Below are 255,743 nucleotides of genomic sequence, written 5' to 3'. Positions count from 1 at the left end.
TTGGTACTGTTCTATTATCAAGGGACTGGATTCAGAAATGTATGAACAGGTGTTTGTATGTATGTGCTTATATGTGTATTTATATGCACACATATATTTGTACTTATGCATACAATGAACACATACATGCATACATAAACGCATACATACATTTCTGAACTCGATTCCGATAACAGAACAGTACCGCCATTTCTTTATTCATGTCAGAAAGCATTATTGTTGAAATAAGAAACCCTTGGCAATTTACTTAAAATATTTCTTTTTTATTGAAAAGCTTTGCTAATTTTGAACATGATAAACACCTAATTGTGTTTCTTGAATATTTCTGAATTAAAACATGCAGTTCTTACTGACATGATGTCTGATGACTTTGAAACAGAATTAGCTAATACAGAAATATAACTGCCTATGCAAATATTCTTAAATCTTTGTGAAACTTGTCCAGTCTTTATGAAACAACATGTGCAAAAGATCATTAAACACCAACAGGTGGTTTCTGGAGTTGGTTGCATAGTATTATTTTTACTGTTTTCAACTCTTCTTAATTTTTAGTATCTACTCAACATTTTGTGAACTTAAGTTCTGTGCAATAAAACATTTGTGAATTTATTTTTCTTTTTAGTCAAACTAAAGTTGTAACCTGGAAAATGATAATACAGTGCACAGGTTTTGAGAACATAAATGTTACAGTAGCATGACTAATCTGAGAATACAAAGAAAGTACAGTACTTTATGGCCTTCCCTTTCACAAAAAACACAAAAATACTTCCTACATACACATTTTAGATGAATATTTATGATGGTAATGTGTTTTTAAATGAAGATTAAAAGGATATTACTTTGATTCATCAATTATAAAAGTATCTGAAAGGCATGGCTTCAATTATAATAAATACTATAACATAGATGTATTAAAAATAATAAAACAACCTATTCTGCCCAATGCATCTCTTTCGCCATTACTAGAAAATCCTTCCCCCCCTCTCCAACTCTTGAAAAATGCATATACATTTATTTAGATTCAGACTATGTTTCATCTTGTTTTATAAATTAAACAACAAAAGTGTAGAAAATGTTGATAAGCACCAAAACTTGAACAAAAGTAGATTTTGATATTCATGAACTAAAACTATATACTTAACATATAAATAAAAAGCTGACTATGTTCTTCCCCCTGATGCCCCCTTGGTTGAAAATCCCTGTTGTAGAAGGTACAAGATAGGAGAGGAAAGAAATTTTTTTAAAAAGTAACATATTTTTCCAATCAAGTTGAATATTTACCTCACAAAAGCATTCAAGGGATGGCTGCTATGAAATATATACCTGGCTAAAGGGTTTTTTCTAAGGATTATTAATATGTATGTATGTTAATTTTTTCACCACTGGGAAGTGAATGTTTTATCAAGTGAAGTATATTTTGAAAAATATTTTAGCTAATGGAGATCGATTTGATAAAATATTTAGAAAGTTTCAGTTAGGTATTAGCAGTTGTTACCTGTTATATACAGTGACGAAATTATGTTACTGGATATTCAATAATGATTATTAACTTGTTTAATTATGAGTACACATTCAGTGTATGTGACACCATACCATAAATACTGGATCAAAGTATCACTAATAACAGTCATGGTAATACAGTAAATTTTAACTTCTCTTGAAATCAGTAATCTATACTTGTGACATGTAATACATTGTAGCATTTAATATTGTTAAAATTAACCAGCTCTATTTTTTAAGTACTATAATGATGTTGGTACCGTTATAAAGGACTTGATTTAAAATATTGGAGGCCATCTGATGTTTTGAATGTGACAGATGTCACTAATGCATGTTAATGATATTATTCATGTAAATAATGTACAGTACATTTGCATATAAAGTATTTTGTGAAATAGCCTTATATTATTTAACAATTTTAATTTGTTGTTATTTAAAGGAAAAAATATGTCACCTTTTTGAATGTTTTGTTGTTATGGTTTCAGTGTATTATCTGCTGTATTAAATATACACTTACTAAACTTTTATCAAGTTACAGATATGTGACAGTTTAATGCAATTAAATTGTTTATCGAATCAACAATGAAGTCTATGAATAAAATATAAAATTAAAAAACTTTTTTTTTCAACTGTGAAAGAAATAATTTTGTCTAATGAATCTTCCTTTGGTATTTATATATTAAAACCATCTTAAAAATTAATTTTGAATTGTTTAAGAAATCATTTTATTTTGCTTTTCATAATTTATTATATAAAAGTTTAAATGAATAAGATGGCAGTTCTTTTTATATTTTATATCTCTATAAGTAAATAGTCATCAATTAAAATTTAAAAAAAATGCTTAAGTAAGTAGAATATTAAACAAAAATGGTCAGTTGAAAAAGGGACATTCATACAGTTTTGTCTTTATTCATACAGTCTTTATTCAAAAATATCACTGCCCTGTAAGAGTATGAGATAAAAATACAAATTCTGATAAAAAGCTGAAATACAAATTTTGACATTTCTTGCCTACTTCTTGTAGTTTTTCTAAGTAGCCCACCAGGGACCAAGTGAATAAGAAAGCTGAATATTGTTAGTTTGACTCGTGTTCAAATCCCAATGAGCAGGCTGACTGCATGAGTGTTTGGATGGCTTTCCATATGAAACATAAATACAAACCAGTTTCCTCTAGAAAGTCCTCCACGAAGATATATGTCTCCTTGAGCAGATATTTTCACGTGTTTTGCTTTAATAAATTAATCTGACCTAACCCTGATTATCAGTATACCCCTATAGAGACTGAAATCTCAAGCATACCTGAATTCTGTAGATGTTTGTGTCTTCCATACTATAAACAAACATCCACCAGTGGCGAAATCCCTAAATATGGATGCTTCAAATCCTTGTAATGGGCTGGCTGCATAAGAGTTTTTGTGGTTTTAGACATGTTTAACATAATACAAGCCAACTCACCTTAAGAAAGTTCTCCACAAAAGTACCCCCCTTCTGCAGATAACCCTCATGTGCTGTGCAATATAAATAATCTAACCTAATTTAGTAAAACAATATCTATTAACAACAGTTTTGCCATATAACTGTGGCTCAAGTCTATGGTATTAATAAGGAATTATCACCTTTTTTTTTTTTTTTTTTTTTTTTTTTTTAGAATTAAAACTATTCTGCCTCTTTTAACTATTGCCTGTATGTGTGTGTGTGATGCCTTCAGACATAACATGAACATTTTGATTTTGTATCCTATCACACGCAGAACAACAAAGTTCTTTAATATTATCAAAATACATTGAAAATCTTGTGTCATTACCAAGCTAAATTTAGTGACAGTTTTCACACAAATTGAAAAATTTTTGTTATTAACAGGTAGATTCTTTAAACAATCTCTGAAAACAATACATTGTCACTTGTGAAATGTGGTGTTACGTAGTTTACTGCCATATGAATTTTTTTTCAGAATTTTGTATAATCTTTATTTTCTCATATAACAGCATTAGTGCTATGTGTTAAACAATTTTTATTGCTTGCATATTGAAATCTTGCTTTCATGTTTGAAATCATACACACTGGAAAGGAATGGAACATAGGGAACACACTGAGATGGCATAAAATCCATAAATGTGATTAACAACTGTATCTGTAATATATACAGTCTACCATGGAATTTGGTGGGTAAGACTGCTGAACATTGATAGTTAGACAAACTCCAAATTATGGTGAACAAATTCGCTCCGTGGATGCTTCCATAGTTTTCCCTATATATAACATGAACAGAGGCAGTTCTTCATAGAAAGTTATCCATGAAGGCATCTTTTTTCCTTCACAGCCCAGCAGGTAAGACAGCTGAGCACTGATAGTTCAGTCCAAGTTCAATTCCCAGGGAACAGATTAGCTGCATGCTTGTTTTCATAGATTCTGCCTTGCATAACATGGGCACATGACAGATTCCATCAGAAAGCCCTCCTTAACAGCATTATTCCATCAAGGAATATACACTAGCATACTTTTCCATAACTTAATAAATCCAAATCTCTGTAGGCAGACAGTTTGTGTCTGAAATCTGAACTATAGATATTTCTAAGTCTTTTTCCGCATATATATTTAAAAAATAGCTCAGAAAATAGAATATTAATTTTTTAATGTTCTTGTATATTGTTAAGTGTATATCTAAAGATTGATAGATAAAAAGTATGTAAATCAAGATTCTAATTTAAATTTGTTTTGCCCTTAACTGATAATTTTAATTTAGGTATTTTCAGTTTCTGTACTAAAAATAGTAACTGCTTATAATAAACCTCTCTGGACTGCATCATTCCTCTATTAATCCATGTCAAGTGATTTCCTACATACACATTTCTAGTAATGTCTGTCTGTATAATGCTGGTGATGTTTTGTAATTCGAAACTTAACCAGCCAATATGATTTTAGAGCGCTATTTATCAATCAGTCAAACAACGTCGAAACTAATTCACTCTGAATTAAACTATATAAATCATTTTGGATTCTCGCCCCCACTGTACATTTATTTATGTTGCTCTTAATTTTTAGCTTTGAAAACTTCCTGTACTAACAGCACTTATAAGAATTTTCGGGAATACAGGAGAAGTTGTAAATAAATTTAGCTATATCTCACTATGCTTCCGTTAATAATCATTTTTAATATTATTTGAGGACTATTAAGTTTAAAAACACTCTTTAATTTTTACGGAAAAAATCTTTTCACATATTCTATCATATAGAAGTTTCATTCATAACATTCCAACTGGAAAAGGCAGTTGTAGGCTAAGTTAATTGATAAGCACTCGTGCATTCCTGTAAGTACATTGTGTATTGCTGAGTCTTGTTAACTAGTAAGCTGCATCTCGGTTTTTAATGGAAGATGGCCCTGCGGGTGTTCCGAAAGTCTCCCAACTTTTATTCCTCTACTATCAGCTTCTCGAGAGAATTTCGGCTGGCCTTATATTTTGAGTGCTCGCTTGCTTCACGCGAAAGCATGGATGATTGTAAATTTATAATAGCTTCACATTATAAGCTGACAAACATCCATGCACATGGTGGCTTATAATGTGAAGATATTATGAGTTTGCCAATAGCTACGCCTTCTTCGGGATTCGAACCCAGACCCTTCACTACTGCATTCAGCGTCATTAACCATTATACCGCCTGGGCAGCCCTATACATACCAACAGCATAGAAACACCAAATTCATACATAACCAAGTGTTTGGATTTTATTCCTTAAAATGCACTATAGGTCGAACTAGAGATCTGGTGGCTTTTTTGCGTGCACACACTGCGCACTTAACAGAACTGGACCTGAATATGAGATAGATTCTGATATAAAGATGCAAATATCAACGGTTCAAAAAATTAGATTGTAGTACAGATTCATAAGAAGATAACAAATACGGTGCTGTTCATTAAAATTTCTATACCAGGAAGCAAAGCAAATAACAGAATCATATTTATCGTATGTATTGTATTTATTAATATAATGAGAGGAAGATAAGATTAATTAACAAGTGGTTTGGCGTTCATAACATGCGGAATTCAGTACACAAAGCTGACACATCTGGCAGCCAGTAACATCTGTAATCCAGTTGAACATGTAATTGAACTAAGCTGATACAGGTACTTCATTCCATGCAGCTTTAGTTCTATTTTCTGGCGAGTGATGGCATGGCAATCTTCCGGCAACCCATGATAAGATGCTCTCAATGAGTGAGAGGCTTGGAGAATGTGCTGATCAGGGCAACACTTGGAAACATTCTGTCTCAAAGAACTTCAGGGCAGCATAAGATCGTGCATCATCTTGTTGAAAGATGGCGTCAAGCAGGCCTTGAAGACAGGGCACGGGCATTAAGACATCACAAATGTAACGACATTGGCCCACATTACCGGTTATGGGAACATGAGGTGACCAGGATGAAGGTGGAATGGCACCTCATGCCAAAACACCAGGTGCTGAGCCCGTATGAATTTCACGAATGCAGGCTGGCAACGTTCATTCTCCTCTATCCCTCCACACACGGATGCGTTCGTTCTCAAGCTGTACGCAGAATAGGTTTCGTTTGAATCACGATAGGGTGCACTCTTGTGCCCAGTGTCGTCGATGACGTCCATTGTAGGTGCACTTGTCTCTGTTGTAGCGTCATGGGAATCAGCAACAGTGGTCACTGTCCGTGGTGCTGCAGACATCGTATTTATTAATGTAAGTAAGAGAGGAAGTCGTATTTATTAATGTAACTAGTAAGAGAGGAAGATGTGATTAAATTAACAAGGGGTATGGTTTTAATACATAAATTCAGCAATTCAGTACATAAAGCTAACACCTCTGGCAGCAGCAACATTTATAATCCAGCTGAGCATCTAATCGAACTGCCGCCCAACTGGTATCGTGGTTAGCGTTGCTGACTGCTGTGCCGAAGGGTCCGGGTTCGAATCCCGGAGAAGGCATGGATGTTTGTAAATGTTTAATAAAAAGTTATAAAAACGTTTGTTGTTAATTTCAATATTAACCCTCACGGATTGGAGGAAACGGCGTTCGCCAAAGTCCTCATATTCTTTCTTCTTGCTTAAAAAGCAAGATTGATACACATACAGATCTAATCGAACTAAGCTCGAATGGCAAACACAGGTACTTCATTCCATGCAGCTTCAATTCTATTTTCTGGCCAGTGATGGCATGGCAATCTCCCGGCAACCCATGATAAGATGAGTGAGAGATTTAGAGAATGTGCTGATCAGGACAACACTCGAACACATTCTGTCTCAAGGAACTTCAGGACAACACAGACAACATAAGGCCGTGTATCATCTTGTTGAAAGATGGCGTCACGCAAGCCTTGAAGACAGGGCACAGTAACGGGCATTAACACATCAAATGTAAAGACGTTTGCCCACATTACCGGTTATGGTAACAAGACGTAACTAGGATGAAGGCGGAATGGCACCTCATACCAGCACGACAGGTGCTGGGCTCATGTGATTTTCACGAGTGCAAGTTGGCAACGTCATACTTCTCTGTGCCTCCACACACGAATGCGTTCGTATCATGCTGTACGCAGAATGGGTTTCGTCTGAATCACGACATGGTGCTCTCCTGTGCCCAGTGTCGTCGATGACGTCCACTGTAGGTACACCTGTTTCTGTTGTAGCGTCATGGGAAGCAGCAACAGTGGCCACCGTGCTGACTGTCCGTGGTGCTGCAGACGTCATCTCACTGCCCGCAACGTTCTCTCGGGTTTGAATGCCCCAAGGCCGCTGAGATTTTGCACGGCGTTCAATATGGACCCATTGATCTCATATTCGCCTTACAGTCGTGGGATTCCGACCAACATGGGCAGCAATGTCGCGGAAGAAGGAATCGTAGTCCAAAGAGTCCACGGTCTTGCCGTGGTCGAATTCCAACGCATACTAGTAAGAGTTTCTTCTTTTTATAGGGGCGTAATATAATCTTAATCCGAGCAACTAACGCTTAAATACGATTTCTGAATGAAAAACCCATTGTTCAATTTCCCCCCCCATTTATATGCAATGCAGATGGTATTACTCATACATGCTTTGCATGCATGCGCTGGAATGCTAATTGTTCTTATATCCAGGATGCAGTACTTGGGGTTCATGCAAATTTGACATTTATTGCATGTCGCCTTCTTGATGTTGCAATTTTAATAGGCAGTAGCGTAATGTTATCAGCTGACAAATAAGTACTGTTGCAAATAAATTAAAATCTATCGTATGTACATACGTGTATACATACAGCCTATAACATAGAAAACCCGGTCGCGGACACTTAACCGACACCAGTTAGCCGACAGGGACACTTAGCTGACAGGACATTTAGCCGACAGGGACACTTAGCCGATAGGACATTTAGCCGACAGGACATTTAACCGACACGGACACTTAGCCGACCGGCCATTTAGCCGACACGGACACTTAACCGACAGGTCATTTAGCCGACACGGACAGTTAGCCGACAAGGACACTTAGCCGACAGGACATTTAGCCGACACGGACAGTTAGCCGACAGGACATTTTGCTGAAACAGAGAGTTAGCCGTCAAGACATTTAGCTATGGGACACTTAACTGTCAACACATTTAATCCACAGGACACAAAGCCGACAGTAACGTTTAGCTGACACGTACCCAATAATTATTCATACTTACTATCAATTACAAAATTTCTCGACTCCTCCATAAGTTCAATATTTAAGTTATTTTTTCACTATCAGTAAAGCCCACCAGCGGCCGAGCGGTAAAGTCGCTGAACACTGGTAGTTCGGTCCGAGGTTCGAATCCCGCAAACGGGCTGGCTGCATGGTTGTTTTCGTGGTTTTCCCCATGTGTAACGTGTATACGAGCCAGTTTCCCTTAGAAAGTCCTCCACGAAGGCATCCCTCCCCTTAGGCAGATGGTCCTAGTGTGCTTTGCCATAATTAAATACACTACACCACCACTATCAGTAAAATTCATTTTTCGATTCTTAAAGATCTCATATATACTTTTAATTTTTGTGTTAATTTAGCATTGTTTGATATGTATCCATGGACCTTATAAGAAATAGACCAACCCAAATGGGTTTTCTCCCTTGCCTTGGCGTATTGCCGGCTGTTACCTTGCCCATATCTGGATGAGTATGCAGTGCGTATAATTTTCAAGAAAAAGCTGGTGATAGCACCTCATTTCACAAATTAGAATTTTTAGATATTTTTATTTTTGAAACTGAGATTGATTTTTAAAAATTTAGCATGTTTATCAAGCATAATTGATGTTCTAAATAATAATAAAGCTGTTGCATGCTTTCAGGTCTGGATATTTTTGTAGTTTTTCCTATGCTGTAAGGAAATTTGTATCTCCTTCTTTTAAAAGTAATATTTTAAATCTGAACTAATAGAAAAATTCAAGCAAAAAATTTTCTCTTACAATTTTTATGCATTTATTGGTATAAATAAGTAAAAAATACTAAAATTGAAAAAAGGGATTTTTGAAAGTTTTTGCTTAAAATTCTTATTTGTACTGCATTTTTAAAATTATATCTGAATATTAAAGCATAATATTCTACAAAGAAGTTTTATTTCAATAATATTTCATAATACATTATAGTGATTAACACTTTTAACACTTTAATAATTTTTATGCATTTATTATAAAGTTAAAAATTGTATTTGACTGTAATAATTAATTGTGCTAGTATTTTATAGTGATTATTTTTTTTTTAAATTTATGTCTAGTTCTGCATAAGTTTTCTTATTTATTGTTAATTTATTTTATCAGCCCAAAGAGGTGGCAGCTCAGAAAAGCTATTAGTTTCGAAACGGCATTTTGCTTTGTTTCACTATAAATGTCCGTTTCACTTTGCAAACTGTTGCCACCAAATATTAGCGCCCTGTATTATATTTAAAGAAATTAAATAATGAAGAATCTGCATAAATGCACATATGTTTCTCTCGCACTGTGAAAAAAACAACAGAATTTAGAACCATAAAATTTTGAATAACGTAATCCTCCACCCGCACATGGGCACTTGCAAGGCCTAATTTCGAATTTGTTTTAATCCATTTCATATTTTGTAACTTTAACGAAGTTTTGATTAACAAACTCAAAGAGTTCAAAGCAAGCAATGGCAACCCTGTACAGAAAATAACATTTTTATCTCCAACGCGGAAATTCTAAAGATATGTCATTTTCAGATATTTTGTGATATTGTTCTTGAATTGAATTTTATGTGGTTTGTTTGCGAAGAACATGATGTTTAATAAATAAAGGTAACACGCAAAACGTTACAAAAACGCTCCTTTGGGCGTAATATAAAATTATATTGCTGAGTACTTCCAGAGTTTATCATTTTTCTTTTCCTCATTACACTCAAAATCGCTTATGCTCCGAATTTTATAAATTGCTAAAATAAATAATCATCTTGTAATGTTAATAATTAATGATCATATAATCAAATAAATGATCGTCTTGTTATGTTATAATAATTTTAAAAACTACTGCCTGAAAATGCTCATAAAATCAAAGAAAATTATCAGATCTTGTTTCATTTTACCTTATTTGTTTCAAAGCATCATATGCTATCAGTATTATTTAATTTTACTTTATTTGTACACAAAAATAAGTTCATAAGTTTTGCGTTTAGAATTTTTACCGTTTTACTAAAGTAAAGAAATTTATACAAGAATTACGCTTGAAAAATTATTGTTATCCTTGAATTATACTTTGTATGGAAACATATAGTGGTGAGGGTTAGTTTAGCAAATATATTTCATTTTGTTATTAAAAACAATTTTAAAAAAAGTGAATTTTTAAGACAAGCAAAGGTATAATTTATTTGTGACCTCTATAATTTGCAGTTCATGCCACCATTCTTGAGATAAAAATTCTGTAACATTTTATTAACCACGCCTCTTGCTTAAAATACTTACTTAGGTGAATGTTTATAGCCCTAAACTAGTGCATAATGTTTAATTTAGAAATAAAATATTCTATAAGGTTTTGTTTTATTCATTTTCGAGAAATTTCAGCGCTTTTTTAATTTGGCCAATGTACACCAAACAGCACGATGCATATCAAACAATGCTAAATTAACACAACAATTAATAGCACATATGAGATCTTTAAGAATCGAAAAATAAATTTTACTGATAAGTGAAAAAATGACTTGTATATTGAACTTGTGAAGTAGTCAATTTTGTAATTCATAGTTTAAATAATTTTTGGGTACGTGTCAGTTAAACGTCATTGTCGGCTTAGTAACTTGTTGACTAAATGTCTTGACACGTAAGTGTCCCGTAGCTCTAAATGTCCTGACAGCTAACTCTCTGTTTCGGTCAAATGTCCTGTCGGCTAACTGTCCGTGTCTGCTAAATGTCCTGTCGGCTAAGTGTCCTTGTCGGCTAAATGTCCTGTCGGCTAACTGTCCGTGTCGGCTAACTGTCCGTGTCGGCTAAATGTCCTGTCGGCTAAGTGTCCTTGTCGGCTAACTGTCCGTGTCGGCTAAATGACCTGTCGGCTAAGTGTCCGTGTCGGCTAAATGTCCTGTCGGCTAACTGGTGTCGGTTAAGTGTCCCGTCGGCTAAGTGGTTTTCGGCTAAGTGTCACGGACCCTAGAAAACCGACTCATTAAGTTATCCAAATAGGTAGAAATTGCGTATGGCTATCCCTTACGACGAAATATGGAAGTGACTAACATTTAGTGTTGAATGATTGACAAGCTATGGAGCTCCAGCGGAGCATTCAGATGAAATGGATAGCTGTGTCAACACCTCTACACTCCACTCCTCTGCCAACTGCTATGGATGGATGGATGGTGCATAAAACGGAAGATATTCCATTGATAATGCATAACTTCCATGCGAGTATGGGTCCGTCGATCTAGGTGGACTGTACCAACGTCTCGTAGACTGGTTCGTCAAAAGTATGAGCAGATGTCACTACTATTTAAGAATAAAGGAATGAGGGTGGCCGCAGGATAGCTAGATATTTGGATCCGAGCGATGCGACCATTCTATGATGTTAACATGAATGGGTGAACTATGGTTGTAGAGAGCGTCAAGAATGTAACGGTCGAGCAAAAGCGACGGTAGAACGCAAGGACAAAGTGATTTTCCGAACACCCTCACAACTTTAGCCTCATGCTTTAATCCGACGTGTAGCCGGAACATCAGTGCAATGACAAGTGATAATGAGACTCTGGGAACGGGGGCTGAAGTTGCAGAAGGCATTGCGCCGGCTACCCATCGTCATTGCACATCGTTAAGCATGTTTGTAGCGGTGCCGGAAGTATTCGACTTGGGATCTTACAGACTGGAATATAATTGCTTTCAGCGATGAGTCCTGCTTCGAAGTGAGTTCCGAACACTAGCGAAGACATGTCTGGAGACATTCAGAACAGCAATGCATACTCATCTGGATACTGTCAACGAGACAACGAGGAGCTATGGTATGGGATGCCATTTCATTTGACAGCCGGCCTCGTTTGGTGTGGCACCCTTATAGCACGGCAGCACTTCGATGAAATTCTAGCCCTTTATTTTTGCCCTTCCTTTCACGGATCTCTGGGCTTACATTTCAGCAGGGTAATGCTAGGGCGCATACGGTATGCCTTTCTACTAATTGTTTTCATGCGTCTCCAACACTTCCCGGCGCGATCGCCAGATCTGTCCCCAACTGAGCACGTTTGGGCTCTGAGGAACCATGTCCGACCCTCCCTGGATGGCGCCGATCTAACTTGCCGGTTTGAAAGTACATAGTGTTCGGGATAAATTTGACATATTTATAATTGATTATATTCTTCCGTAGGTTGGAGGTATTGACACACACTACTCGTCATTTAAAAGTTTGGACCCTTCTTCATTCATATACAAGATGTCAGAAGGGATGGATGACTGGAACCCACCTGAATCATGGAAAAGAATAACTTGCATCATGATGATTCGTGCCGGCCATCAAAATAAGGATATTATGACTGCTGCCCAATGCTCCCTGAACACAGTAAAAACAATCAGGCATGAACTAGAGGCTTGCAATGGTGACTAAGAGGATGTAACAATAAGAAAGATCCCTAGCAGACGATCTGATTGCGTTAGTACACCAGAATTCCTCGCAAATCTGCAGGAACAGGTGTTGAAGAACCCTGGCATTGGAATTCGGCCTTTGTCACGTGAAATGAATGTTGCAGCCTCTACTATGAAGTTTTTTTTTTTTTTTTTGTCAATTCATTAAATTTAATAGATACAAAGCGGATTTTCTTTTTCTTTATGAAACTGTCAAATTTATCCCGAACACCCTGTATATGCCAAGGAATTCTCCAGGAGCACATCCGCCAACTCTACGAGTCCATGCCTAACCGGATTAGAGCTTGCATTAGGGCTAAAGGTGGGCCACTGCATTATTTATTTTGCTTTTGTAGCTGTATTTCCTAAATAAAAAATTAAATTCCTATCATACTAGTTTCGTTTTCAATCCATCTACAGATTTTCGTCTCATTCAGATAACTCCTTTTTGGTGTGTCGTTTTATATGTTACAGAAATGCAACTGAAATTGTAGGTTAAATTAATTGAATATGGCGATGTTTACAAGGGGTATTTGCTTAAGAGGAACGATGCTTTCATTGAGGATTTATTAAGATAAACTGGCTCATATTTACGTTACGCATGGGGAAACCACGAAAACCAATAATGGCCTTTTTTTTGTGTGTCTTTCTAATAAAATCTTACATAGACTGCTATATATCTTATAGCTAGAATCAGTGGCGTAAATAAGGGTATGCAAGGAATGCCGTCGCATAGGGGCCCGAAGGCATAAGAAGCCCTTGAATGTCCTGCTGAAATACATTTTATATGTAAATATATATATATATATGTATGATGCAGATAGGGGTCCTTGCAAACAGATATAACAGCTGAATTCAGTGTTGCACTGAATACCCCCCAACTTCTCCCCTCCCCAAAAAGAGGTTGTATGGTTTAGTTTTGATTCCCCTCTGGAGGATAGTTTCAAGTTGTAGAGACATTAGGTATTTTTTGGAAGCAGGAGACTTGCCCCCGCCCGAAATCGAACCACGGACCTTTCGAATTCGATACAGGAAGTCAAGCCCGTGAACTCCACTAGAATTCGCGGAAATTCTGGTTTCAGGAAGTGATTTTATACTACAGCCACATGTCAAATTTTGTCGTATAAGAAAAGAGTCAGTTGGCCAAGGAAAAAATGACTACTTCTTTTGTGCATTGTAGATTTTACGCATCAGTTCGTGTATTAACACTTGGTTATACAATTAATTTATTTACTATATCTCATGATAATGATTCATTCCAGAAAAAAAAAAAAAAAAAAAAAGATAAAAATATCTTGTTGTGTATATAAATTGAGGAAAAAATATCAAAGACATCTTATTGCTTAATTATTTTTTAAACTCATAAGAAAATCTTATTCGATATGATTCATAAGCTATTGATATGTAAATATATTTGAACTTTTCACATCGCACAGAAGAAAAAATATGTTATAACGAATGATAGTTATTGCGAAATTTGCCTAAATTAGACTGTCATCAATTGTAACTTTTCATACAATAATATAGGCCAAATAAGAATTCTTATAAAGCTTTTCTCTGAAATTTTTCATAAATGTTTTATCTTAAGAAGACTTTTTTTTACCCATTTGTATTAGTTATATTTTAAATATGCGTACTTCTAACTAGAGATTAGCCGAGGTTTAGCTGAATAACTTGCCTTCAGAAACGAGAAGAGCGATGTGAAATTACAACAAATTAACGGTATTCGGACGGTGGCTTAAATGAATACTGATCAAATGTGGTCAAGTCATAAATTACAAACGACCCTAAACACGGGGAATGTTGAAAAAGGGAAGACTGAGCTCTTCGATGTCGTGGGAAAATATGAGGGTCGTTTAATCTAACTTCTGTACATTCCGTTTTATAAAGACGAAAATAAGAAAACAAATTGAATTCTTTGAATGAATGCAATTTATTTACTATGAAAATGGATTATTGAACGATAAACTTTAAGGCAAGTAACATCTTTTCTTAAAAACATAGGAGTAGAAAGACACAAATTTATTACTTCAATGGATTTGTAGTGCAAATATTTTATTTATTTATTCCAATGGCAGATTGTGAACAATTACAAATGTAACCCAGTCCATTAATCTATACAAGGCCAGATGTGGTGGTCTCTTTATTATGGAGGCACCTAATAGGTGGGCCACCATCGCCTATCCTATGAAGGGACGGACAGTTACAGCCATGCCTTCTCCGGGATTTGAACCCAGGCCGATCGGCATCGCAGTCATCTGCAATGACGACTATCCCGACTGAGCAGCTTGTAGTGCAAATACTGAGTTTTGCATTTCGAGTGCTATGTTACATATATACGAAATATCTGAGTATCTGAGAAAATAGTCGTAACTCAACTGTCTTTCAATCTTTTCACGTTTAAGGACTGTTTACCAAATTACAAATACATTGAGGGTGGCTAGTGTTTGGTTAATTTTCTAACGCCCTGTTTAATTGTTTTTTATTCGGGACTTATAAAATAACGCAAACTAGATTGCAGAAAATTCTCAAGAATGAAGTTAATCATACTGAGAAATACATTATTGATGCAATTTTTGGTTATATACATATTAGTTAATATGGAATAATGAAATTATATATATATATATATATATATATATATATATGTATGTATATAGGCATATATGAATGGAACAAAATATGTGACAAGGTATAAAATTACAAGAATTAAATTACCAGATGCCCGAAATCAGGTACGATAATTTTTATTAAACTGGTATTATTTTATATTTATGTAATTATTTTGCGTATTATTTTGTTTCTATATATTTCGTTATTATAATCGAATAATCAATAGATATACTATATATATATATATATATATATATATATATATATAATGTTAATCAATTAATCAATATTGTTTAGGAAATAAATTATATATATATATTTCATTTCATGATTTCAGTGTTCAGTTTTCTTGTTAAGATGGCTTAAAACCTTTTTTGACTTTTTATTATTAACATTTCGTGTATTTACTTTATTTATTAAATATTACGTCTTTGACGCTTACGCTACATAAAATTTAATTCAACATCGAAAGCAAACAATATTTAAATTCAGCATATCATTAGAATTTCCGATAGACAGTCTCGCGCGTTTCAGATAAAAATGTTTTATTCTGTACAGTGTTGCCACTGCGTATTTTCAAATCGCTGTGTTTGTTAATTAAAAATCAATTAAAGTTTTACAAAATAAAAAATAAATAATAAAAAATATACAATGTCATTCTATGAAAATATTGAATATTTTTAATTAGATAGGTTAAGAATTAAATGCATTTTTATTATATTAATCAATTCGATTCAAAAGCAAGAAACGAATATTCTTAAGATTTACATTTATCGTTTTCAAATAGCTTAGTTTGTGAATCCACATAAACAGATATTAAGTTTGAAAGATAAATGTCTTACATGTTGCTGAATGGCAACAGACTCGAATGAAAAGTGAAGTGATGCAGTCACTCGATTCAAAATCCCTTTGTGAGACTAATAACCCCTTTTAAAAAAATGTTTAAAATTAAGCAAAAAAGCAATTTTTTTTTTTTTTTTTTTTTTTTGGCGCTGGTTTTGAATAAATTTATAACCATGTTGAGGATGAAGGTCAGCTTCAAATGCAAGAAAAAGGTTTACAAAGAATGAACTTTGAACTAGTTCTTTAGGCTGGCTTTCAGTTACAAAAGTAACTCTCACTAGAAACCTTAAATTGTCCGATTTTGAGCATCGAGGTAAAAAACATAAAGTACACTCATGGAGAGGAATCTAAAGTAATAAGAACATCAGGTACTTTTACATTTGTGCGGAAATTCAGTGAGGAGGAATGTGTACAGCAGCAAACACTGTCTGGTAGCTGGCTGCGTAGTGACGCCATCTGATCCTTGAACGAAACGTTCGTTGAAACGGGCGCCTGGACTGGAGTCCTATCCCAATCGATGTTATGTCACTTTTCGATTTCCATATGGTGCGTGAAGGCATATCGTAATGAAAAGCAATAATTAAAGGCAATAGTCTTTGATAAGCAATAGACTGTACAGATGACACACGCAATTGTAAGTCCGCAACCGGAGGGTCGAAACGTAGCATCAGGAATACTACGTCCTCATCGTAGCATCAGGAAACTGCTTTAAAATGAATTCTGAAAAGAATATTTCGTGGCGTCTGTACGAACGTATGTACGTACGTGCGTGTGTACTTACGTATCTCGCATAACTCAAATCGAGTAGCCTCAGAACGTTGAAATTTTGTATATAAGACTACTATAACATGTAGATGTGCACCTCGTATTTTGGTTTCAATCGGCCGCGCAAAACGTATATAAATATATTTATAAATATATCCACTCTGTTACCCGGCTCAGTGATCTGTTTCTTTACTCTTTTATGTTTGTAAATAGTACATTTTTTGCTTTAAAAATGATTGAATTATGTTGTTTTTATCTTCCGGTTAAGGGTTTTATGCCTTTAGTAAATCTACATATATATTTTTAGAATTATCAACAATTTTAAAATTTTTTAAGTGCCGCTAAGCCTAATTTGATGGCGGCCATTGATGTTTACATTTGAAACAGGAGACTAGTGGATTTGTTGCCAATCTAGAGAAACTTAGCTTCCCACCAACAAAGATAACGCATTCTTTTATTATTGCCAATTAAATCATGCTTAATCCTTTCTTGAATTTTTTTCGAGGAAATAAGCGTTTTATTTCCTCGAAATTTAAATTTACTTCGTAATTTTTAATACAAATATTTTGAGTTTTTATGTATTTTTGCCGCCTTGTCGCAAAGTGAGAACTGAATTAATTGAATGAGAAATACTCAATCGTCTGTGAAAAACTGTTTCTTTTTTGTTTTGTTTGCTTAATTTCTTTTATACATCGTTCTAGCTTTATTATAGTATTTGAATAGAACATGTGACAACGATTAGATAATTCTTTAAATGATATAAATTTTGTGCATTCAGAGTTATAATATGAACGAAATATAATACTGTTAAGTAAACCTAGTGCCAGAGTGTTGCTATGGTAAACAAAGTGAATTTTAAAGAATGCATTTATTCTATTGTGGTTTATGCGCTGTCGGCGAAGTAGGTTTAATTCAATCTAATAAGTTTAAATAAAATGCAAGAAAAAAGCGTATAATTTAATATTCTGTACAAGGAAGTCATGTGGTGTACACATCAGAATTTTTATGATAACTATATTATGCGGCTGGCCGGTACGAGCGGCTAGTTTAAAAAATAATAATATAGCGAATATAAATATGCTGTTTTTAAATATATTGTGATTTTGCTGTTGAACTGAGTTTTATATGGCGCAAGTTAGTGCGTAAGTTAGATGAACGTGATACTTAATAAATAAATTTAGTATATAAAAACTTAATTATAAAAAAAAAAAAATTGTGAGCCATCTTACTAAGAAAATTGGATACTGATATAAAGAACTGGGAAAAAACTGAAAAGACTATAAAAATGTATGCCAACACTTAACACTGCATCTAGAGTTCTAAACATATGCTGTTATTCAGCTTTTTAAAGAATTTTGTGATTTTGGTGTTGAACTGTATGTGGCGTAATTGCGAAGAAAACGATGCTTGATAATAAAACTAAAAAAAAACAAACAAACATACAATGGGAAAAAAAGGGGGCAAAAGCTACGGTTAGCAGGAATGAGTACAACAGCAGACTGGTAGACTGCGTGCTCAGAGTAAAAAACTTTAACAAACCCTTTTGGTTGACCGTTAAAATCTAAAACCTTTCAGATTTTTTCTTGTTTTCTGTTTTCTTTCTTTTTTTTTAATACTGTATTTTTTTTGGGGGGGGGGCAAGAAAATTTTTTGCATAGGGGCTCAAGAGTTCTAGTTACGCCACTGGCTAGAATAGAGCATTTTCACAGGCTGATTTCATAAATGTTATCAAAATAATGTTAGAATTATGTTTAATGAATTGGTTTTTCCTACATTAAATAATTCCTTCACTACATAAATGCTTTTCCTCTTATTATTCATTAAATATCAGGGACACAATTGCTCCCATATTAAGACAGATCTTTTTTTCAGTGTCCTTCAGCTGTTTATGAAAAATACTTTAGCTATATAAATTCTATCTTCTTTTTGTAATAAAGATTATTTACAATATTTTTCTTATTTGCTATAACACTTCAGTTTTGCATTGATAGGACAATCAAATTAACCTCTTTTGAAGTTCTTGATAAAGATACCTATAAATCTGAAAGTAAGGCATTGTTTTAAATTTTACATACTGTGCATGTAAGTAATTTTAGAAAAAATTATATAATTTCATCTTTAAATCTATGGAAGATTTAAGGATGCTTTCAATTGAACTGCTGCCATGGTTTTGGTGCTAAGAAGCATCTTGTTCTAGGCAGATAGCACTTGAAATGCATATGCTTATGATTAATAAAACATTAAACCACATGGTCAAAATTCAGTATAAAACTTCTCATCCTTTTGTAGAATGTTTTTCAATAATGACATGTAAAGTTGAAAGCCTTGTGAACTTTCTTCTTCTTGTTGCTTTATTTATACCAGATAATCTATACTGTACAATGGTTCTATCTATAACACATTTTATTTTAGAATTTCATTCCCTTCTCTATATAACATTGTAATTTACTACTCTTGGTATTCTGAATAACTATTTACAAGAAATTACTCTTGGCATTATAAAAATTTCTAAAACTATTAATCTCGATGTTTTTGAAAGAGATAATTTTTTCCCCTCCTTGACTTTTCCATTTACGGTTTTTCCCTAACTTGTACCATGTATATGAGCTAGTTTCCCCGAGAAAGTCCTCCACGAAGGCATTCTTCCCTTAGAAATGAACCCTAGTTTGCTTTGCAATAATCAACTAAACCAAACCAATTCTGAGTCACAGTTCAAAATACCTCTAATTTATTAAAAATATACCAAGTTTATGAAATGAATTTAGTTACATAATGTGAATGTGCCTAATTTCTTATTAACAGTTTCAGATATATACATACCTTAAAACTTATGATATACTGAGATTTATAATAGCCTGAGATATCTCAATAATTACTTTTATAAAAATTAAGTAAGTTTAATTAATAAACTGATCACTAAAATTTTGAAATTCTGTAATAAATACAATTTTTTAAAATAATAAATACTTATTTTATTGTGATTTTATACCCGATAAATTAATTAAGTAAGTAATAAATGAAGGTCCCATTTTGGCAAACGTGCTCTGAAATGAAAATATATTTGAAAGCATAAGATTGTGTATGCAAAATAAAGTGAACTCACTAGCCAATGGTCTTGTATTTATCTTTTTCTATCATCGGCTGCTCTAAGAAACTTTTGCTTCAGCAGAATTCAAATGCCTACATACCAGAAAGAATATGACATTCACACCTTTTCTGAGATTTGATACATGAAACTGAACTAGGTTGAGGTGACAAATTCTGTTTGACTATTAGGATTATCTGGGTTACTTGTAAAAGGCTGACTGCTATCTTGGGGTTTAGATGAATCAAGATGACAACCTTTTTTTACTAGTTACATATTTAGTAGCATTTTTCGGAAGTTTTCTTCTGGCAATTTTAGAAAACCTTTAGGAATACCTTCAGATTTTCTTTATTACTACCAGAAAAAGTATCTGGTTTCCTTTTAAGATTCTATTACTTTGTATACTTAATTTAGCTATTGTCAGGAAGTGTAGCCTGCTATAGAAATAAAAACCCATTCCTTTCATTGCATAACATTAAGAGTTCCCCCCTTTTTTTGTTAAATATTTTTGGTAGTTTTCAAAGGTGAATTTATGCAAAGATTTACATACTATGGAGTAGATTTGTCGAGCCATACATAGTATCCCTTGATTAATGATTCCATACTCTGATCCAATTCTTGTACTACCACTTTGATAATTTCAATATCTATATAATTCAGTAGTATTCTTCAGTAAATGAAGTATCTATCTTGTTATGAAGTATTCATACACAGGCTCATTCCAATCAATCTTTCCAAATGGAACAACATCACTCGCTGGCCTTCTAAGGCTGAAACCTGAATGTACGATATATACAAGGTATGTCTTATGAATGTGTACAATTATGATAATTATGATTTTTATGAAGGGTACACTTTTAAACTGAATACTCTGCTTAATAAGCATTGAGCAAGTTTTTAATTACACAAGTATTATTGGGGGCACATGTATGAATACAAGTCATTTGCAAAATGACACCACAATAGTCTCAATATCACAGCTTAAAAACAGAAAATAAGTCCATAACTGTTTCAAAGAAAAATGTAAAAATACAATGCAAAAATTTATTCCACCATAACAAAAATGTGCCCACCAGTGCTTGAGCACTAAAATTGCTCAAAGCTGGTAGTTTGACCTGACTGCACTTCTAGGTAAACAGATTGGCTGCAGGTGTAATGACGATACGAGTGAGTGTCTTTTAGAAAGTCCTCTATGAAAGCATGCTTCTGCTTATGCAAATAGCTCTCACATACTTTGACATAAACAAATCATGCAGACCAAGCCAAATCAAATTAAAATAAAAATGAAAATCACAATAAAATAAGTCAAACTATTACTAAATAAGTAAATTAAAAAGTATGTAATTTGAGTTTAGCTGTAATTCTGTAAAATGTTCTATGCATTATATGTTTTTTTGAAGAAGGGGGGGATTAGCTAATCTAGAATCAATATTATTGGTAAACATATTAGTTGAATAACTGTATTGCTCTTACATGAGTAACAGATTTTACATGTTTCATTATTTACATGCCTTACAGATTTTCTATGCCTCATTATTTACATAGCTTACAGGTGTTAAATGCCTCATTTTGTTTTCATTTGGTAAAAAGGGAGATAATAAATTTTATTGCAAAACATTTTGATAGGTAGTTATGTACAATGACTTATGATATGAACTCTATATTCAACTATCATATAAATACTATTCCTAACATACATAAAATTTAATTTTTATTTGCCTTTTTAGTCAACCCTCTAAGGTATAATATAGCATGGCTTGAGTAATAATTTTCACAATACAATGTATTGTGGAATGTGAAACATGAATACAGAAACATATTAAGTGCAAAGAACGTAGAGAAAAAAATACCCTTTTAATCATAGATATTTACAAGAAATAATGCTTGATATTTATCAAAATTGTTCAGATGAACTGCTACTAACTGCAATACATGCATCACAATGAGAAAGAAGTGATTGGCATATGCTTTAAAAGCTATTCAGCAAGTCTCTGCTGCAGTGATGGTAATTGGCTGACAAGGTCTGCAGTAGAATCAATCTCTGTTCCGTAAACAGGATCCACTGTCATTGTAATGCATGAAGTTTGCATTATCTATTTGTACAATTCATTTATATTAATTTTCAAATATCTTGCTGTAATCATAAACAATTAACAAGGACTTCAGTTTACTTAATTAAATTAAATAAATCATGAAGGAAATACTGCAAAATTCTCACTATCACATTCTGTAAGTTGGAGAGGATTTATATTTATGACAATTAAAATCAAAAATGAAACAAACTATTTTTTGTTTATTCTTATAGCATTTAAATCCACTTTTATTAACTGCATAGAGCATTATTTTATGACATCAGGAAATATTAATTTATTAAAATTTTTTGAGACTTCTCAGTTCATAATGCATTATATATATATAAAATACTATAAGGATGAGGAAATGTTTAATGCAAATTACTCTTTCCATTACATAATGCATGTAACTAAATATGTGTTTAAATACTACTAAATATGTATCCTTCTAGCAGGTTTAATGAAATTTTTATACTTATACTGCAGTTAAAAAATGAAATACCATTGCATTTTGTCGAATTTTGAACAATGACTTGAGAGCATTACCATGTCTAACAGCACACAAATTTATTGCATACATATATCGAATTCGTACAATAAATACTAAAAATACTAAATGTGCTATAAACTAAATATCAGACTGAGGCTACAAATGTCCCAGAACAAATATACTGCAAATATGTTTAGTCTGAGAACTTAGGTCTGTTTAAGCCAGATATTTCTAGCAGCTGTGAAGTAAAACTGCTACTCTACAGGGAAATTTAAAGTTCCTCTGAATTCAGATTACTGTACATAACTATGAATATGATATGAAAGCACACATTGACTTATTTTATTTCACTACGATATGAAAGCACACATTGCAAGAAAGAAAGTACAAGAAAATGTTTATAGATTACTTGCAATCAATGCACATAAAATAAATACTAAAATCTATAGAATTAATCATGTTTGAACATCGATGAGTACAGGGAAGCATAACAAAGCAAATGAAAACAGAAAATAAAGCATTAAATAAATATTTACAGGTGCAAGGCACTTATTTCTACATATATTATCAATATTTTATATTTTATTCAATTATGTGCTATTTCTAATTTACTACTCTTTGCTTGATAAGCAAACAGCAAACATAATACAGTCAAAAGTCTTTAATCCGGACTCGTCGGGACTTCGGTGATTCCGGATTATCGATTTTTCCGGATTATAGATCATCAGTTTAAATCTGGTAAGATGGCATGCAGAAATTATAAAATTAAAAATATGAAACCGTAATTTATAAAATAATGAGCAATTATGATCTAAAGGGTATCAAAATTTACAAAAAAAAAAGCTTAATATTTATTTGTTTACTTTATTAAACATTTCTTTCAACGCGCGCATGCGTAAAGCATACATTATGCATAGCCGAAATTAGAAAATTGCAACCAGAAAACTATTTGATTTGTATTCGTGATATTTATAATGACGAGGAATTTGATTTAAATCATATCAAAGACGAAGTACATCGAGATGAAATACTACACTTAATAAGGAATTATAAGCCGAATAAAATACAAACATCTGCTCAGAAGATAACGATAGTGTTGACAGATCAACTTCCAGTTCTCTGCGCGCCGCCACGCCCCCCCCCGCGCAGAGCAGCGTGAAATTGATAAACAGATTTCGGAACGGTTAGATAAACAAAGGATATGCTTTTATCCATTTTTTGGAGCAATTCCACTTTTTGTTTGATGGACATCGAAACATACTTTCGTTTTCGTAGATCCTTTGGGAGCTCCAGCATCGGAAATTCTATTTGACATAATCGAAAGTTCAAGCTTACTTTTATAAAATTGCTCTTACAGTCTGCAAAAAATAATAAGCCTGATCCAATTCGAAGATTAAGGAACAACGCAATCATCAACATTAACTGAAATAGACAATTAGATAATTTTAGCTTATACCGTCCGTTATACATTAAACGCGCAGCGAAAGCGTATTCTGCGCTTGTGCACACGCAAATGCGCAGTCGTAAAGGTCTTACGCACACGCTTAAACGCCTTTGCGCATGCGTCAACGCGGCGCATGCACAGAAAGTTTTTAGCTTTGAGGTCCGGATTATAGATCATTTCGGATTATGGGTGTCCGAATTAACGACTTTTTACTGTAATATTTTTCGAATACGTATCCCGATTTGCTGCTACGGATAATCCCTTAACAGGGAAAAAGTATCACGCTGTCCTCCTAGAAGAAGTACCTTAATAAACTGTTTCTGCCCGTTTTGGCGTTAAGGCTGTTCTCCGAACCCTATCAAAACACGAATAGAATAAGTGCAGGATATGCAGACATAAGGTTAAAAAAAAGGAAGTAAAAGATATTCCTCAGATCTAGGAAATTGTATAGAATATGTAAACATTCTTCCAATTCGAAGCTTATTTCTGGAATGACATTAGCATATAAAATGTAAATTTACTAAATAGAGATATAGTGAAGATCAAGTACTCTTCAAAATCTGGACGCTCATGTCAATTATATATATACGTATGTCAATTCTTCATAAAAAGTGATCCCAGCGAAGGAAACATGCCGGCAATCTTCTGAAGTGGGCATTTGATCTTCCTTCTTACGTAGAATTTACAATTCTACTAAAACTTTTGTAACCTCTTTTCTCTCAAACTTCCCCATAATGGTTAACCAAATGTGTAACTAGTTTGTTTACGAAAGGATCCTTTAGTCGAATTAAAAATAAATTTTATTCGCTCAGCATCTGCCTGTAGTAATCTAACCCTTAATGGCTGGTAGGTGAAACATTCTTCTGGGAAATATTCAGAGCAAATTCTAGTAGTCAGGGTTGAATTAAAATTTCCCTTGTTATTCTTACAATACATTATTTTCGCAAATTTTCATCCTTAGGAAACAAAAGCTTATTTTTTTCTCATTCGTCTTTGTTATTGTTATTTGCACAACCGTAGGCTCAAGAAGCAATAGGCATTTTCAGCATTCAATTGGAAATGTAAACAGCAATTTGCAGACCAAAATAAAAATAATAAAACTATTATAGAAAAATGATAAAAGAATTTACTATCAGATCAAGGGAAAACAATCATATGAAAGTACCAACTATCAAAACCTGGTAGAGAAGAGAATAAAATGTAACAGTTATCAAAATTATACTAACCAAATGAACGAACGGGGAATTAAAAGATGAAATAATGATTAAAAATAAAATACAAATTTCATTAATTAGAAACAAATGGAATTTTTAAATTTTGAATGTCCTGCTCAATGCCACATGGGCGCGTAACAGTAAAAACCGGACTAAGTAACTCCGTGAGCTTTACATACATCCAAGGAGGTTGCATTTATCACATGACATCCAAGGAGGTTGCATACCTCCTTGCATTCATCACATGACGTCCGAAGTCAACAGAACGTATCCTTTTCAAATGCATTATTTATTTATATAAATATGGCAACATGATGTTAGGGTTGCGTTGCTCCATTGGTTGAACGGTTGTTGTCAGTGGTGGGAATGTTAAGAATGGGTGTGTGTTTTAATTAGTCGTGTGAAAAGTTTTGCTTCAAAAGTTCGTGTGCTAAATAGCTTTTTAATTTGAATTGAATTATCATTGTATGTTATGTATATCACTGTATATGAAGTTGGATCCTGATTAATATAGCTTTCTGTCTCAACATTCTACTAAGCAGGTTGGTTAAATTTCGAGGTTATTTATTTATGATTATCATCTATTTAAGTAGATGTAAAGAAACACAGCGGTATAACATTTTGACATCCTTCAGTACCATTAAAGGAAATGTTATTTAGTGCCAATTTTTTAAGCGATTTATTTTTACGTTTTTCGACTCGTTTGAATAATATGAAACCTAGGAAGGATTGAAATTTGTTCAAGTACTTAAAACTGGCGAAAATGTAATTAAACATAAAGGAAGACCATCTGAAGTTTTCTGAAATATTTATTCTGTATAGCCAGTTGAATCTTAGCGAGTAAATGATGCTTTGACCCAAACCTCAAATTAATAAATGCAATCTCTCTACTTGTAATTTATACCTGTTAAGGAAATTGAACTAATTCTGTGGTTATGTAGAAAAATGCTTTTTCATGTATGTAAACATTACTTTCTTATGTACTTTTGTATTTAATCTTCACTGTCAAATTATTCTGTACTTTTGTATTTACTCATTACTGTCAAATTATATGTTTTCTTTTAGAATGTGTTGAAAACATTTTGATGTATTGGTGAACATGGTTATTCATATAAGTTACCATTATCAAAAGAAAACTAAGTAGAAAATTATTTTTAAAGTTGTGTAGTTTCAAAATAGATCTGTTTTGTGTTTTGTCTATGCTATTTAGCCTTTGTGATTGGTATGGTAGTTAGCTAAAGCTTGTTGTATTCTCATTGGCTTGGGTTTGGAAAGCACTTCTGCAAAGAACCCAGTAAATGTAAACATCACCAACTTTGGCGATAATAGTTCAAACCTGTTCAAAAATAATAGTTCATCGTATTCGCCTGTTCGAAGGTTGCAACCATTCCTCTTGCGTTCATTTTGTTAAATTATCACTGTCGTTGTTCGCATTTGGAAATTTATATTCTTCTTCTCTTATTTATTATTATTTTTTCTGAATTTTTTAACAACGAATAGATAGAAATATTTTCGTGTAATTAAAGAAGTTTTCATCGATAGATGCCGGTTCTCGGCTCGTCAGTTCGGGATCAAAGGAAGAAAATATGGCGGGAGCGTTGAATGCTAATTTGTAACATGGCTGTTCACTTTGTGTTCTTAATTATTAACAGCTGTAAGCACGCAGAACCATGAGGTTTCCAGCCCTAAGATAATTTGTTTTCGCAGGTTGCAAAAATGTGCATGTGCATTCTAAATAATTAAGTATTGCTTTTATTTTTATTATTGGTTATTGTCATCTAAAATTATGAGAATAAATCAATTTTTATGGCATACAATTTTAACAAGATAACTATATTGTTAATGCTTTTCTAACAATAACCTTTCAGAGGATGGCAGGTGTGACATAAATAGCTGATTAAATTGAAATATAAAATATTGATTATCTAAGATGACAGAATAGTTTGATGTATCCCCATAGTCATCAAAATTAGCAAACCACTGCTGGTGTAAGGAATACAGTTCAAATGACTCTTGAAAAATAATAAAATGTATAAAGTTCCAGTTTTATTAACAATGCTACTGAAGAAAATTTGATTACTGTTGAAGGTTATTTGTATTGTGAAATATATTATGAAAAAGACAGGTATTTATTTCAACGTAAAATGCTTTAAGCTGTATACATGTAACTTGGGGAAAAAAAAAAAAAATACTGAAAACTGTTTATGTAAAATGGGTGTACTAAAGGTTCTGCATTTCATTAATTTATTACATGGGCATGGCTCTGAACAAAATGCATTAATCAACAAGCAAAGTCCTTAAAAATGAAAAAAGACACTTGTAATAGAAATAAGTATAATGTAAACATAAGTATAAGAATACTAATTTTTTATTTTTTAAATGAATTTTTGCTTCCCGTTTGTGTTTAATATGCTTCTGTGCTAACTTGAATTTAATACAAATTTATTTTCGTATTAAGCAATTACCAGTTTAGCCGGTTAGTTTTACATCTACATGCTTAGGCTAATCTTTGGAACATGGTAACAGGTAGTTTGGCGACATTTTGGTAAGGCGATAAAGGTTACTAGCTAGGACTTTAGCAGTGTACATGGATAAAGTCAAGAGTGTGCGCAATGCCATTTTTGTGCAATTCTGGGATGTTTTTTTAAGTGAAAATAGGTCGACGTGTACATGGATGATACTGTGTATGTGCAATTCTTAAAAACGCGGGAAGCAGTGGGTGATTCTGCACTTTCTCCCAATTTCGCACCTAATCTCCGTCATAATTAAGCATTTTTGTTCCATAAAAGTTCTAGTATAAGCGTAATTCGGCTAGCAGATTGTTGGAAAAAATGTTGAGTAAAAAAAAAAAATGTCTTTACTTCGTGAAAATTGTTAATTTTTGGATTATGGTAACTTGGCGAAAATTTGGCGACCAATTCTGGTACAGCAACCTGCTAGTTTTTGTTTGGACGCCATTTTGTTTTCACGAAGTAAAGGCATGTTTTTTTTTTTTTTTTTTTCTTTTTTTACTCAACATTTCCAACATTTTTTTCCCAACAATCTGCTAGCCAAATTACGCTTATTCTAGAACTTTTATGGAACAAAAGTGCTTAATCATGACGAAGATTAGGTGCGAAATTGGGAGAAACTGCACTGCTTGCCGCATTTTTAAGAATTGCACATACACGGTATCATCCATGTACACGTCGGCCTATTTTCACTTAAAAAAAAATCCCAGAATTGCACAAAAATGGCATTGCGCACACTCTTGACTTTATGCATGTACACATCGACCTATTTTAACTTAAACATCCCAGAATTGCACACTCTCTTTATCCATGTACACATCGACCTATTTTTACTTAAAAATTCAAAGAAAATTGGCAAAAATCCCATTCTTCTTACTCTTATAAAAAGCGCGAAACAAATAATCGGGCTATTCCGCACTTTACTGAAAACATTTTTAAAACTAGAAATCCTTGGAAAAAAAAAAACAAAAAACCTAATAACTTTAAAAATTAAAATCATTTCAAAAACACAGTTTAATAAACATAAAATCCTTAGAAAACCCTGAAAAATTAATACTTCCAAAAATTTTAAAATATGAAAATTCAGTCCTTGCAAAAACATAATTTTAAAAACTATAAATCATTTCAAACACTTGAAATCGTTACAAAACAGTGAAAAATTAACATACTTCATTTACCTGAATGTAGAAAAAGGCTGTATAACCAAATCTGCCTCCACTTAGTCTTTAAATTATGATTGGTGTGGCCCGGGAATATCGATGTCTGAAACATCGTCCTCAAAAGGTGTTTCATAAAATTCTTCGGGCGTCGGATCTCGTAAAGTGGGGAGATAAATTCTTGCGATATCAGCAAGAAATGATTTAAAAACTTCATTTTTAGCGGAGTGCTCGGAACATTTTCTCCACATAAATTCATACAGATAAGAATCAAACATTTCTTCAGTTCGATTTGTAGAACTTCCAAGAAATCATTTGATTCCTCCCCACACTCCTTCAATGGTATTAGTATCCGCACCTGTTACTGGGCGCATGGTATGTCAAACTGTGGTTTACCTCTAAATGCCAAAATCCTTCGTCTTCCAGACATTTATAGGCAGCCTAACAGTCGGAAATAATTGTGGCACCAGGCAACACCCATTCACTAATTACATCAAGCGAGCAGGCACTCATTCGATTCGGAACCACTCTAAAAAAACATCTGTGGGTATCTCTTTCAATTCCTCCAAACACCCATCTTCCTTTCACAGGCCTACCTCTTCCATACTTCATTTTCCCAAACTTACTTTCATCAATCTTTCCCACTTCTCCAATCTTGCAACTATCTCTCACCATAACATGAATACATATTTCCCTACAGAAATTATACCAATCGACAACTGTGTGTTTAGAAATATTCAGGTCTTCAATTGCATATTTCTGAGGGCACCTTCCAAACCACTTTCGCATCACTAATAAAACTGTGCACATATCCAAATTACTCAAACCAAACCAAGACTCTTTCCTTACACTCCTACACACATCATGCTTTTTTCTTTCACACTAGACTGATTCCTGCAAAACCATCATTTATTACCTTTTGACCCTTTCTTTCTCTCAATTTCATGCTTTTCCCACATTTCGGACATGCATATGATGATCCAATCAACCCCTCTTTCATACACCATTCTAAAACAGCTTTCTTCCCTAAAGTAGGCAACATGGCAAAAAAATCTTTCAGAATATTCAGCATACTTCAACATGCATTCATTCACATTTTCAACAATACTAATATCACTGGAGGCCATTGTAAGTACCTGTAAAAATTTATGCAAAGAAAAATTAATTTACCTGAAAAGGGGTAATCCACTCCGCTTAGCCGAAGAATGAAAAGTAACAAATTCTCAAAATCTTGAATCGTCTGTTTCTGTAATAGTGCCAACTTCATAAGAGTTTTAACTAATATTTCAAAGTAGGCCATTGGCCGCTCTTAAAATTAAAACAAATAATAATAATTAAAATAACTGCACCTCTACCATCTATTATTGTCTACACCAATCAGAAATTCTAAATTTTAAAATACATACTGAGCACACACGAAAATGCTCCGAATTTCGCACTCAAAAGAAATTCTCAATTTAAAATACATACTGAGCATGCGCTGAAATCCGCGCTCTTCCACAACGGCAAAATCGACTTGGATACCACATTTGGCGCACTTATCAATCTTGTAAAAAGCACCAAATAAGTGGGAATTCTGCACTTTAGCCTGAAATAATCCAAGTTGTTCTGCTTGGTATTAGACAGCACCTCTTGTACAGAACTAACTGGTACAACTCTCAAGCTGCCTGATGATATAATAACAACATTTAAGATCTAGCCATGTGACAATAAGTTGAACTAGTTTTGTTATTGTATATAACTTAATATAATTGCAACATCTGTGCATAGTCATAGTAATGATTTAAAATTGTGTACACATATATACTTACATATCGACCATGTAAAGAATCTACACTGCTGGCCATGTTAAGATTTGCACAAAGTCCTTACTGGAGCATTTGAAGTAAAGAGCTTTAAATCTATTGACCATGTAAAACCAGCATATTTACTTTCAGACTTTCTAAGAATTTGCCTGAAATCAAACCAAACAAAGACTTGAAGACAATTCAGCCGAATAGATCTGCTACCAAACTCTCAAGATCGGGCAGACAAGTTCACTTCTGACAAAAACTTCCTTCTTACAATAAAATTAAAAAAATTTTTTGAAGTTTGCTTCATAATACATTTATTGTGCTTTCATTTTAATATTTGTGTATTGTAGCTTTCTCTTCTGATTTTGCTATTAGAAAAAGAAGTAAACCTCAATTGTATGTATCCTCTGATGTATATCTTGCATAGATTCTTTGCTTCATCCATCTTTATATTTGATGTTCTTTTGCGTTGCTATCAGAGGAACTAGAGGAAACTCTGATTATCAGTCATGTAAGTGATGAAAGAGTGCACCGTGCCTCTTGCCTATGAATACAGCAATTCTAAATTAAAAAAAAAGTATGTCACTGAAACACAGTGTCCTGTCTATCCAGACATATGCATTTTAAGTCTTAACCCTTTGTCGCACAGTGTGTCCGGTCTGGACACACCAAAAAGTTTCCTTCTGTAAGCACAGAAAAATTGAATGAAAAAGGATTTATAGATTACTCTGAACCTTCTTTGTTTATAGTAGATGGCAGCTCAACACAAACCAGTCCATATATTTTAGCCATGTTTAGTTTTTTTAAGACTCTCATTTTCCAAAGAAATCTTCCAGATTTTTTTTTTTTTTAGGATATAAAAGGAATTGTTTGAAAAGAAATTTCTGTGTTATTTTTTTGGCTGTATGCTAATTTCCTTATTCTATATTAGTTTTAAATTTTACCTTGAAATCTTGCCTAAAATCAAACGGCGAACCAGACCGCCAGAATCAGTGTGCCCAGACCGGGCTCACTGATAATCTAAGACAACTGAGAGTCTATATTTTTTGTTTCTCCGCATCTGATCAGTCAGTTCGTTGACAACAATGCTTGTTTCAGCACTCTTTTCGAAGCTCTATTCAATCAGTGTGCCACTTTGGCCACACTCACAGAATTAAAAATTTAAGTGCTATCTTCACAAAATTTTACTTGTGTACTCCTTTAGGCCTAATTAAACTGCCTACCTTTTTTTTTTTTTTTTTTTTTAATCAAAACTCCGACTTTAAAAGGTAGCGTGCAGAAAAGGGTTAAATAAAAATCGGTTTTCAATGTGTGCTAGTCAAATTGAAGTCCTTCATGAGTGCTGTGAGAATATAGATTATGCAGGATCATGGATCAAAATCTGTTTGAAATTTTTTTAAATCTAGAACCAGAGGTCTCTGTGAACCACTCAAAAACTGTTTTTCCCCCCTCCCCAATCTTTTTAAATATCTCTCCTAGATAATATAAATTAAAAAGCAGATGTTTTGCCTGGATGAAAAAAAAAAAAAAAAAAAAAGTCGAATGGGATTATTGCTGGGTTGCCAATTAATTTGTGATAAATTGTAATCTGAAGAGACTTGCCATTTCTTGCCAAAAATTTGAATACTAGTATTAGCCTCTTCATTGTGTCATTTATGGGTTAGAGTAGACTGAAGGATACCCCTTGTATTATCACGAAGTTGTTGTTTCATTTATGGTAACCGAGTAGTTGAATGTTCCGTAAATGTACTTTTTACGTAGAATTGGGTGCTCCTTTGACTTTCTAAGTGAAAATATATCGATGTGTACATGGACAAAGTCAAGGGACTGCACAATGGTAAGTTTGTGCAATTCTTTGATTTTTTTTTTAAGTGAAAACAGGTCATTGTGTACATGGCGATTGAATTTGTGCAATTCTTTGACTTGTTATTTTGTCTTTGTGTAGCGGGGATTTTTGGCGCTAAAATCACCGCTACACAAAGCCAAAATAAAAAGTAAAGAATTGCACAATCTCTGTATCCATGCACCTCCAATTCTCGCTAAGTAGTACCTGTAAATATACTTTTACCGTTTTCTGAAATGAATGGTAACAAAGCTTTATGTTCTTCTGAATGTTTCCATAGTGTGAAATTATCATCTACGTACAGTACAAAGTCCGTAATCCGGACTCGTCGGGACTTCGGCGATTCCAGATTAGGGTTTTTTTTCCGATTATAGGTCATCAATTTAAATCTGGTAAGATGGCATGCAGAAATTATACAGTTAAAAGTATGAAACTGTAATTTATGAAATAAAGAGCAATTATGATCTAAAGGGTATCAAATTTTACAAAAAAAAAAAAAAAAAAAAAAAAAAAAAGCTTAATATTTATTTGTTTACTTTATGAAACATTTCTTTCAATGAGTGCAAACTTTCACCAAACATCTAGTATAGTTTTTTTGGTATTGCCAGTTATATAGTTCTTTGGTAAAACTTGTTTCCGAACTAAGTGAATTTTAGATCATTCAACATTTGATATACTAAATAGCAGCTGTTAGTGCTATTTATCTTTTTTAATGCATTACCCCCATAATCTCGGCCTTTTATTTTTAAGTTTAAAAGTTTTTCTACAAAACTTTTACTATATATATATATATATAGTAAAGGTTTTGCCATTTTTTGGTATACAATACGTAAATAAGAATTATCTGTGCAATAGGATTTATAAAAGTCTTACCTCCAAATTTTCTAAATCTTGATCCATTTCATGTAGAATTTCATTTACTTCTGGTTGGTGCTTTTCTGGAAATATTTCATAATATTCATCCCGGACATCCTCCAGTTGATTTTTTGTTGACTGTAATGTAATGACATTTATGACTATCATGCTTTCAGCATTAATATCTTTGTTCTACTGAAAACTATCATGTTTTCCATCATAAATCTTCAGCAGTAACTAAACATAAGAAGGTTCTATTCAGCCACAATAAACTATTCTTTTGTTACAAAACTTGATTCCAATAAATCCACAAGTCACTAAGTCTTCACCTACTGGTTGTATGCTACCTTCTTCAAGAATTATGACCTTGAAAAAATCAAATCTGCTGATAAGAATAAAACATTTTATTTTCATTTAAAATATCAATTTTAATTGAAAATAAAATGTTCCTTAAAGAATCCTCCTTCCAGAATGACGACTTAGAAAAAATCAAATCTGCTGATGAGAATAAAACATTTTATTTTCAATTAAAATATGTATAATTTAAAACATCTCAATTATTTTAGATGTGATTTTAGATTTGCATGTAAAGATAGGATCATAGCTATCAATTTCTTGACAACAAATGCGTCATAGCTGCAATAAAGTCATCAGAATGAGCTACAGTAGACTTTATCATACCAACATGGAAAAAAAAAAGTGAGAGTAACTGGACCATGAATTAACATGGCACTTGTTAAAATTATTATTTTAGCAGACAAGAATGAAAGACACCATAACAAATTTCACATTAAGTCTAATTAAGATCTGACTGTTAATTTCAGGAAATAACATAGATGTATTATAAGTTTTACCGCCATCTTAAATAAATGAAACTGCAAGCAGAAGTATTAATGATAATCATGACTTATTTTAACACAGCTCATCATTGATAGTATTTGTTTATTAAGTTTTAATATTTTGGCATCATTGATACTTAAAATTGTAAAAGAAGAGTTAAAAGCTATATCTGACATCTAGAGAGTTTTGTTATGGTTTTGTAGAATGCGGTAAGGTTCCTTATGACTAATTTTATTTAATAAAGTTTTCCTTTTATATATTATTATAATGTGTTTTTATTAGAAGTAGACAATTCTTTAGAGAATATCATTTATATGTCAATCACAAACCAACATTTGGTAGCAGAGTGTGATTGTCCCCTCTGTTGATGAACTTTCATATAGAATATTGATGCTGTTTAGGCTTAACAAAATCGCCAATTTCTCTAAGAGATAAATTAGACTTGTATTAAAATTAGTGAATATAAATTAGAAAATCTGACATATAATATGATAAATTTGAGTCACATAGAAGAATTAACTGATGATAATTACTTTATATGGGCAAACAGAATCAAAAGTGAATTAAGAAGTTTGAAAATATGGAGAAGTGTGATATAAGCTGATAAACTGCCAAAGCCATATAAAAAAGATGATGTTAACTTCAAAAGTGAAATAAAAACTTGAGAAGTATGGGATGATAATAATGCAATAGCAAGAAATGTAATGAATCAAACTATGACAGTTCCACAAGTGTTAATATATGCGAATGAAAAGAACGCAAAGAAGTTATAGGAGAAAATAAAAAATGAAATGGCAGCAAGAACAGAAGATATTCAAATCAAATGTATAGAATTAGCTCAACTGAAAATGAGTCAAAATGAATCTGTAGATGATTATATGAATAGAGCTGCAATTCTAAAATGCAAAAGTATCCAAGTTGGAGATGAAATAAGAGATAAAGAATTAATTTACTTCATACTAGAAGGACTTAGGAATTTGATGTTAAAATTATTAAAAGCAATAAAGAGAAGGATATAAATTCAATTAGACAAGCTTTAAAAGAAACAGAAGGAAAAAATAAGCAAAGAGGAAAATAAACAGAAGTAAGTTCTAAGGCAAAAGAAAACTGCATGAAATCAAAATATGAAAGAAGATGCTTTAATTGTGGAAAATTAGGACATTTGATAAAAGAATGTCGGAATAATAATAATATAAAGTGCTTTAGCTGTGGAAAATTCGGCCACAAATCAACTGAACATAAAATGAAAACCAAACAAGAACATTGAAAGCAAAGAAATTTAACAAATAAGACTTATAGAATTTCAACAAGGAAAAAGAATATGAATCAGCTACATGCTTATCTGAAGTATCTAAGAAAATAGAAAACTCATGTCTTAATCAAGATAGAAAAGATGGAAAGAATAAAATAAATTAACAAGAGAATAGAAAAATTAAATGGATTTTTGATTCAGGAGCCACATCTCACATGACAATTACTAGCAAAGAAATATTTACTAATTTTAAAGATGAAGAACGACAAATAATGAAAGCTCAAAAAGGCACCATGATCAAATCAGTTGGTATTGGTAACATTAAAATGCAAACTGATAGAAATAAGAACATCATGAAAGTAGAAAATGTTCTGCAAGTACCGAATTTAAGTGAAAATCCGTTGTCAGTAGCAAAAAGTATAGATCATGATTTAAAAGTAATTTTTACAAAAAGTAAAGCCGAAGTGATCAATAAACAGGGAAACATTCTATATATAGCTAACAGAAGTGGAAATAAATTTGAAGTTGAAGGAAATATAGTTGAAGAAGCTAAAATTAGTTATGTTAATGATGTACTATGGCATCAAAGACTAAGTCATATAAATTATCAAACGCTGATAGAAATGGGGAAAAAAAAAAAAAAAAACTCACCAGTCATTGGATTAGAAAATGTAAAAATTTCTCAAAACAATTGTGAACCTTGTACATTAGGAAAAATAGCACGAACATCTTATAAAAGTGTGAAATTTAAACAATCTGAAGATATTTTAGAATTATGGCACATAGATTTAATTGGACCAATTGAGAAATCAATAGATGGAAGCTGTTATTTTTTAACAGTGGTAGATGATTAAAGTAATTTCACATTTGTGATAACAATTGAGAAGGAGAAACTTCAAAAGCTCTAATGAAGCTTATCATTCAAGAAGAAAGACAAACGGGAAAGAAGCTAAAAAGAATTTGTAGTGATAATGATAGTGAATTTTTAGCTAAAAGTATAAAAGAATTTTTTGAAAAAATGGGAATTAATCATGAACTTGCAACTCCTTGCACTTCGGAAAGTAATGGAAAAGCTGAACGTTTTAATCGTTCTATAATTGAATCTGCTAAATTAATTAAAGAATTACCGATAAAATTTTGGTCTGAAAGTGTTAAAGTAGCTGTACATGTGAATAACAGTAGTCACAAAAATGATAAAAGGTTTACACCATATGAACTATATAAAGGACGTAAGCCTAACATTACTTATCTTAAAAGATTTGGATGTGAAGCATATGTTCACAGAAGACAAGAAAAACGTAGAAAGATGGATCTAAAAGCTCAAAAAGGAATTATGATAAGCTATAGCATGAAGAGAAAAGCATACAAAATTTATATCCGGGAACTAAATAAAATTTAAGTGAGAGATGTAAAATTTAATGAAGAGAAACTTGGATCACCTTTACTGAAATAAAATTATTTAAAATTCGATAAAAATCAACTATTAGAAGAACTTATTATTTTTTATAAGGAACAAACTAATGGCAATGTAAACAATTCAGAAATAACTGACAGATACCATAGAGAAGATAATACAACAGATGAAAAAGCTGAGAAAATTTTACCATCAAACACTGTTGATGGACAAGACAATAACAATTCTTTGGAAAAGCCAACCGAGTATCAACAAATAAATGATGAACCTGGAAATGATAGTCATGGAAATTCTATACAGAAAAGACCTGCACGAAGGATGAAACCCCCAGAAAAATTAATAGATTATGTAGTATACAATACAAATGAAGAATTACCTAAGACGTATGGAAGAAGCTGTGAATTCTGGCTACATGCAATGATAGAAGAACTGAGTTCAGTGGAGGCTAATGAAGTCTGGAAATTAGTTGAAAGACCCATCAATAAGAAAGTTATTAAAAACCGCTGGATATTCTCAAAAAGGGAGGAAAAAGGTAATTAGACACATTTTACAAAGCAAGACTAGTAGCAACCGGATTTAATCAAAGAAAAGAAATTGATTATGGAGATGGATTTAGCCCAGTAATTAGTAACCTTTAGAACATTGTTATCGATTGCAGTTTACAAAAACTACAAAATAAGATTTTTTGATGTAAAAACTGCATATTTAAATGGATACTTGGATAAACCAATTTACATGGAACAACCACCTGAATTTATATCAGATCTGAACAAAATATGTCTTGTAAACAAAAGTATATATGGATTACCACAATCAGGAAAATGCTGGCATGATGAATTATGTAAAGTTTTTAAGGAAAGGAATTTAACTACACTAAAGTCTGATCCGTGTGTTTATATTTATAAAGATAAGATAAAGTATGTTATCATAGCAGTATATGTGGATGACTTAATGGTGATTGGAAATTCAAATTCTGAGATAAATGACACTATCTCTCAACTATCTAAATTGTTCACATTACGAGAAGTCACTAAAACACGCAAATTTTTAGGAATAGACATCTGGCAAGAATCTGGAAAACTTATACTCGGTCAAGAAAACTATATAACTAAAATCTTAAAAAACTTTTAAATGGATGAATGTAAACCTGTTAAGACTCCAGGAATATTGGGTGAAAATCTTGATGACATAGCATCTTCGCCACCTGTGTCGAAAACAAAGTATCAAGAAGCATTAAATTCATTGATGTACTTAGCAACAGGCACAAGGCCAGACTTAGCTTTTGCAAGTAATTTGTCAAAATATAATCAAGATCCCAGAGAGAAACACTGGAAAGCTGTGAAGAGGATATTTAGATATATTAAAGGAACACAAAATGTATATACTTCAGACAGTGGGAAACTAAATGCTACATCAGATGCAAGTTGGTGTACCACTGAAGATGGAAAATCATTTGGAAGTTATTTCATTAAATTAGGTAAAAATCTCATAAATTGGAAGTGCAACAAACAAAGAATAGTTGCTCTATCTACAATGGAAGCTGAAATTTAGCATTCTGTGAATGTGCATGTTAAGTTAAATGGTACATCTTTTTACTTGAAGAATTGGGGCAAGATGATCTAATTGACAAACCAATAGAAATTAGAACAGTAGTTATCTTACAGTAGTTCAAGGCACACAAGATGAATATGAAATGAATCAAATCATTTCTCAGTTTGTGTGTTCACAAAATCAAGAAGCGGATATTTTAACAAAATATCCGCTTCTTGATTTTGCTTAGTAGTTGCTTAGTTTGTTGTTGTTTAGAAAACTGCTCTTGGTGATTGTAGCGAATTTGCGGATTAGCTTTCTTTAGCTGTTTTGAATTACGTTCTATTGGACATTTGAGTAGTTAAAAGATAACTACTGTGAGATATTGTAATACTGCATGATAATTTGAGAAAATTTAAGCATTTTTGTTGTGATAATAATAAATTTTTGTTCATTTTTCATTGGACTTGCTACCTAGGGTGAAATTGAAAGATGAACTATTAAAGTATGGACATGACTGACTGATTAAAATTATATCTTTAAACACAAATAAGGGGGGGAATTGATAGTATTTGTTTATAAAGTATAATTTTAAATTTTAATATTTTGGCAACATTGATACTTTCTTAAAATTGTAAAAGAATGTATCAATGTTGCCAAAATATTAAAATCTGTATCTGGCATCTAGAGTTTTGTTATTATTTTGTAGAATGCGGTAAGGTTTCGTATGACTAATTTTTATTTAATAAAGTTTTCTTTTTACATATTATTATATAATGTGTTTTTATTAGAAGTAGATAATTCTTTAGAGAATATCATTTATATGCCAATCACAAACCAACAATCATTCCGAAACCATGATTAACAGATTCTTTTTCCTGGGGGGGGGGAGGAACTTCCATGAAAACAAAGTTTGTTTATCTACCTTTATCTGGATATCTGATTATACGAGTCATTTCAAATACTGCCCCTCAGGGGCTCACTTTTGTGAGTACTGGTATGGCAATCCCAAGGTACCCTAGCTCTTCAGGGGATCATCTTGGTGAGATGCGAATCACGATCCTGGAGCCCTAGTGATTTTTCTTCCTTTCTTTTTCATCTCTCCTTATCTGTGCTTATTTCTTTTCTTCTGCCCTTGTGGTTTTCCTTTTGAGGTTTGGGCTCAAAGTAAGATTCTAATACATCTCATTGTTTCTGGTTTCTTACAGAGAGAAAACCGCCTATGTGTTTGCCGTAAGTTGTGACCAATAAGGCTGCAAAGGAGGGTCCTGGTGGTTGAGGGGCAAGGTACTGTCCCCAACACACTGCTTTGGCTTCTGCTTCAGAATGAAACGGGAGGCACTTAGTTGTCCCCTCTAGTGTCAATCGGCTGGTCACTTGTCCTTAACCGCTTGCCTGATTATCCCGAGTTATCTCGGGTTCGTATATATTGCAGTTAATTATTATCCCGAGAAAACTCGGGCGAAACAGAATTTGTTAGTACGATTTCTTTTATCATGGTTTTACTCAGTCTGGAGGAAATGAAAGGAAATATTCAGCTTTGATTGGCAATTTGCCAAATTTTGTTGGTTGTGCGATTCTTTTGGAGGAACTGGTCATGTGTTTCCCTATTGTATTGTATACGTTGGCTTGTGGATTAGTAATGTATAAAGAAGGATGCATGCGTTGAAAAAAATTAAATGATGGCGATGATGCAAGATAACGAAAGCGATGATTTTTCAGATAATAATTATGAAGAGGTGGAAAAAAAAAAATCAAATCCAACGAGACAGTGTACTCTGTGCTCCCGTGAAAGAGATTCCAGCGGTAAGCCAGTAAGGAAAGAGACCAGATACCAGTGTAGAATGTCGGGCATCACTCTGTGTTGTCCCTTGTTTCAAAAACTATCATACAAAGATTAATATTTAACTTTTTTCCGTTTGCCCGAGATAACTCAGGATAGTAAACTAATATTAAAAATAAATGCTTTTACACCTTCAAAAAATTAAAAATTCAACTTAAAAACCTACATATTTTGATTTGTTTTGTTTTGTTGTATTTAATAATAAAATAAAAAAATTTGATGATTTTTTGCAATTTTTTTCAAAAAAAATTTTGAAGGGAAGCTGTTTAGGACAGTGGCTTGGCGATAAGCTTTCAGAAGTTTTTGCTTTCGGGAGAGCTGACTGTGGGGGCTAATATAATATCTATATAATATATAAGGGGCTAATAAGATAATCTTGCATGTGAACGTGCCAGTGGAGGTCTAGGTCTCCTCACCTCACTTGGCTATCCACCAGATACATTTTCTTTGACAACATTCCTCCAAGTTGTTGCTATATATATATTGTGGTTTCGGTCGTTTCTCTTTATTTGCCTCCAAATGAGCATGTTGATCAACAGCATTTAAATAACCTCATACAGCAGTTGCCTAAGCCCTTTATTATAACAGGGGATTTTAATGGCCATAGTCTGCTGTGGGGAAGTAAAGACACCAATTCTTGAGGAAGACAAATTGAGCACATGATCCAATATCATTGCTTTTGTCTCCTGAATAACGGGCAGGACACATACTTCCACGAACCTACAAGGGCATTTCATGCTGTCGATCTTGCTATCTGTTCACCATCTTTGTTGCCATTTTGCACTTTCAATGTTAGGAATGATCTTTACAACAGCGTCTTCGTTATTCCATTTTTGTATCTCACGTATGTGCAGGAGCAAACCCCATGTCGAGATCTCTTCGGTTTATACTTGATAGGGCAGACTGGGAACTCTTCTCTTCCTTTGCAGAGCTCACAGAGAACATGGTAGAAGATGTGCATATCGATGATGCAGTGGAAGCAATTACTCAGGCAGCTATACTCTCCATCCCTAGCACATCAGAAAAAATACTAAAATATTTAAAACCATGGTGGAATCCTGGCTATCATGAAGCACTGAACAGAAAAAAGCATGGGGAATTTTTTGCAGATACCCTACTTTGTGAAACCTCATAGCACTTAAAAGAGCCAAAGCACGTGCACGAAAAGTAAGAAGGCAGAGCCAAAGGAATTCTTGGATTACATATGTGTCTTCAATAGCATCCTGTACGCCTTGGAAGCAGGTTTGGGAAAGAATTAGAAAACCATGCAGAATATATAAAGATCACTCACTTTCCTTTTTGGAAAAAGATGGCTGAGTGATTAGCTTCATAGACAGAAATTGCAAATACTATTGGTGAGACATTTGCTGCCGTTTCTTCCAGCAGAAACTATTCACCTGCATTTCTCTCTATCAAGCAGCGCTCTGAAAGAAATCTCATCGCATTCAACTCTTCCATATCTGAGCCGTACAATAGAGACTTTACTATGCTTGAATTAAGGAGAGCTTTGTTGCGGACCCATAGGTCTTCTCCAGATCTTGATGGCATGAGTTAAGAAATGCTGAAGCATCTGTCCTGTAAGTCACTGACTGCCCACTTCGCTCTTTACAATAGGATGTGGAAGGAGTATATTTTCCCCAGTGCATGGAGGAGAGCTGTTGTAATTCCTATTGCTAAGCCAGAAAAAATCCAAGTAATCCCTCCAACTATCGGCCAATTGCCCTTGCGAGTTGCGTATGCAAGCCGTTTGAGAAAAATGGTAAACAGCTGCCTGGTATACTTCTTGGAAAAGAATAATATTGCCTTGACAAAGCGGTTTTTGAAAGGGGAGAACAACCGTAGATAACATGCTCCTTTTAGAGACATTGATTCGAAAAGTTTGGTAAGAAGTCACCTTGTCTCAGTATTCTTTGACTTTGAGAAAGCTTATGATAAGGCATGGAGATACGGTATACTTCAGGATCTACACGACAGTGGCTTGCGTGGCAACCTACCAATTTTCATTCAGAATTTCTTGAATCCTAGAACTTTTCAAGTTAGGATTGGCTCTGTTTTGTCTAATGTTTTTGAACAGGAAGAGGGTGTGCCTCAAGGGTGTGCGGTCAGACGAACAGGGATTTACATTTTCCAAACAGGAAACTTTGTGCATGCAATTTTGTAGGAAGCGAGGTCTCCATCCGCCTGAGTTATATCTGAATATTACAATTATTCCAGTTGCACCTGAAGTAAAATTTTTAGGACTGACATTCGACCGAAAATTGACTTTCCTTTCTCATATTTTAAACGAGAAAAAGTCTCCTGTTAACCGTCAAGCTCTGTGGATTTGTTTTGGAGCTTTCAGGACATCTCCTGTCCAAAGCCTGTATGTTGACTCTAATGAACCATCACTTTATCCGAGGCGTGAGCAGTTGTCCCTTTTGCAGTATTTTAATATTTTATCGCAACCTGAACATTCTAATAAGCTGTGCTTACTTGATAATGTTTGTAGTTTTTTATTTGAAACACGTCCATCATGTGTGCCTACCTTTCCTTTAACCCTTTGACGCGCGGTGGTTGCGCCCTGAAACCACCATTTTTCGAATTTTTTCCCTCCTTTTTTTCCGAAATTTTTGAGTGAAAATGAATTGATTACTGATCTTTTATCTCTAAATAACACAAAATGATTGCAGAATCATACATGTTTTAGGTATTAATACTTCAAATCGGATGCCTTTTAAAATTCTTTTTCGATGAGACAAAATAACTTCCTTTTATTAACATAAACAACTTTAAATTTCAAAAGTTAGTCATCGCACATCATGATTTCTATCATAAGCAATAAAAAATTGCTATAATAAAATTGCATATACAAATAAAACCCTCTATACGTATGGCATTTGCTATGTGGTTTCAGGGCATGACCACTGCGCCACTACAGCATTGTGTCAAAATGCTCACAATCCTCTAGAGGCTCGGTGTCGCGCCTTGAAACCACTGGCATTTGCTTCTCAATGGTGTTTGCTTGCTTTTCAAATAGGAATGTTTATTTTTACCCGGATATAGATAAGGGGCTTTGAAACCACAGAGTTATTTTATTACTAAACAATACATGCACCTGCCCAGTAAAAAAGGTCTTATGTTTCCAGAGACTTTTCTCTAACCTCAACACACTTGCTCCCCAAGCTAGTATTGTGATTTTATAAATTATTTCCTGTGATTTAAATTTAATGTAAATACACTTTGCTATAATTAAAAATAGAAATCGCATGAAGATTTATTTAAATAAAAAATATTTTCTGAATATTTTGGGACGAAATATAAATAAAATAAGTATGAATGGGAAACGAACGATCCGTACAAAGCCAAAAAGACCAAGCCCCCCCCCCCATTAACATAAAAAACCACAAATTTCATGTGCCAGATGAAAAGAAACTAAATAACGCTGGACATATACCAGTGAAATTTAGATCCAGGCAGTGTACATTTTGTAGTACAAGGAAGAAACCTCATCTGCGAAATGTGCAATGTAGGTATATGCATGTACCAAAAAGGCAAAACATGCTTTGAACTATCACAGAAAGAATTTCTTCAAAATTAAAAAACACTGAGTATTTTTTTTATCCTTATTTTACTGAGTTTTTTTAATCCATTTATCCAAATGTCCATTATGTAGGTACTTATATTTTCACTGCTATAGAAAAATTACATAAATGTTTATTTTCTAATTTTTTATGACGATTTACTTTGTAAAATAATGTAAAATAATTATATATAATGCAGTTCATACATACATTTTTTTAAAAATCCATAAATTTTGTCATTTATTGGAAACGCGCGAGGAAAATGGTAAGTTGTAAGTTTTTTTTCCCCTACTACTTAAGTGAGGTTCAAAGTCCTAGATGCGCGGTGGTTTCTGTTGTAAAACATTTTATAGCCTCGAAATTTCACAACAAATTAATAAAAATAGAGAGCAAAATAATTCTTCTTACCTTGTATCCAGTGCAGCATCAAGCGAGATCATACCTAATTAACTTGTAATGCAAAATAGGTGTAGACGGAAATTGTAAAATCACAAAACACATTCTTTATTAATACATGAAAAATAGATAAAAATTTGTTAGTATTCCAAATATATTGAAAAAAGGAGTTATATAGAGAGTGTCATATCACTGTCCTTTCCTGAAGGAGTGAGAAAAGTAAGTGTGTTACACAATTAACTCTTTTTCAGGGTTTCCAGTTCATACAGTTTATCGTGCTATTGGCGACAGTCCATCACTATACGCATACCAACTCCCCTACTTGATGGGCAGGATCGCCATTTGCAGCGATTCTCGAAGTTTCTCGAACACAGGTTTGCCTAGTGGTTTTGGTGAGTAGATCCGCAGTCATGTCGGAGCTTCTGCAGTAGTCTAGGCTCATGATCCCGTTTTGTTGAAGTTCACGCAAGTAGTGGTATTTCACGGCTATATGTTTTGTTCTGGAGCTATTTTTCTCCGTTTGTGATAGTTTGATGCATGATTTGTTATCTTCATAGAGAGTAATCGGCAGATTTTGTTTTAGTCCTAGATCTTTAAGCAAATTTAACAGCCCTTGTGCTGTATTAGCTGCTGCAATATATTCTGCTTCAGTTGAAGATAGTGCAATGCAGTTTTGACGTTTGCTGCTCCATGAAATGCAGTTATTTCCTAGTTTGAATATGTATCCGCTAATGGATTTTCTTGTTGTTCTGTCATTTGCCCAATCTGCATCCGAATATGCAGTTAGTATAGGTTCTTGGATTCTGTTAAAGACCAATTTAAAGTCTTTAGTTGTGTGCAAGTATCGAATGACTTTCTTGACAGCATTCCAATCTGTGTTCCGAGATTTTTCGTTTCTTCTACTCTGTAGATTGACTGCACATGCTATATCTGGTCTGCTGATTGTTGCAATATATAATAATGCCCCTACTGCTTGTCTATATTCTGTATTATCCTCTAGAAGATCATCTTCATCTTCTAGTTTGCAGTAATTTGTTTCCATTGGTGTATATGTTGGTTTTTCGTTCTGAAGTCCAAACTTTTGAACTATTTCTTTGATTTTATTCTTTTGGTTTATGGCAAAAGTTCTATCTTTAAATCTTTCAATGTTTATGCCGAGATAGTAGGTGACTTCTTCTAGGTTTTTGATTTCGAATTTAGCATTCAATTGTTGGATTGTTTCCATTACATCTTCTTCTCTTTCACTTTTTACAAGCATATCATCTACATATAATATTATATACGTAAATTTTCCATTGATGTTTTTGAAAAACAAGCATGGGTCTGCTTTACTTTGTTTAAATGACATGTTTAGAAGTATTTTTCCAATTTTCAGATTCCAAGCTCTAGCTGCTTGTTTTAAACCGTATATAGATTTCTTCAGCTTGCAAACTTTATTTTCATTTCCAGCTTTTGAGTATCCTTCGAGTTGAGTCATGTAAATTTCTTCTTCTAGTTCTCCATGAAGGAAAGCTGTTTTGACATCAATATGTCTGACAGACATGTTCTTATACGAAGCTGCACATAGGAAGGCTTGTAGCGTTGTGTATTTTACTACAGGAGCAAAGGTTTCATCATAGTCAGATCCAAACTTCTGGCTAAATCCTTTTGCGACTAATCTAGCTTTGTATCTTTCAGTTTTTCCTTCTGCATTGAGCTTTGTCTTGAAAGGCCATTTGCATCCTATTGGTTTTCTTCCCTTTGGTAAATCAACTAATTCCCAAGTGTTGTTTTCTTCTAGTGAATTAATTTCTTCTCGAACAGCTGTTAGCCATTTTCTTTTTTCATTTTCTTCCAAACTTTGAATTTCCTTCCAGGTTTTGGGTTCGGAGGAGATTGGATATTTGGCATGGAATCCGTAGCGATCAGGAGGTTTACCTTTTGTGAGTCTGTTCGATCTTCTGACTTCCAAAGGTTCTTCTTCGTGTTCTGATATTTCTTCCTCTTCGGGTTCTTCTATTTTTATTTCTTCCCGTTCTGAGCTTTCTTCGTTAGAATTTTCTTCATCCTGGCTTAAAGAGATGCTTACAATCTCGTTAGTTTCAGTGTCTTCAATAAATCGCACAGATCGACTTATTATAATTTTGTCTCCAGGAATTAAAATTCTGTAGCCTTTACTTCTGCTGTCGTAGCCGACAAGTATTCCTTCTATAGCAGTATCATCCAATTTACCTCTTTTAGTTTATGGATGTAAGCAAAAGCCTTGCGCCCGAAAGTCCTCAGATGAGAGAGGTTGGGTTTTTTGTTATTCCATAATTCGTATGGAGTTTTTGCATTTGGTTTTGTAGGCATACGATTCTGTAAATAATTTGCAGTTAGCACTGCTTCGGCCCAGTATCTGTGAGGTTGACCTGAGTCAGCTAAAAGACATCTTGTGATCTCCATTAAAGACCTATTTTTGCATTCTCTGACCCCATTTTGTGCTGGACAATATGGTACAGTAAGCTGGTGATTTATACCATGTTTTATAAGATATTCTTCAAGTTCCTTACTTGTGTACTCACCACCGTTATCACTTCTTAGCGTTTTTACCTTTCTCCCGAATTTATTGTTTGTAAGAGCAATAAATTGTTTTAGTTTAGAAATTACTTCATTTTTCTTTTTCATTAGGTAAATCATTGTGAACCTGCTGTAATCATCAATAAAAGTTACAAAGTATAGGTATCCACTGACAGACAGTGTTTGTACTGGTCCTAAAACGTCGGTGTGAACGAGTTCTAGCAGTTTAGATGCTCTGAATTTCAATTCTTTGGGATACGGAAAATCAGTTAATTTACATCTTATGCACTGAATGCATTTCGTATCATGTTTACAATTATCTAGTTTAATTCCTTCAGCAAGGTCTTTGTTTACAAGTTGCTTGATTGCATCATCGCTTCTGTGACCGAGGCGTCTATGGCAAAGTTGAACACAGTTCTCATTTTTGCACTGAACATGAACTGATGGTACATTATTCCTGTCTATTGGTTTAATTTGGTAAAGATTATTAGTTGCATGACATTCTAGAATAATCTGATCTCCTTTCGCGATCATACATTTATTTCCTTCAAACAGAACCGAAAGTCCTTTTCCGTTATTTTCTTAATTGAGATTAAATTCGTTTCTAATTCAGGAGCATATAAAACTTCCGATAAGAGAACTTCAGTTATTTTTTGTTTAGCATTTAATGTTTTAAAACAGACAGCTCCTATCGCGTTGATTTAATACATTGCCCATTCGCAGTTATAATATCTGACGGATTTATGGGTTTACATTCCGTGAAATATTTCTTATTATTTACCAGGTGATTACTTGCTCCGCTGTCGAAAATAAAACTCTCGGATAATTGATGTACGGTGTAGTTAATAGACAGAGCGACGCGGTCACATCTGGATTCGATTTCCGGTGTTTTAATTTTTGTTTGTTGTTGATTCATCGCGAGGTTACCGACATTCTTTGCTTGGCATGTTTTAGAATCCGTGTATGTTTTCTTTGAGTTTTGGCGCGGTTCATTTCTTTGTTTTGATTTTAGATGATAACACTGATCTAAAATGGTTATTTTTATGGCAAAATGAGCAAAATTTTTCTCTGTCTGTCTTGTTTTGAAATGAGGCTTTAAATGCCTTTGAATCTGATGAATTATTTTCAACTCTCTTGTTAAATTCGTCAATTAATTTTCCTTTTAAGAATTCTGGATTCAGTTCCGATTCTGCTCTGGCTTCAAGAGCCGTAATGAGCATATCGTAAGAACTAGGCATTGAACAAAGCAAAAGTGCCGAAACGTGTTCGTCTTTTATGTTCTCACCTTTTGATTTGAGTTTATCGACTAACTCCAGTAATGTATGTATATGTGTTTGCATATTTCCGTCTTCTTCAAGCTTCAAACTGTAAAGCTTTCGCAAAAGAAATCGTTTACTTGAAAGATTAGACCTTTCATGTACCTGCCTGAGTTTTTCCCAGGGGGCTTTAGCAGTAGTTTCATCTTTAATGTGAATTATTTGGCTGTCTTCGATAAATAAATTTATCATCGCGCGACATTGCCGATCCCATTTACTCCATTGTTCTGTAATGGGGCTTGGAGGTACATTTTCGATTACATTGTAAAGATCCTCCTTTATTAGTAGCATTTGCATTTTGAATTTCATGTTGAGTAATTGCTGGAATTCAGTTTTGCAATTTGCATTTGACTTGTAGCATTTGCATTTTGAATTTCATGTTGAGTAATTGCTGGAATTCAGTTTTGCAATTTGCATTTGACTTGAATTCAACATTTTTGTATGGTCGAAAAATTTATTTTCGGTTTTAATATGAAACTACAGTTTAGCTTTTTCAATTTTTATTTCTTTATTATTATTTAATTAGCTATGATCTTTTCATCAGTCTCATAATCTTTTGTTGTAAAACATTTTATAGCCTCGAAATTTCACAACAAATTAATAAAAATAGAGAGCAAAATGATTCTTCTTACCTTGTATCCAGCGCAGCATCAAGCGAGATCATACCTAATTAACTTGTAATCCAAAATAGGTGTAGACGGAAATTGTAAAATCACAAAACACATTCTTTATTAATACATGAAAAATAGATAAAAATTCGTTAGTATTCCAAATATATGTATTGAAAAAAGGAGTTATATAGAGAGTGTCATATCACCGTCCTTTCCTGAAGGAGTGAGAAAAGTAAGTGTAAAGAATAAGTGTGTTACACAATTAACTCTTTTTCAGGGTTTCCAGTTCATACAGTTTATCGTGCTATTGGCGACAGTCCATCACTATATGCATACCAACAGTTTCACAGTGCGACCACCACCTGCAGAACAATGGGCAAGAGTAGATTTTTTTTAAATTCAGATATTATTTGTCTCTAGGATCATAATATTCAATTTCTAGAGTTTTTAATTAAAAAAATTATAAAAATAATATTGCGCGCATCAAAGGCTTAAGAGTTCGCCCTATCATTGAGGAACTCTCCCTCTCTGATATGTGTCCCTAAGCAGTGCAGAATTTAGAAATCCCACCTTGGAAAAATGCACGGATCCAGCTTCTTAATGTTTTCAACCATCATGTGAAGGCAAGCTCTAACGACATCGTTTACAGACAACTCTTTGCTGAGCACAGGTGTAAATATAGCAGTTATCTTCCAGTGTATACAGATGGATCCAAGTCAAATGATCATGTTGGGATGATATTTATAATTGAAGATCGCATGGAGGGCAGATGCTTGCACCATGCTTTCTCTGTCTTAACATCTGAACTAACTGCAATATATTATAGTCTTTTTTTACATCTCAAAGCTCTGTCACAAAAAGTTCATAGTTTATACAGGCTCCTATAGTGCACTTAAATCATTAGAAGCTTTTCCTGACACTCAAAATCCAGTATTAGTGGATGTTCTCAAGATTCACATAAACTTAACTAGTCGTGGATATGAAATTCTGTACTGCTGGGTTCTTGGGCATGTGGGAGTAAAGGGGAATGAGCTGGCAGATATCACAGCAAAATGTGCTGTTGAATTGCCCAGTCGCCTCATCCCTTTTAGAGACATCTGTTGTGTTGTCAAAAAGAAAATTTAAAAAAAAAAAAAAAAAAAATATGGCAGCAACTTTGGGATGTTCAGCTTCAAAAGAAGTTGAGAAATGTAAAGCCAAGAATTGAGCATTGGGATTTTACTAGAAATCGTAAGGAGGAAGTTCTTTTGACTCACCTCAGAATTGGTCACACTAGAGTGGCACATAACTACCTTTTGAAAGCTGAGAATGAGCCTGCTTGTTCAAATTGTAATGTTTATCTATCAGTCCATCATGTTTTAATTGAGTGTCCATGTTTTAATAGTCTTTGTCAAAAATATTTTAATAGCTGTAATTTACCTCTCAACCTTTTAATCGAAAGAGAGGTCAATTGTAATTTATTTTAGGTACTTTTCCGTTTTGCTGGCACAGGCGTTAAAGTCACCAATAATGATACAACTGATGCCAAACATAATATCCTCGCTGGTAACTTTTTAGGCCTCATTTTCAAAACAATTTGCAGCTATTTTTTTATCAGATTGATTGTTTCTTTCAATACTGGCATAGTGTTACATAGAATTTTTACCAGATAGTTTAATTTTATGCCCTATGGCCATTCGCTATAATTAAGTCAATTAGGATGCAATCACACTGTTCACCAGAAGGCGAAAATATAGAAAAGTCAAAGGTTAAATTCATTCATTCTAATGAGAATTCACTATGGAGTAAAGAACTACTGTTTTACATAATTTCTGAGTAAGCTATTCGTACGAACTGAAATAATTCTTGCATTTAAACTTGTATTCCAAATTAAGATTTAACTTGAAATTAACATAGAGAATTAGATTTACTGAGAGAATTAGATTTTTGTAGTGTAGTTTACATGAGATGAGATCACTTGGGGTCACGTGATATGAAAAGACGAATTAGGATGTTGAGCCATGAAAGCATAATAAATTCTTAAATTAATATCTTTTTACAAATTTATTGTCTTTATTTATTGGATTTTTTACAAAATTTTAAACGATAGTAAAATATTTATGCCTTCAAAATAAAACATTCTTAGAACTAACATTTGTTAGCATTTTTTATGTGTATTCTGCATGTTAGCCAATAAAGTCTGACAGAAAAGTACCTTATTTTATTATTTAAAAGAGACTGGCTTTTATTACTTAATCTTATCTGTTTTGAAAGATTGTGTATGGTATTTTAATGTGTGCTTTAAAAGAGACTGGCTTTTATTACTTAATCTAATCTGTTTTGAAAGATTGTGTATGGTATTTTAATGTGTGCTTTAAAAGAGACTGGCTTTTATTACTTAATCTAATCTGTTTTGAAAGATTGTGTATGGTATTTTAATGTGTGCTTTTATGACTTCATCTTCAGGATTTGGTACATTTGTCTACCTTTTTTATTAAGAAATTGTTTTTATTTCATCAAATTAGATCATCCTACCTCATGTTTGGCGCATTATAATCATCTTTGTTTTTGCACCAAAAATCTCACTCACTCACTCATTTCGAATACTGATTGTACACAATCAGTCAGGAATTCTTTTCTGTTTTGAAATTTTTTGGTGACATCCAAACTGATTTTTTTTACACTTTCATGTAGTTATTACAGCCACTTTTTAGAAAGCCATTATTTTCTGATGCATGTTTTTCCTTCTATTAATTACCTTTCATAGTTATCATACTTATAAGCTGATGAAAATTTTATGTTGCAGTCATTTTGAAATATGCAACTATACAAAGTTCAGAATATTATTAATAAAATGTTATTTGGTCACTTTCATTTCCGAAATAATACTTTCAGTAAAAGGGAGGTCATTTGCTTAAAGTAAAAAATATATTAATATGATTTGAAATACTTTTAATAGTTCATTTTATTCATACATAAAAAGAATTTTGACCTTGCAATGTTATTTCTGAATCACTGATGTATCAAACCAACAATATTTCATAATAGTACTTTTTAGAAGTGAAATCAGCGCAATAAAATTAATGTTCTCGTTGAGGAAAGCATAAGAAATCCTCAAATTTAAATACATGCAGTTCAAAATTTTAAATTGATTTTTGAGACAACGTATATGTTTAGCTGCTATGTTCATTCAAAATATAATTAAAAAATTTGAACTCTTTCAAAAATCTATCTTGCATTTCAAAATAATTTATTAAAAATGCATATTGAAGCAACCATATTTGTGAAATATTATAGTAGTTTATCAAGTACAATATTTTAAATTATTTGTCCCAGTTACAAAATAAAAATTACATAAAATTTCTTTGATTCTATAGCTGTTTTATGATAGCACTTGTACAGTCCCTGAAAGTCTTTAAGCTTCTTTCCAGCTTCACTTTTGTATAGTTTCAGGTAGGGAGCATCAGGAAATGTGTAAAAATGAAGTTGCAAAATGTCAGGCGAAAGAAATTCCACACAAAACAAAGTGAGCTGCGTATTCTGATAAGCTGCATATGTTATTCTGATTTCCTGTGATGCAAGCACTTTCAAGTTGTTAATAATGAAAACCATTGGTGATTCTTCTGTAGTCACTTCTGTAGACACTGACAATCAGGGTTATTGTGAAAGCAATTTCCGGATTTCTGAAGGCAAGTCTGTGATGAAGGCTGTAAAAGCAAAGGGATGGGGCATCAGAACCCCCTGTAACACATTAGATCTCCCAGGGTGTGTGTGTGTGGGAGAGCCATGGGTTTTCCATTATTGCCACATAACAAATCTTTTTCCATACATGAAAAGGAGAAATTTATTTTAGGTTAAAGATTAATAATTTTCGTTGATATGTTGTTGATTACATATCCATTACTGCTTTGTTTAGATAATTAAATTATTTACATTACTCTCACATAGTACAATATTAAATAAAACTAAAAAAATTAATAAATACAGTAGAAGCTGGACTATCCGGAATGTTCAAGAAATGTTAAATTCCGGATAGTTGAGTGTATACAAATTGGAATTTAAAGTAGAAAAGCCAAATGAATGGAAGAAATTGGTGCTCTAAAATTATAAAATCTATCAGTTAGAGTTGACTGTAAAGCACCCCTTGTATTATCGCGAAATTGTGGTTTCATTTATTACCAAGTTGTTGTTTCATTTATAGCTAAGTTGGTGTCTCATTTATGACAATCTGAGTAGTTGAGTGCTATGGAAACCCTATTATGACGTAATTGGTTGCGGTGAATTAGAATCATGGGAAGTGTGTGTCGGATTTTGGGTAAGGACTTGTGTGTGTTGGATAAGTACGTTGTTATTTTGTGGTTAACATGGTAAATTGGCTGAGTGTGGTAAGATTAATTTGAAGTTTCTGTAGGATTTGGAACGAAAGGGAAAAAGCATTAATTGACTGGTGTGTAAATGAAGGTTTACTTAGTAGCTATTATTAAGTGTCCTGTTTGGAGAAAGGAAATGCGTATGGCCGAAAATTGGATATTTTCAAACGGAGGATATTTCTTACTCTTATTTTTGTGAATTTATGTGGCGACACCAGTATACAGAATCTAGTTCAGATAATTTTAGGAAGTGTTTGGATGCTGGTAAGGAATTTTGTTTGACTGAAGACTCAGAAATAAGGTAAGTGGATACTTCCTTCGTGTAGTGCAAGATGAATTTTGTTTTGTATGTTTATTTCATTGTTTGATTTAAAATAAAGTTTATTCAGATAATATATTTTTTGTTGGCTGCTCCTTTGACTTTTTAAGTGAATATAGTTCGATGTGTACATGGATAAGGTAAAGGAAGTACATAAAGCCTAGTTTGTACAATTATCTGACGTTTTTTTAAGTGAAAATAAGTAGATGTGTATATGGATAATGTTACGGGAGTGCGCAATGCCATTTTTTTACAGTTGTGGGATTTTCTTTTAAGTGAAAATAGGTCGTTGTGTACATAGATACCGAGTTTGTGCAATTCTTTGTCTTGTTATTTTGGCTTTGCGTAGCGGCGATTTTTGGATCGAAAATCGCTGCTACACAAGCTAAAATAACAAGTCAAAGAATTGCACAAACTCGGTATCCGTGTACCGCCAAAAATCGCCAAGTTTCGCCAAGGGGTAGCCTAAAATATACTTTTACCAAACTGTCATCTTATGTGTTACCAACATGAATATCAAAAGCTTGCATTTAAAATTATGTAAGATTTTTGGGGAGGAGGAAAAGCATTGCAGACATAAAAGCCCATGTATTTGATAGGCCTTAAACATGAAAGTAAAGCATCTTATCCAGGTATGAAATCTCGCTGAACATGAAAGCTGGCAGAGATGTCGAAACAGATTATTCTTTGCATAAACAGATACAAATTATAGACGTAGTTATATGCAAACTTAAATTGTTTATTGCAGTTTTTTTCTTTGCATTGCAATTGTTTATTCATTTTCAAATGAAGTTGCACATCATGCCTTTCTTGATGGGGATCCTTTTTATCTTTCTTGATGCAAGGATTCTCTAACTTAGAAACTACCCTTCTGCATATTATCCTGTAGAAAGTATATCTCAGATATCAGTAATTTTTCAGAATGTTATCCTTCTTTACTAAAATTAAACTAGCTTATCAAGAATTAATTGGCTTTGCATAAAACCAAAGCAAAACATTTGATTGTGTTGTGACATGTTTTTCCATTTTTGGAGCTAAATCACACTATTTGGTGATGATATATATGTGCTACCAATATAACAAGCTGTGGTTAGAGTAGACTTAAGGGTACTCCTTGTATTATCATGAAGTTGTTTCATTTATCGCCAAGGGAGTGCGCAGTGCCAAGTTTGTACAATTCTCTGATGCTTGTGAAATAAGTGAAAATAAGTTAATGTGTACATGGATAAGTCAAGGGAGTGTGCAATGCCTAGTTTGTGCAATTCTGTGACTTGTTATTTTGTCTTTGTGGCTACACAAAGCCAAAAAATAAGTCGAATTGCACAAACTCTGTATCCATATGCCACCAAAAATCACCAATTTTCGCCAAGGGGTACCCGTAAATATACTTTTACCTAAGCTTTATAATGGTATTGTAAATTGCTCATTTTTATGATTTTGGGGGGAAATTTTTTTTTCTAAAATTCTCAAATATTTGGTTACGTGAGCTTTCCAGTTAGTTGAATGCCTGATAGTTTTTGATAGTTAGTTGGGCTTTTGCTGTGAAACATTTTAAATACCTTTTTTTTTCTGTTAAAATTTCTAATATTTCCTTTTCACAGTTTTTTCAAACTTTTTTCCTCCCTCCTCTCAGTTACCAGAATATTAGTTTTGTTGCAAGTAGCTCTACTGGATGCAGCAATAGATATATGTAGATGCTTGGCTAGATTTTTACGTAGTAAACTAAACACATGAAGCAATAGATTTGTTTTAAACAATAAAACCTTATTAAATGATAACATAACTTATTATGCATTCAATTAACATAGATGATTATGTCGTCGGAAGGAAAGAACCAGCTAACTACAGTGATGATGAAATGTGAAGTGAGTTTGTGCATTCACTTACGGTTACAATTGGAAAAATGGACATGTGGTTGGCAAGTAAACACAAGTTCAGTTAGAGTCCTCTCAGTACTTCCCCTTCAGTGTCATTAAAATTAGAAGTAACGAAGGTTAAATCAAACCCAGTGTCCAGAACATGTATGCTGGGGAAACGCTTCGTTTCTGGGATCCAGACACAGGTGATAATACAGTAGTAGCCGGAGGTGTAGACACAAGGGGTGAATATATAGGTGCCTTCAAGGGGGATGTGACTGAAGTATAAGCTTTCACAGCTTCCTGTGCAAAGGTTGGTTTAAGATTATCAAAGCATATTTATTCTTTGTTTCTGATAAGTATCTGATAGTTCTTGGATGTACGACATAGAACTAGATGTGAGCTTGTATAAGTAGGCTTCAGTGACTTTTTTTGATACATCATACCTTAAAAACACACGAGGGTGTAGCATGCTCTTTGGAAATAAGCACAAGTCTTTGAAGAATGTACCCTTGTAGTGTAGGAGATAATGTAACCATGGTTTCATGCAGTTGTTTGAGAAACACATGAGGCTCAACATTGTTTGAGTTTTTTGTGGGGTTCATAAAATCTCCAGGTTAATGTAAATTAACATTGAAGATCTTTTCATCACTGGAAGAACTCAGGTCCTCTTTAAAAGTCATTCTTAATCATAAAATCAACCCAATGAACAGAAGTCTGGCATCTAATGGCCTGTTTAAGAGAGTGATGGAACCTCTTGATAAGTCTATTGGAACTCTGGTGATACGGTGATATGCGGATGTTTTTAGTTCCCAAGAATTTCATTAATGCAGGATATGATTGGGACTCCAACTGCCATCTCTCGTCCATGGTAATGCACTCAGGTTCCCTAAACCGTGAAATAATGCAGAAAATTTTTTTACCAACATGTATACCTGTCAACAGATATTAAGAAGGTGTATATAATGTTGCGGTAAGGATAAGGATCCAACCAAATCGATATAGACGGGGCTAAAGCAAGCACATGGTAACTCAAAGTGTTGAGAGTTTGAGCGTGTCTGTGAATTTTTTACTTTTGACAGTCTGCACATGCTCTAGCCCATACAGCGATGTCCTCCTGATGTCCATACCAAGTCATATAAAATGCTGTTGAATTAATATGCAGAAAGCACGGATCCGAGGATAGGATAAATTATGAGCACCACTAAAAATACTGTGCTGGAATTTCAGTGAAATATATGGCTGCACCACATTGTCCTGCACATTGCAATACAGTGAAAGGTCTGGTTCCAACTGAACAGGTGAGAAATTATGTCCATGTAAAGATATGTCAGAAAAAGATTTTACAGTTCCGAGTTCTGTTTCTGACACTATGCAGTGGTGGAGAAATTTGTTGTTAAAGGCAACTGAACCTCTTCACTTCTGTACATAGCATCAGCAATGGTATTTTGAGGGCTTTTGACATGCCTCATATCAGTTGCAAACTGTGGTATGTAATTGTGTTGACACATTTGCCCGGGAGAGGCTCTGTCAGGCTTTTGTTGAAAGGCATAAATCAAAGGCTTATGTTCAGGATAGATAGAAAATACTCGACCTTCCACCATATGATGAAAATGTTTAACTGCCTTATTATGCACTAAGTTTGTGATTGTCCGTACTGAATTTTGACTGTGCTGCAAAAAAATGTTTTTGAGAATGCGTGGTTTCCATGCTGATTTCATGGAAGTATGCTTTATCATCAAATCGATGCTGCAAAACTGCACCCTTGGGCCTATTAGATATGTCAACCTTTAATGCTAAAGAATGCTTAGAAAGGTAGATAAGAGCTGTTGCCAATGCTACGTCATTCTTGCATTTTATAAAGGCTTTATGAGATTTGGCAAACCAAATAATTACCTGCATATCTTTCTTAAATATGCATGTAAAGATACATGCTTTGCAGCAGCATGAGGAAGGAAACACTGATAAAAGTTAAACATGGCCAGAAAATGGCATGACTCTTAGACAGTTTTTGGCTCTGGGAAATTTTGAATTGCAGTGACTTTGTCACTAAGTGGGTGAACACCCTCTTAAGAAACTTTATGACCAAGGAATGACACTTAAGATTCCCTGAAAACATATTTTGATGGATTGACCACTACTTCATAAGACTGAAATCGGTCAAGGACTGAATGAAGGTGTTCAAGGTGTTCATTTCTGTTTGTTGAAGCTCAAGAATTTCATCAAAATATGGCACACAAAAATGTAAATCAGGAAGGGTTTCGTTTATGAAGTGCTGAAGCGTTTATGTGGTGTTACTCAACTCAAAAGTCGTAGTAAGAAATTCAAACAATCCAAAAGGCACGCAGCACTTTTGGGTATGTCAGGTGGATTTACTAGAATCTGATGATAAGCACGAGTCAAATCTAACATAGAAAATCATTTTTGCCTTCCAAGACTTGTATGCAGTAATAAATTTGAGGAACCGGATATCTATCAGGCAAAGTAACTGTATTAAGATGTCAATAATTGTCACATGCCTCCAGTCACCGTTTTTCTCAGGTACCAGGTGGCGTGTTGTGGCCTGTGAACGTTTTGAGGTTTGATGAATCCCCTGTTTAAGCATGTATTTAAATTCTTTTGTGGCTCTTAACATCTTTGGAGGCAACTGCCTTGCTTTGGCAAAGATTGGTGATCCAATGGTCTTTATGTGATGCGTAGTACTGTGGTCAGCAGTTGGTTTGCAGGTTACTGAGTTGACTTTAGGATACTGCTGAAGTAGTACATGGAAAGGTGAATTATCAGGGGTTAATTTAATTCCTTAGTCAAGTAAGCATCCATTTTTAATGCTTAGCAATCCATTTTTAATGCTTAGCAAAAGAGAAATATTTTGCAGAAAGTCTGCACCAATTATTGGTTGCAAAACTGCAGCTGTGACAAATGGCCACCGAAATTTATTACCCAAACCTAAGTCTGAAGACATTAATATTTCTCCAAATATTGTGATTTTTGAAATTAGCTGCAAATAAATTTAATTTTTGAGGTGGCTGCTTCAGTTGGCAAGAGAGAGAAGTATGCTTGATATATTAGCACCCGTATCAAGAAGAAAATCTGTGCCTGGGTATTTATCAGTTACAAGTAATTGACTAATGGACTGGCTGCTGATACTCATGGCTTCAAGTGATGGCCCACTGAGTTTTAAAGAGGTCTGCTGTAATTTTCATGGAAGTATGCTTTATCATCAAATCAAGGGTGATAGAAACAAATTTCTTTTTCCTTACTGCATGATTTGCCTTTCGGGTGATATGACCATCTTGTCTGTAAAGCTGCAACCTGCAATGATAATCCCTGTCTTTGTTCCTGGAGTGATGATATATCAACAGTGGGATGCTGAACTTGAATGATTGCTTTTGTTAAAACATTATGAATTTTGTGTGCCATTTGGGCCAACTGGGATAGTTCTTGCTTCTAGTGGTAAGACTAGTTTGGATATTGCTTATGGGTGCATATTGTATTGTCAATTTGCAGAGCCTGTAAATATTTTATTTTGTGTATAACTAGTTAAGCCCTACATCATTGTAATATTTCAACTAAATCTGGGATTTGCATATCTCTGTTTGTGGAATGGTGAATGGAAATATTTAAAACCAGCACATTTGAAAAGCTGTTGTGTGCATTTTACCCAATTAATTTTTTTAAAGTATTTGTTGGAGATTTCATAAATAATTCCATATAATCATTTCATGTTAATTAACTGTTTTGTTTGTAAATTTTTTAACTTGACATTAATATGCTTATAATAATTATATTTTATTTTCAGATACTTTGAAATGGTGCTGCAAACTTCTTTTAGTTCCATTGTCATCTTTGTTCTTTACATGCAAGTTAATTTAATACATAATGCGGAAGTTCCCACAGTTCCGTTTCCGCCAACAATGGTAAAAGAACCATTGCCCGAACAAGTATATCAAGTTGCTCAAACACAGGATGAGAAAGACAATCCATTTATGTTAGAATGTGAAGCTCAAGGAAATCCTGAGCCAGAGTAAGTTTTTTCTGTATGAAAAGAAATTGCTTATAGTTTGTTATTGCATAAAGATGCACGGAGCTAGGACAATTAAACATAAAAAGGTTTTTGTGCTTTGAAGCATATGTAATTTTGATATGCATGAACTTTTTTGCAATAATAAACTTTTTTGCATGTGATTTGAGGAGGAGGAATTAGAGAATTAGTTTGTATCTTATTTGAATTGTCTGTGACAAAAGGTATTCATTTCTATAAACTGAATTTGTGTTTTTGTTAAACTTTTTCTAAAATGTTAATATTAGGGGTTTCAGGTAAATTGGTAATCACAAAATTACCATATCAAGCAGTATAATGTTGAATTAATGCAAATCAGGAAGCTTTGTACTGTTGCATTTTTTGATTTGCAAATATGACAATAAAACGAACAACAGAAACTTGGTTTTATTCAGCTAACAATTTAGTTATGTCTTTGAACGTTGGTACCAACAGCACTACGTCAAAAGCTGTGGATAATTTGGTTATTTTTGAAGCTATCACAAATAAACTTTGGAAGCAAAGAGAGAACCAATGTCAGTAAATGTTACATTAATAGCTAGGCTGGCTCTTTATACATTATCCTGAAACTTAAACTAACACTAAAACTTGAGCATTAACTGAAACATCCATGCCTGTTAAATATAGTTGTGTATCTGTATCTGTAGTTTACAGTGTCCAGTGTCAGAGGGGGACATTTAAGTTTTAAAGTACAGTTGTTAAGAAAAGGATCTAACATAGAGGAACTTAAAACTTATGCAATGTACTCTTCTTAGAGCATATGTAACCACTGACTCATATTTCTTTGTTTCTGCACACCCCATGTGTTATGAAAAAAATGACTTATTTCTATGATCCCTTGAAACAGTATATTATGCAGTACAGATGTTTTATTTCTCCATTACACTGTCATATAAGGATTTGGTTAAAATTTTAGAATACTCTACCTGTATGAGAAAGAGAGTATACCATAGTGGTAAGTATATGTTACATTATTTTATTTAGTAGTGCCTAAAAAATGCTTTACTATTTTTATTATTTAATGTTTTATTTTGGATCATTCATCTGTTTTAATCAGTATTTGTGTACTGTAAGAGTTGAATAATCCATCATGCTTGTAAATGCCAGTTTCTGTTATCCATCAGCTGTTGAGACAGTCCAGTGGACAGAACAAATCTGTCTAGAAACAAGGAATGCAAATAAGTATTTAAAATTGTAATTTAAAATAGGCCATGCAGTACAATAAAATTATTGCTGTGCAACCATATTTAGAATAAAAGGCTAAACTGCTGTTTTAAGAATACTGTACTAAAGTGTCGTAAAATTGTGCTGAAAAAATTGTTTGGTAAAAATTACTGTGAAAATTTGGTGATCATGGGATATCATGCTATTAATGATTAATTTACTGTTAAGTTTGCGAAACTTTATATACCAGCATGTGAAACTTAAAACAAAAAATTCTTGCATGGGCCAATGATAAATAAAATTGAGCTGAAGTGGTGTGGGTGAGTCACGTTAAAGAATTTTGGATTTATTTTAAATGTTATGTTTTTGCTGTATATTATAGTAAGCAAGCTAAGAAACTGTTATTGATTTCTAATACAAGTCTTCATTTTTCATCTGATCTATGCAGTGTAATTACTCTAAAAGTTTGTCTTTGTTGTTGACTGTCCATCCAACAACAGAAAGGAACATTTTTATAATCTTACTATTTTTTCTCTATCATGATTGAAAGACCCGGGATCTAACAGATATGTGAATTTGCATTTTACATGCTCTTTCATGGTCAGAAGTTGCCAGACACCTACTATTGTGGAGTCTGAGACTTGCTGCACACATTGATAAGATGCCAGTCTTGTTGTTTGCATCATTTATAACTTGTCTTTTTTGTGCAAGTCTTTCCACCAGCTTTAAGTATATGTTCATATTTATTACCCTTCATTCTTCCATGAAAGGTTAGAGTCGAGATACTGAAATTGAGTAGTATAGCTGGACATGTAGTCTGTGTTTCAGGTCTTTGTAGACGTGGACTTTCACATATTTTTCAATTTCTCTTTCATCACATGGAAGCACAACATTAAGTGTTTGGATATAACAGTTATCTTCTTGATAAGAAAAGGTCCTTTCCTGAACCTTAGCCAGAATGTTGGATAGGCAGAATTCTCAAGGTACGTCTCAGTATTCATCCTTCTGCCCACCACAACTAAAGAAACCAAGCTAAACCTGGAGAAACAGCTGCAATCTGTAATGCTTCCACCACAAAACTTAGTATACTTAAATATGAAGCATTTTCATGATAGTCACAACACCCATGCTCACCCAGAGGATTGTTAGATCATATAGTGAGACTTCTTGTCTTCAAATAACTTGTTTCATCTACTTTGCATTCTAAGGTTTGAACTTTGCACCATTGCAACTGATGTTTGGCATTGGTCATGCTTATGCTGAACTTCCGATTTTCGGCCTAGCATTGTGATATGTTTTTTAGCTCCTGATGAATAGTTTTGCTATTAGTGATGATGTCTGAGACACTTTGAAACTCGCAAGTAATACTTGCTACTGAGGATATTTTTTTCTATTCAGGTTTTAGTGGCTGTGATCATTAAGTTTATGTGATCTACTACTTAGTGTTATTATCATTTCACATCTCAGACATTTGCATTTTATAATGGCATCACTTGCAACTGATTTATATACAAGTAGCAAGGATGATATTTTTGGAACCAAGTTGTTGGAGAAGTAGCACCCAATGATCATGTTGTATTCAGCCAGCTTCGCAGATTTATTCATTGTCTAAAATAGCAATTCCCAAAAATTTTATCTTGTGGAACCATTATTAGAATCAATACCTTTAGCAGAGCCATCCCTCTTCCCATCTTAGGCCTTGTCTATGTATTGTAATTTAATAATATTTACAAACAGTTCTAGGAGAATAAAGATTGGTGCATTGTAAAGGACTCTAAAGAGATCCCTAAACAACTGCACAATATCTGTACAATGAGATTATTTTAAATATATTTAAATTTACCAGAATTCTGTTTATTCAAAACTTTGCCATACAGGAAAGTTATTCCAGAATTTCAATAATTCAAACTATTTGCACTGTAAGAAATTATTAGTGAGAAATTAAGTGGATCCATATAATAAACACATCTTTAGTTTAATCATATCAAAATCGATTAAAACCAATATTTATTCATTATTTGAAATTTTAATTATTTGTTGCAAACAACAATTTAAATTTAAGTATACTAACTAGATTTTAATGTAATGCAAGAGTAGGTCTAAATTAAGACATTAAAGTAACATATTAACATTTAATGAGACGTGGTTGCATTTTTATTTTAGGCTCAGTTGATGTCTGGTTCTGTATTGAAGAAACTTCAGTATTTTGTTTTGGTACTTGTGATAGAAGGAGAATCCCACTACACAGAGATGTGTAGTTGAGAAGGACAACAATAGTAATATTTCTTTCTCAGAGATTTTGAATTCATCATGTAAATGCAGCTAAAACTCCTGTAGATTTTATGAAATGTGATTTTTAGTTTTCTGTATGATGTCAAGTCAGTGTATTCTGCTGAGTTTAGACTGGAATTTTTTTTATTCATGTAGGGGATGATATTTTTCCCCCTAGCTGCATTTAAAATCATTAAGCATTTTTCAAATCTTTGAAAGCTTCGGAATGCGCTGAAATATTTGTTCTGCATTTTTCTTCAATCTTTGTTTTTTTTTGTTGAAGAAGCTTTTTGTGGGAGAAAAGCTTCAGATATCTTCCTTTTCCATGCACGCTTACCAGTACACGAGTTTTCGCTTTACAGAACACAGCTTGGTGTTTGCATTAAAATCTGGCATTTTTTTCTTTACTGTGATAAATTTACTAGGGATTTGTTTGAAATAAGGGCCGTTTGAAAATAAAAACCAAACAAAAGAAAATTTTCAAACACCAAATTTATTTTCAGATTCTACACATGTTTCTCTATTTTTTAACATAATTGCAAAGTGTGTTTAAACACTTATTATACCGTGGAACTAGATTTTGTATACCCTCGTCATAGAAACTTGCTGCTGCTTCGATAACCAAGAGGTCACCGCCATCTTTACATCTTCGTCATCGTTGTAGTGGTTGCGGCCAAGATGATGTTTGAGATAGCGGAAAAGATGAAAATCACTTTGCGCAAGATCTCAGATGTAGGGAGTTAGTCCAAAACTTCCCAGCCAAGAGTTCCAATAAAGCTTGGGTCTGAGCTGCGGTGTGAAGCCTTGCATTGTCAATGGTGTAGAAAAATTCCTTCTGTCAGCATGCTGTGCCTTTTGTTTTCAATCGCTCTGCGTAGCTTTCACAGTGTTTGGCAGTAGGCTACTGCATTTATGGTGGGTCTGCATTGCATGAAGTTGACCAACAAAACACAGTGTCTATCCCAAAACATGAATGCCATGATCTTTCGCTGGGACAGACTCTGTTTGGCCTTGATCCTAACAGGAAACCATGTGTGTCTCCACTCCATGCTCTGTCGTTTCCATTCAGGGGTCACATTTGAAATCCACATTTCGTTTCCCATTATGATCCGACTCAACATGCTGCCACCTTTTTCATTCTAATAAGTCAAAAAATTCACCAAACACTCATCTTGTTTTTGTGGTCCTGCGTTACGAGTTTAGGGAACCAATGGGAGCTTTTTCTTAAATCTTAATTTTACAGAAGCAATCTTGTACAGCACTAACTTAGACAGTTCAGGAAATTTGTTTGAAAAAGTGCTTATGGTGAAGCGTCTGTTCTTAAGAATTTTCATTTCAACTGAAGCCACCATATCGTCTGTGATCACAGATGGGTGACCGGAGCGGGACTCATCATGGACGTTGCCACAGCCGGCTTTGAAGTCTCCAACCCACTTATGCACTTTGCCTTTGCTCATGGCTATCAGTGACTGTACCTCGCATGTGACAGGCAGTTCGATAATCTTGAACATTTTAGATACAGAACAGACTGTACAGGTTACCTATGCAGCTGCAACTGAGCACAGGTGTTTTCAAGGAATGCAGGGACACAACGCAAGTACTTGTTGTGGGACATGTGCCACCTATTAGTGTATACCAGGGTTTCTTAAACTGTGGGTCGCGACTCCCTTAGGGGTCGCGGGATCTGCAGCAGGAGCCGCCAAAAATATTAGCAGTTTTGATTTTTCTTTAACTTATTATAATAACTTTACAATTACTAAATATTTTTACACAATGTATCTGAAAATAGTAGATAAGGATAAGACAATACAGATGAAGAAAAAATGAAAAGTTTCGATGCATTCTTTTTATAATATAAACGTTCATTTTCCTTGCTTTGCACTTGACTGTGTCTTTTCGTCTGTTACATATTTAAAACTTTCACATTGTTCTATGTTTTAAAGTTAGAAATTAAAGTTAATGATCTAAAACTGCAACGTTATATGACAAGTGAAAGAATTGACAGTTTCACTCGTGTGTGTTGGATTTGCGCAATACTGCGCAATACTAATATTGTTAGGTGCCACAAATTTTTCGTAAATATTATGCCGTCCTGGGGGGTTGCGAAAAAATCTCAGTGATAAAAAGGGCTTGCGACTGAAAAAAAGTTTAAGAAACCTTAGTGTATATGACAAAACGGCTTACTTAAAAAACACACTACATATTTTGTTCTTTTTCCCAAACTTATTCAGCAGATAATTCAGTTTGCTTACCTGCAACTTCATCATTTAAATCCATCACCAGTGGAAAGTTATGGTCCATCAAAAATGCTGCTACCTGTACACATAGATCCATCAAACTCATTACGTATTTTCTCGAGACAACTACCTTACTTCAGTGAGTAGCAAGACACCCTCATGGTGGCTTTCCATATCTTTGTACGTTAGTTTTAAGAGGTTCCTTTCAAGAGATTATGATCATACCATGCAAGGAGGTTTGAAGGGAGTGAAACAAGTGTAAATCTAACATTGCAAGGTCAGGCAAGTAAGGTGGCTCTGGCAGTGCTTCCCATCCAAGCTCGAATAATTTTTTACATGTGATCAAACATGTGACGGAACATCTCTCTTTTACAGTTACCTCTCTTTTACACCTCTGGATATTTCTGAATGACAGATTCTTTCAAATTGTCCATTTTCTGACACTGCACGTGTGAACTGATTGTTTGGTTATTTGGTATGGACTAGACTGCTTTAAAATCCATCATGCTGATAATATTACCTTCTTGTCATGAACGTTTGCTTTTGATGCTTATGAATGTGCTTCTCGTCACTGCTAACTGCTTTCGAAAAGGATTGTTTTTCTTCAAGTTAAATGATATTTGTTTGTGTCGTTGAATAAAGTCTTTGAGTTCATGAGGAACTCGAATATTGTGCTTGTTTCTCTGTCTCAGCTTCTTCAAGTGCTTTCAAACACATAAATGATGGATTTTCTATGTTTCTGCTAATCCTTGCATTATGTATTATGGTTTTTACTGTGCCAATAATCAAGGAACATTGTTCAGATCAAAATCTTCAGCATAGAATTTTGTGAACCATTGTTGGCATTGATATTCCTGTATAGCATTGCCACCATAAATGTCATGCAGGTTTTCATAATCTTCGTACGCATTCTTCCTTTCATGGAAATGAAACAGTAAACTATTGTAAAAATACACTTTTGGGGACTTGCATTTTGTGACGTCAACCAAGTTACTTCATTTTTTAAGAATGGAGCTATAGCAACCAACTCTCAAATCACATAGCAATAATGTAGACATGAACAAATTTAGTGTGTTTCATAAAGGTGCGAGTGCCTTTTGTTGGAAAAATGTTTCATGGCTTTTACTAATAAAACTAAGGTAGTTGTATTATCCTAATCATGTGACGTTCTGTATCCATATGAAGAAAGGTTATTAAAATGACATGTTTAAATCTCTGCTTTGTATCGGGCTAATGGATCCAACGTGTAACTTTGAAATTTTGATGCCACAATATTTACTCCTTTCAACATAGAGGTAATCTGTTGCCTTGAAAATGATATCCAATCATAAGCAGTGATGCAAGGTTTTACAAGACGGTCTTGTGAAATTTTCTGTTAATAGTGCTTTAATTTCAACTCATTTTATTTTTACTTCTAGTTAGATCAAATTATTGAATTGCTAATTATAAATAATTATGGAATACATAAAATAAATGTGTTTTAAAAAGTGTAGTTCTAATTGTTAACCTGTTGCTTTTTTTATGAGATAATGTAAGGTCATAAGAATAAAGTGGCTCTTTACTGGGGATGCACTCCGAGAAAGAGTCTGCAACTTTGCTATAGGGTTGTGAGAATGGAAAATGTTTAAATATGAGAAAAATGTATTGCTATGTAAATAACATTAGAACTTTTACTATTATGGCAGCTTGTAGTCTGTATGGTGTAGTAGAAGATTATTATTAACATTTTTATGTAATAGTTTGCTCAAGCAGTAGAAATTTTGATGTATATATGCCACCCAATGTTATAGTGGTTAGGGAAGCCTTGCTGCAATACTGAAGGCCTTGGGTTCGAATTCTGGAGAAAGCATGGATGTAAAATTGTCTGTCTCTTCGTAGGAGGTAGCGGTGGCCACCTATTAGGTGCCTCCACAATAAAATGGCCATCACTTCTAGCCCTAGTAGTGGCTAATGCCACTATAGGCAAGTGCCCGCAGCTGGAAAAAATATATTTATATACATACACGTGGTGTCCAGGAAAGGAGTCTGATTTCAAAATTAAAAATCTGGAAAACAAAGATCAATATAAGAATACAAGAAACGATATGTTTATTATGAAAGCTGTAAGACTGTTATACAGAAGTATCGAAATAATTGTTACAAAAACTGCCAACAGATAAAATAGCAATTGGTAGTGCATTTAAATAGCACACCAAATAGCTATTACTTCTTCTGTTGAAACATGTAGGGAGATTAGCAGATAGCTCTCGAGTGCTTTACCATAATTAAATAAACCAAACCAAACTACTGCATTCTCCCAGATGTTTGAGCTATGGTAAGCAGTAGAGGCATTATTGGTCTTTTTCCCCTAATGTGAGAAACAATCACTAGTGAATGTTCATTTCAGTTTTGGAACAGCTGGCGTTGGTGGATCGACCAGGAACCGACTTTTTTATGCAAGATGAAGTCCAACCGCAGCGTAACAAACAGATGTTTTGCTTTCTTGATGAATACTTTGAAAACAGTAATTGCATTGGATTATTCCAAATTTACTGGTGTAGGCATCAATTGGCCTCCATATTTACCAGTTCGGTTTTCTTGTGACTATTTTTTGTGGAGCATATTGAAAGACACTGTTTACTGGGATCATTCCACCAATCTGGAGCTTGAATCCTTGATCTGTTTATCCATATCCCTTAAGACAGTGTGGGATGTGATAGAACATTTTATTGCTCATTTGCGTCACCTCTGTACTGCAAGTGGTGGACATTTTTGAAAGATTGTGATATGATTTTCAAAGATTGCTTGCAGAGGATGAGTTTATTTATGCATGTTGACACAAGCTGTATAGAATACAGTGCATTCTATTGGCAGCTTTTTGTAACTATTATTTCAAAACTTTTATGTAAGTCTTGCAGTTTTCACATAAATATACCGCTTGGTGTATTCTTCTATTGATTTTTTTAAAAAAATATTTTTAATTTTGATATCGGGGATTCCTTTATTGGACTAGGTATGTGCATGCACACCTATGTATATGGTCATTTATTTATGTAGTCTTTAAAAATAATTACCCAGGATTTTTTAGAAACGTGGCATAAAATTACAGTTGTTGGGAAACTTACTAACAAATGCAGGTAAAGTATATTAAATGATCCACTTTCTTATAGAGATGTGTAGTGCACTTTTATAATACCGAAGAAAAGTGAAAGCTCTTAATATATTGGTTGATTGGCAATATATTTTTGTATACGTGGCCTTTGCTTTTTATGGACAGGATTTTGTAGCTAACCAACAGTAATACTTCTTCAAAGTGTTAATAAGTGCGTCAATTAAAAGTAAGTCTCGCAATGTATCTATTAAAATTAGGGTAAGATTTCTGTATTAGTCACAAACATATGGGGAAATATGTTGTAACTCAAAGGTAAAGCCCCCCTTGAATATAAGACTATTCCTAAATTTTTGGAAATAAGAATATATGTGAGTGTTAATTTTTGTCAGGCAGTAATTGTAAAAATCTAAATCTTTTTCCTTTTATTCTGAGTTTCCTTAAAATAGAGTGCAGTTAGTTATGAGCCAAGGCTATTGTTGGGGATAAGTAGTTGCTGTTTTTTTTTCCCCAGGAATATTAGTGACCAGTGTATTAAATCCAAGCCTAAATTAACTTCACTCAGTTAAACATAGCTATTAGTATTTGTGGTAGTTATGCAACTCGTATATGTAGGAATTAACCTCTGTGGTTTATTTAAATTTTAAACTGTGTAATTATTTTTTACAGTGTGATAATTACTCTTTCCTTTCATTCTGAAATATCATTTATCAAAATACACATTCATAAAACTGTATCAAGTACTTAAACAAAAACATAGCAAATAGCTTTCATTCTTAATGAATCATTTGTGTACATTTTTCACCAGCAGTCAAGACATTTCGTTGTGTATTTAGATTCTGGAAGTGTCCTAAAGATCTAAAATTCATCATTTTGTAGCTTCCCTTATTCAAGATTCATTGTTCATTCATTATCCAGTTGTAGTATCCCAGTAGTTTTTTTGTTGAATCCTTAGCCCTGCTAATACAGCAAGAAATGAACTGCACATGTTGCAGCAAGAACTATTCTGGCCTTTCTTACCTGTAGTGTTCCTGGTCATGGATCATCACTAGAATCTTCAGGTCTAGGTTAAACTTTATTGTATCAAACCTCTCATCACTACAGTTTTGGAAACCATTCGTCTGACTGGCTGATGTCCTATTATGTTAGCTTTATAATGGGCATTCACATATTGTCATCTACTTTTTTGTGAGAATGCTTTACTGGGAGTAAAATGTAGACTTTGGCTGATAGTTAAAGACATCCCTTCTGACTGTACTAATTTTAAGGATTTATAGTTGAAATTTTTTAATATATGAGTTTCATATCACTGACTTGCTGGGAGAGAATCCTCACTCAGCTTTTTTTTCATTTTTTTAATTTTGCTAGTTTCCATTTACTTTTCTAATCATCCTTTGTGGATTTCTAATGGGTCAGATGCTTTTATGTTTTTAACTATAGGCTCTGTAAACCTAGTGTAACATTTTGACTTGTGTTATAAAAATCAAATTATCTTCATTTTGTATTCTCTTTGTAAGTTCGTTAAAGTGTATGCATAACTTTGTGAGTGTGTGTATAATGCATGTATCCATGTGTGGTGTCTGTAATGTTATCACCTTGTGTTTGGTGTATCATATCCTAAAAAAGGTCTTGTGCCGTTAAACTAAAATTAACAAGCCAAACAACCAACTTCTATTTTCCATGATTATATCTTATGTTTCTTTATACTAACTGCTGAAGTTTTTAATACTATAAATTTTGACCTTTTAATAATCATCAGATTATAGAAACCTTTTCCCTATTTTAGGTACAGGTGGAAGAAAAATGGTTTGGATTTTGAATATGTTGCATATGATAAAAGAATAAGCCAACAGCCTAGGAGAGGAACTTTAGTTTTTACAAAGCCAGAAGATATAGATGAAGGTTTATATCAATGTTTTGCCACTAATAGATATGGGACATCTGTCTCGAATGCGGTTTTCTTACGAAAGTCAGGTAGGTGTGTTTAAAATATTTTACCTTCTGCCTTAATGCACATGTATGCTTTAATATGAACTTCTGTGTGCTCTTTGTGTCCTTGAATCTCCCTCCCCCTGTATTTATGTTAAACTGAAAATTTTCCTTAAACAAATGATTTTGCTATGCATTAACAGTTACAGCATAATTAATTTTATTTATGAATAGCTTTAATTTTATTGAAAATGAGAAAGGAGTAAATGTTAAATCTGTCAATACTTTCTAAAGTAATATATATATATATATATATATGTAAGATAAAAATATATGAATCAAAATTATAGATTAAACTATAAACATTAATTCTTCCTCTCTATTCTAAAATCGTAATAACTTCTTTGCATTGCGTCATTTCTAGATCACTCTATGATCGGCGCAACTCTGATGACGTAATAATTAAGAACTGAAACTGTCCTTGTAAACCAAAACTTTTCTCTTCGCGTGCCTCCATCTTGCATAACTACGCACTTCAGCTTTTGCTCTCTACTGTGCTAAGATGTAATTTCGCTGGCTTGCTTTCTATCTTAACAATATCAAAAATGTAAATCTTCTGTGGAAAGGCACGACTAGAGTGCCAAGTGATTGTGGCCACAAATATCACTTGGAAATAAAAATGGAATTAAAACTGCCTCGACTGCCAAGTTCTTTAAATACTATGCAATCAAAATTCTTCAATATGGATCTAAGCACGCATCGACACTGCTCCGGCTTTTCCATGTGCTTTTATTATTATTATTATATGTATATACAGTTGATGGACAAAAATATGGAAACACCTTGTGAAATGCATGTTTGAAAAGAAAGATTGATTTTAATGAAATATGTAGGTGGCGCTGGCGTTTTTACTACTGACGCCACCTACACAACTTCGTAAATGTGCTAAACAGTTCAGTTGTCGGAGTACTGTTATGTGCGGTTATCATTGCATTATGTCAGAGTTAACAGACTTCGAACGTGGGCAAATTGTTGGAGCACGTATGGTAGGTGCTTCCGTAAGCAAGGTAGCCGAGGTGTTTAGTGTTTCAAGAGGTACTGTATCAAAGATTTATTCCGCATATTTGAAAAGCGGAAAAACATCATCTGCTAAATCACACCGCGGACGAAAGTGTGTCCTGAGTGATCGTGACAGACGATCATTAAGGGCAATTGTGACGAAAAATAAGAAGACCACAGCTGCAAAAGTTACTGCTGAAATGAATGTTGTGTTACCGAACCCTGTGAGTACCAAAACAATTAGAAGGGAGCTTCATAAACAGGGAATTGCTGGCCGTGCTGCAATTGATAAGCCACTCATCAGTGATGCTAATGCCCGTAACAGGAAAAGGTGGTGTTTAAGTCATAAAGCCTGGACTATAGAGCAGTGGAAGCGAGTAATATGGTCCGCCGAGTCTTCTTTCACATTGTTTCCCACTTCTGGCCGAGTTTACGTCTGGAGAACGCCATCTCAAGCCTGTAAAACAGACTGCTTGTTGCCAAGAGTGAAACAGGGCGGTGGTTCTGTTATGGCTTGGGCAGCTATATCGTGGTTCTCTGCTAGCCCCATGATAACTGTGTCAGGGCACATGACTGCCAAGACTTATGTGAACATTTTGGCCAATCAAGTTCATGCCATGGTACAAACTTTGTTTCCCGATGGTGATGGTGTCTTCCAAGACGACAAATCCCCTGTTCACACAGCTCACATTGTCCAGGACTGGACGAGGATGAGTTGTCCCATCTCCCCTGGCCACCACAGTCACCAGACCTGAATATTATCGAACCTTTGTCTACATTGGAACGAAAAGTGCGTTCTCGTTATCCACCGCCAACATCGTTATCTGAACTTGCCACCATTTTGCAGGAAGAATGGTATAATATTCCCTTGGCAAACATACAGGAACTGTATTTATCCATTCCGAGAAGACTGCAAGCTGTTTTGGATGCCAATGGGTTTCCTACACCATATTAAGCAAAGAAACATGTTTTTTTAAAGGTGTTTCCATATTTTTGTCCAACCCCTGTATATACGAGGGCTATCCAGAAAGTAGATTACGTTTTGGAATAAAAAAATAAACAAAGTATAGGAAACAAATTTTATTATATACAGATGAAAGCCACACTCAAATACTACTTTTCTACATAGTCACCATACAAATTAAGGCATTTATCGTAGCGATGTACGAGCTTGGAAATTCCTTCGTCGAAAAATTCGGCCGCCTGCGCCTTCAACCACTTGGTTACCTCTTCTTGCCTTCCATCTTGCACAAAACTTGTGGTAACCAAGCTTTTCGCTGATGATTTCGTGCAACAAACTTCGCGAAATTTGTGGAAAACTCAAAGAAAGTTCCGTTATTGTGAAATTTCGATTTTCACGGACTTTAGCATCGACTTTTTCGAGAAGTTCGGCGGTCACTATGCTGGGTCTCCCACTTCGATCTTCGTCGTGAACATTGGTTCGGCCATTTTGAAATCTTATGACCCACTGACGCACTCCACCTTCAGTGATAATGTTGTCCCCATACACTTCACGAAGCTGCCGATAGATTTCTATCGGTTTACAGTTTTTTTGCAGTCAGAAACCTTATTACTGAGCGCACCTCGCAGCTCGCGGGATTTTCAATTAACGCAGACATTTCAAACCGTCACAGTATCTGAACGGAGCACAGCACGAACCTCTCACTAGCACGGCTAGATGCAGACTGAGCTGCGCAACGCTCTGACCCCAAGATGGCCGCGCTAGCCCCGCCCCTAGCGGACACAGACGGAAACGTAATCCACTTCCTGGATGGCCCTCGTATATATATATATATATATAATTTATATATATTTACCTTTTTGAAATATAGAATTAAGCTCGTTTTTGGATGTTGATGCAAAAGAAAAAGTGGTTAGTGAAGGTGATCCATTATCTCTAAACTGTAATCCTCCTACTGGTTATCCAAGGCCAACAATTTTTTGGATGATTCAGTCTTACACAGGATCTTTGAGGACTATTAACAGGTAAAGGTTTTTTTATGGACTCTTTTGCTTTGGTTAATCAATTATGTCCATTTCTCTTAGGAAGCTTTTAAGTATTTTTATATTATGGTAGATGTTATTCTTCTGAATACTCATGATTATGTTTTTAACTGTACATTGGCTTTTGAAAGTTGAGCATGTAACGGTAAAATCAACAAAAATTGAAAAGTGAAGGTTTGATTAATACTAAGTTGTACATGAAAATAGGAAATGTATTTATACATGAAAGAAAACAAGCATTATATATAAAGAAGAAAACAATTTAATAAATTTTTTGTAAATTATATGATGACGTAACATTTGAAACATTAAAAAAATTGATATCTAAAGCTGGAAACTAAAACTTTACATTAATAAGGTACTAAGTTGTACATGAAAATAGGAAATGTATTTGTACATGAAAGAAAACAAGCATTATATATGAAGAAGAAAACAATTTAATAAATTGTTTGTAAATTATATGATGTCATAACATTTGAAACATTAAAAAATTGATATTTAAAGCAGGAAACAAAAACTTACATTAATAAGGTATATGACCACCCTGGGTCTTCTCACTTTACAACAATTGTCCATACTTTCAGTGGAGTGGGCAGCCTTAAAGATGCTAGCAATGGCCATTCCTCCATTAGGGCTATTTCCGATTGTAGAAAGGCTGGATAAGGTAAACATGCAGAGGTAATGCACCTGAGGGTGTCGTAAAATATTCAATGGAATTGAAGTCAAGGAAATAAGTCGGAATCTGGAGTCATCAGGACTTCTGCAGTTTTGGAATTTTCCGAATTATAGAGCATCAATTTAAATCTAATAAGATAACATGTTGAAGTTATAGAATTCTATAAGTCATCTCTGACTTGTATTGAAGGACTTAAATTTTTATTATTCTGACTGCAGTTTATTGAACTTAGTCGTCTGTTGCTAGGAATTTCGAAACTGTTCATTTGTAGAATGACGGTGTGTTACATTGCCAGGTAAATATCATTAATGGTGGCATGGGACTGATGTATATATGAGCATGGATATCGCATTAGTATTTTCAAATTGGTTTTGTTAAAGGCAGTAGTTACTTCTTAATGCTGTAGGAAGCTGCCTTATAAAATATAGGGCTCTTAGTATGTATGAAGAGGTCCTTCAGTGAGCATGATAATGCAATGTTTACTCTGATATCTGATCTGTCATATCATACATGCAGTGTGAAAGGGAAAACATATTTTAGCATGATAGTGTGCTGCCCAATTCAAACATGGGATGAGAAATTGTCATCATAGTTAAGCTTTCCATTGGTCCATATTGTATCTAAATTAAAGCTTTGTTAAATCTGTCAAATAATCTTGAGCAGAGCATTAATTCCATTAAAATAAATTCTTCATCTAAGTTATGTTATAGATAGTGTTGCTATTCCTGCCATAAATCTGTAAGAATCTGAAGAAGTTGTTGCTTCAGCATGTATAGTTGATTGTTCACACAAGACATAGCCGATACAGTATAGGTCATTTGGTGTGTCACATACATTGCGATAACATTCACATATTATTTAAGAATTCGACTGTAAATAAAGAGCAATTTGTTTTCTAACATAGTAGGATTTATTAAAAATGAGGAAAAACGTTTGTGATTGATACCGTCTTTAAAGTGCATTGCTGGATGTGAAGGATTAAATGTCTCTGTTTCCGTACGGAACCGATTTATCAGAAATTATATTAAAGGCAAAAGATTAACCTTCCAGCACGCGCGTCATGTACAAAATTTATGACAAATTCGGTTTTTAATGCACATTTTTCGCATATCATAGCTGAGATGTCAAAGTCATTTCTGTTCCTCCTTTCAACTCTTCCCCACATCATAGTATTTTCCAACAGGATGTCATATGCCTTTTTTTTTCGTACCGGGCTTTTGTGCTATGTGGCAGCTTATTTGTAAAAGTTACGACATGCGGGTGGTCGGGGGTGAAAATTCGGAAAGTATTTTTTTTCTCAAATAGTTTTCAATTTTGTGTTATTAATTGACATGCATTATTTTAATTTGTATAAATTCAACTCTATAGTTTTTATATTAGCTTTCATGGCCAAAAAAAAGTATGTAGAACCAGCTGATTTTGCTCGCATTCTTCAAGAATTATCTGATGAAGAAAAAGAAGACAAGGAAATCTTTGGATGTGAGAACAATAACGATATGAGTGAGAAAAACATAGAGAAATAATATCAGCAGTGAATCTGAACAATAAATTTCGGAGGATGATGATAATGATATAGATAAAATAATGATGATGATATGATCTATGTTAGTAAGGATAAATGTTCCAAGTGATGAAAACAGAAGTATACAAACTGCTCAAAGTCGAATAAGTTGAATATTGTGAAAGTATTACCTGGCCTAAAATACCATACCAAGAATATAGAGGGTGAAATAGGATCGTGTTTGAAAATAATTGATATAAATATGATTGATGAAATTTTGGAATGTACAAATAATATATAAGTTTGCTAAAAGGACTAGCTAGTAAAAGGACTATAAGTTTGCTCTTATTCAAGAGACAGAGACTGAATTTTTACTTCAAGAGTGGAAATGATGGCATACTTTGGATTGTTGTATATAATAGTCAACAACACAGGACGATGATAAATCAACAATACAGGACAGATGAATAATAAAACTAGTTTGGATTTTAAAATATAGTTATTTAAATTTTCTAAAATGAAATAAATCATTGCCCTTCTACCTGACTAATATCGGAATTTAAAAATACAGGATGTGATTCAAAAGTTTAAGACTTACCTCAGAACTAGAAATTTATTGGTACAGCAGACTAAAAATTTTCAAAATATGATACTTCAGCATCATCACAGTGTTGCCAACGTGTCTGCCACTGTTTGTAGCCCTTCTGGGAGGCCTCGGGCGTCATGCTGTCGAGGGCTGTCGGTGAAGCCTGCTGGATGGCATTGATGGAGTCGAATCGCTTCCTTTTCAGGCCTGTCTTGATTCGGGGGAAGAGGAAAAAGTCACTTGGAGCCAAGTAGGGGCTGAAGGGTGGCTGCAGCAGTGTTGTCACTTTGAACTTGACCAAAACTTCGGCACGTTGTCATGGTGAATCCAATCGCCCTTGATCTCTGGGCGGACTCGATCCCTCAAGCAGCAGAGCACTCCAGCATAAAAGTCACTTGTGACACTCTGTCCACGAGCAACAAACTTCTTGTGAATCACTCCTTTACCATAAAAAAAAATCAGCATGTTCTTCACATGCGAGTTGCTCATGCGAGCTTTCTTGGTATTCGGCGAGGAAGCAGTGTGCCATTCTGAGCTTTGACACTTCGACTCGGGATCATACTCGTAGACCCAGGTCTCATCACCAGTAACCACTCTCTCCAGAAGGTTTGGATCAACATTAACCGTTGGTGCATTTCCTGGCAAACAGTCATGCATACCTGCCAACTTTTACGAAAATGCGTTTGTCTTTACAATTTTATGATCGTAATCCATTTTTTACGATTTTTTCCCTTTTTCAAGTGTTTTTAGTGATTTTTGTCGAAATTTTAGAATATTTCGTCAATTGCATCGTGTTTTACCGCCAACTACCGACTACTTCGAATCCAGTAACCTCCCAACTCGCCGCTTAACCAGCCAATCCAATACGCTGAACTTGTTTCTCCCACTGTTTTCTTTGTGGGCGCTAGATTATTTTTTTCGCGTTCACTTCAGCAGCAAGGGAATTACTCAGCGAGCGTGGATTGTCGCATTCTTTTTTTTTTTGTTTGCACGTGCTACGAATTTTCTTAATACGTCGTTGCTAAAATGAGTTAAAAAAAACCGTATTCTCAATATTTTCGGCCTGCCTACAAAGCCGAATTTCCAACAATTAAAGAATCCTTCAAAGGAAATAAATATGTATTTTGCAATGTGTGCGTGTGGGACTTCATAATAAGTCACGGTGGAAGAAGCGACATTGGGAAGCATGTTTAAGTCTAAAAAGCATGAAGTTAATGCTTCGGCTTCGACAACGTCAAAAAAGGTGGATGATTTTTTTTCAAATTCGGCTACAAATTGGAAATCTAACCAGGGAACTCGTAAATTCTTTGAAAGATCATGAGAAAAAAGAATTTTTTCAATGTGTTAGAAAGTACTCAACCTGTGATTACATTGTAAGGAAGTTTCCTTTGCAAAATGAAGTTCTTTTAAATGCTGAAGTGGCAAATTTGAAACAAATTGAAAATTCATCTTTTGAAAAGATTCGTTTTTTTTTTATTGATAAATTTCCATTTTTGTTAACAATTAAAGAAAATGAATGCCATAATGATGCTTTAGATGAACTACAGAGCCAATTTTCTGCTGCACAGTTTGAAGACTTTGCCAGTTCTGGAGAAGATAGACTTGATGTCCTTGTTGGTACCTTAAAAAGAATAAAAAGATCTGATGGAACACCAAAATATGATAGACTAGCAAGAGTTTTATGTGCTGTTCTCGTAATTCCACATAGTAATGCTGAGTACGAGAGAGTCTTCAGTGTTGTGAAGAAAAACAAAACTATGTTTCTTTCTTCAATTTCACCAAAAACTCTAGAAAACATTTTAATTGCTAAATGTTGTGAGGAAACTAACTGTTATGACAGGAAATTTTCCAAAGAATTTTTGGCTAAAGCCAAAAAATGCACTCTAAATTCATTGCAATAATTTTTTTGTGTAACATTAAGTTCTTGTATTATGTTTCCTAATAAATTTTTTAGTTACTACTTAATTGAGATTTACTAATGTAAGTACAATTTTCTTTTTTCTATTTGTATAAATTGTTATTTTTTTAATATCAAAGCATGATATTAATTCTTTGTGTTCTTCTGAATTTGGGGGAGAAATCTTCTGAATTTTTATCTTTAGAATTTGGCAGGTATGAGTCATGAGCCGTTTCTTCTGATCCACCGACAAAACTTTTGGCACACACATTTCGCATCATCAAATTCTCTGTCACAATCCTCCACACCGTACTCTGAGTCGCAGTTCATTGGCAATTAATCTAGTACTAAGACGATGGTCATTGTTTAAAAGTTCCCGCACGCTATCCACATTTTGATCCGTTCGGCTTAATGATGGCATCCCAAAGCGGTCGTCATTTTCAACATTCCCGCAGCCATTTTTTAAACGTTTGTGCCACATGAAAACCATTGCACAGGACATGGCTTTTTTTAAAGGCCTCTTGAATCATACCAAGAGTCTCCATGGTGGTTTTGTTCAGTCACACACAAAACTTAATCGCATAACGTTGCTCCAAGTGCTGCTCCATTTTCGCCTCTCCCACTTTTCGACCGATGTCAGTAACACGCACTCATGCTGCAAGCGGTGCGCACTCTCCAGGATTCCGGAGGCAACTGCCGCAGCGTCAGTTCATTCCCTGAGACGCCCCCACTACTTCCTCCACCTGGCGGAACTGATCCGCGCACGCTTCCCTACTCAGAAATGAACCGGTCTTGAAACTTCTGACTCGCACCCTGTAATTTACTTTCATTTGAATGTGACATCATTTGTATTTTGCAATAAAGTTAATATTTAATTTATTAACAAATTTATTAATATTCACTCATTTCAGTAGTTTTTTTGTGCCAAAAACGGTAAAATAACAGATGTCGTATTTTTATTGCGAAGCATGTGTGCTGGAAGGTTAAGGTATGTATGTGGTACGCAAATGTAAAATATTCCAGCAAGTAAGGATACTGTAAAGTAGCATTAAGTTTACATAATGAAGAAGATAGGTAAATTACATTATCTGACGTATTTATTAAGTGTTTCCAAGTTATAACAATACATAAAGCATGTGCCCACTTATTTATTTTTTAATGAAAATAGAATTTTCAAAATAAAAATAGCTCTTGGAATTTAATCCTTCTTCCCCTTTCTGCTTTGTTCGTAATCCTGGTTTAGTTCATTTAATTATGGCAAAGCACTCAAGAGCTATCTGCCTAAGGGGATGGATGCCTTTATGAAGAACTTTCTGAGGGAAACAGGCTCGTATCTGCTTTACACATGGGGAAAACCACGATAATGCTCATCCAGCCAACCCATTTGCCAGGATTCAAACTCTGGACTGAACTATTAGTGTTTAGCAACTTACAGCTTAGCCGCTGGATTCATAATCCTGTATATGTAGACTTCAGTTAATGATTTTTTATGTAGTAATTATGTATATCTGAATATTTAAAGTAGATTCAATTATTTGGATATCATATGGCCATCTGTGTTGTTTTGCAAAAAGTGTGGAAAGTATTGAGATATATTTTCAGTATCAAAGATTTTTTCTTGGCTGTTTGTCCAAATTCCTTTCATAAATAAGCATGCACTTTGCAAATCTAAAGTGGAATGAACAGTAGTGAGTAGGATTAAAGAATGATTATGGTTAAAGATTAAGATATAATTAAAGAATTTTTCAGTGTTTTTTGTTTTAGGAAAAGTAGAGGTTTATTTGTTCAGGGGGAAAAATATGTTTACTGTATTTACGATATTAATAATTTATTAGGTAATTTTGTATTATTATTTATTATTATTATTTTTAAGAATTGTAGTTCTAATTCTGCTTAGCTTTCCATTTTGTAAGAAAAATACGAGTCCATACTTCATGAACATAGGACATCTTATTAGCTTTTTGGTTGTGTGTAGTAATATAAGCTGTTTTAATATCATGACTTATTACTTGATCCATCAATTAATGTATTTTCTGTGCATGCGTTGTGTTTTTAATTTTAAATTGTTTTTCTGTAATTTATTTATGTAAATGTGATGTGAATTTGTTTTAGCTCACGTATAACTGTTGACCCTGAAGGCGATCTTCATTTCTCTAATGTTACAGTTGAAGATGATCTTGATGAAGCTCTATATGCATGCAGTGCAACTTCAAAATCTAGAAATGAATATAAATTTGGCAACAAAATTATATTAAAAGTAGATCCTTCTGGAGGTAATTGTAAAATGGTATTTTATTCTTTTAGTATTCCTTTTTATGGGTTTTTTTCATTAACCTGCTATTTTTAAAATTAGGATCTGGTCAAGCAAGTCATCGTCCTGTGAAGCAGTATACATCACCTCCAAATATTGTTGCTTTAAGAGGGAAACAGCTCGAATTGAGTTGTATATTTGGTGGAACGTAAGTATCAAATCAGTTATAAAAGGAGAAATAATTACTTTCATATACACTGTGCACATGAAAGTTCACAACTGTTAATCATATATATATATATACATGAGGCACATCCAAAAAGTAAGTTTCTCCCTTTAAAGTAAATGTAATTAGCCATGATTGCGCATGCATAACAGATCTATGATGTATCAATCATATGCCAGCTGGACAGGTCCCGCCTCGTGCCAGTAACGTAGCAGCAGTGGTCCGAAATGGAAGCTCTTATTCCTTCTCCCGCCGCCTGCGAGGTTTGGTCGGTGATAAAGTTCTTGAATGCACAAAGCATTGCACCAATTTAAATTCATCATCAGGTCTATGGGCCAAACATCATGAGTGCAGATGGTGCGTCGCTGGTGTAGGCAGTATTCAGAAGGTAGTCAAAAGTGTCCATGATGAAGAGTGCAGCGGGCGACCGTCCCTCATCAATGATGATCTTGTTGGGCTTGTGTAGCAGCACATGATGGAGAACCGTCACTTCACGATTACAGAGCTGAGCAGCCATTTTCCGCAGCTGTTGCGATCCTTGTTGCATGAGATTGTCACTAAGCATCTGCTGTTCAAAAAATTCTGTGCCAGGTGGGTGCCAAAAAATCTGACACCCAAACACAAAATTGGAACACTTAGGAGCAGCACTGACATTTCTGCAATGGTATCACAATGATGGCGACGAGCTCCTCGACAGGATCATCATGGGCAATGAGATTTGGATTTCTCACTTCAGCGTGGAAACCAAGCAGCAGTCAATGCGTTGGCGGCACAGTGGGTCTCCGGTCGGGACAAAATTGAAACAGAAGCTGTCGGTACAGAAAGGGATATGCATGGTGTTCTGGGACAGGAAGGGCATTCTGTTCATTGAGTTCCTTCCACGTGGTGAAACTGTAAACACTAACCGTTACTGTGAATCACTGTGGAAATTGCGACATGCCATTCAAAACAAAAGGTGTGGAATGCTTATTGCGGGTGTTGTGCTCCTCCATGGCAATGCTTGTCCACATACGGCTTGACACACAGCACCTGTTTTGTTGGAATTTGGCTGGGAGTTGTTTGATCATCCACCCTACAGTCCTAATCTTGCTCCCAGCGATTTTCATATTTTCTTGTACCTTAAGGAATTCCTGTCCTCTGGTGAGCATTTTGGCAACAACGAAGAGTTGGTTTCATTCACAGAGTTCTACGACAGAGGGATACAAAAGTTGATCCCACTATATGACATGTGTCTCAATTCTGGTGGTGTCTATGTTGAAAAATAGCTAAAACATTGCTGTACTTGTTGCGAATAAATATGTGCCTGAAAGTGTGAGTTCTTTTTTTTTAAAAAATAGGGATACAGTAGACTCCCGATTATCCGCACCTGCCGCACAAAGTTTTTTTTTTTTTTTTTACAAGCGTAAAGGAAAGAAAATAAAAATGTTCACAAAACTGAGCAAAACGTTAAATTTGCTAACATCGTGCTTATTTATGGCAAAAATATCCCAGGCCTTCTCGGAGCCTTCCCCTCGGCCCCTATGATGAGTGATTTCTCACTCATCCTTGCAGTGTCCGCTCCACCGCCCTTTCTCGTCTTAATCTTACTTACGCGTCCACTTTCTCCCACTAGCCATTGTTAGTTTAAGCCTGATTTAGTTTGCAAACTGGTTGGAGTTAATTTCTTATCTTTTATTGTGTTCAGTGCTTGTGCTTTTAGGTTTTGTGTTTTTCGTTACCGATTTAAAATGTTAGGGAAACAAAAGGTTGTGTTGACGATTGCGCAAAAACTAGAATTAATTTCCAAAGTAGCAAACAGAGCTACAAGGCAGCAGAGGGAACTGGATTACGGAATCGCGGAAGCAACAGTGCATGACATTCTAAAGCAAAAAGACAAACTGGTAAACTTTGCATCAATGTAGGACAGTGCTTCCGCAATGAGAACACGAAGAACTATGAAGGGCTCTACCTTTGATGAGCTAGACACGACATTGACAGAGTGGTTAGCTCAAGTTTGAAAAGAGGGTACTCCTGTAAATGGTCCTATCATTGCAGTGAAGGCAAAAACCTTTTTTGAGTTGTTAGGCCTGAAAGGAAATTTTGATGTGTCTTCTAGCTGATTGACTCGTTTTAAGCAGCGACATGGAATTTGAGAAATTGGACTTAATGGGGAGAAACTTAGTGGTGACCAACAATTTGCCGACGATTTCCGCCATGAATTTGAAGAATTTGTTTTAAAAGAAGAGCTATCTTTTGAACAAATTTACAATGCCGACAAATTGGGACTTTTGTGGAAATGTCTTCCCACTCGCGCTTTAGCATTTGAAAATGAAAGTAAAGTGGTGGGTCATAAAAGCAGCAAGAAAAGGATCGCTATCATCTCTTGCAGTAACGCTACCGGTGGACATAAACTTAGACTTGTTGTCATTGGAAAGTAAAAAAAACAGAGTCTTTCAAAGGCACAAGGATAGAAAATTTGCCATTTGATTACTTTAACCAAAAAAAAAGGTGGATGAACCAAAACATTTTTCAAGAACGGTTCGAATACATCTTTGTTCTTTAAATGCGTAAACATCTAAAAACCTGCCTGAAAAAGCTGTGCTATTGATCGACAACACACATTCTCACTCAGCAGCAAGCATGCTAAAGTCTTTTGATGGACAAATTTTTGCAAAGTTTCTCGCCCCAAACGTTACTGCACTAATCTAACCCATGGACCAAGGAGTCATTGCAACAATGAAGAGAACATACGGAAACAAGCTGCTAATGACTAACAAAGGTTATGATCTGAAAGAGTTTTGGAAACACTGCACAATCTTGGACAGCATCTACAATATTGCATCTGCATGGGACTCGATGAAACCGTCAACCCTCATAAAATCATTGAGAAAACTCATGCCTAATGTTGAAGCAAACAACAACCTAACCCCTTTGAGCTGTGAAGAAGAGAATGAAGATGTAGACATGCCCACGGCAACTCTTGCCGATATGGTGAAAAGAGTTCCGGGTGGTGAGAACGTCGATGCTGAAAACATTAACGAGTGGTTGGAGTGTGATGTCAACGAACCTGGCTTCGAATGCTTGCATTCAGCTTTTCAATTTTAATCTATCAGTATTTCTTCTAGTTGTAATTTTGTTAGTTTCTCGGCCAAGAATGAAGGACAGCGAAGTGAAGAAGAGCCCACTGTGCAGATGTAGAAGATTCACGAAGCGGCTTTGCAACAAGTCGCTGGATTGCTGAGCTATTTGGAAGAACAAGATGGCGTGGAGTTGGCCGAGAAACTTATGCTACAAAAAATGCAATCTCGGATCAAGAGAAAATGCTTCCAAAGCAAGAAGCAAACACAAATGACTGATTTCTTCAAAAAGGTGTAGTTTTACTGTTATGCTTTTGTAATTACATAATACTTTACAGTATTAGAACAGTAAATATGTATTAATACATTATGAGCGGGGCAGGTATTTGTACCCGTTGCGAAGATTGCCACTTATAAGCGAGGCAGGTATTTGTACCCGTTGCGAGGATTGCCACTTAAAAGTGGGACAGGTATTAGTACCCGTTGCGAGGATTGCCACTTATAAGCGGGACAGGTATTAGTACCCGTTGCGAGAATTGCCACTTATAAGCGGAACAGGTGTTAGTACCCGTTTAAAATAAGTAATTTTAAGTGACACAAGGGGAAAATAATGTTTTATCAAATATATGACTGGGCTCACCAGCGGCCGAGCGGTAAAGTCGCTGAACACTGGTAGTTCGGTCTGAGGTTCGAATCCTGCGAACGGGCTGGCTGCATGGGCGTTTTCGTGGTTTTTCCCATGTGTAACGTGTATACGAGCTAGTTTCCCGTAGAAAGTCCTCCACGAAGGCATCCCTCCCCTTAGGCAGATAGATAGCCCTAGTGTGCTTTGCCATAATTAAATACACACACAAATATATGACTACGTCTCAAAGAACGTAAAGTGAGATTGAAAAAATTCCGTCTATCTATATTTTAACCAATAATATTCTTCGCAGCCGTGTGTTTCCACAAATTCGTTTTTGCGATGTATGTTTATAGTCTATTAGTGGAGCAGCTTGTAAAAAGAGATACATGTAACATCGATATTGTGTAGGCAGTTGATACCACTTTCAATTCAAAGACAATGGATTCTAATAGTGATAGTGATGTATATGCAGATGACTTGTCGCAGATTTCAAGTGACGCGGAATTTCCTGATTTAGACAGTGAAAGTGACGAGGAATTATTTCGACCTAGAAGAAATCGAGTTTTGCCAATACCATCATCTAGCGACTCCAAAGACAGTGATGACGAAATCAACAACATATGTCAAAGTCAGCAACAACAATGGTCAACAACTGATAATGTACCAATTATTGAACAATTCCTCAGACAAAGTGGAGTTTTTGTAATGCCAGATAATTCAGAAAGTGTAATAGATGTGGTTAAGCTATTTATTGGAGATGACTTATTTGAATATATGGCAATGGAAACCAATCGGTATCGCGAACAAAACCCAGATGCATTTCGAGACAGAGCAAAATCTGTGAAGTGGAAGGATGTGAATATGGTAGATTTAAAAAAAATGCTCGGACTACTTCTCCTAATGGGACGAGTTCGTAAATATACAAGAGACGAATATTGGTCTACAGATAAAACTATCCAAACTCCAATTTTCGCGGAAGTAATGAGCAGGGATAGATTTAGACAGATATAGTATGCGTGGCATTTCTCTAATAATGATGATGACAGATTGCCTGAAAAAAATCCGACCGATTATATCTTACTTCTTACCTAAATTTCAAGATGTTTATAAACCAGAGAGAGAGTTATCACTGGATGAGAGCATCATGCTATGGAGGGGCCGTTTGTCATTTAAAGTTTATAATGCATCAAAAATTATAAAGTATGGTTTAGTTATAAGAATGGTGTGAAGCTAAAACGGGATACATTTGTAATTTTCGCATGTACTGTGGTGAAGGAAGTCGTTTGCAAGAAACGATTTTAAATCTGCTTGAACCCTATTCCAACTTATGGCATCACATATACATGGACAATTATTACAATAGTGTTGCCGCTTGTGAATTGCTTTTACAGAATAGTTTTTGGACTTGCGGCACTATTCGGGTAAACAGAGGCCTTCCCAGTTGTTTGAAAAATCCTAAACTAGCAAGGGGGTGATCTATATTTTGTCGCCGCCAGAATATTTTATTACAATGTTGGCAATCAAAAAGAACAGTCCGAATAATTTCAACTATACATTCAGCTGACATTGCGGAAAGCCATAATATTGACTGGGCAACAAAACAAAGAATTTGGAAGCCAATATGCGTAACTGATTATGATAAGTACATGAAAGGTGTTGATCGCGCTGACCAATACTTATCGTATTACTCGTTTGTGCATCCTACAAAAAATGGACGAAACAAGCTGTAATGTTTTTTATCAATTGTGTGTTATTTAATGCGTTTAGTTTTTAAAGCATTCAATCCACATTAGAAAAAAAGTATAAGATGTTTTTATGTGATGTTGCAAAGGAATGGATTAGCGAAGCTCTTCCTAGCAATACAGATGATCCTGTACAAGGTACATCCGCTACGTCCAGCAGAAGTGATCCTCCAGGGATCCCAAACGGCATAAATTGGTTAAAATTACCACTGGTGGAACAAAATTGAAACGTCAAACACAGTGTCGCGTATGTGCCGCACATAAAAAAAAAAAGTTTAACTTGTTATATGTGTGAATTTTGTAAAGTTTCGCTGCATCGGGGAGATTGTTTCTTCAAATTTCACACTCAAGAAAAATATTAGGAACTAGCCTTGACTACACCAAACTTTATAAACTAGTATATTGTCCTGTATATATCCTATAAAATAAACCGCTAACGGCGATATAGTATATATATATATATTGTATATATATTTGTAACTATTTAAGGATTTAAATAAACTGTATATTTGCTTGCATACTTTTTTTACATATGGGAGAAAGTGCAGAATCGCCCACTGCTTGGCGCGTTTTTAAGAATTGCACGTACTCGGTATCCATGTACACATCGACCTATTTTCACTTAAAACAGTCAGAGAATTGCACAAACTAGGCATTGCACACTTTCTTGACTTTATCCATGTACACATCGACCAATTTTCACTTAAAAAGACATAGAAAATTGACAAAAATCCAGTTCTTCTTACTCTTGTAAAAAGCGTCAAACAAATGCCAAACAAATAAGTGGGCGATTCTGCACTTTAGCCTATGTATATATTATCAGGCTATTTTATTTTGCTCCCCTTGAATTAGGAACAACGGCCTATAATTCTAATGGCTATAATATAATTTTGTTCATAAGAAATTCGACAGTAATATTGTATTTTTATAAAACAAGCGAGTCCTGCATAATCTCAGGAATTCTGAAATATACTTATCAAATATAAAAATATAAATTAATGTATATAAAATATAGTTCCAGATAAGACCCATTACCAAATTTTGCAAAAATCTAACCATTACTTTTACGTCTATCAAGTTTATTTTCACACGCATATATTTTGCTTAGCTGAGAAATTAGCCCCCTACGCAGCACTGTCCGATATCATGAGCTTCGGACCGCTCATAATGTGTTAATTTTTCTGTGTATCCTTGACGCCTCTCGTAAGTATACAAAGCACTTTTCTGTTTTCATTAACAAAATGCATTTTAGGTTAGTTTTGAGTGATATACTAAAATATTAAGCATTAGTTAAAAATTTTCTGCTTTTTTTTTTTTTTTTTTTTTTTTTTTTTTTATTGTATATAAAACGATTTTTCAAAGTGGAAATGACTGTTTTTTCTTTTGCTTTACCCGTTTTTAGCTTTTTTTCGGATTAACCGCGATTTTTGTTATCTGCGGCGGCCGCGCCACCCAATTCCGCGGATAATCAGGACTGTACTGTACTTACTTTCTGGATGCCCTACATATATACACACAGTACAAAATCTATGTTCCAGACTCATCAGGACTTTGGTGATTCCATATAGTAAATCATCAGTTACATCTAGTCTGACAGCATGTAGAAATTGTAAAATTAGTAATATGAATTAGTGGTTTATGAAATAACAAAGCATTTATGACCTCAAAGGAATTAAAATTTTCAAAAAAAGAAGCTCAATATTTGTTTTTTATATTAAGCATTTCTTTCAGTGTGAATTTTTTAAATTTACATCACTGTTGTGTGAATACTTTCTCTTTAATTCTATAGATGACATAATTTCTTGTTCTAAGTTCCATTGTTCAAGGTCCTGTAATTGCCACATTGAGAATTTCCACAAAATTGTCAGTCGAAATTTTTCATTCTTGAACAACATCTCTCTGACTTTCTCCTCTTTTTCACTATTGGTAGCGATATTTTCTGTATTTAAAACATACTACAGATTTTGCCATTTATTAGTTGTTTGACATTTGAAGCATTGTCATCGCAATGAAAATCTCCGTGAATGCAACGAAACAAATTATAATAAAAATATTGATTACTGTATTTTTTTAGGAAAGGAGATCTTGCTGCAGAATCATAGAATTCATGTTCTACGAGCACTAGCAGACTTCAGTGATTGGCACTTAGTCAGTTCATAATATTATTTTCATAACTAAAATATAAAAAATATTTCTAGTTAAATAAATTTTTTGTACGATTCTAAAGGAATGAAATTTCACAAGAATAGCAATTATATATTTTTAGAATTTGGAAACTGGTAAATAACTAGCACAAAATTTTTGTTGCCATATCAATTATAATAAAATTATAAATTAAAGAATATTAATCACACAACAATATCATTGAATGGCATTTAAGGGGAAGAGAATCAATTTCGAATTATTTTAATTTATTTGTTAATCAATGCTCTAGGCAAGTTAAAAGTGGTGTCAGATACCCTAGATTTTGAAATTAAATATCTTGATGAATTTTTGGCTTATAAGAGTCGAACTTTTTTTATTTTTATTTTCATAATGAGTGTAAAAAACTTCCCTAAATGTATAGGGATAACGCAAAAAGCTAGATTTTTGTAATTTTTATAAAATTCACAATTTTAATTTTAAAATGCCCAAATATTAATATTTGCATCATTTAAACGTTTTAGTAAATTGGAAGTATATGTATGTGACCAGCTTTTTTAAAACTAAAAGCCTGTGAGGGATTTTTTTATATATGTATCAGAAGCCTTTTTTTTTCATTTTTAATATTTGAAAAAATAATTGTAAAATTTGAATTGCAGGCCTTTGCCAGAAATCAAGTGGAGCAAAAGAGGAAGTGAAATGTATTCAAGTAGATACACATATACCAACTATGGCAAAACTTTGCGGATAAGAAGTGTTGAGTTTGATGATGCTGGGACTTATGAATGTACAGCAAGTAATGGTGTTGGTACCCCAATTACACATGCTATGACTGTGACAGTTCATGGTATGGGGTATATTTTAATAATTTATTACTATTTTTTATCTCATGTTCCATATCATTTACTTTTCTCCCTCTCTCTTATAGCCATACCCTATTGGATTACATCTCCTAATAATACAAATGCTGCTGAAGGGGAATCTGTTCGATTTGTATGTGAGGCTCATGCTTACCCAGAACCTAAACTTCAGTGGCTTGTGAATGGGGAACCTTTGGAGAGTATGTTTTTTTATTAGAAATATTGTCATTCATGTAAAGAATTAAAAACAGTTTTAAGAAATAATAGGAATTTATAAATCTTAAGATGGTTTATTAAAATACACTTCAGTTTTTATTTTCTCTCATTGGAGTTGCTGTTACTATTGCATTGGTATGGTTTTTTCTAACTAATTTTTTCCTTTTTATTTAAAATAAAAGCTTTTTCATGATTTGATTGTATCTCATACATATCACTTTCTTGTTTAGTCCTCATTTTGTTGAAGAATTTATTTTGGAATTTAAATTTCTTATTTCATTCAGCATATTCTTCATATCTGATTCCATGGCCTTTTCTTTTGTTTTGATATCTTTTAGTTCTTGAACATTAAGGAGTATTTCTTTCATCTTATTGAAGATATCCTTTTGGATATTGAGATTTCTATCATTTTCTTTGTGCGGCAAATATCCAGTTCCTTAACAGAGTGATGAGTGAATTTGTCTAAACAACAAATGTTTGTTTAGACAAATTTTAGTTGTCATTTTCTGGTTACACTGCTTTATTTCTTCCAGTCCACATTGCTTATCAAGTTGTTTCTCAAATTGTTTCAGTTTATTTTCTTTGATTTGCTTCTGCCAAAGCAAATAACTTGGAAGTATTTCTGATAGTTAATAAGTCAGCTTTTAAATCTTCTTCATTAGCTAGCATTTCTGTATTTACATTACATAATTTAGTGAACTAAACATCTTTTTCTCATAGTTGGCTGAATCTTCCTCCTCTAAAGCCAATGGTCTCAACTCTTTTATGATATTGTCTAAGCTGATTTCTCATCTTAATGATATATTTGGATAACTTTTGAAATTCTTTCCTGTAATGAATTTGATTTATGCCTTTTTCCCAGTTGCTGATCAAGCTATTTCTTGCATTATAAGAATTTCAGAACTATTGTATGCTATCAAGTTCTTGTTGAACAATAAACACATCTGTATTTATTTCATGAAGATAATTTTTATTTCAAGAGTTTCTTTAGTCAGTCTTTCAATCAGTAAACTAAGTTCACTTATTGTGCTGTGATCTTCGCGTATATATTTTAAAAGTACCATGTTATCCTTTTTCATTTGTGCAGAATTTTGAAGGTATTGCAACAAAGCCTTTTTATCTGTCTGTACAGCTAATTTGAATTTTAAAATTTTCTCTGTTTGTTCAGCAGTAACTGCCTTCCTGTTTTTCCCCTTTCGTGCAAAGAACTGATTCCCCTTTCATTGCTCACATTTTTTGTTTGAGATGGCTCCATTCTCTTCCTAGTAATTTCTGAATATGTATTTCCATTTACTGCTCATGATCTTTTAATTTATATAATTTCTGTTTACAACTGTGTGTTTGACATACGTCACTTAAATGCTCTTATGTGTTTTTGTTTTTACAGTAAGACCCCGCTTAACGCTGTTTCGTTTAGCGCTGTTTCGGTTTAGCTCTCTTTTATTTCAACCCGGGGATTCTCCGTAATTGTGCGCAGCGCTAGGTTTCCAAATAACATATCCGAAACAGTGTAGTTGTGTTTCTTGCTTGGTGGACGCATTTTTATCATTTGAAACATTTGTTGACATTATCGTAAGTTTAAATTTGTATAATACTATAACGATTAATACAGTGACAAATATTATGATCTTTAGTTTTTATCATGGGTGATAATAAAAAACAAGAAAAGAAAGCAACCAGAAAAAGCATTTCACTGGAAACTCAAATGCAAGTGATTAGAAGATTAGATTCTGGTGAACGTCAATCTCAAATTAGTACTGCATTGGTTTTGGCAACTTCAACAATAAGGACAATTCTTAAGAATAAAGAAAAAATACTGTCATCGGCAACTGCAACTACGTCAAGCTCTGCAACTAGAATTACCCGTTCTAGAAATAACATTATAGAGGAAATGGAAAAACGACTGTCTATATGGATTGACGACGAAATTGAACGCAATATGCCATTAAGCCAATCTATCATAATGCCTTCTTAACAAAAAGGCAGAAAATTGGAAACCCAGAATAGACTGAATGATCTGACTGAGAATTTTATTTGTTTTTAAAAGTATATGCGTTTATATTGTTTTTATTTTTGTAAGAAATAAATGTTTGATTTTATTTTTATTAAAAAAAATTATTAAATTTAATGCCTAACCATTTTTTATCCGTCTTCCCCTAACCCCATTATTTACATGTTAAGATAGCCTCGCTTAGCACTGTTTCGCATTACGCTCTACTTCGATGGAACGTATCCCCCGCGTTAAGCGGGTCTTACTGTACTTATGTTATTCTCAAGTATTGCATTCAGCCTTTCAGTTTTAATCTTTCAGTGTTTCTTCTAGTTGTAATTTTGTTAGTTTCTCGGTAAGATGAGTAATTTGTAAAGTATCTTATTTCCCATAGGATAGACATACGAATTTCTTCAGCATGGAGTTTGTGACTATTCAGATATATGTTTTGTATACCTTCTGTTCGACCTATGACAACTGAACCTTGTTTGTATTCATTTGCTACTAATGCTGAAAGTAGTGTTTGAAATTCACCAGTCATTAATTTTCCTGCCATAGTAATTAAAATTAAGATCAGTAGCTATTTCTTGGACCAAGGCCTAAGGCATTTTATTATGGAGTACCTTTGCAGATAAATGCAATTACCTCCACATCATTTTAATAGAAAATGAATTGAATAAGAGTGAGCATTTGCTACAGAAAATGAAAGAAAAGCCGATGGGCTTAAGAGATCCTATTGATGGATGAAGCTGATAACCATAATAGGAAGGGCGATAACCCCCCTGCCACTGTGACATGCATAGTAGTCCAAAGGAGAAAGAATTAACAACCGGGTACGCGACTGGTGTGAATGGTTGCTATCCATTCCTTGGTGATTGATTAGGTGTTGAAATTCATGCTCCTGTAAACAAATTTCATGATTAACTCGTACAAAATAAGGAATTGATTTTACTAGGGCATTGAAATTGAAATTACTCAATACTAGTGAGATAATCTTTATAAAGGTCTATGTACGATCTGCTGAATAATGTTTCAGAGTTTCCATTTCAATTGATTTATAACATATTTTCTTGAAGTTATCTGTTGAGATGTAGGATCTTTGAGAAGCAGAATCTATTATTATGCATATTTTTCAGCTTCTTATTCCTCCCAAAAAACATAACAAAAATCTGCATTGAGACTTTAAGTGACAATTACATGTTGGCTAGAGTTTCAATGTATTGTGAAGTATCTTCATTAAATTTCATCTTGGACAGATCTGGAGATTGTTTTTCAGAAGCCGTGCATTACATTGTATGATGTGGCTTACCGCAAATCAAACTGTTGCTTTTATTGTGTACATATGCTAAAATTATGGCTTTATTTTAGACAATGGAAATATACGCCTTTTTCATTAAATTGTTTTCTTTCATTGTAAGGTAAGTACATGGCATTTTTACACTCAGCACTAAAATGAAGTGGCTTATCATAAAAAAACATAATGGTAAACCTTGCAGTTTGATTTTGTTTTTAAACAGAACTAAATAATTCCATTACCTGTGGGAGTATATTTTGGCATATCATAGGGGAATTTTCTCCTGAAGGCCTGTTTATTCTGTGTTTAAAAACCAAATCTACTAGTCAAATTGGTTTTCTTTTCCTTTAATTTTCTTATGTATTTCATTAATGCTTCTGATTTATCAAGTATCTTGATGTGAGTCAAGTATCAAGGTGTGAGAATTATGAAATTTAAATGCCTTTCCCATAGCATAATAGAGTGATAGGCAAACTTAATTCAACGAGGGGTATAGTATAGAAGTATACTTATGGCATGGTATTCCTAACATTTGCAATGGTCTAAGTTGGGTTATTGCATGATCATATAATTTCACAAGTGGAATCTTTCGACCCTGTTGTAAAGCACTTTTTAAAACCAGATTCAATTGTTCTATCATGTACCTTTACCACAATATCCTTTTGACCAAAATTGTAAATGTAAACATTCGATGATTTGTTCATAATTTTCATCGGTCAGGGGACAAGACTCAAATGCATCTCTTGCTTGTGAATCTTCATGCAGTGGCTGTAAGAGAGACTAAAATTGATCTTCTCTTGAAAGATCTGGGTCCTCATGTATTTTTAAAAAATAAATCCCAAAATGAGTGCCAGTACTTCAGGTTCCCATAAAATAGTAACAGCATGATAACAGCTATAAATAGTAACAGCTATGTAAAAATTTTAATTGGTGTTTTGTTTTCTTTTTTTACTACTTGTTTCATTTTTAATCCACACATTCTAGTTGTGTTTTAAATAAGCGAATACACAATTATAGTGATCTTGATGCTTTATTTTATCATTTAGATATTTTTGAGTATCCTTTCCAAGCTTGGAAAGTATTTCCCTATCTAATGGAATTTTATTTCTTCATTAAGTGAGCTAAAAAAAACCACTAAAAGAATCTCCAGTTGTCAATTTTTGATTCTGAGAAATCTTTGTCTTTACGGCTAATTTTGTAAATGAGCTTCCGTAGGCTCCCATTAATTTAATAGTTGTTTTCTTTTTCATCAATAAATAAGTTACTTACACTGTTTATTTATGAATAGGAAATTTTGCTGAAGTATGATTCAAAGTTGAAACCATTCAAGTGAAATATTTTATGCAACAATGTTACAAATACATATTTACAATATTAGCCTTTGAATGTATTTATTACTTTAAAAAATTCAAAACAAAGTTAATAAATTCAAAACAAAATTAATAAAATGATTGAATTTCTCAATAATTATATGTTCTTCAGTAATAATTTCTAATATGTGTGTGCATATTGTTCAGTTAAGCATTGAAGCATCAGCAATTTTCCTACTCTTGCAACTCAAAATTAAACAAATTTAAATTTATGTACTGTATCTAAGTACTGTATGTACTGTATGTACTTAGATCTATGTACTGTATGTACTATCTCTGATCAGGCATGATAAAAATGTTAGATCTATCAATATGGTAGCTCAGTAAATTTTAAGACTTACTCTTTTGATGATTTTCTTAATGCTGGATTACATTCTGAACTTCTGCTAAAGGAAACTAATATCTTTAATTATTCATAACTGAAATAATCGAATCTGACTTTGCCTTTCTTAGTTTTTAGTCCGAAGGGGCATTAGACCAAAAGGGCTGTTAGGCTGCGTTCAAATGAGGGCATAAAGGGCATAAGTGGTTAAAGCCGAGCTCCGTTGCCAAGCCTACATCACAAAATCTTGTTTAGAGCTTGCAGCATAAGTTTCTGAGTTTTCAACTTTATGCGAGTTTGGGATAAGCGTTGACCAATCAGAGCAAAGCTAAAACGAAGCGGCTTTCTGCAGACGATTTCGCTGTTACATCGAAGGCGTTTTTTTAAAATATGAAGCACATCGTATCTGAATGAGTAGTAATCATATATGAATGAAATAATGAGTTGATCTTGCAAGAAACCTATGATGATGACATGCATTGAGTTTGCGCAATAAATTGAAAAATATAGATGAAATTCGTAAAGCGAAAATTAAGCTCAGGATCATGCACGCTGTGTATGATTCTGTAGATGATTGATCCCATCCATTATTTTTCATTTCATTATGAAAATTCCTTAAAAAACGCATTCTTGCAAAAATGTTATTTTTTCTGTGTAAATTATTATTATCACTTTCTTTCTGTTTATTATTTTTGTATAAATTATTACTATCATTTTCTTCCTGTTAATTATTTTTGTATTTAAGAATAAATTTATTGAAAAGCTGGAAATATTGTATTGCTATTTGCTTCAAATGCTGATTTTCTTTCCAAACAAACTTCATGAATTAATTTTACTAAATCTTCAAATCAATATCAAGAACCTGCTGTCTTTTTTTTTTTCTTTTTTTTTTTTTCCAGTAGAGATATTACTTAAAAAAAAAGAAAAAAATATTTTCACTTATTTAAGAATAGTCACAATAATCACTTGAATGGTGTAAGCTTTGTATAAGTAATAAAAAAAATAATCTTTTGAGAAAATGCTCTTATGAAGTCCAAGAAGGAAAAAATGTAGTGAAATATCCTGAAAAGAACAGTCGACAGTCTAGACAGTTTTGTTTCCTGTTGATATCTTGTTTTTTAATCACGTTCTTCATGAAAGGAATTTACATTTTAATGAAACTGAATAGCACACATAGTTCATAACATGGATTATAATTTAATGAATAGTATTTGCTATTATCCACTCTTTATTAACTCGGGAAAAGTCGTGCGGGGCACAGAGTCACCCCATGTGTCAAAAATCAACAATATTAACCAGAAATATTTCATTTTAATGAATCATCCTTCTAGTATCCTCCTGTTTGACACTCCCCTTGGAATGTGTATTGTTATTTTTACTTGTTTTTCTTTTCTGCGAGAGAAGCAATAGTTTCTTGGAATCCATGAGGAAATGGGGTGACTCAGTCACTCCCTGCGACCATTACTTCTTCGAAATTTTTCATTAGTAGTAGTTTAGCTTCGTGCTCTCGAGTGTTGCTGTTGTTGTTCTGTTGGATTATTTGATAGATAATGGTTTACAAACATAGATTTACCGAATATGAAAAAGAGATGGGACATTTGAGAACTCTATTAGATGAAGTTGAGTCTTCTGAAGAAGAAATTGATCAAGATAGTGAAAATGAATCTGATGAAGAAATATGCAGTTCTCACGACAGCAAAAGTGAATTTGAGCAGAATGATGAAGACGACGGAAATCCTGATTTAGCAAAAATAAGAGTTTGGCAGAAAGGAAAACCAAATCAAAAAGTGAAAAAGGTCTTCTCAAATTATAATAACTCATTTACCAGTATTAAAAGGAACTGCACGCAATATAACAAAGCCTCTAGAAAGTTAGGAATTGTTTTTCAATGCTAAAATGATTCAATCCATTGTAGAGTGTACAAATATTTATATTGAAAAAATATCGGCAAATTGCACCAGAGATCGGGATGCCAAAACCACTAGTGATGTGGAAATTAGAGCACTTTTTGGACTTTTACATCTGTACGGCTTGCATATATCGTCACGTTAAAAATAAGCAAGATTTGTGGGCTACTGATGGATCAGGCATTGAAATTTTACGGAACACAATGTCATATAAAAGATTTAATTTTCTTCTCAGGTGTCTGCAGTTAGACAATGTGACCAATCGTGAAGCTCAGAAAAAATTGGACAATTTGGAGGCTGCGAGAGAATTCTTTACCGATTTTAGTGAAAATTGCCAAAAGATATACCTTATTGGTAAAATATGTTACTATCAAAGAAAAATTAGAGAAATTTCGAGGGCAGTGTTCCTTTCATCAATATATACCCAGCAACCCATCGAAGTATGGAATCAAAATATTTGCCTTAGAAGATTCAAGAACTTTCTGTAGCTATAACATCGAGATGTATGCTGGACAACAGTCGGAAGGTCCCTTTAGATTTGAAAATTCACCATTTGAAATTACAAAACGCCTTTGCACACCTTTGTTTGGGCAGAAATGTAACAATGGATAATTGGTATACGAGTTATCCTCTAGCAAAAGAACTTTTATCAAAGAAGTTAACTATTGTAGGAACCCTGAACAGAAACAAGGCTGAAATTCCCTCCAAGTTCGTCCAAACAAAAACTAGGAATGGTTATTTATCTATATTTGGGTTCTAAAAAGAACGCAACAATAGTATCGTATGTGCCTAAAAAATCAAAATGTGTAGTTTTGTTATCTGAAATGCATTGCGATGATGCCATTGATGAAAGTGATGATACGAAGAAACCAGAAATAATTTACTTTCATAATGTAACAAAAGGTGGTGTATATAAAGTTGATGAAATGTTATCATTATATTCGACAGCTCGAAAAACCAACAGATGGCTGATGGTCGTCTTTTACTGTGCTGAACGTCACTGCAATAAATACCCGAGTTGCTTTATTCTCAACAAAGCCCTTACAGTATGGAAATAGTAGAAAATTCCTAAAAAATTTGGCTATATCTCTTATACAGCGCCTCACGTAGAGATAACAAAAAATATGTCAATGCTTCGTAAAGTGCTTCGTGAAAGCATTGAAAATGTGACTCCTAGTGTATCAGAAGAACACCCATCAAAGAAACCAAAACTCGACAATGGCCGATGCACTATGTGTCCAAGATCCAAAGACAATAAAACTACAATTTCTTGCAAAATATGTGATAATTTTTCATGTAAAATTCATTCTTCTGTAAAATTCATCTTCAAAATATGTGATAATTGCCAGAAGTGTATGTTAGCTTCTGACTCCTGACTAGGTATATACTTATTTTGAATGGATTTTTTTTCTTAAATATTGAAATAAGTTTTTTAAGTAAAGAAGTATAGTTTCTAGATGAAATATTGCAATTATTGTTTATAATCAAATGGTTTCTATAAAATATATAACACATTTTCTTAATGAAACTGATTAGGGTGACGCAATCACCCCGCGCGATCTCCAACGTTAGTGTTGGATGCGCGCTTCTGCAGGGTTTGAATGCCTTCAGCATTTGAATGGAAATTTGATCATGCTATTTCTCTCGTAGAAATTCCTGGATAAGGTATGAATGTTTATAATTTTGTTGTATTTGAAGACTTGGGTACTTAAAATTTGTCAATGTGAAATGACTTTTGAGATATTGGTCGTAAATAGAAATGACAGCGTATGTTGAAATTAAACTCATTTTGGTGCTTTAATATGCATGTCTGACAGTGAGTGAAGAATTGTCATAATCTGTCAGCGAATGAAAAATCATTAAATGTAATTACTTCTGACAACAGACGTGGATGAAACTTACATCTGTGAGACCTCAAAGCAGAGCAGAGTTTAATTTGAACTACTTATGTGATATAAACGTAGCAGTTTGCAGAATTATCCTCAAAAATTCATGAAAGTTGGTGTTTACTTTGTACTCTATTCTCTCGAGTGTAACCCCACTTTTTTTCAGAAAAAGCATATGAAATTCAGGGGTGCGGCTTATACATGCAAGTGATTAGAATTAAATGCATACAAACAGCTGGCAACACAGCAAAATGTATTTAATGATTGAGCATAAAATACATTGTTGGGTGAACGTTTCATAGTATTGTACAAGTTTAGTTGTGCTTGCTGGTAATGGTGACCAGTTGTGGGATACTAGTACTAGTAATAATGATACTGGTAGTGCAGACAACTACTTTAGTGATCGACAGTGACAGTGAATAAGGAGTACTAAGCACAGAAACATGTTCCTTTTGACTGAAAAAAAAAAATGTATGGTAAGTACTGTTTTTTGCTTAACTGCTTTCACACCTGCAAAATGGAAAAATATTATATACAGGCTATCTGTCGCTTATCCTCAAGACTTTTTTTAATTAGGCACATTTAGAATATTGTATTTCTCCTAAAAGAAATTACATATAAAAATTAAAGAAAGTTTGATATATATAAATATGCATGTTTATAATATAGAGTATTACAGTGCAGCGCAGAAATATTCCATACTGCTCTGCACAGAAATATGTGCTAACCAAGTATTGGTCCTTCCAAAAAAATATCTTTAGACCATTTCTCTTTTTTTACCTTCTTCTGTTGCCTCTTGGCTAATAGAAGGGCAGATAAAGGAGCATTCTGTTGAGCCAGTAAAGCTTTGTGGTGAGATGAAAAAGCCATGACACAAAATAATGAAAACAATCAGAGCGAACGTGGGAGATCAATTGAACGGGAAAACAGCGCACTAAAGGTGTAGACACATCCACGTATGCGCCAATTCAGCTTCTCTCATTGGTCAAAGCTTAAACCCCCATCTCGCAGGTGTGAACGTAACTCCTGTATTTTATGACTATGCCTCTGTGCCCTTTACGCCGTTGTCTGAACGCAGCCTTAGTCTCAAAACAGCATGTTGCATCATTTTACTTGCTGCATTGTTTCACTTTTCAAACTGTTGCCACCAAATATTATCGCGATGTAATAAAGAAACTAAATAGTGAATCTGCATGAATGTTTTTAGCATTGTGAAAAAACAACAGTACCTAAGAGCCATCAAATTTTGAATAACGTAATCCTCCAACCATACATGGGCACTTTCGAATTGGTTTTATTATCTATTTCAAATTTTGTAAAACTTTAACGAATTTTTGATTAACAAACTCAATGATTTCAAAGCCAGCAATGGCAGCAGTGTATGGGGGCACATTTTTACCTCCAGTGCACGAGACTGTGTATCAGGTTTCTAAAGATATGCTGTTTATAAATATTGTTATGAAATGTACAGGCACGGTAAGATAGCTTTCCCACAAAGCAGTTTTAGGGTTGCCATAAAATGACAAGGGAAGGCAGGATTGCCACATTTGGCGTAAAATTGCACATTTGGCAACACATGGCGATATGCCAAGGACAGATGGAGAACCCTCTGGAATGAATTCTTACCGGTTTAGCTCAGAATGTTCTCAAACACGAACCGAAAGCTATATAAACCCTGCTGGTCCTGTTTTCAGTTAGTGTGTCTCATCTAGTTAGTCCATGCAGTGACGATCGAGTTGACAGCCGGCCAGCGAGTGCCGAGTGGGTCGTCAAGTGCATTGAAGAGTATTTTAGTGTATAGCAGTTACTGCATCGTCAAGTGAGTGTGTTAAGCTCCGGGAAAGACTGAACTGAAGAGTCAGGAGCTGTGCTTTGTGTAACGTTGAGTGTATCGCGAGTTGTAGCGTGGAGAGTCTCGAGGGTACGTAGAGTTCGAGAACGACCAAGCAGAGTCGGGAGCTGTATTCTGGTGCTTTGCAGTGAAGCTGCCTCCACCGTGATAGCTTGATAACCTGAAAGCTGTGTCGCTGATCGTGTCAGCAACATTTCGACGACTGTAAACGAGATTTTGGAGTTGTCCTGATTAATACTGGCCGATAAAGTGTGTTTTTATACTTCCTCAAGTGTCGTCGTTCTTCACTCCAAATCCACACGCACCCCATACAGATGTGAAGGAAGAAAATAATAAAGCAACTGGTGTCAGAAAAGAAAAACGTAACAATATTTTGGGATATTGTTGTAGATTGAACGTGGTTTAAGTGCGGAGGACATGTTATTTAATAAATACAGGTAACACATAAAACGTTAAGAAAAGCGTTTTTCTTTTGTTTTTATATTGACATTCGATTATTTATATTTTTAATGCAAAACAACAGTAACTAAAAAGAAAAATCTGAAAGGCCTCAGATTTTAAATTACGTCCAAAGTTGCATTTTTTTAACATTTTGTCTGTTACCTTTATTTATTAACTATCATGTTCTTTGCACTTAAACCATAAAATTCAGTTCAACAGCAATGTCACAAAATAATTTTAAAATGAGCATATCGTTAAAATTTCTGATACACAGTTCCGTGTGCTGGAGATAAAAAGGTTCCCTCCCATAGAGTGTTGCCATTGCTCGTTTTTAAATCATTGAGTTTGTTAAGCAAAAATTCGTTAAAGTTTTACAAAATATGAAATCGATAATAAATTCCAAATTTGGGCATTCAGATTCCCATATTCGCAGCAGGATTACATTGTAGAGACATTATGTTATTTTGAGGCCGGAGAGATGAAAAATTAGCAACCGCCTTCGCCCGAAATTGAACTACAGACCTCTGGAACTAGCGTGTAGAACCACTACACCATGAAGGCAGGAGAAATTCCTTATATACTCCTTCTTTTAAAGGGCGACTGGAGTATTTAGGGGATCCAATCGCCAAATCTGGATGCGGAGAATGATCATCCAACAACACTTTTAGTTTGGGCACCAGCGTAGAGACATTAGGTTATTTTGAGGCCAGAGAGATGAAAGATTAGCAACCGCCTTTGCCGGGAATCGAATCACGGAGCTCTGGAATACTGGCCCAGCATGCAAAAGCACTACACCACGAAGGCACGCTAGGAAGGCGGGAGAAATACCTTATAATGTCATTCAAAATTGGATGTCTCTAGGTACCATTGTTTTATCGCTATGCAAGAAACAAACATACATGCAGATGCTTCATTATTTAATTTCTTCAAATGTAATACAGGGTGTTAGTATATGGTGGCAACGATTTGAAAAGTGATACAGCCTTTTAAAGTTTCCACGCAAAATCGCAAAACGAAAATAATCCTTCATTGACAAAGCCCTTTAGACTAACAATGTATACCCAACTACTATGTTTTTAAAACTTCCAGGAATCAAGGTGAAGTTCTAAATAAAAATGGGAAAGTTGCCTTCATTTCCTTCTTTTTCTGTTTGTGTGTTGCCAAAATGCTCAAATCAAAAGCTACTTTCTTGCTTTGTTCTTTCTCCAGCGTCATATCCATGGATTTAGATGCAACACTTCTTTATCTTGTATGGATCATCCTGAATACTATCTGATTCACAAACACACTAAACCTTTTCCCAGACTCCTGTCACCTCCCCAACTTCTGATAGGACTAATACTGACCCCCAGTCAACTTAACAATTTGTCAGGCAAAAGAACTTCCTTAGCCTAGCAATGAATTTGTTTCACCAAGAAAATTGCTAAATGCATTAAAATACATGGTCATCCAATTGTATTTACACTGTTACCTCTAGAAAATCCCGTGACTACTGAAAATATAGAAGTTGCTATCTACTGATCAACTACAAAGTACTTATAATAAATATATTCCTGTACCTAATGGGGCAAATGGCTTCCCATACCTAATGATTCTGACTGATCAAAATTGTCTTTTCTTTTTGGAAAATAATAAAAAAAAAAAAAAGGAATTTAATGTTGACCTTTATCTTTAAGAATCGAGCTAAATTTCTGTAAATCCAAGATTGAATCGAAGATTCAGATCCAATCCAATTCAATCCAAGATTTTAATTAACTAAACAACTAACACACAATGATGCTGAAGCTTTCGTAGATAAGTAAAAATTGGAAAAACCAATCAAGTTATTTGGTAGATATGTTCCCAATACTTGTCCCTATGAAAGTCTTAATGCCCATATTTCAAGTCCAACTTCTCTCACCTTGACAAAGTTATTAAAATTAAGTGCTTTCTACATTTTGTAGTGTAAATTGAAAAGCTCAAGGCCACTCATCTGATAACTGCAGGTCTTAAATTTTGTTACTCCGGCATATGGCTTCAGCCCAGGACCCTTTTTTCTTTGGCCTGTGGGTACATAAGTATTCATGGCTAATGTCAGTATGTCAATCAGTGCATTGTCGTTAGCCATGGTGTTTTTCCGTATCCAGCAGGTGTTTAGAAGTGACATATAGGGATCTCAGTTAGTCTAGAAGAAAAATTGCTGCTACTGCATTTACTTTATCTTGAGTATTATATTCTTCATTCCTGGATTTTGCTAGGAAAAAAAAAAAAAAAAAAAAAAAAAAAAAAACTTGCTGATGGTTCGGATATTAGATTATTGCGAATATCAAATGTCTATATTTTGGACTATCTATTGTATTTATGTCATTTTAAGAAATAATGATAATATTTTTAAATGCAAAAGTTTTTTTAGAAATTGCATTTTATTTGTTTGGAAAATGAAATTCTATTCATGATTGTATTTCAGGATTGTTTTCTATTTCAATATTGAAGTTTTTTGAAAAGATTTTTTATATTACATGCAAGAAGTGAAATTTGCTTAATTTTATGTGTATAATAATTTTTCATTCTTGAAGCTGATAAAATGAGTCAGTTACACCATTGAGTAAATATATGCTTTAATGTCTGTAATTTTAAAAGCATTTATGTTTTTCTTTTTGTTATGCCGTATATGAGTTCACTGAACTTGTACAGAAAAACTAAATTTTAAAATTTTGTAACGTTTAAAACTGTTTCATTCCCTTATATTCAAAGAAAACTGAAGTTCAGTGAAGTTATTTATCTGTATTTTAGTTTTGAAGTTGAGCATCCAAAATTCAATGTTATGTGGTCTTTATTTAAACAAAAATTGTTGGTCTTATTTTAAATGTTACTTTTATTCTGTTTTTGACAGTGGTTCATATTAAAACTTAAATTTTAACATAAAGTTTAATATATGGCTTAGTTATTCTTGAGTTGAAAGGAATTTAAAACTTTCTGTAGCCACTTTGTATCAAAGGCTGAAAGACTATAAGACAAATACTTCTACTACAGAATTGCAGAAAATAAAAAATTTACAATAAATATCTAAATGTTATAAATGTATACTAAAATATTGAATATTTATTTATTTACCTTTTTTGAATATTTTTTTCTTTAATTCATTAGAGGTGCAGGTTAATCCAAGACGCAAAGTTGAAGGAAGTGTAATGATGATTGAAAGACTTGAGAAGTCAGATACTGCAGTTTACCAATGCAATGCCTCTAATGTTCATGGCTATGCTTTCAGAGATTTTTATCTGAATGTACTAGGTTTGTTATTTATTAAATCATTATCAATTTGCAACTCAATTTTTTTTAATGATTTATTGCCTTTGTTGTGGAAAATACGCTTTCTTTTGTTTCATGCAGAATTACCCTTTTGTAGTAATGAATGCTAAATAATTAAAAAAGAATATTATGTATATTGTTTAAAGGTAATGCATATACCCAAAATATTTAGGTAGTTTGGAATTTTTTCAAGCATACTGCATGTGGTTTTTAATTTGCTTATTTATAAATTTTAAGAGCTTGACCCTGTACGAAATATTGCATGTGGTTTGTAATTTTCTTATTTATAAATTTTAAGAGCATTTGCCCTGTAAGAAATAGTGTTTTTTCTAGAAAAATATATATTTTCTTGTCACTCTCTAAATTTTCTAGAGAGAAATTACTTTCTTCAGTATTCTTTCATTTAGATAAAAATTAAATTGTAGAATTTTTTAAAAGTTTAGATTTTTTTTTTTTTCAGATTCCCTCTTATTTTTTAAGTTTATATGAAATTATTTTTCAGGCATTAGATAAACCTTTTTTTCTTTAAATAAATGTCAGCTGTAAACACTAAGACAGTTATAAACTCTATTTAAATATAGATATTTTTGTCTTTACATTAGAACCATGTATGATAGATTAGAATTGAAAGTGATATAAAAAAAATTCCGTTTTTATAACTGACTGTGTTTTGCATATTTAATTGAAGGTGAAAATACTTGAATTTACAAATTTGTGAATTTCTTTGTCAAAAATAGAATGTTTTGTGTACTTAAAAGTGGCTTTGTTTAACAAATATTCTTAGTAATAGTACACTTTTATACTTTGGGATAAGAAATGAGTTGAGTAACCTAAATAATATGATTTGTTTGAGAAGTTGCTTCACTTTTGTAAATAATATTTGTTTTTGTGTTATTAGCATCTGTAGCTATGTCTTTACATTTTTTATGTTCTGTTACTAAAGCTTTAGCTATATGTGCAGACTAGGAACTTTTATTACTTTATCAATTGTGAGGTCTTTATCATCCATGAAGCCGAACAATTTGCCTATTTTCCAAATTGTTCCCACTAGTGAGCTTTAGGGGTCTTGCATGAGCCCTTTGTTGAGTCTGTTAATTTATGAGTATTTTTTTTTGGCTTGTTTATTTTAAGAGAAACATAGCTTGCATAACATTATCATACTTAGCATATCTTTTACATTCTCAGAATTAGAGAGTTTTAGTTTTTATGAAATGATTGTGCTCAAGTTAAAGATTTCTAGAATATGTCAAGAACCACATCTTTTGGCAAAAAATTATGTAAACATAATGAATAATTTGTTCTTAACAAAATCATTAAAATGAAGGGAAAAAAAAGATGTGTCAGAGTTGAGTCCACTCCGGAATGAAATATCCTCTCATGTGTGTTGAAAATTAACAGATTGACATATCGACACTTTGACGGAAGTATCCATGGATGCTTGGCAGATTCCTGACAGTCTGCAAATTGTATTATGCCTTTCAACCATAGAAATCCGTGTTCATCGAGCTCAACCTTTGTCAACTGACTTTCCTTGAGATAAATTGAGGATTTCGTTTTCGAAATATTGAATTTGGGTGGTTTTAATCCAATATTTTTCGGCATTCATTATTTCAGAAGCGGTTAATGGTCCACAAAGTCTTTCGGATCTAGGCTTAGAATTGTTGATGAACCTATATATCCATGCTGCTGTTCGGTATACCTTGCTTAATTTACTAAACTGATTTAAATCGAGCAATGAATTAGAACTTTGCTTTGGGGAGGGCCTTGTTGTTGATGGCAGCTTGTAGGACATTATGAGTCTTTCTCTTTTCTACGGATATCTTGTCCTCATTTGCTTCCAGGCTCGGTCTTTTAGGCCCCAAATTTTCAGGCTCGAGAAGCCAACTTAATCAGTTCGGCCACAACGGACTGGAGATGATGCTCTTTGCTCGTCCCCCCTGAGATAATAGATCTGCAGGGTTTTTAATGGCACTGCAATGGTACCACTGGTTAGCATTGCAAATTGCCTGGATTTCTGCTACACGGTTGCCAATGAATCAAATTTGGTGATTTCCGTATCCAATGTAGTGTTATTTGGGAGTCACTCCAAAAGATGATATTGTTGTTTAACATGTGCAAGACGTGTTTTAAATATTTAGCTAAGCGAGCAGCTACAACAGCTGCCATTAGCTCGCATCTGGGGAGGGTTAAAGATTTGAGGGGAGCTATTCTACTTTTTGCCATTATGATACTGGTTTTAATTTCCTTATTTTCATCAGTGTATCTAAAATATGCTTCTGCTTCAAAAGCTCTAGGTGTCGCATCACAAAATATATGAATGCTCAGCTGCACGTAATTAATGTTAAGAAATAATTTTCTAGGGAATTCAGGAGTTTTTAAACATTTCATTTCTGCACACCAGTTTATCCACCTTTTCTTGATATCGGTGGGAAGTGCAGCATCTCACTCTAAACCCAGAAGACAAATTTCTTGTAATATGATCTTAACCCAGAAGACAAATTTCTTGTAATATGATCTTAACCCAAACTCTAAATGGTTGCAAATATCCGATAGGGTCAAATATTTTGGCAGCAGTTTTCAATATCAGTCCTTTTGTGTCATCTTCACCATTTCCAATTGACTCCTGAGCTGGTTTCATGTTTCTCTTTATTATATCGCTACTAGGATCCCAAATCGTGCCCAAAAATTTTGTTTCTTTATTGAAATCATCTTTCCCTTTAATATTCGAATTCATTCATAATGTATTTAATTCATCTGAATTTGATTTCTGTTTTCTCAAATTCATACCCGCATTGCGAAAAATATTTACAGCATCTACAGACAATCGGTATGCATCTTCTACAGTTTTACCTCCATAAAATAAGTCATTAACATAAATAGAAGAATTAAGCATTTTAAAACTCTCCGGATAGCCCCCTTTATACTCTTTAATGTGCTATTTTATTGTGGCAGCCAACAGAAAAGGACTAACTGCTGTTCCGAACAGAACGCGATACATGCACATAATTTCTCATCATTCCCGAACCAAAGAAATCTTAAGTAATCCCTATCTTTTTCTGCAATGCTAATCATTAAATATGCCTTTTCTATGTCCCCACAAAATGCTATTTCAGGTTCACGAAACCTCAGGATCACATCAAGAACATTCGGATTCAAATTAAGACCCATTTCTAGGAATCCGCTTAAGGATTTGGAGTTTCCAGTCTTCGAAGAAGCAACGAAAACTACACGGACACTAGTAGTCTCAGAATTGTCAATTACAGCACGGTGTGTCATATAATACTGTGAAAGTGTGATTTCATTAGGGCATTCTTCGACTATACTTACCCTTAACTGATCTTCAATATTTACCCTATATTTCTGCAATATATCTGGGGAGTTTTTTGTAATTTTTGCTTTAAAAATTCAAACCGCTTTTTGTGATATCAAAATTATTTCCTAATTCTTCCGTAGTAGATTTCCACAATAGTTTACATTCGTATTGCCGTTTTTAAGCTGTATATCTCTTTCAAAACGGCTGATTAGATCATTATCAGTTTGATTAAATTCATTTTGCCCTTCATTTATTATTCCCATCGAATCGAGTTGCCAAAACACGCTTAAATCATCTGACACCGGGGCATTCCCTACCATTACTGCTAAGTGCTTCGATTTGTTTCCTTCCTTTCGTTTATTTTTTTCATTTCCAACTAACAGCCATCCCAAAATGGAATTTACAGCTTGGATATATTTATTTATGCATTTCCGGCTTGTAAGTACTACATCCCAGAATCTGTCGACACCAATTAATATTCCCACATGTTGTTATTCGTCATTGTTGTTTACACTTAAATCTGGTGAATGCAAACCTAAGTGCTTCATTTTTTCGAGCGTGTTATGTCTGGGACTCTTTATTAGACAAGTTGATATCGTGTTAGTCACTAGGCATTCCAATTGTACTTTATTCTTTTGATTTCTATCTCTTAATTCAATCACGACCACAGAATAATTCTGAACTATTGGTTTCTTAGTTAAAAAAAAAACCCGACAATTTGTCATTTCAAACTGGTTCTAATTTTAAAGATCTCGCTAAGATATCTTTAATAAAAGATTTTTCGTTACCTTGATCAAGAAGGATACGAACAACTTTAGTTGCGTTTTCGTTGCAAACTAAACTAGTACATGTTGTAATAAAGTATTTTTTGAAATGGAAATATTACACTGAGAAACCAAAGTGTTAGTATTAACATTTGACACTAAAGTCTCCTTTTTCGAACTCAGGACAATTGATTCATTTTCAGATAAATTACATAAATTTAATGTTTCCTCATTACCTTTCAGATAGATTCATGATGATTTTTGCCATTACATTTACTACATACATTTTTATTTCTGCAAAAATGACTCAAATGAAATTTCTTAAAACATTTGAAACATCATTTGTGCGCTTTGAGAATATTTATTTTCTCAATTACCTCTTTACAGCATTTAAAGGAATCGTGATGTTTCTCGCAGAAGATGCATTCTTGCTGTACTATAGTGTTAAATGCACTAGCCGTGGGTGTATTTCTGTTGTGTCTTTTATTTACAGCTTTCTGATTATAATGATTAGTAAACGTTTTATTTTACCGCTAGCCAGTAAAGTATATTCACGACATTCAACCTCCTTCTTTAAGAATAAAATGAATTTAGAAATGTCAACGGCGCCTTCATCTCTCTGCCTGTTAAATTATAAAATTAGATTGTGGGGCAAGATTTTTTGCAAAATAGGCATTAACAAATGCCCGAAAGAGCCTGATGTAACATTTATTGCTTCTAAATTTGGAATTGAGATCTCAAGCTCATCATAAATTTTACGTACTGCTGAAATATTAGAATTTTTTACTTCTTCCAGATTTACTATTTTATTCATAAAGGAATTAATAATGATATCTCTTTTTTCCGAACCTATCTTTATCGGAATTTTTACGCAGTTGTCATAATTATCATTAGATAATTCGAATCCTGAAACAACATTGGCAACTTGACCATATAAAAAGGTTTTAAGATATGCGAATTTTTCAACTTTAGAAGTGCTTTCGTTTTTATCAATCGTACTTTCGAAGCTATTCCAAAAATTTTGCCAATGTTTCGGATCTTCGTAAAATTTTTCAATTACTAACTTTGGCAATTGAACTGATCATTGATTTCTTAATTTGTACTTTGATTATGCCAATCACTTGAAGCTGATTGAATCTCAGCTTTGCATTCAAGGTAACGTAATATTCTACTTGAGTATTTCAAACATTTCGCTTTATATTCCTGACTCGCCGTAACCTCTTTTTCCATTTGATCAACTGCAATGCAAGTTTCAATTTCACTGTCGAGAGCTTTCAGTTCGTTACTTCTTTTTATTAAGAGCTCATAATCGTCTCTTAAATCTTGCTCATCAAGCTCCTCTCCTGACTTTAATTTAGCATCAATTTGATTAATTAACTGGGTTGTTAACTTTCGAACTGTTGTTCTTTTAGCTTTATTGAAATAATGTGTAAATTGTGCCGTTAATTATTAGGGCCGGCGACTCCCTTACAAACATTCTTTTTATTTATAGTTAAACACATCTCATTACTACAAATTTCAAACTTACACTGAAGAAACAGACGGGTTACAGCGCCCTCTATAGGCATTTCTTAACAAGGATAATTCAAGTGGTATATGAGAATAGTAATAATTTCCATAAACACAGAGATTCTATTAGATCTGTTTATTATAAGTGCCACATATTTTGGCATAAAAATATGTGGCTGATATGGGTTCCTGGCTCTGATAGGATAGTCTGTTTAATTTGTTCATGTTTTGTAGATTCCTGCTTAATAGCTCTATATGCCAGTAAAGGTATTTAGATTTGTAAAGCTTTAATCAGTTTTTAATAAGCATGACATTTCTTGACTTGGCTTTTAATGGAAATTTTGGAAAACTGATCTGTCATTCTAATAAGTAACATTAAACTATCCTCATTGTCAAGACGTTATATGTGTTCATGGGCCAAAAATAATTTACAAATATACTACCCTTAAATGTTGGTCAATATTTATTACAGTTAAACTTATAAATTATTTCACCCACCTTCTTAGCACGCATTCGTGGTATAACGGTAAGCACATTTGGCGTGTATTCAAGAGGTCCATGGTTCGAGTCCCAGCAAGGGCATTGCTGTTTTTTCATATCCTCTGCTTTGAAATATCCTAATACCTCTACAAACTATTTAAATTATTGTTTACTGTAATTGTTTAAGGTATATTTTAATTTTATAATGGTTATTTTATTTTCAGTATACTTTCCTATTGATTCTTGTTTTAACTTAGAACTCCTTACCAGAATGAGTTTTTAGAATCGCATTGAATACAAATGAGTTGGAAGTAGTATTAACCCTTTTAGGACGGGCGTCCTGTATACGCATTCCCTAAGAACGTCTCTTACAGCCAGGCATCCATGCATCACTAGAAATTGTGTTCAAAGGACGGGTGATGCGTATACGCATTTTAAGCTGGAACGCTTTTCTGAAGGCCACTAGATGGTATCCTATGTCCATTACTTTTGAAATGAACACAATTTTAGGTTCCTGACCCTGAGTTTGATATACAGTCAAAAGTCGTTAATCCGGACTCGTCGGGACTTCGGCGATTCTGGATTATCGATTTTTCCGGATTATAGATCATCAGTTTAAATCTGGTAAGATGGCATGCAGAAATTACAAAATTAAAAATATGAAACCGTAATTTATGAAATAAAGAACAATTATGATCTAAAGGGTATCAAAATTTACAAAAAGAAAAAGCTTAATATTTATTTGTTTACTTTATTAAACATTTCCTTCAATGTAAGTTGCTTCGTTTCATGTGATAATACTTTCTCTTTAATTCTATTAAACAGACATAATTTCTTGTTTAGTTACAAAGTTCCGCTGTTCAAGTCCTATAATTGCTGTGTTGAGAATACCGACTAATTTGTCAATTGAAATGTTTTCGTTTTCAATAACCTCTGGGTCACTTTCTTCACTATCGGAAGCGAATTATAATGACGAGGAACTTGATTTAAATCATATCAAAGACGGAGTATATCGAGATGAAATACTACACTTAGAATGGAATTATAAACCAAATAAAATAAAAACATCTGCTCTGAAGATAAGGATAGTGCTGATAGATCAACTTCCAATCCGCAGCGTGAAATTGATAAACAGATTTCGGATTTCAAAACATACTTTCGCTTTGTAGATACAAATTACATATTAGTAAATATATATCGGAAATTCTATTTGACATAATCTTTCTAATCTATCATAATCTAATAATGACGTTTCTGCCCCCCCCCTCTGCCGCAGAGCAGCGTGAAATTGATAAACAGATTTCGGATTTCAAAACATACTTTCGCTTTGTAGTAAATATATATCGGAAATTCTATTTGACATAATCGAAAGTTCAAGCTTACTTTTATAAAATTGCTCTAACAGTCTGCAAAAAATAATAAGCCGGATCCAATTCGAAGATTAAGGAACAACGCAATCTGCAATATTAACTGAATTAGATAACTTTAGCTTAGCGTATAACTCCGTTACACATAAAACGCGCATGCGCACAAACATATTCGCAGCTGTAAGGGTCTTATGCGCTCTCGTAAATGCCTGTGGGCATGCGTGAACGCGACGCATGCGCAGAAAGTTTGTAGCTTTGAGGTCCGGATTATGGGTGTCCGAATTAACGACTTTTGACTGTATTCTGCTTGACTTGAGGATGCGGTGGGGAAGTGTAAATAGAGGTGGGCTCTTTAAATCACGGCGTGCTAATGAAAACATTCGCGTGTCTGATTTATATTCAATTCCATTTTTTTATATTTCCCCCCCCCTCTACTGTGTACGGCCTTTTAGGGTTACTGTGTGGATTTCTTTTACGTTTTGTATTGCCTTCAGATATATTTCCGTTTCTTCTCTTTTTATTTAGGAAAGCCTTACCTCCAGTCTATTATTGTGGGAAGGTGCTTGTCAGAGGAAAAAAACCCTCGTATGGTTAGTGAACCATTTACTAATGCAAATGAAAGTGATGATTCATTTTCTAAAGAGTTAGAAAGTGATACTTTTTCTAAGAGTTAAAAAGTGATACTCCTCTGTGCTTCGAGATTTACCACACTCAGTCTTAATTTAAAATTTTGTTACTTCTTACCGGAAATAGCCTTTATTGTGTTGTTTTATTAATTTTAAAGTTTATTCATGGTTTTTATCAATTAAAATTTTAGAATAATTTGAATAGCGCTTCCGAAAATTATTTTACAAGATGACCAATTTTTTAAGTATATTCTCATGTAAAATAAAGAAAAAAAGTTATGAAGCGCTAATTTTAACATATATAAGAGTTCAAGTAATAATCTAAAATGATACCAAAAATTATGACGCTAGCAGTGACTTTTTTTCTGATTTTTTTAAATAAAATTAGGCTTAGTGATGCAAAACCTCCGTCCTGTGCAGTGACTGCCTTCGATTTCCTTCCGTCCCGCACGAGTGTTTTAAACAAAGGTGCTCCGTTGCAAAAGTGTTAAAGGAAGGTTCACTTCCTGAGAGAGAACTAGGAATCCTGAATAGCATGTGTTTGCCTTCGGGCAGTCTCTAGAAGCTATTATGCTTTGCCATATATTATGTGCTTTTGATACTGGCTGGCTACGTTATATCTGTGTTAGCTTCAGCTAAGTCTCTTTTACAGGGTTGCTATGCTACCTGGAAAATAGGGAAAACCGGAAAAAGTCAGGGAATTCGAAAATTGATCGTCAGGGAATTTAAATATTTTAGTTAAAATCTGGAAAAGTCAGGGAATGTCATATGGCGATCCCCCAAAAAAGCGAGTTTTGCGCCAATGTTGGAAGTGATCACTTTGTTGGTGAATTATGTATTAGATGAACGTGATTTGGACAGCTGGCATAGAGCCAATTTTCACAGCTTCAATCAGATTGTCTTTTAGAAAGGCAAAGCAAGTTTCTGGCAAGTTTGGTTTCCAGTAACCTCGAGAATCCTAAGACTCGCATGTGCAGTGCATGTTGAACTAAAGAAAATACCTTCCCATTCTCGTATGCAACAAAATCGGTTTAATCCGAATATGGAGGCTAGAATAGCCCCCCATGTACTTTGTTCTAATGTAAGAACGTCTATGTAAAGAAAGAAAGGTTTCATAGACGTAATGTAAATCAGTTAACCATAGTGCCACTAGAAAGCGGAGGGAAAACTCACCAAAGGATTTGGTGACGGAACCTGACGCCGAGAATTTTCCCCTTCGCGATGTGTAGAGAAAATTGTGGAGCATGTGTTAAGAAGAAACATTGACTCGTGATAATTTATACTTGGATTTTTTGTATAACTTGGATTTGGATACTTTTTTTTTTTTTGTAGTTTGCTGGTCTGATTTTGATTTTGTACTTCATTGCTGCTAGTTAAGTAAACAGCAAATGTTATTTATATAATCTTATAAATATGCAATAGCTATTTAAATGCAACATAATGGTTATTTTATAAATATTTAGGTATAATGTTTTGTTGTAAGGACTTTTTACAAAATTTATGACTGAAAAATTAGAAATCTATACTACTTTCTAAAAATAGAGCAGTAAATGCAGAATTAAGAATGGATTAGAAATTGCTGAGGTTTTTAAAATATATTTTGATATGAAGTTCATTGTAATGTCATAATGTACGATAAATGTGAGTTTTAGTTAAAATAATTAAAAACTTAGTCATTCATCATCGATTCATTGTTCAGTGTTTGAATGGATTCAGTGTTCAGGTTTTTTGTTATCTGTGTCGATGATTAATGTAAATGTGAGCCAGTTCAGAAAAATATCCATAAAGGAATTATTATTAAGGCAAAGACCATCCAATGTAATTTTTAGTGTAAAGTTCCTTTCAAGAAAAATATTTATCACAGGGCTCGTATGCTACATATGGTACATTTGTTTCGCAAAAATCTGTTAACAGTTATGAACAGTGATTCATGCTGAAAATTAGAGAAATAGGTGAGCTGTTCTGGGATTCATCTCAGTATTTTTAAGGCACAAGTTGTTTATTTTGTGTAATTTTTTAAAATAGTTCAGTGTTTTTTACTAATCTTAGTCAATTTAATTATATTATTAAATTATACATTTATTATATTTAATTATATCAATCAATCAATCAGTCAATTAATATTACTCTAAAAAGAATACCTATAAAAATTATATAACAGAATTTGCCATTTAAAAATTAAAATTTATTTAATACCTAATGTAAATCAAAAACATTTGTTATGTAATGTTAAACTGGCTTATGAAAATTTAAATAGTTTATGTATTCTTGTAACAAAAACTATTATATTGAATTAACACAACTTTCTTTAGTCTTGGCTGGCTACATAATTAATTCATCTGTATGAAGTTGAGTTTCATAAAACCTTTTGGAAGAGTATATTTCCTTTAAGATTACTTTTTAAGTATGCATGTTAAATTTACTTTTATAGGTTGTTATTAAAAATAATTTTAAAATGCAAATTTGATATGTGTAGCTTTGCCTCCAACTATAACTAAAGAACCAGAACCGGTAACAAAAGCTGTAGTAACATCAGTTGTTACTTTGACTTGCCGAGTTTTTGGTGCACCCAAGCCTGAAGTAAGGTGGTCCAAAGAAGGGAAGGAACTAAGTGGGGGTCGTTACCAGGTAAAATTTCTGTATGTCAAAATTTCTTATGAATGAGGGTGATGAACTAACATTTTAATACATGATATACTTTTGTGATCATTGTATAAATGTAATAAATCATATGCACAAAAGTTCTTACTCGGTCTGAATTTTGAAAATTGTTGATCATAGACATATACTTGCAGTTACAAAAATGTTCTAAGTGATGCAAATATTCACATTATTCATGTTTTGTCAATTGCAAGTAAGAAAATCAATTTTGTATAAATTATGAAAACTTAACTTTTTATAAGTTGCCCTGATCCTCAAGCTCATATTTAGGAAAATATTATACCCATTTTAAAAAGCACAATATAAAATTGCAACTCCTGGAATGTATAAAAAGTTAGATTTCATATTTCATAGACACACACAATATTATGAAAATATTATTCTTTGTGTCATTGAAAAAACTTTTTAACTGTAAGTAGATGTCGGTGACCAGCTGTTGCAAAAGTAAAAGCCAGATAAGGACTTTTGTAGACCGTGTTGTATTTTATCTTCATACTTGTCGTTTCTTCTTTGATTTCTTTATGCTTTTATTGTGCATGTAGGTATTATTTATCTGTGTAGTTATTTGGTATGTTTTAAAGGCAATTTTATCTGTATTTTGCCTAGCCTGTAATTTATGGCTTGCATTTACTTGCATAATAGTCACACTTCTTCGGCCAGTTTTTCATTCTGCAAATCTAGGTGTGACTATTATGCGGGAAAATCTACTAGACAATATTTTACACAGTAATGCTAAAACATTACTGGTATTAAAAAAGTCACTGTAATAAAATTGGTATTTTATCAAATGTTTCCAAATTATGTTCTGTTTATTAAATAGTCTTTTCATCAGTTGCACACAGAAAAGAGGCATTTGCCTATTTGTGGTAATATTTTTATAAACATAAAATTCACGAATAATCTTTGCAAAAAATTTGACAAAAAGTTCTAATAACATAATACATAATTCATAATAAATCACTTTCATTGATGGTATCATTATTGCTGTTGTAATGTGAATCGGTGTCTGAAGAATCTCCATCATTCCATAAAATGTCATCATCTCTTCCATCCAAACCATTGGAGATACTGCACATCCATCACTTGTAATGCACAATCATAAGAGAGAAATTCATTTTCTATCATTTGGAAGATTCCATGCTTTGGTCCTCTGAATTCTTGACTGTTTACATTTGTTTCTTGTAGCAATTTTTCGGATTTTCTTCAGTGCCTTATTAATTTTGCACATACATCCCATTCTCTTTCAACAGCTGTGTTTCCATTCTTTTCATATTCAATGATCTTCAATTTAAATCTTGCCCTATAACTATTATTTTTTCTAAACTTTCCCATATCGAAGCTGCTAAAAAAATAATAAAAAATAAAAATAAAAAAAATAAAATAAAGGACGTTGCAACGACATCCAAAACACATCACCATGAAATTCACTGCAAAACAAAATATTGCCAAAGATTCTTTTTCTGTAACTTAAGATATGTGCAACCCTGTAAATTTAGAGCATGTTCATACTTTCTTTAACGAAGAACGAGTTGAAAGGTTTAAAATGAGGGGGGAATAAGAAATCCTGCTCTAGATAGCTCTCCCATCCTCCCAGAGGAAGCAGGCAATTCCTTATCTCACTAGCTATGGAGTGACCTTTGAGAATGTCAATGGGAGTGACAGAACGAATGAATCCATTGTGAGCACTAGTTCTGGGAAAAGAACAGCTCATAATTTTCTATTTTCTAGATGAAGGTCAAATGCACAACTGCGACTTTTAAGCGAGGTGTAGGTGAGCGATCATGAAAGCTCCAAGTATCCAGAGGTGTAGTTGCAAGATGCTTTTTTGTGGTCGGTTACTTTTCAAGGATTAAGTGAAGTTCACACGCAACATTTACTACGATGATAATACAATCCAAAACATTTGGGGCTACAAGCTTTTAGCCCTTTCGACGCTTCAAGATACACATTTTAACATGATGATTTACAACGTCTAACTAACTTTTTTGGTGCGTCAGCGCCACCTATAGTAATACTGGCCCGCGATGAACAGTTTTTCATCACAAGCTTCATATTTAGAATGATTTTAATGCAATATTCAATACTAACAAGATTTTCAACAATATTATATGACAAGTTAAAGTTAAAATATGAATTTCAAAATCACCATAAGCTGAAAGGGGAAATTATTAAGATACTTACTATACTTGGACACAAAACATAACTGAAACTAAAATACAATTACAATAAATTATATGTGAAAATAAGAATAAAACTTTTTAGAGCCATTAAATTTCATGATTGTAAAATGGTAATGGTGAGAGTTTGTTGATAGGACATTTAATTACACCATTAATAGTTTTTAAGTCCACTACTCGCCCTTTTCCATCAGATCCTAGGTAAACATTAATTGTTTTACCTTGATGCCACCTTAAAGGTGGTAAGTTATCATCTTTTACCAGAACCAAGTCATTGGTATTTAAGTTTGGTTTGTTCTTTTACCATTTTGCTCGTCCTTGCAATTGGGAGAGCTAATCGGATGACCACCATTTCCAAAAGTGCTGAAAAAGTTGCTGAAACAGTTTCCAACGTTCTACAGGCATTACCTTATCATCAATCACATTTCAGGCATGGTTGTTAGTGCAGTTTCAGTAAGGAAGTGACCAGGTGTTAAAAGTACTTAAGTCATTGGGATCATTTGAAATCGTCACTATAGGTCTGGATTTTTATCAAGCTTCAATCTGAGTTATCAAGGTAAGAAATTCTTGAGATGTGAGCAGTTGCGCTCATATTGTACGTTTTAAGTGATTTATTCATTTGCTTAATGCCATTCTTCCAAAGACCCCCCAAAATGTGAGGCAGAGGGCACATTAAATTTCCAAACAATGTTTTCTTGTGTTAACTGGTTTTGGAACTTTTCTGATGATAAAATGGTTGCCATAATTCTTTTTAATTCACGATTAGCACCAACAAAGTTAGCCCTTTGATCAGAAAACATCTCTTACAGTTTGCCTCGTCGGGCTACGATCCTTTTTAATGCTGCCAAAAAGGCTTCTGAAGAGAGATGTCTCACAACCTCCAAGTGTATTGCTTTCATGGTAAAACATACGAACAGGCATACATAGCACTTGATTGCCTTTATTCCTCTCCCCCTTGCAGGGTTTCATAAGGAATGACCCTGCATAATCAAGGCCTACTCTAGAAAATACTCTGCTTGGCACAACTCGAGATGCCGGAAGATCGGCCATTATTTGCGATGCAGTATTTGTACGATTTCTGAGGTATTTCATGCAGTTTCTAATAACTTTGCGTACTGCGTCTGAAGTTAATTATCCAATATTTCTGTTGGATAGCCTAAATTGTAAGTGAAAATCCTCCATGAAGATGAGTTTCATGAAAATACGTAATTATTAATTGAGTCACGTGATGCTTCTTAGGAAGAATTGCCTGGTGCTTTTGATTTTCAGGTATATTAGTATTCCTTAGCCTTCTTTCAATGCGAAGAATATTTTCGTTATCAAAGAAGGGATTCAAGGAGATAATTCTGCTGTTAGAGCTGATGTTTTCCCCTGCTCTTAATGCCAAGATTTCGACTTTCTTGGACTAAGCGCATGATAATGTATGAAGCTCTTTTGAGTTCAGGAACAGTTAAAACTCCTTTAACTTTTAATGTTGAAGAACTGCCATTTTTCACAAATCTAAGACACCATGCTACTACACATTGCGCTTATTCCAGTATGAAAATTTAATAAGATCAAATTCATATTGATTATTGGATGCAACACACACCACAGTTTTTCGCTGCTCTTCAAGAGAAAGTTCTTTAGCTTCAGGATCTAAAATAAGTTCAGCCCTTTGATTACTGGAAGTTACCTTGCCTTAGCCAGGTGGCCCTTAAAACCAAAATTCATTGTCTATGAGATCTATTAACTTCGCACCTCATGTTACAACATCTTCAGGGTTTTCAGTGCTCTTGCAAACTGCTATTGAGAAGGAGCGATTAAATTCTGTATCTCTCTAACATGATTTGCTAAAGGCTTCCAATTATTGGCAGAGTCCTTTATCCAATGAAGTACTATCTGAGAGTCAATAAATATTGCATTGCTAGATGTTAAAGAGTGTTTTCATATAATTAGCTATCCTAGCAGCAATAGTAGCTGCCATCAGTTCCCAGCGCAGAAGTGTAAGCTTCTGTAGAAGAGCTACTCTTATTTTAGATAGTGCAAAGGATGTCTCCAAAGTACTGGAATTTTGAAGATAGGCTATACTACCATATCCTTTGATACTGGCATCGGCGAAAACAATTAGGATCATATTTTCTGCATCCATTGTTGAACCACACAAAAAATATCTTCTAGGAACATTAATGTTAACAAGTTCCTCGATTTCAGAATACCATGTCAAGAATTTCCTTCTTAGCTCGTCAAGTACCTCGGAATTCCAATCACAACCGGATTCCCATAATTCTTGAATCATAAACCTAGCTCTAATAACATATGTAGAAATTAGTCCATAGGATCATAAATTTTGGCTATGGTTTGCAAAATGAGTGTTTTAGTTACTGTTTGTTCATCAAGCGATTCCCTGAATTGTGTTACATCTAAACTGATCATGATCTGTATCCCACTTCAATCTGTATCCACTTTTGATGATTCTTATTTAAATTATTTTCCTCAACATCGATTCCACTTTTGACCCATGGTTCTCATAGAACTCTAGAATTGCTTTTTATTTTATGAAGATGTATGTTTGCATCTTTCAGAATATTCACTGCAGTAGTTGCCAGATAAAATGCTTTATCATCATTTTCTGCCTCACTGGCTATCTTGTGTAATTTAAATTTTAAATTGATATATAATAAATTGCTATACAAGTTGGGTCCTTGAATTAGACACTCGTTCAGAGATTTTGCACCTTTGTTTCTAGACGGACAGTCATACACAATACCCACAACAGTAGTTGTCAAGGCGAATTACAGGACTATGAGAGGCAAAATAGCTATCACTTTCAAGTTCGCAATTAACAGCATTAGAACATTTTTCAATTATTCCTGTGTCTAACTGTTCATTAATCAATTTCTTGTATTCACTAAATAACCACTCATTATGTCTCAATTTGTTTTCTAGCTTCAAAACCCTCTGTTTAGCAATTAGGAAATTACTTCTAAGTTCTGATTTTCTTTCGTTAAGTAATAGCTTAACAATGTATTATCCATTTTTGCAACGTAAATTCTTATTAAACAGATTAATAACCTCCAAATCTTCCCTCAATAATGAATCGCTGTCTCCCATAAAGAGTTCCTCTAGATGCCAAAATGACTAAATGTCTAACAGAATTGCTAACTTAGTATCTACTTCTTTAATGTATGCATAGCAAGTATTAACATTTGAAACATGTAAATTTCATGAAGATTTTTCCAAGCATCTGCAAATTGTTTCTTCGAATAATGTCAGAATTAAAAATAATTCATCTGATATTTTCTTTCTGAGTGTATAGACCAGAAATAATTCATGCTGATTAAAACGCTTATTTTTGTTTCACTCGGATCATCTGCTAGTTGACGCTTTTGCTTTCTCATAAATTCTGTCATGAACGGTGACAGTTGATCTTGAACTGAGCTATCGTTTTGGGATATGTTATCTGTTACGTAAACGTCAATAAATTTTTTTTTTTTGACGGATCAGTTGTACATTTCAGAGTTATTGAATTAACAGGAAATTCCTTTTCTTGGCAATTATTTCCAAAGGAATAAACTTTTGACTTCTCTATTCTTTTTATAGGAAAATTTAATTTGTTTGCTGAGAACAATAATTAAATTCTAAACCTGAATCAATTAACACTTGACAAATTGTTTTCTTTTGTTTATATTGCGTGATGACCGAACAAGTTTGTAATAATACAGATTTTTTATTCAATAGCGTAGTAGACACTACAGTTTTGTTTTCGTTTGCGCTTACTTCCGTTTTAAAATTTTGAACTGCTGGTTTGGTTTTTTCATAAACAAAGTAGTTTATTATGGAATGATTTCTTACAAATTTCACAAGCTTCTATATGCGTTCTACAGGGAACTGCCCTATGTTTCTTAAAGCAGCAGTATCACAAATTAGATATTTTTAAGTACTTGCGTTTTTGTCAGTATGTTTCATACATTCAAGAAAATCATGTTCATTATAAATATTACAAAAGACACAACATTTCTTAACGGAATTATTAAATGTAGACATTAAAGATTTGTCTGTATGAATTTTAAACCCTTGTTTAGGATTAATCCCTACGCATTTATAACTTTTGAGCTATTAATCAACATGCTTGCTTCTCGGCATTCAGTTTCGATTTTAATGAACTCTATTAATTCACTCACTTCAGTGTTTTGGTTAGATGCTTTTTTCCTATGAAATTCAAGAGCTAAATCTTCAGGTAACAATTTAAGAATTATTGGGTTCAATAGCTGTCTGTATGAACTGCTAGTAGCATCTAAACTACTTAAATTTCTAACAGAGATTTGTAACTGATCATAGAGCTTTCTTAACTCAAAAACAATTGAAGAACATTTAACTGGTTCTAACTGTAACAACATTTGCATGAAATTTGATATTATAATATCTTTACGACCAAACCTCGCTTCTAAACTTTTAATACATATATCATAATTTTCTTCAGATAAAGCATAACCAGATACACAATTATATGCGGAACCAGATAAATAAACTTTTGAAATATGTAAACTTATCTATTTTGGATAAACTTGGATTAGAATGAATAGCATTATCATATGAATTAAAAATTTCGAGCCATTTACTGGGATCACCAGCAAAATTTTCAATATTTAATTTAAGTAACTTTACTGAAGTGCTACCTATAGCAACATTGTTACCGTCAGGGCTGTGGAGTCGGAGTCATGGAGTTGGAATTGAAGTCGGGCAAATTTTGGGGTAAAAGGAGTCGGAGCTGGAGTCACTAGAAAACAGGTCGACTTTGACTCCAGTTTTCGTTAGACTGTTTGAATTTGAAATGAAATTAAAACGAATTGAAAAAAATTAATGACAAGCTGAGTTATTATTTTTATTTATGAACTGTATACATTAATTAATAGTTATTTTCTATTTTATTGACCTACTAGGAAATAAATATAAGGGAGGAGGATGGTTGTGATATTTGCCATTAGTGATTAAACTGATTCATTTAGTTACAAGTTTCACTGGTAAATTTAGGTAAGCAGCAATAGCAGCAAGAACTTCTAAAATTGATGCCATTCTTAGGAAGCAAGCGGGAAAAGGGGGAATTATTGATCAAGCAATTCAATAAGGAAGTAGATATTTGATGATAAACAGGTTTTTAGAATTAAGAACTTTTTTAGGAGATGTAGATAACCCTAATGTTTCATTAACAGAAAGACTGTGAAATGATCTTGCAGAATTGGAAACTCTTCTTTCTATACCGTATATAGCCACAAAAAAGCTGCAATCTGAAGAATTGACAAGAGGCGAGAATGGGATGTTTGTTCTTTCTGAAATTGAGAATTTATTGCAGAAGCAATCATTTCTTCAATGAAGAAAAGAGAAACTAGTTTGCTAGACAATGAGATCTTGCTGGTTTCATTATATGGAGATCTGAAACACCAAATTTTCTTGGCTGACGAACAAATTAAAAAGGCAAAGAAAGTCACCTATGAACTCTCATTAAGAATGAAATTATTCTCAGAACAATTAGAGAATGCGAATCAGGACAGTCAAACTGCAGACATTGCAATTGAGTCTCTGTCATCCTTTTCCATTGATGAATTAGATTTTGAGAAATATTTTATATGATATAGAAAAGGCTAAGGCAAAGTGAATGAAAATAAAAAAGAAGAGCCTTTAGATATAAAAAAGAAAAAATACAAGATTTCTGCATGGCCTTTGAAGAAATAGAGATGTATGATTGTGCTTGCAAGACACCTCTTTTAGAACTTATAAAAATCTATCCTGAAAAGTTAAAAGAAGTAGCCCTAACAGTAACAGCTCTTCCTCCTACTCAAGTTAGTGTGAAAAGACTCTTCTCAACTGTGAAGTTTATCAAATCGGATCTATGACCATCCAACAAATAAAATCCTGCCAAAGCTATAGTGTTTCTTAGAAATAACTAATGCCAGTATTTCCATTTCATTATAAATGTTAATTAATATAAATAATTCGCTATGCCATCAATTTTTATTCTGTAGCATCTATTACTTCTTTTATATTAAAAAAATAAGCTGTAGCCCATGTGTATATGTTTACATATATATAATATATGTATGAGGGAGTCGGAGTCATTAAAATTTCAGGAGTCAGAATCAATCATTTTCCCTACCGACTTTACAGCCCTGGTTACCATTCAGAGTACTACTAATACCATTACTAGTTGTAAGTAAACTTCTTTCAATAAATTCATTACTGTTAATTTTCTTTATTTTACTAACAGTCTTAGCTTTAAACGTTATAATTTTTTCATCATACTCTTCACATGCAAGTAGTTCATTATCATATTCTTTTTCATCAATTATTAGAGCATTGATCTTTGAGTCAAAACTTTTAAGTTTCTCATAGTATTCAATTAATAATTCATGTGATGAATTTAAATCTTCTATATGTTCTTTACTTAATTCTTCCGATGATAGTTTCTCAAATTTATTTAGAAGTGTTACGTACAATAGCACGTTTCTTTTTCTCTTTTGCTAAATCATCCATTATGTTTCGGTTTCAAAGATCGATACCAATAAATAAATAATTCAAAGGCTTACCGACCAATTTTATCTGTCAAGTCTTCAGTGGTGCTGCTCCAAGAGATGTAGGTGAGCGATCAAATGAAGTATCCAGAGGCGAAAGCTCCAAGTATCCAGAGGTGTAGTTGCAAGATACCTTTTGTGGTCGATAACTTTTCAAGGATTAAGCGAAGTTCACACATAACATTTATTATGATGATAATACAATACACAACATTTGGGGCTGTCTTAACATGATGAGTTACAAGGTCTAACTTACTTTTTTGGCACACCAACGCCACCTATAGTAATACATCATAACACAAGGAAAATATTTTAACGATTTTTCCTGCTTCAAAATGGGGGTGTGACTATTATGCGAGTAAACACGTTATTTGTGTGTAAATTATTTATTAGTTTGGGTAATTTGTGCTTCTGAGCCAGTTGAGCTTGGAACTGAAAATGTGAAGTACGAGGGCTATCCAGAAAGTAGATTACGTTTTGGAATAAAAAAATAAACAAAGTATAGGAAACAAATTTTATTATATACAGATGAAAGCCACACTCAAATACTACTTTTCTACATAGTCACCATACAAATTAAGGCATTTATCGTAGCGATGTACGAGCTTGGAAATTCCTTCGTCGAAAAATTCGGCCGCCTGCGCCTTCAACCACTTGGTTACCTCTTCTTGCCTTCCATCTTGCACAAAACTTGTGGTAACCAAGCTTTTCGCTGATGATTTCGTGCAACAAACTTCGCGAAATTTGTGGAAAACTCAAAGAAAGTTCCGTTATTGTGAAATTTCGATTTTCACGGACTTTAGCATCGACTTTTTCGAGAAGTTCGGCGGTCACTATGCTGGGTCTCCCACTTCGATCTTCGTCGTGAACATTGGTTCGGCCATTTTGAAATCTTATGACCCACTGACGCACTCCACCTTCAGTGATAATGTTGTCCCCATACACTTCACGAAGCTGCCGATAGATTTCTATCGGTTTACAGTTTTTTTGCAGTCAGAAACCTTATTACTGAGCGCACCTCGCAGCTCGCGGGATTTTCAATTAACGCAGACATTTCAAACCGTCACAGTATCTGAACGGAGCACAGCACGAACCTCTCACTAGCACGGCTAGATGCAGACTGAGCTGCGCAACGCTCTGACCCCAAGATGGCCGCGCTAGCCCCGCCCCTAGCGGACACAGACGGAAACATAATCTACTTCCTGGATGGCCCTCGTACATTTCAAAAGCAAAGTAATATATTCCTGCAATCAAAACATATTTAGCCATTGAATAGTTTAGGCAAATCATTTTTTAAATTTTGCTGAGGTTTCTAACATTCAAAATGTAACAGATTTTTGGCAGTGTACATTTTAAAAACAAACAAAATTTTATTTAGTGCTAATTTTAAGTATAAAAGCGCAGTGCATGTCGAAAGACAGACTGACATGTTTTCTTGTTTCTTAAAAAGTTTCTTGTTTTTCTCTTGAATATTTCGAAAGCTTTAGGATTAACGCGAATTTCGAAAGGTAGATGCAACACTTGAAAATCCGAATATGAAAGCTACCTTGATTTCGAAAATTTGACATCGATGGTTATTTGATCTTGATTTGGTAGACAAAATTCATGACTACATTGTTCTTTTATATTTTATGAAAAACACCAATAGGATATATTCACAGTAATACAGCAGCAATGCAATGGCGCACGAACAGTTACATAACATAAAACACATAGAATATATTCTGTCTCCGCAACAGCACACTCTTACCATGAAAAGTTGCAACGTTCCCCCTTTTTTTGTGTTCTGCTTCTTCTCTTTTTCTCCTTTGAGATAGATATCTTAGTAAGTTAGGGGTCACTGTTAAATGATGATACAAAATTTTTGTTGGTCATATCATGATGAAAAATCCTGTGGCGTTCGGTGAACCTCTACACCCGTACAACTGAAAGTGATAGTCTTGGTAGTTGATGGGTGAGATGCAGTACTAACACCGAACTTTGGCCTCTGCTTTACTTTAAATGAGAAGTAGTCGGCAGCTCCCATTAGTGAAAATTTTCTGTTCAATAACCTTAATGTCAGTGGCTTGGAGATAACTGATTGTGAAGTTCATGCATTTTGGAAATCTAGTTGGGAAGTTTCAATGATTATATAGCCTTGATTAGTCCTGGGGCAGAAAACTGCATCCCCTTGCTCTGCTCTTTAGAGTGATGAACTACCAGATCTGAATATTTTTCCTTCAGGAAAGTGATCCTAAAAGCTCATCAAATATTGAAAATACTACCGTATTTTTTAAGGAATGTCTAACAGATTTGAAGGTAAACCAATCCAGTCAATGTCCTGCTTGTTTTATCATTGATAGATACTTCATGAGAAGGGCACAAAATGGTATGGTTGATACATGAATGTATTAAGGAATTTTTTTAAAAACAGGAAATGTTAAGATTTCATTCTGGGGATCTTCTAATTGAAACTGTTTACTTTGTAGTTTTCCTGTCTTGGAATGAATGAGAGTAGACAAGTTAATACACAAAGGTATTGAATTTCATTTGAAGTATTTTATCAGAAAATTGTCCTCCTTTGTTTTTTTCAATTAGGAATTTTTTGAGAAACTGTCTCATCAAAATGTCTTTATTGCAAGGTGTATCAGGCTATGAAAAGAAGGTAAACGAATGAAATGTATTATCTTGATTCTTTGCCTTGATTTGCCCAAAATTATAAAGTGCAGGTAGCTGAATTGCCCATACTGCCTTACACTCTCAGTCCAATGAGATGCTTTAAGTGCCAGCATTTTTCCTAAACCACAACTTTCTATTGCGACAGCTCCACATGTGCTCATTAGTCTGCAGGGAAAGGGTATCATGGCAATGAAAATTGTTCAGCTTTGGCATATGCTGTAACTGTAATGGGGAATACAAATAATTCTCACTCACTTGCCTGAAATGGAAATCTGAAAAGAAGTTTCACACTTTGAAAATTACTAGAAGTAATATATATGTAAATGAGGAAGCAGATTGTGGGCACTCAGTTGTGCCAAAACTTACCTTACTCTGATGCTACACATTTTATTAAATCGATTATCATATTGAATTTTCCTTAATGTTCAGGGGAAAAAAGGCATTGACTAGTTTAAGAGATTTGACCACTAATGCATGCAATATCAACAATACAGTCCTACAATCGATAAAGAATCGAAGAGAATAGAATTGGTAAAAAATAATGGCCATTCAAAAATCAGAGTTGGGTCTTGTTGAAATCTCTTGATTTGAAAATAGAAGTAACCATGGAGTATGAGTTTCAAAAAAAAATCTCTGTCACTGAAGAAAAAAATGGCATCACAAAACAAAGCAACAAGTGATCGTAATGGTAACTCTTATATCTTGTGTCCGATTTTCCATTAGAATTTTGAGCATTAAAGATATGATTGATATGCACCACTGATTTTATTTTGCAGTGCAAGAAAAATGCATCTAAAACTGAGTCAAACACTCACGCTTTCAGAGTTATTCTGTAGCTAGGAAAAAATATATTGATGGATATACGACTATGTTTGTGGAATATATGACTTTGTTTGTGGAGGAGTGGTTTTATCATGCCTCCTATGTATCATTCTCCCTTTGAACATGAACCTTGAAGTTATTCGATACAAGTAAATATTCACAAATTGTTTTTTATGTGCAATTTTTTATCATCTGCCATGGAATGTGAATATTATCTGAATGAATTAGATTATTTTATTGAGCAGATGCCAGCACCAGTTTATTCCAATTAGTGACTGTAATGGTCATGATTATATACCAGTGGAAAGTGGCCTATAGAAAGTGATGCTTATTCAGTGAAATTTATAATTGAGTAGTTGACTGTGAATCAGCCTTTGTCTTTTAGATGAGGCACAGAATATCTTTATGGATGAAGATATTCCATTTGGTCTTGCCATTTATTCTGTCCCTCCTGCCTTGCTGCTTATTTAGTAGTATCAGGAATGATCCCTAGTATAACAATCATTTCCCAGGTCTTGGAGCTATAATAGGAAATGGAGAAAATATTATAAAATCTTCAGAATTTATATTCAAGAATGCAGCTTGGGAGCTTCGAGAAAATGGTGAATTATTTCCATACCGGTCAGACATCACATTGTTACCAATACTCTTGTTAAGAGAGCTGAAATCTGTATACCTGAATAAAGTTTCTGAAATGTCCAAAATCAGGGTGGAGTTGTGATTGTGAAGAAATTCTCAGCCAACAAAGAACAACTGGGGAATTTTTTCACAGCTATATTCATTCTGAGCAATCTCATATCCTAAAAAAAGAGAATGGCAAATGCTTGAAAATACTCTGGCACCAAAGATCTGTGAATTTATTATATGTCCTTTATTACATCCTCAAACCCTAGCAGATTTCCTTAATGACAGTTAAAAAAAAACTTTATGTTGGAAAGGATAGCCTAACTTTTTAGAGCAGAGAAGGCATTGCTAACTTTATACGTAAAGCTTTGCTGTTGTTATGAGTAACACAAACATCCAGTGGCATTTCACTCAGCTGAGTTTTGTTCTGAGAAAATTCTCACTGTTTTTAGCTCTCTGAATACCAAAACATATAGCTTGGATTTTGTGCTGAGAGAGGTTTTTTCTCTTTATTCCAAGACTAGCTCTGATCTTAATGGTATCATAAGAATCCTGTATCACCCTGTTTGGTGTAGAAAGAAGTCACTTTTTCTAATGTGTGACTGAATGCTGTTGCTATTTCAGTTGTAAAATCAGGAAAAAGCTCAGAAGAATCTTCCCAACTGTTGTCCAAATGCCCTGAGTTGCTTATGCAGAGTTCTGGAAACAATATTGAATTGCGACCTTGCTTGTTATTTGGAAAAAAAAGTGGTCATTTATCACCTTACCAGACGGAATATCGAAAATGCTAATGTACAGCAGATAATTTGTTTTCTCTGGACACAGAGATTATTGCATTCATTAAGAGGAATAATTTAGTGTTGTAAGTAGTTATTAAATGATCGAACAAGGACACGTGTCCTTGTTTGATATGAATAAATTTATATTTACCATTTTTATAGTATTCAATGCGCCAATGCTTAGTCCCACCAGTAGCTGATTAGTTAAGACCACTGTATACTGGAGTTTGACCTACTTTGGGCTCACACCCAGATGAAGGGCTGGCTGCATGGTTGGTTTTCATGGTTTTTCTCATTTGTAACATGAATGCAAGCTAGTTTTGCTCAGGAAGTCCTTCATGAACACATGCCTTCTCTTAGGCAGATAGCCCTAATAGCTTTGTCATATTGAAATAACCTAACCTAATCTAACCATAGCATACTCATCATTTAGTCTCTTAACACCAAAAACATTTTTCTAAACTGATTTTGCATACTTAATTAAATGCAAACATTTCCTTCATCAATTATAGTGTGACCACTGAACATGATCTCAAATTCTAAAACCTCAAGTCAGTTTTTCTCATAACGGAGTCAAATCTGCTATGTTTTATTTCATTCAATGAATATAAATTTTGACTAAGAATTAAATCAACTTATAAATAGCTAGATTTTGCTCTTATTTAAAATTTGAATTTTTAAATTTAAAAATGCCATAACATGAATATTTTCCATATTTAAAGCATTTGTAATTAGAAGTATGTATGTGCAACTGGCAGTTGCAGAAATAGAGGCCGCATAAGTAGTTTTATAGAATATTTCATTCTTCAGTGCCATTACAATTATTTTGAATAACATGCTTTAAACCAAGTTCCATTTATTAAAAGATTATAGTATTTAAAAGCTAAAAAAGTTAAAATTGTAGAAGTTACTGAATATAAAGTTTATCAAACTAGAAATTTGAAAATTACTATATCTCACAAATTTTTTGCTCTACATTGGATCCAAAGTAGCATTATTCCTTTTCGGATCACTTTGTTTTCACCGTGTGTTTTTAAGGGAATGTATGAGCATCCCTTATTTATTAAATTACCTTTATCTGTCTGGTATTTTTCATTGTGAAAGATTAGTTATATTCGATTTATTTATTAAAAGAAGAAATTGTATATTATTCTCATTGAAAACTGAACATTATATTCATATTAAGTGTGATCTAAGACATATTTTAAAATTATTATTGTGAATATTTTAGGACTGGGATGAGTGCAAGGGAAGATTTGATGTAAATTTTTACTATGTATTACTTTTTGTATAAAATAATGCATTTGGGTGTGTGTTGCTTCATATGTGAGCTTTTTTTATTGCTTTTGATTGCTGTAGGCAGTTAAGATAATTAATGAAGTTTTTCTTAAACATAAGCTGAAAAAATTCTTTGTGACAGGTTTTAGATAATGGTGATCTGAAGATAACAAATGCTCTTGTAACTGATCAAGGAATGTATACTTGTTCTGCAAGTAACAAGCTGGGTGATGCTGAAGCAGAAGGAAAATTAGAGGTCAAAGGTAAATTCCGAAATATTTATTAAAATTAGCAATTTCAGATTTTTACATTCCCATATCTTTTTTTATTTACCTTGTTCCGAAAAATTGGCAGAGGGCAATATTTTGATTGGTTATCCTGGCTTATATTTTCTTGGTGATAATTATTTAAGTGACAGTTACAGGCTCACCCTCCAGGACATGCTTAACACAAGTCCTTGTATGGAGCTATTGGTATTTTCTTCTACTTAGCTTGCAGAAAACATACAAGTTCCTTCACCGTTGTCAGATGGTTCTTGCATCCCTCAATTCAGTAATCCAACTCGTCCCAGGAGATGGTGGTAGGATTTTGGTCTGGATTCTTGGAAAGCTGGTCTTTTTGGTTAACTCCATTGTAACCATACCAATCCATATTAGACCTTGCAACATACCATCTGGTGGTGTCTTCCTGGAAATAACATGGGCCCAACTCTTAAAACTGCCACAACGTAGGAAACACAGTGTTATCTAAAATAGTGTGATAGTCGTCAGTGTTGAGCTGACCATGAATTTGGATCAAGGGTCCCAATCCATACCAAAAGAAACACCTACCCCCAAACTTTCTTTTCACTGTCGACAGAACTGCTGGCCTGCTGGGTTAGGTGTTCTTCAACATGTTGGATCCTGTTGATGGAAGAAATATATATATATATATAAATCGTAAAGGTTTCAGATTTTAAATTATGTCCAAAGGGTTTTTTCTTAACGTTTTATGTGCTACCTTTATTTATTAAATGTCATGTTCTTTGCATTTAAACCGTAAAATTCAGTTCAACAGCAACGTCGCAAAAATAATTTTAAAATGAGCATATCTTTAGAATTTCCAATACACAGTTCCACGCGCTGAAGATAAAAAGGTTATTTTCTCCTGTAGACCGTTGCCATTGCTCGCTTTTAAATCGTTGAGTTTGTTAATCAAAAATTCGTTAAAGTGTTACAAATACGAAATCAAAAATAAAACAAATTCCAAATTTCAAATTTGGGCTTTTAGATGCCCATGTTTGCAGTAGGATTACGTCATTCAAAGTTTTATGGCTCTAGATACCATTGTTTTATCACAGTGCGAGAAACATACATACATTTATGCAGATTCTTCATTATTTAACTTCTTGAAATATAATACAAGGCGGTATTTGGTGGCAATGATATGAAAAGTAATACGGTAGAAGTCCAAAATTCCGCAACACTTGGGACCAGAGGTTGTGCGGATTTTAGGATTTTGCGGTTTTTCAGGATGGAAAAGATAATATTCAGACTAAAAGTGCAAAATAAATAAGGCGTATTAGATACATTTATTTAAATTATTATATACATTAATACAATAATTAATTTTATGCATTAAATTATTATTATTACATATGTAAACTGATTATATTATTCATTTACATTAGGCTCCTCTATTTTTAAATCAGCATGAATCTGCTTCCTCTTTTCTCTCAGGAGTACAGGTTAGGCTTGGCGCAGGCCTGAAATAGATACCCCATCACTCCGCCGCTGCCAGAACCACTCGTACAAGACAGCAACGAGGTTTGTCGATTTCGCCTCATGTAAAGATTTCCGGTTTCGGATTCCGATGTTCGAATGAATCACTGTTGCTGTAAAATTTCAACAGCTTTTCTTTATTGTTCCGTATATCATACACAGTCCCTGTGGCAATTCCATACGATTCTGCTATAAACCGAGCAGTAGCACCTGCCTCTATCTTTAGCAGAATTTCCACTTCTTTCATTACAGTCAATGCAACGCTTTAACATTTTTCAGCGTTGCAAGCAGTAAAATCATGAGTGCATTTCTTATCTGTCATTGTATTAAAAAGCACTGAAATTTAAAATATTCTTAATATATCCACAAAATATCCGTATAAAAAGAAAAATTACTAAACAATCTCGTGAAATAACAAAGCTCAGAAAGTACAACAGCGTGAACTTGAAAGAAAAGTTGAATTAATCATCTGCTTTTTTACCTCGATACAGATTGGAGGGAAAAACTCTTAACATGATGTCAATAATTTGGTATTTCCGTTATGACTCATTATTATTTGGTAATTATGACGTCATTATCCAGTAAGTATTTTTTCTTCGATATTTTGTACTCCATGTTGCGGTTTCCTGAACCTGTAAACTAGATATTTATATTTTGAGAGGCAATACGGATTTTAGGAGTTGGCGGATTTCAGGTCGGCAGATTTTCGGTATTTGACTGTACAGCCTTTTAAAGTTTTCAACGCAAAATCGCAAAAAGAAAAGCAATAGTCCATCAGGGATAAAGCCCCTTTGAACTAACTAGACTGTAGTACTGTGTCCTCCGGGAATTGACTATGTAAAGTGAGGCATATCGACAGGAAGATCATAACATAGAAAGATAGTGTATGGTGGGAACTGTTGAGACTAAGGGGAAAATGCTGATGACCACTTATCTTGAGCACTGCAAAGTTGCTGTTGCTTGCAAGGAGACAATGTCATTGTCAAGTAAAGTGTGCTCATAATGTATATTGAGAGTTATACAATTAAATGCTAATTATGTAAAAATAATTGATGCGGTAGGTGCTACATTACCAAGAGCTTTGCAACTTGGTAACAGGTTACGTACTTCTGTTAATTCAGTGTATATTTTAGTTACTTTTCACTATTATGGTATATGTTAGGCATACAGATATAATAAGGACAGGGTATAGATACAGATGTAAAGATGAAATCTGAGCAAATACATATACATTACAAATCATGAGGCAAAACAAAATATAAATTAGGTTAATGTAACTGTGCATGTATATATGTTGCATTTACATTATGTAAACACTAATGACAAGTTATAATGGCAATACTGCAGCCTCATATATTTCTATTTTGCACTAATAGTAATTACGAGTGCCTTAAATAAGTGCTGAACTCAGAGAATTTCATTAACATAGGTAATGTCATGTTAGGTACTAAATGAATTAAAAAAATATTATGAAATATGTGTGCGGACTGATTTACAGAACATACATAATGTTACATATTACCTGTGTGTATTTATTTAAGGTACAGTGCTGCTTGGTAAGGCAAAAAATAACAAATAGAACCAAGTAAGGTACATCCTTGATAAAAAATTAGATATAGATAATAAAATTTAACTGCAAGTAAATATTCAGAACAGTACAAGCTGGATTAATTATAATAGTAAAACATTATTAAAGCAAATTATGGTTGCCCGCTACCTTACGGTGATGCCCCCAAAAAAGCAAGTTTTGCGCCAACGATGGAAGCGATCACTTTCTTGGCAAATTATGTATTGCATAAGCATCATTTGGGCAACTGGCGTAGAGCCAGTTTCTACAGCTTAAATCATATTGTCTATTAGAAAGGTAAGTTTCCAGCGACTTTGGTTTGCAATAACCTCGAAAATGGAAAGACTCGCATGCACATGTGCAGTATATGGTGAACTAAAGAAAATACCTTCTCATTTCCCTATAAAATAATCGGGGGTTCTAGTCGGGTTAATCATGGTGTATGGTACACATAGGATTTGGCGACATTGTGATGAGCAGTAAATGGATTATTTTGGTGTTGCCGACAATTTTCAAAATTGCGTCTAGGCCATAGTTTATACTAGGATTTTACCGCAGAATCTTCTAAACCTTTTTAATAAATGTCCCCCTTTTTTTTTTTGCAGTAAAGTAAAAAAAAATAATAGTCAGTCATCTAAGCTAACCATTTAATATTTGCCAAAATTATTGCAATGTTGATTATTGTAATTCAGGTTTTAAGTAATTAACTTTATTTTAGCATTATTCATATAATTTAATATGGCTTCTTCCCTCTAAATTTATTAATTATTAGTTAATAATGCTTTCAAATTTCAGCTCTGACATAATCCTGAAACTAATTCTAGCAGTATGATGACATACTATCATTAAATTCAGTGCACATATTTTTTGCTATGTATATTTGCACATATATATGTAAGTCATGTAATTGACAAATTTTTGTGTTTTCAAGTGATATCATAATTAATTTACCTCTCAGCGCAACCAGCATGCAATATGCAGATAGACTAGAATCATTTTAAAACACAACTAGAAAACCTGGAAAAGTCAGGGAATTTCATTCTCCTGTTTGAGAGGCAACCCTGGCAAATAATTACTATTCATTTAAAAAAAAATTGAGTAAGATAATCTATGTACAGAGCAAGCTGCTGACAGCACGGTGTCGGAGGACAGTAATAGAGAAATCACTCCAGGTTGTCAGCAGTATTCTTAGCAATGTTAGTACGGTCTCTGATACGGCTGAGCATATATTATTTATTCTTATTTGTATTCCGGATCTATGCCAGCATATTGATTATAGCGGGTCTTCTTGAATTTGAATTTGCTGCTTGCGGGCAATCATACAGATAGTGGTCTGGGTCACCAGTACTGCCTCAAATACATTGGTCTCTGTATCTCTGGCCAAATTTGTGAAGATAGGTCATGCAGGGGTGTTTGTGCTCTGGGAAAACCCCGGAATTCCAGGGATCGTCGTTCAAAAGGAAGTAGGAATAATAATGAATTATTTATTTTGATCTGGGTAATTTTGTTTGCTTTGAAAGCAGAAAACGCAAGGTCAGTGTGTGTGGTGAAAACTTTTCCTTTCTTTCTCCAAAGGCAGTGATAATGCGTGAAAAGGGGGGAAAAACTTCTTTTTTGTTCTTTCCTTATTGCGAGTTATGACTCATTCTCCCGGTTCTCGGACATTCTCTTCTGGATTCTTTTTGGGAAGTAGGCGCGGCAGAAAAAAAAGGGAGAGACTTCGTTCGACCAGATGTGCGATCACGTGACTCTGGGTTCAAAGGTCTTATCTCTCCTGGCGTGGCGCCAATAAGTAGAGAAGGGGGATTTTTCACCATATTAGCTATTTGTCATTGATCGGTTTTCAACTTTTTTTCCTCCGCTGTGTAAAATTTTCGTTTCATTTATTGATGCACATGTAAATTTTTCGTTTCGTTTATTGAAATATTTTTTTTATTTATGTACGCAAGAGAATTTCACTATGAAATTTCTTGATATAAATAGTGATATTATACAATTAGAAGAAGGTGTCCAGAATGCATTTAGGTGGAATTGGATTAAACGGAGAGATGGTAATGGGGATACCATCGGCACATAGTGCAAGAAAATAAATGTTGCTGGACAAGCATATTGTGTTTTTTGTAACTGACTGCTGCAGTATGGTGGGGAAGGATTCAAGGCTTTCACAAATGATTCTAAAACTGTGACGCACATAAAATATTCAAAGTGCATTAGACATTCAATGACTTTAAGTAATTATGCTAATTCAAAAAATACTGGAGACTGATGCTCGGCCATTGGATATAGTGACAAGAAAAGCACGCCAAGAGGTATTAATAACTTCGTTTATCGCCGAGAATTCTCTTTCTTTCAATGTAGCTCCCAATTTAATTGAACTCTGCAAACAGTTGAGCCGCGATAAGACGGCACTAAACTCGTTGGAAATGTCCAGGACTACTGCATGTTATAAGATGAAATATGGGCTTGCAAAAACTATTAAGGAAAATATCATTAAAACTTTAAAAGAGACTCCATTTTCTCTAAATTTGGATGAAAGTACTAGCAATGCTCAGGAAAGTATACTGGCAATATTGGTGCGGTTTTATGACAACAATCAAAATGCATTAAGTTGTAGTTCATCATTTTGCATCTCTAAAGATGGAATCTTGCAATTCAGAAGCTGTTTTTAAAGCAGTTGTTCATACTATTGAAGATAATAATATTCCATGGGCAAACTTAATTAGTGTATTAATGGACTCATGTAACACCATGCGTGGAAAAAAAAAGGGTGTTGAAACCAGACTACAGTCAAAAAAGCACCACACTTATTAGATATTGATGGTGACATATGTCACACAGCTAATAACTGCAAAAAAATTTGCTTCATGTTTTGATAGATACTTAGAAGATTTGTTTGATGACATTTATTTTGATATGAAAAGCTGCAGTAAAAGAGAAAATTTTTTCAAAATCTGTGAATCCCTTGCCATTAAAAAACTTAAGCCCTTGAAGAGACCAGATCATAGGTGGGTGTACATTTTATGTGTTTTAGAAAGAATCAAAGATCTGTGGGATGCTCTTATTGCATATTTTTTTTTCACTACTTGGATAAAACTGATAAATGGGATTATTTTTCTTATGTTGAAACTGTGTACAATAAAAGAAATATTTCTGCAGCTCATAAAAAAATTGTTGAAGGGTTGTATTCTTGCTTGCATTCCCAACAATTCACAAAGGATGCTTTAGCTCGAAAAAAAAAAGAATACTAAATGGGTTATTTGTTATGCAAAACAAAACTTTATTGCATATGACATTATATTCAGCAGTATTACCAGAGTTCAACACATATATTAAATTATTTGAAACAAAGAGTGCACATCTTATAATGATTTATTAAAGGTTGATGTCACAAATCCAGAATTCCATCTACCTAGCAAAGTAATATTTACTGGTGCAGAAGCTTCCACTCTCCTGAAGAAATTATCAAAAAATCATCCAGTAGCAAAAGAATTTCAAATTTCTCTGATGAAAGCTTATACTAATACAGCACAGCATGTGAAACAGAAATTACCCCTTAAAAATTCATATCTAATTAGTTTTACAGCATTAGATCCAGAGCTAAGAGGTAAAACCAGTACAACTTTTGAAAAATTATCATCTTTTATGTCCCATATTTTTAGTGATAATGAAAAGTCAAAAGTAGAAGCTGAAATAAGGTTATACCAGAATGATATTGATATCACCAAAGAAATGCTCTACACATCTGATGAAAGTGGAAATCAAGTCAAGTGTACAATTGATAAATATTGGTCTAAAGTTTTTAATTTAAAAGATGATTTCACAAATGATTATAAGTGTTCTACATTGGCTAAATTGGTCAAAGCCAGCCTTAGCTGCTTCCATGGCCCATTAGTGGAAAGTGCATTCAACTTAATGGATACACTTGTCACTGACTATAGAACCTCTCTTAAAATTGATTCCCTAGATGCAGTGCAGACTATTAAATATGATTTAATGGCTTCTAAAGAAACCTCATGTGAAAAATATGGCTAAAACAATCCAATGACTGATCCAGTTCACAAAGATCTCTTACTGAATATGAACAGAAGTTGGGAAACATATCAAGAGGGCTTAAAAACATGTATTTCAGATGAGTCACCTATAAAAGTCTCTGAAAAACCTTCTACATTAGCAGAAAAGCAAACTGCTTCTACCTCTGCATGTGCAGTTCTCGAGGAAATTTCTTCAACTGTAAATGAGGAAAATAAAAGTCAACCTTCCTGCAATTATGAAGTTCACCACAAAAGAAAGACAAACCCACAAACATCAGAAAATAAAAAAAAAGCAGCAGGAATTAAATAATTTTTTTTAAAGAATTAATTCAGGTAATTTAAAATATTTACATAAAACGTAGTAGTTTATATGTTTGAAAATTTATGGTTATTAATTTTGCAAAAAAAGTAATTCATTGAACTTTTATAATTAGGTCATTCAATACTTCATAATTGTAATTTTTCATTTCTCTCCCCCCCCTTCTCGAAACTCCAAAATGTCGGTAGTAAGTCCGTTAAAGTTTCAGGGGATTTTTTGGGGTCCCACAAACACCCCTGGCCATGTATGCACCATGCCGTGTCAGGTACTGTGTGAATTGTGAAGAGCTGCTATTTTAATTCTGGTTTACTTTTGGATAAAAATTATACAATCTTCTACTTGTAGTGCTCGACTCCCAGTAGTTTTGCCATTGTTTCATTAATTCACATTTGAGAGTGGATTTCAGACAAGAGTTTGGAAGGGGCACGTTAGTGCTACTCGCATGGGGCTTGTTAACTGCTCTTTTGGCAATCACAGGATCTGCTTCGTTTCTTTTAATCCATGCATGGGCTGGAACCCAATATACCCTAGGAATGTCAACTGCGGCCACCTTGGGTTGCCAATTTTGGAAAATTTTCATAGTTATCCATGATTTTTTTATTAGACTCACAAATTACTGGTAATGTTGATTTTGATATTGCTTTCATCCTTCTTGGGTTTTTGAAATGATAAACAAGAAGTGGCTTTAATTTGAAGTCTTCGTTGGGGTCAGCACCCAGGAGAAGTGGTAAGTGACCTTTCATAGCTTAAAATCCGGGTGTGCGTTTTTTTCTCTGGTATAGAAATGTATGTTTTGGCATTCTTTTGCAAAATAGGCCTGTTTCATCGACATTGAAAATTAATTCTGGAAGATAGTTTCCTTGTTCAATTATTGTTCTTAATGTCACTGGGAATTTGGCTGCAGAGTTTATATCTCCATTTGCTGCTTCTCCTATAACCTCTAATGGTATGAAGATCATTACGATGTTTAAGCTATTAAACCGTCCTTGACTTGCAACGAAAGTTTCAGTTGTGTCACCTGTTTCAATCTGAGTGTGATTAAAAATTCTTCTCAATTTTTTTATTATAATAGCTTGGCTTAATGGCATATTGCGTTCAAATTCGTTGTCAATCCATATAGAAAGTCTTTGTTTATCTCCTATATTGTATTCTCAAACAGGTTATTCTAATTGCAGAGGTTTTTGTAGTTGTTCTAGCTGATGACACTATTTTTTATTTATTCTTGAAAATCCTTATTGTTGAAGTTGACAAGCATTTTACTTTTAAGCAAAATGCTGCTTCTTGTCGCTTTACTTTCCTGTTTCTTAGTTGAACTCGTATTAAAAACTAAAAATTATAATATTTACCACTGTATCAATAATTACATTACATAAATGTATGCTTACACTAACAGCAACAAATGTTTGAAATAATAAAATTATGTTTGTGGAACACTAGAGAGAAGAAATAATGCAGATAAATTAATTTCGATTTTAGGGAAACTTGGTGCTGCGTGCAATTTTCAGGGAATACCACTAGTCCAAGAAAAATTGGTTAAGCCGAAACAGTGCTAATTGGACAAGCATTACGCGGGGTCTTACTCTAATACTGTTTTCTGGACACACTATTTGCAGATTTTGTAGATGCACTTTTTGTGGATAATAATGCAGTGCGGTGAAATGAGTTTTATAAAATTTATCATAGATTTTTGAAATTTTAATGCTGAAACAATTTGTTATATATGTTTCCATATAAAGAACAAACAAAAAAATCTAAAAAAAAAATCCCCCACCCCCAAAAATAATGTTTACACCATTGTACAGAACATAAAATATTGTTTAAAATAAAATTTGCTGATATTTTAATTTTACTTTCTGATTTTGGGGCTAATTTTTGAAAACTGGAAGTTTTTTTCGACTGTGTGAGGTAAGAAAATTATAAAGAGGAAAAGATTGATTACTCATTATTGAAAAATTATTTTTTAAACAAATAACTTGATTGATACCTTGTTGAGACTGAAAAGATGAAAATTAAAAAAGGGATTTTATTCAAAACATATAAAAACCCTTAATGAACCAAAACTTGAAAAAAAAAATTATTGTGTAGTTTAATGGGAACAAGAGCTTAATCCAGCCTCTTCAAAAATTCACGTATAATTACAGAACACATTAAAAGCCTAGGTGCTTAACTCTGTGAATGCCATGTCCGTCTTTATTTGATAATGAAATTTTTTTCTCTCTGTATATAATACCTTATAATTTTAAATAGTGTGCTTTCTTTAATGATGTAAATATACGAATGATATGAAGTTTATGAAAACATAACAAAATAAGTAAAGTACAGGCCTTTAGAAATTTATTAAGCCCTTATTAGGCATAATAAATTATTTATTTTTATAATGCTGGCTGAATTCATAGTGGTTTTTCTTATGAAATTTTCAGTATTTTTAATTTTATTTAAGAAAATATAATAAAATCTGTGATTGTTTGGATATTTTTTCCATGTATATTTGTTTGAGGCATCAAAATATTTTATTATTATTATTATTTTTTTGAGTTTAATTACTAAAATAAAATGGTAAAATTATTTACCAATTAAAATTTTCTGATGACTACTTGAATGTTCCTTTCACAATGTGTCAACATTTAGAGCAGTTGGGCTACAAATTTAATTTATGTAAGTTTTCCCCCTAAGTTAGGCCAAGCAGAATCAATGGTTCATTCCCACAAGAGAGTGCATCCTGTTAATGTGCCTTTCCTAGAGAGCAGTTGGGTGACTGAAGCACCCAATTCTTTAAGGGTTAGATGAGATAGAAAAATATTAACCTCACAACCACTCAAGGGCCAGAAGTGTAGTCAGTCGTATCCAACCAACAGTGCCAATCAGTGTATTGTCGTTGGCCATGGCGCAGTTTCAATGATTCTGTGTTTGAAAATTACATGCTGGAATATCAGTCACAAGAAAAGTCGCTGTTATGTCACACTTGCTTTTATTTGTTCTCCTTCCATAAAGTGTGAAAGAATGAATTCTGAAATATTACAGGGTTGCCACACTACCTGGAAAACCGGAAAGTCAGGGAATTCCAAAATTGACCAGAACATTCAGGGAAAGGTCAGGGAATTTAAATATTTTAGTAAAAATCTGGAAAAGTCAGGGAATTTCATACAGCGATCCCGCCAAAAAAAGCGAGTTTTGCGCCAACGTTGAAAGCGATCACTTTCTTGGCGAACTGTGAATCGCGTGAGCGTCATAGAATCATAGAGCCAATTTCCGCAGGTCCAATTAGATTGCCTAATAAAGTCTGATAGAAAGGCAAAACAAGTTTCCATCAACTTTTGGTTTCCAGTAACCTCGAGAATTGCATGGGCAGTACATGTTGAACTAAAGAAAATACTTACTATCGTATAAAACAAAATGGGTTTAATCCTGGTATACAGTAAAATAGAGGTTAGAATCAAAGAATATGTATTGTAAAGAAGGAAAACCTCTCTGCATCAGGAGCGGCTCCGTTCCAATGTAGAGGGAAACAGCTGCGCATGCGCAAAATATCTGTTGTCAAAGCTCAAATCCAATGTCTAAGTTCGAAGGTCACATTATCAAGAGTTCATAAAATGAATGTTTTTTAAAATTTCTTTAAACTTTAAAGGAAAAGAAAATACTTTTTGGTGCAAGTAAATTAATTACTGCATTAGTTATTTTTAGTGGGGAGGAAAAACGAAAATCCGTTTTCAAATTTGCGAAAAATCAAAGAAGTGTTTTGTCCGTACGAAAATCCCAGTTTAAATTATTTAAGTTTAAGAAGAACGTTTTGTCAAAGAACATTTCTTCTAATCACGTGTTCCTCAATTTCCTGTACACATTGCAGAAAAGGAAATTCTGGCCGCCAGGTTCTGTCGCCAAATCCCTTGGCAATTTTTTCCACCGCTTTCTAGCGGTGTAATAGTATTACGTCTACCGAACCTTGTGTTCTTTGCACAGACTTTCTTTGGTTCGAACACGGAGTATAATACTCCGTGGGTTAGAATAACCTCTATGTACGGTACACACGGGATTTGGCGACATTATGATAAGTAGTAAACGGATCATTTTGGTCTTGGCGATAATTTTCAAAATCATTCCAAAACCTTACTAGGTTTTTACAGCAAAATCTTTTTAACCTTTTTTTTTTTTTTTTCTTTTTAATAAATTCCATTTTTGTCATTTTGCAGTAAAATTAAAAAATAGTAATCGGTCATCTAGGCTAACCATGAAATATAACTATATTCACTAAAATATCGTTGATTATTCTACTTCAATTTTTAATTATTTTTATGTTATTCGTATCATTTAATGTTGCTTCTTCCCTCTAAATTTATTTATTAATTGTAAATAATACTTCCAAATTTCAGGAAATTTTCTCTGGCATATTCCTGAAATTATTTCTAGCAGTATGATGACATACATCACGAAATTTAATGCACATATTTTTTGCTTATGTATGCTCCAAAATAAATATAAAATACCTGAAAAAGCCTTATTTTATTCCAGATTGGGCAGATTCTAGTCTTAATCTTCAATGGAGAAATTAACTTCTATTGTAATTCTAATAGTAATGCTTTGGGGATATAAGTCGTATGTAATTGGCAAATTTTTGTGTTTTCAATTAATGCCATAATTAATTTACCTCTTAGCAACGTGCATTTTGCGGATACACTGGAATTTTCTTAAATCACACCTGGAAAAGTAGGGAATTTCATTCTCCTGTTTGAGTGGCAACCCTGATATTAATACTTTTTTTGGTGTGGGGTGCTGATAGCCTGTATGTTCGTATATTAGAATATTCAGACATTGGATGCCCAAATTTTTGGCTTTGTACTGTATTTTATTTATTTGGATTTGTACTGCATTTTTGTGAATTGTTATGTTTGTTAATGTATCATTGTTTTTATTAAATTAAATTTCACATGGTGTGCCAGTGATTATCTAGCTTTATACTAGATAAAGTGTTTTGCACTAATTTGTGTTATAATTTTGTATTCACCTACAATTAGAAATATAGTTCTAGAAAAACTGCATGAGGTATACTTTTATGCTGCCTAAATTTTTTGATCATTTTTGTTCTTTTGGCCAACATGTATTCCATTTCTTGTTGGCTTATCAGTCATATTTTTCATTGCCCATTTTATTAGAACAATTTCAGCCTTTTGTGATTTTGCTATATTAACTTCGTTTTTGTTTTAAAATTTTATGTTAGAAAATGAATTCAGGCCTGCGAGTTTTGGGTACTCCCTGATGACAAGCACTAAAGCAAATCAAATTCCATCTGTCATTTGTCTTCTTTGTTCTTTGAGTTTTTCATTTTTATTGTCAAAATTTATTGTACATGCTGTGCATCAGATAATTCGACTTACGCTCTTACGTTCCTTCTAAATTTCTCTTCTTATTTGCACCGACTGCTAGAGCAGAATGTAGATGTTGAATAAATCATTTCTGTTATTTTTTTGTTAATACATCATTTCTTTTTATTTCAAAAATATAAAATTTTTTACTTAATGCTGAATGCCATTATTTACATTTTTTTGTATATGATATAAAAAAACAAGCGGAGATGTATTGTTCCTGCAATCTGTAATGACACAGATTGGATGTATTTTTTAGTTTGTAATTTTATTTCAATGAGAAAATCATTGTAGCTCTTTTAGAATATATTTTGAAGTTTTCCTTTTTGTTTTGTAAATTATATACTCTTTGTAGGGAAAACAAAAATAACTCAACCTCCAGAAAATTTTGAGGTTGCTGCTGGAAATTCTGCAACATTCCGATGCAATGCTGAAGCAGATTCGAGTTTGGACCTTAAAATTCAGTGGTTGTTTAATGGTCAGCAAATAGATTTTGAGCAAGATCCACGGATGGTTCAAGCATCGGATAATTCACTGACTATTAGTAAAACATTGGAATTGGACTCTGGAATTTTTACATGTGTAGCAAAGACAGAACTAGACAAAGACGAAGCTCAAGCCATTCTTACTGTGCAGGGTATGTTTATAGCTAATTATTTTTCTTAACTTTTCTATTTATGTAAATTGCATAATTAAAGGCTGAAATAATCTTGATGAACATGTTGGCTTTTTAGAAATAAATATTCTCGTTTTTGTTGAAGTTTTTATGTTTAATAATTAAAGCATATGTGTCAAAAGTTTAAAAGGACATATCCAAGTATTCATATATTTGCAAACCAATGTGGTGCAATTCAGCAATTTTTTACAGAAAAATTGTGAAATTGTAAGAGATTAGTTATTAGGTGCATACATATTTTACATTTTAATTAGGTATTCCGAAAAGAAGTTGATAAACCTACATAAGAGCAGGTTTTTGTTTCTTCTGTTGAAATTTTCATGGTGGTAGTTTTCAGAATTCAGAGCATGTGTTCTCTATAATGATAGTGCATCAAACTGCTGTCATCTTACAGAAATTTTGCTGCAGCTTTTTCCATTGTACCTAACTATTCCACTGTATATAATTATTCCATTGTACGTAAAATTTCTATTTAAGACAAAATATTTCATGTTGTGCATTTAAAAAGTACATTACATACATCAAGGGAGGGGGGGGGAAAAAGGGAAGAGGCAAGGATATTAAAACTAAAAATTTGTTATGTTCATGGTTCCCATAGTTTGGTCCCTTCTGGAAACTCTTCAATTTTCTCTAAGGTGGTTTTGCTAATACTTTTGTGTATTTATCCATACTACTGTTACGTATGTATGCAATCATCTCGAAATTTTTTTGCTCTATTTTCGCCATTTTCCTCTTTTTTTTTTTTTAATCTTTAAAGCTATACATCCAGGTTTTTGTAGTGCTGATTTTCAAATTTAATTTTTTACATGCTTATCATTTGATTTGCATTATACATACATTAAATGGAAATTAGTGGCCAAGTGATAAAAATCACAGCATTGGCAGTTCAGTCAGCATTCAGTTTCACCAAACAGGCTAGCATCATTAGAGTTCTTGTGATTTCACCCATGTAGAGCATGAATTCAAGCCAGTTTCCCTTTAAAAATATTCCGGGAAGGCATTCCGTGCCTGAGTCACAATAGCCTTTGCATGCTTTGCTGCTAAATAATGCAGTATAATCCAGTGCATTCATTAACCATTATGTGTCGGTTGTGGTTATAGCTGTCATGTAGGTTACTTATGTATTCCTAGAAAAGGGAGGGGGATTGTCTTGACAAATTTTAATAAATTTTGCCCAGGGGGCATGACTAGCAGATATTGATAATATTAAGCAGAGTAAAACTGATAATGTAATCATGTAATATAATAGACTACAGCTGTTAAGTACACTAAAGGGGGCTTCATTTCAATTGAAACACCGATGAGCACTCAAACTTCGATGTTACATCCAGCATTAACGATCACTTTTGAAAATGAGTGATTTTTCATATTCAATTGAAACACTTCCCTACTAGTCGAATTCATAGGGGTTGCCAGAAGTTACTTGATGGCTGATGCTGTTGATCACGTGGTCGGAAGTTATGTTTTCGAAGATGTCTATTAAATATGCAGGCTGACTCGGCGTAACCGTTTGTTAGGGTTGCAATTCAGGTTTGGTCTGCCCTCTGTAGCTTTTTGGCACTATTGTTTCAAAGTTTCATCTATGAAAGTCTTCAAACGGTATCATTTTATTTTAATTCCTTTATGAAGACAGCTAACTTTTCTTCTTCATATTTCTTCATTTCTCGGGAAACAGAACATACTAAAGTTATTTCTGGAACGATCTCAATTAGATGATGCAGTGCATCCATCCCTATTTCTTGGAATTAGGTTGAAATCTATCGATAGAAATGTAAGCAACACAACGCTAAATTAGTGTCCACTAGCAGCAAGTGCCCTTCGTTTGGGTGCAGCACAGAAAATGAGTCAGTTCCCCTTGCTAGGATCCTTATACACCCTATACTTTGATATAAATTGCTACCCATCCAGTAGATCTAAAGTATTTTTCTTAGCACACTTGAAGTCTATCTTCGTGAAAGCGGCCTCCATATTGTTTCTATCGTTTTTTTGCCACCGAATGATGGGTTTGTAGTGATTGCTACGAGAACGATCGATTGCGAGCTCAGAGTGATCGTTGTGTTCCAAAACAGCAAAATCAATCGCAACTGATAACATATCATGACTAACGATCACTAAATGTTTCAATTGAATGAGGCCTTTAATTTACAAATTCATATATTTTCTAGTTATTGACCTGATAGTTATTGACCTATTTTTTTAAAAATGTTATAAAAGTTAAAGCTCTCAAGTGTTATAGTGATAATTTATTGCTGTGTTTAGCTGTCTTTAGTTATTTTTAAACTACTTTGATTTCTATTATCAATCCATATATTGCTTGCTCATTATTGCGAAAAAATTTTTTTAGGGAGTGTATTTGTATTTTAACATTTAAAAACCTGAGTATGGCCCTTTCTGTAACAAGCAAAACATTTATTTACAGCTAGTGTAGAGATTTAGCACCCCCCCAAAAAAAGGGACAGCTGTGATCTACATATGTAAAGCTAAAAAAATTGCAAATATGTTATTATATTTGTTGCCAGAATCATACATTTGTATAAGTAAAAATGTAGAAATTGCATTTTCTAACATTCCTCCCACCGTTATAAAGTTTTACAAACATTAATCAAAACGAAGGATTTTTAAAATGTTTAAATGTTTCTGAAGATCAAGTCTCTTTTAGTTGCATTTCTCATCTGGTGCATAGTTCTATGGGATGTTTTTCCAGTACAGCTTCAGAGTTTCGTCTGCCTTTCAAAATATTAAAAGTAAACTTCCTTAGGCTGATTCCTTGTTCTTGTTGATTTTTAATAGTTAGAGTCTCTGTATAGGTTTTCATTAACATCCTTTTACTGTTTTTGCTTTGCTCTTAGAAGGTCATTAACACTGGCATGTCATAGAAATATTTCAGAAGCTTTTGCAGCTAGCCAATTTAATCTTATCTTGTTTTCATTACCAAAGATAACTATCTCTTATTCCAACTGAGTCAGCATCCTTTGTTTTGGTTGATTTACGCAGTTCAAGGTATAGCCATTTAAACCATGTTTGCAGTTTCTCTTATATAATTTGGAGATAATTTAATATTTTCACCAAAATGTTTGCTTCAGTATGATCCAGATGGGCTAACTTATTGCTCAGAAGACTGCAAAAACAATGTCATGACTTGGAAAACTTTTTGTAAATCTGTTTGGGATACTTTATGTCTTATTCAGAGAGTTGCAATTTTAATTTTATGGATATTGTATTTGAAACCTGATGCACTGCAAGTTTTCCTCTGCAATACCAGATGTCTGGGAACTTATGCTTTATTAAAATCAAATAATTCACAATTACTATTTTCCCTTAAAAAGCATCAGAGAATTGCACAAACTTGGCATTGCGCACTCACTTGACCTTGTCCATGTACACATCGATATATTTTCACTAAAGTCAAAGGATCACCCAATTCTACAGTAGAGGCAAACAAAAAATACATAATCGCTATAAAATATATTTTAAACCAAAACAATAAAATAACATAAAAAGGGAAAACCTCTTATGGATCTAAGCACTACACAAAGCAAATATATACTTACCTTATTTAGAAATTTCCTCGTCTTCAGTCCGTGGCAGACAAAATTCCTTAACAGCAGCGGCGATTTTTGCGCTAGAAATCGCTGCTATGCAAAGCCAAAATAACACGTCAAAGAATTGCACAAACTCAGTGTCCATGTACTGCCAGAAATCGCCAATGGGCACTCGTAAATATATTTTTACCACTTTTAGTTGTCGAGGATCAATAATCAGGAGATTAAATCTGTAGCTTTGTTCTTTCTTTCTTTTTTTTCTTTTAATTTTATTTTTTTAATTACCTAATGTTAAGTATTTTTGTGATTTGAGTTATGCTCATAAAAGGGAGTGGTGGTGTGTTTTTTGGAATAAATTATTTTTGCTAGATAATGTAGCTAATGTTATTCTATGATGTGCTGTAATTTAATTAATCATTATCATGTCACTCTAAATGTTTCATCTTGGTTAAATGTCTAAAATCAAATTTAATTTAATGTTGTTTTAGATGTTCCCAATCCACCTCGCATTGTGAGTGTAGCATGTGATGGCCTTACTGCATTAGTTGTGTGGAAGCCAATGGGTGATAGGAGAGCTCCCATTTTGAGTTATTCAATTCAGTTTAATACTTCTTTTACACCTGATACTTGGGAAGATGCATTTAAGAATATTCCAGCTGCTGAGACAAGATACAAGGTAATGTATCTGGTTCTGTATCTGGTTCAGTATATTCTTGTAAAAGATAATGTAAAGTTTAATTGTATGTCATGCTTAATTTGGATTATGTTGTAACTTCATCTTGTTTGTTATTGGTTCATGCATCCTGTTTTATCTGTTGTAATTGCACTAGTGTGATTTCAATGTGATTGAAATACTGTGATTATTTCTCATGCTACAGTATTTTATGTTAAAATGTCTTAATTAGTTTACTTAAAGTTAGGTAGAGGAGCAGCGTGTTTAACTTCTAAAAAGATGTGTTATAATTGTAGAAGAACCTTTCAAGCAATATCTCAAAATTAATTTGTACTTTGTAGTTATGTTTTTGAGCATACATTCCAGTTATACAAGTGATACAGTTGTGTCTATTAAATTAATATATATGAATCAAATCACAATACACAGGCCAGAATTAAAGATACATAGGAGAAGTAAGTAGCAAAATGTTTAAAACAAATGAAGAATGAAATTTTCACATATTCAAGTAGCTTTATTAAAATACAACCAGCTCCTTTTAGTGCTCTTTATATGGCTCTTCACATTACAGAACTCTCATTCCTTTTCCTCATTGTTATCATTTTAAGTATTGCATCAGATTAATCCTTCAAATCCAGGGTTGGATGCAAAAATCTGTCATACTTCATCATAGTGTACCAAATGTGTTGCCTAGAAGGTATAGTGGTTAAGGGAGCCGACTGCAATATCAAAGGGCCCGGGTTCGAATCCTTTAGAAGGCATGGTTTTACATGTCCGTCCCTTCATAGGAGGGAAAGGTGGCCCAGGTGCCTCCATAATACAGTGACCACCACTTCGGTCCTTAGTAGTAGCCCGACCAAATTCGGCTGAGGTCCTGCCATTGAGTTTACCAGATGTCCTTTTAAGTTGATATGATGAAAACTGAAAGTAATGAAGTGTTAATGCTTATCTATGCAACAAACACTGAAAGTGGAAAATATCCTCCATCAGCTTCCGAACACATTTGTGCATATTTTGCAGGTTCTTGTATTCATTTCATTCAAGTGTTGGTGGTGGTATCATTGGATTCCTCAATATTTTGGGAATATTTTAAAATTTTCTTCTCTCTCTAACTACCCTTGCAGATAAAATAATTTGTTGACAAAATTGGTATTCATGGTAGCTCCAAGCATGTGCTTACCATCTTCCCTGTTATAAATTCTCATGAGCTTCATGGACTCGTCTCCCAATAGATGTATGTGTAAGGTATTTCTCACGCCTTCTTAGCACATCTTCAAGGGGTAGGGGGTCAGCACACTGGGCACGTCCAAGAGGTTCGAATCCCGGCTAAGGCATTGTTAATTTTTCTCCCCTGCTTTCAAAATATACCTAATGTCTCTACGGTGGTGCCCAAGCTAAAAAAAGGTAATGGATGATGATTCTCCTCCACCGGGATTTGGCAATTGGGTCCCCTCATCCCCAGTCGCACTTTAAAAGGGGGATTATGTAAGGTACTTCTCTTGCCTTAGCATGCCTTCATGGTATAATGGTCAGCACACTCGATGCGTATTCTAGAGGTCTGAGTTCGAGTCCCGGCGAGGGCATTACTTTTTTTTTTCTTCTCTTCTGCTTTAAAAAAATATGTAATGCCTCTACATATTAAGCAATGAGTATTCATGCTTCTGTTCTTTAAGTTGGGAATAAAATTATTTGAAAAGGGCAAAAGAGAATCTGCACCTTTCAAAATAAATTAAAAAGTTTAGGTTCAAATTCCATGTTACATTTGTTTTTGATCTTTTTTATTAGCCTGTTCCAAAAGCCTGAATGGTGTGACTCAAAATTCCAACCAAGACTGTAAGATCTTAGATCAAACCCAGTGTCTGTCACTGCATTTTTTATCAGTATTATTAGTTATTTTAATATTTTTTAAAAGAAAATTATTCCCAAAAATATTTTTAACCCCTTGAGTGCATGCACATTTATCAGCTCATGAGATTTTTTTTTGTGTCCTAAGGTATGTTTATAATAGCTTATACTTGTATTCATGAGCAGATCCAAAAAGCTGTGCCACTTAGAGCGTTAAGGGAGTGACATATTAATTAATGTGTTACAAATAATTTTAACAAAAAGTGCTTCGTTTATTATTATTATATTGTTTTAACCTATTCTGTTTTCAACAAATTCATGTACAGCTGAATTATTATAGGAATAGTTATTGGGTTTCTCTGAGTAATAATATTGAATAAGTGATGGTTTATCACCATTTGAATTCTTATTTGTGATGTTAAATACATGATTGAGCAAAGCATAAATCTCTTGAATTATGCAAATGATTTATGGAATAGCTTTTTATGAACATTAATAAAAGTACACTTCACCTGAAATATCAAAGAAAAATATTCTTCCTTTGCACCCGCCCCCAAATGCCATAAAACCATTATGTATTCATTTTGGCAATTAAATTTTGAGCATTTTGTATGATAATCATTTTTAACAGTCATACATAAACTTGCTGAAAGGTGAAAAAGTAAATAAAACATAAATAAACAAATAAAAACATAATGTTATTTCTTATTTAATTAGTGTCTTCCCATTATTCCCTTAAAATATTTTTTATGAAAAAATTAGCATTATGAGTACTTAAAATCATCACTATATCTGAAATATTTGCTCTTAATTTTTATTAGGGGGGCCTAATGAGTTAAACATTTGTTTAAACACATCTTAGTAGTGATCTCTTTTTATAGACGAAATATGGCTGTACAAGCAAATGATAGCTTAACTGACTAATAACTGGCATAATCTGCATTCGTATTTCTTTTAACATTTGTTCCTAGATTGTTGCAGCCTTTAACTTAGGGTAAAATTCATTACTGAAGTTAGTAATATTTTCTTCTTGTATTATGTTTTATGCTTATGTGTGTGTATTAATCATTGTCTGTGTGTTTTAATTACGCTATGCCAAGGAGGTTTCTGCTAAAAAAATTATTTCTTTTAAGATAATGGAATGTATTACATTATCTATGCAGACAAATTAATTTACCGAACAAATTTCATTTTATTAAGCTGTGATAGGTTACAGTGAATTTGATTACTGTATAATCATAGTGTCTGTTATGTGATTTGTATAATAAAAGTTTTTGTTCCATAGATTGAAATGAGCCCGTGGGCTAACTACACCTTCAGAGTCAGGGCAAGGAATAAAATAGGGTTAAGTGAGCCCAGTGGCCCATCTGAACATTGTGCGACCCCTGAAGCAGTGCCTGATAAAAATCCGGACAAAGTTATGGGACGAGGAACTCAGCCAGATAATCTTGTGATATCGTGGACGGTATGTGAGGCCTCATTCTTATTTTTTATCATGTTTATGTGGTGGCTAGGAAAAGTCTATTAAAGATGTCATTTTCAGATTAAAAACGAGGTTAGTAATTTTTACACACTAGCAGAAACTCATTGATGGAATATTCTTGGCCCAAAGAATGAGGTCAAAACCATTGCAAAGTCCTAAATAGTCAGCAGGGGGGAATTATTTATTTTCATCTGTAATTAGCCATTGGTAACTGCATAACATCATTGTTGAAACACAGTGCCATAATTGTATTTTTATATTTAAGGATTTAATTTGCATAGGGTTGTGTATGTTATATTGAGTCATTCTTAGTTGGCATTTACAGTCACCATGAAAGGAACTGTTATCAAATCTCTAGTAGTAAATTTTACTTAGTTCAGATTTCCATTCATATGTATTATGCAAATCTAAAAATGGTGAATTGTAGATTTCGGACAAGTAACGTGTGACAGAGAGGATCTGAAGGTTGAAGTCAGTAAGAAGGCAAGCAGATTTCTGGGCTTTGGGCATACTCAAAAGACTTATTTTTACAGTTAAAGGGCTTTGACAAATTAGGAAACTCAACAGCAGGAAGAGGATCCAGTGACAGTGCCATGAAGAGGAAATTAGGCCAGCAAAACTGGATCTGATAGAATAGTGAAAACAAGTTGCTAATCTACTAGCAAGGAAACTAAGTTCCTGCTACATAAAAATAATAAATTTGTGTACTCTAAAAAATGAGTTGATATATATCTACATATAATAAAAGAAAGAGTCTGTCTGCGTGTGTGTCTTTTGTTTGCGCTGCGCGTAAGCTAATAGATCTATGGCTACGAAATCTGGTACATAGGTGCATCTAGACAAGAGCCAGTGCACCTCGAAGCGATTTTTTTTCAAAATTCGAATTTTTTTTATTTTATGTTTTGTGACAAAATCGTGTCATTTTGAAACATAATGGGCTACAGGAAAGCGAGATTTTATTCTCCACACTCCATTTTCACATTGTCATGAAACGTAGGCACTTAGCTATTTTACGAACTTAAAATAAATTTTGTGTTTCAATAAATCGATTAAATACGAATTTATTTAACAAAGGGAGCTTAACACCTTTTCAATGGGATGTTTTCTAAAAAAGTTTATTTTTAAAAATGTACAGTTTATTTTTCTTTGATTTTTGGACACGTTAAACTTTCATCCTTGTGACTGCTTTTACAAAAAGAATTTTGGAAAAAATGATAATATTTTTTATTAAAAAAAATTTTTTAAATGAAGCTTCCGAGTACACTACTCACATCTCACATCTTTAAAAATGTGATTTTGGCAACAATTTTCCTTTCTTATTTTTGTTAAAAAATTTTTGATGAAATCGCATCATTTTGAATAGTTTCATTTTTTTTTTTTAGAAATATGGGTTTGGCAACAATTTTTCATCATATTTCTTATGTCACTGTTTTTAAGAGATTGGCATATTTCATTGTAATTTTTTCTCTTGAAAATATAAGATAAAATATCATTAATTATACTTTGCTTTTCAGAAATTTTTGTTTTTTGTATTCTTTTATGTTATTGCTCATTTCACAGTTTTTAAGGTATTGAAAAGTTTTGAGTGATTTTTTTAGGAAACAAACTTCTTAACATCCTTTATACCATTTGAATTCTTAAGATTTTGCAAAATGAAGTTGGTTAATTTATTTATTAGGATAATTAAATTTGTAAAGAAGGCTGGCAGCGAAGCTGCTAGTATATACATGTACACACATATATATGTAGTATATAGATATGCAGGTCATAAGAAAGTTTAATACTGATAAAATTCACACTAAATAGATTAATTAAAGAGCAGAATAATCTCATTACACCTGTATATTGCTTTAAATGAGAGATCCAATAAAATATTGTATGTACAGCATGTTTAAAATTAAGGTTCCAATTTCAAGAGGCTGTACAAAAATTACCACTGGTCAGAATAAGCTGAAATTTCATCTAAATAAACATCAAGCAATGAGAATGTGTATGGAGAAAGGAGGAAAATAGTTCAAAATATCATCTTTATATGGTGCTGTACTCACCATAATATGCTAATTAAAGGACATGATATATATTGGACTTGATATATTGGACTTGATAAAAACATGGAGTACATGCAGTTCCTGTTATTCTGCATCTGAGAAGCTTGTTAGGACTTTGTCAACGAAGGATCAGCCTCTGCTTATGAAGCTTTTTTACAAGAATGGTAGAAAGGTTCAGTATAATAGTTCCTTTCCTGATGACTTCATTTGCTTTAAAGAAGTTCCGAACATTAATGGGCTTAAGATGCAATTTTTTTTTTCTGTCATTTTGTGCAATTTTGAATATTGGTAGAACCATGGAGATGGAAATGTGCTTAGTCTATCAAAATGTTCGATGGATATGCATTGTCCATTTCCATCTGAGCAAGATATTGTAGAGCAAACTTTGGCCTATTGACATGCCAAATAAGAAGATTACAAATAAGATTACAAATAATGATTACAAATAAGAAGCAACTCTTAACACGCATAATTTTGAATAGATAGCATTGTAGGATGTTTACTATAATTTTACAAACCGTGCTGGTGGGCATGTCTAAAGATTGAGCAATTCTCCTTCCACCGCATATTCCCACATCACTTCTCATCTCATTTTGCAGTGCCATAGCCACATCTTCCACTGAAACTGAAGCAGTTGCCGTCTGTAAGATTGCATGTCAAATGAACCAGTCTCTTCAAATTTAGGAATCATTTTCTGCAAACCCTTAAAGGATATTAGATTAGAAACGTGTCTTATGGCCATTAATGTTCCGAACTTCTTCAGGGCAGTTAATGCACAGTTATCATTCATGTAAAAATGTATTTTTATGGGGATTATATTTTTAAAACACCCAGTTAAATGAAATTGAAGTGAAATTATTTTTTAAATCATTACATGCCTTTCTTTTAACTGCATACTCAAATATAATAGAAAAATTTCCTCCAAATTATCCATTTTTAAAGTATGCTGAAGTTGCTGGCATTAATTTAAGTTGCATTTTCTTTCTTTCATTTCATGGTGAATATCACGGATTGGAAAACCAAATTCATTATTGATGAAAAATACTTTTTGCAAATAGAAATTGAGATTTTTATGTATCAAGTAGATCGTCTAAAAAAGTTACAGACTGGCATGTTGAATGAAAGCATTAAATGCAAAGTATTGATTACTCTGATGCTTGCTGCTCTAATAATGCCTCATTTAAATGCAAACTGTGAAAGAATTTTGAACATTATAAAAGTAAGTCAGCCTGCCTTTTGATCAAATTTAGGTATGCAAGCTCTTGAAGTATTTGTTGTTGAAAAGTAAACATGCAGGCAAATGAAGAGCTGTGTTACTCAAAAAGATTCTCAGATTCAGAACTTAAGCTTGCTAAGTATTCTATTTACAAATCTGTACACTTGTAATGTAAAATTAAATTATAAGTATGTTTAATGAGGATTATATGTATATTTATTGTCCTTATTTAGAATTAAAATATTTTTATCCTCCTATAAAATCCAAATTCAAAAACCTCATAAATATATAAGATTTGTAGATTATAGCATCGACTTCATATTATTCGTGATTAAAACTATTCACTTCAAAAGTGGATTAAGTGATATTTCTATTTGAGTAATTAAATATGAATATAATTTATAAAAATATTTAAAATTTTTTATATTTATGGATTTTAAGTGAAATATCAACTGGCAATTTAAAAATATATGCTTTATGTGCACATTTTTAAAACTGTAAAAATTTTGTTCGCATTTTGAAGCTGTGCTGTAGGTTGAAGTCTATAGACCATTAATTAATTGAAAAAGTTCACTCTGTAATTTTCTCCAAATGTTGGGTCAAAGACTTATTTCCTGTCATTTATAAAACTGGTAATAATTTATTGTTTTGAATAGTTATGTATGTAATAAACCCTTTAAGACTGAGCCTAACTGCCTAAGCTTCTTCCCAGCTTTGATTACACACCCCAGGGTGTGAAATCCAGTGGTCTCTACCATCAATTCTAACATCTAGGTCCTTACCACCAAACTCAAGAAAACTCTTAGTTCAACAGATTTCGCATGCTTCTTTGCCACAAAAATATAGCCATGAATGTTGATGCTTCTAAGATTTGAATGCAATAAATTTGAAATAGGGGTATTGTGGAGTCTGAAATAGGGGTATTGTGGAGTCATTCACAGTAGACTTTATGTGAAAAGACTGCATAGCGAATTCTCGCTGTCTTGAAGAACAGATACTACAGAAGAAGGTTTAAATAAGTTTTTAATTTGAACTAATGCAAAAAGAGGCACTTTTTTGGTGCTCACAATTCATCACCACTTTGTGGCTAATAAATTGAACAGAAAATAAGAAATGTAAAATCGTCATAAATTAGAATGGCCAAATTACTGGTTCTTTATTTATCTAAACTGCCAAATTACTGAACATGGCAAAGCCAAACATACAATATCAGTATAATCTGAAGAGGGTGGCTAACAACAGAGAACTATTTCAACACGCAGTATAAACTCGGAACTAACTCTGCTACTACACCTCACGAACTCTTGTATCCTCAGCTTAAATACTGCTTCTGAACACACTTAAATTTTGCATACTACGTCATTGATGCTAGCATTCCAGCAGGAAACTGAAATCAGGAGGGAGAGAAAAGTCAACTAAAAATAATTTATTAAAATAAAATAAGATCTTTAAACAACCTGTTTGAAAATATTAAATTCTAACTTAAACATGAGTAACCGGCCTTACAACGTAATACTACAGTATTACTATAAAATCTAACAATTCAATTCAAGGAGCACATATTGTCATTTTGCATACATCTTTTGCATTGTATCTCTGGAAGGAAACCAACATTAGTACTAGTTTTAGATAATACATGCATTTGTAAACAATTCATGAAACTTCATTTTCACTAATTTAATTTTCCACCTAGCTCTCTAGCATATGTGTGTACTGAAATCTTTAAATGCAAGTAAAAGTGGCGGGTGTTTGTATTACAACTTCTTCCTCTTACTGACAACCTACATGCTAAAAAGCTTCGACACACGCTACTTCGACATACTCCCTATGTCGAAACTTGTCCTGGTGTATTTATTCAATATGCATTAACTTTGTGTTCAGCCAGAGACCCTAACTATCATTTAACGTATCTAAGCAAGCTTTTTAATTTTTCTCCTCCTGGCTTTTGCATTTTGCTGAATTGCTAAAATTTAACTTTCAATTTCTGAATATATTTACAACTAGTTTTACAAAATTACAATACTGTATTTTGCATTCAGAACCATGTATTTACAATTACCACAGGTGCAAAATGATATGTACAAGTTCCCAGTTTCTTATATCCAAATTACACAAAGTTGCTAGAAATAAATCATTTTATCTAACCAAATTGCATAAAACAGTCCTCTTGATCAAACGGCGTAATTCTTGATGCAAACGAAAAGTTTTATAGAAAGAATTTTCAGCTTCTTGCTGCAACAACTAATAAAACCTCACTTAAGACAAAACAATTTAGATAACTTTTAACAAGCACTTTGTATATTTTTAGACATAACAGTACTGAATACTTGAAAATGAAATCAAAAGTTACTTGTCTTTTCAAATTGGCATAGTCACTCATTCAATTATTCACAAATTGTTGCCAAGTGGGGTATGTGTGGTTGGTACCTGCTGACGTATTGCCTTTCGTTGCTCGACAGGTAGGGGTTACATCTTCTTTTCATGGCACTCTCCTCTATCTTTCTCAACTTCCTAGAGAAGATATCCTCTGGAGGTGGTCTTTTCTACCTTTGGGGCATGTCCTTCATTGTCTGCTGTGGAATACCATCCATTTGGCTGCTTCTTCCCCATTGTCCAGCCTCTGCCGCTACCCTGTGTCTTTTGTCAGCTGTAGTTCATTCCTTACCCTGACTGCTGGCAGTAACCTTGTTGTCCTAGCTCTTTCACTGAATGTTGTGGCTTCTCTTCCAACCGCTGATGGTACTCTGGTTGCTGAGGTTGTTTTGTGGAGTGTAGGAGCTTCCTTTCTGCTAGACGTTGGTGGTATTCTTGTTGTTTGCAAACTGTTCTGCTGCCTTTTTCTTTCCTCTAGCTCCTTTCCCTGGCCCCTTAACTTCCTCCTTTTTCCTCTTTTTTCCGTGTTGGTCTTGTGCCTCTGATGCTGCTTGGCTTTCCTCTTCGAAGCCACATCTGGTAATTGTGTCTGAGCTGCAGCTGGCTGTTCTTGGCTCGGAACTTTATTTCCATCAGCATTACTAGAACTCTGCACTAAGTCTAAGTCATATCACAACAATAGTAATATTTTTTAATTTGATCGATATTGGTTTTAGAGAGTTCACCATTGGAATTTTTAAGAATTACCTTGATCTCTTGAATATTTTCGATTATAAAAGGCCTCTCAAGTTAAGGGCAAAATTTTGCAACTTTTCCTTTGGGAGCACAGGATGTGTTGTGTTTCAATTTTCACTTTCCCCCTTACCTTAAAATTTTCTTCCTGCTGCCTTTTATCGTAATACAATTTTTGTTTACTTCTTGCTATGTCAGAAGATTTAATGGCCTCATCCACTAATATTTTTGTATCTGACATATGAAATTCCAGAGCATGCTTTCACATGAAAAATAGTCTGTCAAGGGGTGTCATTATTTTTCTTCTTAAAAATAATCTTGCAGGGATTTTTCCAGTCATATCGTGGATCAGTGTGTATAATGCAAACATGGACTGATCGACCGAATCATCTCAACCTCTGTTATAGTTTTTCACTTAACTGTGAATAATTTTAAAGGTACTGCAATTGACTCTTTCTGCAGTATTAGATTGTGGTGAATAAGGGACCATTTTCAAGTGGCGTATGCCAAGCTCTGTATATAGATCATTGAATATCTGACTAATGAACTATCTGATATGATTTTAAATGATGCACGATATTTTAAAATAAATTTATTTAAAAAAGAATATGTGACTATTTTGGTGGAAGATCTTTTCAGGGGAATTATTTCTACCCATTTGCTAAAATGATCAACAGTTACAAGTAAGTAACAAAGTTTACTCTTTTCGCTTTTTGGATAATAAAGCCCTAAGCTATCGACCCCGGGCAATGGAGCCTTAATGCTATTTAGGTATCTGGCTGGCTGATAATTAACATCATTAACTATTTGGCACATATGGCAGGAACTGATATATTCTTTAATAATTTCTTGCAATTTTGGAAGGAATAACCCCTCTTGTACACGTTTGACTGCTTTTCTGTTACTGAGATGAGCGGAAATTCGTGCATCTTGTAATTCTTGCAAGATACTAAGTCTCAAACTCGTTGGGATGACGGCTCTTAGCTTATTATTTTCATTAGTAGCTTTTCAGAAAAATAAGATATTATTGATGATTTCATAATGAGCGGGTCTATTTCTAATGGCTGTTAAATCTGGATTCTCAAAGTTATCTGGATCCTAAAAAGTTATCTGGATATGCATAAATATTTTTAAATTCTGGATCCATTTTTAGTTCAGCAATCACAGTGTCTCGAGACTCTAAAATTCTTGAAGTCAACATTGGGCATTTAACTTGATTCCCCTGTTCATCTAAATTAATGTGAGAAAGAGCATCCACGGCAACATTGTCTTTACCAGGTAAATGTTTCAATACTAAATTATATTCCTGCAGCTGCATTGCCCATCTCAGAGTTGCCAATTGTCCCGATTTAGGCAGGAGACTCCTGCTTTTCGACCACTCTCCCGCCAACCCGATTTACAATATATTTCTGCCGACATTTTCTTATTCTTAAAATTTCTCACGATTTTTATGCAACTTGGCTTAATACTTTGTTATATGAATTAAAAAAAAAAAAAAAAAAAAAAAAAAAAAAAAGGCTTTTGGACGTTTGAAAGTAATTGAATTTTCTCTACATTATATCTAAAACAAAACCTTGCGAATCAGATAGCTTCTGCTTTGTGAGTGAGATCATTATACGTATCCAGAAACATCATTCTCCAGTTCTCCAATGGGCATCGAGCTCCACTGCGTGTCAGCTGGCACATATTAGCCAATGAGGAGAAAGCAAGTTATTTGGACGTTCTTTAGTTATTTCGTTCATTTTGTCCTGAGTTGTGTGAGTACACGTGCCTTAGGGAAATAGTTTTAGAAATTATCATCTTTTGTTACATCTGCGAGAAAGGTGAAATACTCGTGTACGTTTCAAAAATCGCACACAGTAGACTTTCCTTCCATTATTTCCTCAAGGAAATGTAATAAATTTGCGATGTGTACCGCCTGTCGTTGCGATTTTTCGATTTCGCATGGTGGAAGAGCGGATGTTCTCAAACAAGTGCATACACAAAAGCACAAGGACAACATGAGTTGTTTTGAAAAAAACGAAAAATTGAATTTTTCTTTGGAAACAAAGGACCAAAAAGTTATTAATGCAGAATGTCTGTTCTCTGCCTTTTTACTGGAGCACAACCTGCCACTGAACGGATCACCCTGCAGCTTTATTTAGAAAAAAGTTTCCCGATAGTGAAATCGCTAAGAAATACTCAAGGTGCAAGAATCAAAACAGGTGCAATTGTTAAAGAAATGGGTTCAAAAAATAAATCTTCAGTTATTGATTGCATTAAAACAGCTCCGTTCTGCTTCTCTACGGATGGAAGCAATAATACCAATTCAAAACTGTATCCAATTGTTGTTTCTTTTCTTTTTTCTTTTTTTTTTTTGATCAAGGGTCTTCAGAAATTGAGTGCAGTTTACTTATGTATGATATGTTCCCATTTTAGATGGACATTTGACAGGCTTTAATATAGCACAGCTAATTATTAAAACTTTAAAAGAAAATGCAGGCCCTCTGGATAATTGCTTAGCACTTGGTGCCGATAATGCACCAGTATTGGTAGGCTTGGAAGACTGATGTTGCAGGCATCTTAAGAAAGGAAAATTCAGATTATTAGGTGCACCTGTCACCTCTTAAATTTAGCAGCTGAAAAGAGGCAGCTTCTTTATCAATAAATGTGGATGAACACATTGTTGATATTTATTATTATCTTGAAAGGAGTTCTAAAAGGAAGGAAAAATTGAAACAGTTCCAACAGCTGCATAACAGCAGTTTACAATTAGAAAACTTGGATGAAGTTATAAAATCAGCTATTGACACCTAGTGGAGTTTAATTGGAAAACTGAAAGGTGCTGATGGAATTTTAAAATATAGTGAACTGTCTAGAATTGTGTTGGCCATGTTGACAGTTCCCCATAGTAATGCAGAGTGTGAGAGGATTCTCGGTGTTGTTGCGAAAATGAGGACTAAATTTAGATCTAAGATTAGTGATGATGTTACGGTGAAACACCGAAATCTGGAGAATGTTGACTTTCACTGGTGAATGTCAACATTCACATAGTCTCTTGGTGTATGTCCGAAATATTTTCCAAAGACTCTTATTTCTGACTTACACCAGTCAATGTCGACATTCACCATGTACTAATGGTGAATATTGAACATATAACAATATTATATTTTCTTCTCCGTAATTCAGTCGCGAATAAACACACTTGGGACTTCAAATAAGAACTTAAGAACATAAGAACCTAAAACACACAATACATTCAAAATGAGAAAGTTAAAAACATCGAATCGAAGTTAAGACAAAACCACAAAAATCGAAGTTAAAAACCTACTTAATTATACAGTATGTTCTAAATGAGAAAATAAAATAACGGTAATAAAAAACTTACTAAATTATGTGATTCAAATCAAATTTATTGCAGCAACTTAAACTATTATTGCACTTTATAACCTCTCTTTTCATCTTTCACCAGAGCATATCTGTGATTGTCGACATACACCGGTGAGGGTCCGAATATACAAGAATGTAGTGAAATATTCGGTCTTTCACCGACGTATTTGGTGAATGTTGATATTCTCCGGTGAAAGTCGACATTGTCCAGTTTCGGTCTTTCACGGTAACAATTACACATTAGAAAAACTTTTATTAGCGAAAGCAGGCCTATGTGGCAATTGCTGTGAACAAAATTATGAAGTTTCTTAAAGAAAGCAAAATCTGCCACTGTTTATAACATTTGTACGAAAACTGATTTTTTCCCTCCCTTAAACGATGCAAGTAATAAAAATGTTTTTTATGTGTAAGGTATTTTTGTGTTGCTTGCATTTAAGAATTAGTTACTATTTAAAGTTAATTCATTATTAAAAACTATATTTTTATCATTTAAAGTCTTTTTAACATTGTGAAAAATCTCCTGATTTTTGAGTGTCATGGGTTGGCAAGTATGCCATCTTATTGAATCGAGGTGACAAGTGTTTACCTGCAGCCTAAGACTAGGATCATGGTCAGTGTAAACTATTACAGGTATCTTCCTGAAGTCATTTTCTGAATTTTTGAACAGCCAGTAAGATAACTACTGTTTCACTTTCTGTAGTCATATAATTCCTCTGGGTAGGGTTGTCTTACTGAAGAAGGCCACTGGCTGCCCCGCTTGAGACAAGACAGCTCCTACGGCAAATTCTGATGAATCTGCAAATATTTCAAGCCGACCTTTTGGTTCGGAGACCTTTAGCACTGGTGCTGAAATTAAAGCTGCTTTTAACTGTTCAAATACCATATGGGCTTCTGCCGACCAACAGCATTTTTCTTTTATTTCTTTTTAGTGATAATAGAACCTCAGCTATATGTGCAAAATTTTTAATTAAGGACCTGTAATATGAGCACATTCTGAGAAATGAAACAAGTTGTTTACAGCATTTGGTGGAGGGTAGTTTTTAATAGTGATAATCTTCAAATCTTTGGTTTTGATACCTTTAGCGGAAGTTTTATATCCCTAATATATTTCAGTTCCTCTGCCATGAATTTACACTTCTTAGGATTCACTTTTAAACCAGCATCTTGTAAATGTGTAAAGTCTTCCATCAGATGTTTGATATGCTCATCTATCATATTGCTGGTAACAATAATATCATCTAAATAGATAAAAGTGGATTTTACGAAAACTATCCAAAGAATAATATCCATGGCTTGTTGAAAAGTAGCAAAGGCACCGCATAAACCAAATGACATACATAAAAATGCATAAACGTGAGATTTTTGGGATAAGCACCATCTTATTAATATCCTCCAGTTTATAGATTTGAAAATAGCCAGATGTAAGATCTAGCATTGTCATATACCTGATGGACTTTTTGTCTAATTATCTCCTCTATGATTGGTAGTGGATTTACTGGATATTTTGTAATATTGTTTAGTTTTTATTAGTCTGCATGAACTTTCCGTAGGGGGGGGGGGAATTATTCTTTTTACAACGTAACGTGACTGGGCTTGCAAACAGATTACTAAAAGGAACAATATTTTTTTTTTATTTTTCCGCTACATGCTCGTCTATAATTGCCTCTTTGACTTTATTTGTTGTAGGACTTAGCCGTATAGGGTAAATTATCTTCTATGTCGACTGCATGGTTTACCACATGTGTAAGACCAGGTTGGTTTCTAAATAGATCTGCAAATTTACTTGCCAATTGTTCAATTTTATGTTTTTCATCCATTTTCAGATCATTTAACTCCAGAGACCTGGAGGTTTTACTTCTATAGATTTTTTCCCTTGCCATGTCTACTGTAATGGTAGACTCTTGAAAATTTATTGTTACTTCTGCTGACTTAGAGAAATCCATACCTAAAATAACAGCTTGCAAATTTTTAACTATAAAAAAATGAACTTACCTGTGCATGGCAGTTTTTCAATACAAGCACACCGTATCACCTGGGCTGCAATCACTGCCGTGCCTTTGGTGTTGTATAACCCTATAGCATCAGAAATTTTGTCTAAAACATTCTCCCCCCCAAAAAAAACTACTCTGTCCTCTCTTGTAAATTAATGCGATTGCCGGCATGTTGTTTAAAAGAATTTTTATTTCTGGTAACTCTAAATTTTTTACCACCACTGTATTCAAATGTATTTGGGAGGAATTTTACTTTTCCCAGAGCCACTGACCTCCCTTCTTTGGAGCACCTATCAGAAGTTTAACTGCTGTGGTTTTGTTTCTTCCTTCTGCTGTTTATCTCCTTTTTACTGATCATTTCTCTTTGGCAAAAAATCTTTCTTGCAATTGAGTTTGAGCTGCCATCGTGTATCTGGCTTAGGCATGCAGAAATTTCTGTACTCTTGCGCATACTGTACTCTTGTGTTGCATGCATTATTGGAAATGCAGCGGCTTTTGTTCTTTGTGGCCAGCTCATATAGTTCTTAAGGTCAGTAGGTTTCTTATTTCTATAAAACCTTGTGCCAGTGGTAATAATCTTGGCAAGATGATTTCAATTACTTCGTTGTCAGGTTTTCTACCATACAATAAATTAACCACTTGAATGTTCTGTAGAATAAAGTTTGTGAGATCTTCCCCACTCATTTGGTACCGGCTATACAGTTTAGCTTCTAAACTGCACATGATTCTTTACAACTGGAAAGGCTTTTTTAGGAGGGCAGTTCTGCAGTTTTGATACATGTATGTTGGTGACCTTGGTTATCCAAGTAGGAAGTTGCTGATGCCTTTATAACAACTCAAGGCTTGTCCCCAGAGAACTGATATCCCGTTTTACCTTCGATATCAGGAGAATTATGATGGAAAATGAGTATACAATCAATTATCCAATGAAAGACATCTTGTCACAACACAAAGTTTAATATTACAATTCTATTTACAAGTCTAATTAAGTGTTAGTTTTAGCTTTGACACCTCAAAGCAATACTCAGAACATAAATGGCATAACATATTACTCATCAGTTTTTAAATACTCATGAAAAACATCTCAAAAAGTCATTTTTCTCATTACTTAAAACAAAAGTAAACAATAGAACAAACTCGAAAACATAGATGTAAAAACTCAATTGTTGCCAATCGCGATTTACTAAATTATATCAAAATAAAGATAATGAGGTAGAGGTTCAGCTTCACATTCTCCCAACTAAGTTAATATTTTTACCTCAAAAATTTAACTTACAAAAGAAAATTGTGAATATTTTATAAGTTACAAAAAGAAAATTATAAGTAGTTCATAAGCCCAGTCTCTTAGGTACTTTGATTGTACGACATGCTCTAGTCTTTTGAATCTGAGGTTCAAGTCCACAATCGTTATCAAAGGAAGAATTAGCACAGGTTTCACCTCTCGCCTTCGTGGTTGAAAATTTCTCAATAATGGGATTATTGTTGGAAACTTCAAGTGGATACAATCTTTGAATTGGTCTTAGCAAGTGTCCATTAGCTGTTTTAAGCTTGACAAGTCTTGTAGTTCCATCTTTTCCTGGAAGAATCTGAATTATTTTACCTAATGGATAATTGATTCGCTTGGTGTTATCACTTCCTATCAATACAATATCACCAATATTCACTTTCACAGATTTTTTGTTTCCTGCTTTTTGAATAAGTGCTCCTAAATATTCAGACCTAAACCTGTTTCTCAAATCCTTTTGCAAGTTTTCTCTATATTTGACTCGCTTATTAAGACTTTTATGTCCAATGTCATCAAGATCTGGAACACCACTTATTTGATTATCTTGCAGAAATAGAGATGGACTTAAAGGCATTAAAGTAGCATCACTTTCAGTTACATATGTCAATGGATGGCAATTAATTACTGCTTCACAGTCACAGAGAGTCGTGTTCATTTCTTCAGAAGTTAGCAAAGCTCTTCCTAATACTCGCCTCAGCAATTTCTTAAGAATTCGTATCAATCTCTCCCACCAGCCTCCCCACCAGGAGGTAGTTGGTGGGTTGAACTTCCACTGAATTGGTGTTATAGATGTGTCTTCAGTGATTTGCTTCCAGTTTAAGTCTTGAAGTACATTTGAAGCACCAACAAAATTGGTTCCGTTGTCACAGTATATGATTCTGCTCCGTCCTCTACGAGCTATAAATCTTCTAAGAGCTAGTAGAAAACTCTCAGTAGACATCGATTCAACCAACTCTAAATGGACTGCCCTATAAATGGCGCAGGTGAATAAACAAATCCAAGATTTCTTGTTGCCTTTCAGGATTACTGGTCCCGCAAGATCAATCCCGCAAGATTCGTATATCAGCAATAACACCAATCTTTTCTTTTCGAAAGCGTGTTAAAATACTCAGAAGCTGTTCTATTAGACCTTTTTCTAAGCAGTCATTAAGACTAGGAAATCCCTTTACTTTGGCCGAAGCATCAAATACCGGTCAGAGTTTTGTAGTGCTATTCTTTTTGATAACATCTCCATGAGGAAGGTAAAGAACTGGCCCTTGATAATTTTTATCAGCCTCTTCAATTACTCCACAGATTTCAAATACAGCTGCTTCTCGTAATCTATCTTCTGGAGGAGCCCCAGTACAAGTTTCTAGGTTCTTTGCAGAAAATCTTCTACACACGGTGCATTGATTGATGATAGATCTCACAGTTTTACGAGCATTCAGAATCCAAAATCTTTCTCGTAGAATATTTGTTAAAATTTGAGTACCAGCATGTGCATTTTTCTCATGATAGTATCGCATTAGTCTCTTGACAACCTCATGATTGGATGGAAGAATAGTTGGTGTTTTAAAGTCTTCTGTATCCTCACGAAAGGTAAGTTTAGTTTTTAGTCTGAGGATTCCACTTTGATCCTTGAATACTCCTAAAGTTCTTAATTTCTCATCCTTTTCATTCACAAAACAATCTTCTTGAACCATTTTTATCAATAACTTCTCAGCCTCAAAAATTTCATCAGAATCAAGGTTTCCATGCTTTCTCACTGTTTTTTCAGTTCAACAATTGGAGGTGAATCTTAGGATCCAGGCAATTGGATTAACTATCCTTTTGTATTGGGAAAAATATCTGTAATACCAGTCTCTCTTGGTAACCAAGCATGCAGAAACTAAACATTTAGTTACAGAAGAAACTATGCTCTTTTTCTTCTCTCTAACAATCTCAGTCTCATCTAAATTTAAGTCACCTTTAGGCCAATCTTCTTCAGGCAAGTAAAGCCAACTTGGACCTAACCACCACTGAGATTTCAATAAGGAGAGAGATGAACAACCTCTACTCGGAAGATCAGCTGGATTCGTGCAACCAGGAATATGTCTCCAAGAATCTTTATTTGTTAGTCTTCTTATTTCCTTCACCCTATTCTGGACAAATACACTCCAGGCTTCTTTTCTCGTTATCCAGGCTAAAACAGTAGAAGAATCAGTCCAGAAGTAAACTTCTTCACTCTGTATCTCGGACAAAATTGAGGACGAAAGGCGAGATGCTATAGTAGCTGCAAGTAATTCCAATCTCGCGATAGTAGTTTCTTCTTTTCCAGTTGGTGTAACTCTACTCTTAGCTTGTATCAGTTGTACTTTAGTAGAATCAAAAGTTTTTATACGAATGAAAGCAGCCACGGCATAAGCATGCTTACTGGCATCACAGAAATTATGTACTGAAGTATTTTCACTCGTACTCCTTGAACCAAAATATCTTGGAAAATGGATCCTTTCCAGATAGTCAATATCTTTCAACCATGTTAAAAATGTAGTTCTCGTACAGGTATCAACTTCTTCATCCCATGTTATCTTCTGCTTCCAAGTTTATTGAAGCAATAACTTAGGGATGAGGATAACAGGACAGCACATACCAAGAGGATCAAACAATCTATGAGCTGTAGATAAGATTAAGCGCTTAGTAACTTTTTCAAAACATAACTCTTTTATACTACCAGTATTTATTCTTAGAGTATCAAATTTTTTATTCCATGTTAAATCGAGCACATTTGTATCAGCAGAAGCATCAGCATTAATATCATTGAACTCCCACCTTCTAAGCTCAAATTTTCTCTCAGCCGTTACCTCAGTTGATACACTAATAAAATGATTGAGTTCTTCATTTTTAACACAACTGACACAATTGTCAACATAAAAACTATGCATAAGTTTTTTAATGACACCTTTCGTATATAAGATTCACCGGTTTCTATTTTCTCTAAAACAGTTTGCAGGTGAAGCTGAATAGTAGAGTTTAGAAGAAAAGGGCTACTTGCTACATCAAAAACTACACGGCAGTGCCTGTACACTTTCAGTTGACGATCACTATCAAGCCATAAGAACCACAAAAAGTCTCTATTGGTAGGTGAAACACTTATTTGGAGAAAGGCTCTTCGTATATCAGCAATAACACCAATCTTTTCTTTTCGAAAGCGTGTTAAAATACTCAGAAGCTGTTCTATTAGATCTTTTTCTAAGCAGTCATTAAGACTAGGAAATCCCTTTACTTTGGCCGAAGCATCAAATACCGGTCAGAGTTTTGTAGTGCTATTCTTTTTGATAACATCTCCATGAGGAAGGTAAAGAACTTGCCCTTGATAATTTTTATCAGCCTCTTCAATTACTCCCTCTTCTAGCCATTCCTTGAAAACATCTCCATAAGCTTCATAATTGGACTCGATTTTAAGATGTTTAACAGTTTTGTTCAGTCTTCTCTCGGCTAAGTCAAAATAGTCTGTTAGTGGTGGATGATATTCCAACCAGGGCAAATCAACCTCGAAACGATCATCGACTATACGAACTGTATTTAGAAAATGTAACTAAGCAGCTTCTTGTAGTTCAGTCTGGTTTTTCTTGACTGATGGGTCAGTGATCCCAAGTGTGTCCAAAGTCCATAGATCTGTTATGGTCTCCACAGTAGATAACAAGGATGTAACTAAGAACGATGATGAAAACTCACTTTTCGAAGTATTCAGCATTCGTCCCATAACTGACCATCTAAATTTGGTCTCAATAGCTACGAGACCACAAGGCAACTCACGACGACCGCCTGTCATGAGTTTTCCAGCTACATCAGCCCCAATAAGAATCTCAATAGGATTTTGACAATCATCCACAATATTTATATTACAGGCTGCTAACTCTTTCAGACGAAGCTTGTTGACAGTAGGTGGCACTGACTTACGAATAATTTGTTGACTAAGAACTTACGAATAATTTGTTGACTAAGAACGAAAGGTAAGTTTAGTTTTTAGTCTGAGGATTCCACTTTGATCCTTGAATACTCCTAAAGTTCGTAATTTCTCATCCTTTTCATTCACAAAACAATCTTCTTGAACCATTTTGATCAATAACTTCTCATCCTCAAAAATTTCATCAGAATCAAGGTTTCCATGCTTTCTCACTGTTTTTTCAGTTCGACAATTGGAGGTGAATCTTAGGATCCAGGCAATTGGATTAACTATCCTTTTGTATTGGGAAAAATATCTGTAATGCCAGTCTCTCTTGGTAACCAAGCATGCAGAAACTAAACATTTAGTTACAGAAGAAACTACGCTCTTATTTATTTAAAAGTTGCAATTATAATTCCCATGCACACTCGATAAATATAAAGTGTATACATCATGCTTGCATATCCCTGAGTCCTTCCCTCCAAATAAAGAGTGTTGTAAATATTGACAACTCTGAGGTTCATAGTTCCTTTCTTTAGCTGTACTTCTTAATAAATATGATCGCTGTGAAGCAGTATCGATAATAGCTCTTGCGATGCGTTTTTCCCCATTACTTCTAATTATAACTTTGAATGTTTGAAGCATTACGTCAGGAGTAGAAGATAAATTTGAAAGAGCTTGATCCACTTCAGCACTAATCTCAGTTTTCTTTTCAACTTCAAGTGATTCTTCGTTTTTTGACATAGTTATTTGGTGCATCTTTCTACACAGAAGAATATGGTGTTTTTTTACCACAACACAAGCAACCAGCTTTCAAGTTACAATCCTTGACTGAATGTCCAGATTTCAAACATAAAAAACACTTGTGAAATTGTTGAACCAGTGACTCCCTCTGTCTTAAAGGTATTTTTTTTTACTTTTAGACAGTCTCCAGAAAAATGTGAATTAGAACAGAATATGCACTGTTTTGATACTTGAGATGAAGTTAGAAGGTCTGTTGCACTAGTTATATTTGAAAACTTTCTACTTTTACATTTGTTCTCTATTACCTTGTTCTCATAGGAAAGATTATGTTTTACTTCTGGTTTTGGTTTCAATGTGTTGAAACTTTGAGAGGCTAAAAAAAAAATGCGTTCTTCAGCTTCAACTTCGGCTTGTAAAAATTCTAAAATGCATTCTAAATCACTTCTCAATTATAGTTTTACTTTCGTCTGAATCATCTAAATTCATTTCTTGAATTCTACGATGAGCAGATCTATAGTGCTGCCAAGCAACAAGAGTTTCTTCGGGTAATGATGATTCAACTAGTGGAAAAAGCATTGCAGGATATTTTTCCTTAGTAACACCTAATAATTCAAGTGATCGCAGTTTACTCTCAAGTTGATCGAACAATTTTCTTAATGAATTTTTAGAAGTGTTCTGTTTTTGAAGAACTAATACTAATAAGTCTCTGACATATACCTGAATCAATAGTTCCTCTCTGCCAAAATGCATTTTCAGCTGTTTTAAAGCTTTTTCATAACTATTACCCCCTGGGGGATAGCTCTTAATTAATTCTGCAGCAGGACTGCCTTTTTCCATTGCTTGAGATAAATACGAAAATTTATCGTGAAAATCGATATTAATGTCCTCATCAATTTTTTTAAACTGACCCCAAAAGTATAGCCAATTTCTTACACTACCGTCAAAAGTAGGTAATTTTATTTTTGCGTAACGTAATAAAGTGTTCTGCTGCGAAACAATGTTCAAATTTTCATTTTTAGAAGATAATTGTTTACTCACTAATGTTTCTAGCTTCTGTTTTAAAGATCTCTATCGATCAATATACATTTCTGACTCATCTACCGCTTTCTCTATTTCGGTATTGGAAGTATTTTCAGAATACAACAAATGTTTGTATTTCTCTTCACGTGCAATCATTAATAAAGCTTTCTCTTCAATTAGCTTTAATTTATTAATTTTATCAGCACAATTTAATTTGATTTCTTCCTCATCAAAAGTATTACATGCTCGAGTAAACAACCTCCTAAGTTGCTTTCTATCTTTCAAAACAATACCCATAATGCACAAAGAATAAAAGAAAATATAAAATATTTTTTTCACTCACTCTTAAAAATGCAGCCGTAGTCCTGTCTCTTGGACGCCAGATATCCCGTTTTACCTTCGATATCAGAAGAATTATGATGGAAAATGAGTATGCAATCAATTATCCAATGAAAGACATCTCGTCACAACACAAACAGTTTAATATTACAATTCTATTTACAAGTCTAATTAAGTGTTAGTTTTAGCTTTGACACCTCAAAGCAATACTCAGAATATAAATGGCATAAAATATTACTCATCAGTTTTTAAATACTCATGAAAAACATCTCAAAAAGTAATTTTTCTCATTGCTTAAAACGAGAGTAAATAATAGAACAAACTCGAAAACATAGATGTAAAAACTCAACTGTTGCCAATGGCGATTTACTAAATTACATCAAAATAAAGATAATAATCAGGTAGAGGTTCAACTTCACAACTGAATTGGTAGTGAATTTACTGGATATTTTGTAATATTAAGTTTTTATTAGTCTGCATGAACTTTCCGTAAGTTGAAATTGGGACTTTCGGATTTTACCACCAACTACAAGATGAAGTGATCATCTAGCTGATCCATAAATGCTGCTGCTGAACCTTTTCCATGAAATAGGCATTGGTGCCTCTTTGAAGCTCTGATGGTGTCAACTATATATAGCCAAATCCTTCTGTAGGGTTAGCTTGAATCACAGATGCTATGGAAGTGGATGGTGTTAGGCTATAACCGTAGAGTTTTCCATGGTTCTAAACTGTTTCAGGCACCAGTTATGGAGTCTGTGTTCTTTTCGGGTGTAATCACAGTAGGTTCTATGTGAAAAGACTGCATAGCGAATTTGCGCTGTCTTGAAGAACAGATACTACAGAAGAAGGTCTAAATAACCTTTTTATTTGAACTAACATAACAAGCTGCACTCACTCGGTGCTCATAATTCACCACCACTTGTGGTTAATAAATTGAACATAAAATAAAAAATGTAAAATTACTATAAATTAGGATGGCAAAACGACTGGTTCCTTATTTATCTAAACCACTAAATCAGGTGCACACAGCAAAGCCGAGCCTAGAATATGAATATAATCTGAAAAGGGTAACTGACACCAACTAGAGAGCTATTTCAAACAGGCAGCATAAACTCAAAACTAATTCTGCTACTGCTCCTCAACTCTTGAAACCTCAGCTTTGATACTGCTTTTGAACACACTTAGATTTTGCATTCTACGTCATTAAAATTTACATTCCGACAGGAAACGAAGCAGGAGGAAGAGGAAAGTCAAACTAAATATAATTGGTTAGAGTAAAATAAGGTCTTTGCAGTGTCACTGTATATTGTGTCGGCAGGATGTCATGATAAGCAGTCAATCTTAGTTTAACTATTTAAACTCTTTGGTGCTTTATGTTGATTAGCCAAGCAACCTAAAAGCAGCTCGGGCCTATAAAGTTTGATGTATGTCAGTTGCAAACATTTTATGCTTAATATTTCTTATATGGTTCCTTTTTAATTCCTTTTAACTTACTTACTTTCTTAGAACTGTCTTTTGTTAAAATATTATAAATACATTGTATTTCATATGAAATATTTGAAAATAAGGTATTACTTTTAGCCAATGCCTCTGATAGAGCATAATGCACCAGAGTTTTTCTACAAGGTATTTTGGAAAAGAGATGATGATCCTCGATCTGTATGGAAACATGAAAAGCTAACAGACTGGAGAAAAAATCAATTGGTTATTAATTATCAACCGACATTCAAGAGGTATCGAATTAAAGTAGAGGCTCACAATCGTCGTGGTCAAGCTTCCGTTCCAGCTTCTGAAGTCATTGGTTATTCTGGAGAAGATGGCAAGTTTTGCAATGTTATTTAGTCTTTTCTATGATATAACTGCATTCAGAAAGGACTATCTGTTTGCAATTTATTTGATTTATTTGATTTGTTAAATTTTTATGATTTGTTTTATTTGCTGAATTTTTATGAGCTCTATTTTATGGAAATATTGAAATGTATAATTTGAGTTCCAGTTCTTAAAGCAAAGTTTTACCTTATTTTGAAGAAAATTTTGTTTCATTAATTAATCTCTGGCAAAAGTTATATGTTTACACACAGGATAGTTAGTTTCAGTTTGTAAGGATAGGAAAGAAAATATGTTAATACGCTAAAAAGTGTTGGCTGTCTGGATCTCCACTGAGCTTGGGTATGTGTTTATGTATATAATGAGTGCTGAGATAGTCAATGTGAGCAGGTATTTTGTCAAATTTGTTTTCAGAGAGGAAAATTGTGATTTTTGTATTTGAGTTAGGATCCCTGAGGCTTTTAGAAAACTCGTAAAATATATCCATTACAAGCAGATATTAAAAAATGCTGTAATTAATTGTAATAATTTATTCCTTGTTTGCATGGGATGGAGTAATTAAGATGCATTATGTAAAGCTATTAGTCATACCTTTTATTTTACTTGTGACAATTTTCATTTTGAAGTGTATGTGTGTGTGCGGTGTTTTACTTATACTTTAAATCCTTTAATGCTTATTTGAAGTTGTATCTTAGGTTTTATTTGCAGCATATTGTGCTTTTTGCTATTGTATGCAAGTAGAAAAGAAGTAACTTGAATTTTAAAGGCACACATTTTCATATTATTAGTACTTCGTGCTTCTGATCTGCAGATATGTGCATGAAGGTTTAAAAGTACTGGTTTAATATGCCATTTAATATACATTGGAACTGAATACTCTATTCCCTTGAAATCTGTGTAAAGTACTGGCAGATTTTTAATGCTAATTGCAGAAGAGAATCAAGGTGCAGTAGACAAGACTTGACAATTAGTCGAAAGTTTAGGATGGTCAGATGAAATACAGAACTTTGCTTGTTTTATTAGAAACTAATTTGAATCACTATAGATAAAATCCAGAAGCATAATTGCAGCATTGTTCAAGTTATTAAAGTTTGGAAAGACCTTGAATACAGTATAAAAACCTTGATAAAGCATGCATAGAATTTTAAAATTATAATATAACGAAGCATTTTTGTAAATTCACTTTTAAGCATATAATTTATCGCAAAAATATAAGCCTTACTGCCAAGTGAAAAGTAAGACATTGGAATCAATAAAAGAAAATGTGTAGCTGCTATTTTGTTCAGCATTATATTGAGCTGCAGAAGGTTTTTTGAAAATGTGTCATTTTAGTCAGCAGCTGCTCTTAGTGGTGGAAATCAATAGCTCTTCTTAAAAGAATGCTTAAGGTATAAATAACTGGAGTTCACACTGAAACTGTAAACACAGCAAAAGCTAGCAGTCAGTAAAAGTTTTCTACTTTTGAAATTGTATGCAACAAATTGAAAAACTCGTAATGGTTGAGAAGGCAGCAAAACTTTTCTTTTATTAAAAGCTCTGAATGCAAGTGGTGGTGTGGTAATGCAGGCATAATTTGATAAAGGGTTTTGAGCAAGTTATGTAGGCTGCTGATATAAGTGCCATTCCTATGGTTATATTTATCCTGATTGTTTTATTAAGTTACTTTGCAACTTACTAATGCCAGGAAACTGGCAAAAGTATATTTTATTGTTTTTATGCTATCAATTAATTAAAAAAGAATGTATTGGGTCACCTGAAAAGTTCTTAAATTCTTCAAAGTAAGGCATGCTTTTTTCTCATTATTTCTGATAAGGAGTGACCTTGTATGAAGCAGATATGTAAATACAGTCCCTGCTTGCGTTACTTAGGGATTTGGTTTATAAACATATTCTGCCATAATATTTGTTCAGTTCATTGCTGAAAATAATGAATCCTAAATTTCATTTTCATCATATTATGCTCTTTTATTTTTTTAAAAAAAGGCTACTGCTGTAAAATTTATGCTGTTTTTAATGGCACAGTTTGAAGGTTGTTTGAAAAGTTTAAAGTGCAGAAATTTCAGCCTTGAAGAACATGCATACTCTGGACAACCATCCTCTGTAAACAGGGATCTGTTACAAAAAGCTATCTTTGAATATTCATATTTTACTGCTCAAAAACTACTAGACAGTCTCAAAAGTGCATTACATGGTCATTTGAAGAAGATTGGGATTTAAGCCTATGATTAATGTGTACCCAGTGCTGTAGCAGAACAGAATATGCTTGCTAGAATTTCAGCATCTGATAGTGTGCTAAAACAAAATAAGGTAGCTGCTGTTTTGAAATGGCTCATTATACGAAATGAGTACTATAGGCATTGTAACAAGAAATAGGTCATTAGTTAAGCCAAATGAAATTCCTTTAGTAACATGGAGATGGGAGCTGCATCTCAAAAATGTAATGCTTTATGCATGGTGATACTATATGGGGACTGTTTGTTATGAATTGTTGCCACCAAATCAGACTATAAATTTGAAAAAATAATGTTACCAAATGGCAGTTTTACAAACAGAAATCTAAGGCAGAATCCCTTAGATGACATATCACCGACATGTTGCCTTTGATCATGACAATGCTTAGCTTCACATTTCAATGCATATGAGACAAAGGCTTGTTGAATATAGCTGGGATGTTTAGTGTTATACCCCATGTTCAGCAGACCTAGCCCAGTTGGATGTTTATTTCATCTTGTCACTTCAAAATCCCCTGAACAGCCTCTGTCAGTTCAACTCTTTGGAGACTGTCAAACAGCACATCAATGACTTCTATATGAGTGCATCTAATGATTTGGTTAAGAAAGAACTGTTTTACCTGCCAGAAAAATTCATAACATCATGTTAACAAAATAGTGGTAATGTGACTGAATGAAATTTTTCATATATTTTTGTAGTTCTTCATTTGTATTTATGAAAGAGCCATAGAACTTTTCAGGTGACTCAATAAATTTCATATTATCTCTAATTATTAATTACTATATTAATTTATATGGAAAATTTTGTTTTATGTGTAATATTATCTAATTAGAGGTTTTAGTTGAAAATCTTCAGTGCATGGTAACTGTTTAATAAGTTAATAGAAAAGAAAATAAAAAAATGTGATTTAATTATAAAACTTCCAATTTTTTTAAATTTAATAAAAACACTTCCCCCCTTTTTTTGTAGACGCATATAATAATGACACCTACCAACGCAATATATCGAGAGAAAGAGAGATCTAATTGCTTTGCCTACCATCATGCGCTAATTCTAAAAATCAGTCATTGAAATACACTACATTCCTAGATCCGGAACTGTTGGGACTTCCACAATTCTGAATTTTTGATCATCTGCATTTAATCTAGTAAGATGACATGAAGAAATGATAAAATTAAAAATGTGAAATAGTTGTTTAGAAAAAAATGATACATTGATTGTAGGGCATTTTTCTCTCACCTTACTGTGTGCTTTTGTGGTGCAATTAAAAACATGTCTGCTGAGCAGTCAAAAGGTTCCGAGTTCAAATCCCTGGCCAGGCATTGCCTGGGATCATTTTTTTTGCTCTTCAGCAAAAGTAATAATTCTGCATTACAACTTTCTGAGAATCAAAATTTATAAAGAAAGTTCAATATTTGTTTTATTAAACTCTTCTTTCACTGTAAGTTGTTAAGTTTTTTGTGCTAATACATTCTCAGTAGTTTTATGGATAGAAGTAATTTTCTATTCAGTTGTAGAATTTCATTATTCAAGTCCTGTAATTGCCATGTTGAGAATTTTAATTAAACTCTCAATCAAAATCTTTAATTCTCAAACACTCTTTGTTATTTTCTTAATTTATTGGTCGCAATATTTTTTTGGATTTAACCCTTTGTCTTCATAAAACTAACCATCATGCCACTTTTTGAGATTGTAGTCTGGATGACAGCAGGAATACTTTCAGTGTGTGAATTTACTGTGGAGAAGGTTAAAATATTTGCATAATTTCAGACACATTTATGGCAAGAAGTAATGTTCCAGAATTTTTTAGTTGTGTCACTCTTGCATTCAGCCAGCAGTGTGATCCCCTGTTGGTAAAATTTTGAACCATCACCCTCCCTGCATCTTCTGTTCCACTTTCTCACCTAGTGCAAAGTAATGTTAGATGGAGCTACAAGCTGTTGTAAAGTATGCATAATTTAATTATAACTACATTATGCTGTCATATTTGCAGTCATTTGTCAGTAATTGCATTGTGTTGTGGGAAAGTTGGGATGTATTTTTCTATATTTTGCATATATTGATATAAAGAAGAAAGATCAATCCATGATATGTTTATTTATTTTACAAATGCCAAACATAGCACCTACGTCATTAGTTCAGAGCTTCTCCGGTACTTGTCAACAATGTCCACGTAATCCATAATATTTTGTCCATTTTTTTTTTAGTTAACTTTTACTGTCTTTCAGAAAGTTTCATACTTTCTAATTTATAGCTATGTCTATCAGCAAAAACTTGAAGAAATGTGAGGCGGAAAAGATTAAAATGATGATTGAATTTTATGGGCCATGTAAACATTCTTGTAGAGCGTTATCGACTTTAATTTTATGTGATATTTCATGAATTCTTCTTGCTATGGAAGTAAAACAAAATATGTAAAAAATTCAAAATATGTAAAAGTTGTCTTTGAACCTGTTGTTATATACCCAAAACTAACCAAATCACATAATATTTTTTAACCTCCTGCCAGTGTGTATATATAGATACGTTTTCTGTCCAAAAATTTGATAGTGAGTTTTTGGTGAATAAGCAGGAATTTAGGGTCTCGCAACACATTTTTATTATTTTAGAATGATGTCTGTGTATAAGTTACTGTGAACAAAATAACTTATATAAGTACCTCCCAAAACTCCCATTTTCTGTATTTAGCTTTCTAAGTTTATAAAAAGTATTGATTTGGGTAAAATTGGATTATTGGAAATGGTACTTTACTTAAGCCCATAAAGACTTGCTTACTCTAGCTAGACTTTGAGCCCAATAAATGTGTATGTGTGACAATCACTGCCACGATATATGAAAGAACTATTACAGGTCTGCGCATACCCTGTGCAGTGCGTTGCATTAGGTGAATAAGGAATGCTGCTTTGCAAAAATATACTTTTATTTACAAATTTTGTGGGCCCACCAGCCTTCCTTTACTACATCACTGTCTGCTCTACCACATGATTTTGGTTCATATAGATAGTGCATGTTCATTTACGAGCTATAATTACATTATGAGTTTGACAAGTGCTACTATCTGTGGGACAAATTGACAACATATTTCTAACCCATGAACTTAGCAGCTCTGCTAAATGGAAAAAGAGCACTCGCTATTTTCATCTCCCACCAACCTATTTACATAAGTAAAGGAGGTGATAGTTTCAATCCAAAATTTGAGTTGTGAGTTTTCAGTGAATAAGCACAAAATAGAATTCCCACAATATGTTTTTACTGCTTATACAATGATGTTTGTCTGTCTGTATATGCATGCAGTTTTTTTCATTCACGATAGTTCTTAATTGAAACTCTAAAAACTTTCTGTATTTAAGCTTTCTGCATTCGTATAAATAGTTAATTAGGTTTTGGATCGAACTGGGCAACCAAAAGTCATTTCTTGAAGTTACTTGAAATACCATAGCAGTTTTCAATGAGAAACTCTATTGAAGTATATCCAAAAAAGAATAACTCTTAATAAACTGTCAGCTGTCAAATGATGTATTAACAACAGATGCAAAATAAATCCAGTACATTCAGAAGATTCTAGTGTCATCTCTACAAAATTGCATTATGAGTTTTCTCACAACTGGTATACATATGTATGTGTGTATATATGTGCACACACATAGACATGTATATACATATGTATGCAGTTGTGAAGAATCTGTATATATATATATGTGTGTGCATGAAAAAGGAATAATGAGATTTTTTAAAATTGCTGTAAAGTTGATGAATCAAATGTATACATTGCATATCCTGGTTTTTCATTGCATATCTCTTGGTAGATCACAAAATCTCCCAGGTTTTAATTTTCATGCCTTATTAAAGAAAATGTTTCCCAGCAATAAAGAAAATTAAATTAGGCAACTTGTATTCTCATACCTCTAGTGATTTTCTGGATAATTTTTGTTACTAAATCGGAATTGTATATTTTTTATTACATTTTATTGATATTTTTTAATTTTTTAATTAAATGTCATTTAATATGGATTGTTTGAATCTGCTATAGACATTTGTAGATTTTTATATCAAGATTCAAGAGATGTTTAATGATCTTGTATTCATATTTAGCTTTATTTATTTCAATGTATTATACATTACCAAGTTTATCCTTACAAAATACTATGTACATTAATTATTCATCTTATTTTTATCGTATTTAAAAATACTTTGATAAACAAAGCTTTTTGTCACTAAGTACGATTTTCGCCATATAAAAGTATAAGAAAATTTTAAATCAGCAAAAAATAAATAAAATTTAGACTAGCTACTAAATAAATACTAATATATTTTACATCAGAATTGTATTGCAAATAGTCGAATTACATAATTTATGCATTATAACTGAATTATATAACATTATAACTTATTTTGACTTCCTGTGAAATGGTATTGCTGCACAAGATGAAACTCTTCTGGTTTCTCGCAGGTTTCTTGCAGAATCCTTCTGGTTTTTAAGATTTCAAGAATGGTGGCTATAACATTGCATTTTGTTGAAATCCTTTCTTAGTTAGCAAAATGGATGATACTTAACTCTGCAGTTAACGTCATTAAGCTAGAAATCATTGTTCTAAGTGCTTCATGATGATGTACAGGTTGGTCCAAAATTATTGAGCACATTTCGCGTTTGAATTGCATGCCACTAGTAGAGCTCACGTGGAAATTATTTAATGGGTAAAATTTTGTTGTGTACTATTTTAAATTGTCTTCCCAAGAAAAAATAAAACACGTACCTCATTCTGTTCTTTTCTTTTTTAAACATGAAATGCGTTCAATAATTTTGGACCACCCTTTATTTCCGTATCAGTGAATTTGTGCACAACTATCTCTGGACCAAAAACAAGTGTGTATCCTCAGTCATTTGCTATGCTGTTATTGTGATTTCATGCTTTTGCAGAATTAAAATTGTTGTGATTTCATGCTTTTGCAGAATTAAAAGTGCTTCTCATTGCCCCCACCAAAAAACTGTGAAAACTGCTCCTATAGCCATATCAGAAACCGACTACAAATTTTTCTTTGCTATCTGTGGCACATTAGCATTCGTAGGAAGGTTGTTTTTTTTTGTGTATAAATATCAGACCGACTTCCATGGTGTATTTAAAAGAAATTGTCATGTTATTTATTTATAATGCTGTGTGTGTTTATATAAAACTTCTTTATTGCTTTATGTTTCAAGAATCTTCTTTCTCTCATTTTTCTTCAGAGAAATTTTGATTTTATAAGGTGATAATAAGTTATCATTTTAAAAATTGAGAAGGGATGTACAAAAATTTGAAAGAACTGGTGCAGCATATTTTTAATTTAATTTTTTTAAACTTAATCGGTGTTTTTTCACTGCAGTTCCGAAAGAAGCTCCTTTAAACTTCCGCCTAGTACGTATTCGAGATGCCAAATCAGCTGTCTTTATGTGGAATCCAGTGTCGCCAGATTCATTGTTTGGACATTTTAGAGGATACAAGGTATTTTTATTAACATGTAACCCCTTTAAATTTTATAAATATGCATTTTTCAGGGTTGCCACGCTACCTGGTAAACCGGAAAAAGTCAGGGAATTCGAAAATTGACCGGAGAAGTCAGGGAATGTCATACGGCGATCCCCCCAAAAGCAAGTTTTGTGCCAATGTTGGAAGCTATGACTTTATTAGTGAATTATGTATTGGATGAGTGTCATTCGAGCCATTTTTCGCAGCTCCAATCAGATTGTCTTTTAGAAAGGCAAAGCAAGTTTCCATCAAGTTTGGTTTCCAGTAACCTCGAGAATCCTAAGACTTGCATGTGCAGGTTATGTTGAACTAAAGAAAATACCTTCCCATTCTCATATACAACAAAATCATTTTAATCCTAATATACCATATCATGGAGGCTAGAATAGCCCCCATGTGCTTTATTCAAATGTAAGAATGTCTATGTAAATCAGTTTGCTATAGTGCCGCTAGAAAGCAGAGGGAAAAACTCACCAAGGAATTAGGCAATGGAACCTGACGGCGAGAATTTCTCCCTCTGCGATGTGTACAGGAAATTGTGGATCGTATGTTAAGAAGAAATGTTCTTTGACTTTCGCAATAATTTATACTCGTATTTTTGTAGTTTTTTGCTCAAAATAGCTAATCTATTAATTAATTTACTGACGCAAAAAATATTTTCTTTTCCTTTAAAGTTTAGCGAAATTTAAATCAATATTTGTTTTATGTGCTCCCGATAAACTTGACCTTCGAACTTCGCGAGCTTCGGCGACAGGGATTTAGCGCATACGCAGCTATTTAACTCTACGTTGGGACAGAGCCATTCCTATTGCAGAGAAGTTTTTTATCTTAACAATACATATTTTTTTATTCTAACCTCCACGTATGGTACACATTGCGATTTGGCGGCATTATGATAAGCAGTAACAGTTATCTCTCTCTCTGTTTAAAAAGGTGTTGGGCAGTAAACCGGTCATTTTGGTGCATAAGGTATTTCTCCCACTTTCCTAGCGTGTCTCATGGTGTAATGGTAGCACGCTGGGCCGGTATTCCAGAGGTCCGTGGTTTGATTCCCGGTGAAGGCGGTTGCATATTTTTCATCTTTTCTGCTTCTAATTAACCTAATGACTCTACAAGTGGTGCCCGAACTAAAAAAGGGTTGTGGATGATTATTCTCCACACCCAGGATTTGGCGACTAGGTCCCCTAAAAACCCTAGTCGCCCTTTAAAAAGGGGAGTATATAAAGTATTCTCCCACTTTCCTAGCGAGCCTTCATGGTGTAATGGTAGCACGCTGGGCCGGTATTCCAGAGGTTCGATTCCCGGCGAAGGCAGTTGCATATTTTCCATCTTTTCTGCTTCCAATGAACCTAATGACTCTACAGGTGTTGGCGGCAGTTTTTAAAATTGTACCAAGGCCATAGCGAAGACTAGGATTTTACCACAAAATCTTTTAAACTTTTTTTTTTTTTTTTTTCATTTTAATAAATGCCTTATTTTTCATTTTGCAGTAAAATTAAAAAATAGTAATCAGCCATCTAATCTAACGTTTAATATAAGTAATTAACTTCATTTTAATGTTATTTAAATCATTTAATGTTCTTCTTTTCTCTAAATTTATTTATTATTAGTTAATACTTTTAAATTTCAGGCAAATTTTGCTGGCATAATTCTGAAACTAAATCTAGCAATATGATGACATACTATCACGAAATTTAATGCACATATTTTTGCTTATGTATGCTGCTAAATAAATATAAAATACCTGAATTTATTTAAAAATATCATTAAACAGATTTTTTTCTTTCGTTTAGCTGCAAAATGTCTGCAAAAAAACTCATTTTTTAATCCAGATTGGGCAGATTCTAATCTCATTCTTCAGTGGAGAAAACAACGCCTATTATAGCTATAATAGTAATGCTTTCAGGGTTATATATATATATAATAAGTCATATGCAATTGGCAAATTTTTGTGTTTTCAAGTGGTTCTATAATTAATTTACCTCTCCGCGCAGCCAATGCCACTATGCGGATAGACTGGAATTTTTTCAAAACACACCTGGAAAACCTGGAAAAGTCAGGGAATTTCATTTTGCTCTTTATGTGGCAACCCTGATTTTTGAAAGGATTTTTTAAAGAACCTACTTCTAAGAATTATTTGCAGAACAGTTTTGAAGCATGAATTCTTGTTTCAATTGTGTTTATTATTATTATCATTTATTTATATAGATTCAAACGTGGACTGCAGATGAAACAGAAGAGCATTTGAGAGAAGTTTCAGTTCCTCATAATGTGACAGAAGCCCTAGTCAATATTTTCAGGCCATATTCGCGGAATATTGTACGAGTTTGTGCTTTTAATGATGTATATAATGGCCCACCGTCTGACTCCATTGACTTTGTAACACCTGAAGGGAGTAAGAATATTTATTTAAACCAAATTTTATTCCGCCCTTTAATTTGTTCAGTTATTTAAATTAACTTTGTTGTATCATTCACATTCATTATTCAGTTCTTGATATATTACTGATGTCCAGTTTTAAATACGAATTCCAGTTTTGTAAGAATGTGAACACAGAAAAGCTAAAATTAATGAAAAAGTTCTCATGTTTATATTGTTTTTTTATCTGTAATAGAGTGAAAATATTTTTCTGTCTTTCATTAGGTTTATTTTCATCCTATCTTTTATATTCATAATTATAGAATATTTCAGTAAAGAATTGTGTGCATTGCTTATCTTATATGTTTTGCTTTTTATTGTAATAGACAAACAAGTACACTGTTAGGCACAAATTTAGGACAGGATAGGTTTTTCTTATGCAGTGTTGTGCAGCAGTATTTCAAATTTATATTTATATTTTAATTTTCAATATCATGGCATCCTGAAGATGTAAGAATATTGGAAAGATGAATGGACATTAACAAAGAAAGATGTCAGACTTCTGACAGCAGTCATCACAAAACCTTTTGGAATAATCAAGCAGGCAAACAAAGCAGTAGGCACAGAATGTGGTGCTTTACAATTGCCTACAACCTCCAGAATGGAGTTTATAAAATTGTGCATATGCCTGCAGTATTTGCAGCCATAGATGGAAAGTGCATTGTCATTGAGGTATGAGGCAATCTGTTTTCAACCTAGATCACATATCCCATCTCAGAATTTCTGATGTCATATGCATGTCACACCATAGCATGGTAATGAGGTGAAAGAACAAAGTTCATGCATGCATCATGCATGAGTAAGATAATGTCGGTGAGTAGGAATTGCATATGTTACGCACAGTAAAGTTTATGTCTGGAATGAAAGAAGTGTTTGAGGTAAGAAAATGGATGCTTGATAGACATTTGAAGTAGGTGCTTTTTTAGCGTGCTTTTTTTTAAATGCTAGTACTAAATTTAAAACTAAATCTGGCAAATATTTTACTATTTTGTGTTCTACTGTACCACCCATCTGAAAAGCAGTGACATTTTTATTGCTGTTCTTGTATTCTCCAGCAGCAGTTGCTAAAAATTTTTGTAGCTCCATCAGAGTAGATAACTCTTATATAAAATGCTTGTCAATTAAATTTAGAACTGCATCATTTGTTGGGTACATCAGTATCACCTCATCACTAATATTGTTTGCATCACAAGACAAAAAAAGCAAGCCATTTGACTAATCATACTTATTGCTTCACAAATTTATTATTGGTTGATTATTCTTGTGCCCTATACCATACCATTTAGGCAATAATCAATAAAATGCATGCCACCTGCTGGGAATGTTCTTTTTCACACAATGACATTGTAATTGACAGGTGCAGTGTGTTTGCTGGTTGGTGGCAATTGCAGTTGCATGCAATAGTTTATACATTCTGTTCTGTGTTGCAGATGGTTTCAAAATGTTACACTTTGCAATTTTTATGTTTGCATGTTTCATCACCCCTGAACAGGTATTGTGGCAGTTGTCATCGGCAAGCCCATACTTTTCCTTGTAAGAAAAAATTCTGAATTATAAAAGAAAAGCATTAATTCAAGCGAGAGTTCTGAACAGAGCAAGGCAGAAAACACAAAATGTCCATGTCGCAGGAAGCAGACAAGAAGGTAAGGACTATGATTACCCCTAATGGCAGTGCAGGATATGCACTTTATGGTCATTGACAGTTTCTTGGGGTGTAGTAGCCCATCCCATTTGTAGCATGGATCACAGCTGCAGAATCATTGGTGGTGGTTGGTTATGTAACAACCAGGCATCATGCACATCTTTGATAACATTTATGTTCAGAGACCACACTAGCCAATGTGAATGTATTCATCCTCAAACAGTTCAATGATAGTTGCTTATGTTGATATTATGAGATATAAGAATTATTGGTTTTGAAGAGAAACTGGAGGTCCTTAATTTCTCAGAAAAGATGCTCATGAGAAAAAAGAATTTAGATACTGTAGTGGTCATCAGTGAGTAGTAGATGTCAAGTTTTGTAAAATGCATTAAGCCACCTCATACTCATCTGCCTAATGTGCCTTTCAAAGATGTTGAAGGGTGACTGCTCGTTTCCCCTCTCTGGTACTTAGAATTACTAATGAGACTATTACTATCATCTGTAAAGAGGCCTTGTTGAGCATCCCTATTCCCAGCTTGATCCCAGTATTGAGTTTGACAATTCTTGTTTCTGGCATATCAGAAAATTCCTTATCTGGTGGGTTGGTGTAAATAGCACACTCTGTTCTGATGGTCTGTTGCAGTCTACTGCAGTCCACAGTAAAGTGTAACACCAAGTGTGCAATAATGTGTTTCATGTACCTTGTGATTTTACCTATTGCTTCCTATTGATTTCTCTTCACATATAGGATAAGAATTGATGTTTGCCATGACTGCTTATGTACATCAACAACTAAACTTTTGAAGAGCTGTTATCATTCAAAATGCTGTCCAAGCTTGTGACATGATGATCCTGAGCCACTCAATTGTGCTAATCATACTTCACCCTTCTTCAAACTTCTTCAGTGATTCAGTCTCAGGTAAAGCCATCCAGATATTGTTTATGGGAGCATATGTTGGGCATACTACACTGAAGTTGTTCAAACCGATATACACTGTGCAGTAGCTTCTGTTGAAATACCAAGCATATCTAGCTTTTGTGCATTACATCATTCCCATACACCCAAGTTATGTCATATGTCATGCTTCATGTATATATGCATGCCTTATCATAGCAGACTTAAGGTAATATACTGGTTGGTCTTTTGATGGGTTTAGCCTATTCATTTTCTGGTTGTATTAATTTCTGCATTTTATACTAAATTTTTGCATGCCAGTGTAGTGACACAGTATTGTAAAATATTTTTTGTGTATTTTCTGATACTTTATTTTTAAGAAATGCTTAAATATTGCTTATTTTGTGCATAATTTTTTGTATAAATATTCATTTACTTTGTAAGTCATCATAATTTCCTGCTTTCTCTGAAACTTTTCTCTATATTGTTTTGTTAGCCCCTGGCCCAGTTTCTTACTTTGAAGCAATACCTATGGGAGCAAGTGCATTATATCTTATATGGAAACGGCCTGTAGAACCAAATGGCAATATTACTGGCTACAGAATATACTACAGAGAAGGTAATGATAAGATATATACATATACAAACCAAAGTGGTATATATATGTATTTCCTATTTTATAGAAATTTTTTATCACTTTCATTGAGTGAGAAGTAACAAGGAACTACTTGTTAGCTTTCAATGGTTACTATTAATGAAGTGAGTGATTTTAGTTCGAAGTAACTAGCTAATAACCAGACTCTTTTAATAAAGAGGGAAAGAAACTTGTTTAACCCTCTGAATGTTTTTGGCCCTGAAATTTCAAAGTTCCTCAAAACATCATGTATTAGCAATATTTGCATGGTTATAATTCAAAAATGACCCTTTCACTTTGAACGTTGACTACTTTTCTTCCAATCTATAACCAACCCGAAATTGGTCTGATCAGGGTCTGGCAAAAATTGTGTGACAAATGGGAAAGTCATCCTTCAATATGGAGTTTAAGTCCATGATTTTTGGAAGATTAAAATGTATTTCATGGAGAGAAAAAGCATGCATCTAAAAATCTGTGTTTTAATTGAAGTAATATCTTATGAAGTGATATTCCTGGGAAAACAATATGGCCTAATTTTAAATATTCAGATTTATAAGGTTATAAAAATCAGATAACTCAAAATTTATAAAACCGTTAGTAGCAAAAGAAAACAAGGCACAGCCTTATGTATATTTTCTCTTATTTAATAGCATTTCATGTTAATAAATACACTGTGAGTGGAGGCTGTGGAATCATATAATTAAATTGGTGCATGACTATGCATTGGTGTCATTTACTGATTTATGCCATTTAAACACAATTCAAAAAGTAATTTTAAAAAAATGTTATCATGTATATTGCAGATTTATTAGATTTAGAATATTATCAAGAATGAACTCCCCAGTAGCTGAATGGTAAAATTGCTGAACACTGGTAGTTCACTCCAGGGTTAGAATCTCAGCAAACAGGCCGGCTGCATGGCCGGTTTTTGTGGTTTTCCCCTTTTGTAACCTGTATGCGAGCCAGTTCCCTTAGAAAGTACTCCACGAAAGCATTCCTTTCGGTCCATTCGCTGGCGACAAAATCTGTGAGGGAAGTTTTCCCTCTGCAGCGATTGGGAGGGGTGGTGCCCTACCAGATCAGTCCTGAGGTTGCGGTTCTATTAAACCTTGAAAGAGAGAATCCTATCTCCCAGGCCAGGGGCCGTCTCCTTGGTGTTAATGGTGTTAATATAGACTTTGCCATAATTAAATAAACCAGTCATCAAGAATGACTGCCATATATTCTATACCAGAGGGGTGTACAATCATTGTAGCAGAAGGGACACTTTCAGAAAAGACTGTTGCTGAGGGCCAATAGCATAAGCCAAAAATATTAGGGGTCACTGCAATAAGTTTCTTAATTTGCAAGTCAAGCATGTACCATATCAAATTTAAACTGATTAGGAGACCATTACATATGTATGTAAGCAAAGAGGAAAGGCCTGTTTCTTTCCCCTTGTATGTGGTACTGTAGCCAACACACCAAGTTCAGCTTTGGGGGAGGAATTACATTTTATGTTTGTGCATGACAGTTTAATATAAGTACTTTAATAAAAATGTAAACAAGTTAGCAATATTTAAATACATTAGTGTTATGGCTGAGACTGAATTTTATCAAAAGTTTCTGACATATTTGGTTGTAAGCGAGTTGCTGATATTCTTAAGGGAAATTGCAAGTGTTGATCTATCAGCTTGTTTTATAATTTTGACTTACTTAGATGCATAGGAGAAAATGTTTTTCGCATACAAAAGTACTACCAAACATGGTAGCACATCCGCTTGTATATTTTTTTTAAGTGCAAAAATTTTGCTGGTAGAGTTTTATAAAAGTCAAGAATATCTAAATCATGGAATCTGGATTTGTATAAGTCAGAAGTGTGTAAATCAGTAAGTTTCCATTTGAACATCTTCTGGAACTTCCTTGACTAAAACAGAAAATGGATCCCTCAACAGTTTAAATTTAACCTTATATAACTCAAAATCTGTAAATTGTTTTTCTAATGAAGTAAGCAGTATCTTTATTGGATCTGAATAATCTAGTTATTTATCAGGAAAATGTTCATTGAGTTTCTTCAGGTAAAGAAAATTGACAAAATTTGGTCCAAGCTGCTTTGAGAACAGCTGGAGTTTTAGTTTGAAAGCAGATATTGCGTTAGTCAGTTGACTGATAATTGGTTTCTTCCTATCAATTTTTTTAGGTCATTCAGATGCGCTGTCACATCAACTAAAAAGGCTAAGTCACACTTGAAAGATGGTTTGCTTGCGTCCTAGTTTGCTTGCCTTTTTCTTCAAGGAATGGCATTATTTCATCAATCAAATCGGCAAACCTTTTCAAAGTCTCTACATGGCACAACCACCCTACTTCAGAGTAATATATGAGATCACAATGGGGTGCATCTCTGTGTTCTAGGATTTCCTTAACTTGCCTGTGGTTTAAACCATGTGAGCGAATACAATTGATCGTATCTTTCACTACTTTCATTAATGTTAAGCAACGTTATGAACAATGTGGTCCAATGCAAGTTCTTTCACACGCAGCTGTTTTTGATTGATAATCAAGCAAATCTTAGCATCGATTCATCCAAATGGTTTTTCAGTAGACTGACCATGCCTTTCTGAATTCCAATCATGGCTGGAGCTCTATCAGAAGTGATAGTATCAAAATTATGCGCAGAACACAGTTTAAAATGGAGGATAAAATATCAGCTCCAGTTGTTCGCCTCTTCATTGAACTCATTCCAACAAGTTCTTCAGTTACTTCAAAGTTTTCAGAAATTCATCTAACAAACAAAAGCAGCTGAGCTGTTGAAGTAATATTTATTGACTCATCAGCTGCTAGATAAAAGTACTTAAATTCGATGGCAGCAATCTGTAATTGTTCATTAACATCATCTGATAAATTTTCAATTATTTGAATCATCATTCTGCTGAGACTCTCATTTTTACATTTCTTTGAAACTTCAGAGCATACTTTCTTGACACCAACAATATACACTTCTTTGCAAAATCCCCATTAGAAAATCGGCGACCACTTTAAGCAATTAAGGTTGCAATACCCAAACTAACCTCAACATAGTTTTCTAGTTGTGAAGATGCCTTTGTAAATACGTTCCTCTGCAATGAGGGAATGGCGAGATTTGATTTTATGTTTTCAATCCTCTGCCTCAGGTTTTGGAAATGTTGAGTATTTCATGTCTTAGTGTTGCTTAACATTATACTGCTTGCAAACACTCATCGTAAAATTACATATCAAGCATGTAACTGTATTTATCTTGCTTCACAAAAAAGTATTTCAAAATCTAGACATTTGAAAATTTCCTAATATCATCCGCTACCTTTCTTCTTGTTTTTGATCCATTCATTGTCGTAAGTAATTATCAAAACCCATGGGGGAAAATTGATAGTATTTGTTTATGAAGCATAATTTAAAGTTTTAATATTTTGGCAACATTGATATTAAATTGTAAAAAAGAATGAGTTAAAAATGTATCTGGAAGAGAGAGTTTTTTTTATTATTATGGTTTGGTAGAATGTGGTAAGATTTCTTATGTCTGATTTTCTTTAATAAAGTTTTCTTTTTGTATATTGCCATAATGTATTTTTGTTAGAAGTGGATGATTCTTTTGAGAATGTTATATATATGCTAATCTTAAATAACCAACATTTGGTAGCAGAGCGTGGTTGCCGCCTCTGTTAATAAACTTTCAGATAGAACATTGATGTTGTTTAGGCTTAACAAAATAGCCAATTTCTCTAAGAGATAAATTAGACTTGTATTATAATTAGTGAATATAAATTAGAAAATATGGCATGTAATATGATAAATTTGAGTCATATAGAAAAATTAAGTGACGATAATTATCTTATTTGGGCTAACAGAGTTGAAAGTGAATTAAGAAGTTTAAAGATATGGAGAAGTGTGATAGAAGCTGATGAACCATCAAAACCATATAAAAAGGATGATGTTAATTTCGAAAATGAAATAAAAACTTGGGAAATATGGGATGATAATAACGTGATAGCAAGAAATATAATGAATCAAACTATGGCAGCTCCACAAGCGTTAAAATATGCGAATGAAAAGAATGCAAAGAAGTTATGGGAGAAAATCAAAAATGAAATGGCGGCAAGAACAGAAGATATTCAAATCAAATGCAGAAGAGAATTAGCTCAACTGAAAATGAGTCAAAATGAATCAGTAGATGATTATATGAATAGAGCTGTTATTCTGAAAAGTAAAAGTATTCAAGTTGGAGATGAAATAAGAGATAAAGAATTAATTTACTTCATACTAGAAGGACTTAGGAATTTGATGTTAAAATTATTAAAAGCAATAAAGAGAAGGATATAAATTCAATTAGACAAGCTTTAAAAGAAACAGAAGGAAAAAATAAACAAAGAGGAAAAGAAATAGCAGTAAGTTCTAAGGCAAAAGAAAACTGGATAAAATTGAAATATGAAAGAAGATGCTTTAATTGTGGAAAATTGGGACATTTAATAAAAGAATGTCGAAATAATAATAATAGTATAAAGTGCTTTTGCTGTGGAAAAATTCGGCCACAAATCAACTGAATGTAAAATGAAAACTAAACAAGAAAACCGACAGCAGAGAAATGTAACAAATAAAACTTATAGAATGTCAAGCAAGGAAAGAGAATATGAATCAGCTACATGCTTATTTGAAGTATCTAAGAATATAGAAACCTCATATCTTAATCAAGATAGAAATCATGGAAGGTATAAAATAAATAAACAACAGAATAGAAAAATTAAATGGGTTATTGATTCAGGAGCCACATCTCACATGGCAACTAATAAAGAAATATTTACTAATTTTAAAGATGAAGAACGAAAAATAATGACGGCTGAAAAATGGGCCATGATCAAATCATTTGTTATTGGTAACATTAAAATGCAAACTGATAGAAATAAGAACATCTTGAGAGTAGAAAATGTTCTGCAAGTACCGAATTTAAGTGAAAATCTGCTGTCAGTATCAAAAATTGTAGATCATGATTTAAAAGTAATTTTTACCAAAAATAAAGCAGAAGTGATCAATAAATAGGGAAACATTCTATATATAGCTAACAGAAATGGAAATAAGTTTGAAGTTGAAGGAAATATTGTTGAAGAAGCTAAAATTAGTTATGTTAATGATGTACTATGGCATCAGAGACTAGGTCATATAAATTATCAAATGCTCATAGAAATGAAAAAACACTCAATGGTCATTGGATTAGAAAATGTAAAAATTTCTGAAAACAATTGTGAACCTTGTACATTAGGTAAAATAACACGAACATCTTATAAAAGTATTAAATTTAAGCAATCTGAAGATATTTTAGAATTATGGCACATAGATTTAGTTGGACCAATTGAGAAATCAATAGATGGAAGCTGTTATTTTTTAACAGTGGTAGATGATTAAAGTAATTTCACATTTATGATAACAATTGAGAAGGAGAAACTTCAAAAGCTCTAATGAAGCTTATCATTCAAGAAGAAAGACAAACGGGAAAGAAGCTAAAAAGAATTTGTAGTGATAATGATAGTGAATTTTTAGCTAAAAGTATAAAAGAATTTTTTGAAAAAATGGGAATTAATCATGAACTTGCAACTCCTTGCACTTCGGAAAGTAATAAAAAAGCTGAACGTTTTAATCATTCTGTAATTGAATCTGCTAAATTAATTAAAGAATTACCGATAAAATTTTGGTCTGAAAGTGTTAAAGTAGCTGTACATGTGAATAACAGTAGTCACAAAAATGATAAAAGGTTTACACCATATGAACTATATAAAGGACGTAAGCCTAACATTACTTATCTTAAAAGATTTGGATGTGAAGCATATGTTCACAGAAGACAAGAAAAACGTAGAAAGATGGATCTAAAAGCTCAAAAAGGAATTATGATAAGCTATAGCATGAAGAGAAAAGCATACAAAATTTATATCCGGGAACTAAATAAAATTTCAGTGAGAGATGTAAAATTTAATGAAGAGAAACTTGGATCACCTTTACTGAAATAAAATTATTTAAAATTCGATAAAAATCAACTATTAGAAGAACTTATTATTTTTTATAAGGAACAAACTAATGGCAATGTAAACAATTCAGAAATAACTGACAGATACCATAGAGAAGATAATACAACAGATGAAAAAGCTAATGAAGGATTACCTAAGACGTATGATGAAGCTATAGAATCTGCTGAAAGTGAATTCTGGCTACAAGCAATGACAGAAGAATTGAGTTCAATGGAGGCTAATGAAGTCTGGGAATTAGTTGAAAGACCCATCGATAAGAAAGTTATTAAAAACCGCTGGATATTCTCAAAAAGGGATGAAAAGGGTAATTTAGAAACAATTTACAAAGCAAGACTAGTAGCGACCGGATTTAATCAAAGAAAAGGAATTGATTATGAAGATGGATTTAGCCCAGTAATGAGACTTGCAACCTTTAGAACATTACTATCGATTGCAGTTTACAAAAACTACAAAATAAGATTTTTCGATGTAAAAACTGCATATTTAAATGGATACTTGGATAAACCAATTTACATGGAACAACCACCTGGCTTTATATCAGATCCGAACAAAGCATATCTTGTAAACAAAAGTATATGTGGATTACCACAATCAGGAAAATGCTGGTATGATGAATTATGTAAAGTTCTTAAAGAAAAGAATTTAACTAGACTAAAGTCAGATCCGTGTGTTTATATTTATAAAGATAAGATCAAATATTTTATCATAGCAGTATATGTGGATGACTTAATGGTGATTGGAAATTCAAATTCTGAGATAAATGACATCATCTCTCAACTATCTAAATCGTTCACATTACGAGAAGTCACTCAAACACAAAAATTTTTAGGAATAGACATCCGGCAAGAATCTGGAAAACTTATACTCAGTCAAGAAAACTATATAACTAAAATCTCAAAGAACTTTTAAATGGATGAATGTAAACCTATCAAGACTCCAGGAATATTGGGTGAAAACCTTGATGATATAGCATCTTCACCACCTGTGTCGAAGACAAAATATCCAGAAGCATTAGGTTCATTGATGTACTTAGCAACAGGCACAAGGCCAGACTTAGCTTTTGCAGTAAGTAATTTGTCAAGATATAATCAAGATCCCAGAGAGAAACACTGGAAAGCTGTAAAGAGGATATTTAGATATATTAAAGGAACACAAAATACTTGTTTAGTGTATACTTCAGACAATGGGAAATTAAATGCTACATCAGATGCAAGTTGGTGTACCCACTGAAGATGGAAAATCATGTGGAGGTTATTTCATTAAATTAGGCAAAAATTTCATAAATTGGAAGTGCAACAAACAAAGAATAGTTGCTCTATCTACAATGGAAGCTGAACTTTTAGCATTCTGCGAATGTGCATGTGAAGTTAAATGGTACATCTTTTTACTTGAAGAATTGGGTCAAGATGATCTAATTGACAAACCAATAGGAATTAAAACAGACTGTCAAGCATTAATAGATTGGATTAAAAAACCAAAACAAAGTAGCAGTTAAAGGCACATTAATAGAAAATATTTCTTTGTTAAGGATGAATATGAAATGAATCAAATCATTCCTCAGTTTATGTGTTCACAAAATCAAGAAGCGGATATTTTAACAAGGTATCTACCTAGGGTGAAATTAAAAGATGAACTATTAAAGTATGGACATGACTGACTGATTAAAATTATATCTTTAAATACAAATAAGGGGGGGGAATTAATAGTATTTTTTTATAAAGCATAATTTAAAGTTTTAATATTTTGGCAACATTGATATTAAATTGTAAAAAAGAATGAGTTAAAAATGTATCTGGAAGAGAGAGTTTTTTTTATTATTATGGTTTGGTAGAATGTGGTAAGATTTCTTATGTCTGATTTTCTTTAATAAAGTTTTCTTTTTGTATATTGCCATAATGTATTTTTGTTAGAAGTGGGTGATTCTTTTGAGAATGTTATATATATGCTAATCTTAAATAACCAACAAAAATTGACAAATACTCTACATTGGTTTCTCTTTCAAAACCATAAAAAAAAAAAAAAAAAAAAGTGAAATATTCAAAGCCTGAAACTTCTTAATGATCTTGAAAAGAAAAACACAGGAGTAATAAAGCGATGTATAGTCATGAAGCAGTGCAAAGCAAATAGCAAAGTATAGCAGTGCAAAGCAAATAAATGCAGTGTTACCAATATGAGCAAATATTTTTCTGTTCCTTTTTACCAGCGCATGAGTGCAAACACACTTGTGCTACGTCTTACCAGAGAGTCTTCTTTAATCTGTGCACCGTACTGGCTAGGAGCAGTTTTCGCACTTGGCAGTGAAACTTTCTTTGGTTTATACCGGGAATTTGGTTCAGTGACAAATCGCACTTGAAGAGGAGAGAGTAGAATGAGTCATGAAGGGGGAAGCGGTGAAATTTTTTCTGTCCCTTCTAGAGACAACCGATATGTCAAATTGCAAAAAAAATTTTGAAAAGTATCGGCAGGCCACAATTTGACCGTTCGAGGGCCACAGGTTATGCATCCCTACTATACCTAAAATTAATTTGTTCCTTCACCAGGAAATTTGCTTACAGTTAAATGCTGTGTGTGTTTTGCCATTCACTCTGCATGATATTAAGGATTTTTAACTTCTCTTAGTCTTCAAATCATTCCTAAAGGACTTTTTTTTAACTTTTGGTAGCCCACCAGTGGCCGAGCGGTAAAATCACTGAACACCAGTAGTTCGGTCCGAGGTTCGAATCCCACGAACGGGCTGACTGCATGGCCGTTTTCGTAGTTTTCCCCATGTGTAATGTGTATACGAGCCAGTTTCCCTTAGAAAGTCCTCCACAAAGGCATTCCTCCTTTAGGCAGATAGCCCTCGAAGCTTTGCCATAATCACACACACACACGCTCTTTAACTTTTGGTAACCAACTTCTTGATCAACTTGTACTTACTTTCTTTCAGTTTAGAAAATTATTCGGACCGCTTTTCTGTTTTTGATAGAATTAGTTTAAAATCTGGAAACAGATCCTCTCCTTCCCCCCATACACAAAGATGCATTTGTTACTAAGTTGCATTCTCACAACACAGGAAATTATTATCACTTCATTTGTGTAATGTATGTGGTTTCCATGATAATTGTATCCAGTAATCATTATATATTGTATTGTGGCAACATGTACACATGGGAAATATATGGCATGTCTTACATCCAATCAAGTAATGACCACCAGGTAAATGAATCCATATATTTATTGTGGTGGATTTAAAGGCATGGCTTCTTTGAAATGTGGCACTGACATATACTTAATTTTTTTCCAAATTATGAAGTGTATTCTGAGTCAATGTAATGTTAAAAATATGTAGCATGATACCTTTTGACAGAGCTTTTTGTTTTGGTTTTTAATTGAAAAATACTTGTATAATAGATTTTAATGGCAGCCCCTCCCCCCAAAAAAAGATATGCATTGTAAAGATTATTTCATTTCATGGTTGGATTAGTTTCCATTTGGCCGACTTCTGTATCATGATTATAATGTTTCTGAATCACTTCTGTGTGATGTTAAGTTTTGTTTATGGCACAGGCATTAAAGACTATTTTGTTACAAATTTATGTACCAGGCGGTTATAATTAAATTTTGTTCTATAAATGGCATTCTACAGCGCAAATGGGTGAATGGAATGCAACGAAATTTTGTATATAGGTTATACACGAGATGCGCTCACGGAATTTCAAAAAATAAATTTTACTTCCAAAATGTCCACCAGAGGGTGCTTTTTCAGGAAAAACAGGAAATTTAACACAGTAAATGACCAAAATGGAATACAGAAACAATATTAACAGTCCAGAACAAGACTTATGAGTAATAAAATAAGCTGTCAGTTATAGGGGGAAAGTGTCGAGATTTGCATGCTTGGGAAGAAGAGGAAGCCAATGTTTCCAGCTGTACTAATGACAGTCTCTTTAGTGGAACGTGCGTTATTGGTGATTACGAAAACAAAGGGAATACTTCTGCTGCGATTCCTGAATTTCATCATAGAAAGAACCTATGGCATGAACCATTGTCTACTAAAGGTATCCGGCCCATGCTTAAGAGATTTGAGGAGACGGGAAAATTAGGAGTTCAACCTGGAAGAGTCCGTAAACGTGCCACGCCGGTACTTGTTGATGCCATTAAGAGAGCTTTTGACACACAGTCACTAACATCAGAGTTTAGGGGCAGTAATGCTTGTGCATTTTCTCCACAGACAGGCTATTCTTACAGCACCACCCAAAAAGTATTCAGAAACATAATGCTTTACTTCCCATACAAGATCTGCCATATCCAGGAGCTGCTTGACAGAGATAAGCCACAACGTCTCTCATTCACAGTCAGGTTTCTCAACACAATAACTGTTGATCTGTCATGGCCTTGGAATATTCTATGGAGCGCCGAGGCTCATTTCTACCTCAGTGGGACAGTCAACACGCAGAATTGCCACATTTGGGGTATGGAACTTTTGCGGATCCACACTGAAATTCCTCTACAGTCTCCAGAGGTCACTGTTTGGGGTGGATTCATGGTGACATTCATCCTTGGGCCATTCTTTGAGGAAATCGGTGAACGTGGGTCTGTCGCATGTTCCATTACAGGCTGTTGGTACCTTGACATACTGCAGACAATTGTTGTGCTGCAACTACAGCAAAGGTCCTTACATTGACCATTTTCATGCAGGATGGTGCACCCCCACATATCCATGGGTCTGTGAAGACACTATTGCTCCAACACTTCACAAAGGAACGTGCTATTAATTGTCACTTTCCTAGCCCATGGCCACCATGTTCGTCCGATCTAACTTTGTGGGAGATGTTGAATGACTTAAAGACCTTCATAACGCTTCATATGTGAAGCCTGACAACTGATCAGTTATGATCTGCTATTGAACACACTGTCCATTGACTTGAAATTTTGCAGGTGAATGAGGGTGGTCATGTGGAGCACCTTTCCCTACATCATCCTGGGCATAATTAACAGCTGTTCCTCTTGTGCAATTTTGTCCTAATCTATTCTTGTTTCTGCAAACTGAACTGTTTTTTTTTATCTCCCTTACCTTTACTTAATGTGGTTCAATGACAAGATGATCAGAAACTAATCAATAAATGTTAATATTGTTTCTTTATTCCATTTTGGTCATTTACTGTGTTAAATTTCCTGTTATCCCGAAAAGGCACCCTCTGGTAGACATTTTGGGACTAAAAATTTTTTTAAAAAATTCCGTGAGCACATCTCGTTTATAGCCCATATACAGAATTTTGTTGCATTCTGTTCATCCATTTGCACTGTAGGATGTCATTTATAAGGGAAGTTTAAGTATAACCACCCAGTATAAATGTAGAACTCGTATATTTCATATATGTGTAAATATGCAATGCATTGTATATGATCTATCTTTCAATATAGCTAGATTCTAAACAGAGCCATAGCTAGATACTTGGGGTGTTCCTGAAGCAATAGGTGATAGTGAGGCTTCCCTATTTATTGTTTTTCCCAACCTCAACCTGTTTTTGTTTTATTTTTTCTCAGTGATTAAAATACTTTATACACTTCAATCAAATAAAACATTTTTCGTTAAATGTCTTTTTGGTGTATGTCGAGTCATATTAAGTCTTATTGATATGTTCTATATGTTATTTTTTATTTCTGTGTAGTCCTGTTAATTTTATGACAGCTGAAGCTATTTGGCATCATGCAGAACATAATATAAAATATGTGGAGCAAATTATTTAATATTCTATAATTCAAATAATTTTAAGCAAATAATTCAGTTCAAATAATATTAAGCAAATTATTCATTATACTTTTTTTTTACAATTGGATTATATAAATCTCTATTTTCTAACAGATAAGGGAAAAAATTCATCAATAATTTTATCAAGGTTAGATTATTCCCAGTTGTGAGGAAAATTAAACTGGCGAGCTTTTCCTGTCCGCAAATAATATTTCCTTTTCCTCAAATAACATTTTATCAGTATCAGTTTTTCAGAATGATCATTCACAACACTTAAGTACATGATGCATGCTGTGCATACATCAGGAAAACAAACTGATTTGTTATCAACAGCTCTGCTAATCCTTTGACACTAGCAATTTTTCAGGTTAGATAAATAATTACTTCGTTTAAAAAGTGAAAATATAAATATTGTTAGCAAAGTTTTTAATTTTGTAGATGTTTTAAATAAAATCTCCATTGTAAAAATATGTATGTACTTTTTCCTTACTCAGGGCTCCTAATCTCAAGAGTGCGGGGCCTGCTTTAGTTTAAGTTATAGCTGCGATTCCAAACCATTAGTTTGCAGTAACTGATTTTATCACGTATTATAATTGCTGTCAAGGGGGAAAAAAATCTCACTCTTTACAGTATCTTGATTTTTTTGTAAAGAATAAGCACTGATTACATATTACAAACACAGAAATATAATCAGCAAATAAATAATCTGTGCTTCATTCTGTCTCACGCACACATGTTTGTTTTTGTCTGTTGGCAGCAGGGCTATCTATCGAAATAAATCTGTATTTTCTTTGACATTTAATCTTTCGATCACATTGTTTGAAAGCTGCACTATATACTTTTTCCCCCTATAAACTAAACTCTCTCTCTCTCTCTCTTTTTTTTTTTTTGGTAATTGTGAATTCATAAAGTAAGGATATTTTGTGTCTCAAATATATTGAAGGCCTTTTCCTGCAAAAAGTGCATTTGAATAAGTAATCTAAGAAAAGTTTGAAAAGTAATATACAGTATTTGATCTTTAAAAGTGTGGTAGGAGAAATAATGCATTTTATGTCTTAGTAGTTTTTCAAAATAAGGAGAGACTTTTTAAACATCTTTGTCATCCTAACATCAGTTTTACTGTATCTGATGTGTTGCCAGGAGTTAGTGAATGGCTAGTTGGACTTCTTCAGCCTATTCAGAGTGTTGGTATACTGCTTTGCTGTCCTGAAATTCATGACTGTTCGTAAAGTATCAAACTATCAAAGGATGACAACTTAATCTGGCATTTTTGCTTCTCTCTCAATTCTTTATGCATGCCACCAAGTGTGAAATGTTGAACTTTTATGTCTAACAGATGGATTCACCAGCTATGCATGCTCATATGGACAGATCCTAATGAAACAATTACATGTTGATTGAAACTAGGTAAATTAGTAAGGAAACTCCTCTTCAAAGAAATTAACTATCTGAAGTCCAGGCAGGCAGGCAGGCGGGTATGAAAATCTTTTATGATTTCTTTGTGAATGTAAGTTCTTTGTTCAACCCTCGAGAAACAGACTGTAAACATGCTGGTCAGCAGATTGTTTTTGTCTTTTAAGATATGCATGTATGCTTGGATTTGTTCACTCAGTTTATATTGCCAATAGCAAATATGTGTAAATTATATGTACAGGGCACAGGATAAGAATAATGAGTATGCATTGACAGAGAGAAGTTGAAAAAATGGAAGAAAATGTATATTTTTTGAAGCATTCTTCAATGTATAAGGCAGGGTTAACTTAGCAAATAGTGCAAAAGTACCTCAACTTTTTACAGCATTGGGGCATTGCACATGTGGCAAGGTTTTTTATTCTGGTTTTTTTATGGCATAGGTTCCAAATAATGAACATTTTCTGTTCTTTCTGGTGGAGGATTTTTTCATTGGATATATTGTCTCGTCAGTTGCCATGAACCTTTCATGGAATTTTAGTGTTTTTATTTCTGCCTGTGTTGCTTTTCAGTATAATAAAAAAACATTATGGATAGATTATTTTTTTCCAGAAAAAGTTTCATTTCGTCCTAGAAAATTTTTTGCATGATTTTTATTAGACCCTACCCATGACTCAGTGGTTTAGATTGCTGAATGCTGGGAGCTAAACTTTCATCAGATCCCAGACAAACAGGCTGCATACTTGAATTTTGAGGTTTTTCCCCCCATATGTAGCATAAATATGAGCCAGTTTCCTTTAGAAAGTCCACTATGAAGGCATCCCTCTTCATAGACAGACAGCCCTCGAGTGCTTTGCCGTATTCAAATAATCTAACCCAGCCATGATTTTTTTTATGTTTAGCGTAGATTACGGAGAATGGTATTTGGGTCAATGTATGCATGTTCTGTAGCAGTCATTGCAGTAAGTAGATTTGCTAAGACTCTTTAACAGCATGTAAAGGCTTCCTATGAATATTTGTGTCTACTGAAGTTTAAGATATATTAAATTCTAATGATGATTAAATTTTGAGCTCTATGTTTGTTTCTAATTTTGAGTTTGTTTTGTACTTTAGTGTTAAGATTTCACACTCCACTTCCCGTTTTCATTTAACTGTAATCACTTATCAAGATTAACAACATAATTTTCCATCAGTACGATTCACTTGTGGCATTGATTTTAGAGAAATCCACACAAATTTAAAAGTTTTTCTAAATGAGATCTAGTAATAAATATACAAAAATTACAATGATTTAAAAATAGTTACTTTTTTTCTGCATTTAAGCTAGGCTGTGCAAAATATTGCTGTTTCTTTTTTGGATGTGATTGCTGAGGTAAGAACTGCATTTATACCCAAAATCATTGACTTAAACAAGCGTGACTATGCAAGGGCTATTTAGTGTCACCAACAAAGGAGTTCTGTACCTTGAAATCAACAATCAAGTAACATGTACCTCTCATATAGAAAAACATTGAGCTGTGGCTTTTACAGCAGTGGATATAGGATCTGTTGATTTATGTGATGATAATGTAAAAGTTTGCTGTCAATGATCTCTGGCTGTATATGACATTAACAATCAGGATTTCCATCAGGTCGACACATGGTGCAGCTAAATGGGTTTGTAATAAAGTAGTCAGTTTGAATGTTTACTTTGTTAAATCCACTTTTTGCAGAATTGAAAGATGGAAAAAATACTGTGTGCTGCTTTTTGACCTCCGTTGTAAGATGGTTTCCAGTGCATTAGAAACATATTTTCCCCAGTATGCTGCTCAGTTTTGTTCTTGAATTTTGAAAATGATAGAATATAATTATGTATTTCAGTGGATGGAACTTCACTTGGAACTATATTGGAGCGACAACCAGCCATTACTGATCCTAGAGAGACAAGGGCAAAGCTTGCTGGTTTGAAACCTGATACAAAATATAGAGTAACCATTCATGCTACAAGTAAAGTAGGGCAAGGCGACCCATATTATATTGAAGTTAAAACAAATGAACAGTCTGAAAATGGTAAGCTTATTACTGTAAAAAGTTGTGCATGAAACTAAAACATATTTTTTTAATTGTATATTGTGAAATTTTGTCTGTGAAATTTCAAGTATTCCATTTCATAAAAGTTTTAAAACTCTTCCTTTAATAATATACTTTTTCCTTTTGATGTAGCTTATTTAAATTCACAATTGAAACCATCATAGTAATAAGAGAAGGATAACGACATCGTAACACTGTAACCACATCAAATTGACCATTTTGAAACTTCATAACTGTATATTTTTCATATTAGCTTTAAAGGTGAAATTTTGTAACATTTCTTAAAATTACTGAAATATGAAACACATAAATTTCAAAACAAATAATTGTTTAGTTTCTACGTATCTATACCTACAAGCAGTAACAGTCAGATTGACTTGCCTTTCCAGTAAATGTTAAGGAATATTGTAAACATTTTTCTAATATGAGAAAGATGACTTGTGTATATATATATGATGTTTTTTAAATATGAATAAAATATAAGCAAGTGGAAAGTGGATAGCTAGTTTATGAACTGTTTTGTGAAAGATAATCAGTTTATTAAATGTGGTAATTTGCACTCAGTATTCAGTTTATTTAAACAGTGTTTCATTATCATTTGTTGTGTATGAAACTAACAGCAGAACATAAGTGTAGTTATCGGTATTTTACAGCTGTGAGATGAGGGGCAGTCAGTTAAAATTTTTCTTAAAAAGAAAATGTAAAGTTTTCATTTATAAAAAGTTGCAAAAACATATTTCAGTATTTAACTGCACTGCACAAATATTGCACTTGAACTGCATTTTGCACACTGAGAATTTTGAAGCAGGGGGACACAACCTGGGCATTGTGTTGAAAAAAGTAAGCAAAGGGCCTCCCATGTGGATTATTTTACATTCAGCTAATACAAGGAAATAATAATTCCATGTAACACATAAAAGTATTAGCATTTTACATTGTTACTAAATGTGATACAATTTATTTAGTCCAAGTGACAAAAACCTGCTGATTAAAAATTGCTTCAAGGCATTGTTCAGTTGAAGTATTTTAGAAAACGAATTTATAATAATTAATGCATGGATTATATTAAAAATTGTATAGACTAGAATTTTAAGAGGAAACTTCATGCAAAGTGTAGTGGAGAAACTTTGTAAAATTTGGTTGTATAAAGGAAGTCATATGTTTATCTGAAACATAAATATGGAGAGGAGAGACTTCAGAAGGTGGTCAAAAACATCACCAATGAGAGCTTAAAAACAAAATTCTGGCTGTTTTGTATAAGTGTGAAAATTTTGAAATAAAAGAACGTGTGTATCAAATTATTAGAGCCTGTTACTTGTGCAGATAATTGGAATTTTATATGACATTGTAAAGCAATTTTGCATTTAGGACTCCTCATTCAATATTAATTATACCTCCTGACTCTTGTTAAACTTCTAAACTGATTTTGAAACGTAAGAGGTTTTATTATTTTCTTCTTAAGGATTATGTTCTGTAACTGATAAAAAATCTGTTATTTATTGGAAGCATCTGTTTAGGTGTTTTTTATAATACATATTCATGCTGATTTAAAATGAAAAGGCATTTCAGGCGGAAAATATATAGCAAAAGCGTTTTCATGTATACTTTAAGCGAGGCATAGCAAAAGGCTGCATTAAATTTGTAACATATTAAATTCTTCTTACAAGCATTTACTGAGACATTGACTTACCATTGCTAATATATTACTGTTATCCATATATGTGTTTACTTTTTGTTTTCAAATTTTAATAAAATGTCTAAAACAATGAATTATATTTTCAAATATGTATTAATATTCACTTTATGTTCATTCCTTGTATGCATAACAATGCATGCATATACTTATATATACATATATATGTATTATATATACATATACTTATATATACATATATATGTATTATATATACATATACTTATGTACCAATTAAAATAATTAAATTGTTCTGTTGTGAAAGCAGTTTTACTGGTGGATACAGGAACCATATGGTGAACCATAACTGTATGCATATTATGTGTCATGGTTTTTCAAGAACTATGTGTTACAACTATGTTACAATGCAAGAACCTTTGTCACTTTCATGTTCGTCTCCCCTAAAGCTTAAATTTAATCATTAGTGAGCTAATTTATTACACATGCTGCTTGATTTAAATTAGTATGTTGTAAAAACACTTATCTTCTCAGAAATCTATAACAGATCGTCAAGTAGGTAAATGTTTTCATTTCTTAGTATTAAGGGAGTTGCTGCATCCTCGGTATGAGTCTCCATCTAAAAGTGATTAAATTGTACTTTATTAAATATGTAAAGCATAGCGTGTCTTTCAGTGGGCCATTGGGGAAGGGTATATAAATGAAAAAAAAGGCTAATCAACATTTTAATTCAGAACTGTTTAGATATCATTAACACCATGTACAAGTGAAAATTTACTTATCTGTTACTGTATCTGTGTGTTTGATGGTATTAAAAAAGTTAAAACAAGTTTAAATGTAAATTTCATAGTTGTGTACTCAGTTATGCTTATGTTAAATAAGAAAAACAAATTAGAAATCAGTTTTCACCGTATACCTTCTGCATATAAGATTAATTTATTGGTCGATGATATAAAACTATCAAATGTTACTGAGCCATAAAATGCTTTTGAAATGATCAGCTTGTTTATTTGTATTTATGTAAGAGATACTTTGCGGAGTGTTTTTTGTTTATTTGTTAGTATGTGTATGTAAGTTTACATTTGAATTGTATGTAAGCATATTGTATGCAAGTTTGTTGATATATATACATGTGATTACAATGACTAAAAGCTACTGAGATATTCTCTCATTTTTATGCTACTAATTATTAAACTTGTATATAATATATTATCTCTATTAATTGTATTATTTGATGTGTAAAAGTACATGCTACACTTCATAATATCATTTAAATAGGAGTTTAACTAATTTAAAACCTTCAATGCATGGTAGCCATTTATTAAGTTATTGTAAAAGAATATAAAAAAAGTCTGATATAAGTCCAAAGAACCTGATATAAGTTTTAAAAAAAAAACTTGAATTTTTTACCCTGTGTTTGAATGAGAAAAAATGTTTTACTGTCTGTAACAACACGTTAAATATTTCTAGAGTATTGGTTGGGAATGACGTTAAGGTTACTGTCTGTAACAACACGTTAAATATTTCTAGAGTATTGGTTGGGAATGACGTTAAGGTTTCATCAATAAAAACTAAACAAGGACTAATAACAGAAATTTTTCTATCTTATCTCTCTAAAGAAATAAAAAGTAGCCCTGCTCTAGATAAACCACATTTTCCCAAAGTATGAGATCCCTTCCTGTTCTTGTAAGCAATGCAGTTCAACTTTTGATTAAGAAAAGATCTCATTTGTTTGTTAAAAAGTGCATCTCATTCATATACACCAATAGGAATATGTAAGTGAATTTAATATTAATTTATATTATTAGGATATTTTTGTATTAAGTTTCAGGATTATGTAAAATTTTTAACTATCTTCTATTTAGTTCCAGATACACCAGCTTTTATTTGGTCACACCTGCCTGGTGAGCAGGGTAAAGCAGGTATTTTAGTGACATGGGTTCCAGCAGTTGATGGGCACCCTGGCAGTTATTTTTACGTCCAGTTTCGCAGAAAAGGTAAACATTTCTATTCTTTTATTAGAATGATTGGAAATTGCAATTAAAGCAATAATTGCTGCATTGTTTACAGCTTAAAATTTTATAATTTGTTTAGCTTTCAAGAAGAATTAGATTGTTTGTTTAATATGCATGGCTGTATTTAAATTACGTATGGATTAGTTTTGAAGATTTTGTTCTCTTAATTTGCATGAATTATATATTATTCATAAAAGCACTTGTATGCTTCTATCTACCAAGATTTCTGTTAACTGAAATGGCAAATAATTCTAAAAAAATGCTTTGGAAAATATAATAATATTAGGAGGAGTGCAATGAAAATTGATAAAATTTGTGAATTTCCTCCTCAGTGGTCCATCTTTTGGTCTTTTTCTACCAATAAACAGTCATTCAAAAATTCATATTCTGATCTAAGCTTATATTGTATATATGCATATAGATTATTATAAAAGAAGGTTTACATGTTTGAAAGACTAAAATAATGGTGAAAGGATGAAACAATATGAAAACATCATTGATATAGAAAGCAGTAAACTAAGTTCTTAAGGCCATTTCCATCAGTGTTATGTGAACATGTGTATACAGTTCTCCAATCAGGAAATGAGCCGACTTTAATTGACATCTGTGATGCGTTGCTGAAAGACGGATCACACAGAACTGAATCATATTCAACTTCTCTCCATGTGTCTGCAGAAACATTGGGGTTGCATGATAAAAGAGTATTAATCAAACAATGTCAACAGAAAATAATGGTGCGAGAATAAGTGGTGGATTCCAGATCAAGGAAAGAACGGTTTGCTAAAAAATACTTGTTTTATAATTTGAAAAATATAGACATTATTAGTGAGAAATCTGCATATTGAAAAAGATAGCTGTCAGCTGTTAGTTTAAAAAAGAAAAAGATAACTGCATCTAAAGTGCTAGTTCGCATACCATAAGTGATAAGTTTTTTTGCATGTGTGTGGGTTTGCTACAGATTAAATACATGCAGGTCCAATGATAGGTTCATAAATTTATTTTATCAAGAGAAACACTTCAGAGATTTGAAACTTTCCACAAAAATAGTCGTATAACTCTTCATAATGTCACAGAGTGCAGCAGTAGTTACACATCGATCAACTATGTATGATAAATGCAATGAAATGCAAAGAGCAGCTAAAGAGAAAGCTGCACCGAGAAATCTCAGTACTCCAAACTCAAGCTGAGCTAACAGCTAATAACAACTGACTGACTGACAGAGCAGATTCTGTCCGGCCTTATACAGTTTTCAAACGGCCACCAAGACATTTGTAGTACTTTCTTCTCCTTGAAATTACTGGAAGGTGATATGAGGGTCAAATTACAGTTACAGCTAATATAGTGATAATTACGTTTATTCAGTTACAATACCTAATACTGTGATACAGAGATTGGACTAAAACGTCGCCAAATGGTCTAAAATTTGGCGACTTTTGGCGATTTCTTCCCATATTACCGAGATAATCATTTACTCAATGTTAAATGGACTTGCCCCCTGTATTCTTGCTTTTCCATCATAACTGGTCTCTTTAAATTTTTTCGTGTTACATTACACAGAAAAATACAACAATTTCACATATAACTGCACTAAAATCGTCCATCTGTGGACAAATTCCAACACTTCTCCCCTCCCAAGGGTTGCACGTCCCAGGCAGTACAATCCCTGGACAGGAAGCGATACTTACAACTAAATCAAATATATGCAATACTTAAACAATAATTTCAGTAAATAGCAGAAAACAAATATTAAATCAACAAATGAGTGCACAAATTTAGAAACAAATAGGACCATGTGTCATAGTATACTCTTTACATTATGTACACTATGGGAAATACATGCTATATCCATAGTAAGGGGATAGCCTGTCATAATGAATGACTTTATGATTAGTATTTGATGACTCTATGGATGGATCTGTATTATAAAATCTTTCAGCCTGTTTAGTATTCTGTAAGAGTGGTAAAACCAAGGTGGCTGTAGTTTAGGAGAGATTCCTTTCAATCAAATCAGATTCCACAACCACACCATATCACCTTCGTTGAATCAGTGTCCTGTAGCTCTTATTTCGTATTGGATCTTGGTCTTTTCCATCACCAAGCTGACTCAACCTTGTGTAAAATTGTGCATCTTTTCAAACTGAGCCTCGGTATCCTGGATGTACTCCTCAGCTGATGCATGCACATCCGTAGGGTGACCAAAGAATAGATTGCGAGGCAAATGAAGATCACAATTAAAGAGCATCTGAGGTGGGGAATAGGCAGTAGTCTTGTGGACAGCACTGTAATTACAAAGTAAAATCAGAGGTTAACTTCTTGTCCCAGTCCTGTTGGTTTCTGGAAACCGCCGAGAGGTTACTAAGGTAGTTCAATTAAACCTTTCTACTATACCGTATTACTGGGGATGTAAAGGTGTCATTTGGGTTTTGTAAATGCTGAGTAGCTTGCAGAATTCTTAAATTACAGCCAAAGCAAAATTTCTCTCTTGATCAGAATGTAACTGAAAAGGTACTTCGAATCTGGAAATTTGATGCTGTACTATTATCTTTGCTACCATGACAGCTTCCTGATCAGGAGGATTAGGATATTCTTAAGGTCACTTGGATGTATTTGTTATCATCAGCAGTTTGTGGCATAAGTCCCAAAATGTCAAAGGCAATACATTCAAATGGCACAAATACATTGTAACTTTGCAGCTTCTCTTGTCCGTTCTTTTCTGACTTGCATAAGCATCACAAAATTGCCACCATTTTTTCATGTCTTTCCTTGCGTTATTTCAGTAAAAGCGCCGTATAGCTCTATGTAGCATCTTCATTATTCCGAAGTGGATTCTTGTTTAATTGCTGTGTAATTCTTTCAGGAAGTTTAGGATCTTGGAAGTGTCAGCTGCCATTGAAGAGCCTTTCCACTATCCAATCCCTTCCGATGATGGATAGTTATGTCCTCAGAGGCTGCAGTTTGTTATTTTTAAAGTCCAAGGCAAAATTATATTTCCTTAGAAAGTCCAATCCGAGTATACAAGGATCTGTAATATCTGCCACATATGCCGTGTGATGGTAGGTGGCACTTCCAAACATGATGTTTACATCTAATTTCCATCCTCTCCATTTTACCTCCAGATGTATGAGGGTAATGCAGGATTGCATCCAGATTAGTTTATCTTAAAACTATTGAGCTAAATCTTTCTGAATGATGGAAAAATTGAGTCCTGTGTTGATGGTCATATTGCACAGAACTCCATTGCTATATCCCATGATCAAGAGTCCATTACTGCCACTCACTGTATAAATCTGAAGAGCTTTAAAACAGGACTTCTCTTTATCTTTTAAACTCCTGTAAGATAACCCATAATTTGTTTCCTGTGTTGTTGCTTTTTTCCCATGCCCTGGGGCATTCTACAGTTCATTTATACGCTTATTACAGTGGCCTTTAGCACCACAGTTCCATCACTTTAAGGTTCGTTTCTTGTCACTTCTATTCTGTCCCAAGGCATTGACTTGTCTGGCTAAATGGTCTAATACAGCAGTCAGTTGATCTACTGCCTCTTGGATTTGAGCAGCTCTTGATTGTGTGGTGGTCTCTATGAGTTGCTTTCTGGACTGCCTCGAATTTCATAGCATACACTAGAATTTTTAAATCCTTGACATCTGCCATTTGCAGAGATTTCTGTATTTCTGGATCCTGGATGCCATCTATGAAGTATGCAGGGACAGGATTTCTCTTGTTTCTGCAGTCATTCTGAAAAGGCAAGATGAGACACCCTTTCAACATCTGTGCCAAGTTCCTGGAGTTGTTCTATGGCCTTTTGTTGATGGGATTTTAATTGAAGCCTACTGTAAACCTTTAAACTGTTCTTCCCAAAAGGCAGCTTCATTGTGCTCGATAGAGCCTGAAAGCCTAGCCTCTGCTTTTTGTGAAGAGTTTGAAGGATATCCTCTGTGTCTGCTCTCAAAGAAGCGGTGAGATGACAAACCCTTAGTTTGAGAATACCATCCATTCTCATCTACCACTATAGAAAATGTGTCTTATACACTTCCCAGGCGGGCCTTGCCATCATATATGGATAGCTTCATAGTGGGCTGAGAAGACATGGGTAAAAATTTCAATCCATCAGAAGTGCTTCCTACTGTCGTGCATTTGATTAAGGTACAGCTTGTTTCGCAATGGCAAAAACTCTATCTTTGATTTGTTCATTGATGGAAGAAACTGAATTTCTCCAATTCTATTTTCAACCATGTCTATTCTGTCGTCATTAGTCTCGAATTTGTTCCCTGTTGTGGCACTAATTTCGCTAATGGAATGTTGGCTAGCTTTAACCTCCTCTTAACGGATTCTTGTCCGACTTTCATCTCTCCTTTGACGGTCTTTTATTCAAATGCAGCAAAAGCAATCACCAGCAGTCTTACTTGCTCATCCAGCCCTCTTGTCACCAGCATTCAGCCCACTCATGAGACCAAAAAGTGTTGCCTGCATATGGGTTTGTTACAGATTGAATACACACAGGTCCAATGACAGGTTGATAAAATTTATTTTATTAAACGAAACACTTCAGAGATATGGAACTTTCTGTGAAAATAATCATTTAACTCTTCATTGTATTATAGAGTGCAATGTGTAGTTACAGCTCAAACTTTTATGAATGTTAAACTGAAAGCAGTGTAAAGCGCAGCTAAAGAGAAAGCTACCCAGAGAAATCTCAGTACTCCAAAGTCACAATGAGCTAACAACAACTGAATGACCGAAAACATCTTCACCATTTGGTCTTAGCTATAAGGAGCTTTTCCCCAAAAATATCTGTAGCCATTGGCAAGTCGCTTGTTATTTTTAATTTAGGGTAAACCTTATGTGGTTACCTTAACCCAGAGGCGGGAATAAATTACATGACCGCAGTCTGGCATGCATGGGCGACAGAGCAGATGCTCTCTCTGTGATACAGGGATTGGACCAAAATGTCACCAAATGGTCGCCAAGTTTGGCGACTTTTGTTAATTTGTCACCAAATTTGGCAACAAAAAAGTCACTAAAATTGTTGCTAGCTTGACGATTGACTAAATTGTTGCTAGCTTGACGATATCTCACCAAATTTCAGAGGTACCCATTTTCTTGGTGGTAAGAGGACTTGGTCCTGTATTTATACTTCTCCGGCATAGCTTGTCTCTTATGTATTATTCGTGTTGGATTACACAGAAAAATACAGCAATTTCACATATAATTGCACTAAAATAATCTATCTGTGTGAGAATTCTTATCAGTGCCAAGAAATTCAGGTTTAGAAATAAAATTCGTAGATTTGCAAAATTGTCTCTGACAGTCATTCCCCAGTCCTAGTCATCCATATGCACTTGCCTTTAAAGAAAATTAGTTTCCGGCGGTCACCAAGTGCTATATCAAATGATATACGACATTAGCAGATTCCCCCTCCTTTTGAAACGTAAAAATTTTGAAATGAAAAACGTTAAATTTGTATGTTTCTATTTATAAATATACCTTTTAATTTACATGTATTTATAAGCACATATTTTATTTTGAATATATTTTTAACAGTCAGTCAAATTTCATTTGAAACACCGCTTTAAGTTTTTTAGGTAGGAAATGCAGTAGAAGTTCCAGAACAAACTTTTGAATTTTTTCATGGGATAACACTCTAAAATGGGAGCCAAAAAATAAGTTTAATAACTCATTTACTATGTCATCTATTTGCCAAATTTCAGTAGGCTGTTCTGTATGGTGATAAAGGTAGTAACTTAGCTTGGCCTCTAGGGATGTGAGTTCGAATCTTGAACCCCTTTTGCATCTTGTCTACAACTTTCTCAGCTTTGTGTTTTATAATTTATATATGTTATTATATACTTTAAATCTTATAGTTTATATTTTTATTTAATTTTCCCCATGAAAAATTTAATTTGTATATGTTGACTATTAGACTTAGACTATTAGATTTAAAGCATATATGTTATATGCTTTAAATCTAATAGTTTATATTTCTATATAATTTTTACCATGAAAGATTTATTTTAAGTTACAATATGACAGGAATTTAAAGCATGCTTTATAATTTTTCATTTTACTTCTACGTGAATATATGTGCAGTGATTTTTGGATGTTTTATTTATATTGTAGAGAAACAATTTTTAAATTGCTGCAGAAATACTTGTGAAATTAATTTTGCAAACACGTTCCTTAAAATATAGCATATATATATATATATATATATATATATATATATATATATTTTAACTTGAAACAAATTTTTCTTTTGAAAGCATATATATATCGGGGACGGTTACTCGAGTTTTACAGGATTTCTCTACAGTAATTGATTTTTACTCCAAATTGAATTGACTAAAATACTTCATGAGAATAAGTTCTTTGAGTAGCAACTATTCGCGGAAATTTTTGGCCTGACTAGAATTGCCGGTTTGGCTTTAACTTATAACTCGAGTAAAGATGAAACACTTTCATATTTACGTATTTTTATCAATTATTGTTCATTGAACGGGAGTCGGTTTGTTCCCCTTGAAAAGTCAACTAATTTCCAATCAATGACAATAATTACATGTTTTAATTTTTCCTTTTACAATTGATATATTATTCTTCGTGATGATTTAACTCCAGTCCCCGTTAAAACATTATTAACATTTTGCTTTCAGATTACTTCAAAACATTTCAAAATATAACTTACCAGTATGGATGCACACTTTTAAAATAATTCTACTTTAATTAAACTTAGGAGATAATATAATCAATTAGTCAATACTGTTTAGGAAATAAATTATTATTAACTAACTTTGCAGCAATTGCGCAAGTAATAATAACTTGTATTCGCACTAAATGGATTTAAGTTCATACAACATTTGATATGCTAAATAGCAGCTATTAGCGCTATTTATCTCTTACCTATTGTACCCACTTTATATATATATATATATAGCATATCTGTATAACTTTTCCTATAAAAAGGGTTACAAATTTAAAATTTATAATTTTATGGGTTATGGATAAAATACGAGGGCCATCCAGGAAGTAGATTACGTTTCTGTCCGCTAGGGGCGGGGCTAGCGCGGCCATCTTGGGGTCAGAGCGTTGCGCAGCTCAGTCTGCATCTAGCCGTGCTCCGTTCAGATACTGTGACGGTTCATCTGTCTTCGAATACATTTCTCACAATGATGTTTTGTATTCACACCACGCTAATGGAAATGAGGCTTTAACACTTTGGCGTGCGATATTATTTTTATAATTTTTTTAACTAAAATCTCTAGAAATTGAATATTATGATCCTAGACACAAATAATGTATGAATTAAAAAAAATCTACTCTAGCCCAATATTGTGTGGGTGGTGGTCACTCTGTGAAACCGCCACACGTCTTGGACTTTGAAACTTACTGAGGTAGTAGGGGGGAAACTTAGCTTTCTCTGTGTGTCCGTGTGTTTCTAAGTCTAAACAATGACAAAATTTACGAATTAAAAAAAAAAATATATGTATGAATTGCATTATATATAATTTTTGTACATTATTTTACAAAGTAAATCATCAGGTAAAATTAAAAAATAAACATTTATGTAATTTTTCTATAGCAGTGAAAATATAAGTACCTACATAATAAGGACGTTTGGCCAAATGGATTAAAAAAACTCAGTAAACTAAGGATAAAAAAAAAGAGGCTGGGTGGTTTTTTTTTTTTTTTTTAATTTCAAAGAACAAATTTTTTTATCACACTGTTCAAAGCATGTTTTGTCTTTTTAGTACATGCATAGACCCACATTGCACGTTTCACACATGTATCTTCTATGAGGTTTCTTCCTTGTGCTACAAAATGTACACTGCCTGGATCTAAATTTCACTGCTATATGTCCAGCGTTATTTAGTTTCTTTTCATCTGACACATGAAATTTCTGGTTTTTTTATGTTAATGGGGGGGAGGGGGGCTGGTCTTTTTGGCTTTGGTATGGATCATTCGTTTCCCATTCATACTTATTTTATTCGTATTTCGTCCCAAAATATTCAGAAAATATTTTTAATTTAAATAAAATTTTACGTGATTTCTGTTTTTAATTATAGCAAAAAGTATTTACATTAAATTTAAACTACAGGAAATAATATGTAAAATCATAATACTAGCTTGGGGAGCAAGTGTGTTGAGGTCAGAGAAAAGTCTCTGGAAAAGAAAGACCTTTTTACTGGGCAGGTGCATGTATTATTTAGTAATAAAATAACTCTGTGATTTCAAAACCTCTTAGCTATATCCGGGTAAAAATAAACATTCCTATTTGAGAAGCAAGCAGACGCCATTGTGAAGAGCAGTGGTTTCAAGGCGCTACCACCAAGCATTGTGAGTGTTGACACATAATGCCCTTAGCGCAGTGGTCGTGCCTTGAAACCACAAAGCAAATGCCATACATATAGAGGTTTTTTTTTATATGTGCAGTTTAATTATTGTTATTTTTTATTGTTCATGATAGAAATCATGTTTGCGATGAATAACTTTTGAAATTTAATGTTGTTTATATTAATAAAAGAAAGTTATTTTGTCTCATTGAAAACTAATTTTAAAAGGCATCCAATGTGAAGTACTAAGATCTAAACATGTATGATTCTGCAGTCATTTTGTATTATTTAGAGGTAAAAGATCAGTAATCAATTGAGTTTCACTCAAAAATTTTGGAAAGAAGAGAAAAAAATTTGAAAATTGGTGGTTTCAGGGCACGATCACCACGCATATAAGGGCATTCAATGAAGCACGCATTCACCACACATTCAGTGAAGACATTTAGGCCGTAGATCCAGGAAATAAGCATTTCAGTAAGAATAAGTAATACTGAGACTGATAAAATAAACAGTGTGAAATTAAGCATACTGAAGCCTTAAGCAAAGCTATATGTAATACAATATCCTGATATTTCTATGTATCTTTAAATAAAACAGAAGCATAATTATGCTCGAATTGAGGTAGTTATAGGGATGTAGCAATGCGTATAAAAAAGTCATGAAATTTCACAATTTGTGTTAAGCTTAAAAGTGTTTATTTATTTCAGTGTTTTAATGAATATTTTTGTCAAAATAAAATCTTGTATTGATTTTTTGTTTAATTAAAGAAAACATTTTTATTCAATCATTATTAACTGAGTTTTTCATGGTTTTGAGGTGGTTGTGATCCCAGTCGGATAATCAATGTTCTACCATATATATTTTGCAATTACGGACATTCACAAAATGGTGAAATCATCATTTTGGGGGGGGGGACAAATATGTCGCTTCCTTTTTAATATTTTAGTAAGATTTTATTGAATAATCCTCATTCACAGTTTTTTCACTTCTAAATAAGATAATATCTCAAATACTCACGTAATCAACCTATATTTTCAGGATTAGATGTATCTTCAAGTGAGTTCTGTAGGTGTCTTTGTTTACAGTTATCTTTCAGTCAAATTTGTTTCAGACCAGATTGTTTTAAATGAGATTTTTTTCCCCTTTTAGATCTGTTAAATGTTAGTTTGAATAAAAATAGATAAGCAGTCAAAAAATATATTTTTGCAGAAAACTTAATAGGATTTCTGATTTGGCATCTATGCCAAGCACTTTTAAAGAACCAGCTGGTACTAGGATGAAGCTATGGTTCTTGCAAAGCAGGTTGAATTGTAGGAAAACAGTTGCAAAGATTGGTTCTTTTCGGAAGAAAACTTAGTATTCTGGTGTGCATGTTTATTATGGATTTTCATTCACAAGAGATGATGGCAGCTCTCCCCCTTTTGGCAGTATGTTGGCAAGTTTTATCAAATGGAAGTATGAAACCTTCATTACCATTGCATTATTTCGAAACTGAGCATCCCCAATAACAAGTAAAAATTAACAATTTTTTTCAGTGACTGCCTGAAGTATTGGGTTCTTAACAGAGTTGGTTCTGACCCCCTGGGCATCAAGGGTTATCAAGGGGTCAGTTGGGTTTGATAGCTGAATATGCACCTGCAGTTGATTGGCATGATCAAGATACCATTGGTTACAAAATATTTATAAGTAAAATTGTTAATTAATTGTTTTAATATAAGGTTATATACAGTAATCATGAAATAAGTATAATGTAAGAAATATACAGAAATTATTTTATATATCTTTAAATCAATAATAATTTTTAAAAATATGAAATTTTTATGCAATAAGTGCAGCATAAAAAAGTAAAATACAGGAATACAAGAAAACGCAACCAGAAAATATGAAGAAAATAAAACTTCCTCAGAGAGTACATTGTTATATACTTAAAAATTTTAAAAATAAATAACATAAAATTAAAAGATTTTAATTTTAATAATCACTTTCAAGACATAGAAAATTCGAATGTGCCAGCATGACTCATAGAATAGCATGGTTGAAATGCAATATATTTCATATGCATCAAAGGAGGATGCTCAAGTACAACTCGCAATAAAAATAGATGAATGTGCTAAATTTTGAAATTAAAAGTCATCCAAGAGAAAAATCGCAAAATCAAATACCTCACCAAACCAACTAAATGGCCTTTCCTCATAGCTAATGGAAGCAGGCTTTAGTGATGTTTTCGAAAATAAGGAACAGATTTGGTATTTTAATGATGTGTTTTAAAAATTAAGTTAAGCAATTTTATGCTAAAAATTAGGTAAATTGCATCAATGCATCAAGCACATGCATCACATAGATTAAAATTGGACTTTAGTGCAACTAGAATCTGGGGTTTTGTTTCTAAAAACTTGTTTATATTTGTAAAATTATGTAAAAGCATAAATTTAATAAAATCATTTTTTCAAAACATTTGTTCATATTCTTAATTTGTGCTCAATTATTTGTCTTATTGTTATGTTTTATGCTGTATATTATAGATAAAAATGTAAGGGAGTCAATGAAGAAAACCATTCTTTTAAAAATAATTAATTCAAGAGTTGAGAATCCCCGATCTAAGAGCTCTAATGTTAAGTTTTATCTTTTATGATCTTGCTCAAATAATGAAAATGTGATGTAATTCGATCGTCTTTAACCCTTTGATGGACGGGCTGCAAAATTCCATTTAAACTGCATACATTTATGCCTTTTAGTTTTCTAAATGTCTAGCAGATGGCAGCAATAGTATTCATTCATGGAAATAATGTAGGAAAAAAATTCTTTGCAGGTCTAATTTTGAAGTAGTTTTTTTATCTTAATTTCTAATGAAATTTAAATTGTCTAAGCAACAACTTTTATAATTAGAATGAATATTTTATCTGAAAGTTTCCTTTTCAAATAAAAATTATTATTTGAATTCATACATATTAATTAAAAATTGTTAAAATTAAAAGGTCAGACAAATACATCCCTCCGTACATGTAGGAAATTTTAATTCAAGTAGGACATTCATTTCATATATAGATAATGTAAATTTGTATTTTTTAATAAATTGCAGTAATGTTAAAACATGAAAAAGATTTAGTATTTTTCCCCGAACGAAATGAAAATATAACCCTGTAACATTAAGTGTCATTGAATACTGAATGGATATGCGAGTGTGATTCACCACAGAAAAATATCCTAAGCAGGGGAAAGAGAGGTGAAATGTAAGTAACATGACGGCCTTCTAAATATCACCCTTTTCAAACCTGTAGCAAATAAAGTACTTGAGCGAAAATAATCTCCGTTTCAAATCTATTATGAAATCATTAAAAGATATCTGAAAAGTCTTACAGGCAGCGATTTTCTTTAAATTAAGTAAAATTTTTGTAAAAATATTTTTTATTTTGCGAATGTGATCAATATTTTCTAGATAATTATTCAAAAACATTTTTTATATCTTGCATTTTCATTTGGTTGCTGAAACTAGCATTTTATATAAGCATTTTAGGTGTATTTATGCCAAGCAAAGATGCCATTTGATTGCTCTAGATGCGTGGTGGGACAAATGTTATCCCACTGTATCATGTAACTAAGGTGATGACGATAGAGAAAATTCGCTGAGAGGCAGAAAGGGAAGAAGAGGCAGTTTTCAAATCCCTGGGGGAAAAAAGGTCTAAAAAGAAAGTATTAAATAGGATTGGTTTAGATGGTTTTGAATGTGATTTAATTCGAAGAACTGTTCATGAATTTTATATTAAGGAGGGGGGAATTCCATCCCTTTTAAAATTACTTCCTGTATTGCAAGAAAAGACAGATTTTAAATAAATTAATAAATTTACTGCATAGTATTGAATTTGTATGGAGAAAGAGCCAAAACAAGAGGAAAGTTTTAATTGAAAGAAGTGACATCGTATTAAGAAGAACCCAGTATCTTAGAAAAGTGAGATAATTTCATCGTGAAAGATCTCTTATTTACTTGGATAAAACCTGGGTGGACAGGAGCATGACATTCTCAAAATGTTGGCAATATGAAGGAATTTTTGGCATCATGCAGAGTGGGAATGCATCTAAAAACTATTGTTTTATTTGCTGAGGGTGGTATGGGGTTTTTTACCTCATATGTCTCTAGTATACAGAGCATATACCACATTGGGAGACTATCACAGGCAGATGAATTCTTTTGTTTTTGAAAAGGGGACTTCTGAAAAACTCATTCGAAATCTTCCACCAAATACTGTAGTAATTTTAGACATTGCCTCCTACCACACTGTCCAATTAAATAAATGTCCAACAATGGCAAGCTGAAAAGGAGAAATTGTATAGAGGTTACAAAAAAAAAAAAAAAAAAAAAATATGTACAGTTCTCTCCAATTTTACAGAAAGTAGAGTTAATAGAGCTTATGAAACAAATTGCTTTTAAAGAAAAGTCCTAAATTTGATTGTGTCTCGAAAAACATGGTTTTACATCTCTAGATCTGCCCCGCATATCAATGGTACGTTAATGCAAATGAATTCTTATGGGGTAAAATAAAGCAATATGTCTATTAAAAATTACAGAAGAAACTCTTGAAAGTGTAACAATAGAAAACTGAAAGAAGTACTGCATCCATTTAGAAAATGACTAGTGGGAAAAAGATGGTTTAATGGAAGATTTATGTGAGTGTTTAATTATTTCTTTTGATGAAGAGGATGAAAACTTAGATATTTATAGTGACTATGACTCAGAATTATAAGAAATATAGAGGTAAGAAATATCGCTTTTTGCCTCCCCCCTAGTGCGTGTAATACTGCATATAGCTTTTAGAGCAAAAATCAAATCGATACTGTATTTATTATATTATAGTCATTATAATTATTTAAGTAACTATAATAATTATCACTGTAAAATCATTATAATTAAATAATAAGGATTTTTTTCAATGCATAATAATATGCATAGATTTTTAGCTCAAAGATAAAATAGTTATCAATTGTAATTATGATAATAATATAATAATGAAAATCATGCAATAAAATAACTAAATAATTATTTACAATTATAATATTATAAAATTTAGGTATTATGTTTTATTATAAAATAATACATATACAATAAAACTAATTTGGAAAACACTTCAATTTTTATGAATATATAAATGCACAGAATGAAATGCAATGTAATAATAAATGATGATGGAGTTTTATTTTTCCATTATTGCATTTTATTTCAACAGAGATGACATGATTGAAAGCAATATTTTTATTTTATCTATGAAAATAAAATATCACATTTAAAAAAAATCAGTTTACTGTTTAAATTTTTAAATATAGTAAAATATTTATTATATATTTTTCACTACCCATTCCTATTTCAAGTTAACTAAGTAATGAAATTAATATTTAGTTTTCTAGGTTCTAAAGTAAAATGTATCTTGTAATTAAATTTAAAATAAATTTAAATGTAATTAAAATTAACTACTAAAGTGCTATGTTTTTATTGATGTAAAATAATGAAATTATTCAAAGAGCAAACAAAGAACTGAAGGCATATATACAATCCAATTGTTTTTCTTTAAATGGGTGTAGGTAGCATATAGCTGAACAATTATAGGCCATACACATTTATATAAGGTAATTTTAGAACTTAAAAGTATGTACTGTAGTACATTATTTTTATACTATGTATGCAAATAGCCTACAAAAAGCAAGTGTTCAGAATAACTGGAGTGCAACATGTACAGATTTGGACTGTATGGATTTGTTTGTGTTAAAAATTATTTGGCATTTGATGTTACCTCAAGCGAAGCAATAATTTAATTATTAAAGTGTATATTTCAGATAGATGGCATATTCATATTTTATTACTAGGTGAAGGACATTGGGATCAAACAGCTATGGAAAAAAATGATGACACAATTCTTGTTAAAGGACTTGAATTTGCAACCTTGTATGAAATGAGAGTAGTAGCTGTGGATGGGCATTATGAGACTCCAAGCAGAATTGAAGAGATTGAAACTGGTGGATTAGGTAAGTTTTTTGTTATTTAGGTTAAATCTTGTGCATATGCTGCATTTGATTGCTGAATATTTTCTTAATTCCTTCTAAAATTTTGCTTAATTTTTCCATCATGGTATTTCAGACTATTTCTTATTGTAACCCTTTCCAGATGGGTGTCCCATATATGCCCTAAGAACGTCTCTTACAGCTGGATGTCCCATCCACGTATCACTGGAGACTGCACGTAGAGGAGTGATGATGGGTATAAGCATTTTAAGCTGGAATGTTTTTCTGAAGACCACTAGATGGCATCCTTTGTCCATTCTTTTGAAATAAATAACGTATGCGAATTTTTATATTAGCATGTAGCGATTTTAAGAGCCCACCCTCTGTTTACATTTTCCCCCACCCTCTCAACAGTTGATGAGTAAAATACCAAAGTCAGGCAGAATATATCAAACTCAAGGCCAGGAACCTAAAATTGTGTTCATTTCAAAAGTAATGGATACAGGATGGCATCTAGTGGCTTTCAGAAAAACGTTCCACCTTAAAATGCGTATACGCATCACCCATCCTCTGAATGCGATCTTTACTGATGCGTGGATGGGACACCCGGCTGTAAGAGACGTTCGTTCTTAGGGAATGTGTATATGGGACGTCTGTCCTGAAAAGGTTAAACTTGCCAACTGTGTCTACATCAGGCTTTGTGGTTTGTTCTGATCAAGTCTCTCTCTGGCTAGTAGTAGTGGTGGCAACATCCAGTCTTCTGTAACGAATCATGCTGATTATGATTTTACTTCTCATTTTAACCTATGGTTTTTGACATAAAAAATAACTGCTGTTTACTAACTGCAGACTGAGCAAGTACGTGACAAAATGGGACATAAAAGAAAAAGTCAACATAAAGATAACTGTGTAGTAAAACAAATAAAATCTGACTAATTTTCTTTTGAATATGTCGAACTATTGTAAGTGTAAAATATTTAATGCTACTTGAAAAATTTTATAAAGTTGATTTTATTCTCAAATTTGTTTTATTGTTATATTTTTTAAATTATGCTTAACAATAATGCATTCTACCTACAGATCTATTTTATTCTTAGGATGGTATTACTAAAGGAAGTTCAGGCATAGGTATCTTTAATTGAATTTATTCAGTTCACATTTGCTGATAAGTCCTTAATTTTTTTTTATTAATGGTCCTTAAAAGTCCTTAAAACTACTTAATTTCCATGTGCAAAAATGTGTAGGAACTCTGGATATGGGTAATCTGTGTTGGTGGCATAGCACAGTGCCTCGTGAATACTTTTCAGGGGGTGTGGATAATCTAAAAGTACCATATATTGTTATAATTTTTTTTCTCAAAAGAGAAATTTCTGTGTATAAATTTTTTAAGTTTTAAATAAAAACAGTCCATTGTTGGTCATCTACAGACATGTAGCGTCTCACTTGTGTTTAGTTTTGCGTAGTTCAAGATAATTTTTTTTAAATGCTTTTGTTCAGTCCAGCAACAGGATTTAAACTTACATGCAGTTTTTTACTGCTACAGAGAGTTTTAAATACTGGGAAAAATTATATCACTCATTTATAATTGTTTCATGATAATATATACTGATTAACCAAAATATTATGAACATCCAAGTAATATCATGCAGCTACTCCTTCTTGGTATGGTTACCACTGGTCCTTGGTAAGTTCCCAGAGGAGGAATATGAGCTGGTAGTTAAGTTCTGAACTGGCACTATATAAAATCATTGATGTGCTTAATAGGATTAATAACAAATTATATAGGAAGCCAGAGCATGAAATGGAATTAAAGAGCATGTTTCTCAAATCACTGCTATAGAATTCTAGCCATGTGAAAAGGAATATTGTAATTATAGATGAGTCCCTTTCCAGTGACAGAGCCATGAAGAATTTAATTGGTCAGTAGCAACATTTTCATATTCTGCAGTCGGCATGTAGTGTTCTTCAATCTCAGAAATGCCCTTTAGAACATCTCCGACTGCTTAACACCTCCACTGCCAGCCTATTTGTATTCCACAGTATGTGTGTCAGTTATTTGTTCACCTTGATGATGAAGTACCCTGCCATAATTGTAAAAGTGATTGAAGAGAAATTATGATTCAGTTGACGTATCAATTCTTTTCCGTAGTTATGTGTTGGCTCAGTCAAAATGTTCATTAGCCTGCTACAGTAGTAAACTTTGATTATGCGGATTGACAGATGTATTAGAGAGGCATATGCTGTAGAAGTATGCAAATTATAGAAACAAAATAAAAATTTATAAAAAAATTCTGAAAATTTTCAGATTTTATGTTATGCCCAAAAGGGCCTTTTTTTTTTAATGTTTTGCATGTTACCTTTATTAAATATTATAATCATGATAAACGATAAAATTAAATTCAAGAGCCAATATCACAAAATAATTTTTAAAAAGCATATCTTTAGAATTTCAGATGCGCAGTCAAAGAACGTCTATTATTCTTTGACACATTCATTTTCAACATATTCTTGCGTGCTGGAAATAAACTTCCTGCCCCCAGTACAGTGTTGCCATTGCTCACTTTGAATTCACTGAGTTTGTTAATAAAAACTTTGTTAAAGTTTTACAATATATGAAAGAGATAACAAAACAAATTCCAAATTCTTGCTTTTCCAGATACCCATATTCAAGTGAAAGATTACGTTATTCAAAATTGGATGGCTCTAGGTACCGTTGTTTTATCACAGTGCAAAAAAAAAAAAAAAAAAGCATACATTTATACAGATTCTTACTTATTTTATTTCTTTATATATAATGCAGGGCTCTAACATTTGGTGGCAACAATTTAAGGGCTAATGATGAACTCTGTCCTCAGATACACTTAGATCTGCACTATATTCAGCTTCTGTTGAGCCACCAGCTGCTGAAAATTTGCTTTTCCCAAGCAAGCTAATCTCTGTGTCTGCATTCATTGATCAGACATGCACATCTAACACATCAGTGTCTAACTGGTTTTCTTTTTATGAGTAGAGTACAAAGTCCATAATCTGGACTCGTCGGGACTTCAGCGATTCTGGATTAGGGTTTTTTGCAGATTATAAATCATCAATTTAAATCTGGTAAGATGGCATGCAGAAATTATACAATTAAAAATATGAAACTGTAATTTATGAAATAAAGAGCAATTGTGATCTAAAGGGTATCAAAATTTACAAAAAAAAAAGCTTAATATTTATTTGTTTACTTTATTAAATATTTCTTTCAATGCTCTTTAATTCTATAAACAGGCATAATTTCTTGTTCAGTTACAAAATTCCACTGTTCAAGTCCTGTAATTGCTGTGTCGTAAATACCAACTAACTTGTCAATCGAAATTTTTTCATTTTCAATTACGTTCTCTGTTACTTTCTTCACTATTGGAAGCGCGCACGGGTAAACACTTTACTGGCTCTATGCGCATGCATAGCGATAGCGCGCATCAAACGTGCATGCGTAAGTTTGTGGCTTTGAGGTCCAGATTATAGATCATTCCGGTTAATGGACGTCCAGATTACGGACTTTGTACTGTATTAATAATGGCAGCTTGCAAAAACTTGACAAGCATTGCCATTTTGGAGATATTTGTTCCTAGCCTTTAGGCCCTCACAATCTGGCCTTTATCAGAGTCCCTTAAAAGTCAGCTATGTTTTCCATTTACACGCACACAGTCATCAAAATAATATCTCAGTATTCCTAGCAGCCATTAAGTAATGTACCATTCGGAAACGTGCGTTCTCACATCATGATTGACTGATCATTGTATGTGGAAGAGAAATATGTCAGTGTAAAATTAGCAAAAAAATCTTTAATGTAGATTTTAGTAAAATATTTGTTAGATTTTTTGCAGTTGAATAGGTTTCTTCTCTTGAAAAGCAAAATTTGTTGGGCCTAATTTTATATTTCATTCTAAATTGGTTTCTTAAAGAGTAATGAAATCGGGTTTCTTAAATGTAAAACAGTAATGAAATTTGGAAAAGAAAAAGAAATAAAGGTAGATCATGGAACACAAAACATATATAATGCTGATTCCTATCATAAAAATGGTCCTTTATAAATTATATCATAGATTTTATGAGAACTTTAAGAAAATAAGTTTTAGTGTGTAAAATTTCGTAATGTCTGTGAGGCATCATTTAATACAAAAAATCTCATGTGTACACCACATGACTTCCTTGTACAGAATATTAAATTATACGCATTTTTTCTTGCATTTCATTTAAACTAATATGATTAAATTAAATCTACTTCGCCGTCAGCACATAAACCACAATAGAATAAATGCATTCTTTAAAATTCACTCTATTTGTTTTCCATAGCGACACTCTGGCGCTAGATTCACTTAACAGTATTATATTTCATTCATATTATAACTCATAATGCACAAAATTTATATCATTTAAAGAATAGAATTATCTAATCATTGCCACATGTGCTATTCAAATACTATAATAAAGCTAGAATGGTGTATAAAAGAAATTAAGCAAACAAACAAAAAAAAAAAAGTTTTTCACAGACGATTGAGTATTTCTCATTCAATTAATTCAGTTCTCACTTCGCGAGAAGGCAAAAATACATAAAAACTCAAAATATCTATATTAAAAATTATGAAGTAAATCTTAAACGCTTATTTCCTCGAAAAAAATCCAGAAAGGATTAAGCATGATTTAATTTGCAATAATAAATGAAGCCGTTATTTTTGTGTTGCGAAGCTTAGTCTCTCTAGATTGGCAACAAATCTACAATTATGCTGTTTCAAATGTAAACAAATATGTCCGCCATGTTATTTAAAACTTGACCGCACATAAACAGCTTTTAAATTGTTGATAATTGTACAAATATTGCTTCCAGAAGGCATAAAAACCTTAACCAGAAGATAAAAACAACATAATTCAATCATTTTTAAAGCAAAAAATGTACAATTTACAAACATATAAGAGTAAAGAAACTGACTGAGCTGTGTAACAATATATTTATATACGATTGATGCGGCTGATTGCAACCAAAATATGAGGTGCACATCTACATGTTATAGCAGTCCTATATACAAAATTTCAACGTTCTGAGGCTACTCGTTTTTGAGTTATGCGAGATATGTGCGTGCGCACGTACGTACATACGTTTGTACAGACGCCACGAAAAATTCTCTTCAGAATTAATTTTAAAGCAGTTTTATAATTTTTTTGGAGGAAACGAGTTTTTTATTCTGTCCTTACGTACAAATATCACGCAAAAACGTTAAATTGCATTTGATAGCGGTCAAAATGGATATTTTCATTGAAATATGCTGCCTGAAAATTTTCGCGGTTACAATACTTCCTTTTTACTTCGTGCAAGGAAGTAAAAAGGCCATTGGTAAGCTCAAGATTAGGCAGAATGATGTGGCATTGGTGAAATAATTGAAATTGAGACATCTTTGAAGGCAGTTCCAGCATTGACATAAAGTATCTCAGAAATAATAGAAGACTACTGCAGATGATTGACAACTTCCAATTCCATAGTTTGAGAGTTTAAAATAGATATACAATAAATGAAAAATCAATATTTTGGAAATGTAGAGGACTGTTGGGCCTCTCCTAAAAGCTGGGACTGAGGCCTTCTGGACTTTGACTAGTCAGGCTCTGTGGATAACAGTTCTAGCTGTGTTAATATCTGCAAACTAATATCAGCTTCTGCCTGTTATTGATTAGTTTGTGAAGAAAATCTTTGTTGGCAAACTTGTAGCATCATGGCTTTGATTTCAAAGTTTCTGTTATCTGATGACAGTGAAAGCCATGCAGCGCCCACTCACGACTGTTCAGAGCCTAGGCAGCATTCTTTCAAAGATTTCCAACATGAAGAAGTGTAAGGATCATGATTAATGAAGAATGGTTTAGGGGCTCCAAAAAATTATTTGCGTTGGGTCTGTGCCCTGTGGCTTAGGCAATAATCAAGTCTATTGCTTCCCTAATGTCCATGAAAGATATGTTTTTGGTGAAAATAGCATCAGTGTTTGCTTAAGATTGCATAGATAGTGACTTCAAAGTTTTTTTGAGAAAATTTTGATGATAACAGGTTCGGAAGTTATACCCTGACTTCAGTATCCACTCGTTTATAGACTTAGTAAGGGGGTTCATATATGCTTCATGTTGTAATCCTTATACTCTGCTGTGATTCAAGCTACACTGGTGAAATAAATTAAGATAATTTACATATTTTATCGAATTGCATGAGAAGAACAGAACTGAAGGAAAAACCACAGCTTCTAGATAAAAATGCAAATCTTGTATGGCAAATACATAAGCGTACATGCGTGTGTATGCAGAGCCAGCAGAAAAACAGGCTTTATAAGCGCGTGGAGGAAAAGACGAGTTGTGTTCACTAGCACACCTCGGTGAAGTTCTTGGCGTTATCGTGCAGCAATTGCTTAAATTAACATCAGAACAGTAAAAATGAGTAACCACCAATGTTTAGATGATGGAATGAGGTGGCGAATTGTGGAGAGGCTAGAGGCAGGCCAATCGCAAGTCCAGATGTGCAAAGAGTTTAATATAACCCCAGCGTCGTGTGTAACCTATGGAAACAGTTCCAGGATACTGGATCCACCCAGAGAAAGACTGGGCAAGGTTATCCAAGAGCCACGGCGGCCAGAAAAGATCGCTATTTGCCCATTTTAGCGAAGCATAACAGAGAGGCTACAGCTTCTCAGCTCTCTCGGGACCTGTATGAAGCCACAAGAACCCGTGTAACAAGGGTGACTGTTTCCAAAAGACTGAATGAGAAATGGTTGTTTGCCAGAAGACTGGCTGTTTGCTTCCCGCTCACATCTGTGGACAGGAGAGTTCGATTAGCATGGTGCAGGCAGCATAGTGAGTGAAGCACGAAGCAATGGGTGACCGTTCTGTTCACCGACGAGTCCCATTTTAGCCTAAACACCAATTTTCACCATACTATCAGATGAACAGAGAGCTAGGGACCCACTACCTACACTCCAATGTCCGCAAAATCAACATTTGTGGAGGTTGCGATGTAAAGGTCTGGGAAGGCATCATATTGGATTGCCATACACCTCTCCACATCTTTGACAGAGGCTCTGTGACTGGTGTGAGGTGTAGGGATGAGGTTTTGGAGCCCTGTGTTCGCCTTTTCCAGGGTGCATGGGGCCCCGAGTTCATCTTACAAGACAATAACTCAAGGCCACATAGAGCTGTTCTGGTCGACGAATTTCTCGAGAGTGAGGATATTCGGCAGATGGATTGGCCAGCCAATTCTCGACCTCAACCCTATAGAGCACGTTTGAGATGCTCTTGGGGGGGGGCAATTGAAACTCGCAACACCCCTCTTGAGAACCATCCAGGAACTGAAAACAGTGTTGCTGAATGAGTAGGACCAATTGCCACAGGCACTCATAAACTGCATTATTTCCAGTATGACATCACTCTGTGAGGCCTGTATGGCTGTAAGAGGGGACCATACTCCCTATTAACCTATTTCTTTTGTGTCTCCTGCAACCGCTGTTTCAGACCTTCAGACTCCCATGTGTGTTACATACGAACATGTGTGTCTATTATAAGTGTTAAATGTTTATTTTGTTTGTATTATATCAACCTATGTTCACACCAAATTTTATTAAAATCTGTCCAGTAGTTCTGGAGATCATAGATCAAATATGAAATTTCTCTTAATTTATTTCACCAGTGTATTATAAGTTTTATAAAACTTTGGAAAAAGAGAGTACTTGAGTTAGTATATGAAATTTTTAGCGTTTGGTTTAATTCTTGATTGAGTTTTTTCTGACATATATTGGCAAGTGCTATTCTTTAAATGCTTTGTTTAAGCTTTGTTAATTTTACAGTTCTTGCTGCTCCAGAAGGACCTGAAAATATAGCAACTGCTGCATGGTTCATAGGCATGCTTTGTGCAATTGCATTATTATTGCTGTTACTGATTCTTGTTTGCTTAATCAAGAGAAATCGAGGAGGAAAATACTCTGTTCATGAGAAGGAAGCTGCTCAAGGGAGAGATTTAGATTTTGCTGATGATGGAGGGTTTAATGAATATAGCAAACCGTAAGTATGCAATCCATATGATTTAGCATGGTATAGCATATGCATAATTTATTTCAGTTAAAACTGTTTCATAGTAAAAAAACACATTAAGAACCCCACTTAAAACTACAATTACTGTTATAATAATTTCTAAAGGAGAACCAGGAAAATTTCACTCATATTTACAGACATACAGTTGATACTTGAAATACACAAGTTTAAATAAGATTTTTTTATTTATATGTGAGTATTTTCAATAAATTTTCAGATTTACAACAGCTTTTGAAGCAACTCGTGAACAAATCATCATAGTTAGACTATGTGTGAGGTCAGACCCTTAAGAATGAATAGAATTTCAAATAAGTAATCTAATTCTAGCTGTCTAAACCTGTAAACATTATATCATTCCTATTTATAATTCCTATTTGAATTTTACTTCACAGAGTAGAAACCCATGCAGCACCTAGGGGAAGCCGGACATCGCTAACCAGTAGTTTTAAAGGTCATGAAAGTGATACTGATAGCATGGCAGATTATGGTGAAGGAGAGATGGGGAAATTTGGAGAAGATGGTTCTTTCATTGGACAGTATATTGATAAAACAAGAAAAGGAAATGAATCTACATCACCATCAGCTCTGGCTACATTTGTGTGACAGCAGATTGTTTTTATGAATGTATAAGTGTATTTAGAACTCATTATTACTAGATTGCATTCATTAAGCATTGAAATTTTCTACATTCTCTGAAAAGGAAGGTTAATGATCTTGGTAACAGCAATTTCGCACAAACTCTGCGGTATTGTAAAGGGACCTTAGGGACAATAACAGCTGCAAGTACGTTTCTCATTTCTTTCTGAAAATTAAAAAAAAAAAGACTTAAAATTTCAAGTAACTTGCATATTATGCAAGTGAAAGCTTTGAGGCTTAGTGGTGGCATGTCATTTCAGAAGAAAAGAAACTTAAATGTAAATCTCTGAATGTATAATTATTTTTTCTTTGTTTTATTTTAGAGAATGAATTTTTAAGAAATGTGTTTTGAAAAAAAGCAAATTAAAAAATAACGTATCTGAAAGTTTTTAGATGATTATATTTTGAATTATTCTGTTTTTGTTTATAATAGTTTTACTAAAAATTTATTTGCATTTAGTTTAATTTATGAAAAGATTCAAGATGCATGAAGTATACTGGTAGAGTAAATTTTAGGAAGTTAGGGTCCATCACAATTTAAATAAAGGCAAAACAACATGAAAAAAAGGAAAGGGGGGAGAAAATTGCATGTTCAAAGATTTTTCGCTAAAATTTCTACATCACCACTAAGCCAATATATGCTTTGACAAGCAAATGAATGTGCAGTAGTTTCTATCCTCTAGTTTTACATATTTCAGAACTGTTTCAGCTGTCTTGCAGATACTGTTGCCATTCTGTATGATGAACAGAATTAGTATTGCTGAGATTGTGTCCTCCTTTTGAAAGATTACTATGCATGTTTATCATATATAACAGAATTTATATTGTGACAAATTTTTAATCTTCTTCATACGATTTAAAGGTTTTTGATTCATTTTAAACACTACTTCATTCACCTAAAACATTCTTAAATATTTTCATATGGTGTATACTGTTTATACATAAAGATAATAATACAGTTTTATTTTCATTAAAACATGCAATTTAGTTTATAAAAATTGCATATTCTGACTCATCATATTTTTAACCCTCTGAGTGGCATAGGTTTTTGATCTGTCATGAAGACCTGTATTCAAAGACACTTTATTAGCTAAATTTGTATATTTACTTACTTTAGGCTCTGTTTTCATAAACTTACATTTATTAAGATGATGTTTATATTATTAAAGAAAGTAAGAAAGCAAAATATCATAAATTATAAGCTAATATATAACAAATGACAAAAAATCTCATGACTGGATAAAGCCGGCCATAACGCTTAGAGGATTAAGGACATTTAAACATATTGCATAAAGTTGTTTGTTATATATTTTAATTGTTAGTCTTTTGAAAGACAAAATAACAACAAGCTAAATTTCAGTTTTATTAGCAGAAGTTGCTTTCTGTATACTTCTTGTTTTTGTGGTTGGGTATTTTTGTATAATTAGCTGTTTTAAGCTGTTTTCTTGTGATTTTCTAAGGCAACTATTTAAAGGTCAACTATCATTATGGCTACCACTTTAAGAATTCCTGGGAAAACTTACCCAAAAAGTTTAAACATTCCACTAATATGTGCATCTTTTTTCCATCTAATTTCAATTGACAGCTATGATGCAACTGTGTGATTTTCAACAGCCCTGAAAATTGGAAAACTTCAATTTTGTATTAAAAATGCCAGTTTTTCCATTTCTTGTTATATAATTCTTGTCTATTTCTTGTTGCCAGTTTCAGTTTGACTGTGCTGCTGTATATTATTTAGAAAATTTATTGGAGGTATTTAATGTTTTATTTAGATTCTCTCTAGATCAATATTTTTGTTTATCTTAATTATCTTTTTATTAAAGTGATTATATCCCCCAAAGCGTTAGTGCTTAGTAAAATGTTTTCATTTTATCATGTTGATTTCCTATATATGCATATATTCAGTATATGTTTTTTTCAGTAATTTAGATTAATTATTATGTCTGAAATGTTTGATTTTCAATTATTTTTTCCAGTATATTGTGATAGCTGTATTAATTACTACAAACTACTAAGGAATGCATGTTGCACTAAATGTTGAACCAATGTAGATATGCTGAAAATGTCATGTTATTGCATATTTTGTGCTAAAACAGAAATTCAAAATGAGAAAAGGGAAGTAAAAATACATGAAGATGTAATGCATGCAAAACAGTTCTGCAGTAGCATTCAAGAGTCTCTTAAAAGAACTTAATAAAAATTCTGTGTCTAGACTCGAAAAGGGAAGATGAAATTCTCTGTTTAGAAGAGCTAAAATTTTTTTCATTTACTTTTAAATCAAGTAGTTTAGTAGAAAATGTGATACTTTTGCAGATTTTTTTTAAACTTCAATTTACTTAAACTTTGAATCCTGCAATTCAGTCTTCTCCTTTTATGGAAAAGTTCATAGGTAGAAATTTAAAAATGTATCTAATAAGCATGTGAATATCTTTGTTTTGTAGGCAAACTTGAAACTTCCAAATTACATCCGTTTATAATTTTTTGTATTATAATTTGATAAATGTATTCCATTTTTATTGCATGCTTCGCTGAAATTACGACAGTTTTATGCTTCCACTGTTCTAAATTACTACAGATGCTAAAGGAGACTGTTTCAAATTGCTGCATTTTCTATATGATGCTATAAATTGCTGCATTTCTTAAAACTTGCTGCTTTTTCAGCAACAGAAAGATTTCACAGTCATGTCATTAATTTTTGTGTTATATAAGTGCATTTTAATATAATTTTCTTTCCAATGCCTTTTGCATAGTTGTTTGTTTTGGTTTTGTTACCAGCTGTAAAGAATGATAGAAACACGTGGAATTTAAATTTTCATGTAGAAATCCCCCCCCCCCATAGGAAATGAGAAAATCATTATGTTGCTGTCATTGTTGCATGTGTAATTCCTCGTGAAATTATACTATTTTGTTTGAAGGCATATAACAGTATTAAAGTGCTTTGTTTTTAGTGTGTTTGGGTTTTATGTATTGCATTTTTTTTTAGATTTTAATTTTTAGCTCATGAAATATATATTTTGTGGATAGTTAAATTTCTGAAATATTTGATGATGATGATGCATTTACATTCATAAATATGTATTGAATTCTTTCACTTGTTTTATTAAAAATTTCTAGTTCTTTAAATTATTCTAATTTATATTTTTTGCATATTGTTTTTCATGTATAATTACTTACCATTGCTCATTTTTTTGGTGACAACATATTTATCTGCTTTACGTGAAATTTGTTTTGTATTTTCAACATTCCCATTTTTATCACTTCACTGGCATTTTCAAATTTGTTATATTGTCATGTTTTACAGGTTATGTTATACATTTCCATTCCAGAAAAAACTTTTGTTACTTTGTTATTTTCATAGAATATTTTTGTTATTTAGTTTGATTTTCAATGTATTAGTTGTCTTATCATTATTTTTTATTGTTTTATGTATGATATGTGAAATTGCTTTATTATTTGATTTTATTATAATAATAAAAAATATATAAATTCTTTTTTAAAATTGAATGCATAACTGTGATTTTTATTCGGTTGTATCTTTTGTATTTCTGTTTCAGAATTAAGGATTTTATTTTTTTTAATATATTAAATTTTTGTTATATTTAAATTTGGCTTTGTACTAGGTGGCTGTTTACAGTGTTAGTTTTTGCATAAATATTTTCAGTGTGTAAGTAAATTAAAAAAACAAATTATATAAAAAGTTTAGAGTCATCTCAGAAATAGAGGTTGTTGCAGTTAATTTCTGTTGATATTATTCCAGTTAATTATATTTTGTATTTAATAATAGTATTATTGATTCATTGCAAGAAGGCATGCCTGCATCACTTGTAAAGACAAGTGCATTTGTCAAGATGAAAAAATAGTGCTGGAATTCTAAATTAACTGTATCTGATTTATCTGACTAACTTAACTTACCTTGTGAGCTAGCATCTATAGCTAAGGAGTAATAAATTGTAATTTTTGACAGGAATTATGAAATTCTAAATTAACTGTATCTGATTTATCTGACCAACTTCAACTTACCTCGTGAACTAGCATCTAATCTGGCTAAGGAGTAATTAATTGTAATTCCTGATAGTTCTATTACTTATGCTATGGTAGACATGTATATAACGCCTTACTAACTTTAAATGTAGTTCATTCTTTTAATTTCCATTTTGCTTTCTTTTTTTCCCCTGTAATTAAGACTATTTTCTTGATTTTATGACCTTGATTGTTATTTTTTCATTCTGTTATCTGTTTATACTGAGGAACTAATCCTTTCATCTGTTTCCTGCATTTATATCATTTGCATACAATTATTGCCAGTTTTATGAAATCTTTGACGTTGAGCTGAGTTTGGTACTTTTAATTTAATATTGGCAGAAAATCTAAAAGCAGAATTTCTAGGCATATTCTTTTTCTACTTTCTGGAACAGTTAAATGACTTGTTCTCTTGCCATATTTGGAGGGGAAGGATCTCTTTTTTTCACTGGGGACAATCATATTATTTCATGCTTAAGTCCTTTATAACATATATCTCTGTCAGTATTCTCTTTCAGATGGTATGATTATATAGAAAAGCAAAGCAAATCACTTAGTTTTGAAACTTTTGATGAAAGTAAAATTTACTTTTATTATCTTTCAACTATTATTTGAAAGAATTACATTAAAAAAACACAAGTAGCATTTTTAAGCCACCAGAAAATGCAATCTAAATTGTTTCTACTGAACATAAAGTTTTAAATCTAAGTATGCTGTATTCTGTCTAACCATTTTAGTTATTTAGTATTAAATTTTATTAGCAAGGACCTCGAAATTTCTTGTTTTTGCTTAAGTTGATTAGTTTCTGAAATGAGTTTTAGAGGAGGGAAGACAGATTAATGGTAGTATATAATTAAAAGCTTTTGAGAATTTTGTCAAATGTCATACTTTTTCAATAAATTAGTAATTAAGTTCTAACAGGTTATTTCAACATTTGAAATGACTACTGGTTTCTGAATAAAATTTACAAATTAATAAAGTAGATGTAATCGAGGAATAATTATGTTTATAATGAACACATAGCTATGTATCATTGTTTAAATTGTATCTTTTTCCAGTTCCTTCTCCGTCTGTTTAATCCACAGGCTACCGTATGTGTGTTGTTAAATTTTGTGTTCTGTGGTATTTTAATGTGTATTATATCTTTTCAGTAGCAGCTTACATTAAGTAAATACTGTGTCATTCTCACATTGCCATAGCATCAACATTTTTATAACTGTTTATTTTGTTAAGGTTGAAGCTAGTATTAAATTTGATGTGAAGACATTCGATTATTTCATCTGAAGGGCTTTTTTTTAATACTATGAGTAAAATACTCTTTTTCTAAATTCTATGCTTTTCTCCTCAAATGATATGATCAGTATGTTATAGTTTGTATATTAGTGGGAGGAAGAACTTTTCCCTTTCTTTTGTGAATAAGCCATTTGATCTTATTAAGCACTGGCAGCTTAACTGTGTAACCAGTTTTTTAATCATTATTACAAAAATAAGGAAAATTTGTATTTAAAGTTTTATGTTCATTGCATTTCAGCATATTAACATGTATACAAGTCACAGACTTGCTGCGACCAGATCATCACATCTAGACATTATATTGCACAATAAAAATGTTTTATCTCTTTGTGACATTTTTTAACATAAATACATTACCTATACCAAGATTATCTTCCAATTCCATAATATATGTTGAATTGCAGAATCCCCCCCCCCCCCCCCCCCCCCCCGTAATTTTACATAACATTTTTAGCATTTTCCATCTGCTTCTACATGTAAATCATGCTTGCCTCAAAAAATATTCTATGTAAGAAAAGTATTGTAAACCTGTCCTAATGCATTTTACAAAAATAAAAATTACTTTTTATGTAGTGAAAAATTTTATATAAGAGCATGTAACATGTCAAATTTAATGCATATCTAAAATTTTTTCTGAGGAGTAATGGCTTTTTTCACCTTTTAATTACATGTGTGTGGGAGAGTTTAGTGCATGAACTTAACTCTAAAAAATAGTTATACAGTTTTACTACTAAATTGTGTGTTCATGTATTGATAGTGATATTGGGGAAATGCTTCTTAAAAATTTAAGTAATTTTTTATTTAAAAATGTCTATTGATAGTATAATAGACTATTATATTTGGTGCTGATATATGTCTGCTATTTTCATAATGCTTATGAACTGTGTATTTTTCTATAAGCGAGAATCTACAAAATTATATATTTTTCATGAAACATACTTCAATATTTTTTATCCAATTTAAGAACTGAATATTTTAATATATTTTTTAACTCCCACTAAAGATATAAAATTGCTGTCACTTTGAAATATTTTCTTTGAATGGAAACGTCAGGAAGTATTTTTCTTGCTTTGTCATTCAGTATAAATTTGATGTGTGTACTTATCATTGTGTTGCCTTAAAGACTGTGAATCTTCTAAAGGACGTGAACTATTTTTTCACTTTTATACTAAAAATGTTTTTATTATTATAAAAGTAGATTTCATATGGCTGCTGCCTGCTAGACCCTTCCTTGTGTACATAAATATGATTACATAAAAATATCTAAAATTCCATTGTAAATTTCTTTAAGATGCCCTCATATATATTTTGTGTTTTTTAACGTCATACGTACTGGGAAGTGTTATTTCTGTTATATATTAATTGTTATTTTTTAATTATGAAAATGTACATTTTTATGTAAATGTAGAAATAAAATGTCATGCTAACATCATTTAAATTAAATGTTTTACTATATTTTTGCATAAAAAAAACTTTGTTAAGCAGTTATGTGACTTGTGTTTCTATGTTTGAAAAAACTGCATAAATGAAGATTAGTAAAGTACATTCTGTGCATTTTTAATTTTTGTTTGAAAAAATAGTAAACAAAAAAATATACATAAAAAAAAATGTTTTTCGTTCTTATGTCACAGTATGTGAATTTATATCTGTTTGATTCTGAGTATAAGAACATGCTGATAAGACATTTCTTTTTCCTACATAAAAGCTAAATAGTTTTTTTTCCCCCTCCCATCTAATCATGGCATGTGAATCCTTCATTATAATGACTATAATAAGTTTTTTGTGAAAATTATTGCATGTATAAATAAAATTTTATTTTGTGCAATTTCGAAGTGTGTTTGTATTCCCTTATACCTGATTCCATATAAATATAAAAAATGTAGTGTTTTTCACTGACACTATTATAATTATTTTATGTGTTTATTTTCTATTCTTATATCTAATGAAATTTTACAACCATATTTTGCTATTAGTTATTTAAATTAACATTCATTGAAGCATAACAAAAGGCCCATAGAATACCTATTATGATATAAATGAGAGACAAAAATGTTTATTAGTACATTTGATTGAATTGGGTTATTTAATTATGGCAAAGCTTGTTTAAATTATAAAGTGAATTATATAAGTTTTAATTTCAGCATTTGCAGATGAGGCCTTTAGTGATTCTAAGAAATTTAAAGATTTTGGTGCGTTTCTTCTCATCTATATTGCAGTATAATGTGTATTATTCAGAAATTTCAGTTTTAACGTCAAAATGCATATTGAAATAAAGTAATAAGTTACATGATTTAGATTAGTTAAAATTGGTGAGCATAAGTGACAGTAAATCAAGACTGATAATGAGTATCAGAAGTGCAAAATGGATTGTGATGAAAATGAAAATTAAGTTATTAATGTCACTGCAGATAAGCTTGAAAAACAAATTTTAAATAATTAAGACTGTATTTTCCATTCAAGATTGGGGAAAAAATCAGAATTAACTAAACCAATTGTTACAATAACAATTCAGCTTCATAAAAGACTTAGCGTAGGTCAACTTAAAAATCTGATGATTTTTTAGGAAAATTATACTAAAAAAAGTAGCAGTATTTAAATGATTTTCTGTTTGCTTTTCTGGAGGCTCTGTGTACTATATTATGTGTTATTTTAACTTGTAGCAGTGAGACATCCCAGCTTACTGATAATAGAATGTATATTTCTTGAATTATCTGTTCATGCTGTGTGTTCTGGTTTTGTTTGGTTTATTTGATTATAGCAAAGCATATGAGGGCTATCTCCGTAAGGGAGCATGCCTTTATAGAGGGCTTTATGAGGAAAACTGGCTCATATGCACCTTCATGCTTTGTGATAGCATCTGTGGATATTGCAGTATGCATAGTCTATTGGTCATGTTTTCCGATCTTTCAGCCACAATTAAATAATATCCAAAATCATGCAGATTATTTAAAATTAAAATCCATGCATGTGATTCTGCATATAAAAAAATAAAATTTTAATATTGCCATTCCATGAATTTGCCTTAGAAAGCCCACAATGTAGGCATCTCTACGCTTTGTTAGATAGCCCTTGTATGCTTAGCTATGTCTCAATAATCTAGCCTTTGATGTGGTTTCTGTCACACAAGCTAAAGTTTCCTTAACAATCTAGTCTCATAGGTATTATATATTTATTCCACACTCACGTATTTTCATCCACACTAAATCTCATTCACGGGCACTGTGCGCATTCCTCTATTCACTCGACATACATTTGATTGAAAATGAAATCCTGTCATGAAGTAGTTAGTGCCAGGTAAATGAAATTTGGGAGGTATGTTTGGATTTGTGCTAGATGAATGCATGTAGTGCCAGTATGAGCATTCAAATCACGTTTGCTTTAAATATGTGATGTGCTTTATTTATCTTCGGTGTGTGTTTCTGTGCTGTCTTCATGGTGTGTTTCTGTGCTATCTTCATGTGCCCTTTAAGGCTATCTGCAACTCGCCAAGTTTCAATGAATTTGTAATTGGAGTACGAGAAGGTGCATTTTCCTTTCAAAGTATTGCCAAAGGATTGGCAGGGTTATGTCCACTATGTATTTGTGTTTCAAAGATATAAGTTAAATTCTCTTAAGATGGAAATTCTGTCTTGTTTTATATATTTATATTCAATCTTGTTGATATTAGCATGGAAATATAATAAAATTTTTGCACTTAATATCTGCCAGAATTTTACAGTTTTTTTTTTTTTTTTTTAACATTATCTTCTGCTTTTTCACGTTTGCTTTAAATATGTGATGTGCTTTATTTATCTTCGGTGTGTGTTTCTGTGCTGTCTTCATGGTGTGTTTCTGTGCTATCTTCATGTGCCCTTTAAGGCTATCTGCAACTCGCCAAGTTTCAATGAATTTGTAATTGGAGTACGAGAAGGTGCATTTTCCTTTCAAAGTATCCAAAGGATTGGCAGGGTTATGTCCACTATGTATTTGTGTTTCAAAGATTTAAGTTAAATTATCTTAAGATGGAAATTCTGTCTTGTTTTATATATTTATATTCAATCTTGTTGATATTAGCATGGAAATATAATAAAATTTTTGCACTTAATATCTGCCAGAATTTTACAGTTTTTTTTTCTTTTTTTTTTAACATTATCTTCTGCTTTTTTACGCATGAGTACTAACTAGTGCAGGGACATTAACTCTGTTCCTATCGGTGAAGCACTTGCTCACCTCTCTTCCACCTCGTGATGTCTTCATAGCTGTGTTATGAATCTCGTGATTTTTTACCTACGTGGACTTGCTCCCTGTGAAAATGCTTATTGTGTGAACTGCATTCGATGTGACTGTGTATGAGTGAACATGTGTTGAAATATATATCCTTTCTAGCATTAAATAAAAATGCTAATATCACCAGACAAGCTATGATCATTTTATCTGCAGCAACAACACACACCAACAAAATAGCATCCATAAACGAAAGCCAAATATATAATATTTTAAGTATTTTTTACAAATAAATTATTGTTACTCTCGTATATATATATGTGTGTGTGTATGAATGTATATAAATCAAAATAAATAATTTTCGTTTTACTTCTTAATAGCGATATAAAATAATTTTTCAATAAATAAAGAATAAATGAAAACACAGTATTCTTTTTTAAAGAAGATAATAGATTTGTAACCCTTCTAAATTATTTTGATGAAGCAGCCTAATATTTCTCAGAAGCATGAATATTTCTTAGAACATCTTTTTCTGTTGTTTATCTTCATACAATTTTCATCAAAATTTATTTTGGTGATTAACATACTCTTCAAAGTGTCCACTTTAAGCTGCGTCTTATCACTAGTCCCCAAACTGTTCATAATGCTTCGCTCAGTTGCAGCATTAGTGCTAGGAAGACAAAAGAAAAACTGGCAATTTTAAAACATTTAAACAAGAAATTTGGTTCTTATTAAAATATACAGTTATTTCCATCCACATCTGAGCTAGGTATATCTTATTTTTTGATCATTCCAATACTGTTTTTTTCATCCATGAAGTATTGTTTAAAATAAACATATTCCTCATATACGTCAATTTCCAATAATTTATGATTTGGTGTTTTATTATTAACAAAAATGTTGTTTCAATCTGATTCCAAGAAGGAATTTATTTTATTTAATATGATCCAGCTGTACGTTTCTATCTCCTTTTTTTATCCATGTAACCAAATAATTAAGAGCAGTCTGATAAAATGAAACAATAGCTTGTCGAAATTCAATAACTTCGTACTGTGACACGGCTCCGTTCTCTTTAAGATTTTCTAGAGTTTTATTAACAGTTATTGCAATAATGTTATCCTCTATTTTGCTCAATATTGAAGCTTTCAGAGCATCCGTTGAAGCAATTACATCAAATACAGACGCAGTTTGATTTTCAGTTGTAATAACTTTATGAAATATTATATATGAAATATTAATAGAAATGTAGCCAAGCTTCTGCCATGGGAGTTTTCAAAGAATTTTAAAATACGCATGGAACACTTTTATAGGGTACCCTTTCCGTAGCAGGAAGTAATGGTAAACGTCTTGTGTGTGCACCCTCGTGTCATTAAAAAATTGGTTTCTATGAAGTAGGCAGAAATTTTTCAATGTTTCCACTCTAGCAGTATAAGATTTCTAGTATATCTTAGAAGTAAACATTTCTATATCACCTGCCAAACATCAGCTGATATTCTTATAATGATAATATGCTTTGCACATCCGACTCAAGTTAAACCATGATAAAGGTTTAGTTTAATTTTAATAGAAACTTTATTTTTTCCATGTCTATCAGTTCCTCCAAAGTTAGAATTCATATTATCCGCACAAAGGACCAATATTTTTTTCTCTTACATTATTTTCTTCAAGTTAAATAAGTGCTGACAATATCAGATTTTCCAGTAACGAATTTTTAAAAAAATTATGGACCAGTTCGAGTAAATGGTGAAATTTTTCGAAAACATACGTATTTGTTAAGCGGTAAACTTGATAGCACATTTAGTTAAGAGCACACAAAAAGAAATGGGAACAGTTAATGGATATTTTAAATGCAGAAAGAAATGGCCTTCCCAAAACTGCAGATATGTGAAGAAACATAAGCATAATTTCACGTATGATCTTTTGCAAAATGGAAATTTTCTAAAAGGTTACATGTTTGTAAACTATGTGTTAATAGGAATCCAATGGTTAAAATATTTTTTGTCTTAAAAGTTTATGCAATAATGCAGCGCCAGATCTTTGATTTTTCTGATGTGGGGCAAAAGCTAAAACTGTCGCCCTCACCTATCATCCTTTAAGTTTCTCTAATAAGTTTTAATTTTTTTAATAAATACAGAAATAGACAGGGTTTTAGGTAAAAACCTAAGCTCCATTTTGTACTAAAATCTTTACGTGCTTTTTTTTTTTTTTTTTTTTTTGTTATAAAGGAAAAATACATACCAAAGTTACACAATTAGAAAATCGTTCCCTCCTAGGAGAATCGCCTTTCTGGTGAGCTTACTTTCGGATTCAATCCTAATCCTAGCTCTAATCCTGAGTGCTTCTAACCCTCCAGTCCTCGCCCCCATTCGTTTTTCCGCTCTAGGGGGTACGGGCATCTGCTAAGGTTCTCACTATTCCATATTATTGAATATTGGTTAAATCAGGTTAAGTTAGCCCTCCTGTCTTTGCCATATTCATATAATCTATCTGCTTAACTGGTGCTTTCATGGAGGAATTTTTTAAAGGAAACTGGCTCGTATTCACGTTACACATGAGGAAATCCACGAAAACAAACCATGCAGCCAGCCCGTTCGCCTGGGTTTGAACCCACGCAAGGTCGAACTACCAGTATTCAGCGGTCTTAATCACTCGGCCACTGCTGAGGACATTTGTCTGATTATTTACTATGTGTTTCGCCATTTGGCTCTGCATGGAAAAAGAGGAATGCCTCGTGCGGAAAAAATTGTAAGGGAAAATAGTTCGTATCTATGTTACACACGAGGAAAATCGCGGAAATGCTCATACAGCCAGCACATTCACATATACTTTGTAGAGCCATTAGGATCTTTTTGGAAGCAAGAGAAGTGAAAAATGTGCAACGCCTTCCACGGGAATCGAACCGCAGACCTCTGGAATACGCGCACAGCGTGCAGACCACCACACCCCGAAGGCGGGAGAAATACCTTATAACTTGACCCTCGGACCGAACTACTAGTGCTCAGTGGCTTTTATTGCTCAGCCACTAATGGGACCATTTTATACAAATTCTGGGCTATTGCCGAAAGGAAATATTCTGAAAAGATCAGACAGAATACGGCTATTATTAGAGTATTCGTGCTTCCTGTCTTGTTTTTCATACTTCTTATCTCATAAGTAATTTTAAGTTCTTACCTGCCTTAACGCTATTAAAGTATCACGGAATTAGTAGCGAACATTAAAATTTTACTGTGTAAGCCTTTCGTTCTGCAAATAAGTGCATGGAATCGTCATAATTTGATCTGCGGTTTGATTTTCGATTGCCAGAATAGGGAGACTTGATAAACGCTCCTGGCTCACCGATGATCGTAGATATTTCTTAATAATGCTTTAATTTGCTGAAATTTCGATCTGAACAGGTTGAAGTGTTCGTGATTCGTCTTTTCAAATAGTTTATCAGATTGCTTTTTGTGCTTTGGAATTCTTTCTTTGTCAGAATAAACTCAACTGCAATTTTTTCGTCTACTGTTTTACATTCCTGTATCAATTATGTTTAATAGGATTTTTCTCTCGTTTTTTATAATTCCTCAGTTTTGGTCAGTTCTTTCGTTAAGTACACAGAATGCGGAAGAGGAATTTCCTTTGAATTTCTATATTTACTCGATTGAATTCTGTAAAAATATTAGCTCAAATTTTCAGGTTGATAGTAAATTCAAAATGTTTTACAGCATGTACCAGATGTCCTATCTCGTGCTTTGATTCCGCATCGAGAAAAATATCTTTAATTTCTTTTAAATATTTTATATTTCCGGTAAATTCATTAGAAGGACTTTCACAGCCACATATTTTGCCAACCATCTCGTCTGGCTGCTTCTTTTTAAGTTGTATTTTGTACATTTTTTTCATAATATACCATCGAGTAGAGCATCTGACAAAAAAGCGAAGTATTTTCTGAGTAATTCCAAACAGATTAACTGTTTCCATGCGCGAAGAAGCAGAATGCACACCGACAAGATACGAGGAGTGAACCAAACATGCCACAAATTCCTCCAGCTTATTCATTTCTGTAATCCTAGCTTGTACTGTTTTAGAAATGCCAGCCGTATTAGACCCCTTGTCGTAAGACTGACACCGACATTGTCCAGTATCTAAACCATCGAGTGACAATTAAGACACTAAATTTATAAATAGTAATGCATTCTCCTATCTTTCCACCAACTTTTATGAAATCAATTAAATTTTCCTTTATCTCACATACATTACCACACGGTTTTACGTATTGAATCACCTGGTTCATTTTTATCTGTATGAGACACAAATGGAGTGCAATCGAGCATTATTGTGTAGTATTTGGCTTCTTAACAACGTTTAAAATGCTAGTTCAGACTGTTTTGCCTTCAAGTTAATAACTTCATATTGAATTATCTTTGATAAATATGATTCCTTTCCCTTTGTTAGGTGCTCTGACTGGTACTTAAGAGTTGAACATGCATTCTCCTATCTTTCCACCAACTTTTATGAAATCAATTAAATTTTCCTTTATCTCACATACATTACCACACGGTTTTACGTATTGAATCACCTGGTTCATTTTTATCTGTATGAGACACAAATGGAGTGCAATCGAGCATTATTGTGTAGTATTTGGCTTCTTAACAACGTTTAAAAGGCTAGTTCAGACTGTTTTGCCTTCAAGTTAATAACTTCATATTGAATTATCTTTGATAAATATGATTCCTTTCCCTTTGTTAGGTGCTCTGACTGGTACTTAAGAGTTGAATTATGTTTGGCGAGCGAAGAAATTAAATTCAGAAAATTTTTTTCGCTAGGTCGAGGACACTTTGTGAACAGGCTACTTGGGATTTCATCAGACCCAAGAAAAGGACGACAGTTTGCTGAAAAATACAGTACCGCATCCATTACTATATAGAATTTCTCTCCATTTTCTTTCTCTGTGTGAATGAGTCGCTCAGTTTGGAATTTTCCACATAATCATGCACCTCTGTGGATTCCAGACGCTTCGAGCTCAGTTAATCTTGCTAAAACGTTTTTCCAATTAATGAATCCTGTATTATGGTGTAGCGGCAGCACCATGTTTCTGATAAATCTTGCAGGGTGTAAAAAAAAAAAAAAAAAGAGAGCATTCTCGTCTTTAGAATATGTAAACCAAGATCTTCTAAGATTTTCATTATTTACTAATGTTTTGTGTTACATGTCAAATGTCTGCCATCGCGTTCAATGGGACTGAGGTTTATGCTTTCTGGATGTTTACCGGCTAATAATACAGATTGACTTCTTAATAAAGACTGTTGGTGATCGTTCAATTTTTTTCTATGACCAGCCAACTGCATGGGTCCAACAAATCAAAAATTTTTAGTTTTTCGCCTTTCTGCTACCCGCCCCCATTATATAATCCCAGGGAAACTGACACATATTGGCAATAATGTCTTTGTGGGACCTACTCTTTTCAACGGAAAGATCACTGTGCACAATAGGCAATACAGCAAATACGGGAGTGCATACTATCCAACTCGTAATGGTGTGAATTTAGAACCCTCGTCTTTGGACACCTTCTCTGAACACAGGCCACAATGAATCTGCAACTACCCAAGAATTTTAGTGCTGAATATGATGATTACCACATCACGTTAAAGCAACTAACAGTAAAAGGAGTGGAGAAAAGTAGTGTTAGTCTTACAATCGCCCAGTGGGAAGATTTGTCCACAAATTACAGTCGTATCAGTGAGATTGTCACTAACCTCGTCTGTCAATGTATGGGCTTTTGTGAAGCCTACGAAAGTGTGTCCGAGGAACCTGTTAACGAGGAAAAGCTTCCAGAATCCTTCGACATTTCTTTGGGAATAGCATGCCTCCAAACCATTCTAAAGACGTCACTAGAAGAGATTATCCAAGAAACGGAGATTTAAAGACTGTGAAGAGCTCGCTATCTATAAAACAGAAACTATCAATTCCTTGGCTCTGAAAGTAAACTCTATCGACATAGCCAGGCAATTTTATGAAAATGTATGGACTGAAGAGCCTTATTTACTTCTGATTAAACCAGCACATTATATCACAAAAGCCTTTTTAAAATCTGTTTGTCTCAAACATGTACTTGATGAAGTGAAAGAAACATTTTGTCCTACGAATTTGGAAAAATATGGTGCTTATGGTATTGAATATTATGAATGTTTAAAAAATAAATAAAATTATTTGTTTATAATGGTCTCTTTACTGTCTCATAATTAAATTAAAAATAAATATATGTATAAAATTAAGGGAACACTATAAATACTCATACATATTCGCTTTTCATTCATAAGAAGGATTGTTATAGAAATGAGGGTTGTATATTTAAGAGGAAACTATAAATAGCAATGAACTTTCACATTTCTATTAGTAAAAAATCACTGCTGCACACTTCATGAATCTGAGTCAGATGTATCGCAATCCAGCCCTTCCCGCCAGTTTTGGTGGAGTGAGTGCTTTGCATCGTGCTTTAAAAGGCAAAGAAAGTCACAAGACGATCAAGAAATGGCTTACCAGCAAAGAGTCATATACTTTGCACAAGCCTATCCAGCGACATTTTCGTCGCAATCGCGTCCTCGTCAAAGGCATCGACGCTTAGTTTCAATCTGATTTGGCAGATATGCAGTCTCTTGCCAAACACAACGATGGATACAAATATTTGCTAACATGTATTGATGTGTTTTCCAAATATGCTTGGGCTATTCCACTAGACAAAACAGGCCAGAGTGTTAAATCAAGCTCTGGAACGTATTTTTAGCCAAAGAAAACCATATGTTTTACAGACTGACAAAGGTAAAGAATATAAAAATAAAATCGTTCAAACTTATCTTAAAAAAGAAAAAGTTCGTTTTTTCACAACTGAGAACAGTACAGTGAAAGCAAGCATCATCGAACGATTCCACAGAACCCTCAAAAGCAAAATGTGGAAGTACTTCAGTGAAATGAATACGTACCGTTAATATTGACGTAATAGATAAATTAATTCACAGGTATAATCATATTTGGCATCACTCTATTCAAACTGAACCAGCTAATGTCAATAAACACAATGAGAAACAACTGAGGAATCAATTACACTCATGTCCATAAATTAAGGATAATGCAAAATCAGGCATAGGAAGAATTAGAAGCAAAAAAAAAATTTGACTTATTTGTAAAGATTATTTATTAAACAAAAGGTAAAGAGAAAAAAAAAAAAAAAAAAAAAAAAAAAAAAAAAGATGCTATATGTTTGATATTATTAAAAACATTAGCGATTTTTTCTCCCTGGAGAAAATTACAAAAAAAAAAAAAAAAAAAAAAAAAAAAACCTATTTACAAAAAACCAATATTACTGCTTGGTATGATTGTTAATACATAGTATGTCTTCCAGACGATGTAATGCAGTCCGTACAACGCCTAGGCATGCTGAGTATCAAATTATCGATCTGATCTTGGGGGATATTACACCACTCAAAAAGCAATGTTCTCCGAATTTCCGGTAGACATGTAGAGGAGGTTAATGGGCTGCAACTCGTCGGCGAAGCATGTCCCACACGTGCTCTACCGGATTTAAGTCCGCTTAGATTGCTGGCCAGTCCATACGGGTGATATCCTCCGATTGAAGACATTCGCTTACGATGTTTGCACGGTGAGGACGGGCGTTGTCATCCATAAACACAAATTGTGCGCCCATGGCGCCCCGAAACAAACGTACATGTTGTTCCAGAATGACGTTCCGATAGATTTGGCTTGTCATGGTTCCAATTTGAACATGCAGGTCAGTTCTGGAACCTAGAATAATTCCAACCCAAACGAGCACTCCTGCACCATCGTAACGGTGTCGTTCAATGATGTTTTCTTGGTGTTAACGGGTTCCTGGAGCTCTTCATATGAAAGTCCGGCGAGAATCAGACTGCAAGCTAAACCTGGACTCGTCGGGAAACATCACACAAGCCCACTGTTGCGGTGTCCACAATGCATGCTCTCTACTCCAGGCTAACCGCAGGCGACAGTGAGTTGCAGTAAGTGGAACGCATCTAACAGGTCTACGAGCATATAGACCAATCTTCCCTAAGCGTCTGTACACGGTCTGACTTGAAATTGTCGTACCAGTGGCTGAAGAGAGCTGAGGAGACATGTTTGAGGCTGTGCTCCGCCTGTTTCTTTTGGCAGTAACTGCCAAATACCGGTCCTCATTCGGCGTTGTAACTCTGGGGCGACCTGTGCTGTAACGTCTACTCACATTAACATCATCTTGGAATCGTTGCCAAAGCCTGGAGATGACACTTTGGGCAATTCCAATTTCATCTGATACTTCCAGTTGGGTACGCCCACATTCCAGACGGCCGGTAATTCTACCACGTAAAAAATCATCCAAATGCATTCTTTGTGTCCTAACTATTCGGTTATTGCACTGAAATGCTTATAAAACGCCTGCGAACAATTTTACTTCTTTGCCTGTATTCCTTATATATCACTCTCATACACTCTCGTCATTGTGACCATCGGTGTCATCTGGTTACTTCCTGAAATTTGCATATGTTTCTTGAAGATGTGTGCAGTTATTTTACAGGTGATATATTTTTTTAGAGTTCGATTTCCGCATGACTCCGAATTATCCTTAATTTATGGACATGAGTGTATATAAAGACCTACCTAAACCTCAACCTAAGTTCAAAGTGGGAGATACAGTGCGCGTTAGCAAATTAAAAATGATTTTTGAAAAAGACTATGAAAGTAACTGGACAAGAGAAATATTTGCGATACATGAAATCCTTCCTAGAAATCCACCTGTTTATCGACATAAAGACCTCGCCGGAGAAGTCATTGAAGGAACCTTTTACGAAAAGGAACTGCAAAATATTTCAGATTCTGACTATTATTCTGTTGAAAAAGTGTTGCGAGAAAGAAAGAGAAACGGTGTGACGGAATATTATGTGAAATTCTTAGGTTATCCACCAAAATTTAATGCATGGGTCACCGATGTGAAAAGAATATAAGAACTCCACATCGTATAAAGAATCGTCATTTGCCAAGATGTCTTTCTATATGACGTTACCTAGTGATAGCTCTCAAAGTTATTTTCCAGAAAATACTATCTCTCATTTCATTACTCAATTACCTGTACCATATCTTTGAACGTGAAATGGGAAGTTGGTCATTCTGAGATCATTTACCCGCATACCTGGTACAATATTAACAAAGATAACAATCTCTTTGGCTTTGATTTGGGTGACTCTTCAGGTGTAAGGGAAATTGCTAATGGAAAAATACTACCAGGATGTTACGAAAGTGTCCCAGATCTCTTAAAGGCCATGACTTTAGCTTCATTTAAAGATAAAATCTCCTTACACTATGATCCTTCAACAAAAAGAGTAAAAATTGTCACGCAAAATGGAGCTCGGTTAATCTTTTCTGATTCAGGATTGGCAAGTTTATTAGGCTTCGACCCGCAGATTGTCGAAGGTACTTGGAATAGTCCATATGTGGATGATCTGCATTCTGCTTGTAGCAGGAAATTCATTTAATACAATCGAAATGGAAATCCAGCTCAATTCGGGTACATTCTTTCCTTTTGAGAGGGGTAAGATAATTCTTGTGCTTCATTTCCGAAGGCGACAAATCCTATAAATGTGACAACAGAAGAGGAAAAGTTTTATTTGTAAAAAAGACATCAAGATGCTCGTACCATACGAATATTGTACTCAAAATTATGAAAATCATTATCAAACCGGCTCGTGGCTTTCTTATTACCAAGGTCAAACCTATCAAAAGGGCTATGGTCTCGGGGGATTTTTTCGCAGTCTATTTCGCTCTGCTATGCGTTTGTTTGTGAAAGGAGCCAAAAACGGTGGGAAAAGAAGCTTTGCACACTGGAGCTCTTATCGCAAATGATGTGTTGGCAGGTAAAAACATTAAGCCTGCTGCTAAACAAAGATCGAAAGAGGCGGGAAAAGTATTAGCGGCAAAAGCTATTCGTAAAGCCCAGACCATGGTTGGTAGTGGCAAGTATAAAAGGAAGCGAAAACAGTCAAAACACTTCATTTCTCCGAAAGCTGTGAAACAGAGAAGACGTGATATTTTCGATTCATAATGGCGCTTTTATCATGAAAGATTCCCCTGAATGTGTTAAATCCGAATTAGAACTTTTCATTTACCTGGAACTCAAACGGCGATTCAAAGCGGCCAATGGGTTCAATTTCATCCTCTATCTAATGAATTTGACGGAGGTCCCGTAGAATTCCATATTTCAGGCAGTGGAGAAGATTATATTGACCTGTCACAGACACAACTCTACGTGAGAGCAAAAATAATAAAAACGGATGGTTCACCTCTGGATAAAGATGCTAGCATCGGCCCAGTAAATCTGTTCCTGCATTCTTTATTTTCTCAGGTGGATGTCACATTAAACGAACGACTGGTTTTGTTTTGTTAGGGCGTAGCTCGGTCCAACTTGCAAAACAAAGTTGTGACCCTATACGGGCTACGCCAGTACAAAAATCACCACACAACTATACAAATACACGAATCACACAATGCCAATGGCTTCTTTATTGTTGTTAATAATCTTCATAATCTTATGCGCTATTCCTCTTGCCCTAAGTAAACCATTTTTCATAAAATCTATGTTCGCTCCATCAATGCATCTGGTTAACTTACATTCTGTGATAAAGTTCATTATCTCCTACTTTTGTATATACTTTACATAAATCATTATCTTGAACATGGAATCTTTTCAGATAAAAGGGAAATTTCCCATGACTTGTAATTAACTGATTCAAGTCAATTCATATTTTCCTTAGAACGACTGGTGTCTTCTTCTACGACATACCCCTATAGAACTTATGGCTATGATAATAAAACATCAAAACTGACAGCTGAAATGTATGAAAAAGATCCAGAGAAGCAATCTTACTTTTTCAAACTGAGTTCTACTGTTGATATGATTGGTGGCATTCATTTTGACTTATTTCATCAAGAAAGGCTTTTATTAAATATGGTGGATGTTAAATTAACTCTCATAAGAAGCAAGCCGGAGTTTTGTTTGCAAGGAAAAGCAGGTCATAAAGTGGTTTTAGAACATGTATCTCTTTTCGTGAGAAAAGTGCGTGTGAGCCCTGGAGTTATCCTAGGTCATGCCAAAGCGTTAGAGAAGAGTAATGCCAAGTATCCTATTAATAGAGTATTATGTAAAGTCTATTCCATTCCCCAAAATAGCATGTCCCTTATACAAGACAATGTTTTTGTTGGTCAGATGCCTTAAAGAATTGTAATTGGATGTGTTGATAATGACGCTTTTCACGGAGATTTTGCCAAGTCACCATTTGAGTTTAAACATTATTACCTGAATTTCATTGGAGTGTACGTCGACGGATAGCCTGTGCCTTACAATCCACTGGAACCAAATTTTGAGAACGAAATCAAAGCAGGTGCAACAACAGACACGTCAGATTACTTCCAGTTAACCCCCTCCATGAGGCTCGCATCGGTGAGGAGTCGAACAAAGCAATGACCTAGACCTTCTATTTATCCCTGCCTGCGCCCCCTTCTGCGGGCAGCACGATGGTCCTGTGTCAACGAAGTACAAAATATAGATCTGCGTTTGGTTTGGTTTATTAGATTACGGCAAAGCACTCGAGGGCTATCTGCCTTAAGGAAGGGATGCCTTCGTGGACGACTTTTTAAGATATAGATCTGCGAGAATACAAACTCACATAGTGGAGTCGGTTTCGATTAGTGAGAGTCGAAAGTCTGGTACCGGTAGACCTCTGAAGGTGCTGTTGCGAGAAAGTGCCGTTCATAGCACAAGCGCCTGGCCCCAGCCACCACCCCAAGCTCATATTGGACACGACTTCTGATGTCATACATTGACGAAAAGAATTCTCTGCAGCATTTTTGTGCGCCGAAAGCTTGAGCTCGAGGTCATTTTAGCGCTGAAACAGGCGAAGCAATGGAATAATTTGCCATATTTGCGAAAAAATTACAAAAATAAAAAGCAGCTTCAGAAATATATTGTTAATAATATAGAAATATATTAGAAAAAATATATTTCTATAATAAATAATATTATATAATAAATAATATTAGAAAAAAGGTGCAATTCGGTGTGCAGTCGATAACCGTTTAGCAGTATTTTGGTCATTAGACGAATATCGAAGTCATTTGACAATAAACACCTTTTATAAGATATAAAAGTTAAGAAACAAAACAATAATACATAAAAAACAGAATGATAACACAAATTGACAAAGTCAAATAAACGATATTATAAGTATTTTACGATTTAAAAGTATCTTATCACTTTATCTTATTTTTAACCATAAATGAGGAGAAATTAATGCCTAGGATTAGAATGTAAAAAATTAATCTGACTACGAACAATTTTGATACCAAACAATCTCTATATAACAAGCAATAAATGAAAGGAAGATTATTTAATTATCAAACAGTTCATTTTTATAAAGAAATAACTAAATTTTACATTTATATTACTTTTAAAAACATATTTCTGCAGAATAAACCGCTAATTCATGAAAACTGCGGCAGACATTATTTACACAGCAAGAGTTAAGTGCTATTTCTTGACATTGCTGAATGGTCTCCTGTTATATGAAATTATACAATACATTTCTTAAATATCAGTATAGCGCTATGAAATGCATTGAATACAGATTGCTTAGCCAAACACTATTTACGGATTATAAAGTTTTATCTATTCCATTTACATGATTAAACAATTTATATAAAAAGTGCCGACATATTTTCTTATACTGTTAGGTTCGTTTTAATTGCAAATATTCTGTTACATTGCACAAATTCACATTACCACCGGAGAGAAACAAATCCAAAAGTTCCCCTTGACATAACTCAAACGAAACAGATAATGGAATCTTTTCAGCCTGACGTCATAAACGGCAACCAATAAGAACAGGGGTGGTGGCTGGGGCCAGGCGCTTGTGTTCATAGTGCGATTCCTTCTAGCCGTTGGTGCTAAATACTGATCCTCATGTTGTGTTATTGCAGGCGTACGATCTTGTCCCAATCTTTGGTGAACATATCCAGTTTCCAAAAGCAGATTCCATAATGTGGAAATGATACTTTGAGAAATTGCCAATGCTTCCGCTACGGCGGATTGCGTTTAGCGCGCCTCAAAACGACCGATTGCCCTCCAGGCTACCGATTCAGCTAAGTCATCTTGCTGAGATAACATACTCACTGTTACAAAACATTCAACGTATGTCAATTGTTTTTAATATCCTCCTATAGAAGGAATGCTGCAGGTCGCTTTTCACTCCTTATCTAAAACACGTATTTGTCGACCTCACAGAGAAAATTTGCATATTCCCAACTTTGTAAACGCTATAATTTTCTTTTTTATTCTCTTCTATTTCATTTTTGTTAAAAAAGTTGTCGACTTTATGGTTATTTTATACCGAACTCACAATATTCCTGAATTCTTTTGAGCAGTCTATTTTAAAACGTACACTTATCCCCTTTTTCCTTTGGATAAGTGAATATCTTTCATTCCCTTATTGCTGTTTTAAGCCATACTTTTAGATATATAACTGATTACTGTATATTCCGGCGTATATCGTGTACTTTCAATACACGATATACTCCGGAATAAAAAATAAGATCGAAATTTACGGCTGCTCGTTATACGCGGGATATAAAAATGATAGATTTAAAAATAAAGAAACATCTTCCGTTCCATCTAGATTGTTAGATATACTGCACTATTTAAATGACTTATGTCGATTATATCGTGTTTTATTATCCACTCACACATTATTTCTAAACTAGCATGACGCATTTGGTCTGCTTTTGTAAGGGTTTTTTAACCTTCTAACATCCACGTATTCCACTGTTGTTTTAAATTTTCTTTGAATGGTTTATTGATATACACATCTGAAGACCGAACTTCTGTCGTTAATGAGCCTGAATAACTGCCATGTTTGTATTACACTCTTTCAATAATTTCTTCATATTATCCGTTAGATGAGATCTGAATAAGTCAAAGACTAAAAGATTATCTCGACTCAAAGTCAAAAGGACGCTTTTGCCAAAAATTTCATATCTGCAATTTCACACCGTTTCCGTACATCCATCCTTTCTCCTGAATATGAATGAAAATACCATTTGGGAATTATATTTTGGAATCGCCTTTCTTTTAAAAATAACCATGGGTTTTAATTTTGAGCAGTCCGCTAAGTAAGAAAGTTCTACTGTGAAGTGAGATATTTTGTGACCTGTTGTTTTTATTTGAATCTTTTTTGTTCCTTTCACATCACTTGTTTTATTTCCTACAATAGCATTCTCCAAACCTACAATAGCATTGTTTTGAACATCTTCTCTGAATACAGTCTACCCTCTTCCCAGAAAGATTTACTCTATCAAGTATTTAACCCACACACATATTGTTCCCCTTATCGCTTGTCAATTCGGTATACCATTCTTCGAAAGGCTAGGACAAATCTTCGAATAAGTGATCTAAAAAATAAGGACATTGTCTATGTATCTTTAAGGTTTCTTCGGGAAGAATAAGGTGCGCATTATACGGCGAATATACCTAAAATTAAAAAATGTAGCTTGAAATTATAGATGCCCATTATGCACCTGTGGGCATTATAAGCCGGAAAATACGGCGTATAAAAATACGTTTTCTTCCATCTCAAATGATTTTCCATTGCAAAAACTGTAGAGTATTTTATGTTAATTAACCTGCTATCTTATACTGTTGCATTATATTATCTGCTTTACGTTAGTTCTCACTAGGATATAAATGACGTATGTGTATTTAAGAAAATAGTTCTTGAAGTTGCTCTTGAAGTCATGTTACTCGCTGTGTCATCAAAATACACTGCGATTGTGGTGCTGGTTGTGCTTGGAATGTAGTTCACACAAATTTCGAATAGGATTGAACCTAACCCTTGTGGTACACTCGCTAAAATAGCGCGGCAGGTAGACCCTGTACGTGAGATGTGAACGACAAAAAAGCCTACCATTCAGGTAGAATTTAATTACTTTGGTAATATAATCTTTGAAGCCCTTGTTGTGTATTATATAGATGAACCCATTCAGCCAGACACGATAGAATGTCTTGGCTATGTCGAAGAGAGGGCCCCCGTGACCTTCTAGGATTGCATACCATCAGAAACCATTTCAACCACTCTGTATAACTGATTGGAGGTGGCTAGATTCTTCCGGAATCCAAAGTGATGTGGTATGAGAATATTATTTGCTTTCAGATGATCGTGGATTGTGGTAAATATAACTGTTGCTTTCATAATTTTACTGACGTAGGGTAGAAAGCTTATTGGACGTTGTCGTTCAGGCACTGTGGATGGCTTCTTAGGTTGAAGAATTGGACTTATTGCAGCAGTCTCTTGTGGTTCAGAGAAGTATTGCCATCTCAGGATTACATTAAAATATCCATGAGCTTGAATACCATTGTGAGAGGAAATGGCTTGATCATTCTGTTTCTCCATCAGAAGTACACTCATCTAACAGGATAATAGGTCTTGTCACAACGCCTATGGTGATTTGAAAAATATTCCAAGAAATTTTAGTTTTGATGTCCTAGTCTCCGAAGTAGTCGGATGTTAATCCTATTTAGCACATATTTGATGTCAAGAACGGTCATCTCAGATCTCATCAAACACCTAGTCGTAATGCAGAGGAATATCTTGATCCCTACTTTCATAATCAGAACAATGTTTCATCTAAACACTTGTCAAGGACTAGAAGAATAATGTTAAAAAGCTATTTTGAGGGCCAAAGGTTCTTTATTGTTTACGTGCAATTGGTGAAACTGGTCCTTTATTATTTTGGTTTAGTTCGGGCGTCACTGTAGAGTCTATTAGTTTTTTTTTTTTTTATGTGGGAGACTTGAAAAATGTGCAATGCCCTCGCCGGGACTCGAAATTCGGACCTTTCGAATACGCGCCGAGTATGCTGACTATTACACTCCGAGGGCATGCTAAGAAGGCGGGAGAAACACCTTATAGTGAGATACTTTCTATTATATATATATATATATATATATATATACTCAAATTATTTCTATTATATAGATATATATTCTCAAATACCTTCTGTTATATAGGAAACGCTCCTATTAATCGACTTGTTAGGCAACTAGTGTCGCTAAGTCGAAAACTAAATGTTTTTTTACTATATATGATAGTAATGCATATTTGCTAAGCATATTTCACGAAGTTAATCATGCTGCTGATTTTGATCAGTGGTTAAAAAGATTAAGAACCCCTGCTAAAGACACAATGTTCGAAAATCGACTATGTGTAAGAAAAATACTGCAGTGAAAAAGAAGCTCCATGCAAAAGTCAGTAACGCAAAACCGGATTAATTACTTATAAATAAAAAATTCAGTTTTACCTATACATGCTGAGTAAATGATTTCTGATTTCAACAATTTTGCTGTCTTAAATTCCTTTGTTGTTTTTATTTTTTTACATCTCCAGTTATACTGATTTCTTTCATAATCGACTTTCGGTTGTTTGAAAGCTAAACGTGTATGGCGATATAAATTCAAAAAACTGTTTACTGATTTTCGAAATATGGCCTCATGAAGAAGATATTAAAACAAATGTTTTGTGTGTGTGTGTGTGTAATTATGGCAAAGCACACGAGGGCTATTTGCCTAAGGGGAAGGATGCCTTTCGTGGAGGACTTTCTAAGGGAAAGTGGCTCGTATACACGTTACACATGGGGAAAACCACGAAAACGCCCATGCAGCCAGCCCGTTCGCGGGATTCGAACCTCGGACCGAACTACCAGTGTTCAGCGACTTTACCGCTCGGCTGCTGGTGGGCTCAAATGTTTTGTGACATCACTTTATATGTGACGTCTCTGATATTTGTGACTTCCTGATATGGCCACGTTTTACGTATTACGTCCCTGGTACGTTTCGTGACTTTTACTAAGTGAAACATCACATGCCAGAAAATCAAATTAAGAGCTGAGCGTTCTATAATTTATTTCTGCTTGTATATAATAATTTTAATAAGTATATGTAAAAACACTAAGGGGGATTAATTATGCTGATTACACGGGAAATTAATTAATGGTTTAGAATGGTATTAATTATCACATATTTCTCATTAAGCAAATTTTCTGATGAACAAAATCGAATATTCTTTTTATTGTTGATTAATTGCACCTATTAACTAAAACAACACTTGAAAACATCAAATATCAGCTGTGATGCAGACTGTAAGTAACATTATCAGCGACTGTGGTCCGTTTTCAAAATCAATAGATTACTCGGTGTTCATGCGATGCGTGCGTTGTTATACTACAATTCCAAATTAACTAGATGTGGACTTTACTTATTAATATTTTATTCTTAAAACCTTAATCCGATGCGTGCCATCTTTCAAGCGATGACTTACTACTAACAACAACAGCAATAAAAAACTAAGCGAGCGTTTACAGGGTTACTGTAATGAACGTTCGTGCCATGCAAAGCGCCAAGAAGAGAAAAAAATGACGTTATCTTAAAGCGAAATAGTCCTAATGACTTAACATAACCCCCCCCGGCATTGAAGGGTAACTTCTATAATTTCATGCGATAATACTCATAATAACATACAAAATTGTACAATTACAACCTTATACAATAAAGCAATACGAATAACATATCTTACTTCAATACAATAATATTCAATTTCAGATACAAAATTTTATACACAATACAAGTTACAATATAAGTTTTGTAATAATAAGCTACCACAATTTCTTAGGAAGCTTCTTCCTGGGGTAAAATTGCAATTTTTGTAATTCCACGCTTAATGATGCCTTTTGCTGTACGTATTTCTATTACTCTAACCTTACCGTCAACTTCAGGAAAAAATCTTGTAATGCACCCTAACACCCATCTACTGACAGGAAGCTCACCCTTCTTAACTAGTACTAGCATACCGATTTTAATATTCGTTTGTTCTACCTTCCATTTTGAACGCTGTTGTAGTGTGTTTAAATAGTCTCTATGCCAACAATTCTATAACAGTTGGACAAATCTGGTAGTTCCTTTCCATCTTGAGAGGCTGTTTTCAGGTATATCAATTAATTCGGGTTCTACTATAGCATTCAAGAGTCTTCCAATGAGAAAATGGCCTGGTGTTAAGGCCTCTAAATCATTTGCATCGGAAGATAAGGGAGTAATAGGGCGAGAATTTAAAACTGACTCTGAGTTAGTACAATTAATAACTCCTCGAAAGTCAGCCTTGCATTACCTACAATCCGCTTTAAGTGATATTTCACGGATTTAATTCCAGATTCCTATAGTAAACCAAAATTAGGTGTTTATGGGGAAATAAACTTCCAAACGATTCCTTCTTCAGCTAAATAATCTGCTAATTTCTTGTCAGGATTTCTAATTAAATTGTTAATTCTTTGTAATTCGGCATTTGCGCCAACGAAGTTTTTTGCGTTGCCTGAGAAAATGATTCAGCATTTTCCGCGTCTAGCAATAAATCTCTTTAAGGTGGCAATAAATGCGTCAGTGGCGACGTCACTCACTAGTTCGAGATGCACTGCCTTTGTTATAAGGCAAATGAAAAGAGCTAAATATACCTTATGAAGAGTTCCTTTCCTCTATCTTTTGTACCTAATAAAAAATGGGCCTCAAAAATCGGTACCGACATGGTTAAAGAGTGAGCTTGGATTTGCGCGCTCTGCAGCTAATGGCCCCATAATTTGTTCATAGTGACTGGTTTATTTAACTACAAATTATAGATTCATGGGTAATCTTTCTAGTTAAATTCGTACCTTGTAATAGCCAAAATTTCTGTCTCATAAATCACAATAATGCTTGTGAACCTACGTGCAAAGATTTCCGATCACAATGCTCGGCAATCAGTTTAGTTAGCTTGCATTTAACAAGCAAAATTATTTGATGTTTTTGTGAAAACATTACAGTGGCCCCTTGTAATCGGCCTCCTACTCTCATTATATTATTTGCATCCAAAAAAGGGTTCAAAGAAAGTAATGACTTTTATTATTAATAGATTTTCCTTGTGCGAGGGAGCTGTAATCTAAGTAAAAACTACATTTTTGAACTTCTCTTACTAAAAAAGATTCTGCCTCATTTAACTCCTTTGAACTTACCGCTTTTGTTCTTCTCTGTGCTCCTTTCTGTTCTGAACACCTAGAGTTCCAAATGAACCTGAAAACATAACTAATAATACGTAATAATTTTAATTGTTAGTGATATTTAGGACATAATCAATTAATTTTGAAGGCGAAGTGCAAAAACAAGCAATGTCAGTTCTTTTTCTCAGTTCATTAGAAAATGTCTCTGTTTTTTCTAATTGTTCAAAGTCAATGTTCTTGTTAGGTATGACACATTTCCTCAAGAATGGAGAACCTTTTCACCAGAGATCAGCATCATGCAGCTTGTCAAAATTCAGTCCTCGGGAAATAAGGTCTGCTGGGTTCTCCTCTGAACGCACATAATTTCACTGGCATGTGTGTGTTAGCTCTTGGATCTTCAACACTCGGTCAGCAACAAAAGTTTTTAGTACATGTGGAAGATTCTGAAGAAACACCACATACATATTTTACTGATGTCCAATTTCAATTAAGGCGCCACCTTTGTAACAAGCTGTGCTAGCAGTTCAGCTGCGCAGAGTTCCAGTCGTGGTACTGTCAACGGTTTTAGTGGAGCTACTCTGGACTTGCTGCAAAGCAAATGTGAAGATATATTATTGTCACTTCTACAGCGTAAATAGATGGCTGCTCCATATGCGCGTTCTTATGCATCTGAAAATCCATGAATTTGTATCTCAGAAAAACTGTCCTGTAAAACATGTCTGATCACTTGCAAATTGTTGATAGATTGCATGGAATCAATAAAAAGTTATCACTCCTTAATTATCTTCTCGGGTAGAGAATTGTTCCAACCAAGCTTCAATAACCAAAGTCTTTGGATGAAGATTTTTGCTTCTGTTATTCCTGGACCATCAGCTTAGTTAGCTTGCACTTAAAAAGCAAAATTATTCGATGTTTTTGTGAAAACATTACATCAAATAATGGACCTAGCAGTCCTAATGGATCATAAATGCGAGGCAATGTCAGACAACACTGTTCTCTTTGTGTAAGTAGCTGGTTTCTTGATCGTTGATTTGTACGAAAAACAATATACCTTGGATTCCATAATAATCCTAAAGTTTTGATGCTCTAATCGTCATCGAAATTACTGAAAGAATATTCCTCTTGTCTATTCGGAAACTGCA

General features: G+C 33.5%; 2 protein-coding genes across 2 annotated transcripts; both read left to right on the top strand.

Moving 5' to 3' along the window:
* The first annotated feature begins 25,410 nt into the window (after positions 1–25,410).
* LOC118198717 (neuroglian-like) lies at positions 25,411–233,122 on the top strand. Its single transcript, XM_085807673.1, has 23 exons — positions 25,411–25,622; positions 58,862–59,086; positions 69,669–69,856; positions 72,703–72,856; positions 79,647–79,807; positions 79,888–79,993; positions 88,239–88,426; positions 88,508–88,639; positions 102,844–102,987; positions 113,541–113,692; positions 128,754–128,874; positions 142,001–142,282; positions 146,352–146,539; positions 149,667–149,846; positions 170,467–170,704; positions 178,305–178,423; positions 180,656–180,842; positions 183,899–184,021; positions 199,067–199,255; positions 202,793–202,924; positions 217,120–217,278; positions 225,105–225,318; positions 225,741–233,122. Exons 2-23 carry the CDS (start codon positions 58,872–58,874, stop codon positions 225,949–225,951), a joined length of 3,783 nt encoding a protein of 1,260 aa, XP_085663799.1. The 5' UTR covers positions 25,411–25,622; positions 58,862–58,871; the 3' UTR covers positions 225,952–233,122.
* Positions 37,876–38,295, top strand: LOC146993113 (uncharacterized). Its single transcript, XM_085808148.1, has one exon. It carries the CDS (start codon positions 37,876–37,878, stop codon positions 38,293–38,295), a length of 420 nt encoding a protein of 139 aa, XP_085664274.1.
* Positions 233,123–255,743: the final 22,621 nt, after the last annotated feature.

The sequence above is a fragment of the Stegodyphus dumicola genome, chromosome X1 (genome assembly GCF_044657685.1).
Source record: "Stegodyphus dumicola isolate Sdum_Otavi_A_Nest chromosome X1, ASM4465768v1".
NCBI lineage: Eukaryota > Metazoa > Arthropoda > Arachnida > Araneae > Eresidae > Stegodyphus > Stegodyphus dumicola.
This window is presented reverse-complemented; position numbering and strand designations above follow the sequence as displayed.

Bases quoted from the DNA above. Each gene is read 5' to 3' on its own strand.
- LOC146993113 (XM_085808148.1), top strand. From the start codon at position 37,876: ATGGATGAATGTAAACCTGTTAAGACTCCAGGAATATTGGGTGAAAAT.
- LOC118198717 (XM_085807673.1), top strand. From the start codon at position 58,872: ATGGTGCTGCAAACTTCTTTTAGTTCCATTGTCATCTTTGTTCTTTAC. The intron at 79,808-79,887 runs GTAATTGTAAAA...TTTTAAAATTAG, and splicing joins AAAAGTAGATCCTTCTGGAG to GATCTGGTCAAGCAAGTCAT. The intron at 199,256-202,792 runs GTAAGCTTATTA...TCTTCTATTTAG, and splicing joins AAATGAACAGTCTGAAAATG to TTCCAGATACACCAGCTTTT.